Source organism: Prionailurus bengalensis, chromosome A2 (assembly GCF_016509475.1).
Source record: "Prionailurus bengalensis isolate Pbe53 chromosome A2, Fcat_Pben_1.1_paternal_pri, whole genome shotgun sequence".
Classification (NCBI taxonomy): Eukaryota; Metazoa; Chordata; class Mammalia; order Carnivora; family Felidae; genus Prionailurus; species Prionailurus bengalensis.
Genome location: NC_057348.1, coordinates 140,277,019 through 140,565,376, shown reverse-complemented (window position 1 = coordinate 140,565,376; position 288,358 = coordinate 140,277,019). Strand labels below are relative to the sequence as shown.

The following is a 288,358-nucleotide window of genomic DNA, read 5'->3' as shown; positions in this document are numbered from 1 at the left end:
CCAAAGCCCAGAGAGGGAAAAGTACAGAGACATCTGCTCCCTTCACTGCCACTTTCTTACTCTTTTCTTCTTGCCACAGTTCCCCTTAGTTCAAAAGGGAGTGTGTTTTACCCCAGGGAAGGCCTGGCGGCCTTAGGTAGGAGTGACCTCTCTCCATCGTTAGAGAACTACTTAGCTAACATGGCTGTTATCTTGCTGCACAATTCATTTTAGATATCAGAAGCAGAATTTTAATTTATTCTATTTGTATTCCACATATAATAAATTTTAGATTCATAGAGGGAAGCCTCCTTAAAACCAAGATGAAAGTCATGGGCTCAGAAAAGCAAAAAGAAAGGGGCGCCTGGGTGGTGCAGTCGGTTAAGCGTCCGACTTCAGCCAGGTCACCATCTCGCGGTCCGGGAGTTCGAGCCCCGCGTCGGACTCTGGGCTGATGGCTCAGAGCCTGGAGCCTGTTTCCGATTCTGTGTCTCCCTCTCTCTCTGCGCCTCCCCCATTCATGCTCTGTCTCTCTCTGTCCCAAAAATAAATAAACGTTGAAAAAAATTTAAAAAAAAGAAAAGCAAAAAGAAAACTATGTTATTAATTTTTAAAAAGTACTCAAAATATAATAATGTTCTGATTCAATCAATCATCGCATCAAACTTACAAGTTCTGTGATCTTGTTCCTCCCATTTTAGAGAAGAAATGGGTACTTATGAAGACGTTTTTACTTTTTAACTTATAACACAAATTATCGAATTACATTATTGGGACTCTAACCATTCTATCTACAAAGCTCATGCTAAAATGCCTTCTCTTGAAATTTTTGTAGCTAATCCTTATAGAGAGAGGAAAATAACAGTCAAGGATTTCAGCACAGTAGGTAATACAAATGAACACAGGTCAACTTAAAATCTACATTCTAACAAAAGCCCAAAAAGCAAATACTCTGAAACAGAATCAAGTAATGTATTGCTTAGACATGATGGAAGAAAGCAGTGAAGCAGAAAAAAAAAAAAAAAAACAAACATGCTAGCATTGTTCTGGGCATATGCTCAAGGATTACGGTCAACCCAAGACCTCAGTAGCTTGATACGACAAAAATATATTTTTTGTTCACATTGCATCTCCCATATGAGTTGGCAGACTTTCTGCTCCACACACGGATCCAGGCCAATGGAGCTGTCACCATCTTGTTAGCTACACCATCTGGAACATGCAGCTTCCTCAGGTACTTTGTTAAGGGAAGAGAGAAACTTGAGAAACTTGCATGGGCTTTTGACTCCCTCACCCTGCAAATAATACACTTACACCCACTACTGTTTCACTGGTCAGAACTAGTTCTTTGTGCTCATTCTAATTGCAAGAAGGCCAGGAAATGGAGGAGAGCAAATGGAATGTTTGATCTGTCTCTTTCACAGCCCTATGAACTGATCCACACATCCAGCCGCTTACCCCCTCCTAATCTCAGCTCTTTCATTCCCAAGGTTGTTTGTAGGTTCAGGATAAATATTATCCTTATTTTAGAGACTGCTTTACGTTTTGTGACTGGGGAAGAATATTGTAAGATCTTTGAAAACCTTTGTTAAAGACTAAGTTACAGTTCTAAGATCATTGCGGGTAATATATTTTGTTTTTAATGAAGCAGTGTTTGTGGGATAAGAACACATCTACTCTTACCCCCGTTATTCCCATTGGGAATAAGATACCATGCAAGTAGAAGGTGGGGGGGTGTCTCTGGTGATCGCATGGTTTCTGTCACCACAACTTTCTTGTAACCACTTGACCTTACTTCTGGTTTAAATACACAAGAGTGATTTAAAAGTCAAACACCTAAGCGTTTTGTTTTTTTTTTCCAATTACAACCAACAGGTTTCCATTTACAAAATTCTTTATTACATTACGAGATGTTGAATAAGATAAATTTGCAAATTTTGGAATATGAACCCAGGGTACCTAAAATCTACGGCAGTAACTTCCTCCAGAAGGAAGGTGTTATCTTTAGGAAATGTAAGGAAGTAGCACCATCTGGTGGGTGAGAAGGAAAGAATTACTGAATGTGTAATTGTGGGCACTTTGGAAAAGTATTATTATTACCGTAGACATAATCAGGTTTTCAAATGAAAGCTTTTTGGGAGCTTTAGAATTGAGACTTGAGGAATGAAATCCTCTTCTGAGAAAAGAGGGACAAATACAAGGTGTGTGACTTTTCATATTACCATTTCTGATTGGTGGTTGTTCACATGAAACCCAGGTTAATTAAAGCAGCCTTTGGTAATGATGAGAGCATTATTTATAACCCGAGACTATCATCATCAACGAGCCTCCTGTTTTGGTAATTTTAGACAGTTACACGTGCCAGACTAAGGCACTGAGTATATATAGGCCTCCAATTCACTTAGAATTTAGTAGTCAAGGGCCAGCAGGGGGCCCTTCTTCACACCTGTTTGTTGGCCAGTACCAGAAATCAATGGTGAGATCTTTTGACAAAGGCAGGAGAAAAATTTTCGGCTTTTCAGTTTTGAGGTATCTGTGTTCCATTTACTTAGCTGACATTTTCTCACAACTTGCAAATTGTTTCCTTGAGAGATTAAGTTTGGAGTTCTATTTGGCCATTTTCAAAAGGTTAACTTAGTGAAATAGACCAGCAATGTAGCAAATCTGTTTTGGCATCCTACCTTGACACTTTTACCCCCACATTTTCTGTGATGGTAAGCAGCAACAGAAAATAGGAAGGGAAGGGTACAGGAGTAGTCATAGCAGATAGATGTTAAAACTCTACCCACCCATTTATCATTGAGCTTCCTCAAGCCAATCTTCTTTAAGGTCTCTTTTTAGTTGACTTTCTCCCCATCTGTATCCAAACCATAAGTTATTTTAAAATGTCTGAGCATACACAGCAAAAAGTTCTGGTCAGCCGGCTTCTGGGTCAAGAAAGACGGCATAGCCCAGGGGTTGAAATCCCAGACTCTGGAACCAGATTACCTGGGTGGTTCCCCCCCCCTCCCCGAGACTCTGTTATCTCTCAACTATCACTCCCAGGTCCCATGTCTCTCACCCTAAGCAGTTACTAATTTACTATCTGTCTCTACAGAGTTGCCTATTTTGGGTATTTCATACAGATGGAATAATATAATAAGTGGTCTCTGTAACTGGTTTCTTTCATTTAGCAGTATTTTTTCAAAGTTCATCCATGTTATAGTATGGATCAGCACTTTGTTCCTTTGTATGCCGAATAATATTCCCTTGTACGGATATACCACATTTTATTTATTCATTCACTCATCAATGGACTTTTGAATTATTTTCACCTTTTGGCTATTATGAATAATGCTGCTATAAATGTTAGTGCACCCATTTTTATGCGGACATATGTTTTCATTTCTCTCTGAACAGAATTACTAAGCCCTAGGAGTGAAATTGCTATATCATATGATAACACTATCTTTAAATTTTTTTTTTTAATGTTTATTTATTTTTGAGACAGAGAGAGACAGAGCATGAACGGGGGAGGGTCAGACAGAGGGAGACACAGAATCTGAAACAGGCTCCAGGCTCTGAGCTGTCAGCACAGAGCCCGACGTGGGGCTTGAACTCATGACCTGAGCCGAAGTCGGCCACCCAACCAACTGAGCCACCCAGGCGCCCCGATAACACTATCTTTAATCAAGACTACCTGATTTTTAATTCTGGCTCTGTTTCTTGCCCTATGTTTGGAGGCAAGTTATGCCTCAATTTGTTTATCTATAAAAATGGGACCAATAGCACTTCATGTGGTTGTTTTAAAGATTAACTAAATTATAATGTGAAAGGCTCATAATATATCCATAAACATCATCTAAGTGTATTTTTTAAATTAATTTCCAGATTTTCTTCCTTAAAGACTTTGTGAGAATCCTTAAACCAGAATGACGTAAGGAATAGTCTCAGGTTTGGTCAGATCTGAACACCTCTTCCTCAACTGTCCCAGCTCTGCAAATCATTTTCTGTTTTCCCATGATGTCTCCCCCACACCATTCTGTGTGTTACTTCTTTTCTTCAGTGCCTTCTAAGGATTTTTAAATAGTACTTATTCTTTGCATTGACAAAAGTTCAAAGTTCACCTAAATAAAGGCTTTATAGAGGCTTTATTTCCCTGCAATATAGTTTGCAAACAGTTGACTTCCTGCTTTACTTATAAACTGTGGGGAAGGTTTTTATTTATTTGTTTGGTATTTTATTCTTAACCTGAGCATCCTACCCTATGTGTCTCTGTCACAGGCAGTTGAAGAACTAGTTTTATTCCATTTGCTTGTAGGAGTCCAAACTGAAATGGCTTCCACCAGGGTACAAGGCCGTGACTCTTCCCCGGTAGCCATTATACATTCTACTAATAGTTTTTCTGATTAAGCCAGTCATGCTTACAATGTGTAGGCTGCATTGATAATAAGCTCCCAAGTCCTGAGATGCTCTGTTTAACAACATGACCCAGAGGACTTTGGGTCACAGATTTTTTCACTATAAAAACAATTAGCTTGTGGCTCAGGTCATGATCTCATGGTTTGTGAATTCAAGCCCTGCATCAGGCTCGGTGCTATCAACATGGAGCCTGCTCAGGATTCTTTCTCCCTCTATCTCTCTCTCCCCCCCTCCCCCAACCCACTCAGTTGCTTTCTCTCACACTCTCTCTCTTTCTCTCAAAATAAATAAACTTAAAAAAACAATTAGCTTGACATAAAGATAAAATGTGTTTTATAGTCAACTATCTGGCAAATACATCAAATCATTTTTAGGCAAAGAAGGCAAAAGGGGGATTATGTTTACTAAGAGCTTACTGTGTACCATACACTAGTTGCTTAAAGGAATATTCTGCAGTAGGTCAAGGTTGGAGCATGACATAAGGTTCTTTGCCCCTGATAGCACAACTTGGTGTGACAAAATGTTCCAGGGGCTTTGTGACCATCACAGAATGCTCCTAAGGACTGAAACAGATGTCTAGATACACATCTTGTTTTGCACAGGCCCAGGATATCTGTAGAAGAGAACGCAAACCTGGTCCACATGTTGTGTCCAGTCATCCAGAAACCAATCTAGGGGACTGAGCCTCCCCAAAGGAGGGTGATCTAGAGAAAGGGACCTTAGAAACTATGAGAAGATATGGAAGAACAGGCCTGGTAGTTTGCCTGAATGTCAAGGCGAGCAGTGGCAGCAGAAGACTGTACTCGATCTTCTCTGACATTTCCCCTCTCCTCCTAAACTTGAGAGTGCTATGGAAGGAAAATGCAGGGACACAGGGGACCTAACTATTGAAATATCTCTGATCATGGGACTCTAAAGAATTTTCCCTACTGTTCAGAAGGAAAGAGAAGCATGAGAACAGCAGCCTAGCGGTCTGACATGAGAATGAAGGACATGAGAATCCTTCACCCACGGGGCTTCCCAGACAGAATAAATTAATGGGAAGGGCTGCCACCAAAAGACCACATTTTCTACTGGTCACTCAGGTGTGGACTCAAAGCCTTGAGAATCGGGATATTATTATGAATATCAAGTGTATGTCCTGGCAGGTGAAGCCTAAGGCTATATGGGTTATGTGCAATTAGCCTACACAATTAACTTTACAAAAGAAAAACTGAAGCTGGGTAAAATAATTTACCTAAGCTCACAGAGACAAGAGACGACGGAGCCATGAATCAACACCAGAGCTGTTTGACTCCAAAAGCCAGGAATTTCCCCTATACCTTACAGCTTCTCAAGATATAAAAGATTCAATGGAGCAGTCACTATGCATTTGTAATACTCCAAACAATAATGATAAAAAGCAACATACATTGAGCAATTAACATATGCTAATATATGCTAAGTGATTTGCCTGTGCAACTGTGTGATTTACTGAGAAACTGATCAGTATTTTAATTTTTTCTATTGTTTTCACCAAAGAATGATGACAAGATGGCTGTTTGCCCTTGAAATCTAGATTCCCCTTATCTTCGGAGAGAGAGTTTTAATAGGATTCATTGCAAAGTTCTCAGCCAATAAAGGGATTAAACTGGACTGTCCCAAGGGAGGTGAAAATGGAGACTTCGGGCAGGTATCCCTACACTGGATTTTATTCCTTAGTTGAAACATGGGGAGGGTTGTGGATTTCTCAAGTGCCTAGACTCTGCATTCTGGAGATAACAGCCTGTATGTAGATACAACCCTGTATGTAGCAGCCAAATGGAGCCAAGGAGGGAAATAGCCTTCCTATGACCAAGAACCAGGAAGATGTAAGCCATTTCGTAAGCTCCAATGAGGAAAACCCCAGTTAATAACTGGTATTGGACTCATCGATGTTGCTAAGTTGTAATTTGGAGATGGTTTTATTTGGAAAATAAAGAACCATGACATCTCTTGCACCTTGAGTGTCACAGAACTATTCATACCTGTTATATATGCAGTAACTCTCTATTCCCACAACACATTCCTGAAGTTCTATTATCATCCTCTTTTTACAGATAAAGAAATTAGATCTAGAAGTTGAGCAACTTGCCCGTGTTGATACAACTCAAAGTCTTTCTTAACATGAAGAATTTAGGCCTTTCAGACTTGCCAACCTTATAAAAAGCACTGTGACAGTTTCATCTGCATGACTTGAAAACTAATTCAAAGAGTCTTTTATCCATTCTATAAACAGATTGTCTCCCAGCATAAATAGGATGTGTAGCACCGTTCATTCTTATTTTTAAAAAATACTTACTGATATTTAATTATATGTAGGATATAACAGGGTTATTTACAAAGAGGCATGTCTTAAAATTTAGTTGGAGAAATAGAATATATCAATAATGATATCTTTAAGTTTGGAAAGGGTATTACAGAATAGTAAATGCTATAGGAATTTGGATTGGAACACTAGCAGATGGTGCAATGGAAAGACCATTGGGTAATGAGTCAGAAGACATCAGTTCTATTTCTGACACCAACCACTTCCAGCTCTTTAACCTCCAAGATTCTTAATTTCTCTGTGCCTCAGATTTGTCATTTGGAAATAGTTGATAATAATGCTCCCTTCTTTCCTTACAGGGTTTTTAAAATTACATGTGCAAAAATCTTTGTAAAACTATAATGAAGCCCATAAACAAATGAAAGGTACTGTTTTCCCTCTTTTCATTAGTGGGAATATCTTCATGATCATGTTAACTATGATGATTTATGCATCACCTTGACTAGGCTATTGTGATCTGTTGTTTCATCAAACATCAGTCTAGATGTTGCTGTGAAGGTAGTTTTTAGATGTGATTATCATTTAAATCAGTAGACTTTGAGTAAAGCATATTACCCTTCATAACATGCATAGACCATCCAATCAGTTGAAGACCTTAAGAAAAAAACTGAAGTCCTACCCCACCAAAAAAGGTCATGTTGGCTCCACACTGACTTCAGAGTCAAGACTATATGGGTTATAGTCAACCCATGCAAGAATTGCCAGCCTGCCCATCAACACTTCAAATAGCATACTTACCTGCCCCTACATTATTATGAGCCAATTCTTTGAAATAAATCTCTCTCTGCAACCAATATGGGGTATACATAATGTGTGTATACATACATATGTGTATATCTGACATAAACACATATATACACACATTCACACACACACACACCCTACTGGTTTTGTTTCTCTGGAGAATGCTGACTAATGAAATAGCTGCTCTGAATGAAGAACTTACTTTGACAAGAAAAATGTGGAAAGCAATCAAAGGAACTTCAGAAGTACTATTTTACTCTCTACATATTGTTGGTTGGTCAATTTTTTACTATAGAGCAAATATAGAGTATATTTCATAATAATATCTTCCATTACTCATATGAAATATAAACATTTAATACACCCAAGTAGGAAATATGATGAAACAAGAATATTTGCTATTGTTTGAGTAGTTGATATGCCTCTCGGGGACTGAGTGTGTGTCTTTCTTCAAGGCATTCCCTGCGTTAGACCTGCCTTCCCAATCTCTGTTTGTCCAAATGGGATGTAACCCATTCTTTTTGGCACAGTTTAATGACCCTTCTATGCAGAAATGCCCAATTCCTCTAGCTGAAAGTGGTTACTACCTCCTTTGAACTCCGTTCCTCTTTTAGTATTCATCACACTATGTCCTGAATTATAGTCATTTGTGTTTTTGTTGTTCCCACCCCTAGAAATAATGATCTTCTTGAGGGTCACAAATAAATCATGGTTTTCATCAGAGCCTGCTCTAGATCCTTGCCTAAAGTGTCTTGATAAATACATGCTGCATAAATAAAACTTTGTGGGTCATTTTGGTCTCTGGACTTGAAGTTATTCTCTCCAATTTGTGCAATAACAAGTCCTATAAGAAACTTCTATCAGAGTGACTATAATCTTTTATGTATGGTTAGTGGTCTGGTGCTGAGAATTTACTAGGTAGTAAAGGAATGAGCAGTAGCTGCATGGGGATTTAGGTACAAGCTTGAAAGTTGGCTTAAAATGACATTTTAAATGAGGGAATTTTATGAGCAGAGGTAGTAAAGTCACTCAGGCTTTAAAGGGTACTCCAGTGACTGTACAGTAACCAAGGTACTTCCTTGTTCTCCCATGGCATGTTCCTGTCACTGATATGAACTCCCTGCTAAATATGTAACGAAAGCAAAGTACAAGTGTCTGTGTGCCCATCAAATATCTCACTTTCAAAGATATTTCTGTGCCCTCAATGAACAGTGTGTACTTTCCATCCAAATTTGGAACACTTTCCTAACTTCACACTGTGTCAATACACACAGTGGCACAGAGATACAGTGACTTCTTAGGGGGAAAAAGCAGAGCTGAAATCTGTTTTGACTTATTTATTTATCTTAAATATTTTTTATTTTTAATTAATCTCTATACCCAACATGAGGCTTGAACTCACAACCCCAACCCCAAGTCACACGCTCCACTGAATGAGCCAGCCAGGTGCCCTGAGCTGAAATCAATTTTAGAGCCACGAATTTTAAAATTGCAATTTAGTGTGTTTGACATTCAAAATTCCTTGTACTTCTGGAGGGAAATTCATCAAAATGGTATGACTGGAGGACAGAGCCTTGTTCTTGAGTTCTATTCAACTAGTTTCACATTTTAATGCAGCTAAAAGTTCCTAAAACCAGAATTACTCTAGAAGACAAGAATTCACACACTATTCTCATTTCATTGATTCTCACACTATATGCAGTTCATCGATCCAATATTGACCGATAACATATGGTAGCACTATGTGGAATGCTAAAGACCCATCCATGAAGAAAACATAGCTCCTACCCTCCAAACAACCACTGTTTATTGGGAGGTGATGGAGATACAAACCAAACCTACTGGTAAATCTTGATTGTTGTTTAATATCACTTTTAGTGTACTCTCCTGTCAGTTCACCATGGTAAAATAAATGGTCTCCTTTCCTAACTTGCAAAAGGTAAGGTCTATTCTCTCTTTATATGGCAGTTGCCCCTCCCCCACCCAATAAACACAAAGAGAACTGTTCAGGAAGTTCAATTGTTTGGGATTCAAGCCAATTGAAGACGATTATAATGGGTTATCTCAGAAGGGGAGTGGATAGAGGAATTGAATTATTGTTTGGAACTGAATTCCTGAGGTGGGTAGAGACAAGGGTCCTATCCCCATTCAGAATCCCAGTAGGTGTCAGGATCACTGGTAAGGAATGCATAGTGACTGGTGGTTCAGTCTCTACAGCTGTGGCCTTGTAGGCCTTGGGTCTGAGTTGAGCATGGAGAAAGGTTACTACCCAAGCCACAGAATAGCCTACCTTCAGGTAGGTCACATGGGCTTGAGCAGTGGCCAAGACAACCCGGTAAGAATGAACTCAAGTCAAGAATCCTTTCCACCATGGGGCACCTGCGTGGCTCATTTGGTTAAGTGCCCGATTCTTGATGTCAGCTCAGGTCTTGATCTGAGGGTCATGAGTTCAAGGCCTCTATTGGGCTACACACTGGGTATGAAGCCTACTTAAAAAAAAAGAAAAAGAAAGAAAGGAAAAGAATACTTTCTTCTATGATGATGTAGAATGATCTATATAATATCCCCCAGGAATCATGAACAATTTTGAAGAAGGGCTCTGTAGTCATTAATATAAAAGGAGTTGAGAAGAGACTTCAGAGCAAGATTTATTTTGATTTTTTAAAATAAGGCAATACAGCTTTTGGTTTACCCAAGTCTCATGTGGCAAATTTACATCCCTTATAATATATATGGTGTGAGAAGTACTAAAATACTTCTATGTGCTAGAAATACTCGTAGGAATAAGCAACTACTGTATTTTCTAGATGTTAAAATTTGTTTGACTACCTTAGCATTTTTCTGATGGAACATGTCTTTAACTGATGCATATCTTTAATATTCTATTGGCTTTGTTTTGATTTACCCAAAAAAAGTTGATGTCTTAGAATTACGAAAATATCATAATTCCCTCTAGGGAACTAAGGGGGAAAGGAAGGTGTCATATAGGAATTGATTTTTTAATTGACTCAAAAGGTGAGTAGTGAACAAAGTGGTGTAAAGACAGCATGCAAGTAGATGGAAATATGTGGAAAAGTATAGCGAGTGCGAGAAAACCCAAGCAATGTTGGCAGGCGAATTGGCACCCCTTTTAACTAATATACAAAAACTTCTTGTTGAGCATCTATTTAGAGAGTATGGAGAGTTATAAAGATTTTACATAGAAACAAATTTCTTCACCGATTGACTTCTGGTCAAAGCATAGCCAATATTCTGAAAATATGTGACAACTTAGTGGGATACATATCCATAGATTAATTTTTTTTAAGGTGAATTATGTCCCCATTAAGCAGCATTGTGACCTGCATTTTGGTCCTTGGAATTGTAGCTGGTTTGTAACTGCTTGTTTGAAAGAAAGCTCAGCATAGATAGCTAATTCTAGCAAGGGGAGTTTTGTATTTTTATTTCTGCTCGAAGGCATGCCTCTTTTGGCAGAAATGAAACCAGAAATTTACACTTTGCCAAGGATGACAGGTCAAAGCCTGCATTATCTGGCAATATACTTCCAATGTAATCCAGGGCTGTGCAGCAATTTTATAGGTTGCCACTCAGCTTAATCTGTCCATGCCGTGCCTTAATCTAACTCTGAGTTCAAGGAACTATGAGAAGTTAAGATGTGTTTATGGGAAGGTGGAGAATTGAGGCAATATAGCAAATTATTGCTTTAATGAGCTACTTTGGGATATATAATCTCTCTTGATCCCCACATCATTATGATATGTCATCATCGCCTCCATATTAAAGATGATGAAGCTGGGGCACTAGGGTAGCTCTGTCAGTTAAGCATCCGACTTGGGCTCAAGTCATGATCTCACGATTCGTGAGTTCAGACCTCACATTGGGCTGTCTGCTGTCAGCAGATTGCCAGCCTTGGATCCTCTGTCCCCGTCACCCCACCCCACCCCCGCCCCTTTCCTGCTCTGTCTCCAAAAAATAAGCATTAAAAATAATAATAATAAACAAATATGATGAAGCTGGTACTGAGGAAGTTAGCCTTAAGACAAGGGTAATCAAATAGTAAATGAGTAGAAAATGGAGCATAGGCCCCCTGAATCTCATCTGATGCACCGCCCACTACCCCACATTACAGGCATCTGGTTATCCAACCCAAGTGAGAGATTCTTTTGTTTGTTCAAAGAAATCATTATATTAAATTTTTCAATAATTATTTATTCCACAAGTATTAAAGCAAAAGATAGAATGAAAATAAACTGTCTAACTGGTGTAGGCTAGAAAAACACCATATTTCCTTTTGTCACACTCATCATAAGGGCCCTCTACACGATTAACAGGGTCCTACTTGCTAATGGTGGGCGCTGGGGCTCATTATCTGACTTCTTCTAAGATGTGAACCATAACAAAAGGGACAGCCACCTAATTGGACCCTGTGACTGCCAGGGTCCCTCCCACATCCTGAAAGCCTCTTGGTTTTCAATGGAGTTGGTAGCAGTTGTGAAAGCTAGCAAATTCAAATCCAACCAGTTGTGGTTTATAAAGCTCTTTATGGAGTTAAGGTAAGCAAATTTATTTGTAGCAAAATACATGCAATGAAAGTCCTCTGGGATAAACATTCCTAAATAAAGTTGCTGAAACACTGTGGATTTTTAACCACAAAGTAATTCCCTTGTAATCAGTTTTGAATGCTGACAGGCTTGTTTTCTTCCTGGTTTCTTATTTCTGACCTCTTTAGTTTCCTTCTTTAGCAACAGTAAGAATATTCCAAAATAATTCTTTCCATGGACTCTGTCAGCAGCTGTGAAACCTCTAAACTTCTGTTTTTATTTGGCTAGTCATTAAGTGAGGTCAGTGTTGGGTTTATGTCACACTTTCTAGTTGAATTAAGCAGTTTCTCTGTTGGCGAAAAATGTAAGATTCTCAATTACCAACACGCCAAGAGTTTCGAAAACCTCCTATGATATTGCCGTTATGTAGTGCACAACTCTGCTAAGTTTCTGACTAATATGTTGGACTCATGCATCTGGCAACACTTTAATTTTATTTTTTTCATTGTGTGTGTGCTTTCTTTTAGTTTTTCTTTGCTGTCTTGTTTTAAGAAATAGACTGAAATTAAACAATTTGAAAAAAATCAAAACTGGACATACTTTAAAAAAAACAGGATAATTACATAGTTTATGACAAGTATTTTATTGAAAGATAGTGGCCGAATGCTATTGTGCGCAGTAGTGATTTAGCATATTTTATCTCTTTGGTAGAACTTTAACACACGCATGAAAGTTCCTCTTCAGGATCTTAAAGAATTGGCCTTCTGACACTGAAGTGTCCTCACCCATGTCATAAAGTCATACTTACAAGAATCACAGGTAATTTCCTCAAAATCCTTAAATAATATTTAAAGAGCCTTCGTATTTTGTTCCCAATTATGTTTTTATATTTCTATTTGTTTGCCTGACACCCTTACCTACTCCTATTGGCGTGAAACGTGGACTTTTCTGGCATTACTTCTTTGTACAATTCTCTTTGCCTAGAAATACTTCTGTCTCTTGTGTCTGTCAGCATTTTAATTTTCTCCACTCACATAACACATCCTCAATAAAATCCTTTTCAGTGACACTGAGTAAAGTTGAGTAGTTACTCTGATTTTTAATGACGCTTTATTTATACCTGTTTTGTGAACCAGACTAACACCATCTTGGACAAATCCACTGTGATAATGACTGCTCTATGACCTGAAGCCTTCCGAGCACAGCACCGCCCCCACCCCATTCTTTTCTTCTGTTTAACCACACCCTTAAGTACACACTTAAAGCATAATGTCCTTGATCTACTCTGCAGATATGACTATGACACACACCTATTCTCAAACATTCCCCTCTAAGGTGGTCCCCCCAGTATGTACTCACTAGGGCTATAAAAGCATGTCTTATGGGAGGTGGGGTTGTGGAGATCTCCTCTTGTGGCCATGAAAGACACACTTCTGTTTGTAAGTCTTCTTAATAAACTATTTCTTATCAAGCGGGACTTCTCAGCCTTTGTCTTTGGTCTTACAGCTCCTTCCACCTTTGGAAATCACTTTACATATACCTCCCTTTCGAGGGAGCACCGATGCATTATGTGTTATAGCAGCTAATGCAATCATCTGTGCTCTACCACTAGATTAACTTCACTAACATTTATACACTTTTGGAAATGTGGCAAGAACTAACCAAACATACAATATATATATATACTATATTTATATGTATACAATATTTAGACTATATATATATATAATATATATAACATATATATCTAAATATATATATATATTTAGAGAAAGAGAGAGAGAGAGCAGGAGAGGGGCAGAGGGAGAGAATCTTAAGCAGGCTCCACACCTGGCACAGAGCCCGATGCAGGGCTCAATCTCATGACCTCTTACCACTGCGAGATGATGACCTGAGCTGAAATCAAGAGTTGGTCACTCAACCGACTAACCCACCCAGGCACCCCCAGAAATACTATTTAAAGAAACAACCAATCAAACAACAATAGAGGAACGTGCCTGTATAGAGGAGGCAAATCAATCCACATATTTATGTGCAATGTGAAAATAACTATCACGTCCAATTCATCTTTGGATTATCAGCATTAGGCCAGCACTTGATGTATAAAAGGCATACAAAAGGGATACCTGGGTGGTTCAGTTGGTTAGTCATCTGACTCTTGGTTTCAGCTCAGATCATGATCTCAAGGTTCATGGAATCGAGCCCCTTGTCTGGCTTAGAGCCTGCCTGGGATTCTCTTTCTCTCTCTCTCTGGCCCTCCCCTGCTCGCGCATGTGCACAATCTCTCTCTCTCTATCTCTCTCTCAAAGCAAATAAATAAACATTTTTAAAAAATTTTTTTAAAAAGGACATATGATAAATATTTATTGAATTGAATCAGAATTTCAGAACTGAAACTCAGATTTTCTGATCATGAATAAAAGAAAAATATTTCTTTAAACAGGTATCTGCTCATGTCACTTACATTCTAGAAAAAGGCAAATAATTTTATTATATAAAAACTTTTGTGTTTATTTATTTAAATATGATAAAAATAACTGCAAAAATTAGTCAAAAATCTAGCTTTGAAAAATTCTGCATATAGTTTAATTTTAAGTGTGTTCTGTGGGATGTTAGTATGTGTTACAGGAGCAAAGAAACTCCATAATGAAGTAAACTTAGCAAACATTGAGTTAAACAAAATTAACCAACTTTCTTTCTTACATGACTTCTCAAGTGCTAGTATACATTACAAATTTCTAAGAGGGGGATAGAGTACAATTGTATGTTATCTGTTTATCTGATGTAATTCTTGTGCCTATGAGGTAGTTACTATTTGTATCCCTATTTTATAAAAGAGGAAAATAAGGCTGAGGTCAAATAACTTACCCAAGACAGTTAGCTGGTAAGATAGGACAACTTAATGCAGTGGATTGAAGAGATGCTGATTGGTGCCCTAGCTTCCAATTTTTGCTCTTCTCCTTAGCAAATATGTGCTGGCAGGTTATTTACTAAACAAAAGTAACCTAAAGTGGGGTTCCTGGCTGGCTCAGTCAGAAGCACACGCGACTCTTGGTTCAGGGATGGTGAGTTCGAGCCCCATGTTGTGTGTAGAGATCGCTAAAAAAGAAAAAAAAAATTTAAAGTAACTTACAGTATTGTTGTAAGGATTCAATGAATAAACTAATGTAAGGATTTAGCACAAAACCAGTCACATATTAAGATCAGTAAATTTTGGCTTTGTTTGTATATTATGTCTATTATTGTTAATGTCATGATAAGCAGTATATAGTGGCAGAACCAAGAACCAAACTGAAATCTATCTCATTTTAGGAGGAGAACAATACAATCTTCATGCAAGCAGCATTTATTTTATTGCAGCTAATTCCAGACATACAAAACTACTTATGGAACGATAGTGTTCGATGTGTACTCAACGTGTTTGTTCTTACTTTGCAAACTTCCCTAAGATGTTCAAAATGTCAAAGAAATAGATAATGAGTATTCATGTTTCAAAAACCAGCCAAAGTTAATCAGCTTGAACCCTTCAGAAGAAAGGTATTACATAAATCTATGAAACTATAATTAACATGTTTTAAATAATTATGACATTTCAGGCAATTAAGCTTGATTCTCTCCAAATCCATAGCATTAAAAAGCTTATCCAGAGATGAAACCTTTAAAAACAACTTTTGTTTTGAAAATCTTCAAACTGGTCAAAATAAGACTTTATCATGAACCTCCGTGTAGCAATCACACAGCTTCAACAGTTAACAGCACAGTTTCATTTCATCTATACCCTCCTCACCACCGCTGCTGGAACTGTCCACATCACTACCACACCTACCATTATCGTCATGGTATTATTTTCAAGCAAATTTCAGACATCGAATTATTTTACCTCTCAATATTACATTACATACCTCTAAAAGATAAGGATTTTCTGTGGAAAAACTTGGGCTGATACTGAAGACACCTTTCCCCAAAAGATAGACTAGATTTGTTCTCAAGGCCCCTTTACACTCTCAAACTTGTAGAGGATCTCCTAGACCTTTGGTTTATGAGTTATATTTATGTTTACTACATCACAAATTAATAGTGAGACATTTAGAAATATGTTATCATTTCTTTTTTTTAAATCTTTTAAAAAAATATTTATTTACTTTTGAGAGAGAGGCAGAGACAGAGTATGAGCAGGGGAGGGGCAGAGAGAGAGGGAGACACAGAATTTGAAGCAGGCTCCAGGCTCTGAGCTCTCAGCACAGAACCCAACACAGGGCTCCAACTCACTAACATGAGATCATGACCTGAGCTGAAGTGGGATGCTTAACTGACTGAGCTACCCAGGCACCCCTTCCAATTCATTTTTATTTTTTATTTTATTTTATTTTTAAAATGTAATGTATTGTCAAATTGGCTAACATACAGTGTGTATGGTGTGCTCTTGGTTTTGGGGATAGATTCCCGTGATTCATTGCTTACATGCAACACCCAGTGCTCATCCCAACAAGTGAGGGCCCTCCTCAGTGCCCATCACCCATTTTCCCCTCTCCCCATCCCCACCCCTATGTCTGTCCTGAGTTTGTTCTCTGTACTTACGAGTCTCTTCTGGTTTGCCTCCCTCCCTCTCTGTTTGTAACTATTTTTTTCCCATTCCCTTCCCCCATGGTCTTCTTCTGTTAAGTTTCTCCAGTTCCACATATGAGTGAAAATATATGATATCTGTCTTTCTCTGACTGACTTATTTCACTTAGCATAATACCTTCCAGTTCCATCCACACTGCTGCAAATGGCATGAACCCATTCTTTCTCATTGCCAAGTAGTATTCCATTGTATATATAAACCACATCTTCTTTATCCATTCACCAGTAGGTGGACATTTAGGCTCTTTCCATAATTTGGCTATTGTTGAAAGTGCTCCTGTAAACATTGGGGTACATGTGCCCCTATGTATCAGCACTCCTGTATCCTTTGTTTCAATCCATTTTTAAATAACAATAAAGTTTAGTTGAAATGTGGAATCATAAACCCATAACTTGTTAATGTGAATAACATATTTGGATGGAAATAGCTTTATTTTTCTAACCACAAATAAACTAGTGAGAAGAGTGGCATTATTGTACATTTTTACAAATCTCTTAGTGTCTGCTAGATAGAATTCATCTGGATCCTCATTATCTTCTTCTGCATTAAATCTGTCGCGATATGCTGTTTTGGTTGAATTTGAAGTATAGTTAGTTCAGGTAAGAATCATCAATGTAGACTAAAAATTGGGTGACTATTTGAAGAAGAACAAGATATATAGATGAAGTATCTCTGTCTTCATTATTTATGAATTGCAAATTAATTTTAAAAGCTGTAACTTTTTTTACAATTGCATTTGCAATTTTACAGTGGAGAAACCTAGAGGACACCACATTTACCAGGCTAATATCACCAAAGTGGGATATTGCCACGTTCTCCTGATGCGGTGCCTGAGAAAATCACAGCATCATTTACGCTGTACTACTGTCCGAAGACTCATAACCTGCTTCGAATCACTTGGAAACTCACATCAAAGGACACAGTATAAAACAATTGGCTTAGACCCTTAAAAATATCATTGCCTTGAAAGAAGAAAAAAAGACATGGGAACTGTTCCCAATTAAAGGCAACTAAAAAACACATGGCAATTGAATGCAATGCATGTTCTTGAATCAGACCCTAAACTGGGGTGGGGCAGGGAGGAATAACAGAAAGATGACGGGTGAAATTTAAATATGCATTGTATGATAGATAATTGCATTGAATTATGTTAAATTTCATGGCTTTGGTCATTGTGCTATGATTTTATAGGAGAATATTCTTTTTCTTAGGAAATACTAACTGAAGTATTTGGTGGGGGGGATAAAGAAATACAATAATATGGGGCGCCTGGGTGGCTCAGTCGATTGAGCGTCCCGACTTCGGCTCAGGTCATGATCTCGCAGTTCGTGAGTTTGAGCCCCACTGGGCTCTGTGCTGACAGCTCAGAGCTTGGAGCCTGCTTCAGATTCTGTGTCTCACTCTCTCTCTCTGCCCCTCCCCTGCTCATGCTCTGTTTCTCTCTCTCTCTGTGTGTCAAAAATAAATAAACATTAAAAAAAATTTTTTTTAAAAAGAAATACAATAATATAATGTGGCAAATATAAATGATGATTCTGATGGAAGGGTGTGTTCTTACAAGTCTTCTGCAGGAAAATTATTTTCAAATAAGTAGTTAAAAATAAAAATCATAATTTGGAATTTTAGAAATTCAACTAACATTCCTCCCACTTAAACTAAATTATCAAAGGCTTATGGAAATAAATACATTAATGAAGAAAATTGTCCTAATTTCTTTTTTGAAATTCCCATTTAAAAAATATAAAACAAGAAATGGAAAAATGAGCTCATGATGGAATTAAAATAATTCTGTTATTCATTAGCACATTTTCTGAACTGAATACTTTTTATAATACAGTTCTGTTTATAATCAAAATGCACTTATCTAGGACACAATCTGAAAGTAGTTCACAGATTTATGGAAATAAACAGTCTTCTTAAATCAATTTAAATCAACAAGTATAAAGTAAAAACTATCACATGCTACCAGTGTTTTAAGTATCTGGAAAAATACAAATTAGAAACTTAGAACCTATCCTCCCAGGACCTTATAATGTTATCAAGCTAAACATTTTTGCATGAATGAATTAAAAAGTGAAATAAATGGCATATGATTGTGTCCAAATGTGAATTATTGGGCAGCCTTATCCAATGGAAACATAATGCAAACCATATATGTGATTTTTAATTTTCTAGTAGCTACATTTTAAAAAGTAAAAAGAAATATACTAAGTCTCAGAAATCAGTGTGTATTTTGCATTTATAGCACGTTTCAATTCAGATCAGCCACATTTCAAATACTCAACAGACCATTATGGCCTGTGGCTACACTTTTGCACAGAGCATGCATAGGAGATGGGAGAATGATGGGTAAGTTTCTTCCATAAAAATAGCACAATAGCAGCGTATGGCTGAGAAACTGCATCCACGTGACCCTTTTGTAAATTTAATCCAAGTTTTCCTTGGTCTCATCATCCTGGGGATACAAAGGAGTTTTTATTAATAACAATCAAATTTAATGAGCCTGTTGTTTTCCTTTGTACGTCATGCGACAATGGTCTGTTGCAAAATTCTTCACCACAGTATTTTTTCAGTCTCTAAGGGTGTCTTGCCCGTGTTCACACCAGTCCCCTTTCCAATCTCCCTTGAGAAGCCCTTTGAAGGGCCATATGATCACTGTTAAGAGCTGTGTCTCTCAATGTGTCCTAAATCTTCAGTTTAGGGATCAGAAATGGTACCACATTCCGGTAACAACTCATTGTGCCTGTGTGGCAATGTGTCCCGCCACGAATTGTAGAAAATGTTCTTCTCCCAAACCTTGTCTTCTCTTATGAAAATGCTTCTTCAGTTTCCACCCAAAGCACCTCTCCCCCAAGAGGCTCCGATTTAATAAGAGGTCAGGAAAGAGACATGTTGCCCACCATAACATTTATTTCTAGCTCCCAGGCACCCAGGCACAAAACTTCCTCGACTTCTGATAGTGCAAAACAAAAATCCTCATGACAATCTATCCATAAAAATCAGGATCTTCTTACCCTTATCCCACTAGCTTTCAAAAATGTCCAATTATGCCTAAATTCCTGCAGTGGATCCAGTCCAGTTTAAAGCAGAGATTCCTGTCATAGAAGGATTTACATGCAAGCTAAGGTAATTCAAATGCAGAGGCATATAGAAATATACCTTACTTTATGAAGTTGGTATTTTACTGCAACTTTTATAGAAGTTGAAAATTTGGAAATTAACTCCTATTTAAAATGTATTATAGAACGCCAAGTGCTAGGTGATCCAACACCTCTAATTTTCTAGATCAATAAAGTGGCTTGACTAGTATGCACCTGAACTTGAGGTAAATGTGGTCCCCTCTATTTTCAGATTTTACACCCCTGGTTTAGTGGCTTTCCACTATTTCAGTTCCCTAGGGAAGTATGCTATTTTAAAGACTGGTATGGAGAATGATTTTTAAAAGGTGGGAGAGAGATTGCTTTTGTGGGTCATTTAATGGGGAGAAAAAAGAAAATGAAATCCAGAGATTTGAATTAAGAAGTCTAAATCTAAGTCCGTGTCACAAATCGGCTGCACTCGGCATTTTATACATGACACAAAGCATAGTGACTCTGTTCCCACATTTACTTTTTCTCTTATTCCAGATGTGAGAACTAACAACCAAGTCATTGGTTATTTTCTATTTATTGTCCTAGTATGGAGTATAAAAAATGGACTCTAATGGCATTTTAAAAAATATTTATAAATATTTCCTTTTTTTTTTTTTTATTTTTTTTTCAATGTTTATTTATTTTTGGGACAGAGAGAGACAGAGCATGAACGGGGGAGGGGCAGAGAGAGAGGGAGACACAGAATCGGAAACAGGCTCCAGGCTCTGAGCCATCAGCCCAGAGCCTGACGCGGGGCTCGAACTCACGGACCGCGAGATCGTGACCTGGCTGAAGTCGGACGCTTAACCGACTGCGCCACCCAGGCGCCCCATATAAGTATTTCCTTTTTGTAAAAGATTTAAAATTTTTTTTTTAAGTAATCTATACCCAACCTGGAGCTCAGACTCACAAACCTGAGATTGAGTTGCACGCTCCACTGACTGAGCCAGCCAAGTGCCCCTATAAGTATTTTCTTTTTTTTTTTTTTTAATTTTTTTTTTCCAACGTTTATTTATTTTTGGGACAGAGAGAGACAGAGCATGAACGGGGGAGGGGCAGAGAGAGAGGGAGACACAGAATCGGAAACAGGCTCCAGGCTCTGAGCCATCAGCCCAGAGCCCAACGCGGGGCTCGAACTCACGGACCGTGAGATCGTGACCTGGCTGAAGTCGGACGCTTAACCGACTGCGCCACCCAGGTGCCCCAGTATTTTCTTAAAACACTTGAAATATTTGATGGGGTGTCCTCTTGTTCAATCATCCACTCATTCAACAAGCACTTAGCGCATATGATGTAGCAAGCACTTAAGCTAGTTTCCAGGTATGTGGAGTGGTATAGATATTTCCCTGTCTCTTATAAAGACAAGAAGAGACATAAAAACAAGAAGACAGGGGAGCACCTGGGTGGCTCAGTCTGTTAAAAATCAGACTTGGGGCGCCTGGGTGGCGCAGTTGGTTAAGCGTCCGACTTCAGCCAGGTCACGATCTCCCGGTCCGGGAGTTCGAGCCCCATGTCAGGCTCTGGGCTGATGGCTCAGAGCCTGGAGCCTGTTTCCGATTCTGTGTCTCCCTCTCTCTCTGCCCCTCTCCCGTTCATGCTCTGTCTCTCTCTGTCGCAAAAATAAATAAACGTTGAAAAAAAAAAAAATCAGACTCTGGCTTAGGTCATGATCTCAGGGTTTGTGAGTTTGAGCCCCGCATTGGGCTCTGTGCTGACAGAGCAGAGCCTTCGTCAGATCCCCTGTCTCCCTCTTTCTCTGCCACTCCCCTGCTCTCTCTCTCTCTCTTTCAAAAATAAATAAACATTAAAAAAACCCAACAAGATGACAGGGATATAAATGGCAACAGAAAAAGATGAGAAGCAGTTTCAGTGCCATGGCAAAGGTACACATAGATGAGATACCTAACCCAGAAGTAGTGATACCAAAGCTGAGACATTAAGTATGTGTTGGAATTAGCTAGGAAAAGGGTGGTGAAGGAAGTGGGGAGATAAAGAATGTCGAGGTGAAGAGTTAGAAGGGAAAGCTCATCAGAAGACCCAAAGGTAGAAGAGCACATGTTCAAGTTACTGCAGAGTTTCAGGGAGGAAGTGCCAAGGGATGAGGCAGATGCTTGAGCCAGATCCGGAAAAGAACATTAATGATCTGGACGTCACTGTAAGGGGACTGGAAGATACTGAAGGGATTTTGAGTAGCTTGTGACAAGATCTGACTTGCATTTCAGGAAGATCTTCTGACTGCAGAGTTGAATATGAATCGGAAGAGAGTTCAAGTAATTAGCAACTGCAGTTATCCCAAAGACAGAATAGACATCAGATCTAAGGTGATGTTAATGGAGACTGGTAGGAGCAGCAAGGAACAGATTTGGCAGGAAAAGTGTCAGAATTGATAGGGTTCGCTCACTAGTTGAAGGGCAAGCCACAGAGTGAGCAAAGCATAGAGGCAAGAATCGGCTTATGAGGCCAAGTCTCATTCACCTTTGATTCTCCTCTGCTTAGCCAACTGCCATACATGGCATGGTCTGAAACAAGTGTCTGATGAATGAACAGATGGATATAGATTTATTGATTGACTGACTAAATGAATTGATTAATAAAGAGCAGAGAACTTGAGGAGAGAGGTTAAAACAAAGAATGAACATTGCTAAAGAAGAAGAAAGCTCAATCTGAACAATTAAAAACTCTCATCTAGACTGAGATTTTGGTGAGCTCTCAATCACAAGCTTGGGAGATTTAAGTAAAGCAAACAGTAAAGATCTGACTCAACGAGTTGGTTGATGTAAAAGAACACACACACAGGTAAAACTGAGTTGCTGAAAGCTAATTGCATGTGAAAAGTACATGCTAAGTAAAAACATTCTATGTGATGAAATTTACCCCCAGGGCATACAAATCCCATTGTAGTTGTCTTTTTTTTTTTTTTCGCACTAGTATAATATTGAACTAGTACAACTTAATATGAAATTTACAAACCAATAATGGAATTTCACATAGTAATCATGTTATATTTATCTTAATTTTCCGTTAAAAGAGGGAAAGAATTAAAAAGAATAACAAAGCAAACTTATTATTCTTAAAATTTTTTTTTACATTTATTTATTTTTGAGAAACAGAGTGAGACAAAGCGTGAGTGGGGGAGAGGAAGAGAGAGGAGACACAGAATCTGAAGCAGGCTCCAGGTCCGAGCAAACGGTCAGCACAGAGCCTGATGAGGGGCTCGAACCCACAAACTGAGATCATGACCTGAGCCAAAGTCGGACGCTCAACCGACTGAACCACCCAGGTGCCCCGCAAACTTATTATTCTTAAATACAATTACTAAGAAACTGAAATAGTAGATACCTAATTTTTAAAATGTAAAACTAGGGGCACCTGGGTGGCTGGGTCGGTTAAGCGTTTGACCTCAGCTCAGGTCATGATCTCATGGCCCATGAGTTCAAGCTTCGTGTCGGGTTCTGTGCTGACAGCTCAGAGCCTGGATCCTGCTTCAGATTCTGTATCTCCCTCTCTCTCTCTGCCTCGCCCCCATTCATGCTCTGACTCTCAAAAATAAATGTTAAAAATTTTTAAAATAAAAAATGAAATGTAAAACCAGACTCAAATCTGATAAAGCACAGTTTGTGTAATTTCTTTCCTGTGCAAGTTAACAAACTGAAATTCATCCAAGGAGAGCACATGGACCATTTGTTCTATTAACAGCAAAAACTTCTTAATTGATTGTACAATCCAAGAAAGCAAAGAACAAGTCTGAGCAAGAATCACGAGAAAGACTAAAGACTTCCAGTAGCGTCCGTAATCAAGAATAGACTTAGACCATCATAAAAATATTTTACTGAGAGAATATAGGCTCTAATGACATAGAAAAGAAGAAAGCCAAATCAAGACAACCAATGAATCTGAGGGATGTCACAGCGTGTCATCAGTAGTTGGTATTAATTCTTTTTCACGGGTGTTGTATAGCCTGCCATCAAATCTAGTTCTTAAACTATGACATCGGCTATCAGCTTCCATCAGGCCATCACATGGCAGGTCATCCTCTAGGCCCTTCGATCTGCCCACCCCATGGCACTTCCTTTTGACTGCAGGCAGTAAGTACCCAAGCAGCTGTCATTAGGCAAAGCCTGGTTTTAGGCCAATTTTCTATGATTTTGTTCCAAAGATACCACACCACTGGTTTCATTTACTAATCTGTAAGTCACAATTTTTACACCACATAATTCAAATAATTGGACCTCTGTGTTGTCCTGAACCCTTAGCTTCAGTCCCAATGTTTTGCCTAGTTGCCCATTCCTAACACTTAAGCCTCTGGGTTTGAAATTTTGTCCCAGAAACATCACTGTCATTGTTGGAAGGCCTATGATTTGTGCACCAGCCTCTCATATGGCAACTGAGTCTAGATGTCAGATATCACATGTCTCATTTTGCTCTTGCCACCCACCGAGATGGCCCACTTTTACATGTTGGTGCCCACTGTTGCCTTCACTCTGACTGGATGTTGCTGTTACCGTGGCTCCTACCCACTAACCCACTCTGCTTCTGGTCTCAGTGACTTCTCTCTAAATCCAGGTAGTTGGTATTATGTACAAAGTACCCATAACAAAAACACCAAAATACTATAACAACCAAAAGTTTCCAAACTACAACTACTATACTAATGGAAAGGTGAAACATGATAGCATAACTTTACCTCTGGAATTCATTTAGAGGAAAAATACAGCATTACAAACATCTGTGAATGATGAGGCAAACTTAGGTAGACTGAAATCAAATACAGTTTCAAATATAAGTAATGGCTATAGAATTATGTGTGAGGGCAGCAGGTGACAGAGTCCCCTGCTATTCAGCCACTTTGGTTTCTCTCCTTTTTAGATCAAAGTAACTAGGAATCTATGAGGTAATGACACAGATGCACAAGCAATAAATTCAATACATTTCATCAGTGGTCATGAAACATCAACTGGGCAATTTGCCAATAATCACAACATGGATTAAAAATAAGGAGGCCCACACTTGTACCCCAATGTTCATAGCAGCACTCTCAACAATAGCCAAATTATGGAAAGAGCCTAAATGTCCATCAACTGATGAATGGATAAAGAAATTGTGGTTTATATACACAATGGAATATTACGTGGCAATGAGAAAAAATGAAATATGGCCTTTTGTAGCAACGTGGATGGAACTGGAGAGTGTGATGCTAAGTGAAATAAGCCATACAGAGAAAGACAGATACCATGTGGTTTCACTCTTATGTGGATCCTGAGAAACTGAACAGGAACCCATGGGGGAGGGGAAGGAAAAAAAAAAAAAAGAGGTTAGAATGGGAGAGAGCCAAAGCATAAGAGACTGTTAAAAACTGAGAACAAACTGAGGGTTGATGGGGGGTGGGAGGGAGGAGAGGGTGGGTGATGGGTATTGAGGAGGGCACCTTTTGGGATGAGCACTGGGTGTTGTATGGAAACCAATTTGTCAATAAATTTCATAAAAAAAAAAGAAATAAATAAAAAAAAAATAAAAATAAAAATAAAAATAAGGAGGCCCAGGGCACCTGGGTGGCTCAGTCGGTTGAGCGTCTCGTTTCAGCTCCGGTCATGATCTTGCGGTTCGTGAGTTTCAGCTCCACATTGGGCTCACTGCTGTCAGCCTGTCAGTGCAGCACCCGCTTTGGATCCTCTGTCCACCTCTCTCTTTGCCCCTCCCCTGCTTGCACGCTCTCAAAAAATAAATAAAACGTTAGAAAAAATAGGGAGGCTAACCTATGTGCAGGGAGCTCTCACTTTGCATGGTACCGTGTTGACGGAGATTCAATCTCAGTGAGCAGTGAGGAAGCAGTTCTGCTTTGCACAAGATGCAGTTAACATGCAAAGCAAAGGCTGCTTTCATTTATCGTTGGTTGACACTGAACAATTCACAATATGATAGCGTGAAAGAAGCAGCATTTTTTAAGAAATAGACTTTCTCTCCAGCCGTCTCTTAGCCGTCTCTAAACACATAATATTGAGACTTATGATGCCTGCAACTGATCTTTTTATCTTTTTTCAAAGTCTCTCTCTTGCTCACTCTCTTTCTCTGTTAATGAAACTACCACTATCATTCTCCTTCTTCTCCTTAAGCTCTCACATTCCATACATTGCCAAATCTTGTTGATTCTATTCCTACTGTATTTGCCACATCCATTTCCTCCTTAATATTCTCAAGGCCAAATTCCTAATCGGCTTCTTCCTCTTTTCACAGACTACAACAGTCTTGTAACAAGACACAAACTCTCTACCATATGGTCCATTTTAAGTATATTTCATAAGTAAAGCCTATTTACTAATAAGTTATTTTTCCTAAGGCATAAACCTAATCACGTAAATTCCTAGCTCAAAAACCTCTAATATATCTGACTGCTTACTGAATAATCAAGTCCCAACATACTTCAGTTTCATTGCCCAACCCTCTTCTATATGACTAATGTCCCTCCTGAGCAGGATGACTACATTTCATTATGTGATTGCGCCCTACACTTTGTCTTTGCCCACATTCTTCGCTTAACCTGAAACCTCTCCCCTGACTCACCCTGCTACCTGGCTTTCCAGAAGTGTCCAGATTTAATGTGACCTTTCCTACAAAGTTTTCCCGGATGTGCTACCAAGGAACCTCCATAGTAGGTTGTTTGGGTTTGTTTGTTTTTTGTTGGTTTTAATCTCACATATGATAATGATTCCTAAATACCAGTCCACAATCATACAGCTGGTGACATACTTCTCTCCTGTCCATGATGAATAAGATACATAACAATGCAGTACATTTTTATGAAGGTATATTAATTTAAACATAAGTTGTCCTTTATTCTGGTGTTGGTTCCATCGTAACTTTTAGTTTCAAATAACTTATCTCTTTAATGACTGTGTGAAAAAAAAAATTCCTACTTGGTAAATATAGAAGGTGGTAAGCTTATGTTTGTCATCTCAATTTTTTTTTTCAACGTTTATTTATTTTTGGGACAGAGAGAGACAGAGCATGAACGGGGGAGGGGCAGAGAGAGAGGGAGACACAGAATCGGAAACAGGCTCCAGGCTCTGAGCCATCAGCCCAGAGCCTGACACGGGGCTCGAACTCCCGGACCGCGAGATCGTGACCTGGCTGAAGTCGGACGCTTAACCGACTGCGCCACCCAGGCGCCCCTGTCATCTCAATTTTTAAGGACAATTTCATTGGTCTATGAAATCAAAACATCTGCCTATCACATTTTACCTTCTTTTAGTAAATGGTCACTTTTTTTCCCTTCAGATCTCTTCCCCTTAAGGTTTTGAGGTAACTATAATACTCCATGAGATTCTTTGCAAAAGGACTGTATAAGCTATGAAGTAGATAGATATTTGTATATTTGTATCTTATGACCTTCTGCATGAGACAGTTAAGTGCGGTGGGGACAGTGGGGACATTGTGACAAGTCACTCGGATCCTCCTCCCAGGAGGACTTGTGACCCCAGCCCCTAGGAGGGCTGTTGGCAGACAGCTTTCAGCTGCCAGCCTCTCCAGGGATTGCTCCCACTACAGAGAGCAATCCTACCCAGTGGCATGTCCCTTCTGTGGTAGTTTATATCCAGTGACTAATTGATGTCATTGTGGGAATACTCTAAATGGCCGTTTTATTTTATTTTATTTTAAGGTTTATTTATTTATTTTGAGAGAGAGAGAGAGCACGTGCAAGCAAGCAGGGGAGGAGCAGAGAGAGAGGGAGAGAAAGAGAATTCCAAGCAGACTCCACACTATCAGTGCAGAGTCCGACACGGGACTCAGACTCATGAACCGTGAGATCATGACCTGAGCCAAAATTGAGTGTTGGATGCTTAACCAACTGAGCCACCCAGGTGCCCCTAAAGAGCCATTTTAACTCCAGAAGTCTTCCTGGGATGAGCCAATACAAACACGGAGTTCGTATCAGCTCTTTTACCACACCTCTCTTTTACCTCAGAAACTATCTACCTTTCTATAAGAATATATGGTGTGGGTAGAACTGACCCATCTCCCCTGGGTGCCTGGTCCAAACTTTACCAGTTAGAACACTGTACCCTCCATGCCACAGTGATTGGTTAAGTAATGAGCACATGAACCTGGGGGCAATGAGAGTCAGACTGAAGACTTCTGCTCAGATTGTAGGAACAAAGCAGTTGAGTTTTTCTTGAAATTGCTAAGCTGGTAGGTGCTAAGTGTTGGAGCTGCAGGGAGCCAGCGCATGGATAGAACCCGCCTGTGAACTGTAGCTACATAGAATAAAGTTGAAATGTGGATAACAAAGGGCTGGGACCCACTGACGTCAATGAGCCCTAGAGCCAGCTAAGCTTTAAGAAGTCTATCTTGGTGCACCTGGGTGGCTCAGTAGGTTAAGTGTCTGACTTCAGCTCAGATCATGATCTCACAGTTCATGAGTTCAAGCTCTGCATCGTGCTGTCTGCTGTCAGTGCAAAGCCTGCTTCGGATCCTCTCTCTCTCTCTCTCTCTCTCTCTGCCCCTTCTCCATGCTCTCTCTCTCTCAAAAATAAACATTTAGGAAAAAAAAAAAGAAGTCCATCTTAGACTTTTCAACTATGAGAACCAAAAACCCAATCCTCTTCCTCCTTCTTCTTCATCTTCTACTTCACCTTCTTCGTCTACTTTTCTTGTTTTGTTTTGTTTTGTTTTGTTTTGCATAAACTTATTGCACTTAGAATTCTACCATCTGTGGTCAAGTCCCTTTTAGCAAGTTACTTTGAGGCAACAAAAGACATATACAATAAAGTTATTAAATAGAAAATCAGAACCAAAAGAAGTCAATCCTAGAACTTAACACAGTTTGATGTTTTCCAATATATGATAATTATACCACTGATAGCATGTGAGACGATTTGTAAGCATGAGGCATATAATAACTTTTCATCCTCATAGCTTACTATTTATTTGAATATGAATTCAAAATGTACCTACCACATCAAACTCAATCATTCTTTTAAAATACATTTGTTAAAGCAAAAAAAGATGATCTGATTAAGGTGAGAATATAAATTTTTCTGGGAGGGCGAGGAAACAAACAGCAAACATCATGAAGGTATCATACACATGTCAGAAATTTTAAAGACATTGATAGTGCGTATGACTGAGTACCAAATTGTCCCCTGAGTATCCTACTAGCCTGCGGTGGGGCAGATGGGGACTTTGAGGGTGGGGTAGAAATACATTACAGCTATTATCAGAAAAGAGAGATTGTGTCCACATTTCCCAAGAGCCTATTCCCTGCAACTAAATTCCAAAAGAAATTTCTCAGTAAGCACTTTTAAAAAAAAATTTTTTTTTCAACGTTTATTTATTTTTGGGACAGAGAGAGACAGAGCATGAACGGGGGAGGGGCAGAGAGAGAGGGAGACACAGAATCGGAAACAGGCTCCAGGCTCTGAGCCATCAGCCCAGAGCCTGACGCGGGGCTCGAACTCGCAGACCGCGAGATCGTGACCTGGCTGAAGTCGGACGCTTAACCGACTGCGCCACCCAGGTGCCCCTCAGTAAGCACTTTTATAGAGAGGCTACGACTCTTATTACCTGAGAAAAATACCCCAAACAACAATTCTATAATCAATATAAAAGTGTATTCATAATATTTTTTCTTATAACAATCTTCTGTTGAAGTCAAGAGTTTTTAAACTGTAACTTAATGCATTTGAAACTGTAACTTAGTGTATTCTGATCTCATAAGAGGTTTAAGTTAATATGGTACAACTATGTAGTCTCCCGGGAATTGAATTTACTGCAAAAAATAAAAGTTAGGTTACCTAGGGACTTCAATGGGGAGCAGTTCCAGTGAAAACTTTTCTAAATCTCACATGTCTTAATGGGTTTTGAGAGTAGCTGAATATAGCAAAAAATTATGGTTTGTGCTGCCTGAGGTGGTTTTGGAGTACTGATGTTCTATATTTTTAATTGAGGACAGACTCCTATGTTTTGAAAATCAAAAGAATGGAAGGCAAGTATTGTTGATAAGAAAGAGAAAAGTCTTTTTGGAATTCAGAGTTCTGCAGCAACCACAATGAGGAACCCTTTCATAATAGGTAAGATATCAACATAACGTCCCTCAGAACAGAATAAAAGTTATTAGTAATCCAAACTATACTTGCAATCGGGAACTATAGGAACAGAAGCTGGAGAGTGGGAAACTTAATCTGTCGAAGGAAGAATAAGTAATGTCATGGAACCACAAAACAGGCAAATGAGAGAAATATCAGGAGTTGGCCTTGGAAAGCGTATCTCCGGAAGGAAATGAAAATAGCTAAAGGAAGAGTAGAATGATAAAAAAAAAAAAGAAAGAAAAGAAGAAAAAAAGAAGCCTGACCTTATAGGAGAGAGTGAGAGAGCATGTCCAGAGAATAAACCTCCTTGGGACAATGTTTTGTTACACTAAGGAAACAGGAAGAGAATATTGTTTGTTTCAGTCATAGCGTTGGTTTAAATAAATATGAAGACTAAGATAAAGACCTGCTCTATTTTGGTAGTGAATTAGCTGAAGGAAAGCTGACCACAGAAAGAGGGACTGCAAAAAGCAATTGTTCCCTTAAGTCTTGGTTTTTGATCGTTTAAATATTGAAAAGTTATGTTTTCTTCTACTTACATAAATATTTGCTATCTCATGGGCTAATTTTGAAAAGACAAACTATTTCATTAGCAGATACTACTTTTGAGAAGTGTGTGAAAACTGACAAGGGAATTAAGTGCAAAATATTAGAGGAAGAGACTGTAATCTCCTTTCTGACCGTATTTCCCATCGAGTTAACGGATTCCCAGTACTGTCATATGTTAAGAGCAGTGATTTCTCCACCTAGTGATTACGTTTTAACCCCTTGACTTGCAAAACTGCCTAACACATTGCGTCCTTGACAACTGTATACTGTCAATTTCTCTCTTTACCTATACAGACGTGGTCTGTCTTCCCTACCCCTACCCCAACGTGCCAAAGATCGTTTTACATGGGCAACATCACCACTTGGTTATCGTCTCCATTCACCCTCAGAGTGACGACTCACTTTATTTATCACATATAGCTTTGTTAATTCAAAGGAAACAAAATGTGGGGTGTCTAGGTGGCTCAGTCGGTTGAGCGTCCGACTTCAGCTCAGGTCATGATCTCGTGGTTTGTGGGTTCAGGCCCGGTGTCGGGCTCTGTGCTGACAGCTCAGATCCTGGAGTCTGCTTCGGATTCTGTGTCTCCCTCTCTCTCTGCCCCTCCACCGCTCACGCTCTGTGTCTCTGTGTCTCTCAATAATAAATAAACGTTAAAAAAAAATTGAAAGGAAACAAAAATGCCAAAATTTCCTTGAGAAATTGACAAGTTTTTGTATTAATGTATATTTTGAATGATGAATAAAATGTTCAGAATGGTTAGCTTCTAAGTCTTTGATGTTGCGTTTTTACACAGCAGAAATATATTCAGACGGGGCGCCTGGGTGGTGCAGTCGGTTAAGCGTCCGACTTCAGCCAGGTCACGATCTCGCGGTCCGCAAGTTCGAGCCCCGCGTTAGGCTCTGGGCTGATGGCTCAGAGCCTGGAGCCTGTTTCCGATTCTGTGTCTCCCTCTCTCTCTGCCCCTCCCCCGTTCATGCTCTGTCTCTCTCTGTCCCAAAAATAAATAAACGTTGAAAAAAAAATTAAAAAAAAAAAAGAAATATATTCAGACAAATTATTTAAATGTAATACACGATTCCTGGTCAGTCTGGTGCTATTATTGAGTCATTGCCACTTTCAAAAGAAAATGTTGCTTTCTTTGTTTATGAAATTGTTATGTAATCAGGAGTGTTGAGAAAAAGAAGTAAGATTGGAGAAGAAGCTGGTAGCTGGCAAAAGATCTTCCAATAAGGAGGAAAATTTAGAAGGAGCCTACCTGGCTGTAGAGGGTGGCTTCAGTATTTATATCCAAATGGGTGAGAACAGAAGTCTTAGTCATGATTCAGATACTTAACACTGGGAGGGCCAAGATTATTTAAACTTTTTTTTAAGTTTATTTATTTTTAACAGAGAGAGAGACAGAGAGAGAGAGAGAGAGAGAGAGAGAGAGAGAGTTCTGGTGGAGGAAGGGCAGAGAGAGAGAGAGAGAGAGAGAAGGAGAGAGAGAGACACAGAATCTGAAGCAGGCTCCAGGCTCTGTCAGCAAAGAGCCTGACTCAAGGCTCCAACTCAGAAGCCCTGAGATCATGACCTGAGCCAAAGTCAGCAGCTCAACCGACTGAGCCACCCAAACACTCCGGGGCCAAGATTACTTAAAAGAAAAGGCGATAGAGAATTACAAGGAATCTGGAGTCTTTTCTTACAACTCTGAAGGGTCCTCCTTTTGTTTCTCTCTTCCTTCCTTTCTTTCCTCCCTTCACTTTCTTTAATGTTTCTTTAATCATTAATCAACAAATATTTGTTGAGGATCTGTGCCAGGCAATAGGGGATCGTGCATATAAAAAAATCTACATATGCATGTAAAAATACAGGATCCACGTTGTTCAAATCAACTGAGGAAACAAGTACAAACACATTTAATTCATTGTAAGCTGTACTGGCATTGCATGCAAGTTCCAATGTGGGCACAGAGAAAGGGGCACCTCCCCCTGGGAAATTCAGGAAAGGCTTCACAAAAGTGGTAAACACTCGACCTGGTTGTTGAAGGAAAGCTTGCCACGCAGACCAACAAGGAAACAGGAGAGAGGACATTCCAAGCGGAGGGAATAGGGTGTAAGAAACGCGGCCTGTTTAGGCAGCGGTGAGCACTGAGCGTGCGGTGTGAGGGGTGGGGGAGGGGGAGCCACCGGAGCATGACGCTGGATAGGTGGGAAGGGAGAGACGCTAAAGGGCCTTTTGCATCTGAGTGAGGGAACTTCAATCTTACCCTGCGAGCGATGAGGAACCCCTGAGGAATTTTAGTAGGGAGGAGAACATGGTCTGCTTCTCGCTCGCTTGCTAGCAATACCGTGCAGGACGAATTGGGGGCAGGGCAGAAGACTGAAAACAGGGATATTCGTAAGGCTGTCAAGAATGGCCTGATGAGGGACACAGGCAGAAGAGGTGGAAAAGGGGTAATGGATAGAGAGCTAAAAGAAGGTAAAATTGACGCGCTACAGTGACTGGAGTGTAGAGGACAGGGACGGGGTGAGGGACAGAACAGGGTGGTTTTGAAGTTTCTGACTGGAAGAATAGATGGCAGTTGCTGTTCACTAAGATAGGGAACACCCGAAGAGGAAAGATTTGGAACAAAGATCATGAGTTCAGATTTGCGCATGATGACTTGGAGGAGCTTATCAGTTGAAGCTACCAATCTAGGCCTCAGGAGAGAAGTCTGGAGAGATATATGGGAATCACAAAGACGATGTAGTGAAAAGCCGTGGACATGCATAGTGTCACTGTTAAGGGCATAGGCCATCTGTCAAAATAGCCAGCTTTGAGTCAGCTTTTACTCTCACTGACTCACGCAAGTCGTCTAAATGTGAAAAGAGATGTTAAAAATATTTCCTGTAAGCCAGGAAAGAATTAAATTAAATCAAATGGGAATGTATCTAAAGCACTCAATAAGGTGCCTGGCATGTAATAAATGCTCAATACGTGCCTGCTTATACGATTCAGGTGAATAGGGTTAACAAAATCTATTCACCAGGTCTTGTTTGGATTCCTACAATATTCAAGGCCAAAGAAAAGAAGCAAAATGATAGAATTCTGGGTGGATCAATATATATTTTTAAGTTTATTTATTTATTTTTGAGAGAGAGAGAGAGAGAGACCAAGCAGGGTAGTGGCAGAGAGAGAGGGGAGCCATAGGACCTAACCGACTGAGTCACCCAGGCATCCCCTGGGTAGATCAATATTTTTAAGACACAGAGCCCATAGAGAATATAGAATGATTGCACAAATAGGAGAGAGAGATAACATACTGGCTGATGGTATGAGACAGAGCCTGCAAAGAAGAGAAAATGTCAAATTCTACCAACGTGTCACATAACTAAAGAATGTTTGGGGGGATTTAGTAGTTACTAAGATATTGGTGAATTTAGTAACTGGCATGTTAGGGGTGGAAACAAGCTCGCATGGCTTGATGAGTGAAGGAGAAAGGAAGAGATGGAGACAATGAATGTGTATCACTCTTTTTAGAAGGTTGACTGTGAAGAGGAGAGATACAGGTTAGTAACTAAACAATCAAAGTCATCTTAATTTTAATTTGAGAGATGTTTGAGCCTATTTATACATTCATTGGAGAAAGCCAATGGAGAAGAAAATATTTAAAATACAGGAAAGAGGGCAAATCACTGATGGAGTAAGCTTACAGAGAAGTATAGAGTACGACAAAGCAGAAGGTTTTAGGAAGAAAATGCTGTGCTTCACTGAGCATACAGATGCCAGACATAATGCGTATTGAGTTACCTCTGTTGTCATTTGAAGGACAGAATTTGAGCTATGTTGTAAAAAATTTAAAAAAAGGGGGTAACATCCTAAGTTCAATGATTCTTATAAGAAATGTAGAATAGAATAACCAGTGAGTTTCTTTGTCATAAGTAATTTTAATGGTCATCCCTATCTTAATACAAAGTATTTAAGATAGTCTAATCCATAAATCAGTTCAGCAACCCTGGATGAAATTATGAACTTCACTTCTGCTTAACTCAGTCCTATAATGATCCAAGATAGATGTTCCCCCCCAGAATTATCACAGAATGTTCCCAAGTATCAGGCTGTGCTCTGAGGCAGGAATTTATAGACTAGAGTTTGTCATTCTCTTTGGTTAATTTATTCAATGCTATCTCACAGTTATTGAATTCTTCATACCTCTATTATTTGATGGCAAAAATATACATATTTAATTACCCAGAGCAAGGGTTAACAAACTTTTTTTTTGTCCATGGCCAGATAGTAAATATTTGAGGATTTGTGGGTTATACAGGTTTCTTTTGCAACTACTCAGCTCTGCTTTTACAGCATGAAAGCAGTCATAGATAATACTTAAAAGAATGAGCATGGTTATGTTCCAATAAAGCCTTATTTGCAAAAACAGGTAGCAGGCCAGATTGAGCCCTGGCCATAGTTTTCTGACCCCTGCTGTAAAGCTTTCTAAAATCACAATAGATTCTAGATTGTAATAACCATAGGCAATAAGGTAGGGCTGTTTCACTGCTAGTTTCCCAATTTAGAATATGAATGACAGTCTCTCTGCCTCTTGCCTCATCCTGCGAGTGCTAGTTCACTGCATAAAATAACATGACACTGAAACTGACCTGTAGATTGGGAGTTTTCAAGTATTCCAGGTGCCTCGGTCAGATTAATGAATGTGATGGGGAAATGAATACCACCAAATACAGAAGCCTGATGCCTCCGGGACATCTCAGGAGGACACGTAAAAATATCTCCTTCAGAATAAAGAACATGTTGCCATTCCTAACGCGTCTTTCCAGTAGAAAACGAGGCTTGGTGGACCTCTTTGGATGGTTATGACAGTAGATATAATTGAGCGTCTCGTTTCGATTTATTTATCCAGTGGTTGCAAACTGCTATCTTGGAGTGGAGCCAAGAGTAACAGAAGGCTCACCAGTAAGTTTAGCCTGAGGTGGTCTGCCAATTGTCTCTTCTAACGCAGTACATCCAATGGTGCTTGGAAAGCCTGGGGAAGATGTGGGATGCTGTGTGGACCTTCATTAAAACAGGAAATTATGACAGGGAGGCACACTCTCGTGTGTGTCAGAACATTATAATGTGCATGCATATAGATACCGTCATTATGTAGGAATTGAATCAACACACCGAGTCAGTTTTGATGCTTATTAGAGCTTTCCTCTTTCACTGGTTCAAAGCCCCAGTTTAACTGAATATAAATACAATAGCTTCAGTGTGAAGCGTACCAGGTGAAAAAAAAGTACCAGTATTCCACGTGCATATCTTCTAGGTACCTTAAAGGAGAAGCAAAGGAAACATGAAAAAGAAAAGATGTAACAATTTTTAAACTCCTTGTTTAAACTAGTTAAAATGTTAATTTAGGCCATCTTTTAGTCGCAAGAAATAGAACCCCCCACTCCCCCCCTACCCCACACCCCCGAATAAGGCAAAAAAGAGTTATTTATATAGGATAATGGCCTATCTCTCAGTATCCAAGAGCAGGAAGCCATCCTGGGCCTCAACTAGGAACTGGATGACTAATAGAGAAGCAGGCTACCCTTCCTTGGATCTCCCTCTCTGGGGGTCTTACGAGCTCCCATCTGTGCTTCTTTCTGTAAGTCGGCTTCATTCTGATTTCTCTCTGCAAATTGCTTTCTCTTCTTTCATTTACACAGTAGAAAATGACCTCCCCGCATTCCTTGCATTTATATGCCCCAAGTTCATGCAATCCGCACATACTAACATCTAGAACATATGATTCCCAGATCTCAGGAAACAAATTCGATCGGCCCAGCTGAGATTAGGTGTTCTGCTGTGATCCAATTGTCTATGTTCAGAAGGGTCTTAGACCTTAGACGTGACCTTTTAAGGGCAAGGTCACAAAATATAAAAAATAGCTACCACTACTTAGGAGTATGGACATTAGCTTTTGAAGAAAAACAGTTACCTATTACAGGAAAATATAGAAGAATAAAGATAGTATGTGGAATCTGATTATCAGTAAATTATGTAAAAGCTAGTAACGAGCAGAAACTCTGAGTGAGAAAAGTCCAGTCGGGAGAAAATGAATTTAGAAATATGTATATCCTGCTATCTCTGAAGGAGACCCAGAGACTGGGAACTTAGAAGTCTACATGCAACCTTCTAAGGTTATTTTAGCAAATAACATCATACCTGTTCTTGAGAATTTGCTGTCAAACAATTTCTCAGCCTTCCTCTGTTCTGTTCTGTTCTGTTCTGTACTGTGAGGGGGTGACTCCTACAAAGGTACAATTCCTGGCTTCCAACCCAGCCGATTTTCAGCTTGGTTAGGCTACTGAAAGGCACTTGCAGGACTGGAGGACTGGAGAAAGAGAGAAGTCAGGAAATTTCTCCCTTCTCTTTCCTGAGAGGGCCTGTCTGACAGTAGAGAGCTTCCACTGAATAGGCCCGCTGAAGACCCAGCTCCCTCTAGATATCTCTGCTTCTTCCCTCTCCCTTAGTCCCTCCACTCTCAAAATTCTAGTGACTTTTTGTTACTGCTAATCTCTGTGTCTGCTGTCCCCTATTTGGTTTTTCAGTGTTCCTAGCACCTGTGAAAACAATATCCTGGGTAAAATTCATTCTGTCTTAAATTACTTAATTTATGATTCCTTAGTTGAACCATGACGGATGTGAGCCCCTCTGTGGGTTTTCGATTGCCGAAGTTTCCCTGAGGTTTCAGTACTATAGAATCAGAGCCTAGGGCAAGAGTCGAAACCCAAACAAAATATAAGCCTCCAGATGCTTTAGAGCCTAAGAAATGATTGTTTTTTACTTATCCCTGGTAACAAGTGAAATCAAGATTAGGGGATGGATTACCAAACAGAGAAAAACAATGATTGGGCTTTGATGAAAGGAAAATTGGTACCCAAGTGTTATTTTTTCTTAAACATTTGTCAGTATTGCCTTCCTTGTCCTGCTGAGCAGTAGTTACCGAGGCCTTTCACTTGCACCTTCTAGGCTGTCACTAGTGCATTCGGTGCTTTTGTGGGAATTAGCAAAAAGCATCTCCTCTGGGTGTCAGGGTCCATGACATGGCTACAGAGTGTGAACTGGATCTCAGGTCATACAAATCTAGAAATTATTATCTGGCATGCTGTGAGTGCAAAGGAAAAGTCATGATTTAGAAACTTTCCAGGAAGGAACTATACTGTTGGTGTACCTGCCCGCCCCCTCCGCCCCCCCCCGGCCCCGTCCATGCACATAGCTCCCAGTGGTGAAAGCGTTGCCTGCTAATGGCTCACTTTTGCTCCCTTCTCCAGAAATTTGGTATTGCCTTTGGCTGGTATATCCACATATTCTCTAATACTTTTTTGCTTTTTACATTTTTGGGCATAGATGAATGAGAAGTTTGAACTACATAATTGCTAAGGTCCCCTCCATCTCTAATACAATGATTTGAGCTGTGTGATTTCCAAACAGGGAATCAGGAATGTATTCTAATATAACCATTGACTCTGGCTAAATTAGTGAGTATTCAATGTTTTTCCTGATCTATTAAAAAAAAAAAAACCAAAAACAAAAAACTAGTAATATTAACTCCCAGCCATGGGAAATTGAGAAGCATGACTGATTTAGTAATTATCAAGTTTTATGCAATCTATTTTTGAATATAAATGATACATATTAGAGTGCTATTTCCATGAAACCATAGTCACTAATTAGCTACTCTTTCATTGCTGAAATAATTAAAAGTAGAAGTTTTATGCTCAGGGCATTGGAATTCTTACCAGCCCCTCTTGCAGTAGAGGAGGACTTATAATAGGGCTTCTATATTCATTTTTATACCACCAAAGGGCATTTATAATAATGCAAAAAATTCCTTATATTCTCTTACACACTGCCTTTTTACCCATTACTTTTTTTTTAAAGGGTGGGAGAGTTTTTAAATTTTTTTTTTCTGTTTATTTATTATGTTTGAAGGAGATAGAGAGAGAGAGAGAGAGAGAGAGAGAGAGCAGGGGAGGGAAGAGGCAGAGAGAGAGGGAGAATCCAAAGCAGGCTCCAGGCTCAGAGCCTGATGTGGGGCTCAAACTCACAAACAGTGAGATCATGACCTGAGCTGAAGTCAGAAACCCAACTGACTGAGTCACCCAGGCGCCCCATCCATTACTTTTAAAAAAGCTGGATGTCTGGGAATGCAAACTGGTGCAGCCACTCTGGAAAACAGTATGGAAGTTCTCAAAAAATTAAAAATAGGACTATCCTATGACCCAGCAATTACACTACTAGGTATTTATCCAAGGGATACAGGTATGCTGTTTCAAAGGGGCACAGGCATCCCAATGTTTATCGCAGCACTATCAACAATAGCCAAAGTATGGAAAGAGCCTAAATGTCCATCAATGGATGAATGGATAAAGAAGATGTGGTATATATATACAATGGAGTATTACCCGGCAATCAAAAAGAATGAAATTTTGCCATTTGCAACTATGTGGATGGAACTGGAGGGTATTATGCTAAGCAAAATTAGTCAGAGAAAGACAAATATCATATGACTTCACTCATATGAAGACTTTAAGATACAAAACAGATGAACATAAGGGAAGGGAAGCAAAATTAACTTAAAAACAGGGAGGGGAACAAAACATAAGGGCCTCTTAAATATGAAGAGGTTGTGGGAGGGGGGGATGGGTGAAATGGGTAAGGGGCATTAAGGAATCTACTTCTGAAATCATTGTTGCACTATATGCTAACTAACTTGGATGTAAATTAAAAAAATAAAATAAAATAAAATGTTTAAAAATTAAATAAGTAAAAAAGCTGGATGCCTTTTCAAACCAAAAATATGAATTTTTTATATAGTTTTAAGCTATTAAGGACCTTAGCAATCATTAATTCATTCCTTTCATTTCATAAATCAGAAATGGAAGCATACAGAAGTCGATGACTTTACTAAGATTACATGGCTAGTTAATATCAGAACTCAGATTAGAATAGCTAATTCATTTGGCCTAGCAGCTGTTTTGCCAGATGTGAACAATAAAGACATTGTGCCTACAGATACTACACCATCTATGCCTTAAACTGACGAGAATAAACTCCAGTGGTTTTTATAGTTCCCTCCCCCAAAAGGAATGGGATTCAGACATGGTGTGCAGAATGCTATATTTCTTATGTGCTGGGGGAGGGGGAGGGAAGCAGTTGTTGGTAGAAGTAAATTTAACCCTCTGAATGTCCTCTTGAAGATCAGTCCATCATAAACACCAGGTGGGCTTTTTAAAATGTAGACTGATATACTCTGCCCCCATTGTTTCTGGCTCAGTTTCTAACTCAAGAACCGAGCCTGAGAATTTATATTTCTAACAAGTTCCTAGGTAATTTTTTTGCCACTGGTTGAGGGGCCCACATTTTGGGAACTACTGGTCTATCTCACCCAGTCCCTAGGGATGGCCAGTCTACTGACCTTTTGTCCTGGTCCTTGTTCGTATTCTAGTTTTTAGGACACCTGGGTACTGGCCTTGCTTCCAGAGTTGCCTTCCTAGACCAGGTCAGGCCCTGATTTACTTTTCCAGCAATTGATTCATGCTAAAACCTATTATTCTCAGAAATCCCTAACAACAGGCTCCACATTTCTCCTGAACTAGGTAGGTTCCTGGATACTGCTCAGGGGGGAAAAAAAATCACTTCATGCTCTGGACTTGAATTAGTTTTCTGGGCCACCTACAATGGGGTTCGCCTCTGACTATTGCTGTGAGCTATAAGCCCTCTCCCTGCTCCCACTAGGTTGTGTGCCAATTTCTGGGTATTGTATTTTCTCTCCAGACACTCTTAGAATACTACATAATTATTACTGTGTGGAAGAGTTTGGATAAGGCAATGAGTTTTCTTGTCTTGACTTCAGAGCATGTATAACTATCTCTATATTTATGAGAAGTATTCATATATTGTTCCTTGAATCAGAGGTGATCATTTGATCTAGAAATATACATTTATTACTGTATAGGTTCAGTGCTGAGAATAAGAAGATATCAAAATGAATAAGACATGATCTCAGCTTTCAGAGAGCCTTCAGGCTAATAATGGAGGAGACAGACATTTACAAAGTAATTATATTTTCCAAATAGAAAATTCGTATATCACTGGCATTGACAACATATTATGATATATTAAAATGACATACTACAATTTTAATGGATTGGCAAAGAAGCTATTCATAAATTACATCAATGTCAATTATATCTCCATAAAAAAATAAACAAACCTAGATTTCAACTCTGAAATGGGAAAAGAACTACAAATTACTAAGCCTGAAGTAGAAGAGAGCAATAAAATACAAAAATTATTGAAATAGAAAATCAAATAAACCTAACCAATATAACAACAACAACAACAACGCGTTACATGATAGAGAAGACCATATCCTTCACCCTGATACTTTTAGCGAGGTAATAGGGATACAGGACATTGTCAAATCATCACAAGTATCCAAGCTGCCTACTAATTCAATCAAAGTAGATTGACATTGAGCACATTATAATAAAGGAGCCAATGTTTTTCCCTTCTCATCTGAAATAATTAAACTGAGGGCCATTGAATATTCATTAACGTCAGAGAACCATGGCGAAAAAGCCAGGAAGCGGCAACCTGGGAACTATAACATACTTAGCTGTTCAAATAATTTCTGCCATAAAGGTATGTATTAGGTATGTGGAGACTATGCCATGTAGTGGTAGTGACTATCACTGGTAATTTACTAGTATGAATAAGAATGCAATTTTCTACTAACATCAATAAGAAATCAGAATAAATTGTAAATAAGCTATCTATTTCTTAAAAAGTAAGCCCTAGAGAGGCTTGTACTCAAAATGAATATAAAAGGAAGAGGGAAGGGAAAATCATTTGCTAGCTTACTGTTTTAAGATTTTTTAGTAGATAATTTTAGTTCATGAGAAACAAAACATTCAACATCTAACAAGAGGATGTACTAGGACAAATTCTCTTAAACATTGCTATATGCAACATTTACATGAAAATGTACAGAGACATTTTACAACGTGAACATTTTAAACCGAATGCACTTGGAGGTTGCATGGTAGAAGTGACATTCATCAGCTCTGCGGTATTCCGATTTGCTGTTGTTCTGTCTCTATAACCCAGGTCTGCCAACTCAAGCAGGACGTCAGTACTGGTAATTATGGCTACGCTGGCTGCTGAATGCGACTGATCCCAGTATGCAGCTACCTCCACATACCCCTACAATGATGGGTGTCACTACATTTTTAAATTATTAACATTAGCAAGGAGAACAGGGTGTTTCAGAGGACTTGTAACAGTACATAAACAATGATAATTGTAAAGAAGAAAAGTGGATTAACAAAGGACCAGGACAGGAGAAATTTGCAAAGTATAAAGATAATGGCAGGGAATCTATCTGAAAATACGCCTCCATTTCCATACATAAGCTACCCTAATGTTTTCTGCTAAAGTGAGGACTTTACCTTAAAGAATCCTAGCAAAGAAAGATGAAAATAAAAGTAGTAGAATAGATTCTGAGTCAAGGAAAGTCAAATGGAAGAAATTAAAGAATTGTCTTCTTTTTACTTACATTCATAGTCATTTTAATACAGAATATGCATTTTGTATATATATGAAAATAAAATCCTTATGGTCTTCTTAACCTAGCTGATAAACTTCAAGACTCTTAGTGGAAGTGAAATAGAATCCTCCTTATTTCCTGGACCAAATCCAATCTCTCAAACTGGGTAAAAAGAATTTGAGGTAAGAAAATAACTTGCCAAAGAAAATAGAAAGAAAGATATCTTGTGTTCTGCCAAATAGAGGATATGCTATCAAGAATGAAAGAAGAAACTTGCTAAGACTTTGAAACAAATCAAGCTGGTGCTGTTTGGTCTCAGGCTGAACATGGAAAAGTAAAATCCTTGTATGCATGGTCAGAAGGGAAAACCCCAAATATTGCTTGTTCACATGCTCCTAAGAGTAAGGAAGTCATATTTCCAAGGTAATGTTCACACTAGCATTTTCCACATTTTAAGAACAGGGAGTTGGAAAAGGGTCAAAGAAAAGTAAAAAATAACAATGAAGGAGTAGAAAATAAGAACTTAGGTTGCAATTTTGTGGACAAAATAACCACATTTTAAGTTCTGAGACAAAGCTAAAGAAATGATTTGGACTTGGGAAAAAAAGAGGTCTACCGGTGGTGATAATTTTCTATCATTTCTAAACAAAAAAGAACAAGGGCAAATGGAAAATTGCATCTAGAATTAGATAAGACATTTAATATTTTCTGAAAGAAAAAAAAACAATTAAAACAATAGGCTACCAAGAGGTTGTGAAATGATTAGAACCTAGTAGGTCTGAGCGTGGGATAGATACTTCAAGTCATGGCTGCTGTCCTTTCAACTAGCCTCTCATAGTCGTCTGCTTTTTCCCATAGCTCCTTTCCACATCTCTCTCCCCCATCTTCAAAACAGTTTGGTGGTCTATAAGCTTTTAAAATTTGGCATTTTCACATAAAAATTACTTTCAGCTTTTATTAACTAATAAGATTAATATTAGAAAATGTAATAGCATAAAATATTATCTATTGTAAAGAGAATTATAGAAACTAATATGATTCTGTCTCTAGATACATAGTTTTAAAAAGTTTTGTAAATTTGGCATACTGGCACATATATCGTCCATGTGGCATAACCTATCGCCTAATTAGAAATTCTGCGAACAAAGAAATTATGCCCCCAACTCACCACTATGTTTGGAGAATTGCATACAGTTCTAAATGCAAAGGACAGTTTTTGACCTATTAGGCTTTGACGGAACAAAGATAAAAATACACATTTCACCTCAACTCTTGATTGTTAGTTAAGGGAAAGCAGCCAGACCCTAGGCAAAGGGAAAGCAAGGAGACCACAGGCAAGGATGGTCAATGATGAACAAGTAATATTTGAATAACCACTACGTATCAAGTCTTTCACATACGCTTTGTTGGTAAATTTTACAACTTTGAAGTAGGTTTAATTATCTCTATGCTACACCTTTATTAAATAGAAATTATTTTCATTTTACAAATGAGGAAACCAACTCAGAGCAGCAACTTGTCTAAGGCCCATGAAGTTATATAACTGCATGGCAGAACAAGAATTCACAATTAGGCCGATCTGAAGCCTATATTTGTTACTACCCTGGTTCACAGTTTTGACAATATTAAGATTCTAATTTCTCTTATTTGTCAAGAATATGTAGTGCTTTCTGCTGTCACTGTGGTTTTAATTTATAGGAACCTCACTTTTGATGCCAGAGACAACTGATTTAGTGTCTAGGTTTATTTTGTTGGCTTCGTAATTCTGAGGCAACTCCAGGTTTACATTTCTGCTGCTTCCTAAACCTGATTGTTTTATAAAAAGTCAGCTTTTTTTTTTTTTTTTAAGTTGAGAGTGAGAGAGAGAGAGGGAGAGAGAGAGCATCATGGGGGAAGAGGGGCAGAGGCAGAGAGAGAGAGAGAATCTTAAACAGCCTCCATATTCATTGTGGAGCCCAATGCAGGCCTTGATCCCAGGACCCTAGGATTATGAACTGAGCCCAAATCAAAAATCGGACACTCAACCCACGGAGCCACCCAGGCATCCCTACAGTTTGATTTTCTTAAATCACTTTTCCCATTAACATTATTAATCGAGTTTAATTTTGAAATATCCATATTTTATATGAGGGCTCCCAGGACTACAAGATCTCACTTTCCTTTCTAGATTTATTCCTATTAGCTAGCTTCATAAGGGCAGCTATAATTTAAAAATTTTATATTTTCAAAGTGCGTTGATAATTGCTTATAAGTCTCTTTAGTACATAGATGATTCGTATTGGAAGCTATCAGAGATGTTAAAATTAAATGGTTTTACCAAATTTCATTTGGCATAGCATGGATGTTAAGTTTAACATATGGTAACTTTTTTATTGAAATTGAATGTAAATTCATTAGTAAACCTGGTGATGGAGATTATACAATAAATGAATAAAGTTTAAAGTGGCAAAGTCAGATGCTTAGTACTGCAGGGGGTATTCTTTATCATTTCCTTAGTCCAAAACTTCATTTTACATTTGTTTGGTACTTAATTTACTTGAACAAAGGGGGTTATCTTAGTTAACTTTCTGAGGCATACACATTTAACAAAAATTCTTGAGATTTACTTCTAAGGATTAAATCAGACAACGTACTTCCATTTGTGAAATACCCTGAATGGGCATATTCGTTTTGGATAAAAAGAAAACAAGGTCTTTGGGGTCTGAGAAAAAAACATGAGAAGGGAAAAAGAATATTTTCCAATTCACAAAACGGGGAAAAAATATGTTCAGGGTACTTCAGAGAAAAGAGCTTGAATTTAAATGTTACAAATACATGTATCCCACGCAACACTCCAGGCGAAGGGTAGAAATCTTTTTTCCAAGTGCGTTTGGTTTTTGTAGCATCCATCAGCAAGATCTCTCTTTCACAATACTTGGGAGAGGCCTGTTTGTTCCTCCACTTCCACTGCTGAAGTTTGGACAAAGTTTGAGAAACCCCAGGCACCTGCGGCTCTGACCTAAACCACCGAGGAGCACAGGGGAGAGCGTCACTTCTGTCTCCAGATAGATTCCAGACCGTTTTAACCCTCAGTGTAGACGCCTGGCCTCCGCACCCCAGAAATAAGAGCTATTCGGGGAAGGGGGACCTGGTCTGCACTGATGCTTCGCAAAGGTGTGCGTCCACAGAACAGGGGCGGACAGGGGCGGGCGGCTCTTCTTTGTGCAGGCAGCTGCCACCGGGCGCAAGCACCGCAGGAAGGAGGCTAGAGCCGTGGGCCGATACACGGAACCCCCGCCCGGCGTCTCACCGTGCAATCCGCGTCTCACGGTGCGGTCCGCGACTCGGCCGGAAGGGGGCGGGGCCTTGGCCCGGCGCAGCAAGGCCGGCCGCGGCGTGGTTGGCGGGGGGAGCTCCTCCGGGGCCCGGCCCGCAGCCGCGCGTTTCCGGCGCGCTCCCCCGCGTCCTGCGTCCTGTGGTCTCGTCCGCCCCCGCTGCCATGTTGGATTGTGCGGCCGCCACCGCCGCCGCCGCTGCCGCCGCCGCCGCCGCCGCAGCCGAAGAAGGATTGGAGGAGGAGTTGGGAGTTTAGCGCAGTCGCCGGAGTACGAGGACAACGACCATCCGGCCAGAGCCTCGCCGGGCGGGAGCTGGGAGCTTCCCTTTCTCTGTGCGGCCTGCCTTTGGCTCCTCCTTCCCGTGGCCTCCTCCTCCCCGTGGCCTCCTCCTCCTCCCGGCGCCCGAGGAGCTGCGAGATGCTGCGCCTCTGATTCCCCTCCTCCCGCCCCTGTCACCGAGAGGGGAAAGAGCACTCGCCTACTCTCCGGAGACGGCCCTGGACTCGCAACCCAGCCGGTGAAACCATGAGCTCCGGCCAGCAGCAGCCGCCTCCACCGCGGAGGGTCACCAATGTGGGGTCCTTGCTGCTCACCCCGCAGGAGAACGAGTCTCTCTTCACTTTCCTCGGCAAGAAATGTGTGGTCAGTGGCCGAGACCCGCGTCGCCACCCCTGAAGTTACCTCTCGGGCCCGGGCTTGTGGGCCGGGAAGTGGGAGTGGGGAAGAAGGCGGGAGCGGCGCGGGGAGGGTCCGGCTCCCGGCCAGGCCTCCAGCCAGCCCGGCTCCCCGGGTGTTGGGCAGTGCCGGCCGGGGCGGCCGGACACCGCCTCCCGAAGTTGCCTGTGAGCTGGGAAGTGTCACCTCTGCAGGCCTGCCCTGGAACCCTGCCTGGCCGGGCCCAGGTCTGCGCCCTAGCTACTGGTTCAAACTTTGCTCTCAGGCCACAAGGGGATTTTATTCGTGCACAAGCTCCTCGATCTTAAAAACCGGGCCTCTGTACCGGCCCTCGCTTCACCTCCTGCCGCTTGATCTTGGGGAGGGGGGGGGCTCCTTTCACAATGGCAGAGGTTTCAGGAGTGAGTAGGTCGAGGAATGAAGCCCAAATATGAATGAAGTGGACCGGAATGTGGTTTTTAATCCCCGTTTAGGATCTTAGGAGGGGGTGAAGTCTAGTGCATCGGTTCAGAATGAGAGCAGGAAATGCTACTGCTCCCCATTGCAGAGAAACAGCGTTTATTTCTCCAGCAATCTCGACCAGGCCTGGTTTCTGCTCTCCTCCCCACTGATTTTTTTTTTTTTTTTTTTTTTTTTTTGCATTGGTGGGAGGAGGTGCTGTTCTCCCCACAACCATGCGCAGGGGAACCGCAATCTCTAGTAGTTCTTGGCCTTTTGGGGCCTGAGAGTGATTCTTAGGTTGGTGCTGTGCGGCCTGTTCCAACCCCAGATGGCTGGTTGGGAGCAAGCAGTTCTGCTGTGGGAAGGGGAATGTGTGTTGTTGACGGAAGCATTCATTACATTGGCTGCTGGCACTTCTGGGGGTGGGGAGGTTCTGCTCTGTGGTGTAGGCCTTGTCAGGCTGCATCTGACTGCGGTGGCTGGGTTGGACCCTGACTGATTTTGTTGAAACGCTGTTGGGGTTCCTTTCTCCTCTCTTTGCGTGTTAGCACCTGCACAGCATGTGCTACAGGAACCCCGGGAGCTCCGACTGAAATGTCAGCAGAGCAGTGCAAAGTCACAACTGTTGTTAGCAGTGTTAAATCTGCCCAACTGGGCTACACCTGCTTGTTTAAGAGGTTAGGATTGGACAATTTCTGGAAAGTTACCCTATGAGTTAATTGTTAACTTCACAGGAATGAACCTTTTGTATCCTGTTGGAGATTGAATTATTACATTTAATTCAAATGTGTTTTACATTTTACTGATAAGAATGAAATAAGACGACTGGCTTAATATCAGTGTTTTGAGAAACAACTTTAAAGATAACCAAGCCCCCTCCCCCCCTTTTAAACAAATGAGAAAACGGAGCCAGTGAACCCTAAGTCACACAGCAATTTAGGAATGTAACCAAAACTAGAAACCAGGACTCCTGATGCCTAGTCTCTTGTGCTTTCCACTACATCATGTTGTTTCAGAATGGTTTCTTCCCTTGTTACTGATTTGTTTCAAAAAGTGGTGCTAAAGGAATTATCACTTTTTTTACCCACCAAAACCTGATAAAATTAGAGTGTAAGATTCTTAAAGCAGCACCAATTTTTGTATATTTTTGATTTATGAGAATCTCCAGGTTTTCAAATGTTACATTATTTGCAAATGAAAAATTTTAAATTTTGCCAGTTTATTTACACTTGCTATGAAATTTGTGTCAGAAAGGAAGTAGTTGTATTGTTTGACATACCAGACACATTAACTTTAGGCAGGAAGGACATTACATTTAAACGTGAGTACACCGACTGATTGCTTTATGCTTACCTGTAATGTTTCCTCGTTTCAAAATGAAAGATCTGAAAGAATACTGTGATTGAGAAAGAGAGCTTTCTTTCTGGTTAGCTTAAGTGGATTGCTGAATACGCTGTCCGTATTCAGTGCCCAATATCTTTATGTTGTCTCCTACTAGTCACCTTTACCTTTTGAATTTCTGTCATTTAAAATCACACTCTTTAGTGGCCTGCTCTTGTGGTATGAAATTTTTTGTGAAGATTAATATTTGAAGTCTCCAGTTCTTTGAGAGTAAAGTAAGAAAGATTGTTTTAAAAAAAAGTTTTTTTTAACATTTATTTATTTATTTTTTGAGAGACAGAGAGCACAAGCATGGGAGGGAGGGGCAGAGAGAGTGGGAGACACAGAATCCGAAACAGGCTCCAGGCTCTGAGCTGTCAGCACAGAGCCCGATGTGGGGCTTGAACTCATGAAACAGGAGATCATGACCTGAGCCGAAGTCGGGCGTTTAACCGACTGAGCCACCCAGGTGCCCCAGAACGATTGTTTTTTGAACAATCCTTTTTTTCCTCTTTGCCCACTGTGTGGCTTTTTGTAGTTTAAAATAATAGTGAAATACATTGTCTTATAAAAAGAAAAAGTCAAAAGTCAGACCAAATTTGTTAGGGAAGAAGTGTATTTAGAGCTCTAAGAATTCAAGAAATTAAACAGTAGTTAATAGTCCCAGTTCTGGAGGAGCTGCATTCCTTCTGTGACTCAACACATATATATTGAGTAACTAAATGTTGAGGTCAAAATCAGGGTTGATGCCTGCCCTCAAGGAGCTTACTATGTCTAAAAAGGGAAACAAATGTGTAAGCTGATGAGTAAGTCAATACTTCAGAGTGATGTATAGGAGGCTGCATGTCTCAATGGAAAATGTCTTGGCTTTGTAGTCAGCACACCAGAGTTCAAACTCAGATGGTCACTTACAACAAGTTTTTTGTTTTTTTTTTTAAATCTTGTTTTTAACTCCCTGTGGTAGAATTGGTTTTCTTATTTCTAAAATAGGGATTCTGTCTTATGGAGTAGTTTTGTGGATTAGAAGGACCATACGCAAATATATGGATGTTATTATTTTTTGTAAAAGTTTAGGAGATTAAAAGAGAATGGTGGGAGAGCAGATAAGTGAAAGTTTTTTAGAATGGGTGATACCTGAATATTTAAGATTGGTAGGTAACTCCCAGGTGGATGAGAGGAATGAAACAGCTTGGAAAGTTGGGACCTACTAATAGTTTGTTATGGAGCAAGGAGAGTTTCTGCCTAGGTTCTCAAACTTAGGTATGCATTAGAAATATTGTGGAGATTACAAATACTGCTAGGTCGAATCTCTAGATAATATTCAGTAGGCCTGAGGTGGAACTCAGGCATTTCTATTTTTAGTAAGGTCAACAGGAGACTTTAACATATATCACAGTTTGAGACTCACTGCTGAAGTTTACTGTTTTCTGATAGGGTATTCCTGAAACACATTTGACATGTTAATATGCTTCCCTTCCATCTTGGATGTATATTTTGTGAGTTAAGATTAAATTAAAACGAAGTTGGGTTTTTTTGTTGTTGTTTTACTACAGATTTTCTCTAACCTGTTAAGATATCAATCTGTATTTCATAGATGTAAGAGAGATACAGTTGAGGAAGTATTGCACTAGTTAGTGGGGGACCACAAGATCAGATACGACTTTTAGAAAGTTTGGGAGAAAGGTGAAAGCACTATAGAAGGCAGATTGAAGGTAGTAACAGTGGAGACAAAGGAGATCAGGTAGGTATTTACAGCAGTCCACATAAGATATGATGAGGGCCTGAATTAAAGCATTGCTGGTGGGAATTCCAGGACATTTAAAAAGTCTCTAGTAGGATTTCATTCCCCTTAGATATAGCAGGTGAGGGAAGAGAATTGGGTCAAAGACAGGTGTAACCACCAGCAGAAAAAGGATGCAGAAACATACATACTTCACTAAATGGAAATATGTCTGTATATTAAACTCTGGATTGGTGATTGGTTTCGTGGAAGAAGTGAATCTTAAGTAAATCTATTTTGCCACAGTTTAAAAAATAGATTTTGTGAAAGTTGAGGTTTCATTTGAGTTATATGTGATATGTCAATATATGTTATATACTTTTACCTAAATAGTTCTGATGCAATTCATTAGTTGGTAGTATTTTCTTGGAACAGTTAAGAAGAGTTAAAAACAAGATCAGGTCTTGTTTTGTAGTTAGTTTTGTTGTTTTTCATGTACTGTGATTTAGCTTACTTTCTCTAGAGTATATGCCATCTTGCCAAGTGGAGTTTAATATATATAGTGCTGAATAAGTAAGAAATTAAGGATTGGGAAAAATAAAACCTCATACTACCTCTCTACAACCATCTGTGGTCCAAATGGATTAAGTTGGTAATGTTGACTGATGCTTTTCTCTGCCACATTCAACTAGTTTGTTTATTTCAAGATTTAGTGGTGCATAAAAAACCATTTTTATTAACCATCTTTAATCTTTATTTCTTTTGATTCCTGAGCACTTGTTTTAACCTACTTATATTCTTTCATTAGATTTTTTATTTTCTCACCCTATATATAATTATGGAAGATTAGACCTTATACCTACGTAGTCTATGATTTTTATAATATCTAGCATACAGATCACTGAATACTTATTAATTATAGTTGCTAACTTATTTATTCCCTACGAGCTCATTCAGCATTTCTCATTGCTTGATCACGTTGTTAAAATCTTCAATTTCTGATGCAAGTTTTATCTGGACTTAAATCTTCCTTTATAAGAACAATGTGGTTTAAGTCAGCTGCTGAACTAATATAGGTGGTAAGAGTAGCTGTCCAACTGTTACTTTGTTTCTGTTCTAAATTCTTAAATAGGTTTACAGGGAGAGGTGCCTAGATGGATCATTGTTTTGATGAAGGCCTGAGTTAAGACAGCATTGCTGGGAAGTTAGGGCCGAGAATGTATTTCACCTTGAGTATGGAAAGAGAAAAAAGGTTAACATTTGGGATTTGGAATATGCAAAACTGAAAGGGCAACCTTGTATAGAGGAAAAAGGTGAATATAAAAGTGTCTTGTCTGGTAGACTATAAGTATAGGAGGAGATTTAGAAGAATACAGCAGATCTTGGCTATAAATCCCCTATTTCTTGTTATTCTTAGCTTATAATATAGGGAAATTTCTCAACCAGTAAGAGCCTTAGTGTTTAGATTTGTAAGATGGGCTTGCTTAAGGATTTCAGAGAATAATGCTATAATGTATGTAGAGTGTTCTGGCTGTTTGGAGAAGCATGTGAGAAAATGGTATAAAGATTTTTAAAACGTTTTTAGTTTAAGTGTTAGATTTAACAGCTATAGTGAACTAACTTGGTTATTTTAGAGACTGATTCAAAGTTGAGGTTTAAAAGAGTAGATAGAGTTGGGCTTCATTATAAATTGGTCTCTTTAGGACTTTATAGAACCCAGCATTAGTATAGAGGTCACTTTCACTGTAAAGATGGGAAGCAAAACAAGTTCATACATTCTTGTCCACAGTAATATATATCGTTAACTGTAAATATAACTCTTAATCGGTGTGTGACTGAACAATCTAACATTTTTAAGTGGTTAAGTATTGTTTAGTAATTAGGAAACGTTTAGTATACTTAACTCTGTTCGTATATATAGTATAACAGAAATATATCCTGTTTCTATCTATTGTATCTGTCAGTATGATAAAATTAGTGGAGGATTAGTGACTATAATATCAGTATAGGAGAGTGAGATTATTTAGACAATATTAATTTCACTTTGGAGTTTATGTGTTCTATCGGAATTGTGACCCTTTTTTAAAGAGACCAAATAATTGGGTGTAGAGTAATGTTGAAGAGGCATATTTAGAAAAAACCTTTAGAAAATAGAATCAATTGAAAGATTTGTAGTAACTTCATAGTTCAATTACTATGGCTTTCTGATAGTTTACTTAGTTTCTCAGTATCCTTGACTCCGGGGTTCCTCTGCTATAGTGATTTTTTAAACTTATTTTTAGCTTGACCTGAAGATTTACTATAGAAATATGTCTTTGTAAAAGGAGAACTCATTAAATACCAGATAAATTGAAACAAAAGGGAAATATGAAAGACATCTAGGAATATAAACTGCTGTTAAAAATGATATGAGATCAAAAATTATCATAAGCCAAGCACACAGTAATCTTTGGACAATGAAATGTTTTTCAAGTTTCATTTTACAGTTAAACCCTTAGATTTGGAGAAGCTAAAACTATGTAGTATTTTTAAGTATTAAAATAGAGGTGAAATTGTGTATTTATCATGTCTTTGGTTCCAAAATAAAAAAATTTAAGTGAAATTCTCCCTCCACTATGGTGAAATTATGTTGCCATAAAAATATCAGAGGATACCTAAATACTTGAGAAATTTTCATTATAGTAAAGGAGCTAATTGATTTGTATGCAACACATAAAGCTAATCAGAAATCCAAATTTCCACTTTTTTTATTAATGAAATATCATCGTCAAGTATTGAGGATTTATTGAGATGCTAACACTCCCCCAGTATCTTCAAATACATGGAGGGAGTAGGAAGATTCAGTTCTTACAACTATGTTGTTTACTAAGTAGCTGGGGAGGACAAAAATCTTGCATAAAAAGATATGTTTCACTAGCCAGCATATAATAAAAAATTAAATAATAGGAAAGATAGATATATCACTGTGGCATTTGCTGCATCATTGTGGGCCTTGAACATGAGGACCTTAAATGGTATACAATTTGTCAGGAGCAAGGAACCACCTGAGTTCAAGTAGAGGGAAACGTGTACGTTTAGAGTAGAAAATTGACATGGAGTGTTAGGAAATATTGAATAGACTGGCTTGGCTAGAAATGAGAATAGTATTTGTTTCAGAACATAATGATAAGTTTGAAGGGTAAATTGAGGCCAGATTTTGGAAGACTTCGAACTTCAGACTTAGAGGTTAAACTTTAGTCCTTAAGTTACTAGTAAAGAGGCAAAAAAAGATTTTTCATTAAAAAAGTATCAAGATAGGAAGGATCTAGAAATGGGGAAAATTAGAAATTACATTCATAATGGGAATAATTAAGTAAGAGTTTAAAGTTTACTAAACATCTTATTCATTCTCTCAGCTGACCTGGCCTGGCTAAGGAACCGGAATTGTAGCAGCATCTAGAACAAAAAAAGGGTTATGAGGGATAGTAACATGGTCTTTGTGCACATGGTGGACACTACCTGTTGCCGATAGCACTTTTTCTGCTGTGTCCAGATGCGGTCTCTGAATACTCAGTGCATCGTGCGGGTAGCCACTACCAGTCAGTCCAGGTTCACATAGATGAATGGCATCTAGTTGCCATCCCAAGGTTATATAATGGCAATGTTGTGAAGGAAAAAATGGCAATATTCAGTTGGCTGTGTGAATTCCGGATGACAACAGAACATCCTGATGGTAATAGCAAGATAGTAGAGATTGTAGGAGTAGAGCTTTTGGAATCTTTTGCAGAGTGTTGATTATTGAGGCCTTGGGAGTGAATTCAGTCTGTGAAGGTGTCAGTGCAGGTCAAGATTGCAGAGGGAAGTAGTCTAACCCATATTTGCCTTGGCCGGCATGTGAGAAGGATGGGTTTCATTGAGGAGTTGGAGGCAGAGAGGTATGTTTTCTTTATCATGAAATTCGTATTGTACATGCTGTTCTGAAACTTAACTTTTTCATGTATATTAATATATATTTCATATGTTTCCATGTCCATTTATATCTGTTGCATACTTTTTATTACTGCATCCTCTATTTTGTGAGTTTCTTGTAACTTACTAATCTCTGTTGGTGGGTGTATTAGTTTTCTGGGGCTGCCATAACAAAGTATCACAAACTGCATGGCTTAAAAAAAGCAAAATTTATTCTTGCTCACTTAGGAGGTTAGCATTCTGAAATCAAGGTGTCAGCAGAGTTGGTTCCTCCTGGAGGCACTGAGAGACTTCATCCCATGCCTCTGTCCTAGCTTCTGGCATTGCTGGCAATCCTTGATGTTTCTTGGCTTTCCTCACGACTCTAATCTCTACATATGTAATCACATGGTGTTCTTTACCTGTGTCTTCTCTTATAAGAATACCAGTCATTGGATTAATGTCAACCCTAATGACTTCATCTTAACTTGGTTACATTTGTAAAGATCCTCTTTTCAAGTAAGGTCATATTCATAGATACAAGTGTTAAAACATAAATATATATATATGTGTGTATATATATATATATATATATATTTTAATGTTTGTTTATTTTTGAGAGAGAGAAAGTGGAGGGAGAGGCAGACAAAGAGGGAGACACAGAATCTGAAGCAGGCTGCAGGCTCCTAGCTGTCAGCACAGAGCCCAACATGGGACTTGAACCGCTAACTGTGAGATCATGACCTGAGCCGAGGTCAGACGCTTAACCAACTGTGCCACCCAGGAACTCCTCAACATATCTTTTAGGTAGACATAATTCAGCCCAGAGCAATAGGTATTTTTTTTCTCTCCAAGTTTTTGCCTTTAGAAACATATATGTTTCTAAACATACAATGAACATTCAAATACATATTTTTATGTATCCTTTTGAAGTAATTCTATTGAATAAATTCTTAAGAAATGATGTCAGAGGGCATGAGCATTAAGAATGTTAATATATACTGCTGAATTGTTTTCCAAAGCAGTTGTTTCTAAACTCCATATATTCTCATCAACACTAGGTTTAAAACTAATTTTCATTTTGACAGATTCACAGGTCCAAAAATATATATATATATATCTGTTTGGTTTGTAGTTTTTGGTGAAGTTAAACATCTTTTTATGTCTGTTTATAGATATTTCTTCTGTGAATTGTTTGTTCTTTGTATTTAGACAATCTTTTTCTATTGGGTTTTTTCTTAGTGATTTGAAGAATTCTTTAGAGATGGTAATTGTATATTACAGTATTTTTTTGGCAGTTTGTCATTTATCTTTTGACAAAGCATATTTGGTATTCCTGGTCATTGCAGGGGTTTTAAAGTTTTGTAAAGTTAAATATAATAGTCTTTCTGTTATATCAAGTTTTTATTTAATAATGTGCTAGCTTAGAATTACAAAAATATTTACTCAGTTTTCTTAGTACTTTTATGTTTAAAAGTTGAAACCTCCAGCTTAAATAGTGGATTCATCTATGTCTCCTTGCAGTTTTATCAGCTTTGGCCTCACATATTTTCATGCTCTGTTATTAAATGCAACATATTAAGTATTGTTATATCTCCCTATAGACATGGTCTCCTTATCATTATATAATGTCCCTCTTATACCTGATAATTTTCCTTGCTCTGAAACACACTTTGCCCAATATTAATATAGCTTTCTTTTATTTAGGGTTAGTATATTTTTCTCTATCCCTTTACTTTTAATTGCCTGTGTCTTTATAATTAAAAAAAAAAATTTTTTTTTTGTAAACAGCATGTACTTGGCTCTTTTTTTAAAATCCATTCTGATAGTCTCTGTCTTTTAATTGGGATATTTAGACTATTTACATTTAAAGTAATTATTGATATAATTAGATTAATATCTACTATATTGTTAATTTTCTATTTGTTGCCCTTGTTCTTTGTTCCTTTTTTCCCCCTTTCTTTATCTCTCTTTTTTCTTTTTTTAATGTGTATCTTTGAGAGGGGAGAGCAGTGAAAGAGGGAGATACAAAATCCAAAGCAGGCTTCAGGCTCTGAGCTGTCAGCACAGAGCCCGATGTGAGGCTCGACCCATGAACCATGAGATCATGACCAGAGCCGAAATTGGACACTTGACTGACCGAGCCATCCAGGCACACCTGGTTTTAATTGAGCATTTTATATGATTCTATTTTCTGTCCTCTCAACATAATCGTTTTTACTTCTTAAAAAAAAATTTTAGTGGTTTTCCTCCATTGTGCAATATATGTTTATAATCAATCAAAGTTCAGTTTCCAGTAACACTATATTGCCTCGTAGGTGGTAGAAGTACTTTATAACATAAAACTCCCAGTTCTTCTATGTCATTCCTTATAATATTGCTGTCATTCATTTCACTGATCTATAAGCCATAATCACTGAATACATTGTTGCTGTTACCTATTAAAGCATTTATAAAGAAGAAAAATAGGGGCACCGTGGTGGCTCAGTTGGTCGAGCGTCTGCCTTTGGCTCAGGTCATGATCTCGCTATTTGTGGGCTCAAGCCCTGCATCGGACTCCATGCTGACAGCTCAGAACCTGGAGCCTGCTTTGGGTTCTGCATCCCCCGCTCTCTCTGCCCCTCTCCCACTCATGCTCTGTCTGTCTGTCTGTCTGTCTGTCTCTCTCTCTCACACACACACACACAAATAAATAAACATTAAAAAAAGAAGAAAAATAAAAGATTTTATTTAACCTTCATTTATTCCTTCTCTAAAACTTTTTTCTTTCAAGTATATTCAAATGACCTATATCATTTGCTTCACCTTAAGGAATTTTTAGCACTTCTTGCAAGTAGACTACTTGTCTAGTAGGAACAAATTCTCTCAATTTCTGTTTGTCTTAAAAAATACTTTTCCACTTTTGAGGATAATGATGCTGGATACAGAATTGTAGATTGGTGCATTTCTCTTTTAGCACTTTAAATATTTTACACCATTCTCTTCTTGTTTGTGTGGTTTTTTGAAGAGAAGTTTGATGCAATTCTTACCTCCAGTAGAGGGAGGAAATTCCTCCAATAAGAATTCTTAGGTTTATTTGAAATCATTCTGAATGAATCCTTAATTTTTCAAGCCTAAGTTTGATGCATCTGATTATGTTCTTTTTATTATTTTTGAGGAGAACTTAGAGAAGTTTGAGAAGCATAAGTTATTGTAATTCTTTATTTGATTAAACATACTCAGAATGATCTTAATTTCACATTGAAAGACCTGAAAATAATGCTGATAGTATATAGCTAATCAGTTAATATTTATTCAATTTCACCATCAGGAATTCACTATTAGAAAATATGGAAATCCGGGAATTGGCTTTATGCATACATACACCCACCTATATCCTGGAAGGTTCTGTTAGTGCTACATTTTTATTTAATTCTTATATTGTTGTATCTCTTTCTTCCTTGAGCTCAGACCAACCTGTTCATTTCTAAAAACAATTTTTCCGCAGAATGCGAGGAAACTGAGTAACTCAAAATATTATGTAATATTCAGGTGTTAGATTTTGGAAAAAGACCTCTGATAGCAGTCAAGTGACTTATTATTTAAAAAATGACTTTTCTTTCCCATTAAAAATACAGTGTATTGTCCCATAATGGAGCCTGGTAACCATTAGCCACATGTGTCTGTTGAGCACTTGAAGTGTCATTAGTTCAAATTGAGATGTGCAGTAAATGTGAGATGCACACTCTATTTCTAAGATTTGGTACCAAAAAAAAAAATTAAAATATTTCATTAGGATTTTAATATTGAGAGGCTCCTGGGTGGCTCATTCGGTTAAGGGTCTGACCTCAGGTCATGGTCATGATCTTGCGGTTCATGGGTTTGGCCTTGCATAGGGCTCTGTGCTATTAGCAAGCAGGCTGCCTTCAATCCTCTGTCTCCTCTCTTTCCCTTTCTCCCGCCCTCTCTCTTTCTCTCTCTCTCTTTCTCAAAAATAAATATTTAAAGAAAGAGTTTGATGTGGGGGCACGTGGCTGGCTCAGTCAGAAGAACATGTGACTCTTGGTCTCAGGATTGTGAGTTCGAGCCCATGTTGGGTGTAGAGTTTGCTTAAATAAATAAACTTAAAAAAATGTTAATATTGATTATATACTGAAATTACAAATTAAGAAATATATTCAGTTAAATATGTTAAAATTAATTCATTACATTTAAAATAATTTTTTTAATGTTTTATTTACTTTTGAGAGAGAGAGAGAGAGAAAGAGAGAGAGAGACAGAGTACTAGTGGGGAAAGGGCAGAAAGAGAGGGAGACACAGAATCCGAAGCAGACTCCAGGCTCCGAGCTGACAGCACAGATCCTGACGTGGGGCTCGAACTCATGAACCATGAGATCATCACCTGAGCTGAAGTCAGACGCTTAACTGACTGAGCTACCCAGGCACCCCTCTACACATTTTTAATTTATATATTGGCTAGTAGAAAATTTGAAATTGCTTATGTGATTCACATTATATTTCTAAGTGCAGACTTAGCAGTTTTCAAAATAATATTGATAAAAATGGAAATCATCTATGAACCCCATCATCCAGAACTAATTCTTATTAATGTTTTTGTGTATATCCTCCTAGCTTTTGGTTTTCATGAATTATTGAATGGTAAATGAACATGTGTACTTATTCTCAACAAACACCCCCTGACAAACACAGATGTTTATTTTTTTATTGACATTGTTTCATGTCAGTAAGTATACTGTTTTCAGTGGGCACATCCTAGAAGCTTGACCAATTCCCTAGAAATAGACAGTTATTTTTCTTTTCTTTCTTTTTATTCTAACATTCCCCCTAACATTTGTATGTGTATACATATATTCCATCTATCTTCACACACTTGATCTGTTATTTTACTTTGATAATTTCCAAGAAATAGAATTGCTTAAAGGGATAAGTGCATTTAAAAAAAATCTTTTTTAATGTTTATTTTTGAGAGAGACAGAGCACGAATAGGGGTATGGGGGGCAGAGAGAGAGGGAGACACAGAATTCGAAGCAGGCTGCAGGTTCTGAGCTTAAGCGTGGAGCCTGATGCAGGGCTTGAACTCAGTGAGCTGTGAGATCATGACCTGAACTGAAGTCGGAAGCTTAACCGACTGAGCCACCCAGGTGCCCTGGCATAAGTGCATTTAAAATTGGATTTTATCTTGTCAGATTGCACTGACCTATAATTTGTGCCTTTTATTATGACAATCTAGTATATTCTTTGTAGTCCTAAGTAACATTAAACAAATACAAATAGCAATAATTTTTTAATTTAATTCCATAAAAAATGTTCTGATTTCTTAAGTATGATTTTCCTGAATCTTGGGTTTTATTTTTCCAAGTTTAGAGATTTCTCAATTTTAAAATGAAAGTTAATGAATGAGAAGATAAATGCAACAAGGTACTTTACAATCAGAGTTTATGTATCTCCCTTATAAAGTGAGATATTACGGGTTTGTTTTTTCAAAGAAAACAAGTAAGAAGGTTGCATTAATATTTGTTAGTAGCAACTTTCCCTTTAGCCACCTTGCAAACAAGATTGTGTCAAACATAGAAGTAATTAGCTTGGTGGTTTGTTTTAAAAACTCATCACAATAAGGAATTTTTTTCACTTTTAAAACAGTTGAGGTAGAGGTGCCTGACTCAGTTGGTTAAGCATCTGACTCTTGATTTCAGCTCAGGTCATTATCTCATGGTTTGTGGGACTGAGCTCTGCGTTGGGCTCTGTGCTCATAGCCACAGCATGGAGCCTGCTTGGGATTCTCTCTCCCTCTCTGCCCCTCCCCCATTCTTGCTCTCTCATGTGTGCTCTCTCTCTAAATAAATAAATAAACATTAAAAAATTGAAGTATAGGGGCACCTGGGTGGCTCATTTGGTAAGCCTCTGACCTTGGTTCAGGTCATGATCTCACAGTGTGGGATTTCAAGCCCTGCGTCAGGCTCTGTGCTGACAGTGCAGAGCCTGTTTGGAATTCGTCTCCCTCTCTGTCTCTGTCTCTGTCTCTGTCTCTGTCTCTCTCTGTCTCTCTCTCCCTCCCCCCTCAAAAAAAGTATAAATAAACATTTAAAAATTTAATAAATAAATAGATAACATTTAGATGGAAATTCAGAGGAGCTAGAATAGCCACAAAAGAAAAATGTTGGTCCACCACACCTGATTTTTAAGGTTTATAATAAAGCTATAATAATCAGGTCAGTGTTACATTGGTATTATGAAAAAGGTTCCAGGTCAATTCAGTGACGGAGGATAAGGAAGGCTTGCCTCCCTCTTGTGTGGATGGAGGTTGAGGTGGAAGCAAATTCCTGTGATTGGTGGCTTTAAAATATTAGTAATGGGGGTGCATTAACTTGGGGTTTTCACCATGTCATATAGATGTTTATGATTAATTGAAGTGCCAAGAAGAGAACTGTTGTCATTCTTCTAAAAATACTGTAACAATAATATGATTCTAAGAAAGACACTCCTTTCAGTTTAGTTGAGCTAATGAATGCAAAATGCATATAAATACTGTGCTGGGACTAAGTGTACATAATTGGAGAATACATGGCCCTTGTTTTCAGAGGATGAATGGTGCATTGGCGAAACACCCTATGTAGGGACCTGTCACAAGTCAGTCAATGATATGTCCTTCATTGGATGTGTAAATGAAACGTTATGGGATTATGCAGAGGGAGAAGTGTTTGAGGACATGGTGGAAAAACTTGATCAAGAGTGTGCTATTTGAACTAGGTATATGGAGTTTGACAAGTTTCAAACATAATATTCCAGCAGAGTAAACATAATGAGTTAAGATGAGAAATATAGTATGTTTGGGCATTTGTAGATTATTTGGCTGCCATCTGTTGTATCTTGGGTTAATAGCAGGAGGCAAAGGTCAAGTTGTTAATTGCCGCAGGTTAAGAAAGAGTTTGAATTCTTGCCAAAAAGTTGCCCTTTATTCTTACCAAAGAGAAACCTGTTCCGTTTTGAGCATGAATCTGTATATTAAAAGATAATTGTCAAGAATTCATGGAGAATAGTGTCCTTTCAGGCTATTAAAATACATCAGGCCAAAGGAAGTTACTGTATAAATTCAGCTCCACATTTATATGATTGCATATAATAGCATATATGTATAGTGAATAAAGTGTCTTTTCTCATTGATTTCCATTAAGAACTTGGAGGTATGAGAATTACTTAAATATTTAAGAAACCAATTGTTAGTTAAAGCTCTTTGGCACAAATAACAGAAACTGGTTCTGGCTGGTTTAAGCAAAAAGGAATTTATTGGCTATCAGAGGATCCCATGGAATCCGGGACAGAATTGAACAATAAAACTTCAGGAGCAGCAGGAGGCTGGGAAGTTCTGAGAACAACAGCAGGAGTTGGTGGAACTTCTCTCAACTCCAGTCATCTCTTCCCTCAACCCGTTAGTCCTGTGACTCAGTTTGGAATTCTAAATTTTAGGGAGAGAATCTTAATTGAGCATAAGCACAGGTGCTTGTCCCTGGAGAAAGGAACTGAGTCTTTAATACCAGAAGTATTAGGGTTGGGGGACAGGCAGTACCTGCTTATGTTCTGTTTATCGTGTGTATAAAAGTTAGTGAAAATTCTATTAAGATATAGTACATGATTATTTATTTGGTCTGTCACTCACCTAAACCTGCTTTAGATGCCATTGTAAAAAATATTTACTGTACTAAGGTGTTGTTTTTAGTTACAATTCTGATCCCAGATTTTCAGACTGTAAAGGTGTGAGGGTTTCTTTCATGTTTTCGCAGGCTTGGGTTTTTTTCCTGGTTCTCCTTATTTTTTAATTGACCAACTTGCTGAAAACAGGAAATGTTAGTTCTCTAATTACTAGTTTCTGTAAGCTAGTAGTAGAGCTTTAAAATGATCTGATTGGAAATATAGCAACTGATAATGTGAGTATCATAATAGTTAACATTCAAGAAGTACATACAATGACAAGCAGTCTTCTGAGTACTTTCTGTATTTCATTTAAATTTAATCACCCTATGATGAAGAAATTGTTCAGAACACTTTACATGTATTAACTAATTTACTCTATAACACAAAATGAAGTTAGTAATAGTATCCCCATTTTGCAGATTAGGAAATGGATTGGAAAGATGAGTATATAATTACCTAAAATCGCTTAGCAAGTGAGTGGTGGAATCCACCCCAGACTCTGTGCTTTAGTCCTCACGTTATTCTTCCCTGGGATATCTGTGATTCTCTACCCTTACTTTGTCCCCTGTCAGAATTCAGCATTTGCTTCTCAGCCTTTCTAGAGCACTTTATTTTTGTTTTCATTTTGGTACATTTCATTTGGTACATTTTCATTTTGTAGCATAGTTTGTTATTCATTTAAAACATATCTCCCTAATTAGGTCACTGGAGACAGAGACCAGCCCTTAATTATTTTTCTGTTTTCAGTATATAATAAATATCTGTTAAATTGAATTTCATACTGTATTCAAATTGAGTCTCTAGTTAGCCAGACATTTTGGAATAAATATGATTTTATTCTTTTTATTATGAATATTCCTTTGTATAATGATTCCAACTCTGTTCCACTCCTGACCTTATAAATTCTATGTCTTATTCTAATAAAGTATTTATATAAAATCTCTCCCTTGGATTTTCCAGAGCAGTACTATCCAATGGAACTTTTCATGATGGTGGACGTATTCTGCATTTGTACCATTTAATAAGTAGTCATCCATGGCTATTGAGCATTGGAAATGTGGCTAGTAAGACAAAGGGACTGAATTTTCAGTTTTAAATACCTGTGTGTGGCTAGTGAGCTCCTTATTAGACAGTGCAGCTCCAAAGAGCAGAAGGAAAAGGAGTCTAGTAGCATCTTTTCACCTCCTGCCTTAGGCACCTCCTGCCTAAGTCACTCACCTTGGCTCAAAATTAATTCTTCCCAAATAATGTATGCATTAAAAAACATAGAACATTTAAGTATCCAAATATGTACGTGGGATCCAGTCACCCATTCCATTTAGAGAGAAAATTGTTAGCTTGCTGTTTTTGCCTTTATAGTGCTTAGTGTAACATTATAGAGTAGAATTAAATTATATAAAATCCTAACATTTAACCCTGCCCCCCAAGTTTATGGTTTATTAATGATAAAAATCTTTTAAAAGAAAAAAAAACATGATCTACCATTTATTTTAATACAGTCTGCTTCCTACTCCTCTGTGGTGGTTGCAATCGAACATCTAGTTAGGCATGTTCATTCAGTTTCAGTAATGATAACTGGAGTTAGAAATATTGGTTCATGCATTTTGAATAAAAAATGCCTTTTGAAACTAGCAACATTAAGCTTTCTGAGGAAGTATATAAAATTTGGTTTATTAAATGATTTCAAATTATTGAGTAGATCATTACTGATGTTTAACACTATAATTTTAAGTCTGAAGTTGTTAACAAGGGATAAAATTTTTAATTGAAACATAATTGAAATACAGCATCATATTTTAGGTATACAGCATCGTGATTCAACATTTATATGCATGGCAAAAGGATCACCGTAATAGATCTGGTTACTGTAAAGTGTAAACCTTAAAAACAACCTTAGAAAGGTCCTTGGGGCACCTGGCCAGCTTAGTCGGTAGAACATGTGTCTCTTGATCTCGGGGTTGTAAATTCAAGCCCCAGGCTGGGTGTAGAGATTACTTAAAAATAAAATCTTTGAAAAAATAAGAAAGATTCTTGCCTCTCTTTTTTTTTCTTTTCTAATAATTCTTATACATCATGTATGAGTCTCAAATTTTGAATCTAAAGTCTTTAGGTTGTATGTTGAATTTAAATTCCATTTACTCTCAGATTAATTTCTTTGCATGTTCTTCCCCCACCTTGATTGTACATATGAAAGTCAAGCAAATTAAATGTGTGTATATATATATATGTGTATATATAATATATAATGTGTACAAAAGAAATGTGTATACATATTACACATAATTTATATACTTCTATTTATATTATATAATACATGTAATATGTATACACATTCTTATTACTGTCTTTAAAAGCTTGGATAATTATGAATTGCTGCATATAGAATAACAAATATGGAAGACAAAATCGACTGAATTTTATTTAAACTTGCTTGTCTTGATTAATCATGTTAAGACTTCAAAAGACTCAAAGGGAAAGTTTATGAAAGAAGCCATAGACTTTGGCCTTCATTACAGACGTAGGCTATCTTTTTATAATAGCCAAAGTTTGCCTTTTTATTACTTTATGCCTTTAGATATTATAGTATGTTATTTTCAGCAATGTTCACTTAATTTTTAAGGGAAGGCTTTTTGGGGCGCCTGGGTGGCTCAGTCGGTTAAGTATCTGACTTCGGCTTAGGTCATGATCTCACATTGTGTGAGTTCAAGCCCCATGTGGGACTTTCCGCTTTCAGCACAGAGCCTGCTTTGGATCCTCTGTCTGCCTCTCTCTCTGCCCCTCCCCACCTCACACACATGTGTTCTCTCGCTCTCTCAAAAATGACTTTTTTTTTTTTTTAAAGGAAGGCTTCTTAAAAGCTGCAAGAAATTCTTCCTGGGTTACAGTTTCTAGATCACAAAGATCTTTTTTTCACCCAGACTTCTACCATGATATGACTTGAGTAGGTCTTTTTCTTTTTTGTGTGTATTTTCACATCAATATTTAATTTTTTGAAAAACTCAAATACTCACATGGTATAAAATCAAAATATATGAAAGTGAAAAGTTTCTCTTCCATGCTATCTTCCATTTGCCTCGTCCTTCCTCCCCTCACAAAACACCTTTGCATATACAAAATAGGTAGCAACTGTGTCCATTTTCAGTTTTATGCATACTAGGCAAATATTGATTCTTGCTATTGTGCACAAATGTTAACATACTACACCTTTCATTTTACATCTTGCTTTTTTCTCACATAACAATGTATCTTGAGGATTTTTCCTTATTACTTAGAACCTCTTCGTTCTTTTATTTTTTTAGCAGCTGTATTGTATCTCATTGTATAACTAAATTGTAGTTTATTTAATGAGTTGTGTGGGTATTTTTCTTGATGACCTAGAAAGTTCGAGTTGCCTGAGTAATTCTGGATAATATTAAGGTTCTGAAGATCTGAATTAATAAATGTAAGATTTGAAATATTTTGTTGATTTTGATGGAAGTCTTTCTAAAATGTGTTAGTGCTTTACCGTGGTTTAGTACAACAGAACAAACACATTACTGAACTTACTTTAACTCCTATGTGATAAAGTAGGTCCCTATGTGAATATTTGAGGTACCATATATTTTACTCTGGTATATTTTCTTGCTCCAAAAGAAATACATCATTATTACAGGATGCAAATTGCCTATCATGCTTCATCTGATGAACATCCATTTTGATTATGGTTAAGACTTAACTTTTTTGGGGTTATTGTGAATCAGTTATAGCTCTTCTTTCATACTGTATGTCACGCTATCTTTGCTTATGTAATATTTCTCATTCCTGCTAATTATCAGATCCTTTCATCTCAGTATTTTTTAGATATTTGCCTGTACTTTTTTGAGTATGTGGGCTCTACTGCAGCGGATTTATGGCAGATCTGCTGTCCAGGAAACGCTCACGTGGGCTTCCTTTCAGAGAATTTTTGTTAGTACCAATGCGATGTGTACTAGTGGGGAAACTCTGGTACTAGTTACGTCAGAGATCGTAACTTTTCCTGTTCCAAGTATTCATTTATGTTGAGTAGAGTTGACACACAGCATTATGTTAGTTTCAAGTATACAACATATCTCACCACCAAAAGTGTAGTCACCATCTGTCACCATACAATGTTGTTATAATACTATTGACTATGTTCCCTGTGTTTTGTTTTGTTTTTAGTGTTCATTTGTTTGAGAGAGAGAGAGAGAGAGAGAGAGAGAGAGCGCGCGCACACAAGCAGGGGAGGGCAGAGAGAGAGGGAGTCAGAGAATTTGAAGCAGGCTCCAGGCTCTGAGCTGTCAGCACAGAGCCCAACTCAGGGTTTGAACTCACGAGCTGTGAGATCATGACCGGAGCCAAAGTCGGACACTGAAGGGACTGAGCCACCCAGGTGCCCCTGTGTTCTCTGTGCTTTTTTTTTTTTTTTTAATGAACTTTGAACTTCTCAGCATATTTGATTCCTATAGACTTTAAAAAATGTTTTTTTAATGTTTGTTTATTTTTGAGAGAGATAGAGACAGAGTGCAAGCCGGGGTGGGCCACAGAGAGAGAGAGAGAGACAGACAGACAGACAGACAAAGAAATCTTAAGAGGCTCCAGGCTCTGAGCTGTCAGCACAGAGCCCGATGCAGGGCTCAAGCTCATGACCTGCGAGATCATGACCTGAGCCGAAGTCAGATGCTTAACCGACTGAGCCACCCAGGCCCCCCTCCTGTAGACTTTTTAATTCTAGATTTCATTTTATTCTTTAGCATTTCCTGTCCACTAAAAATATTTAACCTAACCATTGGTGTAGTTTGAGAGGGTCTAATTACCTAACCAGTCCACTGACTTTTGAAGAGAATCTTCTTGGTAAGGCCTAGTGAAAAGAGGAACTGCTTCCTCCTGAAATGGACTAAAGTGCCTTGTTAGGCAAGCTCATGTTGCTTATTCTCATAAATAGTAGGATATTAACTGTAGGTTAAGTTACAACACTTTTTGAGGGAGTCAGGGAAGGGATATGATAGATGACATCTGAACTGAGGTTTGAAAGGTGAACAGAATTAGCCAGGTAAAGGGAGGGTGAGAGAGGGTGTTTTGACTTTGGGAGCAAAGAGCTGAAATGGAAAATCAGGACATGAGAGAGGATAATGACTAGTGAAAGATGGTGCCCTGTGTCTTCAGTGTACAGTGTGATGGGTGAGAATGAGGTGGCACATGCATTTCTTTCTGTGATTGGGAACAAATTATCTCCTCCATCATTTCGCTAATATTCTGCACTGGTTAGACCACATGTAACTATAGACTGATGAGGGCAACCAGACTGATAAGGTATCCATAAATCAGGTCAGATGAGAAATGACCAAAATAAATTCTTGCTGAAAAAGAGATGACCTGAGAAGTAGGGTTGTTGGGGCACATCTTTATGAAAATGAAAATGTTATTGCCACTACACATATATGATATGCTGTGATTAGTGGGGGAATAGTTTACATCTCCAGTTTTGTAGCATTGTAGCCACAGTAACTAGCACTGCGCCTGTCACATAGCAAATGTTCAACAGATATTTAAATGAACGATTAAAGATTAAATACCTGTGGGTGGGAATTGCCAGGAAAACAGGTTTAGGTTCAGTATCTATTTTCTGAGTTGCTCAAGAATAAGAGTTTTTCCCTTCAAGTTGTGCACTCTCCATTGGAGCAAGCATTCAAGCAAATGTTATTTAATTGTCTGTTAACAATATCACGTGAGGAATTCTTACTTTGGGTAGAAAGTTAACTATAAAGACTCTTGCAACCCATCCACATAGACCCACACATTCCCAGTGACCTTTCAAACCTTTTTTTTATTGAGTGGTTTTTTGAAGTTGCTCAGCCGCAGTTTTTTTCTGCTGATAAAGTCACTGCATGTTAAAAAGTTACTACATTAAGTTTGGTTTGGCAAAAGGAATAAATTCAGTTCGCTCTTTTTTTTTTTTTTAGATACAAAATCCTGTTGCTGCAATTGGTGCATTATATCGTTACTCCAAATAAGGCTGATCCACGTTTTGTGGCCTGAAACTTACATAATTTGGAAGGGTTCTCTTTAAAAAAAGAATCCAAAATTAAATATAAAAATGGTGATTTAGTATGAGAAAAGATAACAACAAAAAAATGCCATAAACATCACAAAATCCAGAAAAATAGCTTATTATTATAACTTATTTCTATTACTATTAATTGATACACTTTCTTGATATTTTTTTTCCTACTTATTTTGGCTATCTATTCATTGAGCACCTCTTTACATGACAACAATTTTGTATTTTCTATAGAGAGATCCTTTCTTCTTGCACACGGCTTAGCAAACTATAGCCTGCTTGTGTTGGTAAATGAAGTTTTATTGGAACATAGTCATCTCCAAATTATCTATGGCTGCTTTTGCACATGCTATAGCAGCAGAGATAAGAGAGGCCAAAGAGCCCACAAGCCTAAAATATTAACTATCTGGTATTTTATAGAAAAGACTCCTGCTCTAGTATGTTTGATCAAAATATTGATAGTTGTGAAGCTCAAAGAAGTTTCCTTAAACTAGTTACAGGTACATCTTTAATTTCCTTCACTTTGTTTAGAGGATGCTTCTTGCCTGGGGAAACAACTCCAGCTCTTGATCTTAGGTGGCTGGACCACTCTCCTTTCCCCAGAAGTGTTCAAAGTTTGGTCTTAGTGTGCCACCCCCAGCAGGGTGCTAAATAGCAGTCATTCATACCTTTTCCTTGGGGTTAAAGATTGGGTCTGGGAGCATTTTGTGTTCCAAGAGGGACAGGTTATTTGCTGGGGCTGGACGGATGTCGAAGTAGTGCATCCTTGATGGAAGTACCAGGATGACCTCCAAGAATAGCTACAGAGGAGCCCTTAAGCATGCGGCTCGGGTTGCTCCTTCATGTGCTCCCCAAAGGAGAACAAACCAAACTTTGTAAGGGACACTTCCAAGTAAAAGATTCTGAAACTTAAATGAATTGGCTTCTTGGTAAATCTGCTTATGTCCCCAGGTCGTATAACTTACATCTGTTTGAAGTTTTTCTTTCCATAAAGATCCTTTTTTCTCATGCAGTAGTAGTCCTCTATTTGCTACCGCCACTAACTTTCCCCTGCCCTCCTCCAAAATAAGGTAAACCAAATGAGATCAATAGAGGGATAAAATTATATTAAGGATATATAGTTCTTTGAAAATCATTTAGATGTGAAAGGTCAAAAATCTAACAAATTAGTAACTGGGATGAATCAATGAGTAGTGTATGGTGAATATAAAATGAGCATCTGATTGTGAAATTCATCCAGAGCTGACCAATATGAACTCTGAGAAATAAATTGACCTCTTCTGTAAAATGAAGGGATTGGATTATACTCTGGATAAATTTATGGTGAAATGATACTGGGGTTCAGGAACACTGAAATCCTATCAGTGACCAAAGTAACAACCTTCCACCTTCTCTTCCAAACTGTTACTTGCACAGGAAAGTGGTAGCAGAATAAAAAATATATATTTAATAATATATAAATAAATATATTTTATAATAAAAATGTATAATATACTTAGGTCTTAAAATATAACATACTTTATATTATAGCATAATATACTTTGTATATTTTATAATGTATTTTGTACACATACACACACACGCGCGCGCATTTTCTTGTTGCCAGAGCTTGGGGCGCAGCCGGTAAATGTTAAACTTTGGTCAGCTGAGGTGGTAATCCTTGGGACCGTCCTTCTCATCTGCACCTTCATTCCCTAAAAATTGAAACCCACAGAAGAGGAAAGAAGAAAAACTCCCTAAAGCATGTCTACTTAAGCTACAGAGAAGGGAAAGGCAGAAGAGAGCAAGCTGCACCTATTTGCTGCCCGTCTACTACAGTGTCCTGTCTATTTGCAAACCTAACCCAGTCTATATTGAGATCACTATTCCTCTCACCTTTATCTATGTATGATTATCCTTCAAGTAGAAAATTAAGAGGATGGTAAACTTTGCCATTTGTGGTTTTAGCATCTATAATTTTGATTGCAGGTAATGCTAAAGATCTTTGCCACATAATTTACAGCTTTTTGATGTATGAATTTAAATCACAGACACCATATGAGATTGATGTGTGGCCATGACTGGTTTAGTGAGTGAGCTTAGTCTCTTGTCCAGTACATATCTTTTAGTAAGGCTTTTGGATGTAAAATGCATTTAAACAATGATTCCAAAAAAGAAAGTGCATTGATAGTGAGAGTGAGCTCTAAAACTTTTACGATTTATAGATCAAAATTTCTGGGGCGCCTGGGTGGCTCAGTTGGTTGAGCATCCGACTTCAGCTCAGGTCATGATCTTGCAGCTTGTGGGTTCAAGCCCCGCGTTGGGCTCTGTGCTGACAGCTCAGAGCCTGGAGCCTGCTTCAGATTCTGTGTGTGTCTCTCTCTGCCCCTTCCCCACTCACACTCTGTCTCTCCTTCAAAAATAAATAAACATTAAATTTTTTCTGAAAACTTTACTGGTAATTTTAAACACATGTCCAGTATAAATGAAATGGAGGAAGGAGCTAGAACCATCTATACTATGTTATTATTATATTAAAATAATCTCCTACATGTTGCTGCAAACAAACCACCAGAAAACTTTGTGACTTAAAAGCAGTATTGATTTATATTTTATGATTCTGTGGATTGGTGGGGTGTCTAGTTTGTCACCTATGTTCACTCATGCAGTGGCATTCAGTGGGCAGTCCAGTGGGAACTAGGCTTGGCAAGGACAGGTAATATGATGGGGCCAGCTCTCCATATGGTCTTTCACCCCAAGATTTTAGGGCAGCAGTTCCAGGAGGGCAAGCCACTACGTACAAGTAGTTTTCAAGCTTCTGCTTATATTTGTTGAGGCTCTATTGTTCAAAGCAAATCATACGGACAAACCCAGGGTCCTTGGGCGGGGTGTGGGGGTGGGGAAGAAGAGTATACCAGAACTGAGATACTAAGAGGCATCAAAAGCCATTATAGGAATGATAAACCACTCTACTACATCTCTAGACAAAGTCTCCAAACTGCACATGGCTGTTTATCTCTCTAAACCACAGAGGTGAGCCATGTTTGATGTTATTTTAATATGAAGTCTGTGACTTCATTCCATGCCACTCTTCTCTTTCTTACCTACTGAGATTAGCACTTTCCCACGATAGGGTCTTTGTTGATCTGTCTGCAGTGGAATGCTATTTCCTCTCCTCTTCCCTCCACCCCTTTGCTCCCCTGACTCATTCAGTTTCATCCTTCAGGTAAATTGTTACTCTTGGGCAGCCTTCCCATGCTGGATAGGTTTTACATTTTTCCTGCATGATGCATTTTTCCTTTATAGCATTTGTAATCATTAACAATGTCTTTGTGCCCATGAGAACACATTTCATGAGGACCATGTCTGTAATAAATTTTTGTGCTTGACCTCACTTTCATTCACCCCCACCCCCATTTATCACAGTTCCATGTACGTAGTAGGTGCTCAGTAAACATTTGGTAAATGAATATGCCTAGCATGGTCGTTTTCTTAAGTAGCTACTAAGGCCTAAAACACCATTTCTGCTTGATCCATAAGACAGCAGCTGTTTTCTTGTGGCTTTTATATACATACACACACACACACACACACACACACACACGAGATTCTGTTACTGCTTTTGTCCACTTTCTCTTTTAATCCTCCAACTTTGCTTTTTAAAAAATTACGGTTTCTTGTGGAGTCTTCTGTCTTTGATGTATTCTTTTTTAATCTCTACCTTTTTCTATTTTCCTTTCTCTTTCTGGTTATTTCTCATTGTGGAAATTACCAGCTGATAAAATCTGCCCTTTCCAGAGTAAATTATTGGTGTTTTCTTTTCCTGGGTAATTTTTACTGATACTTTCCAATCAGGAGTCTTGTTTCTATTTTTTTTTTAAATTGCTGGTTTCTGTGTTGGGTTTTTTAGGTGGCTGTGTAACTAAAGCATTGTTATACTTTAATTATTTAGAAAATTGCTCCTTGAAATTACTGCACAATTAAATAATTATGAGTTCAATCAAATTCCTCGTTTACATGATTTTTAATTTAATTGAAGTATAACCAAATTTTTTCTTTTTCTTTACTTTTATAATTCCTTTTATGTTTCATATTAAAATTTCATATTTATGATACTTTTTTTTTTAATTTTTTTTAACGTTTATTTATTTTTGAGACAGAGAGAGACAGAGCATGAACAGGGGAGGAGCAGAGAGAGAGGGAGACACAGAATCTGAAACAGGCTCCAGGCTCTGAGCGGTCAGCACAGAGCCCAACGTGGGGCTCGAACTCACGGACTGTGAGATCATGACCTGAGCCGAAGTCAGACGCTTAACCGACCAAGCCACCCAGGCGCCCCCATATTTATGATACTAATGGGTCATTTCATGTGACTATATCGTCAGAGTATTTAGGAACATTTAAAGCAGTTTTATATAATAAGAAAACTTAGGATGGATTTTCCTGGATTAGATTTTAGGAATTTGGATGGATACACACACACACACACACACACACACACAAGCTGGAGTGTTTTGGCTATTAATCTAGACTATCATGTCCATAGGAAAGACTTATGTTTTCAATCCTGTGATTTTTTTTTCCCCACACTCTGTTTATTTTGGATATTAATTGAAAATATATCTTTAAAAATGATTTCCTTCAACAACATTGTATATTTATTGGATTATTAAAATAATATTTGTAGACAGTTGTTCATTATTAAGTCATCTTAGTACTAAGTAGGCAGTTGGTCAGGCAAGGATCTACAAGACCTAGTATCTTCCAGTCTTTTCCCTGTCATTAGCTGATCCTGTAATAAAAGAAACGTCTGTTTTCCTAATCTAAAATTCTTATTTTGACCTGTTATATAACATTCTGATAATGTGAAAAGAATGTAAACTATAGAAGTGGTGAATCTTTGTGATTTATGTCTTTCTTACTCAGGATGAAGCTCCCTGTAACAAGGTTGGTATGAGTATAGAAGGAATTGGAAGAAGTAGTGATTTTCTTAGTTCTGAGTCAGTGTGGTAGTAGCTAGTATATGTACAGGTAGAACCACCGTCCCAAGACTCATGGCTGTGGAAGGAGGCTGAGAGTCTTACACTTCTATAAATCATTTGGGCTTTAGAATTGTTTAATTTCATACTTACAGAAAAGTTGCAAATATAGTACAGAGAATTCCTGCATATCCTTCATCCAGATTTGTCAAGCATTTATGACATTTCGTTAGGGTTTCTTCTGTCTTATGTATGTACACACATATATATATACAGTTATTTTCAGAACCAGTTGAAAGTAATTGCCGGTATCATACCCCTTTATAATGCTTCATATGTGTATCCTAAAATCAAGGACCTCATAGTATTAGTATCAAAATCAGAGTATGTAATTTTTAATTTAACAAATGTTTGCTTACTTGGAGCAAAGTGTAGGTGAAGTGAAAATATATATATTGCAAAACTGTTCAGGTGCTTAAGGGAATTACAGTCCACTTAAATGAATAATCAATGCAGCAAATTATTCTATTTTAGAATAAGTTGTGGTACAATAAGATTTACACAAGATACTCAGAAAGAAGGTACTCTAGAAAAGTGAAGGAAAAAACCAGTCATTTAACCTAGGGAATTGGGGAAATAGTTCTTGACTGGTGCAGAGTCTGCCTGAGGTAGAAGTGCACCATTGAAGGACAGTGGGAGAGATCCACATCCCAGAGTTCATCCTTTATCTTCTGTCTGCTCTTGACAATGAAAGTTCTGAGGATGAATGTGTTATTTCAGTAACTTAGTACTGAAATATCAGGACTGTGTATGATAGGACAGGTTCTGTTTCTACAAAAGCTGATATATTACTTGTTTCCTTTTAATTAACAGATTTTAACCCTAATGTTATTGGGCTAATAAGAAATAGATTTCTTTTCCTAAGCACTTGTCCTTAGGTTGTTTTTCAATAATACCTCTCAGTTATGAGAGACCAGATGTAACGGAGTTGAGTAGCTGTAATTTCTTTAAAGGAATGGAAGGAATGTTTTCAAAAGCTTAATTAAGTCACTGTCAATCTAGGGCTTAAGGGATAGTCACTGTTTTAATGTTTCTAGCATTTATATATTAAATTTTATATGTGTAAGCTATTCTTGCATTTACTGTAATTTTCCTAATTAATCAGAAAGGGCTTTATATAATTTTCAGACTTTGCTAGTTTAAGATAAAAAGGGCTGAAAGAGGCATATACTGACAGTATGATTGTAGTAGAAATTTGAAAATCCAGTTATTGAAAATAGCTTCTGATTACAGGTGGGTTCTTCAGTATTAAAATTCTATAAATTGTTTTAGAATAAGGTTTATTCTGCTAACCACGTTTATGTGGAATGCTATTAAACTGTTTCACAGGTCTTTGTTTCTCAAGCAGATGTTTTAAGAATTTGTTTTACATTTATATAAATGTTTAAATGTAGATTTTTAGTTTTTGTTACTTTTTTTTAGGTTCACATATACGTTTTACATGTTAATATTTGGTCATTTGGCAAGGGGATTTCCGTAATGGAATTTCAGACTCTATTTGATAATCCGTTTTTTTCTTTTCTGAGCTGTTACTTCTTGTTTTTTTTTTTTGGTTAAAAAGAAAAGTAAAAGGATTTTTTTATTTTTTCTTGGTATCTAGTTTCCTAATTCTTTTTAGAAATGAATGCCTTTTGACAGCATCATACTAAAAGGACAGTAATTTATATGAATTTGCCTTAGAAAACAAATTTACTCATCTGATTTTTAAATCCTTCAGTCTGTTCTTAAATACCTTTGGGTCATATATGCGGAATCCATTTGTTTTTGGTTGAAGTTTTCAGTGTTAGGAGTTTGAGGTCGGGGAGCCCAAGCAGAAAATGATATGTGTTATACTTGGAGAAGAACAAAGTATGCTTTGAGCAAGCCAAAGGCATAGTGTCCTTTTTTAAGCCCAGCATCCTAGTATATACATTTGATATGTTTCAAACTATCTTTATCATTTTTTTAATGGCTCTTGTGGAAATTTTCTTTTTGCTTTGTGTGCTGTCAGTGACTATCAGAAATTCAAAGATGAGTTTGTGGTCTACAAAAGTTAAAAACATAACATGGAGCACTGTTAGTTAGGAAAGTCTTTATACAATTTTGATTCCCCAAAAGTACACTCATCTTACGTTTCTGACTTTATTATTATAACTAATATATATAAACTCTGTGTATATGAGTCTGAAGGTTCCCCAGCCGTAGTTAGGTAACCCAAAACAACTTTATTTCTAAATCTAATGTAGTCTATTTCCTTTTACAATGACCAGTATTCATTCAACTGATATACTATAATTACTTAAATCATCTCTTACTTCTGGTTTTTAAATTCCTTTTATTTAAAAGACTAACTAATATATTTGTATAAACATTTTGTTTCATATTTATATAAAAATAACAAATTTTTGAGGTATTTTAAATTATTTCCTTGCTTTCCCATTTAGGAGTGCAATCACTAGATTTAAATGTTTATTTATTTTGAGAGAGAGAGACATGCAGGTGAGGGGCAGAAGGGGGGGGGAGAGAGAGAGAGAGAGACAGACAGAGAGAGAGACAGAGACGCAAGCAGGCTCTGCTCTGTCAGCACAGAGCCCAGTGGCGGGGCTCAATCTCACAAGCCGTGAGATCATGACCTGAGCCGAAATCAGGAGTTGGATGCTTAACTGACTGAGCCACCAGGTGCCCCTGAAATCAGTAGATTTAGACCCAAAAACATGATTATTACTTTCAGAAGATTTGTAAGTGTGGTGTATCATTCTTACAGAAACTAAAATTGAATAGTTACTTCCTAGATTATACCATAAAAGAAACTTTATTTATTTATTTATTTAAAAGCTTAAAGGAGATTTTTTTAAGTGTATTTATTTTGAGGGAGGGAGAGAGAGAGAGAGAGAGGGAGAGAGAGAGACCGAACCAGCAAGGGAGAGCCAGAGAGAGAGGGAGACGGAGGAAACTAAGCAGGCTCTGTGCGGACAGCAGACAGCCCAATGCAGGGCTCAAACTCACGAACCGTGAGATCATGGCCTGAGCCAAAGTCGATGGATGCTTAACTGACTGAGCCACCCAAGTGCCCCTAAAAAAAACTTAATTTAGAATTAAACTAAAGTTTCCATTATTTTACGTTACTGTCATGAGTGAGGTGGCAACGTGGTAGAAGTTAATGTGCTGTGTTCCTTGCATGTAACAATTAGCTTCTTTCTTACACGTCTGAAAGGGTACTAGTTAGCTATATCCTTGGAAAAATTGGCACAACGATCACTCAAATAATTCTTCATGTTTTCAGTATAGCTTGCAAGCTAAGTGGCCATGTGCAAGTCACTTAATATCTTTTTTCCCTCAGTTTTACCATCTTTGAAAAAGGTGATACTAGAATCTGTCTTCCAGGATGGTATGATCAAAGTGTCCAGCATTATAATTTAGTAACCACAAATTTTGCTTTCGTTTGATTTAGTACCATACTAAAGTAGTTAACTGCTATACAGACATCAGCCTTTACTAACACTACTACTTCATTACTTAAATGTTCATTTTATTGGAAAACGGTGTAGTAGTCCTCCTTTGCCCATGGTTTTGCTTTCCATGGTTTCAGTTACCCAAGGTCAATTGCAGGTTAGAAGTAGATGATCCTCCTGACATATTGTCAGAAGGTCAGTAGTAGCCTAATGCCACATCGTAATGCCTATGCCTTTACCCTACTTCATCTCCTCACATAGGCATTTTATCATCTCACATCACAAGAAGGATGAGTATAGTACAATAAGATAATTTTGAGTAAGAGACCACATTTACATAACTTGCATTACAGTATATAGTTGTAATTGTTCTATTATTAGTTGTTAATTTCTCAGTGCCTAATTTATAAATTAAACTTTATCATAGCTATGTATCCATAGGGGAAAAAAACATAGTATATATGGGATTTGGTACTATCCGCAGTTTCAGGCTGTCCACTGGAGGGTTTTGGAATGTATTCCCCATGGATAAAGGAGGATTGGGGATTATTGTATTTTGCAAGGAGTAAGTACAGGATCTGAAGTCACAACTTGCCTGGATTGGAATTTCAACTCTGCCAGTTAGCTGTGTGATTTGGAGTAAATTATGTATCCTTTTAACTCTGAGGTTCTCAAGCATAAAATGAAATTATAATAGTAATAAAATTTAAATGGAGTTGTATTTAAAAGTGCTTAACACGATTTCTGATACATTCTAAGCAGCAATAAATGTTTCCTTTCCATAGTTATTTTTAGCATAGTTATTGTGTTATTTATTACTGAATAAGTAATTTCTTCAAAAAGTAACAATAAATGTTTATTATCCCCTTGTTCCTATGAGTCACAAATTCAGAAGCAACATAGCTGGGTGGTTCTGGTTCCATGTCTCTCATGAGGTTGCAATCAGGATGTCAGCAGGGGCTGAGGTCATCTGAGTGTTATTTTGAACCTAATGGCCATAAATTTTACATTTTCCAGACTATGTCTTCAGCGGTGGTACAGTTATATGCAGCAGATCGTAACTGTATGTGGTCAAAGAAGTGCAGCGGTGTTGCTTGTCTTGTTAAGGACAATCCACAGAGATCTTATTTTTTAAGAATATTTGATATTAAGGTGAGTTTTGTTTTGCTTCCACTTTAAACTGTAGGTGCTTAGGTTTTTTATTTCAGTTACGATTTTTACATATATTTATGTATGTTACGTATGTAATTTTTGTTTATCCTGTATGTATGGTTTAATACTTTTTACATCTTGGGCTTTCCCTACATGCTCTTTCTAATGATACTCTTCTATTTCATCTTGTCCCATACAAAGTAGTATAAAGTCCTTTCAAGGAACTATAAAAGTATATTTTAGTTTAGTATGTACTGTTAGTTACTTCAGCCTAGGCTTAAAGCATAATACAGTATCTATAATAATGTATTTGCCACCCATTTTTCCTTATGTTGTTTCTCAACATAGGTATGTTTACATTTTCACAGCTTTGTATCTCTCACATTCAAACACAAATCCACATTGTCCTAGATTGGATGCCCATTCTCAGGTATTCATTTCTTGTAGTTACCATAGAAGTAATTACCTTTTTGCAGAGATGAAGTCTCCATTTATCTTTTAAAACCTTTTCTATAAGTAGGCTTTTGTAATATTTATATGTGACAATAAATATAACCAAAAAACCCCAAAAAACACTGACTTTGAACTCTCCTGGATGATACTTACAGATAGATTGTATGTCAGCCTCTGTATGTTTAATTTCTCTGGGCCTTGGCTTGTTTGTTTATAAAATGTGAGAACCATCTGCGTCTATTGCAAAGTGTTTCCCTGAGATTAAGTAAGATTTAAGTTACTGTACTTTGTAACTTAGTGCTTCTTAGCATCCACTTCTCCATACTCCAAGACAGCTGAGAGATGTGGGGTACTCTGTTATCAGTGGCTTAACTATGGCAGTGATTCTAGGGGATGGGGAAACATGCAGTAGTTTGAAAGAAACCCATAGTTGTTTTGACATACTTCTCATCACCAATGAGAAGCACTGTTTAGAAGTAAAGTGCACATATAACTCCACAAAGAGAAAAGGAATGGGTGGTCCTGTGTGTATAGTGAATTCTGAATATTTTTAAGTCATGGTCTAGGTAGAACTTTGCTTTCAGAATAGGGCAATACTTATCTTCCTCTAACTACTGATTTCTAATTGTAGGCAACTGTTGCTGAATGCTTGGCAATTAGCCACCTTTGGTATTAAGGTTAATTCTATGTCTTCTACTACAGCCATACATGTGACAATCCAGTCACCCATGGCTCTCCTAACCAGAGTTTACCCTTGGTGCACCTTAATCATCAGTCTTTTTCTGCACGATTGACACTACTTTTACTAGTAGTATTAGGGAGCCACTGTATAAAATTTAGGAGTTCAAAGACTGTTAGTGAACAGTACAGAGAAGGTATATTTGACACTCCCAGCATCTTACAGAATTGAGGAAAAGAGCATGAAATGTTCCTATAATGTTTGATAGCACACGGTCTATTGCCAGTGGAACTAGGCATTGATCATCAGTGCATGTACAGCAGTATTCTATTCCTTCTGTCTGACATTGATGACCTAGTAACTGTTCTAGTTACGTATTTGACCAGGTAACTATATTTGGGAATACAGGCTAAGGAGATTGTATCTTGGCATACTGAATTAAGCTCACTCGATACGTAGTTTTTATGGAAGAAATAGCCAGAATTTACTATTTTCTTATTAAGAAAACACCAATTAAATTATGTTATATATATTTTATGCATATCTGTGTTTTCTGTGCATGTAAAAGCTATTATTAATAAAAACAATTTGCTTAATAGGAGTCATCTATTTTGGTTTATTCCTAGAGATTATCTTTTTGTTAACTCTTATTTTAACTGTTGTTTTCTAGGATGGGAAACTATTGTGGGAACAAGAGCTATACAATAACTTTGTATATAATAGTCCTAGAGGATATTTTCATACCTTCGCTGGAGATGTAAGTCATATTTTTTTTTTATTGCCCTGTTTAATGTAATTGTTTTTACATTTGTCTGTGGAAAGCATCTATGAGCTTTCCATGTAAACACTGTATAAAATAAAAAGAATTATTTTACTTTTAAAAGCATCTTCATAGATAGTAAAGAGGAAATGGCTACGATTTTAAAGGGCCAAAAAACCAAAAAGGATTTCAAAGAGTACTGTGAATATAACTTGCTACGTGAAAAGAAATTTGGTTTTCATCATCTTTTTGTCTTTGGGCAGATAGCTTAATCTTTCTGGGATTTAGTTTTCTGTAAAAATGAAGTCTGAATTGCCCACTAATCCGTGATATCTTTTAAACATTGAATATTATATTGCCATTCAAGTTATTTCGTAAAAGAGTAGCTCGTGACTTAGGAGAGTACTAAAATAAAGTAAATGTGTGTAGCGGGGAGAACAGAATTTCAAAAATTTATCACATATACTTGGGGAAATTGTTAGAAGGATTTCCATACCATCTGCTCCCAGGTCTAGATTATAGGTGATTTTAATTTTCTTTATTTTCATATTTGTATTTCCTAAATTTTCTATAATAAGAAAAAAGATGGTTGGATTAGATGATCTATCTTTTCAAAAAGTATTTTCTTCTCTAGCTATTGTTTTCCACATTTTTCTTAATAAAATATAGATATATGTAAATATATAAAAGTATGCATTAAGTACCATAATCAATAATGTCAGTGTGTTTCCACGTTTTTAAATAATTTACCTGAATTAAAGTTATAATTTAAATAATACCTACAGTTAAGCTGTAAAATAAAAACATTCCCTAGTAAAGATAGAGCTGGCCTGCATTTGACCATCTTTTCTGGTATTTGCTTTTTCTAAAATCCAAATTATTTTATAGAGCTCTGTTGAAGGATCAAATTTTTTTGTTTCTTTTCTTGTTGTTGTTGAAGATAAAGTATTCAATTTAATTTTGAGTGTCCACTGTGATAGGCAGCTTTTCTAAATGTAGTCTTTTACTTTGCTTTTTCTGTGCTTTTAGCATTCTTAGGTTTTTTCAAGTAAAATTAAAACTTTAAGGTAAACTGAATCTTTGTTAGTAAAGTCAGCTTTCCTTCTTCAGAAATGTACTTTGTTGGCTATCAACATTTTCATTAAATAAAGCTAAATTCATGTTTTTTGCTGTTTACCTTTTTTGCTAAAAAAAAAAAAAAATATTTCAGACTTGTCAAGTTGCTCTTAATTTTGCCAATGAAGAAGAAGCAAAAAAATTCCGAAAAGCAGTTACAGACTTGTTGGGCCGGCGACAAAGGAAATCTGGTAAACCTTTTTTTTTTTTTTTTTTTTTAAATTCTTTGAAACAGGAGCGAGCAAACTAAGGCTCATGGGACAGATCTGGCCCACCACCTGAAGTTTTAGTGAGACACAGCTATGTTTATTGGCTTACATACTGTCTGTATAGTATGTCTGTGGCTGCCTTTTTGCCACAACAATAGTTGGATAGTTACAACAAAGACTGTATGACACACAAAATCTAAAATGTTTATTCTCTGCCCCTCTAGAAAAAAATAAAAATAAAAAAGGTGATGATCCTTACTTAAGAGGCATATTAAGAACTAGTTTTTTTCAGTTTACTGAAGAACTCATTCTGATAACCTTTTTTTGTTCGTAATATTCCATGTATACTGACTCTTAAATTTGCGTTTTTATGGCATTGTTCTTACATTCTTAGAATATTTAATACTTTGTGAACAAAGACTTTTTAGGCAAGCCTAGAAGCAAATAAGCCACGTTGCAAATATAATCTGTAAACACTGTTTTGTCTCTATTTTGTCCCTAATGTTATCTATTATTAAACCATGAGAAACGCAGTGTAATTCATGAGACTTTAATACATGTAAGATAATTAGAGAATGATGCAAGATAGTGTAGAACTTTAAATTTATTGGTATAGAAATATTTGTTAACAGTCTACTGTTTCTGTTAAGAAGTGGGAGAAGGGTGATTAGGAAAGGTGAACCTCTCCAAAATCATCGTTTTAAGCAAATCAGTTAGGAGAAATAACATATGGGTATCGAGATCAGCAAATAGATATCCTTAAAACTATGCCATATGCTCCTTGAAAGTTTTCTGTATATCTGGGGGTACATGTTACCACTGTGTTCAGGGATGTGCTTTACCAATAAGAGGGACTAAGCCATGAAAAAAATAAGACATTGGATCTGGAAAACTGGAGTATATTCCATTTTATACTTCTCCATTAGTATTTTAATGTATTTCCAAGAGGGAAGTGAGGTAAAAACGAGAATAAAATGAAGTAAGCTGTTGCTCACTATTGCCTTCTTATTATATCTTAACTGTAATGAGCAAATAGGAGAATTGTTAGGGACCTATTTTTTGTTACTTCTTTTTGGGATCAAGGACATTTACCACTTGATTCCATGCTAGGGAAGAATTTAAAGCTATGGAATAATTTATGGTTTAGTACCTTATTTCAGGGACATGTGGTGCTCGGCCAGGGGCTTTCTGGGGTTCCTTTTAGCCAAAATGTGTGGCGTTTCCAAATCAAAGCGAGTAAAAAATGTTTCTTAAAATATAGACTAATTGACTTTGAAATAGGAAGGTCACTTAAAGGTGTCTTTCAGCTGGTATAGGAATTTCTTTTTACGCAGTTCCTAAGCATTTAAGCATGGTGTTTCACAAGCAGAAAGACCCCAACATTAGGGAGTCAGCTGATTCATCTTTGGGTAGTCCTTCATGCTAAGTCAAACTCCAGCTTCACCTCTCTTTAACTTAGATGCATGGAGTCTGACTTTTGGAGCAACAAAAAATTAGTCTGTTTTCTTTTCCTCCCAGTAGCCATTTAATAGTGGAAGCCATCTATCGTGTTCTTACGCCTTCACTTCTTTAGTTTAACCAGTTCCAGTTTTTTACTCATCACATGATGTAGTTATAGACTCATCCTGAGTACCGAGCTCTGAATCCACTGTAGATTTTTATGTCTTCTTCAGATGGTTCAGATTTGAACACAGTACTCCAAAAGTAGTTTCACTGGTTCCATGATACTAAAACACATCTCTTGATTTGATTAAATACTGTCCTGCTAATGTTTTAGCAAATACCTCACATTAGTACCTCCCATTCATTGTTCAGCCAAGCCATCCTTTTTTTCATATGTATGGCTTTCAAGCCAGGATACCGTCTTATTTTTAAGTTACTTTTTAGAATATACACTCTGAACTTTATATTTATCTCAGTATATTTCCATATCTGTGTTGTCATCACTTTAAGAAGTATTTCCTCTGGTTGCAGAGGTGACATCACCTGGGAAATGGGAGATTGACATTCATTGATATAGACAGAATTTGATTACGTCAAATGTTTCAAAAAGTTACTTCATCAGACCACCAGATGGAGTAATACATTTATGTTTCCCATTGCCAGGATTTTTCTCACTTGTCCTCCAGTTAAATCCTATTAATTTTAGTTTATGGCTATTTATAAACTAATTATTTTTATTATATCATCATTTATGGGTATTTCGCTTATAATTTTGAACAACTTTATAATTAGAAAATCCCTGGAAATTCTGTTGGTTTAAAATTCTTCAACCACTTTTGAATTTCTTAAATCTAAAATGATATCAGACCTCGTATGTAAGAGTATGAATACAAAGGATTGGTAGTTCTCCTGGTTTTTCTCCTTCCTAATCTGCTGTAGCTCTTTGTTATTATTTTGGTTTGCCCCGGTGCTCAGTTATCTCTGTGTATTTTCATTACCCTTATGCTTTCGCTCAGTCCTGCAGCTTGAAAACTGTCCGTATGCTGAAACCTTCCAAAGTTTTATCTGTATTACTGACCCCTCCCCCCAACCTTCAGACTAATTTACTTCAGTTGGACATCAGAATAGCTTTCAAACATAACATATCTGAGTAGAGCATTGGATCCATGTTCCCTGACCCCAATTAGACCTATTCCGACTCCTCTCCTAGTCTTCCTCAACTTGGTAAAATGTTCCACTCTGGCTTACCATGGTCCCTTGTAAATCCTATCCATGAGTCCATTGTCTCTTCCTTCAAACACAGAATCTGGATCTGTTTCTCACCACCTCTGCTGCTGCCTCCCTAATCTAAGCCACCACCTTCTGTCATCTAGACTACCCTGACTCCCTCACTGGCCTTTCTGCTACCACCCAGTGCCCCTTATGATCTCTTTTCCACGTAGTAGCCAAAGTTAACTTAAAAACACAGATTAGGTTATGTTACTTGCCCTATTGGAAACCCTATAAGAGCTTTCTCTCATATCTAAAATACAATCTACATTCCTTACCTTGGCCTGTGGGACCCTACATGATCCAGTCCCTCCGTCTCCTTTTGACTTCTCTCCTTTTACTCTTCTCTTGGCTCATTCCAGTCCAGGCTTCATGATGTTCCTTCATGCTATTCTTTCCTTAGGGCCTTTCAATATGTTGTTCCCTCTCTTAGTTTATTCAGATGTCAGTTCCTCAGAGAAATCTTTCTTAACTACCTGTACGTTGACTTAGGAATTAAGACAGAGTTTAGGTGAATTAATATTTTATGTTGATTTTTATATTACATATGCCTAATAATGTTATTTTAATTTATTTTCTAACAGAGAAAAGACGAGATCCCCCAAATGGTAAGCTCTTTGATACAAATTATTGATCAAGAAGATTTTAGGTTAAAGTTTAATCTTTTTAGAAACATATCATACATTAATACTTAATGTTTAGTATCTGTGATCAACTACTGTAGTTTATTGTGTTATTTAAAACAACAAAGATGAGTCTTAGAAATGTACTATTCTGTGACTTTTTTGTAGCATGAAGGAAGTCTCCATAGGGTGACAGTCAATATTATATCTTCATTCTGTATTCACAACTGATTAAGTTGAGAAACTATAATCTTGACTTAGTATCTTCTTTGAAGAGAAGGAAGATAAATTCAATCTGCGTACTTTAAGATGTGTCTTTTCTTTTTTTTAATTTCAAAATATAATTTCACGCTTGTAATGCAAAATTAGCCCCTGGGAGAATGAACACTGACTTTAATGGTATGTTTAGAGCTAATAGTAGCTGTATCTAACCCTCCTTAGTTTGATAAGGAACACTTGAAGTGTTGTGGATTTCATTTAAAAAACAAACAAAACATGTATACCAGAAAGTAAAAGCAGAATACTAAAATAAAAAGGACAAAGTCCCAGATCTTTAGGGTAGAGATTCTCATCCTTGACTCCATAAAGCGTCTCTGAAATAGTGTGTTAAATTTTTAAGTGTATATATTTTCTCTGGGGAGAGAGGATGCAGGGTTTTCGTCACCTTTAAATGGGGTCCCCGATCCTGTGAAGGTAAAGAACCATTGCTCTAGGAACCTTCAATATAATGGAGAATGCTGCTTTTTCCTTTTAAAAGCATCTCACATCCTCTCATCAGAGTTTAGATAGATTATTCACGGAAACAAATAATACAGAGTTCTTAATATATGACAACTACTGGTGATTGTTAGGGTTTGTTTCTTTTAAACACATATATTGCTTTCTGAATTTATCCTTAAATTTGTTTTCCTAATATAAAAAACATGAATCAAATACTGCTGTATGACCGTTTGGATTATTTACCTTATTGTAATAAAAAAAAAAATGGCTGCCTTAGGTAGCCTTAGGGCTTATCTTGTGCCAAATATTATATACTTTGTCTTTTAAATGGAAATCTTAATTTATAGGACTTCTGTGGAGATTAAATGAAGTAATCAAAGTATTTAGCATAGTACTTAGTAAATATTAGTTATCACGATGAAGACAATAACAACAATAATCATAGCAGCTCCTATTTACTGACTACTTATTCCCAGCCAGGCACTGTCAGCAATCTTACGAAGTAGCTGCTGTTATCTCCATTTTATAGGAGAGCAGCAGGGGCACAGGTGAGTAACTTTCTCAAGGGAACAGAACTAGTTGAGTGGTAGGGCAGGATTCAGTCTCAAGCAGTCTAACTCCACAGCCCACCCCCTGAACCACTGTGCCATGTCCAGAAGATTTTGAAAGAGAAACTGAGACTTAGCCCGAGTAAATCAGTACCCCAGGTCCTGGGGCTAATATGTGGCAGAGGCAAAGGGAGGCAGAAGCCGCCGAGTCAGAAGTCCTTCATCCGTGAACTTTTACGTCAGTGTTGGAATTCTCTCCCTTGTTGGTGTCCTCAGTATTTTAATCTTTTTGCATTTATTATTCTGCATTCTGTGATTCTGCATTCTGCATTCTGCTTGTATGAATACAGGGGGAAGGCTTCCTAACAGTGGCATCTTTGGGGAAAGTAACCTGAGATTTTAAAGTGTAGACGTTGTACAAATAATATAAGTTAAGGGTGTAAATACCTTACGGGGTTTTAAAAATTTTAATCTTTTCAGTACATTTAAAATATACTTCGGGAAAGGCACCTAATCCATGAATAGAAAGAATTTGGATATTCCTTATGTGACAGTGGTATCTCACCATTTTCTTACTTCTAGTTAGGATACTCTTAATTAAATATAGTTTCTTTCTCTGCAGTTGCTCTTGCTTTGAAATCTTTAGACCTGTAGTTTTTACCCTTAGGTGCAGTGATCCCAAACTTGTTTTCATTAAATGACAGTTATAAAAATAGTACCATTAAAAGGCAAAATTGCACTAACCAATATTTGTATATTTCTTTATAAAATGTACATATAATATGGTATTAATATATTACATAATAAAGGATGAAATAATAATTAATAGAAAAGTTTTCATGTTTTTTCCTGATGTGCAGTCCTTGTCTTGCTCTCCCCACTGTGGAGACCGCTGTGGAGACTTGCTCTCCATGTGGAGACTGCTGTTTTGGAGGCAGCATATTACTTTTCTGCATTTGGTGCCCGACCAGCAGATGCAGTGGACACATAACCACCTTGTGATGTCCATGCTGGTGCTTTGACTTCCACCCTCGTTTAGATTATCAGTTTAGCAGGCTTTTCTCGAATTGTAACTATTAAAAAGACACTTTATGTACAAGTAACATATATTCCTGAAATGCAAGTCAGTGTCTTCTTCACTAACTCCTAATCCGTACATCTTTCTTTTTTCTTTATTGGTCAGTCTCACCTTTTAGCTTAGACGCTTTCCAATGATTTGTTCTCAGCTTCATGACTGCTTGACATCAGAGGCCTCTGGGCCACCTGTTTCTCAACTATTTTACCTTGGTGAGAGTTCTCTGCTTTTTATGAAATTAAGGGGAGGACTTTAGTTTGTTCTTTTAGTTTTAAAATTAACTAGAAATGCTGTTCAGTGAGAATATTAAAAAGCCTTTTCTGTGACAGTTGTCTTTAATCAGAAGAAGGTAATTTATCATTTGACTGTTTTTTGAAAAAAGAACGGAAACAGCCTCCTCCATTATATATTTACTTAGTATATGTTCTTAGGATGAGTATAATTTCGTAAGTGGAAGAATTAAATTACTTTTTACTAGAAGTGATTTAAGAGTATCTCTGTAATCTCTTACCAAATCTCCCATAAACCTTACTTTATGAAAAAATGACTCTGTGCCTTGTACAGGTTTTTACTTTTTTTAGTCTGTCACTTTTGAAACAAATATTTAATTGGGCTTTAGAATGCTACTTTAAACTTATTTCTGAACACCTTCTAACTCTAAATGACTATTATCAACAGAAAGAACCAAGTACCCATTCCCTTGAATACGTAGCAAACTTTTTCCTAAATTTTAAAAGTTACTAGTGAATATTTATTAAATAATAAACTGTTTATAAACTAAGATAACTAATAAATTGGTAAGGAAATTATATACGGTGACATTTGTAAAGTTAGCATTATCAATCACCTTATGGTTTGACATTAGTGTAGGAAGTACCATAGTAGTTAATAGAAAGGGTAGTGGACCAGGAGCCAAGATTGCAGAGTTCACCTTTGCCTTTGTCACAGTTGTGTGACTTTTGATAGGTCACCTGACTCTTCACCTTAATTTTCCATCTATAAAAGGAAAAGTTTAGGAAAACAGTCTAATTTCCTACCTAATACTAATTTTCTATACATTGCTATAATTCAGATTTTCCTGTGTAGACTTAACTAAATAATATTTTAACTGGTACTAATCAAATTCATGTGTAATGATTCTAAATAGCTAATTCAAAGGCTTTATAAACTGCTTGGGAGACATAGAACAGTATATCCACATCTCATTTTGGGGTGGAGAAAGGAGGGGAAACACAGTCTGACTACAGTAGGAGTGAAACTTTTTCACTCTACATACCACTTATATTTTTTTCCTGTCTTCTTTATCCTTGAACTTTCTTCAGAGATGGCTGAATTATTTTCTCTAGCGACTTACGAATCAGGCTTACAAGAATCTTAACTTTTAAAAAATTCCCAGAGAAGAATTTATTAGCTGGGATAATTTAAGCTCTTAAACTTCCCTTTAGCCAACTCTACTTCCTGTTTAGAATATCCACAAAATAATAATAACTTTTATATAACCCAAAGCAGCATAAAAATATCGTTATTTTTGTTTTTTTCTAAAAACTAATAATAGTTTTGTTGTTGTTTTTTAATGGTGAATCTGGCTGTCCCTTTATAGTTACTATTTGAACACCTATTTCAGGAGGGGTGGTATTCTAAAAAAAATTTTTTTTAAACATTTATTTTATTTTTGAGAGACAGAGTGTGAGCAGGGGAGGGGCAGAGAGAAGGAGATGCAGAATCTGAAGCAGGCTCTGAGCAAGCTGTCAGCACAGAGCCCGACGAGGGGCTCGAACCCACGAACTATGAGATCCTGACCTGAGCCGAAGTCAGATGCTCAACTGACTGAGCTACCCAGGTGCCCCAGGGAGGGGTGGTATTTTTAAAGAGAATGCCTCACTCTGATACTCCTAAATCTGTCTTAAGTCACGTCTTGAATTGTATTAAGTATAAAGATAGAATAAATAGTGCTTTGCCACAACTTATCATGGATGGTATTGCTGATACTGACTTGTAAAGACAAATTATAAGAGGGAAGGCAGAAAGAGAAGGATGAGAAGTAAAAACAGATCGTTAGATAAGCCTTTGTGTATGACACCAATTTAACCTCTAATATTTAAATTCTGGTTATTCTCGATTAGTCCCTTTGTGAAACTACTTGTGAAACTTTGTGAAATCTGCTATCTGAACAAATTTGAAAACCTAAGTCTTTATCTACTATTAATAAGCCTAATTGCTTAACTAACCTTTAATTTTTGATCCAGCTATTTTAGATTATTCCTTGACACTGAATCAGCTTATTTTCATGGTTTTATCCATTTTACTCACTAACTTTTATTTTTTCAAATAAAAAGTTCTTTATTTCTTGCCACTATGGGCAACTTCCCATGGAATTTTATATGAAAATATAAGTAGAACTTTTAGACACCTAAATGTAAGTAGACCTTGAATATGGAGGGAAAATAGCTGAATTTTGGTGACGTTAAAAATACGCATCTTTCCAGATTGTCTACTTGTCTGATAAGGTGGCAGGTGGCTTTCATAAATTTATTTTAACTGTATTTTATCTTTAATAGTAGAGTTGAGAGAGAGAAAATGGGTTATATATAATTTACCCACTTAGATAAACATTGTTCTTTCAGGTAACTTTAATGAATAGGATACATTTGAGCTGTTTACTGCAAGTGAAGAATTAGAGTCAAATTGGCAATTAGTTGTTACCTAATATACATTAGCCTGTAATTTCTTGGGATTTCCAGTTGCTATTCTATGATTGTGTTGGGGATCCTCAAGATCAAAGCCTAGTTGATTTACTAGAAGGACTCAGCGGGACCAAGCACACAGTGAAAGGATATAAAACAAAATCAGCAAAGAGAAAGACACATGGGGTTAGGTCTGAGGGAAAGCACACCCAACTTTGTGATCGTCTTCTCCCACTGGAGTCACGGGGGATGCACATCATTCCTCCAGTAAAAATTGTTACAGCACATGTGAAATGTTGACTAAAGGAGAAACTGATTAGGGATCAGTGCCTGGGGTTTATCTGGCGCTACTCACGTAGTCATCCTCTGTCTAGCACATACCGAGATTCTGGACTCCCAGGAGGAAAGCAGGTGTTTAGCATTAAGCACGTTGTCAGCACAAATAGTTGAGGCACAAGGAGCCCATCCTATCAGGAAATGGTAAGAACCCTCTTGGAATCCCAGTTTCCAGATGCCAGCTGAGTGTCAACCTTGCAAGCAGGTGACTCTAAGAGTGGCAGGCTCAGGCCTACTGTGTTAACTCTTTCTCTGCACAGTAGTGGTTACATTGTAGACAACATTTTGAAAGTTGTCATTACTCATCTCAAAGGAATTAAGTCTGATAAGTGGTTTTGTCAGAGTATCATATATTAAAATGGACTCTCTAAGGAACATGTGAAGCTCTTTAGTTAAATTTATAAGGAATTTTAAAATTGAATACATTTCATTTAGACTATCGTGCTTTTAAGGCCACGAATATTTTCGTGAATTTTCAGACAGGTTTTGTATGCTATATTTAGTGTCACTCCTAAAGATGCTGTTAATAGTATCTGAAGATGCCCGAGATATTTATACTATTGATTCTTGTGGAAGATGAGTGTTTTGCGAATGTTCCCATTTTGTTTTTGAGCCCTGTACTTCTGTTAATCAAAGTGTATGTATGATAGGGAAAATATTACCGGATTTAAATATGGTAGTTTTGGAAAAAATACTAATAATTGTAAAACTACTTTGTTCCCTCATGGGCTAATAAAGTTGAAACAAAGAAGTATGACTAGATTTCTTTGTCAGATTTAAAATGAAGTATGTACTTTTTTTTTTTTTTTTTTTACTTTTATTAGCCTTGTTATGTGATATATACCATTTTACCAAGGAGTGATGTGATGTGTATCAGGCTATTGTAGTCCAAATTCAAGGGATTAGATCAATTAAATATAAATTCTTATTGAAAATACGTGTTTCCCGAGGGATTTAATATTATAAAAATACAAGTTTGCTTTCAAATAACATCTATGCTAATGTGTTTAAGAATTTATTATAGGCTTTTGAAATTTAGGAAGTACTTTATCCTTTATTTATAAAAAACTAACATGCAAGTTTAAATTTTAAATAATTTATATTAATGAAGTGGTCCTACTTCAGAGAAAGATATTCAAATTATAAATAATCGGATTGTAATAATTGTTATCTCAAGTTTTATTCCTTTCATATTGTTTTGCAGGTCCTAATCTACCCATGGCAACAGTTGACATAAAAAATCCAGAAATCACAACCAATAGATTTTATGGTCCACAAGTCAACAACATCTCCCATACCAAAGAAAAGAAAAAAGGAAAAACAAAAAAGAAGAGATTAACCAAGGCAGATATTGGAACACCAAGCAATTTCCAGTAAGAGAGTTCTTTTGTTTTTCTTATCTTTTGATTTACTCATTACTGCTCTTGATTTTTAACTTGTTAGAAAATTTAGTTTTCTTATTGGTGGGGGGACCCTTACATTTATCATTTGTGTACCTTTTTAGCTATAGATTTTGTTGGGAGGTGTTTGTTTTTTAAGGCTCAGTAGACTTTCTCTGTATCTTAACCGTTTATTTACTTTTCTACCCATCAGTAAAGAAAAATTAGATGAAGTTGTTTCTTTAAATAATTGTTGGACATAGTGATTTCTCACTTTTTCTCTATAAATGGTATTTGAAATTGCCTGAAGGCACTGTCTCAGTCCATTTGGGCTGCTGTAAAAGAATACTATAGACCGAGTAGCTGATAAGTAACAGAAATTTATTTCTCACAGCTCTGGAGACTGGGAAGAGGCAGGCGAAATGTAGTGTCTGGTGAGATTCTTCTTCCTGGTTCATAGACCGTGCGTGGCCTTCTAGCTGTCTTCCTCACATTTTGGAAGAGGGCAAGGAAGCCTTCTTGGGCCTTTTATCTAGGTGCTAATCCCATTCTTGAGGGATCTACCCTCAAAATATAATCACCTCCTAAAATCCTCATGTCCACATATCATCACATTAGGAATTAGGTTTCAACAAAGGAATTTTTAGGGGACACAGACATGTAGTCTATAGTAGGCATCAAACCTTTGCTATTTCTTTGATGTATTTTAAGCATTTTCATATACATCATTTCATTAGGTCGTGACAAAACTCTTATATTCTCATATATATAATTCTTGGGGTTTTTTTGTTGTTTTGTTTTTGTTTTTGTTTTTGTTTATTTTTCTTTTTTGAGAGAGCTCCAGCTAGGGAGAGAGGCAGAGGAAAAGAGAGAGCGAATGCTAAGCAGGCTCCACGTTCATTACAGAGCCCAATGATGCAGGGCTCGGTCCCACAACCCTGGGATCATGACCTGAGCCAAAATGAAGAGTTGGATGCTCAACTGACTGACCCACCCAGGCGCCCCATAAAATGCCTGTATTCTTAATGACAGTTTGACAGTTGAGGAAATGGATGCTCAGAAAGATTGTGCAAAGGTGTTAAGACTCAGTAGCATAGCCAGGGCTGGAATCATACAGTTTTCCCCTGAATATGGTTATGTCTTTGAGAACTATTAGTTCAGGGCCAAAATTTATTGGGTGGTTTGGATTTGATGTATGTTATGTTTTAAATGCTCTTTATGCATTTTCTATTTTTTATTTTATTTTTGTCTACTTCTTCAGGCACATTGGACATGTTGGTTGGGATCCAAATACTGGCTTTGATGTAAGTATCTTTGCAAGTCATAAACATTATTGCTCTAAATAAATGGGAATGCAATGGCCTGTGTGCTGATTTTTATTATTCATTTTTGTGAATTCTGGCGTTTTTTTGAATGTGTTTATGTACATATACTACTGAGGTTTGAAACCTTCGTATTCTTCAGTCATTTATGGCTATGTCTCTAAAGACAAAGGTTTTATACTCCTTGGATTTACATACTGTAATGTGAAATTCTTGTGTGTTGACAGCAAGAGAAAGAAACTATTTCTGCTAGCTGATCGTTTTTGGGGAATGTATGCCAAATTACTGGAGAATAATCAATTTCTGAATTATTCAGTTGTTAAATTGTGTAGGTCTTTTCATTCTATTCTTCTTGGCAATTTCGTCATTATTTAATTTACAGCACTGAGCGAGGTAGGTTAAACTGCTGGCAAAAATATGTGTTTTTAACATTTTACCTGTATTTTTGGTTGCTTAAGTATTAATACGTATTTCACAGTTGACCAGATGATCAGGATTTGGAAAAATTATTTTGAAGAGAAATACTTGTGATTGGGGTCAAAAATCCTTCTGGTTATTTTTGTTATAACTACAGTGTTAACTCTACAACATTTATTGAATGCTTCTTTGTGTTGGGCACTGTACAGGGTGCTGAGGTTATAAGGAAGTCCTTGTCCTCAGATTTTCAAATTGATTTACTTCTTTTGTTTATTTGTGATGTATCTAAATTTTATTTAGGAATAGGTGAACATTGGAAATGTTTGAATCATAAATGGGTTAGTAAAACTCTAAATGAGATGCCCTTTTTGAAGGAAGGGAACAAAACAAAATAAAAATGTATTCTTTGTTCTTACCTTTTCTGTTTTATTTAAATAAGAAAGTTTAGTTGGAATATAAATAACCATATTTCAACTTAAAATAATTTCATAAAGGGCAAAGATGAGGATCAAATTTGATCATGCTTATTTTTAAAAATTGGGATCGATTTTACAGTTAGTTACTTTATTTGTTTTAGCTGAATAATTTGGATCCAGAATTGAAGAATCTTTTTGATATGTGTGGAATCTCAGAGGCACAACTTAAAGACCGAGAAACATCGAAAGTTATATATGACTTCATTGAAAAAACAGGAGGCGTGGAAGCTGTTAAAAATGAACTACGAAGGCAAGGTAATTTATTTTTTCGTTTAAGCATTGTAATCCTTTTTTTTTCTTTTGACTATTTTGAGGTCAGTTTCATGGAAGACAGCTATACACATTCCTGTGAACCTTCCGTAAGCAGAATATTTGAATTTATAGATAACTAACTCAACCTGGTATTGTTTTATATTATTTTGATGTAACTAAAACATTTGGTGGGGCACCTGGGTGGCTCAGTCGGTTAAGCATCCGACTTCGGCTCAGGTCATGATCTCACAGTTTGTGAGTTCGAGCTTCGCATCGGGCTCTGTGCTGACAGCTCAGAGCCTGGAGCCTGCTTCGGATTCTGTGTCTCCTTCTATCTCTGCCCCTCTGCCACTTGTGCTTTGTCTCTATCTCTCTCAAAAGTAAATAAACATTAAAAAAAAAAAATTAGAAAAAAAAATCAAACATTTGGCAAGGTTTTTCTTACTAAAAAGTCTTATATTCATGAATATCCGTACAAAATCTTCTGGCTATTCTATCTTAGAATAAAAATTTATAGTTGCGTAATATCTTATTTAACAAATCTTAGAAACCACCATTAAAGTTGTTTTTATTACAACTCAGAAGTAGTAATTTAAAAATAATCATTGTTTAATCAGTAATATATAAGCATTTTCAAGGATATAAATAATGAAAATTATTTATTTTGAAATACAAACATTTTTTTCTTGATAAAGAATAAAATTTATCATTTAGTACTTTGAGTATATTAATTTGCATCCTTTTAAGATCTGATATTTAAAGCACCTTGTGTTTTAGTTGTATGTTAATTGAACAATAAAGTGTAAATTCAATAACTGAATTTTCCAATATGACAATCATCTCTTTGCCACCTTATTCATTTGAGATTGCTTTTCTTCTATCTAGCTTTTGTGTACGGAGCAAAAGTTCCATTTTATCAAAGTATTCTGAGGAATTTCACTGTCATTTTAAATTAGGTATTTGACTTACTTGTATCTTTTTCAGTACTGATGTTCATTCAATCTTTCATTCATTCATATATTCACTAAACATTATGCCAGCACTCATTTCCACTCAGGATATTTAGATGTTTATTAAATAAAAGGTTTCTGCCCTCCGAAATCTCGTAGTCTAGTGTGGAAATAGATATTTAAACAAGTATATAGTCAGAAATTGCTATTGCAGAAACACAGTGTTAGTTTCATTGAAATTAGTATGATGCTAATTTGTTTTAGTTTTTGAAAAAATTACATTTCCAGGCTCTATGGATTTTTAATAAAAACATCTTGGGCATAGCACCATTATTGTTTTTAAATGCTCCCAGAGTAAGTCACATTTACTGGTAGTGTGTTTCCCAACTCTCTTTTTCCATGGTTATCACATACCCTCACATTACCAAATTTTGCTTGGCATCTCTCTGAGCTCTCTGAATTTATAAATTTATAAATGACTCTTGACCTTTACTGGGCTACCCATATATGTGCCCTCACACCTGAATACCTGTGACTGAGGGTTGTCTAGATTAACTTGATTGGATTTTTTTTTTTTAAGTTACAAATATCAATCTTTGTTTATTTTAAATAATTTATTTTCAAGTTAGCTAACATACAGTGTATACAGTGTAGTCTTTGCTTCGGGAGTAGATGCCCATGATTCATCACTTACATACAACACCCAGTGCTCATCCCAAGTGCCTTCCTCAATGCCCATTTCCCATTTTCCCCACGCCCCAACCCCTGATTTGGTTTTTAAACTTTATTATGACTGCTTATTATTCTAGCTGCTTTTAAAGCATCAAATTAGGCAAGATCTTTCCTTAATTGAATTACTTAAAACCAAAGAAATACACAGACATTAAAAAACATGCTTTGGGTGGGCCGCCTGGGTGGCTGAGTCAAGAAGCATCCAACTTCGGCTCAGGTCATGATCTTCCAGTTTGTGTGTTTGAGCCCCATGTCGTGCTCTGTGCTGACAGCTGACAGCTTGGAGCCTGGAGCCTGCTTCAGATTCTGTGTCTCCCTTGCTTTCTGCCCCTCCCCTGCTCATGCTCACACGAGCGCTCTCTCTCTCTCTCTCTCTCTCTCTCTCTCTCAAAAATAAAATAAAAAAAAAAAAAACATGCTTTGGGAACAAAGTTAAATTCTTGTCATACTTAAGAACCTAACTCCCAGTGGGGAACCTTTTAGACACCAAAGAATGATTTTATGGAAGATAAATTTTTCAAAGAAAGAATAAAAAAATAAATAAAAAATAAAAGTAAAATAAAAATTAATGATTTGTTAGGGAAATGTTTTCAGGCAGAACATATAATGTGTTCAGAAGTATAAAAAATTAGAGGAGAAATTTATGAAGTTGTCTTAAAAATATATTTTGTAAAACCTACTGAATCAAATCTCTTGAAACTTATTTTATAAAATTATGTAATCAGGTTTATAAAAAGTAGTAGACTTGTGATTTCCAATGTATTTTGTGTGTATCTGTGCAATTCTTTGAAGGCCATTAACTCATAATAATCTGCTGTGTAGGTCCACCACAATGCAGTGGTATGTATATATGTGGGATGTTATTTGACCCAGTGCTCTAAATTATGCATGCTTTGATATGTTTATTTTCAGAGAAGCTAGAGTTCATTTATCCTGCTTCCAAATCTAAACATACAATCAGGTTTTTTTGCCCTTCACTCAAACTAATGTTTTGGGCACATAGATGGTAAAATTAAAAAAAATACATTTCTGTATGAGTCAGAACTCATATTTCATCTATAGTTTAGACAATTCTAATGAAATTCTGTGGATTTTTAAAAAACACCTCTTAACCACAGCACCATTGTTGTTTTTATTGTCGCTTATTATACTCATTCCTAGTGGTTGCCTTTCACACTTAGCATCATTTCAGTAAACTATATGAAATGTACTTAGATTTTTACATTAATTTGAGTCAAGGAGGGGGTGCTAAACATAAACACACAGTTCTATACGTGCCTAGTCAGAGTTGTTTAAATTTGTGTTGAATAGCAGTTTTCTATTTGCTTTCCTTTGGTGAGGGTGCATGAGAGAAGTTCTTGAATGTTTCCTGAATTTTATATAATACTATATTTCTTTTAAACCTTAGTTATATTTATATTTTATAATTTCTGCTTCCCAATCCTATAAATATCACATATCTAGAAAATTAGTTAACCTATTATTCTTAATATTGATCTGCAATAATAATTATTTTTAAGTATAGGAGCTTTTCTTTGTAGTATACAATCAAGACAAGATTTTTTTCCGTGTCTTTCTTCCTTTTTAACTAAACTCTGATAGTAAGAACAGTTTTATTTGTTGTAACTTGTTTCATATGTTTCACTTTATTTATTTTTTAGAAATCTAAGTACTGTTATCATTCTGATTCTGGTGTTTGTGGTGACTTTTCAGAGTTTTGCAAGTCTGTAGGCCATCCGATTTTCTCTTGATGGTGCGTGATGTCTGCTTAGACATTTTTGTGCATCTAAACCTAACTCCTATTGTGCCATCCGTACTTCCCTCTTAATTCTTTTTTTTTTTTTTTTTTTTAATTTTTTTTTTTTTTAACATTTATTTATTTTTGAGACAGAGAGAGACAGAGCATGAATGGGGGGAGGGCCACAGAGAGAGGGAGACACAGAATCTGAAGCAGGCTCCAGGCTCTGAGCTGTCGGCACAGAGCCTGATGCGGGGCTCAAACTCACGGACCGTGAGATCGTGACCTGAGCGAAGTCGGACGCTCAACCGACTGAGCCACCCAGGCGCCCCATCCCTCTTAATTCTTTCATAGTCTTACATCAGGATATGGCATGTCTTTTGCGTACTTACCTTTTTATGTAAAAATAATACAGACTATAAAAAAACAAAGTTGGTAATAGATGTTTTCCTCACAAAAATATAGAGACATTTTCCATCACTTTTCAACACAGTAGAGATGCTGAACTTGTGCTATACCCAGGTAATAATTTACTCCCAATCAATTCACGCTTCCTTTTCCTAGGCAGTGATTTAGTGTCTGTTTAAATGAGTAATAGCTGGACTCCAAATTATTCCAATAAATGTACTTACTGCAACTTTGAAAGAACTTTTATTCTCTCTACTGAAGAAATACATCATTTTACATATAAAAGATTGTGGATCCAGAGTCCTCAAAGAGACTATGAGAAATGATTTACTAATACTTTTTAAAGTAGAATAGGGTGGGTATTTTCCTCTTGATTAACAAACAAGTAAATCATAGCTATTTGAAATATAAACCTTAGCCTGATTAAAATTGCTTGAAGGATTTGAGGTACTGTCTTATGCAGAGAGTACACAGATTACATATATGTCATATCCTCCTGGTTTTGTTCTTTTATTACAAAATATGTTAGAAAAAGACTTTGCTTTTAGCAAGGTTAGTGTAAGTGTCCTCACTTTGGATCCAGTGAGAAAATTGGATGAACCTGCAACACTCAGACCTCCAGGGTGCCTTGATGTAAATCATAGGAACTTCCCTCTGTGGTGGCCGACACCTGAATAGGGTAACTCTCCTGTTTGCAGCTATGTATTATTTCACTTGTAAAAGTTTGTATACAAGGAGACAGTATTGTATTACTCATTTACAATGTGAGTATTGGTCTTTCTGCATATTTTATCTAATATTTATGATTATATTTGATAGCATATTTTTATAGCATGTTTCCCATGTTCGTCTCAAATTAATTTGGAAGATACCATTTTATCTCCTTTGAAGTGAGGCCCCCAGCTCCCCCACCCCCTGCCCCGTATCATCATATTATTGAACATCTAAAGATGCTTGTTGTTATTTGTAATTAAGATCGGTATTTGTATTTTGTAAGATTGTAGAACTGTCCATCAGTGATATAGTTTATATCAGTAAACACAAAGAGTTTTTATGAATTCTAGGATTTCTCTACTCTTAAAAATAGTTAATTTGCCTTTCAGCCTTTGAATGGAGAAATAATAAAGTTCATTATTATGTAAATTTGTACATACTGTTAGTAAAATCATACTTCCAAAATTAGTAAATGTGTACTTTGAATTTCTTTCCTTATTTTTATTTAAGTAGAATAAGAATGGGAAAATCATTAATACTAGAATAATATTAATATTTTATCAATAACTTAGTCCAGTGTTTCAATGTAGAAATTCTCAGTTAATTTATTAATAGTTGGTTGCATCTCCTGAATAAGTAGTTGAACATTTCACTTGAGCAACCAGCCTCCCTTTACTGCCATCACTAGAGTTAATGACCATCTTCTGGAAATATAGAATATTATATTATTACATATTATAGTATATTTCATTATAACATATACTATATTTTTAGAAAATATAGACCATATAATATAAATGTAAGGTGACAAAGTTTTAAATTTTAAAAGAAAAAGTATTCAATTTGGGTTTAACTCAGATTAACTTGAATAAATTCTGATAGGTTATGCAACACCAGCTATTTTATTCCGAATGTAAAGTAATTTTATAAATTAAATAAACTCAATTCTTTAAAGAGGGAAGGTATCCATTAATTTTTATTGAAATGCTAAATAATGCTAATTGACCACAGTATTTGATTTTGTGATGTTTTTATTATATAAGGAAGTGTTTATTCCCGTACCTTCAGAAGTGGTGCTGATTCCTCAAAACTAGATTATACAGTTTCAGCTAATATTTTTCAAGAAAAACAGGAAAAGTGGTCTTTAGAGGAGTATTCCCAAATAGAATTATATCATCCGTGCTCACATGTCCTTGTAAAATAAAATACAAAGACGAGGCCTTTTTTTCCCCCTCGTATGTCTTTTCACACGTGTTGAAGTAAGTTTTTCTTCAGTGTGATGTTTGGGGCGGAGAAAAAGCACGGTTTCTTTTTTCTGTTTTTATTTCAGCGCCACCGCCGCCACCGCCGTCTAGGGGAGGGCCGCCTCCTCCCCCCCCACCCCCGCACAGCTCAGGCCCCCCGCCCCCTCCCGCCAGGGGGAGAGGCGCTCCTCCTCCACCACCTTCTAGAGCTCCCACCGCCGCGCCTCCGCCACCGCCTCCGTCCAGGCCAGGTGTGGGAGCCCCTCCACCGCCACCAAATAGGATGTACCCTCCTCCGCCTCCAGCCCTTCCCTCCTCAGCACCGTCGGGGCCTCCACCGCCACCTCCACCTCTGTCGTTGGCCGGCTCAGCGGCACCGCCCCCGCCACCTCCGCCCCCGCCTCCCCCGGGGCCACCACCTCCGCCTGGCCTCCCTTCTGACGGTGACCATCAGGTTCCACCTCCTGCAGGAAGCAAAGCAGCTCTTTTGGATCAAATAAGAGAGGGTGCTCAGCTAAAAAAGGTGGAACAGAACAGTCGACCTGTGTCCTGCTCCGGAAGGGATGCACTTTTAGACCAGATACGACAGGGTATTCAGCTGAAATCTGTAAGTAATCTGTTCGTTTCAGTTTAGACGCTCTGTCCTAACGGAATTTTAAAGTAATTTATGAGACAACTTGGAAAATCTTTATTTTTTGCTCTTCCCCTTGGTATTCAGGTGTTTAACCCATTGAATTTCTGATGTTTTTACAAACTAGAACCACACACATTTATACCCTATACCTGCGTAGCCCATACTTCTATAATTAGAATATCACCCCAGAAAAAGTTCCCTCACGCCTCTTTCCATTTGTCTCCCTCTCAAAAAAAAAAAAAAAAAAATCACTAATCTGATTTTTAATCACTGTAGATTAGTGTTGCCTGTTCTTAGAACTTCATGTAAGTGGAGTATTATATATAGTATGTTTGCTGTGTTCTAGACTTCACTTCTGAATAAAATTTATTTGAACTTAAAGATAAATCTTTAAACTGGAGAAGTAAAAGCCCTGCTTGTAACCAATTATAATCATCTTGGTAAGTTCATACCATTAACTTTATGAAAACTAAACGATATTGTAAAGTTTCTGTGTTCTGAAATTTAGATTCGTAGACAATCTGACTCTGCAGAAACTTTGAAAGAGTTCTAATAGAATTTTGGATAATGTTGGTAGAGAATTTTGGATCCTGTGTATTGGAAGAGGTGATCATATAGTCTTCTAGAGCAGAGGTTGGCAAACTGGTTTTTTTTAAAGGACCGACCAAATGGTAAATATTTTAGACTTGCAGGCCGTATGGTCTCTGTCACAACTACTCAGCTTTGCCCTTGTATTACAAATGCAGCAGCATACATGATGCAAAATTGGGCGTGATTGTGTTCTATAAAGCTTTATTTATGGACACTGAAATTTGAATTTCATGTAATTTTCACATGTCACAAATATTCTTTTTATTTTCTTCCAACCGTTTAAAAATGTAAAAATCGTTTTTCACTTTAAAAGTTCTACAAAGGGGCGCCTGGGTGGCTCAGTCGGTTAAACGTCCAACTTCGCTCAGGTCACGATCTCGCGGTCCGTGAGTTCGAGCCCCGCGTCGGGCCCTGTGCTGACAGCTCGGAGCCTGGAGCCTGTTTCAGATTCTGTGTCTCCCTCTCTCTGCCCCTCCCCTGTTCATGCTCTGTCTCTCTCTGTCTCAAAAATCAATAAACGTTAAAAAAATTAAAAAAAAAAAAGTTCTACAAAAACAGGATGAGCTAGATTTGACCCATGGGCAATAGTTTGCTGACCTCTTTTCTAGAATCTAAATTGCCTACATCACATACTCCCGAGCTTTTACTTATGGTCTCTCAGTTCCAAGAGGAACATTTGCTCTCCAGGGCTTCGGGTTGGTGAGGGTGGTGGATTTTTCTGTGCAGTAAATGAAGGTGAAAGGAGATTCTAATTGAAAATGATTTTGTGATGTAGGGAATTATGGTAACTAAATCTCCGACGCTTGGTTAGGAGGAGAACGATGGATAGGGAACACAGCTGACTGAATGGAAACGCTTGAACATTGGCATAGCACAGATTTTAAAAACTCTGATCTTTAAAATGTATCTAGGTCTTTTCTTGCCATGTGATCAACCTGTGAGCAGTTGTCTCTGCTCCCTTTCCCCATTTAGTTTAGACTAAAGGGTTCTCAGGAACAGTTGAAGAATTTCGAATAGTTGTTAGTGGGAGGAATTAGTGGCAAAATTAAAGGGGTGCCTGGGTAGCTCACAGTCAGTTAAGCATCAAACTTCGGCTCAGGTCATGATCTCACAGTTCAGGAGGAGTTCAAGCCCTGCACAGAGCCGCCCACTTTGGATTCTCGGTCTCCCTTTCTCTCTGCCACTTCCCACCCGCGTTCTCTCACGCACCTTTTCTCTCTCTCTCTTTCTCAAAAATAAATAAACATTTATGTAAAAAAAAAAAAATAAAATAACCACAGCCCAGGTGAGTAGCAGGCTTTAATGGACTTTACCTCAGACTCAGGGTCACTCATTCCTGCATCTGCCACTCATAACTTTTCTTTTTGTTTCTCTTGTCTATTTCCTCTCTCTTGCACAATCAACTTTTATTGCTTTCTCTCATTTGCTGTTACTAATAAGGGGTTATTTTTAATAAATTGTGTTCTCATTTTTTTTAATCCCACTCCTTGTCTGTCCTCTTTTCTTAATTAAAGAAATTACTGAGTTAAGTTCCCTATTTTCCCCATCATCATTTCTTCCCCGTCCCATCCCAACTCTCTTCATTCTCTACGTTTCTTTTAGAGAGAAAAGTATGTTTTATTCTAAATGTAGGTCATTCTTCTCCTAAATAATCACTTTTTAAAATTAATTTTAGAGTATTACCCTAGAGGAATAAATCAGTGAATTATTGGCATGTTGTATGTGATCTGAGTCCATAGCTTTACCTCATTTTTTAAGAAAACCGTTCTGTGGTTGAAATTTCTCCAGCTATGTTTCTTTAAACAGTCTATGTAAATCACTTATTCACAGATGAATATGACTAACATAAGATCACAGTTGGCAGGAAGGGTGTAACTATTCTCTTACATAGATTTTGAGTTCCATGTTCATAGTACCTTGGATAGCACCATCCAAGTAAGTACCTTCAAAAACGTGTTTGTGTCAGTGTTGCGCTCCTGTGGTCTGTGCCGTGTATTCTCACATTGCTTCAAGGGTGTCTTAAGTGTTTCTTCTTACTGCTGCTACACTTCTTTCAGAGCCTCATGCTGACCTTCAAACCTCAGAAACTGTTTCTGTTGTCTTTTTCATTTGTGGCACTTCTATACCAGTAGTAGTTAATACCCAGTCTCCCCAAACCTAAATACTAATGAATGAATCAGTATCTTATGGGGGAATTACTTTGAATATTTTTAAAAGAAAAAGACCTATTAAGTCTCCAGAAAGACAAGTAGTATTAGGAGAAGAGCTGTAAAGACCAAAATAAAAAGTTTGTCCTAAAAAAGTAGTTTTTCTTTGGGAAATGATAAGAATCCAAGTAAAAGAGCTGTACAATTTCATTTTTAAGTATACTAATATTCTACCTTTACATGGGTCATGTAAGTCCAGAGACAAAATTAACAAAATGAGTTATTTTGGATAAATGACCTCTCATTTTAGTCAAAGTACACTTAGAGCAGTAATTTCCAAATTATGTATTTTTTTCCTGAATCTCTACAGATTTCCTGTATTTTCTCTTTTTTAATGAGAGTTGGAATTGGAGTATTTTGTATAGGTACTCGACTTTAATGAGACCCCTTGATATTGTTTCCCCCGCCCCAAAAGTAGTTGATACTAGATAGAAGTACTTTAGTTAGGGATAGTGGTTGCCTTGTGAGGTAGGTACATTTTGAAAGTTACTTGGCCGAGTTCCTTGAAGAGAAGTTATATGCTATGAGAAGGAAAGTTCATTTTGAGTTATAATAATATATATACATATATTACACATATTTATAAGTTTGTACCATATGAACTATAAATATAGTATACAAAGTTATAAGCTTATTAGCGAAGCTGAGTTTTTCTAGGAGATTAGAAGTTTCTTCGGTTGCTCTTAGATATCTTAAGTGTCCTTCTCACCTAACAACTCTAAGAATCTGAATATACCTTAATTTATTATAAAATGCTGATCCTTGATAATAGTTTTAAAGTTTCATCAGTTAAGGCTTTATGTTCTAGAATGAACAGAAATAATCCAACTGCAAAGGCAAGTATTATTTAGGAAAAGGTTTGTTATTTTAAATTTGGAAATGTGTTGATGGCTTTATACATTAAGGAGAGGACGTATATTTTGAATAATTATTTTAAGGCACAATTTATTTCTTCTTAAATTAGTTAATCCTGTCCTGGGCTTATTTGCTATTCCCCCCCCCCCCCCTTTCTTTTTTTTAAATAGGAAGTGATTCTAAAAAAAGTAAGACTTTCTGGAGACAAAAAGTGTTTGCTAAGGATTTAGTTCTAAATTTTGCTCACTTTCTTTTCCAAGGTATCTGATGGCCAAGAGTCTACACCACCAACACCTGCACCCACTTCAGGAATTGTGGGTGCATTAATGGAAGTGATGCAGAAAAGGAGCAAAGCCATTCATTCTTCAGGTATATTTATTTTTATGAGTACATTTAGATTTAATTTTAATATTTGAAGTTCTGTTTTCTTTTTATTTTATGGTAGACTTTGCTCGCTTTCCCCCTGCTATTGAATAACACTGATGTGGATATTAGGGCAAATTTTTAAAAGTTTTTGCCACCATGATTAGTCTATCTGATGTTTAATGGATTCTAGTACACCATAGCCATAAGCATAAATTGGAAGAACAACTTCAGAAAAGTAGCAGTTTCATTTCCTATGCTGGGAATACTAATAGAATGCCTGTCAAACCTCTAAACAAAGCTTGAGATTCTGGATCCCATTCCTGTGACATTCTTGTGACATGAGAAAATCAGGTTTCCCTGATTTGTAAGAATTTGGGCTGAGAAATTAGGTTTTCTGGGGTTTGCTAAAGAATCCTTAAGTGTTTTGTGTCCTCTTTTTCGTCGTTTTCTAAAAGGTTTATTTGAATAAACTAGTTCTCCCTATTTTGAGGCCATTATTAAGCATATGTACACCACCATATAAATGGATGTTACTTTCAAAAGAGAAGGCAATTGGTCTAGCTGATGTAGTGCTTGAGGTTTACTAAAGAGCTTCCCCAGTATGCTGTACTAGAATCTGATCTTTGTTCTTATTGAATTATTATTTGTTCACTGTGGACCTCAATTTTTTTATTTGTTTTATGGAGAGAATTCATGAGTCATATCTAAGATCTATTACTAATATTTATTTTCTTTAAATAGACATATTTATTCCAACACTGTTACAGAGATAGAATAGGCTAGTTCATTCTGTAGGTATTTATTGTAGGGTAATAATTAAAAAACAATAAAAATCCCTGCCTCTATGGAGCATGCATTTCAGTGAGAGACAACAATAAAGTAAATTAGAAAAACAGATACTAAACGGTGATATGTGCTAAGGGCAAAAATAAATCAGAAAAGGGAGATATAGGGACTTGTAGCTGTAGGAGGGAAGTTCATTTTGAAATAGGATGAGCCTAACTGAAGTGACATTGGAGAAAAGACCAAAAGGAGTTCAAGGAGTAAACCATGTAGAAAATTGGGGAAAGTGTGTTCATTCCGGTAGAAAGAACAGCAAGTGCAAAGTTCCTGAGGTTGACGAACAATGATGAGGTCAGTATGGCTGAGTAAGGAAGAGGGGGAAAGAATAGTAAGGCATTGAAGTACAAGAGGTACAGGAGGCCAGTAGTAAGGCTTTGGAGGCCATGAATGTGATGGGAAGTCATTGGAAGGTCCTTAGCAGAGGGATGGCAATGATCCAAGCAAGAGATAGTAGAGGTTTGAATGAGATTGGTAGCCCCAGTGAGCAGAGATTGGATACTAGGTATATTGTGAATGAGGAAATAATTGGGTTTGCCGATGGATTGGAAGTGAAGTTTAGAAAAAAGAAAGTGAAGGATGACTCCCAAGATTTTTGACTTGAGTATGAAAGGGGTGAAATTTTCATTAATGGAGTGGATGAGACTTAGGAGGAGCAGGTTTGAGAGGAAAGATCGGGAGTTTGGTTTTTGTAAATACTAAATTTGAGATACCTACTAAAAATTCAAATGTAGATGTTGTGCAGGCATTTGATTATGAGCCTGAAGTTGAGGGAGGAGGTCTGGACTGGTAATAGAAATTTGCATGTCATTGAGACAGGCATGGTATTTAAAGTTACAGAACTGGATGGGATCCTTAAAGAAGTGCATGTAAATAGAGAAGAAGAGATTATAGTAGGCTCTGAAGGCTGGAGAGTGCAGTATCTTAGAAGCCACATGAAGTGTTTGAAGGAGGAAGGAGTCAGGATATGGGTCAAAAGTATGATCGGTCAAGAAAATGAGAACAGGAAGTCAAGCTTTAGTTTTAGCAATGGTCGGTCATTGGTGATCTGGAAAAAGCCATGTTACTGAGTTCAGGAGAGAATAGGAGGGTAGAAAGGGATGCTGAGTATTTGGACTACCTGCTCTGTTTCCTTAGTGGCTCAGTGTCAGTGAGTTTCCTGCCTATCACTGGAGTTACAAGTGGAATTGCTAGCCAAACAATCTGTTCAGCCAGGTGGGGTTTTGTTTGTTTGTTTGTTTTACAACTTTTCTCTAAAGGTAGTCAATTAAATGGGCCTTTCTTAGATTTGAGATCTGTGAAAATTCAGAGAGGCCAACCCAAATGAGGGTTTACACATAAAGAAGCACTAGTTGAAATTCCTTACATAGATACTAAGGGACTTACTTCTTAACTCCTGTTCTAATCTTCAACTGACCATCATACCCTTTATATGTATTGTATTTGATTCCTTTTAAATTACCCTAGTCACTCGATTGGTTTGTGTGTCAATGGAATGGTTTGTGTGTCAGAAGTTAAACGATTGGAGAAATCACCCGAGAATTCTGTAATGTTATTTTATTTATACATATATTTTGATTGTTTGACTTGATGATTTTCTTTTAGATGAAGATGAGGATGAAGATGATGAAGAAGATTTTGAGGACGATGATGAATGGGAAGACTGATCTATATATTATATATATATTTTTAAGGTGAAATACTAAACACTACTTTCTGTCTATGGATTCTGTAAAATTATCATGTAAATGTTCTACCAATTTGCTGTATATTTTTGTTGCCTTTTTTGCTTTTTTTTTTATTAATCTGTGCAATACCTCATTTAATCTGTAAAGGTTTGTCAAAATCCTCTACAAAGCTACTCCCTGTCATTGTGTGCAAGTTTACACCAGGATGCTCACTTAAATTTGTGAATATTTGTCATTCCATCAACAAGGGAGTTTAAATATTATATGTGAGACTGACAAAAACCTTAATGTAATTTAGTTATAATGCCAGAAGGAAAACACTATTTTCATACCCTACTTTTTCTGTACCTAAATTTTCTTATTAAGATCTAGTATAGCACTACATTCTTTTTTAAGTGATGCAGACCTTAGTTTATTTAGCCCCTCCATTTTGAACACCATGCTACATGAATGTTGAAGCAGACACATTGCACGGTTCTCTAGACATCACTACACCGATGCAGGTTCTCAAATTGTAGCAGGATGCTCTACGGAAGACCACTACAGAGGCCCTAGTCGGGAAAACCCGTAACACTCCTCTTCCGGCAGTATTGCCTGTTCCTGTACAGAGGGGTATGTGGAGGCTGGGATCCTAAGGAGACCTTGCTTACCTGTACTTGACTGAGATTATTTTTATGCTATAGCAAATGTGGCAGGCTCTTTTTGGGAAAAATTTAAAAATATTTTTGGTATCAATCTTCGATGGTTATTTAAGTTTTTGCAGTTTGGGGATTTTAGGGGTAATATTGTCCATGAACTGAAGGAGGCAATACATAATGGTCACTTCAGTTTTGGTTAAGTACGCTATAAAATCAGAACATGATGGAAATGATGTGGAATTATCGGGTAGTCTGTATGGGTTGAGGTATTCAGAAATACCAACCATACAAATGTAATTGAGCTGGCCAAGGTAAACACTGTAATGCTGAACTTAGTACACTATTTAAATTTTTCTCTTTTATAATTTCTCAAGGTTTTTGTCAACTGTCAGGTGAACAGTTACATTTTTCTTAAAAGATTGGTGGTCCCAACGTCAAATTTCTTGAGAGACATAACTGAATGCTAGATTTAAAATAAATAAATAAATAAAACTTTACAACCTGCACATTTGTTATGTATACTAAATGATGTCTTAAAATTAGGGTTTCCTTGCCTCTCTACAATACACTAATCTGCCTAAAGGTGTTGTTTTTTTCATATTTATAGTGCTAATTATCATACCTACCTATTTTAAATTTTAGGTAGAAAAATGATCTGATTTAAATACAGACACGTATTTTTCTCACATTGAGTCATATGCAGAATGTAGTTCCAAATGTATTTCATTACTATAATCACAATATCCAACTAAAAATTAAGCTCTCTAGAATTGTACCGACCAAAATCTAGTATTGGCATGATCTTGACAGGCTGGACCTGCAAGATATGGCTTGAATTTTAACCAGTTATCACATCATCTCTAGTGATCATGCATCTAGTTATCGTAAGAAATAATTTAAAAGGTTTTGTTGCTGAAAGCAGTAAGTGGTGCAGTAAAATAGTTAAGTTATTCAAAGAATGTTACCTTTCTTGCAAGAGTAATTTAAACACGGGAAAGACTCTAGACTTTTTTGTTTCTTGCAAAAACAGTGCCCTCTGCTGCTGGAAACATTTTTCTGCTTACTCTCATTTTTACTGTGGCTTGAGCTCAGTGACGCCGAGTCTGCTGTGGATGAGGCTGGACAGCTACTAACCAATAGAATTAGGAATTTGTGCAAATGGTAAATAGAGCATTATAATTATTTTAAGTAATATTCAACATTTTTCATTTTTTTTTTCTTTGTGACATTATTGAAAAAAACATTTTAAACATCCTGGAAATGTCTTTAAGGTAATGCCAATTTAAGATCTCTCTTAACTTTTGGCCCAGGAATTCAGGGTTTTCCGGCAAACTTTGGTGTGATCTATATTTATCAGGAGCTGCTCTGAGTAAAGGATATCAGTTCCTTGAGTTGGAAACACAACTTTTAACGTGTAAGATGGGTATAAAATTTGCCAAAGGTAATCAGGTTCATTCTTCTTAAAGAAAAAAAAAAAAGGCTTTCTGTTGTTGTTGCCCAAAGTCTAAATTCCCATTGGCTGAAACACAGCAGCTGTGGGGTTCAGTCCCGGCATGAAGACTGAACCCACTGCGGGTGTGCAGGCCGCATGTTCCAGCCACCAGCTTGTTCACCGGCTTCTCTGTGGGCGGCACCACACCTGTGCTTTGTCTGAGAGCCTCCCACGGTCACCGCAGCTAAACGATTGTCTGACAGCCTTCGCATTTAACAGACTAGCATGAGGCTTTTTATATCTAAGTGCTATGTGATAGACAATTTCAGCTAGCCACATATTGTATGTGTGAGATTCATAAAGACTTTTCAATCATTCGTTTCCATTTATCAACTGAAATTTTGTTTAGTATGTGAATTTTTTCGAAATGTATAGTGATAGGATATTGCACTGGTGGCAATTCATCATGGAGCATAATAAAATTAATTTGACCCAAATAGGCGAAAAAAGCGTTTTTCTTTATTTATGTTAAGAGATTAAAATGGGTAAAAAGAAATTTTAACCGTAGATTAGAGTAAGGGTACGGCGCAGTGAGTGATGACGGTCGAAGTGTTCAGCAGACCACATGCCCTGAGAGAGTGTGCCGTGAAGTAAACACCGGTGAGCAAAAGAATGTTCCTCCCTGTTCTGCCGGGAAACGTGGCAGCTGCTCAGCAGCTCCCGGGAAGCCACCGCTGTGCGGCACAGAGCAGTCACATCGCAGGGTCACACCGCAGCTCTTTGGCACACCAAGAATGTTGAGGTTCCCTAAAATCAGAATGATGCTGAAGCTTACCGCTAATTTCAGTGGAAGCCAAATGTAGCAGTTCACGTGGGACCTCAATGGTTCTTCATAAATGGTATCAAGATGGTACTTTAAACAGGAACCTCAGTTTTGATAAGTAGAATTTTCTGTTCTGCTGACTCTGGCACAAGTGGGTGTCTGAAGATTAAACTGAGCTATGGAATCTAGTGTGTAGGATGCTACAAAATGCCTTCTAAGAGCTTTAGCCAAATTTATATGTTCTATTAAAAATTCCTTTCTGTTGTACAATGTGAATACTTAGGAAAGTATTAACCAAACTTTAAAACAGATTTTTAAGAGACAAATGCCTCAGAATTGGGCTTGTCACATTATATTTATCTAATCAAAGGAGAAATTCCTGAAATAACTTACTGCCCTTTAGAAATGGAGTTCTTAAAGGACAAGTATAGAGATAAAGTCTATTTATAGTACAATAGAAAACTCTATGGAAAAGAAAAATTTTACTTGGCACACTTATTTTATTGTTAAATCTTACCTCCTAAACACAGCATTCTCATAATCTCTTGGGCTTTCATTGGTGATTTTTTTTTTTTAAATATTTATTTTTGAAAGAGAGCTCACAAGCAGGGGAGAGGCAGAGAGAGAGGGGGACAGAGGGAGAATCCAAAGCTGGTGCTGTGCTGACAACAGATAGCCCCGACGCGGGGCTTGAACCCATGAACCGTGAGATCATGACTGAGCCACCCAGGTGCCCCTCATTGGTGGATGTTTTTTAACCTTTGTAGTGAAACCACTGGGAAAAGGTGTAATAAAGTGGCTCTTATGAAAATTTGGGGACATACTTTGCTGTTAATGCTAAGACTGCCTTTGCTTCTACATATGATAACATGGTATCCTCCATTGCGTGAAGGAGACCACTAAAAATTTTGGCTTTATTACAAAACATGTCTACGTAAATCAGCCGTTCCTGCTTTTTTTTTTTTTTTTTAACATACATCAGTGGTCATCCTAACTACTGAGGCAGTATTTAATTTCACACACATCCAGTGTAAGTCTTAACTGGTCATATGTACCACCATCAAGATTGACTAATCAGGATATGGATAACACACAATCATTTCGTGTATTGGGGTATTTCCAGTAAATTTGAAGTCCCTTAATTTTGTAACAACCACAAAAATTTCTTACACTTAACTTCAGTAAGGATTTAAAAAAATTTTTCTACTCAAGAGGAAGTTAATCTTAACAGTATCAGATTGCATTATGGAACTGGAAGTTCCAGGTGTCATATTGACATGACTTTCCATCTTGGCCTGGATGGCATGTCTTGACCTAAATTCAGTTTTATCTTGGTCATGGCTACATGTGTGAAGATTTTCATCAAAGCCTAAGAATTCGTAAGCATCAATATCACCATATTTAAGCAATTGTTTATTAAGACTAAACAGGTGATGGACATTAAAATATGATTGTGGTGAAGTAGATCCCCTCCCTCCTTCAATCTAAACTACTTATTTCACAGCTGAAAGACAGCTGGAGACCATCGAGTTCCATGAAGCCAAGTCTCATCAAAGTGGGGGCTCGCCTGAGGTCTGTTAGAAGGAGCTAATAGAATTCCGATCAGGCTACCAGTTCAGTTGCTCTTTTCCATGCGCCTTAATGCTGTTTTATTCTTCTGTATTTTTCTTAGATTATGAATAAATTGCAGATTTACTTTGTTTCTGAAAGATTTATGGCTACAGATTTTACCCTTTCTCACATGTCATCTGGGTGTTGATAGAAGCTACCAGCATCCTGTTCCCGTCTCTGCCTGGGAAAGCTGGCTTGCTTTGAGGAGCCGGCCTCTGACTCTGAAGCATGTGATCATATTTTGGCTCAATGATGGTGGCCACCCTACATTGTCCAAGCATTCGGTCATCACAGGACACTCCTGTCGTTTCGTACTGGGTTAAAAAAAAAAATGAGCTTTTTATTCTACATCCAACTTATTTTTGTTAGTTTCTTACGGGTGTAAAAGCTATTGACTTTAGACGTATTTTGTAAACCCTTAACACTGAACTTGCCTGACAAAAAATTAGCTTGAGAATGTATTAATCTTTCTGTATAATTTTCAGTCAACAGCTGCACTGTCAATTTAAAGACCGGGAGTTCTTCCAAGAGGACAAGGACAAACTGGACACTTTAAATCCAACTTCCTGGTTTTCTTATTAGTGAGACAGGGGAGATTCGAATTTAGTGGCATATACTTCACCCTTCCCGGAAAAGAGGCAGGGAAGTAAAGCTTGTATTCCGGTGTTTGTGGTGTTGAAGGAGACAAGTGAAAGGAAAAGGCATCACCATGTCCAGGTAACTATAGGGAAACAAACAAAGGTGTTCACAATGTCTCGGTTCTGTAGTGATCTGTGAAGAACTCTAGCTCCTTAACTCCACTTCTGAACCTAAAAAGAGACAACTTTTATTTATTTTATCATTTTAGGGTGGGAGTCTAAGGAGACAAAATAGAAAGGAGAGTATTTGCAAGCAGATTTTTGTTTCAAGATTGGGATTGCGTAAACATTCACCAAGTGCAATTAAATGTGTTAAAATCTCCATTTTGAAGAGTGATACCCAGTTAAAAAGAAGTTGATAAAATAGGATATTTGGTTTTGTTTATTAAGCAAAGGTATAAATGTAGAAGGGCCAGCTTTTTCTGAGTTGTATATTCAGCTACAAATCTATACCAGCCTTTTCAAATGGAAAATTCAATTGCCTTTTTTTTTTCTTTTTTAAAAGACTTTTCTGAACTTTGCTGTGGATATTTGACAAAAGTTGTGATGTAGTTAACATTAACAGGTAAGTGATTATGAGAGAGTCTGATTTAATAAGCATAGTCCTAGATTGCAACCATTTTCTTACCAAGCCACCGGTAAATGGAGCACATTATGCTTCTATTTAGGTGGCCTTGTTTGCCCCTGGTTGAATGGCTGGACGCTACAGAACATGTTTGTTAGGACCTGCTGCCTAAAAACGTTTAGGAAATTTGAGTTGATTCTGAGCCGAATGATAGCTTCAGGCCAGCACCAGAGCCCTAAAGTTTACAACCACTCTCCCTGGGTCAGCCTGATGTGGTTTGTGCCACGAGACCATGCACAGAGCTCTGTGCACCACTGAGCCCTCCCAGCATCCTCCTCTCACTTTCCACTTCCATCACTTGGTTTTCCAGAATAACAAAAAGCCTGGTTTTATTGGGAGTCACTATGTTTTTCATAGATGTTTCTTCATTTCCCAACTATCTAAATAGAGCCAAACATCATGCCGCTGAGAAGGGTAGGGAGACACAAGTACATTTTGCGTTTAGTTTTGACACTGTAAAGCTTACTTGTAATTGTTAATGGACATCTTAGCACAGATGGGATTTGGTGGGTCATTGGAGAAGCTAGGGTAACTTGTAGGGGGGAAATGTGGTTGTATTCTGTCCACTGCATGGCTGGTTAACACTGAGATGTAGCAGTGCCTTCGTATCTTGGTCTTAGCTTGTGATGTGTGTTATGTATCTTCACGTTAAGATACACCACAAAATTGAAGATAGGGATGGCCAGTATAAAAACTAAAGGAATTTTTGAGAGTTTTTCCCAGAAAGCTTTCAAATACACAAGTTTTTAAAATATGAATATTAAAACATTAATCTAAAATATTAATTGGTGAATAAAGCAAGTAGGAACAGGAACAGAAATGTTCTCCTGTCTCAAGTTCCTGGCTCTTCAAAAATCCCCAGGCATCATATTTTTGGAACGACTAGGTGAGTGCACTTGAATTGCAAGCATCATTATCCTAATAGCCAAACTACTTAAAATGATTATTGTTACTGTAAGTTGAGGATGCCTGGGTGGCTCAGTCAGTTAAGCGTCCGACTTCAGCTCAGGTCATGATCTCACGGTTTGTGAGTTCGAGCCCCATGTCGGGCTCTGTGCTGACAGCTTGGAGCTTGGAGCCTGCTTTGGATTCTGTGTCTCCCTCTCTGCCCTTCCCCCATTCGCACTCTTTTCTCTCTCTCTCTCTCTCTCTCTCTCTCTCTCCCTCTCTCTCTCTCTCAAAAATAAACATTTAAAAAGAAAAACTGTTACTGTAAGTTGGAAGTAGACCCCAGAATAAAACAAATCTGTTGTTCTGTACTAATATATCTCTAGATTAAGATAATAAAAATTCATGTGGCCACATAATGCTAAGACCCATTGAGAAATCAGGCTCTCCACCTCCCCTGCCGGCTTTGAACAGGTTTTTGTAGTTTAAGTTACCTTGACACTAAGGAACAGCTTAGGAATAGAAGGTATGCTCATGACTGATAACAAAAGAGTGGCCAAAAGTCACACATTGATGAAACAGGAAAGGAGACTTGGAAAAACCTTGACATTAAATGTTGGAGATACACGTGTGGCTACCAATGGTTGAGGCCATGTGAGCCACTTCCAGACCTGTCTAAAAATACAAGGTCTGTTCTAGCAGGTCACTGGAGATGCAGCCTTGAAGCCACATTATTGTCATTTAAGAAATTGTCTTTGGGGGCGCCTGGGTGGCTCGGTTGGTTAAGCGTCTGACTTCGACTCAGATCATGAACTCGTGGTTCCTGAGTTCAAGCCCTGCGTTGGGCTCTGTGCTGACAGTTGGGAGCTTGAAGCCTGCTTCGGGTTCTGTCTCCCTCTCTCTCTGTTCCTCCCCTACTTGCTCTCTCTCTCTCTCTCAAAAATAAAGATTAAAAAAAAAGAAATTGTCTTTGTATGGGTGTGCATGAGCAGGAACATTTACGTATATTGATGTATACAAATATATTTATGGAACCGCCCTCACCTGTGGAAATTAGAAACAACCTGCCCAGGTACAAGGAGGAGAAATTAGTGCACAAGTACTTGGCTGGCTCCATTTAGGTGGAGAAATAGCATTTTAGCCATTGTGAAGCCATCATGATTCTTAGAAAGTTTACATTAATGCACTCAGCATCTAATGAGAAAATTTGGGAGAAACAAAAAGATAAGGAAAAGATTTATGTTTATAATCATTACCCACAAGACTGGCAATGGGTCGAATGGCTTCAAGATTCGACTGGGCTGGTTTCAAGATTTAGGCTGGTTTCAAGATTTGGTGACTACAGGCTGATGAAAGCAGGGTTGTTAATTTGGACTACTGTATAATTTATAAATATGGCAAGAGTTTGAATAAATCACTGACCCTTCAAGAGTTGTCAGTGCTAAGTTAAGATTTCTCCATGGCTGTTTTTCCCCTTACAATTGGGAAAAAGAACCAGGCCTTAGGCATGGAATTTTGGGCATGTAGACTCAATATCCAACATACTATTCAGTGATGTGTAGGTGCTAGCAATACTTAAGACTATTATCTGTTTCTTCAAAAATAACTGGCCTGAATTAATGTGACCTTGACAGTGGTATTAATTGACTTACCAGAGCTGTTCTGGCAAGTCTTCTGGAGGAACAAAAATAATATGTCCAGTTCAAAATGTAGAAAATTTGTTCTCAAGTTATTTGGTTTCCAGACTTAAATTCCCATTGGCAATTTTTCACAACATCTACCTCAAAGATAGAAACCACTGCACCATGTTGAACAGGAAGGCAGAAGAAATAATTTTCAAAAAATTATGGAGATTGTTTCCCCATCTGAGGTACTGTTTCTCTTGAAAGCATCGTCCCCTTCAATCACTCTCCAGCTTTACTCCTTCTCTTAATATTGTGGCAACAATCTCCCTTGGGCTCACCCCTCCTAGAAACTACCCAATACAATTTTTTGTTCTATGGTTTCTGTCATTCCCTGCTACTTTCCTCCCCGGAAACTGAAATGAACAGTAATTGACAGGTAATTAAGAGAGCTGGGAATATACAATGCACAGGAGAGGATTGGGTTTGCATGTTTGTGTTCTTGAAACTTGTGAGTTGATATTGGGAAATAGGGAGTCCAGCAAAGATCCCAGGAACTTCATGGAAGTAATAGCAAGAACACCTTCAAATATTGGCAATACATTTACCAGCCCATACAAGTGTTTTTGTTTTTGTTTTTGTTTTATTTTCACTTTTTAAAATTAAGTTTTAATTTTAATTCCAGTATCGTTACGAACGCTTTTCTCATAAGCACTTTTCCCAGAGGGCACAGCAAACACCTGACCACTTAGTTTGCATTTCCCGGTGTCCAGAGTTCTCTGACTTCCTCAGGGATTCACGCCCAGCCCTGTCCCCTTCTGCAGAGGGAACTGTAATGTGGGCACTCATCCAGTTGCAGACTGGGCTACTTTTTGATGATAACGAAGCCATCTAAGGGATCTTCCAAAAGCCTCATGGCCATGCTTACTCCATCCCCAGATATTTTTCTTTTGAGATGTTTTTCCTTTGAGAATAGTCATGTTTAAAAGCATCCATTTTAATACTAACCAGTATTTATTAGGACACTTACTAAGTGTTGGACACCGCATGAAATATTTTGCTTCAGGAAGTTGTCCCAATTTTTCAACTAAGGCAAATGAGACACGTTAAACAGTTTGCACAAAGTTAAAAAGCTGTTAACTGTCAGAGCTGAGTCACAGACTTAAGTCTGTCTTAATAGAGAGGCTGTGTCTTTAACCACTAGAGTTCCCTGCCTCCCACGTGTATTAAGTCACCAGTGATAGTCTGGGTAAAAAATAAAAATATTATTCCAATAGCTTCATTTCAAAAGTAGAAGGCTTGGGATTGTTCTGCTTATGCACATGCAAAAGCCCAAAGGGAACTGTTTCATTCTGTTTTCCAGGAAAACACACACACACACACACACACACACACAAAACTCAACAAAAGGAAAATATGTTATAATCATGCAGCTCAACCAGCAGCCACTAAAGCAAGCCAAGGCACGTTGTGAGATCAGTGCAGTCTCACAGTTTGGGAGTATTCAGTGGATAGAATATAGTATTTTTATAATTCATCTTTGGTTTGCTCATCCCCAACCCCCATTTCCCCCTTCCACCGGCACTAAAATATTTTTTTTCCATTTGAAATATTAGATTAGGTAACTAGCACGTTTGAGTAATCCCAAATGCTTAATAAGTGATGACACAAGGATTTATTTGGAATTACCTCAGAGTCCTCTCTCTGAACTTGAAGTGACCTGTGCCAGTGCGTCTCCTTTCCTTACGCATTTTCCATGTATTTCATATTTTTACCACCCCAACGGTGACTTCCAACTTATGAATATCGTATGTGGAGGCAAAACTGGTTTTGTTTTGTCTTTTTTTTTTTTTTGGCTTATGTTAAAAAAATTTGCATGCCGTTAAAAACAACGTTCACCACTGATAGCTTCTGAGTACAAGCATAGCTCTCCATCCTAACAAATCAAGATTCCTGTTAAACGTCCTACGAGTGTCTCTGAAAAGAGTCACCAGAAATTCTTGGCAGCATTTAGAGAAAAATAAGTGAGGGGGTTGGTATGTATTACCTTGCTCCTCCTGAATGTGGTATTTCCAGCTTTGTGCTGGTCCTGGGTAGGAGCCACAACCCCCACTGCTGTCGTGTGGATGAACCAAAAGCTGCAGAAAACCAGGGTAAACCTTCTAAAAAGACCATCATAAATATGTATAAATACATGCAGGTCCCCCCCCCCCGACTCTTCCTTCAAAAAAAAACCCCAAATGTCCAAAAAATGTTGTTTAACATTCCCAATTTTGCTGAAGGGTTTACAAAGGGTTCCTCTGAGCAGCCACTCATCGGTTTATTCGCTTACATGGATTCACGGGTTTTTAATCTGCGTGCCGCCACCACCAAGCCCTGAGCTCCAAGAGGAGTTAATCCCAGATAAATTCAGGGAGAGCAGTTTGCAAAGTGCAACCTGAGACTGACTTTGGATCATCTGTTTTTGTGTTTATATAACAGTGATCACTCAGATGGATCATCTGAGATTTCATTCAGGAGGAGAGGAAATTTAGTGGTTTGTGCTCGTGACAGCAGTATTTGGACCACAGCTTGTATGTTTGTCAATGACACATCTAATTTTTAAAAATCCAAAATATATAACCCCACGACAGCTGTGTTGCTAAGAAACTGTTTAGTTTATAATAAAGGTTATATAGCTAATTGCACAATGTTTCCATCCGGAACATGTTGTTAGTCGTCTGAAAATTACTGCAGAATAGCTAATATGCAAACAGAGAATGTATCAGAGTAAAACCCTCCACTTTAGACTGCAAATTTGTCTTTAGGGTTTTAAAGATTATACTAATTTTACCTCAAGATGGTTCTTTTAGAGAGCAGGGCTTTTCATTTTCCAGTGTCAGTCCCTGGCTGGCCCCAGTGCTCTCCTGACAATAGCTTGCACGGCCACTCGTGACCGTAGCCTGACCTCTGCTCCCAGATCACACAGAGAAAAGGGATGGGGGCTTTGAGGGAGGAGGGGCATCAAGAGAGGATGCTAATGTTCTTAGAATTCTGGTCTTACAATATTCACAAAGGAAATGGTATCATTGGGTGCTCCTTGGAGCCCCTAAGCCTCCATGCGTAGGTCCTGACTTGTCTTAAAACCTGGGACCAATCTTCCTCTAGAACTTCATTTCCCAACCATGTTCCTTTTTGATCCCATCCCACTGTTGGCCACTCCGGGAGGAACGATGGGAAGACACTGTCATGTTGCTTCTTCATTGTCCCTGAGTAGCTGATATCTCCATCTATTCAAATACATGTATTGAGTGCTTGCTGTTTATTAGGCATAAAGATAAGATATAGTCTCTGGTCTCCAGGATACATAGTCCAGGAGGACAGTGGGAAGATTAAGACATGTACACAAATAGTACGCAGCGCAAAGCAAAATATATTGTGAGACTGTGGAAAATGAAATATAACAGGAGTGGGTATTGAAGGAGGAAGATGAGTTCAGTTTTAAATACATCATGTCTGAATGTGGATGTGTGGGCTCAGAATCACGGGGGGCGTTTATTTGTGCTGGCAGTAAGGATTTGGAGGTCATGTGATATGAGTAGTATTTAAAGACAGCAGCTTGGATGAGGTCACCCAGGGAGACTGTGGAGAACAAGGCTCTTCTGCAGGATGCCGTTTTCCCCATCTCCTTGGGTCAATAAGCTACTTGTCTTTCAAGGTCTCTTGCAGGATGAATTAGGTGCTATCCAGATTTAAAGAGTGGGAGGGGAATTCCAGGCAGGTAAGAAGTATGCGAAAAGGGTTGTGTCAAGAGGGGCCACCGCCTGTTCAGGGAGCTGCAGGTTGCTCAGGACGGCGTTAGCACATGTGGACAAGCGGTGGAAATGAGGCAGAGAGATCATCAGGGCCATGTCTGCCAGGCAAAGGGATTTGAATTTTATTCTGCAGAATATGAGCTACCCCTGAAGAATTTCAAAAGGTGACTGCTGTGATCAGAACTGCATTTTGGACAAATATCAATCATTCTAGCATGTATGTTAAAGACAAGTTGGGGTGAGTGGGAATGGAAGCAGAGCAACCAGTCAGGAAGAAACCAGTTCAGCAGCGACAGTCCAGATAATAGATTGTGAGTGACTATATGCGGGTTTTTGTGTTGTTCTGGGAGAACATACAGCATCTTCCAGGGGGGAGAAATTCTATTCACAGCCATAACTTTAGGGTGGCTCCTGTTAGATAAAGGGCTCATGGGATCTGCATCACACTAATTAGCTTGGAGGTGCAAAGGTAGACCCGAACTTCTTGTTGGGATGGGACCAGAGAAAGCTGAATTTGCTGTGCATACCAGAGTGAAACAAATCTTGAATTCCCGAAAGTAATGTAGAGGGGACAGTAGTGATGCAGAAGCATGACAGAAGAGGAAGGAAGTGATACGCTAGCAAGAAAACACAGACTATCAAGTGGGATGAAATAGCCAGGGGCGTGCGGGGGGAGGGAATCTCTGATGCTAAGTTAGACAGAGGACTTCTCACAACAGTAAGGTCTCATGTTTGGTTTGAAGTCGTTTGTGTTGCTCTAATATCAACCTTCCTTTGTTTCCCCAATTTTCATGCAATGTTGGGGCTTTGGAAATCAAGAAGGAGGGCTGATTGCCATGGGTCAGTCGCCACATTAGGTCAGTATAATTTGCACCAGGGCCATTAAATCATAGGTTTGGTAGATGCAGGCTCGGAGCAGGGACCCAGAGACAACTATGAGGAGGAATCCTCCTCCATCCCAGGAATTCTCTGAAATCTTGCAGAAGACCATGGCCTGTCACAGAGATGGAATGAGATTTCCAACTGACTTTATCTAGAACATACATGCAGTTTCCCCCTAAAGTTATCCTAGAGTGTTCCTGTAAAAACTTCCATAAGCAGAAATGGCATACAGCAAAGAAGCAATGACTTAATTTGTATGGAAAAATTTGTGAGTATTCCCAGATCCAAAAAATAACCTCTCCTAGTTTTTTCTGGCACACAACTTCCTAACAAATGCACGAAATAAATTGAGATAAAGCACAGATGCTCACAGACGTGGTTCAAAGCTATGGAGGCTTGGTGCTGAGATGCTGAGCACAGGTCCTGGTGAGGGGTCTTGGCTGGGCCCTCTCGCAGCCTGAGGTGTGCTTTACCCCTTAACTAGCTCACTGCAAAACAAACACAATGAATGCTATTCTCGGTTTTGGGTTTTGGGGGTTTTTTTCAAAGATGAAAATCCTCTTTGGATTCCTTTTGGTCGATGGAAATGGGTACTAACATAGGTCTTTCATAAAAGTGAAGAGGTATAATGCAAACTTTCAAAAATCAGGGTGTATAGATATATATATATATCTACATACACATACGTCATTTTTACTTGACATATATCTATAAATTTATATATAAGTATATAAATAATATAGATATTTTTTCATATCAAGTAAAAATGATTACGTGTGTGTGTACGTGTGTGTGTCTAAAATATAATTTTAATTTCTCATGTCAAGTGAAAATGACATACCAGGAGGATGTGCCTTTTCTCTTCTGAGGTCTGGGGACCCTCTGGCCGTCCACCAGCAGTAGACCCTTTAGTGAAACACCGAACTACACTCATCTTGGAGAATGTCCCACCCTAGCCCTACAATCGATTTCCATCTCCACTGCTCCCATGAATTTGCTCTCATCAAGACCACCAGTTCAAGTGACCCCCTTCAGGCTGAGACAAAACTTGCTGAGACATTTTACGGCACTGACAGCCCCTTCCTTGGGGCAACTCTGTGCTCTGCCACACAATTCTCCTCTCCTTCTGACCGGTTACACTCAGAATGCTTCTGCATTCTCCACACTCGCTGACCGTCCTCACCCAAACCGCCATCTCTAAATGCCACTCATACCATGTGACCCCCAAGCCCCCATTTCCAGTAGGAATCTCATCCCCATCATTCTAGACCCGCCCACACAGTCAAACGGACAGGCACTTCAGTCACAATGTATTTAAAACTGAAGTCATTTTCTCCCTCCAGTACCTGCTCGGCTGCATTCCTGTCCCACTCTGTGGCACTGCTATCCACCCAAATGGCCCGGCCAGGAACACAAGTGTCGACACAGACTCCTCTCTTTTGTTGCCCCCTGCCCCCTACGTTTAGCCCGTTACTAAATTCTGTGGGATATGTGCTTCCTTAGTCTCTGCTCTGTTTTGACTCCTTTACACTTACACAGAGTTCATAGTTCAAATTTGTGTCGTTTCATTCTTTTTTTTTTTTTTTGGTTTATTTATTTGTTTTGAAAGAGAGAGAGAAGGGCAGAGAGAGGTGGAGAGAGAGAGAGAGAGAGAGAGAATTCTAAGCAGGCTCTGCACTGTCAGCACAGAGCCTGACATGGTGCTCGAACTCACAGACTGTGAAATCATGACCTGAGACAAAGTCAAGAGTCGGACGCTTAACCAACTGAACCACCCAGGCGCCCCTGTATCATTTTGTTCTTAAATGATAGCAATGGTCTCCCGACTGGTCTTCCTACCACAAGCCTGGACCTCACGGAATCCATCCTTCTCTTGGTTACACAGGTCATATTTTCAAAACCTTTATAAACATCATGTCATTCCTCCTCTTGAAATTCTTGGATGCTCCCAAGACTTTCATAATTAAGTCCACATTCCTTAGCTTGCACTAAGTCACTCAGATTGGGCTCCTGTAACTCTCCGTTCATCCCAGCTTTTTTTATTCATAAGTAGAAAATAGTATGAAGTTTTTGAAAGACATCTCACTAATGCATGCCTCTGCGGTTCAGATGGGCATATAATTTGGCCACGAAAAAGTTGGTAAACATGATAATTTGGTTGAAACCTAATTTCCAGTTTGGGTGTACCACAATGATGGGTCACAACCCCAGTCTATCTGGGAGATGGCTTTTTAGCTGCCAATCATTCAGTCAATCAGTTCTTGTAAGGGCTTTTTGGAAGAGCTGCAAGTCAGAATAACTCAAAGGGATGGGTTAAAACAAACTATATATCCAACATCAGAGGACTAATCAAAATAACCTAATTATCCAACAGTCACTGAACTTTCTTACATAAAATATGGTGGGTTATACAAAGGTATGTATGCTATCTTCCCCTTTTTGTAGAAAACAAAGTAATATGTATATTTAAATATGCTTCAAGGAGAATCTAAAAGCATATACACTAACGGGTCATCAGTTGTTGTTCTGTGTGGGCAGGATTATGGGGATTCTTTAGGTTCTTTTGCTTATCTGTATACTCTGATTTTTCTTGATGATCACAGACTATTTTTGTAAAAACGTAGGCCATGCAGAAACTATACAATAGTTATATTTTCAATTCACCAAAATCATCAATACTATAAAAAAAGACTGAAATATTAACTCTTGACCAAATCCTTGTTTTTACAGAATTACATTAAACCCTATGATTTTCAACTATTTTCTAGATTGCTCTGTTTCCACAAACTTAAATATCCTTCCTTGTTCCCTGACTTCATCATGTGACCCTTTTTTTAGCCTGGCATCTTCTCTCTTTTATATATATATATATAATATGTATAATATATATATGTATCTACATAATATGTATTAATATCTATAATATGTATAACATATATATGTATGTATATATATTTAGCATTTATTCATTTTTGAAAGGCAGAGAGAATCAGAGCACGAATGGGGGAGGGGCAGAGAGAGAGAGAGACGGAGACACAGAAACAGAAGCAGGCTCCAGGCTCCGAGTTGTCAGCACAGAGCCTGACGCGGGGCTCGAACTCACGGACCGCGAGATCATGACCTGAGCCGAAGTCGGCCGCTCGACCGACTGAGCCACTCAGGCGCCCCCTTCTCTCTTCTTTAAAAGTCCAATTCATGTGTCACCTTCCTTAAGAAGCCATTCTTGACCCCTTCTCTGCTTTTGGTCAAGGGTCTATGGTGAACTGTGGCTTACAAGTTAAATCCACCTAACGTCTATTTTTGTATAGCCCGTGACCTAAGAAGAGTGTTTTCATTTTTCAATGGTTGAAAAAATCAAAAGAGGAAAGTTCACAACTCATGAATGTTATCTGAAATTTAAATGTGAGTGTCTATAAATAAAGTCCTATTAGAAGACCTGCTCTGCTCACTTCTGTATTGCCTGTGGCTGTTTTTGCCCCACAGGGCAGGGTTGAATACTTTTGGCAGATACCTAATGGCCCAGAAAGTCTAAAATATTTACACCTTAGTTCTTTACAGAAAAAGTTCGCTGACACTGACTTTAGATGATTAGGCTTCCTCAGTGCCCGCCCAGGACCCTACACTTGCCTCTAACTCTGTTCTTGCCGCAGATTCGGGAAGGGATGGTTTTCTCAGCATTCCCATTGCTTTGAGGTGGAGGACACTTTCTAATGGAACCTGGTCTCCCCAGCATTGAGCACAGGGTCTCAAACACAGGAAGCATCTGGTAAGGAAATGCATGATGCTTGCAGGAACGGCGTTAAACTAAACTCCCTCGATTGGAAGGTAAGGTACATGATGGGCGGCTCAGTTGGTTAAGCATCTGACTTACACTCAGGTCATGATCTCGTGGTTCACAAGTTTGAGCCCCGCGTCCGTCTCTGTGCTGATAGCTCAGAGCCTGGAGCCTGCTTCGGGCTCTGTGTCTCCCTCTGCTCCTCTTCTGCTTGCACTCTGTCTCTCTCTCTTCCTCAAAACTAAATTAAAAACATTTAAAAAAAAATTTTTTTAAAGGAACGTAAGGTACATGAGGACAGGGATTTTATCTCTGGGTATCCTCAGCATCCAGAAAAGCATCCGGAACGTGGTAGGCAGGTGGAAAATATTTGTGGACATCGTTAAGTGCAGTAATGGCCCCATATTTCTGAGTTTTCTAGTTCTTAGATCAATGCTTAGCCTTTCAGACCATGCTATTTGATCATTAATGAGAATAAAACTCCACTTCCCAACCCTCAGAGAAACAGAGAAACGAGTGTTAAGTTTGTCCCGGAAGGAAGCGGCTAAGAGGCCTTCTCAAGAACCAGTGGATCTACCCTACTCCTCGGTGCGTCTCAATATAGGCTTTTTGCAGCCTGGTACCTCCTCCTTTCACTCAGAGCAACTACGTCAGGGCAGGTATTAAATCAACATCCTGCTGACACTGAGTTATTAAATACCTGTGGCAGCACAGCTCTCGAAGCAGAGTGAGACGCAGCATCCTGGCTCTGTTTCAAATCGGGATGATGTGTACCTCAGGAGATTAACGTGCAAATATAAATCACAGCCTAAACACTTCATCTGGCCTTGGACGCTCTTCTCCCAGTGAGCTGAAAGCTCTTGTTAGAGGATGAACTAATTAATGTTCATTCAAACTGTATGAGTTTGCAGGAAGGGTAAACTAAGAATCCCTCTCCTGTGCTGAATGGAGAGAGTCCTAACACCGCAAATGTTCACAGTACTGTATTCCGAAACAACATTCTAGAAAGGGTTTTCCTGAATGCTAAATATACCCACTCAGTTTCTGATCCTGTCACACCTGTGTTGTGATGGGCTTTGTAACATTTTGTTTTGTAGATTGAGTCTGAGGGTCCATGTCTTTATTTACATTTTGTGAAGTTCCCAGGAAGTGCATGCCGCTCTCTCCTCGGGCCCAGACATTTCCAGCAAGGTAGATTTTATTTGTTTGTTTGTTTGTTTGTTTATTATTTATTTGTTTTTAAATGTTTATTTCTTTGAGAGAGAGAGAGAGCACAAGTGGGAGAGGGGCAGAAAGAGAGAGAGAGAATCTCAAGCAGACTCCATGCTATCAACACAAAGTCCAATGCAGGGCTTGAACGCACAGAACCGTGAGATCGTGACCCGAGCTGAAGTCGGATGCTCAGCTGACTGAGCCACCCAGGCATCCCTAGCAACGTAGACTTTTAAATGCAAAGGTCAAAATATCTGTTTGCCAATCACTCACTTCTGGTGAGAAGGCCTGGCCCGTGTCCCCAGCCATATGGCTCTCGGCCGCCCAGATCACTAACCTCTTCTCCTCACTCCAGAGAATTTCTCCACAGTGGCTTTCTGGGATTCATGTGTGGTTTTATCAACCCTGATTTATCAGCAACCGTTTGCCCCTCGGCCTCATCATGATGAAGTCGGAAGTATTTCCAATTTAGAGGAGCCCTGTTCTCATGCACACACAAGGGGGATGGGAAAAGAGGTTTGGCCTTGGCTTTCTGTTCTAAATAAACACACATGGACGTGCGCACGCACACAGACACACGTCTTTTAAGAACCTGCGTTTTAGCTGTTTGTTTGCATATTAATAATGGGCATGATTGTGAACACTAATAAAAACAGTGAAGTCACTGAAAGTAGAAACTGAAATCCCCATCACTGTTGTGAGAACAGGGACCCTTTAGGAGGTTTGAGTCTGGAGAGAAGCAGGGAGGTGATGTCACGTACAAAGGGACCAGGCTGTACAGTCAGAGATATGCATGGTCACATGCAAACTTGACTTCTTTGAGCCCGCTGCCTCCCGGAATGGTTTCCTCATCTCTAAAATGGGGACAGCCCCTTTTGACGTTTTCGTGAAATATATTCATGAGACAATGTCAGCCGCTCCCCACATGGAGCCAGCTACCTCGGAGGTCGCTGGCACCCACCTTCAGAGGTTATATAGGCCGTTCTCTCTGAGTAAGACAATGGCAGAACAATAGAAACAGGCTAAAAGAAACAGACCCAAGAACTATTGGAGAAATATTCTAGTGAAACAAAATCCGCTTGTTTGAAGATAATCCAAAGCTTTGTATGTAGAGCAAACAATTATTGAATGAGTGGCCCGGAGAGTTTTGCCAGGACCACTGTTAGACTCTGTAGGACACAAAGGAAACACTGCTAATCATAGTTAAGACAAAGGACTTTAGAAGAGATTTATAGCTTTCGTAAGTTGGAGTGGAGCACTGGAGCCAGATGAAGAAATCTCGGATATGTCTTTCTCTGATTTGATTTCAGGTCTTCCTTGAGTGACGGGGAGGTGATATTTGGGGATTAGAAATACATGTGCCTTTGTCCCCGGATGTGTGTCAAGGACGTCAACGTCACCGTTTGTGGAGGGCACACAAAGGCTGAGGTCCACTGGACTAAGGCTCATCTAAGGAAAGTTCAAAGGGAGTTTTGAGAGGTGAATCTTCAGTGTCGGCTACAAGATAACTCTGTGTTCAGGGCTTATTTTCCAGGAATTCCCCTAACACGATTTCCTCTATCAAGAAGCTTTCCTTCACTTTTTTTCTTTCCTCCGGAAATAGTTGACTTTAATTGTAAATGATTGAATTGACTCCTGGGTACCTATCAGCCTTTTGGGAATGGGTCTAACATCAGTGCGTCCAGGATGGTGATGGCCACTTCAGGAAGTTTCCTACAGCTTTTATCTCACTACCAAGAAGACTTTGAAGAAAATTTTTTATTTCAGACATTTTAGAAAGAGCTCTGATCGAATTTTCTTGGATGGGAAAAAACAAAGAAAGGAAAATGCTAAGGACCCAAGCCCTTTTTGGGTAAGAATGTCATATTTTTAATATTTAGCAATGTTACATACACACCTCACATATGCATCAACTCAAACACACAAAAATTAGTTTGTTTTAAAAAAACCCAAAAACTTCAATCCAAATTTATTGGGATTACAAAAATAACAGCACATTTCATTAACTCACAACAGCTCGGAGTTACCAACACATCCAGGGATATAAGAGCATCTTTAAATAAACTGCTTCTTGCCAATACAAATCTCATAACATAAAAAAGTAGTTTATTTTCATATTTACAGAAGAAACATGCTGATTGTTTCTTAAAATTCTTTTTGGAATTAATGGGTGAGGCTATTTTTAAAGTCAGGAAACATTTCAAACTGAAGAAGGTACTTTAGAAACAGGTCACAATGCATTCGATTTAATACCGCTGAATGATTCTGCATCCTCTTCTCAAGATCATGTTTTTATCGCAGAGCTTCTGGAACTTCCACCTAGAAGAGTGGGGAATTTTCTTTCAATAAAACAACACAAACGATAAAACGAAAACTATCTGTAGGGCACGTCTCGAGCAGTGTTCTCTGAAACTACCTCAGATATAGATTGATTATTGTTGTGTGATATTCAAATTTTATATGATACATTAGGTTTTATTTTTAACATTTATTTGTATTTTTATTATTTTTTGAAGTTTATTTATTTTGAGAGAGAGGGCTCATGTGCGCGAGTTGGGGAGGGGCAGAGAGAGAATCCCAAGCAGGCTCTGAGTTGTCAGCACAGAGTCCGACGTGGAGCTCGATGCCACAAACCGTGAGATCATGACCTGAGCCGGAACCAAGAGTCAGATGCTCAACCTACAGAGCCACCCACGTGCCTCTATATTGTAAATTAGGTTTTAAATCACCTGAAACTTTGTGGTAAAAATTTTGACAAGTGATAATCTTTTTTGGAATATAGATTATATTCCCTGATTTTCTTATTAAGGAAATCAGGATTTTTATATATTGGAGGTACTTAAAATAGGCCTGGCCTTTCTGGAACCGAGATGCTAAGAAGGTGGCCCAGACTCATTCTCCAGTGGAAATGTGGCCACTGGTCACCTGCTCCTGGTATTCCGAATGTGGATGCTTGCTCTTGCATGCTGCAATATTTTAAACATTAATAAATATGTTGAGAGGTGACTTTGGTACCATCGTGTCGTAGGGGCTTCCTCACTTACCACATCCGTGCCCCAAATCTGCTCTTGGGTTACTTACCCGCCTTAGCTGTTTTATGCTGCTTCCCCGAATAGCTTCCATGAGATTCTCATGAGCTGATCTCAGTGGGGTAGAAGGTCGGGAAGTGTCTTCCATTTTCTTCTCTTGCACTGACCTCAGGGAATTTTTAATTTCCTTTAGGATATTGTTTGGCTGTTTCTTAACCTTTTTCCCTTTTTTCTTCTTCCGTCCATTTTGTAATGCCCGCTGGGCACTCTCCTGTTGTTTGATGACTTCTGCAATGTTTCGAGTGATGAGTTTTTTCTCTGGGAGCGGAGGAGGGGGGGGGGGGGGTGGGGGAGGAGGTGGCAGCTTTTGGGGAGGAGGAGGAGGAGGAGGGGGGGGTGGGGGAGGAGGAGGGGGTGGGACCACAGGAGATGGAGGGCGGCTCCTCCTCACAGTTTGGACTTTCTTGGGGAGTTTGGGGGATGACCAGGGAGAGTGCCTGGGAGATGCATGAGGGGAAGAGCCAGGTGTTCCTCTCTGCCAGACTTTGGTCCTAAGATTGGCTCCTCCATCACAGCCCTCTTGCTGTTTTTGTTCCTGCATCCGCTTCTGCCTCTGTTTATCCATATTTCTCGTTAAGAGGCTCGTCATGCTCATTCTTGGTCCTGGGAGCTCAAAATGGTAACCCAGTCTCAGCAGCGTGGTGTTCTCCCTGAGCAGCTTGACGATCTCCATCTCCACCTGGCTGCCCATGATGTGCCTCTGGTTGTGGAAGCGGAGCTCCGTGAGCACCGTGTTGTGCTGCAGAGCCCTCATGATGGCCAGGATCCCCTTGCCCGTGATAAAGTTGGACTCCACGTTGACGTTGGTGATGTACCGGTTGACTTTGAGCATTTCCGCAATGGCCATGGCCGCGCTGTCGTCCGCGCGTGTGTTGGCCAGACTGAAGGTCTTCACCACCGTGTTGCCCTTGAGTGCCTCGGCGAAGCGGGCGAGGGTCTGCGACGTGATGTTCTCGATGTTGTTCAAGTTGACCTCTGTGGTGTCAGGGTCGTTGTTCCTTATCTTTTCCAAGGCATCCTCAATCACGGTAGGATTTCCGCAAGGGTGAAGGGCAGCTGGCGACTCTGTGTTCCTTCCACTGTGGCCATTGGTCAAATTTATGTTTTCGATTTGACTTTTAAATGTCTTTGGCTTAGAGTTATCAGAATCGGTGCTATCATAATTTACAGTTCCATTAATACCTTTCTCCTTCTCAGCTGTTCCTTCCTCTTCCTCCTCTTCCTCCTCCTCCTCCTCCTCCTCCTCCTCCTCTTCTGTATACACCTCCTCAGAAATCTCACTGTTACTTCCAGTGAAAACAAGCTCTTCCTCACTCTCTTCCTTGTCTTCTTCTGCAACCTGAAGAGCACAGTAGCATCAGTAAATTGGTCATTTGTCAGCACATTTAAAAAAAATTTACAACAGTAACACATGGTTTTGCAATAGATCAAACCACTATGTTGTACATCTAAAAGCAAAACAATGTTATATGTCAATTATATCTCAGCAAATAAAAAAGGGAAATAACACACGGCAAGTAATACAAAAGCAAAAAGGAAAAAAGACCACTCTCTTGCTTCTGACCTCTCTAGTTGGGGTGATCAGGGTTCACCTTTCATTGCATATCTTTCAACAGCTTTTATAAACAAACAATTTCATTTGTTTTCTGCAGCATAAATATCTAGAATTCAACACACTGTATTAAAATTTACTATCGGGGCGCCTGGGTGGCTCAGTCGGTTAAGCGTCCGACTTCAGCTCAGGTCACGATCTCGCGGTCTGTGGGTTCGAGCCCCGCGTCGGGCTCTGGGCTGATGGCTCAGAGCCTGGAGCCTGCTTCCAATTCTGTGTCTCCCTCTCTCTCTGCTCCTCCCCCGTTCATGCTCTCTCTCTCTCTCTGTCTCAAAAACAAATAAACGTTAAAAAAATTTTTTTAAATAAAAAAAAATAAAATTTACTATCATTTTGTCAATTTGAATAAATGAGTCAGAACTTCAGCTTTGGAAAACCCTTGATACGTTTCTCATTCTTTTTTTTTTTTTTTTTTCCAATGTTTATTTATTTTTGGGACAGAGAGAGACAGAGCATGAACGGGGGAGGGGCAGAGAGAGAGGGAGACACAGAATCGGAAACAGGCTCCAGGCTCTGAGCCGTCAGCCCAGAGCCCGACGTGGGGCTCGAACTCACGGGCCGCGAGATCGTGACCTGGCTGAAGTCGGACGCTTAACCGACTGCGCCACCCAGGCGCCCCCGTTTCTCATTCTCTTTAACAACTTGCTCTGAACTATGTGACTCCTTGTTTACTTAGAATTTAGCAAATTCAACCCTCCCTTCTGGAATCACTCCTCTGCCCTTCCTTATTTCTCCATCCCGAAGAAACAAATGACAACGAAAATACACAACATGTTAATGGATTCCCTTTCTGAATGCTCAAAAATTCTTCCCCCGAGTTGCCTCCAGAAGCAGCTGCGACAGCCGCGGAGTGCTCTGTGCCCCGACTTGTCTCAGTGAAGCCAGAGGCAGCGGCATCCTTTGCTTCTCCAGCCAGAACCTACCTCTGGGGTAGGGCCTGGCACAGGGTCTCAGAGGCCCCGCACCACCTGAGAGTGGCCGCTGTCCCTGTTGCTGCTGTGGGGGAAGAGAAGCCGAGGGGGCAGGGCTGCTGTTCTTAGCTGCAGGTCAAAACCTAGCTCGATGCAGAAAAACATTCAGGTCACCCTTTGCAGCAAATCAACTTGAAATCTCACGCTGGGGCAGGGTTAAATGAGATGGACTGCGGAAGACAGCAGGTGGGAAAGATAATGGCCCCTGGCCCTAACTGGATTCCAACCATCACGTGAAACAGCAGAGAACAGTAGAAAATCTTGAAGCAAGCCATTGCCCCGGCCTCATGGTCTTAAATTATTTACCATGTATCAATTATGAAAGACTTTCAGGCAAACACAGTCTCAATGCTATCTTTGTCTTTCCTGCTTACAAGACTTTGCACTAAGAAGCCTGAATGACCCCCTCTTTCTCTTTTTCTTGCTATCTTTTCTGATAAAAAAAATAAAAAATTCTGGAAATTGCTAACAGAGTCTGATTTCCCCTAATGCTATCTTTTTAGTCCTTTCTTTTATCTCCTCTAAGGCCCCACGCCCTCCCTTTCCCCCCAGGGCTCCTGCCGCCTGAGGCATGTGGAATGAGCTTTGGAAACACTGTGCGCGTCTCCAGGTTTGTTTGCCCAGTTGCTACCACAAAATAGCCTCCAGTTATCCACTTGTTTGGAGTGGCAGGCACCAAGCGATGGCCTGGGGAAGGGGTCAGCCACTCCTGGGATGGTTATCCGGTCTTTATTTACTTACTTCTTCAGGAGCAGGAGGATGGGGAATACTACGTGCGTGCGTGCGTGTGTGTGTGTGTGTGTGTGTGTTTGTGTGAAGTTTTAGCTGTTTCGGTATTTGGAGGAAAGGGACCTTCTCAAAATGTAAGGTAAACTGCCCTTCATGCCAGCCTTACATGTTATCCCCTATCCCCTGGAAGACCTTCAGGCTCTTATCTGCAAGAGATGTTTTCCCCTCAAGATGTATCTGAGAGGGGCACCTGGGTGGCTCAGTTGGTGGAGTGTCCGACTTCCACTCAGGCATGATCTCACAGCTCCTGTGTTCGAGCCTGGCGGCGGGCTCACTGCTGTCGGTGCAAAGCCAGCTTTAGATCCTCTGTCCTCCTCTCTCTCCCCCTCCCCTGCTTGTGCTGTCTCAAAAATAAATAAATAAAAACAAACAAGCAAAAATGTGTCTGAGAGACAATATCTGAAACTGTTACCCAGCAATGAGTCTTAATGTAACATCTAAATGACACTTTTTCCAGAAAGCCTTCTTTGACACTTCCTCATATTATCCCCTCATATTATCCTTGCCATATAGGGCATTGTACTTCCCCCAGTGAAGTATTTATTTATTTATTTATTTATTATTTAGAGAGACAGAGCAGAGCGGGGAAGGGGCAGAGAGACAAGGAGAGAGAGAGACAGAGAGAGGGAATCCCAAGTAGGCTCCCTGCTGTCAGCTTATGAACCGTGAGATCACGACCTGAGCCAAAGTCAAGAGTCGGAAGTTTAACTGACTGAGCCACCCAGACATCCCAAGTACCTATTTTAATTACTTGTTTGTCATTTTTCCCAAAAGACTGTTAACTGGGTAAGGACAGGGATCCTGTCTGTTTTGTTTACCTAGTGCAGTGTTTAGCATATAGTAGGAGTTCAATAAATATCTGTTGGCTGAACGGATCTAAACTGACATTGGCTACCAGCTGCTGACAGTCAGGATGGGTCCAGCGCTCAGCAGGTGACTGTCCCCGGTCACCTGGAACTGAGAGGTTTCCCAGGACGCAGGATTTTCAGTTCTTAAATCTAGATAGTCCCAGACAATCTGAGATGGTTAGCCACCCTAGGTGGGGGACACCTAAAAGAAAGACACCAGAAGGGAGAAAAGTGTCTGGAGACGGAGTTAAGAGGATATGAAAAAATAATCTTTGCCTACTTCCTATGTTATCTGGCTTTTGGACTGACTGCACTGTTCCAGGTCTGCTCTCTGCCAGTGCTCTGGAGTTAACCTTGATCCTTGTGAGAATGGGGGGTGGGAAGGTGGGGATGGGGTGAGGCATGAGGGCTAGTAGAGAGAACATGAATGTTGGCACTCTCGGGGAATAAATAAGGCAACAAGAAGGTAGTGGCCAACCATGTCTCCTGATCACCTCCCTGGCATCTTTACGTGAACAAGAGAGGCAAGAGGCTTGGTTTTCGGTTCTGGTTCTGGGTCTACCCCTAAAGAGCTGGCTGACTGTAGTCAAATCAGTAAATCTCTGAGAGGTCTCAGTACAGTTGAGCGGTCCTCCACTGTGGTGTGTGCCATAATCACCTGAGGGGCTTGTGAGACCACAAAATGCTGGGCTCCACTCCCAGGAGATCTGGGGGAGCCCTAGAATGAGCAGTTCTAAGAAATTCCCAGGTAATGCCGATGGGTTGGGGACTCACAATTTGAGAATCGTGGTCTTGGCATCAGCAGACCTCGGTCTGAATGTCAGCTCTCCTAATAAACTGTTAACTTCAACTGAATTTCTTAACCTCTCCTAGTCTCAATTCTCATGTGCAAGAGTAAGAATTCAACTAAATAATATGAGTGAATTTATTGGCACCTATGCCTGAGGCCCAACAGATACTCAAATTAGGGGGGGGGTGGCCCTCTGGCCTCCAAGGCCCCTTGGAGCTTAATGCAGCCTAAGTTTGTGTGAACCCAAGTGGACAGAGGCCGCCGTTCAATAGGAGTTGAACATGGTTTTCATAAGCCTTTCAAAGACAATGGCCTGATAACCAAGACCCCCATCTCCTTCTTGTGGTCCATATTGCACTGTTCTTCACTTACATGGCCACTCCCTCCCCTACCCACCTGCCAGCTGCCTTGAACTTTGTCCTGTGTGGGAATGGATTTACAGGCTCCGAGGCTTCTGCTCAGACCCCCTTGTGACTACAGGGACAGCTGGCCAGCTGGGAAAGTGCAGTGGCAGAAAAGTTAACTACCCGGAAGGGAATCGAAGTTCATCAACACACAGCCTCTCTAATTGAGCTGATAAGCCACTGGCAGGGATCAGCAAAACCTTTGGCAGGATCAGGACGGGTTCCATCATAACGGACAACAGGCTTTGCCCTTTGATTCCTACAGATATAAAGACATTCTGACATGAAAATACCTTTGTTGGGTTACTGCTGTGATGGTTATCTGTCTTGGATATTCTGTGGCAATTTTCATCTTTTTATCAAGGAAATTCTTTAAGAACTATAATCAAAATGTTATAGTTTATATATTTTATCAGATTTTCCCACATAATCCCACATCAGGAGGGGAAAAGGACCTCTGAAAATCATAGTTGTGGAGAAACTGACCAGCCCAATCCTGGCCTCACTTTCCCCTTCCACCCCTCAGTGCAGGCAGACACCGTGGCCTTGGCAGACCCTGGCTTGATCCCAGTGGCCCTTCCCACAATGATTGACATGAACAAGGCTCACACATATCTTGCTACAAATGTGGCCCACACACCCTATCATCAAGATCATCTAACAGTGCCTAGATTAGTACTGTGGAAGTCTTTGCCATTGGATTCAGGCCATTTTGATTTCAAATGATTCTAGTGTAGCCCACAGGTTTTAAACTGTTGCTTCTGACCTGTGTTATTCCACAGGTTCAGGAATTTATTATACTGTATTCAAATTGCTATTTTCCCAGAGAATAGTCTTTTGAGCTTTCCTCTCTTAACGATCTGTAAGGCAAATCCGAAGTAACTGTTTACTGGGCAGAACACAAGAGCTTAAAAGACCCGAGCTCTAACATAAGCACATTTCCTGGTCTCAGGATCACCATTATAAAGCAGGAAGGAATCTTAGAGGTTATCTACTCAGGCATGTTTAACTTGGGTCCCCAGGTGGGTTTCGGGATGTAGGGCGTCATTTTGAAATGCCATGTAAAAGGTTGTGTGTGTATGCACAAGACACGGACAGTATCTGCAGGAGAAGTTTTGTAACTTATCAAAATCTCAAAGGTGTTCTCGATTTACAAAAGAAACCCTAGATTCAACTCCCTCAATGGACAGGTGGGAAAGAGAAGCCTGCAGAGATGGACTATCTGTTCAAGGTCTAACAACTTAGGGACAGCACAGGGACTCGAAATAAGGCCCCCTGGCTCTCAGTCCTGCGTATTTCCCACCACTGCTCACTTTTCGGTGTTGGAAAAAAAAAAAAAGAATCATTTTTACTGTAGTCACCATTACAGTCAAAGCAGCCAGAGTACCCACTTCTGTCTTTATAGAAGGAACTAAATCTACCTAACTGCAATATATATGTAATGTCACACACACTATTCCACATCAGCAACTTGTAACTGAAATTAGACTTATGTCTGGCAATATATCTAAACCCATGCCTTGCTTGTGAATTATTTTCCTCTTGAAAATGCAATCTTGATTGACTAAAAGTCAATCGAAGGATCCCAGCTAAGAATTTTACATATTATGTTCCCCTGGGTGGCCTGAGGAATTGTTCAGTAGCAGGTGCAAATGGGTTATGAGGAAAGAAAAGTGAAGAGGACTAAAAAGTTAGAGAAAACAGGTTCCCGGGTTGGGGGTGGGGGTCGGGGGTAGGAGTAGCTAAGGAAAAAACCCGAGAGCCTACCTTTCCACACTCCCCCAGCCTCTCCTTCTCCAAGAGTTTTTGGGACTCCTTTTCCCAATAGGCCATCAGTGCCTCTCTGCTGAATGTCCCCGTGGGGGTTTTCTCGGTCAGACTCTTTTGCCTTAGCCCCACGGGAAGGCTGTGATCAGGTTCAATGTCTTCCAACTCCCTCTCTAGCTCCTTCAGCTCCTCAGCTGACAGGGAAGCGAGAAGTTCATCCTCATCGATGGATTCATATTTGCTAAGTCCTCTCCTGTAGCCAAAGGTAGACATGGTCCCTGCTTTGTCAGACCCACAAGGAGCTTGGAGAACCAGGCATTCAAGGCAGCCGGCAGCAGGCAGGGAGGCAAGTAGGCAGGCTGGTCAGCAACTGGAGCTCAGAGTGGCCTTTTAAGAGCGGTGATACAGGGCCGTGACAATGCAGAGAGGGGGTGAAAGCATGGGCTGTTTTAAGCAGCAGACGTCAGCTAGACATTTGAACACAAAGAATGTCACATCGGTGGTGGACGGAGGTCTCAGAACCAGCGGGGATTATTAACATACTGGCCAGGGACATATTTAGCTGAGCCTGATAGCTCATGAGGACAGGCAGGGAGTGTTGCAGATAGGGAGTAACACAGTCCTCACTTTGTATTCAGACAACAGGAGAATGAAATTTATTTTGACAATGACTTGCTCCCACCACCATGGCCATGAAAAGATTCTTTGATTACAATCTCAGAGGTTGAGAAATGACTACACATCACTCTATAAGTAGTTATTCAGGTTCTTCTAAAATCATATTGTGGGTGGCGTTGATGGTAACAGAAGGCTATAATAATATAGAGGCTTAAACTTTCATTGTGTTTTTGCAGTTTACAAGCCACTAAGCATAACAAGTCCCGTGAGAAGATTACCCTCCTTTACAGATTTTGGCAACTGAGGCTCTGAGAGATTAAGTGAAAACTTGGAAGCTAGAAGTACAGAAGTGGCTTTCTCTACTGCACAAAATGGCTTCTTTCTCTTCAACCAGAAGTATTAGTACATAACTAGATCTGCAAATAAAACTCCAAAAAGACAAATAACAATGCTGGGTATAGTTTGTTAGTGCTAAGCACTTTATATATTTTTATCTCATTTAACCCCACAGTCCTGTCAGGTGTGTTTTGTCATCCATATTTTACCAGTACAGCCACAGAGAGGTTAAGTAACTAGCCCACAGCCACAGAGCTAAAAAAGTGGTGAAACTAGAATTTGAACCCAGATTCGTGTGTGGGCTGAAAGCTGAAGGGATGCTAACATGAAATTATATCTATATATTTGTCCATATTCTTATGAGTGTGAAAAAAATATATACATACTTTATAGGAGTTCATCAATATATCATTTTAGCATACATATATATAAAGAGCTGTTAAAATGTGTATGCATAGAAATATACACTTATTAATACATGCATAATATGCCATACTTTGTTTATTGCGTTCTGCAATTGGTGAGTATTTGGGTTACTTCCAGGTTTAGGCTGTTGTAAATAATGCTGTGAACATGTATGTGCAAGTCTTTGTGCGGTCATATGTTTTAATTTTTCTTGGGTATATAGTAGCAGTAGAATTGCTGACTTATATGGCATATTTACATTTAACTTTTCAAGAAAATGCAGAGTTATTTTCCAAAATGGCTGCCTCCAGTTACGTTCCCATCAGCCATGATGTGAGTTCCAGTCTCTCTACCTCCTAATTCGTTCCTGCCCATCTTTCTGATTATAGCCATTTCAGTGGGTATTAAGTAGGTCTCACTGAAGTTTTAATTTTCATTCTTCTTATTGCTAGTAATGTTGAGCATCATTACATGCGTTTATTTTTACCTCGATAAAGTATTTTTTGGGACAAATCTTACAGTCATTCTAAGTTGGGTCGCCTTGTTACTATTGGTCTGTAAGAGTTCTATAACATATTCAGGACTTCAGCAAGTGTATGGTTTGCAGATATTTTCTTCCACACTGGTGTCTTTTGAAGAGTCTACTGCTTGAATTCTTGGTGTTATCTAAGAAATGGTTCCTAACCCCAGATCAGAGATTCTCATTCTTATGTTTTCTTTCTGAGTGTTCTATAGTTTTAGGTGTTTATATTTAGGGCTGTTACTCATTTCAATTTATATTTGCATATGTATAAGGTGAGGGTCTAAATTCATCTTTTTGCATACAGATATCTGATTGGCTTAGCAACTTTTTTGGAAAAGACTATACTTTCCCCTATTGAATTGCATTGGTGCCTTTGTGGAAAATTTATTGGCCATAAATGTAAGGATTAGTTTCTTGGAGAGTCAGTTCTGTTCTATGGATCTATATGTCTATTTTTATGAGATACCACCTTGTCTTAATTGCTATGGACTTGTAGTGCCCGTTGTAAGTTCTCCAACTTTTTTTTTTTTTTTTGCAAGAATGTTTTGGCTAATATGATCTTAACTCACTCATGATGGTATTCTGCCTCCAAAAATAACTATGACTCTTCAATGATACTGATGAGAGCGATGATTATGAAATTAGAAATGGTGAGTTCGTTGGTTTTTTATGGGCTGTAGCATATACCTTTTGTGTAGCCTCACTGGTCACACACTTTTTTTTTTTTTTTTAATTTTTTTTTTTCAACGTTTATTTATTTTTGGGACAGAGAGAGACAGAGCATGAATGGGGGAGGGGCAGAGAGAGAGGGAGACACAGAATCGGAAACAGGCTCCAGGCTCTGAGCCATCAGCCCAGAGCCTGACGCGGGGCTCGAACTCCCGGACCGCGAGATCGTGACCTGGCTGAAGTCGGACGCTTAACCGACTGCGCCACCCAGGCGCCCCCACACTTTTTTTTTTATGTGAAAATGGGTTTGATTTTTGGGAATGACATCAAATCACAATAGCCAGATTTGGTGAATTAGATGAGAGTTATTCAGCTGTATAACACGTTAGGTAAAATAATGACTATAGCTGTATAAAAACCTAGGTGTTTTTTGAAAGCAAAGAGATGAGAAGAAAATACAAGGGGTATGTAATTATGTACAAAAAAAAATAGTGGAATTGTGTTTTTCCTCTTTCTCCTGTCCACCCCCCTCCCTTGTTTAATTTTTCTGTAACATTTTAATATTATTTTTATTTGACAGTTGATTAAACACACACTTTATGCAAGATTCCTATTTAGGTGCTGGGGTTAGAGGAGTGAAGAAAACCAACAAAATCCCTTCCTTTGTGGAGTTTACATTCTTTAGTTGGAGGAAACAGACATAATATAAATAAACAAATAAATACAAACCATATCCTGCAGCTCTATGGAGAGAAATAGAACAGGGTAACAGGGAAGAGAGAAGGTTGTGGGGATAATATTGCATGCAGGTAAGACCTCTATAATAAGGTGACATTTGAGCACACACCTGGAGAAGTAAAGGCTTGATGCATGCAGATTTTAATATATATTTTATGTGACTATAAAATAATTACTGAGATATTCTTGGAATCAGATTCTAGGCTTTCAAAGGGACTTTGAAATACATAAGTACTCTATCACTGCCTAAGTGGTCACCTAGAGTTTGCTTGAACACTTTCAGTGATAATGTATAATTGTACATTAGCAAAAATTCATTTCATTGTTGGATGGCTCAAATCATTAAAAACAATGGTTTTCTATTGTGTTGTAACTGGTCTCTTGAAAAAAATCACCCCATATATTTTCGTTTTCTCACTGGAACAATCCAGAATAAATTTAGTCTCATGTGAGTTTCTTCTCCCAAATCTTGGATGGCTGATGAATGACTTTGGAAATGAATCTGGAAGAGTGTTGCTCTATGACAGCATCACTGGAAAAAAAATTAGGGCGTCTTAAGGACAATACCTTAAGAACAATGGTCCTTAGATATCTTTGTGTATATGCTACTAATCACTCTGATTGCTGTAATAATCACAGCTCACAGATGATCTTAGTTCACTGGATCCCCCTCTGGGTAATCTCCACAAACTTTAAATTCATTGGATGAAATTCTGTTGAGCAATTAAACATGGCCACCTCACCCTGGCCAGACTTAACAGTATGATGAATAGTTTAGATTGCTTTGCAACCCTGTCAACCTTGAGGGAAAAAAAAACCCACAAAACTTTCTCTTTGAGGAAAAAGATCAAATCAAATGTGTTCCAGGCATCAACATTTTCTATTTCAGGGTTTTTGCTTGATTACATTGTGTTTTTGAATAGAATTGCTTTTAGAGTCAATAATACTACAAGCCTTTTGACAATTAGCATCTTTTGTTAAAAAAATATCTATCACGGGGAGAATTATTTCCATGGTTCTCAATTCATAATTGCATACACACGATTTTGCATTATATTGGCAATTTCCTTTTTAGTGAAAACAGAGTTTCCTTTTTCATTCTTTTTTCTCTTTTGGTTTCCCCCTGAAAATACTATCATTTGTTTGTTTATTCAACACACATTTACCCAAGTGCCTGCTGGGTGGACAGGTACTGTGTTGGAAGCTAGGATTACGAACAGAAAAATAGAAATTGAGCTAGTCCCTGCCCTCAGGAGCTCACACTCCTGGGAGAGAGGCAGACAGCTGACAGTAACACAGCACAGGGACAGCTCATCCATGGTGCCAGCAAAAGGACAGAAGTGGGGTACAGATGAAGAAGCAGTGCGGCCACGTGGGTGGAGTTGGAGAAGGCACAGAAGCTGATAAAGAGCTTTCCAGGCAGAGATAGCAGCCTCTGAGCAAATACATGGGAGTATGAAAGCAAAAATAAAAACAAAAACTCATGCATTATTCCATAAAGGGATGGAGAGGAGGTAGAGATGGGTAGAAACAGACCCTGGCTCAACTACTATTTCCAATACAATGCCTTGGTATATTGCCGCCCAGCCTCAATTCTTTTTTTTTTTTTCAGCAGCCATCACCATCATGGTAGACGCATATAGATGTTGAATACTTTCTATTTGAAAGGCCGTGTCAAGGAATTTGGACTTTATTATCGTCTACTGTTAAATGGAAGTCTTCAACAGTATCCCATAGCTATAGTTTGCCCTTTTATTATTTTCTTTAATGTTTATTTATTTTTGAGAGAGAGAGACAGACAGACAGACAGAGCCCAAGAGGGTAGGGGCAGAGAGAGGGGAAGACACTGAATCTGAAGCAGGCTCTCGGCTCTGAGCTGTTAGCACAGAACCTGAAGAGGGGCTCGAACTCAGAAACCGTGAGATCATGGCCTGATCCGAAGTCAAACGCTTAACCTACTGAGCCATCTGGGAGCCCCTGTATGAATCTATTTAATAAAATAGATTCCCCTAGTCCTCTGCTTCATTCTACAATAGGCCTTTGTCAGCCACAGATTTAATATGAGTAGTTTCAGTGCTGTGAAAGGACCCCAATGACATGTTATTTTACTGAGCTAAAATTTGTAACTTCAAGGTCAAGAATGTTTCATGAAACTTCCTAGAAAATCTGTATCCAGGTGTCTCACTGGCACCTAAAACGCAACCTGCCCCAAACCAGCATCCTGATTTCCCTTTTCCTGCCTCTCCTCCCCCACACCCAGCCTTCCACATTTCCGAAAGTGGCTTCCTCGTCCATCCCGTTGCTGGAGCCTGAGTGTTACCTTTGGCTCCCTCTCACCAGCACGGTCATATTCCATCACAAGGCCTGGACTCCTGGATTTCAAACAGCTCTTGAATTCCTGCTTCATTTTTGACTATGCCCCCTTATCTCCATTTGAATCTAAGCTGCTGTCCTCGTTTTCTTGGAAGACTGACATTTTCCCCCTTTTCACAATATAGCCAGAGTAACTTTTTTTTGTTTTTTTTTCAAATCCTGTATATTTAACATGAGTGTGATATTAGTTTCAGGTGTGCAGTAGTGATTCAACACTTCTATATGTTACTCAGTGCTCATCAAGATAAGTGTACTCTTCACAGGGTAACTTCAAGAAATTTTTTTAAAAGTTTATTTATTTTTGAGAGAAAGAGCGAGCAGGGGAAGGGAGCAGAGGGAGAGGGAGACAGAGGATCTGAAGCGGGCTCCTCACTGAGAGTGGAGAGCCCAGTGCGGGGTTCTAACTCATGAACGGTGAGATCATGACCTGAGCTGAAGTCAGATGCCCAAGCCCAACCGACTGAGCCAGCCAGGCACCCTAACAGAGTAACTTTTTAAAAACACAAATCTCATTGGGTCATTCTCTGCTTAAAATCCTTGAATGTCTCTCATTATCCTTGAGACAGAATCTTTGACTTGCCTTCTAGCCCCCCCACCAGGATCAAGCCTTGTTGACCCCTCCATCTTTCAACTGGGGTCACTCCCTGCCACTCTCACACCCAAGCCACACTGGGCTCCTGAACTCACCACCCTTGCTCCGTCATTATCAAGCCGTTGTCCTCCCTCCTCCCTGTGCCTGGAATGCCTTTTTCTCTTCTACAGGCTCAGATCTTAAGTAACACTTAGGGAGGGGCTTCTCCCGATGCCCGATGCCCGAGGCCAGCTTAGTTCTCCCAGCTCCCACAAACTGCATTCCATGCAGCATCCCACCCGGGATGTCTTGTTTCAAGACATCTTTGCGATACAGGCGTTTTCTCCGAGGGCAGGGGCCGTGCCTGCCCCACTGACTGTCACCAAGGCTTAGCATAGTTATTAGGTGTTCAAGAAGTATGGCTAAAAACAAAACCAAACCAGATACATTGCATTGTAGGCAGGAGTGGATCCAAGTTTTATAGAGCCTGAAGATTATACAGTGCTGAGGCCCTCTTTAAGAATAACAATATGACATTACAAACACACAATTAGTTATGAAGGTGAGACTGCATTCAAAGCAATAATAGAATCATGACAAACTACGAGGTGTTAGGTGATTTGAGCTTCTTTTTTCTGAGCTCGCCTTAAGCGGGTTACCGAAACTGCTTACAGAGAAGAGCTGTGTATTTGTAACCCAGCTTCTCTACCCACCCCCCACACCATCGACACCCCACTACTCTAGTGAACCCCAACACTCACAGGGGCCCAGAAGCTTCTGAGCGTGGCCTCCAACTAATGAACAAGCCCAACTGCCCACTGAAGTGTTCCTGTCTCATGATGGCATTCTTGTTCATTTCGTGGAGACCTTGCTTATTGAAAGTGTCTTCAATTGGCTGATGAGGAAACAAATCATAGCGATAACGTGATTTGCAGAACTGGGAAACTGGAAATTCTCTTATTCTCACAAATGTCAATCGTCTTTCAATTGTTAACCAGTTGTTCCTCACTTTTACTCTCCTTCTATCCTTGCCTCTTTTTTTTTTTTTTGAAGGCTTATCTAATCTCTTTCAATGTAAAGGTGCAAGATCGCTTCCTGAGCTAAGTCTAACATATTTCCCACTTACACAGAAGGATTTGGATTTTCAACATTTCCTACGGATGGCTTGTCATCAGGCTGCAGAACTAATGTAATGACCCCTTAGGAAGTTAAGCTTCCGACTTCTCTGTGTGTCTGCTGGGAGCGTCTCAGATGGCTCCCGGGGGGGGGGGAATGTCAGGCAAAGGTCAGGCTCTGCACAGACAACAACCAAACAGGCCCCAGGGTCCAGATGAGAGCTGGCAATACCCTTATCAAGTCTTCGCTCTGAAGCCCGGTGGCCAAACAAATCTCCAAGCTATGCCAGCTTACGGTAGTGAGCATGAGTCAAATTTAAAATTATTAGAGCTATTTATAAAAATAATATCTTGTAATCGTATAACATTCGTAGTTTACAAACTGCTTTTGCATACTATGTGCCAGTCTTGCGTACGAATACGATCTCCGTTTAATAATTGTGAGCAGCTACCATTTACTGCGTGGAAGGCAACACTTGGTGAAATAGATACTATTACTTTCGTTTTACAAAGGATGATGGGTTCTGAGGTTCTGAGAGATTTAAAAAAATCTCCTCGAGTATACCCAGTTAGTAAGTGATCATTGTAGTTATGTATCAGAAGTCCAAGCTGCTTCTCATTTTGAGATTTACTCTGTCATTTCAAAATATACTGAAACGAAAGACAGATGGGTGAAAGAAATTTTTAATAGAGCATCTGATGCTTCGCCTTATGTAGAGTAGGTTCGATTTTCATTTGTTGAACTAATTCAAACATGTAAAAATGAGTTCTATGCAAGCAAATAGAAAGACACACTGATAATGTTAAAACAATAAAGACAAAAAAAAAAAAAAGATTTCCAGAAAAAACCTCCCAAGTGAGGAATGAATAGCTGAACTTCATCAGTCAGGTCTTTCGTTTTATACGGCAGATCATGAGTATGGAATTCTACTTGGGCAACAAGAACAGAGTTGATGTGTATTGTATGAAGTTCTAATAAAGGGAATTTGCTTGGGGTATCTGGAAGGGCTGACTCTTCCATTCATTTCAGCAGCTAGATATTTGTAACCTCGAGGGTTGATATTACCATTTTGGACAGATTTGCTCACTGTAGTATCGGGAAGAATAATGTGAAAGGTCAGCTCCCAATACGTGGATCTTTTCCTTGGGATGGCTCTCCACTCACGTGCATGACAGATGTCACTTTAGAAAACTCCAAGTCCTGCAGGGAAGTGGCAGAAAAAAATTGACCCCCTGCTATGAAAAGGGGCTAGAAAGGTAAATTCAGTGTGAAAGTAGAGGAATATAGAAACTCGGTGTACCCAATAATGGTACCCAATAATCTGGTTTCTGAGCTTTTTTTTTTTTTTTTTGCAATTTTCTCATGAAAATCAAAGGCACTGTCTTTTCACACAGACCCGCAGTTCCTCACTGACTTTTACTTCCATGATTAGTCTGTGTTCGTGAGATTCAGAGCCTTTTGAATGTTTGCCTTCTCTCATTTTCCCCAGGCACTCATTTCCAAATGCCACCCCCCCTCCTTGTTTTCCTTTTCACTGCACCCCCACCCCCATCCCCAGAGAATCGGAGCTAGTTTTCAAGGATGTTACAAAAGCCCCAACCCACTGGTAACCTGATTCTTTGCCAATTCATGCCCTTAATAGCACAGGAAATCTTCATTTTTTGAGCTCTCCAATCTGTACGTTTCTGTATGTTTTATAAATAGCAATAACAACAACAACAACAATAAGAAGAAGAAGTGGGAAAGCTATATTACAACCAGCATGAAAGTGTCAGACGTTGGCAGAAAGGCTACATTTGCCTGGGTTGAGAGCCAGTAAGACTGGTGAAGGCAGTGAACATGGCGCTGCCCTTGAATGCTGTGTCATCTGCTTCTAATGGTCTTATCAGCAGAGCAAAACTAATAAATCATGTGCCCCGAGCACAAGAACCAAGTGCTTTTCTCGGAGCCAGATGATTCCATTGTTTAGCTGAGCTACCTCAGAGAAGCTGTAAACATGGCATCACCTGTCAGTGAGAGGCAGGCACCTCCTGTTTTTTTAAAGCAATTTATTCAGATTAATTTATATACCATAAAATTCACTCACTGTCAGTGTGAAGCTCAGTGATTATTTTCAGTACATTCACCAAATTGTAAAGTTAGAACATTTCCGGTGCCCCACAGAGATCCCACTCAGTCAACTTTTGTTCCCACACCCAACCCCAGGCAACCACTGATCTGTTTTCTGTCTCAATATATTTGTTTTGTATATTTGACATTTTATATACATGAACTCATACAATAGTATTCTTTTGTGTCTGATTTCTTTCACCTAATGTGATGCTTTTCAGGTTCATCCATGTTGTAGCGTGTTGCTAAATAGTAAACCATGCTGTGTTTATTCGTCCACCAGTTTATGGACATTCAGATTGTTTCCGCTTTTTGGCTATTATGAACAATGCCCTCCTAATCTGAACTAAAAATGATGGGGTGGTGAGAGTTTGGGATTTGTAGTCGGGAGTTTCCCGTTGAGTCCTAGCTCTGGTATTGACTACCTCAGTTAACTGTAAGATTGCTTTCCCTATCTATAGAGTGCCGATAATTAACACATTCCCTGACCTGCTCCTCAAAACAGTTGTAAAAATCAAGTAAGATGATGTACGTGGAATGCTTTGTGAACTCTAAAACATGGGCCAAATAAAAGGCATTGTTATTGATGTTGCCTTTCTAGAATGTATTAAAATAAATTAGGTGTTTCTCAAGATTCTTTCTACCTTCATACAACAAATGATTAAACTTTCGATCAATAGGAAATATTTACCGGTTTCCTTCTACAGACTTGGGGTTCTCACCACCGTTTCCTTATTGAAGACTGTTATTTAGTAAGGTTTTAGTGTCATTCCACTTCTTTTAAATTTACTGGCACTCTAAACCTTACTTTTGATTGTCAAGTAAAAGATTTTGTTTCCTGTTGAAGAGAGGGTCTTCAGGTATCCTAGAATTACTGTAGGAAGTAAGACTCAGTAAAGTTGAAGTTCAGATTTAATCAGGGAATCCTCCAATGCACAAATTCAATTTAGCCTCTTGGGCACCTCGGGTGACTGTGAAGGGCAGAACCCTGATGGAGGGTCTGGGTGCAGAGCTGAGCCAGGTTGAGGGGCTTCCAATGAGCCAAACCTAAGAAAATGTTACCATCCTCCAGTCAAAGGTGATTAAACTTGTCGCTTCACTGAAACAACACTAAACCAATTGGGGTAACTAGACCATCAGGGGAATTCAGACATTCAGGAATATATGGAATGTTGACCGCTGAATGTCATGTCTAGGTATTTGACTTCTATAAGGCATAAAAAAAATTACTTTCCTTGAGAAGGCAGTATGGACTGTGCCTCAAACAGAAAGAACCAGATACTGGTGTCTCACACCCACTCAATCCCAAGGTAAGTACCACATTTAGCACCCTCCACACCTTCTACCTTATTCAACACTATGGGCTGCTTCCAAGAAGTTTTGTCTCCAATCCTTTGGGAGATCTGGGATGGAAGACCTCCAAGGCCGGAGAAACGGCTGTTCCCAGTTTACTGGAATCTCAAGCACAGAATGTGAGTACCCGTCAAGTGCCTCTGGTGGAATCACTGGCCAATCTGATATTAGAACTCAGGCGCTCCCAGTATCCAGATTCAAATTACTAGACTGTCCCCTTCCAAAAACAGCAAATCCCCAGACATCTCTAGCACTCCCTGAGGTTGCAAAACACAGGCCACTGAGGTCAAATAAGTACTCTTTCTACACATCTTCTCCCCCGAGGAGTCTTTCTTTCCCAACAATTGATGATCAGGGATTTACGAGTAAAAAGCGGAGGAGGGGTTCTGCGTGCTTGGGCCAATCCTCTGGTGTTTTCATTCTGTGAATTTTCTCAAAGTATTTATAGATGGTAGTGAGATGCCATACACATCTCTAACCTTATTTTTCATATTTTCACGCGTAAGCATGACGAACTGCAGTCATATCATGAGACCAAGGTTCCTGGCTTTTGCAGCATTGGCTCTGGCTCTCCCACTATGTAGTGATAATGCTGACAGCTCGAGTTGCACATGCTCTTACTCTAGGTTAGGTGTAGTGTTTATATACTTATCTCATGGCTTGTTCAAAATCAAGCAGCTAATAATTGGTGGAGCCTGGTTCAAAATGAGGTTTGTGGGATTACAAAGTATATACTCTTAACTCCTGCACATATGGCACTGTTAAAATCCCACACTACGACATATGTATGTATGTATCTATGTGTGTTTATCATATGCGTATATGTCATATATATGTACTGTTTGTATGTAAGTATAGATATATGCATGCAGTGTTTCATTTTGACCCACAAAAAACTTGAAGCAGCTTAGAGTTTTTACATGTCCTTAGTAATTTCTGATTTGGAAGGTGACTATATGCATGAGAGTAATGTGACTTGAAACCAAAATGTGGATCGGAATGTGGGGCAAGAGGTCAATGACGAGGCTAAAGAGTGTTCTCTGTGTCATAAAAGACCCCATTTTTTTTGTTTTGTAGTCTCCATGCTGTCTGACCTACAGATACGGATTTTTTGAAAGCCTGCATCAAAGGGAGAGTTACCTATGAATATCTGCTGTACAACATGAATGCAATCCTTCTCACGTCTTTTACGCGGTCATCCTATTGCCTAGAAACATGTCCTGTGACCAGCGAAAATGACTGAACCACATTCTTCAGCAAGCACTTGGTTTCCATGTGCTCATACAATTATTTTAAGTCAGAAATGGAAATACTCTTTAAGGATTGCCTACTGAGAAACTAAAGAAAACACACTCAAATGAGAGATCAGGGCTGCTCCTTTCCCTCCAGGCTCCCTGTAGAATACAAAACAAAATCCACAGTGACCAAAACAACCATGTACATCTTGGCAGCATGGGGCGATGTCATCAAGACTCTATCATGTCAATTCCACAGTGGTTCAACAGGCACCACTGTAGAATGTTTGGCTTCTCTTAAGCCTCAGCAGGGAGAAGCAGCTGTTGCCCTCTTCCAGATAAAGTGACATATCCTAGGAGAAACAGAGTCCTAATTAGATAGAAATTAGTTCCCCTTACCATCCAGGCCACTCAAAAACAAAAGCACAGCTAGGCAACTTCAAAACATAAGAAAAAAAAATTTGGATACAGCAATTGTGTCAGTTTCATAGAATACATCTTTCTCCTGCTGTACAGGTACCAAAAGAACCACTTGCAAAACCTATAATATATGCCATCTTTACATTCAAATATTTTGTGAATATGTTACATAAAATACACTAAAGAAAATGTCACAGCTTTCTTGTACTAGAGTTTATTTAATATCCGAAGTATTTTGAATGTATTTACACAAGAATACATTAAAGAAATGTCAGTGCTTTAGTTTACTGAATATCTGAAATATAAAGCAGGCTTACATCCCCAGTATTAGTTTTTTATTGATTAAGAGCAATGCTTGCAAGTAACAATGCATTTAGCCACAACTAGGAGAAAAATAGAGGGAATCATGCAATACTATACACAAAAGATTATTGTTTGAATTAAATACATAAATAAATTACATTTTAATTTATATAAAATATATCCCCTGGGGAATACAGGAGGTTAAAACTATAGCTCTAGTCGCACAGGATTTTTTTTCAGGCTTATTTCTCTTTGAAAGATAACTAAAGCTAAATACAACTTGAAAAATTCACAAACCAATCAGGTGTTACTATTGAAAGAATATAGTAACTCCAAAGACAAACATAAATATAAGAAAAACATATTATTAAAATCTAAGAAAAACAAATCTCGATAATTACATGATTACGGTTACATAACCAATTCAGAGACTCAAAACTATCATTTTACCATGATAGTGATGAGGTCATGGATTATTTTTGTCTGGGTCTTATACTAAAACCTACTCATTCAATATATTCAACGAATAATTATCAAACGTTCTCTGTGCTGTAGGGAATGTGTTTGGCTCTAAGAAAACGTTGGAAAACAAAACAGACATAGACCCTCCTCTCATAGAGCTTCCAGTCTAGTGGGGCAGACAGATGTGAACAGAGGCACCTCTAATACAGCCTGAAAAGTGCTGTGCTGTGGCCCTCCATCCTACAGGAAGGATCGTCTAAGCTGAGACCTTAGGACAAGGGGTGAGAGGGGAAGAAGGAAATGAAAAGAGATTCTAGGCACAGAGAGAGAAAAAAGCAAAGACGCCAAGGCATAAGAGAGCATAGTCCATTTCTACAACAGTGGTTCCCAGACAAAGGACCTTAGGTATTTGTTGGGCCACAGTGAACTTTCACCCATCAACAAGGAAATGAAGGCAGTGTGTTAAATCTTTTAAAAGCTAAAGTCATCCAATTTTAATAGTTGTGTTTAAGGCCGACTGATTTCCTGGCGTTAAAATGGCTCCTCTTTTATAAACTGACAGTGATCGTAGATGATACATTTTTTAAAAATAGAGGACCCTATTTTTTTAATTAGCAAAATTAAAACTGCAGGTATGTAAAATCTAAAAATCTGGGAATCACTGTTCAAACAATAAACTTTTAAAAGGTGTTTAATATGGGGTAAGGGAGAAGTCAAGAGATAAGACTGAGGAGGAAGGCAGGGATTTCAAACAGGAAGGGCCAGGAAGTCCTGGAACTCTAGACTTTATCCTAAAAGCAATGGGAATGATTTTAAGCAGGAGAGTGAAACTCTATTTAGATTTGTAATAGATTGTTCTGGGATGTTGTGTGTAGAATGTCTGTTGGACGGAACAAGACAGCAGGAAGGCAAGGCCATTTAGATAGCACTATAGTATCCCACGAAAAAAGGAGAGAATAGCTAGAATTAGGGCCAAATCAGTAAGACTGAGTAGAAGAAGATGTCTTCAAAGGACTAACTTACCAGGAATTGGTGACTTGTTATATTGGGTAAGAAAAATGGGATGGTCAAGGCTGATGTCCAGGTTTTTCCTAAGTAAACTGAGCTGATGATAATTGGTCTTTACTGAGCTAGAGGATGTAGGAAAAGAGCCCTTTTGTGGAGGAATTGAGGTGCCTCTGTCTTTAAAATTCCATTAGAATACTTGTTTACAGAGCATGAGAGAAAGAGTTGAACCTCAAATATAAATTTTCTAAGTTAATAGCATATAGTTAGTTATTAAAACTCTAGATGTGGATGACATTTCTCCCAGAAAACACAGCATAAGACCAAAACAGGGCTTAGGACATACTAACGGGTTGTCAGCAGATAAACAACACAGAAAGAAGCCAGAGACAAAGTGGCCGGCCAGGGAGGTGGGAGGAGAGCCAAGAGAGCAAGGTGTCTGGAAAGCTAAGAGAAAACCATTTTACGGAGAGAGCTGACGGCAGTGCCAGATGCTGCGGGAATCCGTTGAAAGGACTGAAGAATGCCCTTTGAAATGAGCAACAAGGCAGTTGTTAAAGACCTTGCGAAAGGCGGTGGAGGGAGCCCAAGCCAGATTATAGAGTGTGCATCTGCAGGCAGGAAGGAGCTCTTTTATGCAGTATGGGTATAAAAGAAAGGAAAGAGCCAGCAACTGGCTGGAGATGTGGGTTTGCGAAAGTGGTTGTTTGTTTGTTTTATAAACACAGGAGAGACGTATATGGTAGGAGACACTTGATAGGGAGAAGTTGAAGACTTGTTGGAAGTGAAGATAATTAATAGAAATTCACATACAAAATACTGACCAGCTTAAAAAAAATCACAATGTAAAAGGTTTCTAAAGATGTAAAATACCGTGTCCCCATAAGAACACATGATCATTATAAAATTGTTAATGGATTTAAATACATTTAAGAATATAAAATGATTCCAAGAAATTCTGAAGGAATCCCATTTTAAAATACTTTTAAAATCACATTTGAAAATATTATTTTTTAAATTATGGCAATTTTAGCTCTTGTCCATAGAGATCATACTCTTTAAATAATATATATCTTCGAATGGTTGGTGGTAGAGGGAGCTTCTCCATTGAGGCTGGCTGGCAGAGTCGTTGGAGACCCATAAGTCTTCGAATTTTTAACCGACACAAATGCTTTAACGAGCAAGGATTCTCTAAAATGATGGGGAAAAAACAAGCAAAAAATAAAAACAGTATCATGGATTGACTTGTAAGTTACATTCTGGTTTAGAATAACATTAATAGTGTCATTCTAAAAGTCAGATATGTATACATTTAGCAGCTGGCGATTTTAAAAGAAATTCAAAGTGTAATTAAGCATCCCAGACCACTGCTCCAGAATACAGTCTCCATGAAGACACTTAGCTTGTTTCAGTGTCAGGAAGACAGTCTGGCTCATAGTGGATGTTGAGCCAGGACATGTTAAATGAATGAATGGAATTGGCTTAAGAAAGCAAATGCTGCACCTGAGTGGTTCAGTCGGGTAAGCGTCCAACTCTTGATTTCGGCTCAGGTCATGACCTCACTGTCGTGAGATCGAGCTCATGATGAAATGATTCCATGTATATATAATTCAATCTCAGGTTTGTTTCAGTTTCTGATACTTAAACACTTTGTGTTTTTTTTTTTTAATCTAACATCACTTAAATATCTGATATTAGTCTTTATTTTCAACTCTTTATCTATATTACGACACTGATACATTATCCCAGCAGTATGAGCTAATGAAAGGGCAGTGGAGTACATGGTTTTAGTTGTGGGCTTTGGACGGTTGACATAGATTTAAATCCTGGCTCTGCCACTTGGTATCTGTGTGACTTTGAACTTGACCTCTGTGATCTCAGTATTCTCACCTGTGAAATGTGGATAACAATGGGACCTACCTCATAGTGTTGTTTGAAGATCAAATTAATTTATGTAGAGTATTAGAAAACTGCTTGGTACTTTGTAACCATTCATAATGTGAACTATCACTCAGTTCAGGAATAAAAGACATCATATTTCTATTACCTTTGTGATTACCTTCTCAAAAAATTAAAACAGTGTTTTTCAAAAACTATGAAGTCATAATTATTATTACCCAAATAGGCAAAATAAGTCCATTTAAAAAAATAATAAATTGCATTTTATTTTCTTCTTTAACAAAGACACCGCCTCACATATGTCTGGAGGAATCCTGACATCCAGTGGTTAACCACGCTCACAGCATTCAACTGACTTCCACTCCAGCTACATTAATGTATGACTGAAACAACAAAACACCACCTTGGTCTTCTTCCTCCTTAGATTTCCTTTCTAAAGTCAGCAGAACTGTTATTCTTTTGTAATAAAAACACATGGACAATTAATTAGCAGTTAGAAGCGAACTCTGTTCTGCCTATGACAGGAAACACAGCAGTGTTGGAGAGACTGGTTTGAGGGAAGACAGACAAGGGTTCAAATCTTTGCTTTGTTTTCCAGGTCTTTCACCTTGGGTAATTAAGGTATTTAAGACTTTGGGTTTTTTTTTTCCTTGCAGTCTCCAAAATGTTTTAACCTCTTTATTGTAAAAATAAAATATAAGTAACTACACACATGTAGAGCTTTATGAGTCATTATCAGTGATTATGAGATGAATATGTTTAATCACCCCCCAGGTCGTGAATAGAATTTCCCCAGCTGCCCCATAATTTCCTCCATAACCCATTGCAATCTTCATTCATTCCTCCCCTATAAGTTACCACTATTCTGACTTTTGTGGTAATCACTTCCTTTATTTTTTATTTATTTTTTAAAGTAACCTCTGCACCCAACATGGGGCTCGAACTTACAACCCCGAGATCAAGAGTCGCACACTCCACCGACTGAGCCAGCCAGGTGCCCCCGTAATCACTTCCTTTAGAGCTTCATCATCGAAGTGTGCCATCCCTGTGCTATTGTATTGGCAATATTTTTTAAAAATTTGATATGACCTTTAAATCTCTTTTAATCCAATTTCTTCTTTCCATCCCCTTCTCTTCCCTTGAATTAATCTTTTAAGAACCAAAAAGCCCAGCAGTTTCCCACAGCCTAAATTTTGCTGATTGCATTTTCATGGTGCAGCTCCGTGCTTCACCTCCATTTCTGGTTCTGGCAAATTGATAGCTGGATGCAGAGACTTGAGCAGACTCAGGTTTGATCTCTTGGGAAAAACTATAGCTGGTGTTGTGTTCTTTCATCAAGGGCCACATAATGAGATAATAGGAACAGCTGATGCTCAGTGACCACATCCATTAGCTGACTGGGGGTTGCAAAATGGTGACATCTAGTTTTATCATTTCTTTTTCATTTATTATTTGGAATACTTTTATAAAGAGATGCTTTTTCTCCTCTACTTTTTGGTTACCAGTGACACAAATCACATAGGTAAGACAAAATAAATGCTTAGATCTTTTCCTTTATAAGCTTTCAAGATAATGAATTGATTTTCTTATCATCTGGAGTTGATCAATTTTTAAAATATCATACTTAAGCATATTTAATTGATTTCAACTTATTGATATAATTACCCTTTGGAAGCTTAATTGTCCCATCTTTGGCCAGTAGGAGCCTCTTCAAGTTGGCTCCTGAATTCTTTTGGCATGCTCTTGTAGGCTTTGTGGGCTTGTTTGCAATGTGGAATGACACATATTCCAGGCTTGTCTTGCACACTGCTTCCTGAGACCTGAAATCATCCATTTCTTTTTCTAGGAAATGATATTTCAAGACCACAGTCTGGGTACTGGGGATGTTCATTGCTACTCAGTCTGTCTTTATTTCTAAGCCTTTTTTTGTAGACACACACACACACACACACACACACACACACACACCCCAGGTAAAATAGCTTGAGTTCATATTGATTCTTCCAATTCAAGGTCAAGCTAAAAGATGTTTGTCTTTTTTTAACATATTACATCTGTATTTCCTTCCTTCCACACAGATAAACTGGTTCTCAATGATACACAGAATAATAGAGTTAGAATATCCCACAATCATTCACTTACTAAACGCAACTCTCATTCTCAAATAACATTAGTTCTGTTATTTTGCCACCATCATATAATTTGATATCTTTAAAGAATGTTTTTGTGTAGAGGCGCCTGGCTGGCCTGGTCAGTGGAGTATGTAACTCCTTGTCTCGGGGTTAGTTCAAGCCTCACATAGGGTGTAGAGATTACTTAAAAATAAAACCTTAAAAAAATGTTTTTGCGTGTGCTCTCTCCATTTTATTTATTTCTAATGTTTATTTATTTTTGAGAGAGACAGAGACAGAGACAGAGACAGAGTGCGAGTGGGTGAGGGGCAGAGGGAGTGGGAGACAAAGAATCCAAAGCAGGCTCCAGGCTCTGAGATGTCAGCACAGAGGCCAACGCGAGGCTTGAACTCATGAACCATGAAATCATAACCTGAGCCGAAGTCGGACACTCAACTGACTGTGCCATCCAGGCACCCCTGCTCTCTCTGTTTTAAAATAGTTGTGTCATACCCACATTATCTGGCCATGCAACCCTACATATTGTATCTTCTCTCTTTTAAATAGCAGTTAGTCTTGGTATTCTGTCTAATGCTCAGTACTAGTCCTTATGTCATTACCTCTTCTCATTTTGGTTTGTCTGAAGCTCGTTTCCTAGTGGATTCTTCAGAAGGCGATCAGAGGAACAATATTACCTGACAGAATCTGATTTTTCCCCCATAAGTCCATTGTTTTTGCCTACATGACCAAAGAATATAGTAATTTGTGGTTTTGTCTTTTCATCACAGATTTTTTTTTTGTAACATAGGTTTTTGTATTTGTTCTGTTCCCTCAAACAGGAGATTTGTTGGTTTTCCTTTTCAAGGAACCCTATTATTCCTTTCTTTACTCTTTATTGCCTGTCTTTAATATCTGTCGCTGCATTTCAAATGCTTTGGTTTATTCCTTTATTTCTATTTTATTTAAAAGTTTTTCTTCTGTTCCAACTTCTGTTTCGCTGAAGGTATTATCTGTTGCCTTATTAGTTCTTGACTTCATACTGGTTCAGCCTTATATTTGAAATTAATTTTTTAAAAAAGAAATTTTTTTCTTTTTATGTCAAGTTCCTTCCTTAGTTGTTATCTCATTTCTGAAGTTTTGTAATTCAGAACTTGTGTGGTTCTTTTGTGTCTTATATCATTTTCCTTACACTGTTTAGCCCATTTTGAAATTAAGTTTTTAGTTTTCATCTGTCCTGAGGGTGTGCTTTTCTAGTGTGCTTTCTTGTCTGTGAGGATATTATTCTGTTCCTTTTCCTATTTTTTCTTATAATACATTTATATGAAACTTGACTGTGATAATTTTCTGTTGCTCATTTTGACGTGACATTAGTTTTCCTGAAGTTTTAGAAGGATGCTTGGTCTAAGGTAGCTCTTCTGACTTTACAGAACTCCCTATTCTGTTGTCTTCTTGCAATGATCTAAAATAGTGGCTTGCTCCTGAGGTTTCTTGGTTCTGTTTGCTGCCCCCTCCTTTTGTCTGGAGTTTCTCATGGCTCTGTCCTGCTTGATTTTGATTTTATTCCCAATGTGGGCTGTGGTTCAGAAAGGGAGACTTAACAGGTCAGTTTCAAGAATTTATAGGTCCAGGGGGGCCTGGCTGGCTCAGTTGGTGGGGCATGTAACTCTTGATCTTGGGATCATGAGTTCAAGCCCCATGTAGGGCATAGAGCTTAAAATAAAATAAAATAAAATAAAATAAAATAAAATAAAATAAAATAAAAATATTGGTTTCCAAACATTAGTGAGCTTCAGAATTACTTAACACGTAAAAAAGAAAAAAGAATTTATACGGTCCAAACTGTTTTGTAATTGCCCTTAGTCTTAGTTTGTATTTATAATATGACTCACTTTTATTATAAACTAAACTTTAACCTAGAGAATACAAAATAGCCAGCCTATAAGACAAACTTTCGATAGGAATTTGTCAATAAAGACCTGAGAGAGAGCATATCAAAAAGGCTAACTCTAATTCATTCCATTCATCCATTTACTTGGTATTTATTATTTACTACTCACTAGGTATCATGCTAAGTCTTGAGAATACAAAAACAAGCAAAACAGATGCCTGCCCACGTGGAGATGAGTCTATGTATCTTATAGTCTTATAGAAGTTTTTTTTTAATATGTTTGTCAAATGTTAATATAGTTATAGTATTACTCATTATACAATTAAAGATTTGGAAACTGTCAGGAAAAGCCAATACTTAGCATCCTTATCAGAGGAAGTATTAAGGATGATTTTTAAACACCTGGATAATTCTGAAAACAAAGTAGCACAGAAAAAGTATCAAATATGACATTAAGAAACTTCCCCTGTATACATTCTTCATAAAAAAAATTATAGGCAAAACTTTTTTTTTTTTTTTTTACCTAGTATTTGACGGATTTCTGGCCATTCTCTCTGTACTTGTAGTGCAGACTTCAGTTTAGCACACAGAGGGATATAATCCATGTAATCAATTAATACACGAATAACGCTGCCTACCAAGTGTTTCATCCAAGGAACTGTAATAAACTCACAGAACTGAGAGAATTGATAAAATTTAATTTAGTAGTACATTTAATATACTATATACATAAGCACTCAATTTTGCTATGAAAAATTACTATTGTTGTCTTCTTATGGAAAATACAAGTACCCTCCTTGTAATGAACAAAAAAGAAAAAGAAATTGTTTACTTGCACCTAGGAAACTATGAGCCCTGAAGCTATGTGCATGACTTTGATGTGATTGCAGTCAAGAGCATGGAAGAATCAGGTTGCTTTCCATGATTCTTCTCTCCATGTTTCCATCTCCCATATTCCACCACATACACATAAATTATTAATTGCATACATTTTCATTTTCGTCTACATTCAGTTTCCAATTCAAGAAAAATAATTAATCTTTTTTGCCTAGTTTTATGCTTATCTCCGCATAGTATTGCCAAAAAAATTTCAAGAATAAGAAAAATACAAGAGTGGATTTTTCTTTTCTTGTGATATCCCTAAATGAGCAAAAGTTAGGATGATGACCCAGTAGGAAGAAGAAAAGGATGTAACTCACCGGGTTATCTTTTATTACACAAGATGTCCACCCCGGTAGTACCTCTTCTTCTATCTCTGACCACACAAATGAATTTCCAAAGATGTTCCCATGCATGCAGTCAAAGCACATCTCCACTTGATAGCCATTATTCAGCAACAGCCTCAGCATTACCTCGTCATTTAGGGCATATTGAATGGCACTGGGGAAACGTGTGTCATTCACACGCATAAAATAACAATTGACGTTAGCTCCGTGGGAGAGAAGCAGCCGGACAATTTCATGGTTATTGGCCCTTACTGCCACGAGTAGACAGTTGAGGGGATCTAGGTTTGGGTCTGCACCTGCAGCCAGAAGGACTTCTGTACACTGGATATCATTGTTAGAAACGGCAAAATAGAGCGCAGTCTTCCGCTCATCATCATAGCTCTCGGAAATGTGGTCAGCAAGCAGGGTATTGACATCAAAGCCATTTTCAATAAGCAGCTCTAGGCACTGTACATTTTGTCCATCTGCTGCTGAGTGAATTGGTGTTAGCCCACTTTTCTGGATTGCATTTTTGGATGTTATTGGGATAAGATACTTCAGCGCACTAAAAAAAAAAAGTCAAATATCCACATGGCATGAAGAAAATGAAGAATTTCAATAAACCAGATTCCTCACTAGACAAGTGAATGCAGCCTGTTTAACTTCTTTTACTTTCTCTAGATAACCTCATACAAAACATTTAACATTTAACCTTTGCCCACTGGCTTACTGCTTAGTTTAGTGTAATTCAGTTTTGTTTTTAGTTTCCCATTCTAAATATTCCTGAGCAACACGCTCAATGTCCTATGTTTGGTCCTAGAATTGTGGTTCCTTAGGAACCCTCTCCGTCTTCCAATTCTCTTTGGAACAACATAGTATTTATAAACAACCAAAACTATTTAATGAAAAAAATATAAAAGGCTAGCTCATCTGACCCCATAGAAGAACGCTTCATAATCTCGACCATGAGAATTATGGAGTCATAGGACGTGACCTTGAACATTGCTTAGTCCAACCCCTCATTTAACGGAAGAGCAACAGGAAGTCTGGAGAGGTGAAATGACTTGTCCAAGGTCACACAGCTGGATGTGGAGCAAGGACTAGGGTCCAGGCCTTTTGAATTCTCATTTGTTACTTCTCTCTCACTGCTTCCTGAGCAGTCTATGCTTCAATAGTGGCCACGCACATCCTGCCTCCCTCCATGTAGCTTGCAATTGAATTAATAGCCACAAAAAAAGAGTCTTTATTAGTCCATCACCCTTTATCAGTCCAATGGGGATAACTCGCCACAGCTTAGGTTTCTAAGAACCTGTGATAAACAGTTGTGAATTTCACACTTGCCTGAACAACTAGACACACATGAGAGCCACAGCAAGGATAACTTGATCCCTTGTGCCTAATTCAGAGCTACCATGTGTGAATTTATGAACACTGGGAGTAAATCCAGGTAACTTTAACAACATGTCACTTAGCGTCAATTATGTGTCATTGGCCACTTAGCCAATGTGGCCACTGAATGCGCTAAAGCCTAATGATTTCAAAGTTTTTGAACTTATAAAATATATTTAATCTCCTAAAGCCATCCTCTTATGGTGGGTGGTTTAATATAGTGATTGTAGATTTCTATTGGTGTGTTGATTGTGGCACATTTTGTGATTTAAAAATCTATCCGACCTTCCCCCCACCCCAAGAATAAAGAAATCTGAACTTATGGTGAAACTTCTCTATTCAAGGATAAATTTGACATTATATCATAATACCTGTAGGTATTAATAAAAATTAGAGTAATACTGGTGGCATTGTCACAGAGTCCTTTGTCAAAGGCAAAAGTTTTAGAAACCATGTAGCTTTTTGTTAAACACATTGAAAAACAAAACAGAAAGGCATATTTAAGTGGTTTGTGCAGAATTCTGTTATAACTTACTTCCTTCTAAAAGAAAAATTTTTGATTATAAAAGTGGTATAAGTTGAATGTGGAAATTCTAGAAAAGTACCAGAATATAAAAAGAAAGGGAAAAATCAAACAAATATTTATGTACCCAAAACTTGTGAACAGTGTGTCTTTTTCTTTTCAGATTTTGGGAGGTATTAAATAGATAAGACTTGAGATTCTACTGTACATACAATTTTGTATATTTCAACTTAAAATGAACTTCTTATGATTTATTACTCACAGATAATGTCCCTCGTAGGCAGCTCGGTGTATTGGAAGATGCCCTGCTCTGTTGGGTACATTTCCACTTCCTCCATATTCCAGCAGGAGGGAGATGCAGTCAGGATTGCCCCCTCCTGCTGCCTCAAACAATACTGACGCCCCATCATCCGCTAAAGCAAACACATCACCACCTGGCAATATAAAACATATGGCAGAATGATAACTGGAGTTATCTTGAAATTGTCATGACAGTCGCCTTAATAATAACCTGCTGTTTTCCTTTCTGGCTAGGACTTAAAATTAAAAGTATAAGATTAAGAACAGCTGTGTTCTCAGTATTTTCAATAAACAATTATGCATGCGTGTTTCATTTTATTAGAAAATCTTTGCATGAGAAATCAAGAAGTCAATTTACAAGGTAGACAAATGCTCCCAAGAAAAGGAGTAGTTAGCCTTTCAAATTTAAAGGCAATGTTAACACTCTATTCCATTTTGACAACTCCCCTCTATGTGCTGTGTGTGACCCAGCAGAAGATCCTAAAATGAAAAAATAAGAATACCTTAAGGAGCTCAGAAGGGAAATGAGACAAAATATTATCAAAGAACACAAACCGCATAACATTCGGACTAGGAGTCCGAAGTGACATTAGGACTAGGAGTCATGATGTGGGAGAAAGAAGTGTTTGAATTCTGGCTCCGCTGTAGACTGAGAGAGTCTGGGGCAAGCTACTTACTTCTACGAATATCTGTCTCCTCCTCTGTAAAATATCGCTTATTTCATAGGGTTCATATGATAATTAAATGAGGTTGTGTTGTTGGGAGAGGGGCTCAAAAATGTTAGTTTTTTCTCCATAGAGGATCCTTGGGGGAGCATATGGCCCTAGCCTTTATTTATAAAGGAGGAAACTGAGGACCAGAAGTTTTAGTAAGGGTAGGCGGATTCGTAGGTCATGATGTATAGGGTGTAATTAAGTTGTGGAAGAGGGGACTTTCAAGAGGTTTCTTGAGGAGCTGGGTACAGAAGCCTGAGGCCCAGTTACATTCAGGAGAGAAAGGGGAGGCAATGAGGAATGGAGAAAAGGAAATTGAGGGACAGGAGAAACAGCAAGAATGTGCAATTCCTTTTCAGATACCTCTGTGGATTAGGTGTTCCAACACATCACAGTGACCATACTCAGCAGCAACACCTAACGGCGTGACTCCAAATCCGTCTCTCAAGTGGACATTGCCTCCGTGGTTTAGTAGCAGCGCTATGATATCTTTGCGGCCTTGTTTGGCCGCTTCATGCATTGCTGACCATCGCTTGATGCAGGGCTGGTCAAGGCTGGCTTTGTGTTTAAGCAGAGTGAACACCATGTCGTAGGAGCCCTTTTTTACAGCTGGAGGATGATTTCAAAAAGAACATCAACAGTAGGCATATTGGCATGGATACTTTAGATGGTATGAAACGTTATTAAATTTATTTTTTAATTTTTAAAAATGTTTATTTATTTTTGAGAGAGAGAGAGAACAAGCAGGGGAGGGGCAGAGAGAGAGGGAGAAAGACGATCCGAAAAGGGCTCTGTGCTGACAGCAAACAGCACGATGCTGGGCTCGAACTCCTCAACCATGAGATCATAACCTGAGCCAAAGTCGGATGCTTAACTGAGTGAGCCACCCAGGTGCCCCTAACTACTAAATTTAATGCCAAAATAGATATTACCTATTCCTTCTTCTTCTATAAGAAACTATTTTAGTTTTCATACTCCTTCTATTTCTCACACCCAAGATGATGTCTTTTCAAGACCCTGGTCTGAGGACGATAAGACTTTCATGGAAATCATGCACATCTCTAAAATAGGATGTTATGTATACTCTTTCTAAACTTTAGAAAATGAAAATAAGTGAAATGAAAATAACATCCTCTGTTGGGTTGTATAAATTAAATAATGTATGGAAATGCTTAGTATATACTAGGAGCTCAATAAATTATAAATATTATTATTAATATAATTTCATCACTTCTAGGATCCTGGAGCCACATGTGTGAATAATGTTTATCAAGTCCCCTCATCACCCCCCAGAAACATTTTTTTTCCTCCACCAAAGATAGCAGCACATATTAAATGAACTTCTCTTTCCTGTGGTCTTAATGGGAGGTTAGCAATGAGAAGGTTTAGAATCCAGGTAGGTCCAATGTTCTAAATAGGTGAAGTCTATGATAGCTAATGTACTGCAGTGTAGGGGATTCACTAGACTGTATGTCGCTCTCCCCCTCTGCTTGTTTCTAATAGATGAAATCACAGGTAAAATTCCCCCCAACTCGGCTTTGGATTATTTAAGAGATTGTCCCAATTTAGGTATAAATAATTCTGGAAGACGTAATGTCTCTTATCAGTAAGTCAAATCTTAGTAAGAAACAGAGAAGGACGAGTGCTACTCCCTGCAAATGGAGGTAAATACAATTACATTCACTCACTCATTTGTTCATTCATTCATTCATTCATTCATTCAATATGCTCTGGCTATATGAGAGGCACTGTGCCGGATCCTGTGGACAACAGGGAAAAGATGGACTTGGTTCTCACTCATGCAATTGACAATTTAGGGAAGAAGCCTATATTGTCTTCTATTTGAAGAGAGACTCAGAGTCTAGGTCTTTGCTGGGAAATACAGGACGAGATGGGGGGGGGGCACATAGAACATCTTGGGGAGCAAGGGGGCAGAATACAGAAAGCATCTCAGGCCAAAGCAAGGGAAAGGGCCCTCAAAGGCATGACAAGAGGATGAAGACTTAATTTGGAGGCAGGCAAGCCGTCACTGTGGTGAGATTTCAGTTTTTCTCCTGCTCACTAGAGTCTGTTGACAAATGCCTTTCTCTGAATCACCCACCTGCCGCTGGCAGCTCTAATTATAGTGAATTACCTCATCCTAGCTGGTGTCATTGCAGAGAAAACATCAATAAGTTAAATGAACTAAGAGGTATGTGTCCTCATTTATCTTCTTGCTCCTATTACATTTTTTCTAGAAAAAAATGAATTCAAATAATGAATCTCTTCCATTGCGATCTGTTTTCCTTTTGTCTGACCCAGAAAACATGTTGATTATAGATATTAGTCTTTTTTCATGAAAATATCATAGACAGGCCATGTTCAGCTTAAAATAATTTTAAAAATAAAACTTTACTTGCAGTTTAACTGTTTTGGAACTAATAATTTATTTTATTTTGAATAGGAATAATAATGGAAGTCATGGGAACACCTCCCAAACTAACCCATGAAGACATTCTTAACCAATAAATGGCTGAAATAATGAAAACTAATAAGGCACAGTATTTGTCTAACATAACTAAGTAAAATAAAGCTTAAGATAACTTATATAGCAAAAAAATACATATATACATATATCTTCAACAATAATGCTTAAAGAAACAAACTTCAGTTGAAAAGTTAGGGAATTAGAGACTTTTGCATAGATTATAGGCACATTTAAACACTTTATAGTTTGCTGGCACTATTCCTTTTAACCTTAAATTTCTGTAATTTTCTCTTTTTTATGTTTATTTATTTATTTTGAGAGAGAGCATGCATGCATGGAGAGAGGCAGAGAGAGAGAGGGAGAGAGAGAGAATCCCAGGTAGGCTCCCAGCTGTCAGTGCAGAGCCCGACACAGGGCTTGAACTCACAAACTGTGAGATCATGACCTGAGCAGGAACCAAGAGTCAGATGATTAACCAACTGAGCCACCCAGGTGCCCAAATTTCTGTCATTTTCTTTCTTTTTCTTGATATGCATGTTTTGCTCATGTAATTTTTTTTATTATCAGCAGTGATTTATCTTGTGACTCCTAAGACATACAAATTAGAGAAGAGATATTTTTCTGAGGCTTCTTGACAAGGATGGGCAGACTGAAAGAGGAGATGGAGTGAAGAGGATGCGTATTGATTTGTGAGAAAGACAGTGTCTGAAATGAAATTAACTGAGCTGTAAATGACATGAGGATGTGGGACAAGAAGGGCAGCAGAACTGAGATGTTGTGCCCCATGGTTCCCCGGGCTTCCTCTATCCCCTGGACCCTGCTGGCCAGGACAATCTCGTGGCTATCCAACTAGAGAAAGGTGACACCGACTTCAGAGGAGTGGGAAAAGAATGAGTGTAGCACAAAATACCCTCATTAAGTGTCAGATGATCCCAAATTAGATATCTAACCCTCAGCAAGTAACCATGTGATGGACTGTAAGACATCAAAGTACCACAAGTAAGGGCCCGATGGCTGATAGCAAAGAAGGGCCCTGGAGAGACCTAAAGTGATTTTTTTTTTTTTTTTGCCATCTAAGCATATTCTGTAATAAAGACAAAGACAATGCCATCAGGCTAAGAAAAATAAAAATGACATTACACATAAAAATAAAAAGAACAACATATTTTTCTCTTATCTCTCCCTTTGTAAGTTAATGGACTATGAGTAGCAAATTTCAAAGTAGCCTACAGAGTCAAAAAGAAAACTAGGAAGGTGCCACAGATGATCCGTTTTCCTATAGAACCTAAAAATACTTGACATGGGTTCCACCAAGAAGGTCCTGGGAGAAGGTAACCCAAGAAAAAAATTTTTCCCCAGGTATGTGGATGATGGGGACATAAATGAACACCTTCAGAAAAGTTCCTTCCTGAGACTTTTGTCTTCTCTTTGAAATTACCATTTAGCTTTTAAAAATTTTTTAAAATGTGTATTCATTTTTGAGAGACAGAGTGCAAGTGGGGGAGGGGCAGAGAGAGAGGGGGACACAGTATCTGAAGCCAACTCCAGGCTCTGAGCTATAAGCACAGAGCCGGCGTGGGGCTCAAACCAATGAACCATGAGATCATGACCTGAGCTGAAGGTGGGCGCTCAACCGACTGAGCCACCCAGGCGCCCCTTACCATTTAGCTTTTAACATTATTTCTGAATGTTAATTCTATTTTGACTCTGATAACATAATGATCAACTTCCTTTCCCATACTTCAGATATTTCTGGAGTAGAGAAACTGACACATGCAACTTTGAAATATATATAAATATTCAATTTCAAATAATTCAAATATCAATTCAATATTCATATAAAAACTTTGAAATATATATAAATATACATAAATGCTCTGTTGTAAGCATTAAAAGCAAAAAGAAATCAAATGAGGGATAATCACGACTTAGTTGTGCTTTACATAAGTGAATTAAGGATAGCAAGTAGAGAATAATTCTACATTTGCAAAATAAGGTAGTATACAAACTCTGGAAAGGTGTGTGCTTTTTTTTTTGCAGAAATTAAAGATCTACAGATATTTATAGAATTATTTATAGCAACAACAACACATACATGGATGTCATTGCAAATACCCCATGGCAAGTGCCTTTAAAAATAATACAGATCACATTAATAGTGGTGATGTAACCATAGGTGAATATGCCATTTCATATGTATAGAACCTGCCCAGGATAAGAGTTTTGGTTTACTTCTAAAAAGCATCAGTTATTGTAACAAATTCCACAACTCTACATGACAGGAAATGTTATCTCTGGTCATTTGTCGTTAATCTTATCTCACTTTTACAAACAGACTTGCCAATTTTTATTGGTCAACAGAAATAGCAGGGATGCACAGACTGAGAAGAAACTGACAAATGACAGCTTTAGGTTTACCATCATTCCTTGTGTCATAGTTGTGAACCCTTCATAGGTGCCCACTGCTGCATCTATGTGATCAGAATCTGCTGACGCTTCATTGTTCTGATGTGGACCTTCAATCTCTCTTTCCAACCCTCTTTCTGTTTCTTTCTTCTTGCTATCTGCTGCACATGCAACCTTCTTACAACTGGACACCACCTAGAGAATATTCCTTTAGAACTGGCACTGCTCAGGGCACCTGGGTGGCTCAGTTGGTTGAGTGTCCGACTTTGGCTCAGGTCATGATCTCATGGTTCCTGAGTTTGAGCCCCGCATGGGGCTCTGTGCTGACAGCCCAGAGCCTGTAGCCTGCTTCGGATTCTGTGTCTTCCTCTCTGCCCCTCTCCCGCTCACGTTCTGTCTGTCTCTCTCAAAAATCAATACGCATTAAAAAAAAAAAAAAAAAAAAAAAAAAAAAAAAAAAAAAAAAAAAAGAACTGGCACTTCTGGCTTCACAAAACTCCAAGATTGGATCCAGCACTTAGTTGGTGCTGAAGGATCTTTCACATTGGACCTCTTTGTAGGATTAAAAAAACAAAATCATAAGGCAGATGAGATGGGTGTTAGGGGAGGAGCTCAGGGAAGAGAAGGAGATGAGGTCACATAACTTCAATACATAGTGGTTTCCAATAAATACTTATTAAATATTCATCAAACTATGAAAGTTCTAGAAAAGAAGATCATTTACCAATCAGAAGTGGCGTCTCTCCTTTGTCGTTTTTGGTGTTTGGCCACACTCCCTTTTCTAGTAAAGTTCTTACATTTTCCACCAGACCAGCTTTGACTGCCAAAGTCAAGGGTGTTTCTCCTTCAGAGGTCTTGAACTCCCAGAGTGTCTGGTAGGATGCTGAGATATGAAAGTATTGTATAAAGTTAAAAATCTTAAAGGATATTACAAAGATCAGAGTAATTCAACATTACATACTTTGGATTAGACAAAGTCAACTGATGACAAGGAAAGATTAAAAGATGTGATTTAAGTTTATCAAATGATGGTGAGTATACATAGATGAGCATGTACTCGACAGCTAGAAAACCAACATCTGTGTTCCAAGGTTGTTTTTATTTTTTTAGTGGATTGTATATTCTTTTTTTAAAAATATAAATTGTAAAATAACTCCCTGGTCCTTTGTATTATTATTTAAATTGCACCTGAAACTGATTTTTGTCAAATAAAATCTGTGAATGTCAGAATGAGAATGTATCTGAATACTGTCAGAAAATGTTAGAAAAGAAATACCATGTTTATCATCACCTTCTACATCTATTTGTCTCTCTGTTTAGCTATTTTCTTCTGGCTGGCTGGCTGGATAGTCAATTATCAAGCAGCAAGGATTGCCTCCTAGAGCACAGAACGAGGGAGCACCCTTGAGGATTGAAAGACAGGGCACTTACAAGACATTTAAAAAGTTGCTGAGGGGTGCCTGGATGGCTCAGTTGGTTCAGCACCTGACTTTGGCTCAGGTCATGATCTCGCAGTTTGTGAATTGGAGCCCTGCTGTACTGACAGCTCAGAGCCTAGAGCCTGCTTTGGATTCTGTGTCTCGCTCTCTCTCTTCCCCTCCCCTGCTCATGCTCTCTCTCTCTCTCTCAAAGAAATAAACATTAAAAGAATAATAATAAAATAAATTTGCCTAGATGTGACAAATATTATGTTAGAACATCAAAATTATTAATACTTAACCCTCTGTCCAATTCACTTAACCGTGAAGTTGATTCACTGTGATACTGATTCATGTTTCCACCATGAAAAAATTAATGAAATATAAGTACAAAATATTGTAAATATACTTGTGCATGATAATGATCTTTTGGAAACTGTTAACTGAAGACATAGTTCAAGATGAAAAATTAAATGCTGACTCCCAAAAGCAAAATGGTTTATATTTAGATCAATTAATTCATGATATATACAAGCTTTTATTACTTTTAGGTTACAACCACATCTTTGTGCCAACTGTATCACATTCGTAGAAGGATTCAAAGGGCAAAAGCTGAAGCTCACAAAATGTGTTGATTCTTATATTCTGAGTGTAAAACATGGGTATTCTCTTTCCCATGTACAAAATTATCTTTTATTCTGCTCTTTCTTTTTGCTTTTTATGTTATGGGAAGTTATGGGATCACTCATAACTTCTTTTGCTTCTGTTGGGTCAAAGAGATTTTATGTTCTCTTACCATCCAGAACAACTTCAAGTATTTGTTGAATGGGTTGAACCACAGCTTCATGCAATGGAAACCATCCTTTTTCATCAGCTTCATCCAATGCATGTTTATACTTCACATATTCCTGGAGCTCAAGAATGTGACCTAAATTAAACATACCGGCTGGTAACAAATCTCTGTCTTGGCAACGTGAATTCTTCAACCTGCCCCATTCTAGGCAATACACCCATTTTACCTTGTTTTATGGCTTCCACAAGTTTTCTGTTTTGATCACTCAGTGGTACAAACCTACCAGAGAAAGAAAAATAAGCCATATTTATCCTAGTGGTGTACTTCAAAAAACTCAAACGTTTAACTTATATTGAGTTTTTGTACATGATTTTAATTATCATGATCTACAGGAAATGCACACAACTGATTTTATCTACTATATTAGTACCATGCTCTAACCAACTGAGATAACCAGCTAACTTCAGTTTGTCTCCTTTAAAAACGTAAATGCTCAGGAATCAAGAACAGTATATTTGTGATACACCAGACCTAAGCACATTAGCACAGATGACAAAATACAAGATTATAACACTGTCTCTGTAATGAGTTCTAAGCAATGATAAAGAATTAAACAGTTGTAGTCGGGGTCAGGAGAGCTAGTTTCAGGTTTTGTGATTTAGTGTCTCTGCGTAGTGGTTTCTTTATCTCTAAAATGATGGGATTACGTAGGAAGATCTCTAAGGCTTTTTCCAACTTTAAAAATTCTATGCTCAGTAAATGGTGCTTTGAACTTAATAATTGCTAATTAATAATTGCTAAATTGGGAGCTTATGATCCAACACTGCATGTTAGAGTCTTTATTCAATGGATCTACAAGTGAAAAGAGGTTGAGCGTTTTACTGAACAAATTCCAGTCATTGGCCCAACTTCACGGCAGTTCTCTGGTGTGTCTGTTTATTCTAAGGAAACAAGGTATTTCATAACAAATTGATTCAACTCTTTTAAGCAGAAACATCTGTTAGCATTTTACGGTTGTTAAAGCCTTCTTGGGAATTCTGTTGGGCATAAGGGAAAAATGAAAGAGACCCAGTTTAAAGGTACCATGTCCATTTTTAAGAAGCTCATAAGCAATAATTTTATAGAACTGAATTTATTCAAAAGCACTACTAGGGGTGTCTGGGTGTCAGTGGGTTAAGCGTCCAATTTCAGCTCAGGTCATGATCTTGGAGTTCCTGGGTTCAAGCCCCATGTAGGGCTCTGTGCTGACAGCTCAGAGCCTGGAGCCTGCTTCGGATTCTGTGTCTCCCTCTGTCTCTGCCCCTTCCCTGCTCGTGCTCTGTGTCTTTCTCTCTCAAAAAATAAATAAACATTAAAAAAAAATGAAAGCACTACTAAATTTCAGAATACAGGATTCTAAGTACTATAAAAGAATGTAAAGTTTATTTTCATCAGAAGTGCAATGTGTGTTGTTCAAGACAGAAATCTACTTTTTCAGTTTCAGACTCTGTAACTCCTTCCTGCTAACATAAACATCAATTTTGTATATAATTTGTTAACTTCTGTCATTTGGAAAGTAGATAATTAAATAGGCTATGGTTTACATATTGCTGTTTTTACTAAAAGCCCTCGACTCTTCCCATTCATTACACTTAGGACCTAATCCATATTATTTTTCATATTTTGAAGATCCAAAAATGAAATACTACTTACGAAGGCTGTCTGAGTCAGTAGCAGAGTGGGCTCTGGAATATTCAGAACAGATCTCTGTATACCTATTGAGTTGTATAAACTGTACTTGCAAATTTGTTCAAGTTACTTGTTGATATTTTGATTCTATATTAATTTAAAAAAATAGGCAATCCTATACAACCAAATTCAATTAAGAGCTTTCCGTTTAGGTTATTTCCATCTTCCACAGGAGGTGGGGATTTGGGGAAGATCATACTGCTAAAACCTATGCACAGTGGCCCTTGTAAAGCCATTGGAATCCCTTCCAGAGAAGAAGAGTAAGCATTTCCCTAGAGGAGAAGTCAGGAAGAGTCATTTTATCTGACAACAAAATGAATGCCATAAAGAAATTTTGTTGAGCATAGTCAATTTGAATGTTACCTTTCAGAAGAAAATACAGACTTGCTGGCTTCAATGGATTCTTGAATACTGAGCTGAATATCATAACTTGTAAGATGGTCTTCATCGGGGTCATCATTAGTATCCATGACTGGATATAAATTTGAAAGAGGCAATTTCTTATTATCAGCAAACGACACAGAACAGTATATACAGTTAATGTGAAGAAGCAAAATGAAAAACTAAAATGCATTCACCGTTCTTCATTGAACAAACACAAATGTAGTCAACATTTTAATCTGTTTTACATACGAAGCCCATCCTAACCTTTGACACCTTTAACTACCTGCCATTTGGGTGTCTGCATTTTCTGATTTTGGACTTCCTTTTCATTAATGGCTGCCATTAGGCTAATAAGAACACACTTTTTCGACGCTTCTGACTTACACTAATTTCAGCCCATCAGTTTTCTGAAGATGCTTCTCTACACAGCACACGAGAAGTACATTAGAAACTCAGACCAAGAAGAAGGAAGACAGAGACAGGAACAGAGCCTTTCACATTCTTACCTTTTAATGTTATACCTGCTGTGTTTGCTTATTTGCTGATGTATTCTTTTTCTCACATCAGTAAAGGTTTGAGTTGGCTTTGTGTTCAAATTCTGCTAACAGACTCTACACGCCCTTTGAGGGAAGGGCTCTACCTCACTCATCTCTCCACCCCTTACGACTCTAGAAGGGGCTTGGCCCAGAGAAGCTTCTCAATGAACATTTGTTGAATTAAAGTAGAGAGAACAAAATGTCACAAATGCAGTGGCCTTGCCTTATCCGCAAGAAGTGTAACAGAGCAAATAGAGAAGATGTGAAAGAAGCTTTAAACAGAAGGAACTGAGAACTTCAAACACTGTTCTTCGTGAGCAACTACTGTCTAGTCTCACATATGAAGTGAACAGGTTTCAAAATTCCAGAACTTTAAAATAAGACAGGGGATGGGGTGCTGGGTGGCTCGGTCAGTTAAGTGTCTGACTTGGGCTCAGGTCATGATTTTGCGGTTTGTGAGTTCAAGCCCTGCATCGAGCTATGTGCTGACAGCTCAGAGCTTGGAGCCTGCTTCAGATTCTGTGTCTTCCTCTCTCTCTGCCCCTCCCCCCACCTCTCTCTCTCTCTCTCTCTCTCTCTCTCAAAAATAAACATAAATAAATAAACATTTAAAAAAAAATTTAAATAAGACAGGAGAGTGTTAATCTGACAAAAACAGCTTTAGGCATCTGGAGAACTTCCTTACTGACTGGCTCAGCTGGGTGATAGACCACATGGGTTCTCCAGGTACTGTGGGACATCTAACTCTATGGACTTGTGCTACCTGCATTCCTGGCCACGGAAAGACCCTTTCTGATACCTTGGCAGAAGGGCATCCTTAATTAGTTAGGGAGCCTCAGTTGGGGACGCTGGAACTGCTACTACGTGGCAGTTCTACAGGCATGGTAAAGACCAACTTTATTAAGGGAGGCTTAGTTGTGGGCAGTGCCAGCAGGTGCATTAACCTGGAAAACAATAAGCAGAGTAAAAATGAACTCGTGCTTTCGAAGAAGAATAAAAAAAACGGAGAGGCTTTGGGGCTTATTTACATAATTTATTGATTCCTATTTCAACTCTTCCTAATGCACTTTCTTGTTTCAACCAGATCAGACCCACCACAAACGGTTGGGCAGGATGTGCACTACACAAGTGTTCCTGGCTGAGGGAATCCAGCCAAATCTCCCCTAATGGAGTTGTACAGTCTGGCAGAGTGCTACACACGCCCCAAGGAAGCAGCATCTTTTTTTCATTTGCAACAAAGTAGCTCTGGCCTGTGGGGTTCCTGAATTGAGTTGAGCATTTTTAACAAAGGGAGGTTAAGCAAAAAGGTGCCTAATTATTTAGTGTTTTTGGACAGTAAATGAGGAGAGATACCTTTCAGCAGCTAGTCTTCCAAACTTTTCCCGAAGTGGAAGGGTCTTAGGATTGGATTACTCTCCTTCAGACAAGGTAAGAATACTATGGCAGCGACGTCCATGCTGCTTCTTGACTTGAACCTTCACATGGCTAGTGTTTGGTCCCCATTTTTGTTTTCTGGCTGGTCTTACAGAGAACGTCATGTGGTGTTATGGTCTCAGAGCATCATTTGAACAACTGAAATAAGGACCCTCTTAATTCCATCCCCAGAGCAGAGACCAGCCATCTTATGGAGCCCCTATTCATTCTCCTGCATAGTTCCGTCCATTACAAGCCACTGCTATTGACTGGCCCATCTTCTCTGAAGATAGACACAAAAATGTAGATTACTTCTCATTGGCTTATTTCTTCCAAATATCAAATTAAAGGAGTGAGTGTCTCTCATTACTATTGGGCCAGTTGCTCTCTCTTCTTGAGAGAGAAAATTTAGTAAGTGTAGAAATAAAAATAGTTCTATGACAAGGGTTAATGACCAATATGAAATCATTTTTGATTAGTGGTACTTTATGAGCCAAAACATATTACCTATTTGAAACTTTACATCGTTGTGTGTTTTTCCAAGGAGAAAAAAAATGGTTTTCCTTGGGCAATTTTCAAAACACAGCTGATATTACCACTTCTCATTGCTCAAGTTTAGATAAACTCAAACTTCTCCACATGCTGATAGCCAGGGTGCCTGACCTGTGGACATACTGCATGTGAACTCGATAGCATCATTTTGATTGTATTTTTGTTGTTCTGCACCAGTGCCCTTACTATCATCTTGGAACATTAAAGAGAGAATAGTAGTGATGTTGGGAGACTGCCCGTGAGAGAGTAACGACATCCAGTAAGTGTATTTCCTCACACGGTGATATCTTAGTCTTCTCAAAAAGCCAATATGCGCTCTAGGGGTCTTATTTGCCAAATACACTCAAGTAGTATTTTACTTTTTATTAATTGCTTATTCGTTCATTGTCTGTCTCCTCCCCCTAGAATGTAATCCAATAAGATCAGAGAATTAGCCTGTATCTCCAGTGCCCGAGAAGCACCATCTCAAGGTCCGTGGTCTCTATAACTGTGTGAATGAAAGAATGAATGAATGAGTTAATAAAAAAAAAAAAAAAAAAACCCTAACATAAGCTAGGCCCTGCTTTTAAAACTAACCATTGTACTCAGGGATGGAGATTTTCGTCCACTGAGACAAATCTGATTGCCCTCTCTGTGTTTGGCTTCATTCTTCTCACCTCTGCTTCCACATCTTCTCCTTCTTCATTCGCAAGCCCCTCCGGCTCTTCCATGCACATGCCCCATACGCTACGTCAGGCCTGGCTCAAGACGTCCCTCCTATGGAAGCCTTGCTGAAATTCTCCAGTTCCCCTCTGGCCTTCCTTATCTGCGAATATCTCCTCTTCTATAATATTTTTCCAGTATCTGGATTTCCACTCCTTCTGTATTTGCCTGGCAAATTTTTCACGTATTTGTGTTCTGTATTCTCACTTGGGTTATTAGTTTTCTGAGGGAAGAAAATATCTTACTTACTTTCTTTTTCCTTTTCTATCTTTTCTCTTTACTTCCACTGCCAGTCAACTACAGCAAATGGCTGTTCTCAGTGGAAAAAAAGTTGTTGACTCATTACCAGCAGACACACACGGAGTCCTTCAGACGGCACGATTAGATCATGAAGTTCAACCTGTGGTATTGCCTGCTGCCTCTCTTACTGGTATCACTGTGGCGATAGGGGGATTGCATGGCTTTGGGATTAGTAATGAGATCCAGAGCCTTTTACCTATTTAAATCACCAGCTCAGTTCTAACCCTGCTTGAAATTTGGACTTCCAGTACCTGAGATACCATAGACTCCTTAAAGAATTGAGTTGATCTGTGGAAAGTTTCGTTTTTATTTTTTAATGTCATTTTAACTGCCATCCAGAAGAAGGGTACCTAAGACTCTTAACTGTTTTGTATCCATAATAAGCCTAGGGTAGAAACAGTGAGGAAATCCCTACCACAGGGAACAACCCGTCTTACACAAGCTGTCTCCAACCTTTTCCTAAAAGCCCAGGATGAAATAAAGATCTGTGTGCAAGTGCACTAAAGTGTCATAGACATCATCAAAGAGCACGATTGGAATAGATCTAGAGACATCATGATGCAATGAGAAGAGCAAAGAGAAGAGTTATTTATGTGTATCTCGAATTTAAAATGACCAGGATTCAATTGCCCGCCTTTATTTAAGATTATTTAAATAAAGCACCAGCCAGGAATCTGAGGGAAAGCCGAACAATATTTCGACATCCTTTAAGACCTATTCACAAGTGCTCTACTTCTCAGTCCAGAGAAATTAACTGACGCTTCCTAAATAATGGTTTCCCGGTCTTGTTCTGGAGAAGCCCTCTAGTGAGATTTATTTCCCATACGTAGCTGCTTACAAACTAATTGGAGCAAGTATGTTGGGAAATTAGCCTTTTCATTTAAAGCACAAGTTAACCATTGATGGATGAATGGATAAAGAAGAATGGATAGATGAATGGATATGTATAATGGAATATTACACAGCCACACACACAAAAAATGAGATCGCGCCATTTGCCACAACATGGATGGACCTAGAAGCTATTATGCTAAGTGAAATAAGTCAGACTGAGAAAGTCAAATACCACGATTTCACTCATATGTGGAATCTAAAAAAAACAAATGCATAAACAAACAAAAAGCAGAATCAGGCTTACAAATACAGAGAACAAACTGATGGTTGCCAGAGGGGGAGGAGAAAAAGGCGGCGGCGGGGGGTGGATTGAAGAAGGAGTTGCAGGCTTCCAGTTAAGGAATAAGTCATGGGAATAAAGGCACAGCGTAGAAAATACAGCCAATGACATTGCAATAGTGTTGTATGGTGGCACATGGTAGCTACACTTGTGGACAGCATAGCATAACATAGAGTTGTTGAGTCACTATGTTGTACACCTGAAAATAATGTAACATTGTGTGTCAACTATACTCAACTTAAAAATATTTAAACAAAAGAAAAGTAGAGCGCTGGTTAACCTTCCTTAAGGTCAAGAACACATTTGATGAAAAGCAATGGATTCTCTCTCCAGAGGGATGCATGCCCACTCAAAATTCTGCATAAAATTTTGAAGAATTCATGGGACCTCTAAAGCCCTTTCCCATACCCTCCCCCAAACAATCAAATTTAGGATTTTCAAGTGCTAAATGTATTATTCAGATATCAGTAATTATTAGTTTACTTTACAGGTAAGCCTAGTAAAATCCTAGATTTAGATAGTGGGAAAAGGGAAATTTGGTGGTCATGTAAGTTTTTGAAAATTTTTGGTAGGAGGCACCTGGGTGGCTCAGTCAGTTAAGCGTCTGACTTCTGCCCAGGTCATGATCTCATGGTTTGTGAGTTCAAGCCCAGTGTTGGAATCTGTGTGGACAACTCAGAGCCTGGAGCCTGCTTTGGATCTGTGTCTCCCTCCCTCTGCCCCTCCCCTGCTCATGCTTTGTCTCTCTCTCTCTAAAAAATAAATAAACATTAAAAAAATTTTTTTAGAAAATCTTTGATAATAATAACAATGGTGATTATAATAATAGCCATACGTTATTGAGTCACAGAGCTAATAAGTAGAGTCTGGACAGATCACAGGTACCTTCATTTTTAAGGTCTTTCCAAAGCTGCAGGAAAACAACCCCCCCCCCCCCACACACACAACAAAAACAACACAACACTTTGATCTTGCTCTTAACAGCCAGCTCTTAATGACAATAACTTCCAAAAATAAAAAAACAGCTTCCAGAGACACATAAATCTTTATCTTTGGCTCCCTGCAATAAGGCTTTGGGTTGCTTAGGGTGGTCTGGGGCGTCCTACACTTGCCTTCATTCTGTACTTTGCGTCATGGAGTCTAAACATTACTGTCCTTAAAAAGTGGATCAGCATACCAGGCGGTGCCCAACTGAAGTGACCAGGAGGTTAGGATAGTGTTGTGAGGTAAGCTGCAGGAATGAACATGGGTACATGATACCTCTTTGCATCGGATTCTCTAAACTAGCTCCAATCCATTTTCCATGCTAACCCTGTACTGTTGATAAGTTCGTGGGTTCTAAACAGGGCTGGTTGTAACAGTTCCCAGAGTGTACAATTCACTTCCATGCAAGGAAGGGCTTTGTGTCCATAAATATCACCCTGCCCCCAGCATCTGTCACCTCAGTGTCATTCGATTGCATCAGTGAAAGACTCTGTCCTTTATGGCTTATTGTTCCGTCTTCCAGTGTCCCTTTTAAAATGTCAACAACACTATACTGGTCCTCAGTGCAGAACTGGGATCTCTTGGAATAGTTACTGAGGGGAGCACGAGAATGCACAAGATGGCAGAGGGTCTAAGACCAAGTCTAGTGGATGGTAACAAGAGGGAATAAGAAAAAGGAAATACAGCAAAATTTAGATTTCTTCACAGTTTTATACACAGTCAGCTCAAATCCAATCCCGAAGGTACTGCTGTGTGAAATGGGGAACCCTGAGACCCTGAGGCAATTTTCTCTCACCTTGAAACTGCTATGGTTTTCGAGTGATGTGTTCATTTACTGGTGGTCCCAGAGAGAATCATCAGGATTTGTCCTATCAGAGGAAAGGCAATAGTTAAAGAGGATTTTTACTTTTTGGTTTTGCCAAGAAAATACAGTTATTACATTCAAAAGAATGTTCATTTTTATTTTCCTGCATTTTGACCATTTAATATGTGCAATTTTAAAGATAAATTGACATCAATATAAATAAAATTTTGTCATAACCTTGGTATTTATTGGTGGCCGCACACTTTTGCTTTCTTCGGAACCCTCTAGCACAAAGTGGCAAATCAGATCAACAGCTTCATGGGACTGATTGCAGCGAGTCAATCAATCCCCAAGAGATTTCAGAGAGAACTAAAATTCTCTGTCAGAATTGGGTTCACCCCACTGACACAGGTAACTTTATAAGTAATAAGTTACAGCAATTCCCTCTGCATGGTGTAATCCTGTAAATGACAGGGAGAACTGGGCCAATTCTCCTTGTTCTCCTTCCTCCTTAGCACGACATGCCCTGCTGATGAATTGCACATGCACAAGTGCACATACACACTTAGTCCAGAAGACGAATGCTACTTTTATGTCGACTCAAAAAGACACAACCTGATATTTTAGAAGAGATCTAAGAAAAATGGACATATTCCTTTCTAGACCAATACTATCTAAGTATGATATCTGGTATGTGATAAGAATTCACTAACTATTGGCTGAATAAATAATTGAATAATCAAATATACACTATTCTTAAAATTAGCAAATTAATAGATTCACCTTGGGTTTTTACATCCTGTGTTTTTGCAAGTTCACTTCCCGTTTAACTGAAGCTTAGATTCTAGGTAAATAGCCAGTGATAAGACCTGTCACGCTAGTTTTTCTTATCTCTACTTTCATATTACAACATTAGATATTTTACTCTCTACTGTTGATTTCCATGTCAAATTCAATTACAACAGAGATATAGAAAGATGTGTGCTAGTTTGTGAAAATGATGCAAAAAACAGGAAGGAGATCTAAGTTCATTAGTAGGTGGGTTTCTAGAGGAATATAAACGTAGAATAGAAAAGAACAGAGCAAGCACGATCCATGAAAAGGCAACTTATTAATAGTGGCCTTATCACAGGCAAGAATGATAATACATTTTTTTTAAAGTCCAACCATTTGTTTATAATTCTAATTCTAGAAATCTATCTTCTAGTAATGATCAGAGATGTGGACAAAAAAACTGTATGTGAAATGTCATCTCAGCTGTATTTAGCTGCCAAAACAGTAGAAATAATAAAGTGTCCAACACTTATAAAGTGTCCAACAGAAAAGAAATTTGGATAAGACATTATTGCATATCTAAGCAATAGAAAACCATACAGTTATTAAAATTAATATCCTTGAAGAATATTTACTGCCATAGATAAAGTGTCACACATGAGAATGATATTCACCTAATCAGATAGGACTGGCCACTTGGAAGGAACTAAAACTGACTTTATGCAGCCAAAGCTTATAAAGCCTTCCAGAAAACTGGCCCGGCATCTGGCTCATAGGCTGAACCTTACAGGTGGTGAGATAGGTCACTTCCTGGCAGTCCAGGGACCTTGGTGACTTTGAGAAGAGAGAAATTTGCAAAGTTTATAGTAAAGCAGGTGAAATCTGGTGGAGGGATTTCCTTGGCTTGGGAAAGAACAGCAGTCTGAAAGACTGATCCATTTACCTGAATCATCCAAGCACAGGGTTTGTTACCTAAGTTATTCTATTTGTCTGCATGAGACCAAAATTCCATTTTCCTCTAATTAGTGAGTGGCAGCTTTTGAAGAAAGTAAGGTTGGTTACAATAAAATAGCTACATTTAGTTTACACAAGTGAGTTTAGGGTAAGTAAAAAATGTTTTGACTATATTAATTAACTACAATAACAATACAAATGAAATGTCTCTAGACCTCAATAAAAGTATTATTATGTACTATACATGTATATGTATACTACTCTATATTTGTATATACTATATATGTGTATACTACTGTATATACAGGTTCATTTGACATGACAGAAGTTCTGCCTGGGGCTCAAGTCAAATCTTTTCCCATTCAAAGCTCAAACAATAATGAGTCATTGCATTTCTTCATAGTTTATTTTGACATCATATACAAGCCGTTGATATCTTTCTGGGGGAGACAGTTGGGTGTAGCAATTGAAACTTTGTTCAAAACTTGCCCTCTGGATTAGCCACTGCATTAACTATGTCTGATGTGAGTAGTCAACAAACATTACCTGTTATCATTCTGTGGTTGAACTCCTCTGGAATGAGGAATGAGAATTCTAGGGGTTGTTTGGCAATTTTAGCTCAATTCCTCATCCTTGAACAGACACTCTGACATATTCATTATTTCCTTCTTCCTTTTCTCTAGAATTACCAGACTTCAGAGTTGACCATTAGATAGCTCTACCTGTGAATTCCATTTACAACATGGCGAACAAGTAATTGTCTAGTCTCAGCCCTCAACACCAAAGTGGCAGAAAGCTTACTATATCCCCATAGAGCCCTTCGGTCAGCTTTAACAGTTAGGAAAAAAACATTTAAGTTGAATCCATCTCTTCAAATCATTATTCTATGATCTTAGTTCTATTCCCCAGAGTCACACTGATAAACTGTTGTTTCTCTGCTACATGAGAGCCCTTAAATCATTCCCCAGGAAGGCTGTTAAGTCTCCAGTGAGCCTTCTCCTCCTGAGGCTGAACAACTTTTCTTCCTGTGCTGTGGGTTCACCTCCCTCCACCATCTTGATTGCTTGTAAACACACTCATTTCTCCATTTCCTTCTAAAAGTGGCTCTGGACCACGGGCTCTGATGGCAGCATAATAGCTGTAGTCAGATCAACAACACAATATTAAGCAGGGATGACCATCTCCTTTTTCCTAGACACTATAGATTGGTTAATTTAACCTAAGCCCAGATTAATTTGGAGGCTATCATGTTAGACAGTTGATTTGGACCCCTATTGGCCCAAATCTTACATCTCATGTTTTTTTCTCACATCATTGCTGGGAAATTCTGTGCAGGACTCTGTATTTAATGCTATTACATTTCTTTTTTTTTTCTTTTTTTCAGTGATTTGACTTTTATTCCAGTCTGCTAAGATCTAATGCATTTCTATCCCTGCAAGTATTGTTCTATTTGTACATCTGTTTGCATGCCTTCTATATGTCCATCTGCACTATTAATAATGACACATGTTGAACAGAAATTGGCACAGGACAGAGAGGACTTCAGGTTGACACTGATCTATTATTTAGCACCCTTCAAGAAAAGCTGTTTATCCAGTTACAAATCCTCCGAAATACATCACCATCTAGTATTAATGTCTCCTTTTTGATAACAAGACCATCATCAAGAAATACTGTCAAATACTTTGTTGAAATACAGATGCATAATGTCTACTACATTTGCCTTCTCTACTGAATCAGAAAGACAAAGGAGAAACACTGACCCACCAGTTCTCAGTGATTATTATTTTTTTTTCCTAAGGATTTTCAGACCATCCTATTCATTCATTCAAAAATATGTGTTCAGTGTCTGCTATGTTCCAGGCATAGTGCGAGACACAAGACAGTAGGATCCGTGCCCTCAGGGAGTTTGCTGCTTTTAAACAATGCATTCTAGACTTCTCCAGGAACAACACAAATCACTCCCTCCCCTTCCAAAGTTTGGCAGAGAGTTAAGCCCGCAGCACATCCTCAATAAATATTTGTTTTGTTGAATTTGATAGCTATTATAAGTAACATGTATTGAATATTTACCTGTGACACGCATTACGCTAAGTACTTTAGTTGATTATGATGTTTAATTTCTATGATACACTTTCCCCTATTTTACAGATAAGGAAACTGAGGCACAGAGTCGTTAGGTAATTTGCCCAAACCTGCGCATAATAGTGAGTGGTGGAGATGTGGATATAAACCCAGCTGTTTGTCATTAGAGACCACACAACTGTAACTGGATTAGAGTTTGGCATTAGAGGCCACACATACTGTAACTGATGATCCATCTACTATAATAGAATTAATGAAAAGGAGGTATCATTTTGTGTTCCAAATATTCGTAAGTTTTCTAAAAGAGTTTAAGCAAACAATCAGCAAACCTATCAAACAACTCTAGTAAAAATATAAATATTTTAGGTAAATTTTCATTTGAAAACAAGCTATTCCCATAGAGACAACAGAAGTGTAAAATTATGATAATTTATGACAATAATATAATGTTCTCAGCACAAGGCAGTGTTAGGACTTCCTTGTCTATATCACTACTATTTCATAGAAACCATTTCATTTTAGATTTAGAAGCTTCCTTAGAAGTTATGTGTTCATTTAAGAGCCAGATGGGTGATGGTCTCAGGTAAGTTCTAAAGACTTTCCAACCTCAAGATTTTATGATTTCTTTTGCAGAAGCAAATTTCCAATTCTAGAGTTCCTTTTATCATCTGATTTAAATGAACTTAAAGGAATTTTTCTATCTGAATATAAAGCATCCATCTTTTGCTGTAAGTGATGAAAGAGCCTCAATAGAAATTTATTATAATTATTCACAAAAATAATTTAATTTTTTACTCAGAAACCAGGCCAGCTAAGACCCTTCTGGGCTTCCATAGTGTGGATATTGACACTTCCTACAAGCATATTCATTCTTGGTCTGTTTTTCTCATCATATTATTATGCTTCATGACCATGCCACAGAGTTAATATTCTATAAAGAAGCAAAAACAACCCTGCCTATATTCTGTGATTTTAAAAAGGCCTCAGGAAGGCAAGCCCACTGGTGACTAACCGGAAAAATAATAATGAGAAACTACCACAATATGTATTTCCATCTGTTTAAAATATTCCCAATACTAAACTACTTAATAAGCTAGCTGGTGAGGTACAGATCAAATATTTCATAATCTCACCTTTTGGAATGATCGTCTTGTCATTCTTATCCAGGGCCTTGCCTTCCTAAACCAGAGGAAGTGCCTTGGAGCCAATGTGTTCCTCTGTGTGTCTAAAATTAAGTACCCAGTTGGTGGTTAAATTAAGATCTGACCTTGTGCAACTGAAACATAAGCGGTTCCTGGCACACAATAAAGTATTACCCATGACTTCTCTAGACTCCCATCAAAAGAAACATAAACCCACAGAGGTATAATAAGATTATCTGTATCCTGATTGGTTCAAAGATTGCTCATGAAAACAAATGATCTGCCAACCCAGCTGCGATGAGAGTTCCTGCTAAGGGAACCAAGTAAAATCACTTCAATAGAATTTTTCGTCTTTTAAAATTAGTTGTTCAAGAGACAAAACTGTGAGTCTGTGTGTCTGTAGATCCATATCCACTTGTAATCAATTTTAACACACAGTTTCTCATTCTTCATCTGTTAGACCCATGTCAAATCTCACTAAATACAACCGTCTTAGTATATGAATTTACTGTCTTTCATTTGATTTGCATTTAATACCTGCCGGTCTGATACTCAGATGGGGATACAACATTCAGCAACATCTAATGTAATCAGATATGTTTAGGTCAAGTTGTAAAACATAGATAGTCTTAAAAAAAAAAAAAGTAAGCAGGAGATGTAAAGCAAGAAGAAAATCAGGATTTTAACCAGGGAGGGTTGTTCATTTTCTATTTTAAAAAATCCATTAAAGTTGAATGTCTTGCTGATTTTCTGATGAAAATAATCTCCCTTAAGTTTGTTTTGACATGGCTATCCTTGGATTAACTCAGGCCACTGTCAGCATTCACAAAGCCATCTGGCTTCTGTCCCCACCACTCTACTAAAACAACTCTTCTTAAGGGCTTCAGTGACCTCCTAGTGTCTAAAGACACCGCATTTATTGCTTTTCAGACCCTCTTGGATTTCCTGTCATTGGTCTCTCCCTTTTTCTTGAACTATGTACTCCCAGGCTTCGAGGAGCACTATATGCTTTTATTTTTCTTCTATTTCTCTGATCCATTTTTTGGGACTTGGTGTTAATGAATAAACATATCAATTGTAGTGAATTTCCCAGTTTTATTTCAAAACTTGGAATACCATAAATGTGAAAGGTCCTAGCTTTTTGTGATAATAGAGGCTATACTTCAGTCACCCTGGGAGCAAACCCTGAGAAATATTATGTATTTATACCACTATTAACTGTAACTTGAAATAGTCAAGGTTGAAGGTTAGAACATTGTTCATGTTTTATAATTATTAATTTAATTTGGAACTTTGCAATAAAACATTGTTACAAAAAACAAACAGCACTGTGAAACTTTAATTTTTACACAATACTCTTTTTTAACTTACAATATTAAAAATTCATATGAAGGTTTAGAGTATAACGCAATTTGTGGGTGAAATCTATACCAAACATTTAAAAATGTGGTTTGGCACATTTCAGGGACATTTCTGATCTTATACCAACCAATTTATGCCTGTTTTATCCTTCTATATAATAGTTATTATAGACCTCCTTAGATCACACAATATTTAAAATAATGCTTAAAAAACAGAAAGGACAAAAAAAGAGGGACTATGTGGCAAATAAATGAAAATATGTTACTGATGATGTAGGCCTATGAACAAATCTTGCCTTACCACTTATTGGCTCTGTTACTTTAGATTTGCTGTTTAATTTTCTGAGATCCAATATCTTCATCTGTAATGTAGAAGTGGTAATAGTAATAATAGCCATTATAATGATAATACAAATGACCATGACACCCACCACTTTTTTAAAATGTTTATTTATTTATTTTATGACAGACAGAGCATAAGCAGGGGAGGGGTAGAGATAGGGGGAGAGAGAGAGAGAGAGAGAGAGAGAGAATCCCAAGCATGATCTTCACTGTCAGCTGGAAGCCAATACAGAGTGCAAACCCAGCATGGGGCTCAATCCCACGACTGTGAGACCATGACCTGAGCCGAAACCAAGAGACAGCTGCTTAACCTACTGAGCCACCCAGGCATCCCAGACACCCACCATTTTTTTTTTTTAATGTTTATTTCATTTTTGAGAAAGAGCAAACAGGGAAACAGCAGAGAGAGAGGGACAGAGGATCCAAAGTGGGCCCCATTCTGAGAGCAGCCTGCCAATGTGGGGCTTGAACTCACAAAGTGCCAGATCATGACCTGAGCCAAAGCTGGGCTCTCAACCCGGCTGAGCCACTCAGCCTCCCCAGACACCCACCATTTTTAAGAGGTCTATTCCTGAAATAGTTCATCATCATCTCTACACATACACTGAAGCATGCTTTGAGTAAATTCAAATATTTAACAGAATGCTCTGTTCATAATGCTCATAACCATTTCCAACATTTGCCGGTTTGGGAAGTTGGCTTTTCCTGTTGATTTTCTCAAAATGGAAACAAAGGGAATCCGATTTTTGAACAATGGACTTCTAGGCTGCCTGGAAAGGGTGTTTCAAGCAAGGTGTGTGATCAAGCAGTGAAGGACTGTTGAATTCTACTACTAGCGTCCTGAGGAAGGCACCTGTAATGATGCTGACATCCAAATACATGTCCCTTATATCTATATATGGCAAGAAATGCATGTCCTGTTTCACAGTGATAATTATAGCAACTGATATGAAGAGTCTTAGGTTGAAATGGTTGAAGCGCAGTGTTAGAAGTTCTGTCCCTGGAAGCACTCATTTTTATTTTGGGAACAAAGGATTTGGGTAGCATGGTATGTTAACTTCCAGAAAGCAATGTGGCATCCTGGCCGTCATGTTTAGGGTGCCGGCTGCTACTCCTCACAGGTACTCTGTGTTCCTGCAAACGTGGGGGCTTGCAGGCCTCTGACTGTGAGTTAAAAATACAGATCTTGCTAAGATTAGCCAAACAATCACATCCAACCTGTACAAAGCCATTTATCAGATTCCTTTCTGATCCAGCCCATTCTTTATAAAAGCCTTATCACAACTGCAGCTTTATCTTTGCCTTCTGGGCAAAATGGTGTTGTCCAAACTCCTTGGAAAATCCCGGTTTGCTTGGTCCCATTATTTTGCAGTTTAGTAAGCAATATCTATGTATATCTCGCTTGGTTTCATTTTGAAATACAGTACTTTCTAATATATGTCAAAACCCCTACAATATCATAACTAATGTAAAAAATAAAAAAAGAAATACAGTATTTCCAATCTTCTCCTCCTCCTTCTTCCTTTTCTGCACTTGTTCATTATTTTGGTCATGGGAGGTTGTGATTTAAGAAATGCCCATTTTATTTTTCAGTTGTGTATAAAACAGCAGAAAAATGTGAGAAAAGGAAATCCTTTATTTCTAGTGTTCTTCCAAGGACTTTGATAATTGATAATTGGTTGTTTGCTTTTGTTGTGCTTCCTACTGTTTTGGGGAGTTTGTTTGTTTGTTTTTTCAGACTGAAAATCAAACTGAAACTGTGAGTCCAATGTATCCGCACCACATTCTACCAGTTGCTGATGTCACAGGCCTCTGGAGAACGGGCATTGTTGACATCACTCCTGCCATTTTATTTCCATACAGCAGCACAAAGGTGAGTGACAAGCAAGTGGTGTTTAGTAAGGTACCACTATACGTAGCCCACTAACCCCATGGTGCACAAAGTGGGGAGAGTTCTTAGTGGCACTTTGTTACATTTACCACTTTGTCACCAGTGTCTGGTAAAGTGCTTGTCATGTAGAAAGCACATATGAAACACATGCTACATTTTTGCTAAACACACTGACTTCTTCACATGGTTTAGTAGTTATTTCTTATGTAATTTAACTAAAGGTTAATTCAATTAAAACTGAGTCATAATGAATTTCAAGAAAGTAGGTTGATTTCTTTCCATGAAAGACAGGTCAAGAGCATCTAAGAGACAGAATCCTGGATTAAAAGAAGGCAGGGAATTTGCATTTTGATTTCGGATATGTCCATGTTTTTGTGAATTAAGGAAAACCACTTAAATATTTATGTCCTGGTTTCCACCTACATAATAATTCTGCCCTTGATATTTCACATCATTGATATGAGAGTAAAATGAGAGAATAATTATGGAAGTTCTTTGAAAAAATAGTAATCACTCTACAGATAGAGTACTTACTATTATAGTTCAGTTGACCCTTGAAGGTTTGAACTGCATGAATCCACTTATATGTGGATTTTTTTGATATGGTACTATAAATGTTATTTTCTCTTACGATTTTGTTAATAATATCTTCCTTTCTCTAGCTTACTTTATTGTAAGAATAAAATAGAAAACACATATAAAAAATGTGTGTTAACCGTGTATGTTATTGGTAAGGCTTCTAGTTAACAATAGCCTATTAGTAGTTAAGTTTTCAGGGAGTCAAAAATCACACATGGATTTTCAACTGCGTGGGGGTTGCCATCCTTAATCCCTATGTTGTTCAAGGGTTAATTATATTCTATTTCTGGGGCCTAAAATGGACATTAAAAAAACCATCCCACTTGACTTCCTGTTCTGTACATGCACACACACATTTTAGTATATGAAGAATGTGGTACTAGACCACTTCAGGACATGCATGCCAAGACAGGTAGGACACGCAATTCTGGTCCTTAAGAAGTTTATCATTGTGTAGAGAGCAAATAAGTAGAAAAGAAGCCAGAATTTGGCAAGAGAGATAAGACATAAGTAGGTTTGGAGGAGAAGACTGGAGAACAAAGACATACACACATTTGAGTTTTAAAAAGAGAAAATGGGGGCCACCTGGGTGGCTCAGTCTGGAAGTGTCTGACTCTTGATTTCAGCTCAGGTCACGATCTCAGCTCAGATTCCTGAGTTTGAGCCCTGCATCAGGCTTGAGGTTCTGTCTCCTTCTCTCTCTGTCCCTCTCCTGCTCTCTCGCTCTCTCTCTTTCTCCCTCTCTGTCTCTGTCTCAAAAATGAATACAAATAAAATAAAATAGAGATAAAATAACAAAAAATAAAAAGAGACACTCACTTTACATTAACAGATCATCAAAGTACTTTGAGAGACTTTTTTTTCTTCTTGTCTTTTGTAATATTGATCTCTTACATATCCCAAATTGATAGTGCGAAGGCAAGGAGACTTCCACTATTCTTAGTACCTTATTTAATATTCACTAAACATAGTCATAATCAAGACTGTACAATAGAACTTTATATTGGCAAGCAAAGTAAAATTCGAATTACTGAAAATTCAGTATTCTGTTCTTTCTGAAAAGATTGGTGTTTTTCATGTGTACCTGTTATATTTCAATTTTTTTGAAGCTACTAATTCATGACATTTCATCAATTAATATTTGGTTATGAACAAGAACATTTTAGCATTAACTGTTATATAAAAGTTATATGAATTTGGTGAACAAAACTTACCATGTTAAACTCAACATTCTCAATGTAAATCTATCCTATCTACTATTAAAAGACGCTGTTCCTCCCCTTTTGCATGTAGAGTCTTATTTTTTATATTTCAAATTTGACCCACTGTTTTGTGTATGTTCAAATAATTTAATTTCAATATAAAAATTAAGCTTAATGATTCTTTGAGGAAACTAGAAAAATGTGATTATTCTGCTAGGTTTAAATTTATCTCTAATAGAACAGTGTAAGTAATGGGGCAGAATACTCTGGATTTTCCGAAATGGTACTTCTACTAAATATTTGGCTTAGTTGTGGCTTGATTTAAGGATCTAATATATAATTACCATACAAATAAGGCAATTTTTCACATTCTTTCACAGGTGCTGTAGTATCAAAAATATTAAAATCAGGGGCGCCTGTGTGGCTCAGTCGGTTAGGGATCCAACTTGGGCTCAGGTCGTGATCTCATGGTTTGTGAGTTCAAGCCCCATGTTGGGTTCTGTGCTGACAGCTCAGAGCCTGGAGCCTGCTTCAGGTTCTGTGTCTCCCTCTCTCTCTCTCTCTGTCCCTCCTCTGCTCTCTCTCTTTATCCCTCTCTGTCTCAAAAATAAATAAACATTAAAAAGTGTTTTTTAATATTAAAATCAAATTGAGTTTTGAGGTTTGTTAACATGTTCCTATGCAGCGTGGAATGTTTGGGTAATTTCCCATCCTAGACCATTCAGTTCCAGTGTAAGCAGATACTTTCAGGGGGACTTTGGGTGAGATATAGTAGTGAACCGACTCACAGGCTATGGAGCATCTTACAAAGTCAGAATGGTAGGAGAAGTAGATGAATATGAGATTCTCACTAAGGCTGTATTTGGCAAATATTTTATTGAGCATATACCATTCTCCACTAATGACTTACCAGGTCCTTCTCCTTAAGGAATTTATTTTTATGTTGTTTAAGTAAATATTAAGTAAGTGAGAAAATAAATTGTAGTAAGCTTTGTGAAGAAAATAACCATGACAATAGTTGGTAACAACTATGTCACATATGAATCCCTGTAAGTGATGGATCAGTTTGGGGACTTAATTGCAGTGCTTCCTAAATTAGGATTTAGGGAATAAGGAGGAGTTTCCCTTCCTGTTTCAAAACAAAATTGTTTCTTAAACCACTTAACAAGATTAAACAGTTTATTTTTCACTAAATTTAATTTTAAAAAATGCATCTCTAAGAGAGGGACTTGGTACACAATTCAAGTACAATAGATTATTTGAGTTCTTTGTTGAGATAATTATAGCCCAGCAATTGAAAAACACAAGGAAATGCTAACCCATTCCTATACCCATTTATTCCTTCACTGGGACCACACTATTTGGATCATCACAGCTGCACAGAATGGTGTGATATTTGGGAGGCTAAGTCATCACTCCTCATTTTTCTTTTTAATATCCTTTAGGTGAATTTGTTTGTTTGTTTGAGTGAGTGAGTGAGTGAGTGAGTGAGAAAGAAAGTGTGAGCAGGGGAGGGGCAGTGGGAGCGAGGGTGAGAGAATCCCAAGCAGGCTCTACGCTCTACACCAAGCCCAATGGGGGCTCAATCTCACGACCTGAGCCAAAATCAAGAGTCAGATGCTTAACCAGCTGAGCCACCCAGTTGCCCCAGGTGACTTTTTAAATCATCTAGTCAAGATGGGATTGTGACTGGGCATACACTAAGATTAGATTCTTTGGGGAAGAATTCACAAGTTTAAAATATTTAATCTCCCCATGCAGGAATACAGTATGTTTCAATTGATTCAAAATATTTCTTTTAAACTTGTATAAAGCACTATAGTTTTTTTTTTAAGTCTTGATTATTTCTTAAATATCCCTTCGTATTTTGTAATTTTTATTTCTTTGTGAATAGATTTGTTTTTCCTCATTGTATTGGAAAGGGTTATTTCTGGCACATAGAAAGCTAACCCTCTTGTATTTTTATTTTAGCTGCCTTTCAGAATACTTATATTTGTCCTGATAATTTTAGGCTAATTTTCTTGCATTCTTTATTTTTTGTACACAGTGCTAGCATGCTGAGTGATTGAAAACCTTATGAAAAATAATAGATTAGCTTGTTAGGGAAGAAAAAAGAGTGAGATTCCAGTATGAAACATTTAGAACAAGTAATTAGTATGTAAACACTAACTTTAAGAATGATTCCCATGCAGCAGTGGTTCTCAGGCTTGGCTCCCACTGGAATCACTTGCAGAGCTTTAGAAAATACCCATGGCTGTGCCCTTCCCCCAGATACTCTGATGTAATTCCTGAACATGGGGAAAGAAAGACTGTGAAGGTGATTTTAACAGGTCACCATATTTATGGAACCATATTTATGGATGATCTAAAATAAATTCATTGTCAAACAAAGATCTATTTCTTTCCTTCCCAATTCTTAACTTTGTGCCTTACATATCGAACTCTTGATTTTAAGGAAATATCTTTTTTTAAAAAACACGTACTCATATTCTTAGTCTCGAAATCATTGATTCCCTTATTCAACAAGTACTTTCTGAGCAGTGTTATGTTCTTCCAGACATGCTGTTCAAGATATAGGACTAGATAAAACATATTATCCTCTAACATGTAGGTTATCTGTTATCTGTAGGGTTAACATGTAGGATTTTTATCTGTTTGAGTATTGGCTTGAATTGGATGTTGGGTTTGTGAGAGAGGAGACCAGCATGGAACCTAAGCAGCTGGAAGGATATAGAGTTACCATTAACTAAGATGGAAAAGGTTCCAGAAGGGGCAGGTTTAAAAAGGAGGAATAGGAGCTCAGTTTGGACCATGTAAAACTTGAAATACCTATTAAAGTCCAAGAGGAAAAGTTAAGTAGGCAGGTAAGTATGCGTCCATGTATGTGGGGGAGGGGGCGGGGGGGGGGGGGGAGGGAAGACTGAGCTGCAGAAACAAATTAGTGATATTTAAAGCCATGAGGCTAGATGAGCTCACCAAATGAATACCAGTAGATATAAAAATAAATACATTCAAGGGATGAGTCCTGGGGTTAACCGAAGCTTCAAGGTAGAATGCAAGCCAAGGGAAGAAAAATATTTGCAGCAGGAGGGAGTGACTGACCAACTGTATCAAATTCTGCTGCTAGGTCAAGTAAGATAAGAACTAAAAATTGACCATTGGACTTAGCAACCTTTAGGTTTGTTTTCTATTCCAAAATCATCTCAGTAACCATCTAGGCTTCCTTTCTGTGATTTCCCATCTCTCTTCCCCTCTGCCTTGCTTCTCAGTATGAGGAAGAGAGACAGTGTTCTTATGTTTGGGGGATTGTAGGAGGCATACATAGCTCCCTAAATCTGGGAATGTGACTTCCTTTTCCTATACTTTTTCTCTCTGAAAAATCCCTCTCATCTCATTTTGTTAGACTTATATTATGAATTAGAGACATGGATTTATAAAAACCAGTTCTTTGAAAGTTTATACTCAACTGCTTGAGAATAAAACCATGTCATAAATAGACATTTAAGTAGAAATTTACAATTCTACCAATTCCTTAGAAAATGACTCAACACAGGATGAGCAAGTGGGTGAGGTGGAGGGCAGGACCCAAGCATGATGAACACTGCAGGTGAGGACTTCTGGAACCATTTGGAATTTCGCTGCAATTCAACGCCATCTCACCTCCAGCGTCTCCTCAGAGTCCACTCCCCATGATAGATCCCCCCATGGCCTGAGAGCTAAAAGGGCTAAGACTTTTTTTTTTTTTTTTTTTTTTAGGGCTAAGACATTTTGAAATGAGTCAGTCTCTTACCTCTCTGGATCTTCCCTGTGTCAGCTGGAATATTAAAATGAGGTCTGGAATTAGACAAGCTGTTTCCCATTTAAGAATCTATAACACTATCATTTTACGTTCTAGAGCTTGAACGTTCCTTACGTTTAAGGTTTCGGATTCTGCTAAGATACTTCTGTGTGTGACGTTGGCCAGTCCTTCACCTTCTATCTGACTTAGATTTTAAAACAGGCTAATAAGTTAACCCTTAAATAAGATTTGCACTGGTTTATTTCACCATCCTACACTACCGTTACCGAGCAACCCAAATGCAATGTGTTTCCTTTGAACAGTACTGCATTCATTTATTCACTAGGCATGGATTTATTAGCTATGTGCCAGGTACAGTGATCATATCCAACAAGGCAAGTCTTACTCTCAATTGATGGAGGAGATGAAGAGATGGCCAAAAGAAGGTGATATTTAGTTTTCAGGAGGGGAGAAAGAAAGTGCCACAGAGAAAATAAAGGCTGGAGCTGAGGATGAGAAGGATTTTTGTTTGTTTGTTTGTTTGTTTTTTGGGTAATCTAAAAAAGACAGGCATCCCAGGCAGAGAAAATGCACAAAACTCTGAAGGAAAATGGCATAGTGCGAGGAAGGATGAACACTTCCCTTAGTTGGTCATAGAATGCACTGAGGAGCCAGCAGTAAATGAGCTGGAGATTTTTGGCAGGAGTCAGACTACGGAGAACACTAGGTAAATTATGTTTTTTTTTTTTTTTAATTAAAAAAACTTTTTAAAAGTTTATTTATTTTGAGACACAGAGAGGAGACAGAGAGAGCCCCAAGCAGGCTCCGTGCTGTCAGATCTCATGAATTGTGAGATCATGAATGGAGCTGAAATCCAGATCCAGTTCCTTAACCAGCTGAGCCACCCTGGAGCCCCGGTAAATTATGGTTTTATTTTATTTCTTCCTCTAGGGCAGTGGAGTTAACAAAGGACTTACTCCCTGCCTTTAACTGGGGTGTGTGGTATTATTCACCAGAATCTCCAAGGCTCTGTGTATAGACTGAACGTTTGAACATGGCCTCTTTTGGATACTGTAATACAGCCCACCTTTCATCTCACGTATCCTCCCTTCCGAAAAGCCATGCCTTCAAATGCTGTGGAATGAGTTTGTCCAAGTGTCCCAAGTCTGAGAACCATTGCGAGAGGCAAGAAGCAGCCACGGGAGCATTTTAGGCAGCAAAAAGTCACGATCTGATTCAATGATTTCTCTTCCCTCTTCTTGTTTTGCAGATATTTTACCATTAAAACTGAGATGTAGATTTTGTTCCAAATTTAGTAGGAGGTGTGCTGTTCACGAATGGGTGTGGAGGCACAGCAGTGCCCTGTCCCCTTAAGTAGCAGGTTATCCTCATAATGTGATATAAACACTTCAACTGAAGGACTTCTCAGAAACCTGTTTTGGGTAGTGAAGTTCACAAATTCCTTAGAATGAGAAAAATGAAAATAAGAGGAAGATAGAAATAACGAAAATACAGCCTTGGGACTCAAGTTGGGCAGAATCCTCCTCCCCTGGCTTGCAGCTCACGTGTCTGGAGAATAACTTTTTATAACCACACAGTTGGATGATCAAGTCCTGCCTCTGCTCTCACTATCACAAGCAGGGGTGGTCAAACGGTAAAGTGAGGCTGTTATGTGGTAAATTACTTATTGATGCCATTCTGGTTGTGAATTCAATGAGTCAGGAAGTTCATAGCCGCTCACAGCTCTCCTGAAGCTTTCTACCATCTAGGGAGAGTTATTTCCTTGGAGCAGTGTTTAAGTACATTGTGGAACACGGATGCTCTGAGACAGAAGTAACACCTCCTCCTCCACCAAGAGCTGAAGGAAGCCTGTGGGGGACAAACACCACCTGGCTATCGATTGAGTTACTGGTAAATAAAGGCCATCTCTAAACGGAAATCAGTTCCACCAAAACAAGCGGAAGCTGAGCCTGCATTGAAAGACAGCACCATCTAGTGGGAGGAGAGTCACACAGGAATAGAGGCCTATTGCTACGCTTTCCCATTCTGTATTTTGAACGCTTTCCTAAGACTTAGGGGTGGATTGTGAATACAGCAGTCTCTTTTCATAACCGGCTTAACCAGGTAGTCTCCAACGGAGCCTCAACACTGTGTTTTGCAGTGGTTTGCCGCCTAATGATTATAATGATGTCCCATGTTTACTGAAATCTTGTTATAGCAAAGCATTATGCTACGTCCTTTCTCCAGGATTTCTGTGTACAGTTGTGCAGGTGCACCTTGCAGAGGGCTGTTTGTATGAAGGCAGCAAGGGACTGAAAATGTCTTCATCTCCACTCATTGATCTGAGTGCCCTGGCAAAAGGTTGTGGAGAGGTCTGGAGAGAGGGTTAAAATTTTCTAAATTGCACAAAGGTGCTGTATAATGCAGTCCTGGTTAATGTATGTGCATTAATTCACATTTAATCCTCACATCATTCCTGCAAAGTAGGTGTTATGTTATCATGGTCCTTTCTCAAGGAGGAAGTAAGCCTTAGGAAGGGTGAAATAGATTGCTCAAGTTTGCACAACTAGTAAGGGGCAGAGCTAGGATTTTAACCCAGACAGACTTGCCCCTAGTCTGGAAGACCTCACAGAAGTGCGTGCGTGCGTGCGTGCGTGCGTGCGTCGCGCGCGCATGCGTGTATGCACAGGTCCTTACAAGTCGGATCGCTGTCTCCACACCCATCCTGGAGCAAGAAATGTAGAGCAGTGTCTTCTCACTACAGACTAGCTCCTGCACAGAGGCAAGCACAGAGCTGCCCAGTGCCTGGCAAGTTTTCCTGAATGATTGCTGTGCTCCATGATTCAAGCAACTGAACGAGCAGCTAAACAAAAAAACGCATCGAGCGCTGTGTTAAGAGAACCCAGGGTTGCCACGCAGCTCAAGACTTCACCTGCTATCTTAACTTGTGTGCTCTCTGAAAGGGCTACGCACATTCTTCCCTCTGTGTCTTAGTCACCCTGTCGCCTATTTCAAGTGCCCTTTGTTGCATTCCCATCTTTGCATGTATAAGTTTTGCCCCTTTAAAACTCGGCTTTAATCTTCCTTCTCTGCCTCTATGAAGCTTTATTTAAGCCTGTCAGAGTCCATCTCATTTTCTTCCTTATTTTCCAGTTATATATATTTTTTTGTTTGCCTTGTACTATAATTCTATATGTACGTTTCTTACATCAGGTTTTTATCTGTAACCTCTGAGGACACAGGGTGTAACACGTAGGATTTGCTCATAGCAAGTGTGCAACAAATGGGAATTGAATTAAAAGCCCCGGGGGGCCTAAAGAACATCAAATCTTCAGCTTCACCATACTGTTCTCACTTAAACTAAATGTCTAAATAGGCATTTCCTGACACAGGGAACGACGAGCTGGGAGTCTTAAGGCAAATCCACAATGCATTCTACAATGTAATAGATTGTTTTTCCTCAAGACCTAGTGAATAATTTAATTAGTGTGATTTGCCAAAATTAACTCAGCTCCCAGGAGCTGAACAAGTTATAACTTTGCAAATCCCTTGGTAGAGGCAGGTGACAAACTAGTTCAGAGTTAATTTTTAACTTTCACTTTGGCTATGATTATCTATTAGGCCCTCAGGCTAAAGTTAAACAAAAAGTAAGTAGAAGCAAAGAAGTAGAAAAGCCATTCAGAATATTTCAGAGAATATTTATAGAGAATTTATTTTGCATGAAAGTGCATTGGCAATAACAAAACACTTCAGATTATATAGCTATTATAATCTCTGCAGTGAGTCTATAGCAATGTAGAAATTTAACAATATCCTTTTAAAAAATAAAGATACTTCTTCTTTAATTCTAACTAACAAGATTTTTTTATCTAAGATTTTTTTTCCCAATTAAGGTTTGAAATTATTAAGGAAAACATGTTACAATGGAACCAATGTATTCAAATGTAATTGGCAAAATAAATATGACCCACATTTTTGTATATTGGATGACACTATTAATACTGTTTCTTGTTTCTTACCTTTGCATGTAAAATATCTTGTATGTAAATTGTGTTATCACAGATTTGTATTAAGAAAAACAAAACGATAGGAAATAGGAGAAATAAGACTTCATAAAGTTTACTGATGGCAATGGCCCAGTTGCCTGAATATCTACAAGAGGGAGGTTGGACCATAGGATGGAAAGAAAGTTCTAACGATGCACACACAGGCTTCACTGAGAAAGGGAAGGGTGAGGCATTGAATGAAATTTCTGTAGTTCATAGCAAACTCTCTTGAGCTCTAATATTAAAAGGGCTTATACCCAAGATGGCCAAGGTCCCTATGAGGCAGATAAATATAAAGACTGGTGATAATTATGTCAGGAAAACTAAAACCTCAAATTAACTGAACTTACGTGCAGGAATGACTGAATGAATGAATGAATGAATGAGAACTAAAAATATAGAGATAACTTTTTGTTGTTGTTTAATGTTTATTTTTGAGAGAGAAACAGAGTAGAGTGGGGGAGGAGCAGAGAGAGAGGGAGACACAGAATCCAAAACAGGCTCCAGGCTCTGAGCTGTCAGCACAGAGCCTGATGCGATGCGGGGCTCAAACTCACAAGTTGTCAGATCATGACCTGAGCTGAAGTCGGACACTGAACAGACTGAGCCACCCAGGCGCCTTACCAAAGAAAATCTTAATAAAAGCTTGATGTGTTTAACTGTATTTTCAAGAAGTTCCATGTGTTTATTAACATTTTGAGTTAATTTCTATGAGCATCAGATTTGGGGGTTTTCAAAAGCTGGGAAGAAGAACATTATTGCAGAAAGAATTATAGGTGACTTACAATGATAAATAGAATATGATAAAATTGCATGAATTAAAATGGATCTGAATAAAAAAGTGGAGCTAAAATAAAAGTGTATATCATTGTGATGGGTCTGCCTGTATTAAATGAACAAAATATTGGGCCTTAAGTTTTCTACAAGCTGTTAAGGGAAACCAGGTCATTTCTGGAATTATTTGATGTAAAACATAGTGCTTGGTTCTAGAAGGGTGACAGTGCTTCTCAGTATCAAAATAATAGTGAAACACATCTCCGGAAATAACATAGAACACAAATGTTCATGCTTTTATCAAAATATAAAATTATCTCAAAATGCTAGATAAATGGGGAAAATCCAACGATGGAATTTAATAAGGATATATTAAAGCCATACATTGAAGTTCAAAATATTAGTCACAGAGGTCTGAACATGACTATTTTATCAATGTTTTCCTAGCAGGAAACTAACAGGAACTGTTAAAAAATTGGTAACCAAGAAAATTACATAATATCACAAATATAAAGTCAACCAGTGAATAAAAAAAATATAAGGCTTTCTAAATATATGAAGACCACATAAAAAAAATAAAGCTTACTGTATAGGAAAAGATATTTTTATTTTTATTTTTATTATTATTATTTTTTTTTATTAAAAAAATTTTTTTTTCAACGTTTATTTTTGGGACAGAGAGAGACAGAGCATGAACGGGGGAGGGGCAGAGAGAGAGGGAGACACGGAATCGGAAACAGGCTCCAGGCTCTGAGCCATCAGCCCAGAGCCCGACGTGGGGCTCGAACTCCCGGACCGCGAGATCGTGACCTGGCTGAAGTCGGACGCTTAACCGACTGCGCCACCCAGGCGCCCCGGAAAAGATATTTTTAAAAACTACAAAAATCAGAGCAAATATATGTGTTGTATCATTACATGTAAATGAGCCTAACTTGTTGGTTAAGGAAAAGGATCAATTTCACACATTCATTCTTACCTTTATCTCCATCCACATTTTTCTCCCATTTGTGTCATGAAAGAGCCCAAGGGAGGTGGGAGTTAATGAAGTAGGATGCAAATCCAATAAAGTCTTCAAGACTGAAATATAAAAATATAAAATAAAATAAAATAAAATAAAATAAAATAAAATAAAATAGTACTGTGAAGGATGATGAAACTGGAAACACTTAAACATGGTACAAACTGCCCGTTACTGGATAAGACATGACTCCATTCTTCAAGAAAAAATATTATTTGCTACAAGATCTTTTGAACAAAATACAGCAGGTTAAGGAATTAACTGCCTAGCTTTAAGAATGAATTGCTAGTGGGGCGCCTGGGTGGCTCAGTCAGTTAAGCGTCCAACTTTAGCTCAGGTCATGATCTCACAGTTCGTGGGTTTCAGCCCTGCATCAGGCTCTGTGCTGACAGCTCAGAGCCTGGAGCCTCCTTCGGATTCTGTCTCCCTCTCTCTCTCTGCGCCTCCCCCGCTCACTGTCTGTTTCTCTCTCAAAAATAAGTAAACATTAAAAAAAATTTTTTAAAAAAGAATGAACTTCTAGAGTAAATAAAGATCACTAAAAAAAACAAATAAAAATTAAATAGTGCAGCCTCAGGCCATTTAGGTTCAAAGATGAAAATATCCATGTGAAGAACAGAGAATAGCTTATGCATAACTCCTGAACACATCTTCAGAGCGCTGTTGAATGTTTTTCTTCAGTGATCTTTAAGTCTGAAATATTGAAGCTAAAACCAGAATATTGATGGTAAAAAAGAAAGAGAACATTTTATGATTTTCAAATCCAAGCTTCTTCCATCACTTATAATTTCTGATGACTCCCTCAGTGCTTTCACAATCTATCAATTGATTCATGTGTACTTGTTAGGTATGCCTACTTTTTATGACTAGCTCTGTAGAAAGTGCTATGGGAAAATATAAGAAGTAAAAATCATGTTTTCTGCTCTCAAAATTAGCAAAAAGGAAGCAGAAACAAAACTATTTCTAAATTTAGTGGTGTACTGGTAATGTTTTAGTTTGCTCATTTTTTTTGAAGTATAATTGGCAAAATTGGATATATTTAAAGAGTACAATGTGATGATTTGGTATATGCACATATTGTGAAATGATTACTGCAGTCAAGTTAATTAATACAGCTATTGCCCATCACCTCACATAGTTACCTTTATTTATTTTTGGTGAGAAGGCCCTATACAAAGGGCAAATAAACACATGGAAAGATGTTCAACATCAATAAGCCATTGGGGAAATGGAAATTATAGGCACCATGAGACATCACCATACACCAGTCAGAATAACTAAAATTAGAAACAAAAAATAGTGACAACACTAAATGCTGGCAAGGATGTGGAACACTGGATCATTCCTGCATTGCTGGTACAAACGTAAAATGATACAGCCACTCTGGAAAACAGTTTGATAGTTTCTTAAAAACTTACACGTGAAATTACAATAGACCCAGCAATTGCACTCCTGGGTGGTTATACCAGAGAAATGAAAACTTATGTTAACTCAAAAATCTGACCATAACTGTTCACAGCAGCTTTGTAATAGCCCCAAAGTGAAAACAACAGGTGAGTGGTTAAACAAAGTGGACATTCATACCATGGAACATTACTCAGCAATAAAAAGGAATGAACTGTTGATACATCTAACAGTCTGGTTGCAACTCCAGAGAATTATCCTGAGTGAAAACAGTGAATCCCAAATGGTTACATACTGTATGATTTCATTTATAGAACATTCTTGAGATGGAGAACAGGCTGGTATTGCCAGGGATGAAGGGGAGTGAATGAGAAGGAAGTGGAGTAGCTATAAAATGGCAACATGAGGGGTGCCTGGGTGGTTCAGCTGGTTAAAAGCCCCACTCTTGATCTTGGCTCAGGTCATGATCTCACAGTTTATGAGTTTGAGTCCCGAGTTGGGGTCTATGCTGACAGTGTGGAGCCTGCTTGGAACTCTCTGTCCCTTTCTCTTTGCCCCTACCCCACTTGTGTTCTGTCTCTCTCTCTCTCTCAAAATAAATACACTTAAAAAAAATGGCAACATGAGAGATCCTTATGGTAAGGAAATATTCAGTACCCTGACTACATAAACGTCAATATCCTGACCAAAATCAAAAACAACTTAATTCTAAATAACAGTCAAAACTGCCAAAGCTTTCTGTGTGCAGGTGTGATAAACTACTCCCAGTCTCATCTGACTCCCACTAAGCACAGCACATATTCATCTGCTGTGTAGTTGGAGGCTTTCGAATATTCTTGTTTTAATAGGATTTTTTTAATGTTTATTTATTTTGAGAAAGAGAGTGTGCACTGGGGAAGACAGAGGCGGGGGCAGGGGGTAGGGGGCGGCGACAGAGAATCCCCAGCAGGCTGTACAACCTCAGCACGGAGCTCCACATGGGGCCTCATCTCATGAACTGTGAGATTATGACTTGAGCCAAAATCAGGAATTGAATGCTTAACTGACTAAGCCACCCAGGCGTCCCATTACTAGGACATTTTAAAGGTTTTTATTTACTACTTAAAAATATAAATCAAAGCAAATACCATTTCAACTTGTATTGAACTGAGTGCCCTGGAATACAGTCTTGAACAGCCAGGGGTTCGTGAACCACCCGTCAGGAAATGACGACCTAGTTCAACCATTGTGAGCTTCACAGATGGAGATATTGGCCAAGATCCAGAGAAGCTGAAGCACCTGCCTGAACTTCCCATAAAGCTGGGAAATGGCAAAGAATATTCTTTCCTAGAGTCCTTTTCAGTTCATAATGATTTGGAAGAAAAGACCACAGGGGAGAGATATACCCATGAGAAAAAGGAATATACAAATGCTAGTGTGTATGGGAAATGGGGAGGGCTAAAAATGTAAAGATATTTAAACCCAGTTGACTCTTCCAAATTAAGAATAGGGAGGGAGAAATTACTCAGTATCTCCCTTGCATTGTGTCTCTTGCAGAACTAATATCTGCTCAGACCTTAATCTGTCAAGGTGGGTGGGATCAAGACTTGGAGTAGAGGTGAGCATGTGTATCTGCTGGAGTTAAGTGAGGACATAGGAGGTCAGTTTCTTACTATATTCAGCTTCCCTTGCTCATGCCTAGAATCTCCCAGAAATAAAGGCCAGTCCAGAAGGCATTACATGATCGCTGACTAGTGCAGTATGCCAACGGTAGCCCCTATAGCTCTCTTGGAAGGCACAGTCTGAGATTTGTGAGCCTGGTGCGGTGGTCTGAAGAAAAGCACTACTGCCCACGACAATGGCAGTAGTTACCAGTTTTCTGTATTGTTGACAAGGATTTAATCCTATCTCCTCAGAATGCAGTTTTTCTTAGACAAAAACATAACAGCAATCATTATTTGCTTCTAATTTCGAATTGTCCAAGTTACCCACAGTAAGACATTTCCATCACACTCCTATTCTCTTCTGCATCCTCTTTCTTGTAATTAAACAGAGAAATCAATTATATTTAATGTGCTTGCCTATCAGTTTTTTCGAGTCTCCCCACCATGTCCTCTCCAACCATCACAGCTACACTGTGCTTTTAGGTTATGATGTGAATTCCATTTAGCTTCCCTTTTCCACCTTGTTCACTGGCCCCAAGTTACTGTGGGTGTGCTGGTTCCATTTCTTGTTCATCTGGATTTTTAGTAATACACTTGATCTTAGCCAAAAGGCCGAGAAGCGATGGATTTTTAGTAATAGTATCCACCTTTCTTCAACCTGTTCCTTTAACCTGCTACCTTCGTTCCCCTAGGTGCTAACAGCGACATATTGACTATCCTCCTTCCTTCCTTCCTTCCTTCCTTCCTTCCTTCCTTCCTTCCTTCCTTCCTTCCTTCCTTCCTTCCTTTTACTGCCCCTTAAGTCAATCTCATACATTCTCCAACTATTAAAAATGCATACAATAGCACTCTAATGTCATATAAAGCCATATAATCAAGACTTTCTTATCCTGCTATTTACCGTTTTCAGTAATGACTTTTTAAGTGGCTGATTGGCTCTTTGGGGTCCTAACCATTCCTGGACTAGATTTTTTTTTTCTTGCTGTCTGTATCTGAGGTATTTTAGACCAAATTCCTTTATGTTGTACTGCTTATTATGTTTCTTACAAAGTGAAATTTCCAGAAAATCTTTAAGAAAAAAATTTCTGCATTCCCTCAATGGTATAAAGTTGCCAGGACTGCCATTTACGTCTGTCTCTTTATCACCACCTGCTGGAGAACTCACTGCATGGCTTATGAAGTCATCTTAACTGGCCTTCTATGGAAAACAAAGAGGCAGTTTGGGATATTTTCTAATACCTCTGACATTACAGAATTACGTTGTACTGGAGAGAGGCAAGTTGCTTGAATGAATGAGAAGATCCCTGAGACTATATTTCACTACATTTTATATTACATATTATAAATTTCATAATATTATATATTGCAAATAATGGAGTTCTTGGGAATTAAAGCTAAGTGGACCATGAAGTTTTGATTAAAAGTGTCTGCCATTATTTACTCAGCTTTTCAAACCATATGGATTCACATGCAGGACCCTAACAGAATATTTAAAGCAAGTTCTGAAATTTGTAAACTAAAAGACATTTCTAAAAATTCCACTATGATATCTTTATAATAACTTCTATAGTTTTAATCAGAATTTTTGGAAGCCCCTCCCAATTCTGTGTCATTACTTTAGTTGTTCATGTCCATTTCCCTCCTGTCAGTCCCTTCTGTAAGCATCTCTTTACATTTATTCTTTTATTATGTCCTTTTATTTATTTATTTTTAAAGTTTATTTGTTTATTTTGAGAGAGAGAGAGAGAGCATGCACACATGTGAGCAGGGGAGGGGCAGAGAGTGGGAGAGAGAGAGTCCCAAGTAGACTCCACACTGTCAGTGCAGAGCCTGATGCACGGCTTGATCTCACAAATTGTGAGATCATGACCTGAGCCAAAATCAAGAGTCAGAAGCTTAACGAATTGAGCCACCCAGGTGCCCCTATTTTTAGTTTTTTGAAGAATCTCCATACTATTCTCCAGAGTGGCTGCACCAGTTTGCATTCCCACCGGCAGTGCAAGAGGGTTCACTTACTCTGCATCCTTGCCAACCCCTGTTGTTTCTTGTGTTGTTAATTTTAGCCATCCTGAGAGGTGTGAGGGAGCATCTCATCATGGTTTTGATTTGTATTTCCCTGATGATGAGTGATGTTGAGCATCCTTTCATATGTCTGTTAGCCAAATGGATGTCTTCTTTGGAAATGTGTCTATTCACCCCTTCTGCCCATTTCTTAACTGGGTTATTTGTTTTTTGGGCATTGAGTTTGATAAATCTTTATAGATTTTGGACATTAACCCTTTATCAGATATGTCATTTGCAAATATCTTATCTTTTTCCATAGGCTGCCTTTTTGTTTCATTGATTGTTTCCTTTGCTGAGCAGAAGCTTTTTATCTTGATGAGGTCCCTATAGTTCATTTTTGCTTCTGTTTCCCTTGCCTCCAGCGATGTGTCTAGTAAGAAGTTGCTCTGGCTGAGGTCAAAGACGTTGCTGCCTGTGTTCTGCTCTAGGATTTTGATGGTTTCCTGTCTCACATTTAGGTCTTTCATCCATTTTGAATTTACTTTAGAGTATGGTGAAAGAAGGTGGTCCAGTTTCATTCTTCTGCATGCTGTTGTCTAGTTTTCCCAACACCATTTGTTGAAGAGACTTTTTCTTTTGGATGTTCTTTCCTGCTTTGTTGAAGATTAGTTGACTATATAGGTGCATGTCCATTTCTGGGTTTTCTATTCTGTTCCATTGATCCATGTGTCTGTTCTTGTGCCAGTGCCATACTGTCTTGATGACTACAGCTTTGTAACATAGCTTGAAATCTGGAATCATGATGCCTCCAGTTTTGTTTTCTTTTTCAAGGTTGCTTTGGCTATTTGGGGTCTTTTGTGGTTCCATACAAATTTTAGGATTCTTTGTTCTAGCTCTGAAAAATGCTGATGGTATTTGGGTAGGGATTGCATTAAATGTGTACATTGCTTTAGGTAGTAGAGACATTTTAACAATGCCTGTTCTTCCAATCCTTGAGCATGGAATGATTTTCCATTTCTTTGTGTCCTCTTCAGTTTCTTTCATTAAGTGTTCTATAGTTTTCAGAGTACAGATACTTGGCCTCTTTAGTTAGGTTTATTTCTAGGTATCTAGGAATAAATTGTATTTGCAATTGCAAATGGGATCAATTCCTTGATTTTTTTTTTCTGCTGCTTCTTTGTTGGTGTATAAAAATGCAACCAATTTCTACACATTGATTTTACATCCTGCAACTTTGCTGAATTCATGTATCAGTTCTGGCTTTTTGTGTGTATGTGTGTGAAGTCTTTCAGGTTTCCAACATAGAATATTATGCCATCTGCAAATAGAGAAAATTTTACTTCTTCCTGGCCAATTTGTATGCCCTTTATTTCTTTTTGTTGTCTGATTGCTGAGGCTAAGACTTCCAGTACTGTGTTAAATAGTAATGGTGACAGTGGACTTCCTTGTCTTGTTCCTGACTGTAGGGAAAAGTCCCTCAGTTTTTCCCCATTTGGGATGATATTAGCTGTGGGTTTTTCATATATGGCCTTTATGATGTTGAGGTATGTTCCATCTATCCCTATTTTGTTGAGAGTTTTTATAAAAAAATAGATGCTATATTTTGCCAAATGCTTTTATGCATCTATTGACAGGATCATATGGTTCTTGTCCTTTTTAAAAATTTTTCATTTAATTTATTTCTTTAATTTACATCCAAGTTAGTTAGCATATAGTGCAACAATGATTTCAGGAGTAGATTCCTTAATGCCCCTTACCCATTTAGCCCACAACCCCTCCAGGAACCCTCTGTTTGTTCTCCACATTCAAGAGTCTCTTATGTTTTATCCCCATCCCTGTTTTTATATTATTTTTGCTTCTCTTCCCTTATATTCATCTGTTTTGTATCTTAAAGCCCTCATATGAGTGAAGTCATATGATATTTGTCTTTCTCTGACTGACTCATTTTGCTTAGCATAATACCCTCTAGTTCCATCCACGTAGCTGCAAATGGCAAGATTTCATTATTTTTTATTGCTGAGTAATACTCCATTGTGTATGTGTGTGTATACACACACATATCTATATCTATATCTATATCTATATCTATATCTATATCTATATCTATAGATATAGATATAGATACCACATCTTCTTTATCCATTTATCCATCAATGGACATTTGGGCTATTTCCATAATTTGGCTATTGTTGATAGTGCTGCTATAAACATTGGTGTGCATGTGCCCCTTTGAAACAGCATACCTGTATCCCTTGGATAAATACCTAGTAATGTAATTGCTGGGCCGTAGGGTAGTTGTATTTTTAAATTTTTGAGGAAACTTCATACTTTTTTCCAGAGTGGCTGTACCAGTTTGCATTTCCACCAGCAGTACAAAAGAGATCCTCTTTCTCTGCATCCTCACCGACATCTGTTGTTGCTTGAGTTGTTAATGTTAGCAATTCTGAAAGGTGTGAGGTGGTATCTCATTGTGGTTTTGCCTTGTATTTCCCAGATGATGAGTTATGTTGAGCAGCTTTTCATGTGTTGGTTGGCCATCTGGATGTCTTCTTTGGAGAAGTGTCTATTCATATCTTTTGCTCACTTCCTCACTGGATTATTTGGGGTTTTTTGGGTGTTGAGTTTGATAAGTCCTTTATAGATTTTGGATACTAACCCTTTATCTGATATGTCATTTGCAAATATCTTCTCCCATTCTGTCGGTTGCCTTTTAGTTTTGCTGATTGTTTCCTTCGCTGTGCAGAAGCTTTTTATTTTGATGAGGTCCCAGTAGTTCATTTTTGCTTTTGTTTCCCTTACTTCTGGAGATGTGTTGAGTAAGAAGTTGCTGCGGCCAAGGTCAAAGAAGTTTTTGCCTGCTTTCTCGTTAAGGATTTTCTTTCTTCCTGTCTTACATTTAGGTCTTTCATCCATTTTGAATTTATTTTTGTGTATGGTGTAAGAAAGTGGTCCAGGTTCATACATCTGCATGTCGCTATCCAGTTTTCCTAGCTGAAGAGACTGTCTTCATTCCATTGAATAGTCTTTCCTGTTTTGTCAAAGATTAGTTGGCCATACATTTGTGGGTCCATTTCTGGGTTCTCTATTCTGTTCCATTGATCTGAGTGTCTGTTTTTGTGCCAGTACCATAGTGTCTTGATGATTACAGCTTTGTAATACAGCTTGAAGTCTGGGTTCTTATCCTTTCTCTTATTAATGTGGTATATCACGTGGATTGATTTGTAATACTGAGCCAGCCCTGCAGCCCAGGAATAAGTCCTACTTGATCATGATGAATAATTCTTTCAGTGTACTGTTGAATTCAATTTGCCAGGATCTTGTTGAGAATTTTTGCATCCATATTCATCAGGGATATTGGCCTGTAATTCCCCTTTTTAGTGGGGTCTTTGTCTGGTTTTGAAATCAAGGTAATGCTGGCATTATTGAATGAATTTGGAAGTTTTCCTTCCATTTCTGTTTTTAGAACACTTTGAGAAGAATAGGTAGTAACTCTTCTATAAATGCCTGATAGAATTCGCCTGGCCCATGACTCTTGTTGAGTAGCCTTTTAGAAGTGCAAGTCAGACTGGGGCACCTGACTGGCTCTGTCAGTGGAGCATGCAACTCTTGATCTTGAGGTTGCTTGTTTGAGCTCTGTATTTGATGTATAAATTACTTAAAAGTAAAAATCTTTAAAAATGCAAGTCAGACCACACCACCCATATTTAAGCCATTCACATTGCATGATCCTTTCACAAGGGTCCCTGCCACCCTCATATTCACCCTTCCACCCCAGCCACACACCCATCACAGCATTCTTCTGCTCATACTTTCACCCTTACTATTGTCTCTGCTGAACTCTTTAGCTAGTTTTTGTATGACTGGATCCTCCCTTCATGTCTCAGAATAAATGTCACTGTCACAGAAAAAGTTTCATGCACTCTTAACTAGATCCCCATCTCTCATAGCACACTGTTCATTTCCTTTGGAAAAATCATCGCATTTGGTAGTTTAATTTATTGACTTATCTACTGTGTGTCCAGCCACCAGAACAAAGCTCCTTGATGGTTGAAACCTGTCTTCCTGGTTCACTGACAGATCCTTATTAACTATTGTAGTTTATGACATAAAATAAGCCACAGTATCCATTTATTTAATGAATGATTATTTTAGTTGTTCTGTTATTTATCCAGTTTTCAAAAATGATCATATTCTTTATCTCACATTTCCAAAGTCTCAACTCTACTTTAACTATTGTTTTTGCCCTCTTTTATCTTGTTTATTTCACTTGATTTGTGATTTTACATTAATGAGACTAATTAAAAATACAGTATCTACATTTATGATATCTTTTCACCAGTTTCAACTTTTTTATTATACTTAATTTTATTTTATTTCTTAATTCTGTTAAGGTATTCATTTAAAAATAATTGTTGTCTTAGTACCATCTTATTAATGTATTATTATTACCATCTATGTTAATAAATCCTTATTTATTTTAATCTCATAAAATAGTTTCCATCTGCTTAAAAAAATTCCTGACTTTCAGCACTTCTTTCTTGTTTGCTTTGAAATGGAGAGCAGCAGCATTTGGTACACAGAAGTGGTGCCAGAGATGCTCCCTATTGGCAGGGATGAGGTGGCTAGAAATCTTTATTATTCAATTCTTCCATAGGTCCTATTTTTCAAAAAGGATACCTGTTTTTAAACCTCAATATTAAACTTATTCCAAATCTGGGTGGCAGTATTGGATATCCCCATTTTCACACACTAAGTAACTCATACATGGAAGCTGATAGCCACTAAGATAAAACTTGGTAATGGCTTCTATCTAAGGTATAGCTTGATTTAGAATGAGGTTCTAAAAACCACCATATAGAAAACAAGACACTTTTTAGAAATATCCATAGCATAGATAGAAAAGACTGGAAAAAATCCAAATTCTTCTGAATATGCCTGATAGGAACAGAAGCACAAGAGATGGATCATATCCAAACTATTAGAATTTTAATATGTTGATCTGTTCTAAGAATTAATTTGGAAAAAAAATAATTTTCTTTCTTGCCAAGTTTGGAATAGGAAAGAATACTCCCTGAGGGGAGATTATTTTCACCTGTGCTCCCACTTTATGAAAACTAAGAGTAAAACAGGCAAGGTAGTACTTATCCCCTCTAGATTATTAGGAATGAGTCCCTTGTGCCCTGACAATTGAAATGCTTTCTTCCTTTTCATCTGTTTGATTTCATGTTTCCTTCAAGGAACTGGATGGGGAACATAGCTCCAGAGCTCTAGATTCTAGGAAACATTTTCACTACCTAACTTTGGTAAGATCTAGCTATTCACAGAAGTGCCTGTGCCATTAAGAAGCAGTGTAGGAGGTCCTAACTCTTCCAGTTACATATCATGTCCTTGCTACTCACATTAAGGTATTCCCAAATCCCTTTCTGATATCACAGATGCCAAGGTTGATTTCTCTTTGTAGCTAATTCTACTGTCAGCAGCCATAGGACATCACTGCCAAGCCCCCTCCATACATAGACTTGCACCTCTGCAAAGGGATTGGTTTAGAAAACCTACATGTTTTCCCACCACATAGAAATGGTTAGCTATGCAGTACCTTAGGCAGGATCAGCTAGGTCTGTCTAGCTGTTGTGTCCTCAGCAAATACACTATGGCAGAATCTTGAACTCCCAAAGCTACAACAAATGAAAACACATGCATCTTTTACAATCACATAATTCTACATTCTAGAACATACCCACAATGACTAAAATTCTTCGAATCTGGAGGGATGGGCAATAAAGTTTGTGACCTCATAAATGGAAATTCATCTAGGTTCCAGTGATTATTTCAGCATTAACTGTTTTGAAAAATAAGGTCATTTCTTCCCAATCTTAATATGGTTTCTTGAATCTAATTTAGTGTGCCCAAATATACATGTCACCTTTGTAGGAGTAAATGGATGTCATCAGATGGTTTGTCCCAATTCAGTAGTTTCTTTATATTTTCGTATGTGTATACACCCATGCACATGCCTGTGTGAATCTATAAAATGCCATTAATACATGCACAGGTGTTAATATATATATATTTCCAACGTCCTGAATTTTAATTGTGAACGATTTAAATACTAGAAACCATAAATTATGATGAAAGTTATGGTAATGCCTAATTCTTGGGCAATCTGAACTGGGAAGATTATACCCCCATGGCTCATGTTTCTAGGGACAGCTATCCTAATAGAAGAGAGGAACAAATGATCAAATCAATTTATTACTCAGTGTTAGTTTATAGGGTTGCTGTAACAAATAACACAAACTGAGTGATTTAAACAGTATTAAAAGTATTAGCTCATCTGTCTGGAGGCTACCAGTGTGAGATCAAAATGTCAGCAGAGTTGGTTTCTTCTAAGGGCTAAGAGAATCTGATCCATGCCTTTCCCCTAACTTCTAGTGATTTTTCTAGCAGTCTTTGTTGTTCCTTGGCTTGTAGAAGTGTCATCCCTATTGCCCTCATCATTGCATGACGTACTCTCTGTGTACATTTCTCTGTGTCTAAATATTTCCTTTTAATAAGGACATCAGTTGTCTTAGACAAGGGCCCACTCTAATGACCTCATATTAACTAATTACATTTGCAATGATCCTATTTTTATATAAGGTCACATTTTGAGATAGTGGGAATCATGACTTCAACATATGAATTTGGGGGGTTATAGTTCAACCCATAACACTCAGTTATAGGTTTTGTATCTCTTCAACTAATTATTGTGAAATTATTCCCCAAAGTGATTATACCAACTCACTCCCACCAGCGGTGTCTGAGTATTCTTGTTGTTCCACTTGGTATTGACAACACTTGGTATTGTCAGTCTTTAATTTTTATCCATAAGATGGCAGTAAAATTATGGTTAATTTTCATTTTCTTGATTATTAGAGAGGTTGAATCTTTTTCATGTTTATTGATTGTTCCTGTTTCCATTTTTTGTCAATTGCCTATTATTTTCCTTTGCCTTTTTTTCTACTGTATCCATTAAAAATTTATTTATTGCTTATTATATGCCAGGTACTATTTTAGGCATTTCATATATGGTAGGAAAAAATTTCCATCCACATATGGTTTATATTCTAGGAAGGGTGATGCACAGAAACAATATAAGTAAGGTAATTAGATAGCATATTAGAAGGTGATAAAGACTATGAAGAAAACAAAACAGGGAAGAGAACAAGGAGCTCATGGTAATTTGCAATTTTAAATCTCATGGCCAGGGCAGGCCACACTGAAAAGGTAATATTTGAGCAAACACTTGAAAGAGGTGCAAGCCTCTGGTAGAAGGGTTTTCCAAGAAAAGGCTTAGAAGAACAGCTACCTAAGCAGGGAAAGGCGAATAGGAGGTTAGGCCTGAGAAGTGAGAGGCTGTGGGGGGCTATCTTGGTCAGGGACTTATAAGCAGATGAAAGGACTTTGGCTTTTACATCTTGAGTGAAAACCTATGGGAGAATTTTGAGCACAGTATGTTCGAGAAGGATTATTGTAGCTACTGGGTTCAGAACAATAACATGAAATAAAAAATCAATAACAATCACGTGTATGTGGTGCTATGTTTCATGCACTGGGCCAGGCGCCTTACATATTTAAAGTCATTTATTCTATTCCAGAGTGCGAGGCAAGAATGGAAGGAAGCAGAGAGACCTGTTCTGGTTAATAGTAATCTTCTTACTGATTTATAGAAGTTCCTTCTTATTCCAGGTGCCACTTATCTTTTGGTGATTTTATGTGGTTGGAAATACCTTTTTCCATTCTGTGGGTTGTTTTACTATTTGTTACACTTTTTGCTACTCAGAATATATATATATATATATATATATATATGCACATATATATATATATATATATATATATATATATATATATTTCTTTCTTTCTTTTTACACGTGTTTATTCAATTTGTTGTGCTTTTCTCCCATTGGCTTTTTAGCAGATGCTTTAACTCCAGTCACTTACAATTTTTGGTTAGTTATTTCATCTTCCCTGCTACCACTGCACTTGGAACAAACCTCTTTTAGAACAATTACCAAATTATTAATGCATATCTTTATCATTGTTCAGTAAACACCAGGATGTGAGATTCTGTCTTACAAGTTATGCCTCAGTAACTAACACATAACCGGTGCTCATTAAATGTTTGTAGAGGAAAGCGGGGAGAAGTGGTATGGTCTGGCATCACTTCACCTGGGGAAATGAGAAGATGGTGTGCTTCCGAAAGTGAAATAGAAAAGTGTCGAGGTGGGAGATGGCCTCACACTGCAAACTGCTTTGGTGCATTAGCCTAGAAACGTGGCTGGCATGAGATCATTTAGATGATACCTCCAGACGACCACTCTCATTTTACTACATTCGACACTGTGGAAAGGAGGTTGAGAAATTCGCCAAAAGTTAAGCCGAGTGCAGGTTCTGTCGGAACTGTTTGGAAATTTGGAGTGTTTCCCGTAGCCTTTGGGCAAGCCATCAGAGGTGGCAAAGACAGGAACCAAGACGTAAGACTCCTATGACAAATCCCTTTCCTCCAGCACCTGCTTGTGACGCTTTGTGTACTCACTGCGCCTGCGTCAATTTTCCCTTTAGGGATGGGCGGGGCACAGCCTTTCACTCGTAGGAGAGCCTGAGTGCGTGAGGGGGAGGAACAAAGCTGTTTCCTAGGTGACGGTGTGCCGGCCTCGGTGGTGGATTGAGCGGGTCCCTCGGTGGTGGATTGAGCGGGTCTGAGCGAGGTTCCCAGAGGGCTGCGCGTCTCCGGTCTGCCGGCACGGTCATGGCGGGTTTGCTGAAGAAGGTAAGGTGAATGGGGAGGTCATTGTTGGAATTTAGACTGTGCGGGTAGAGTCAGCCCGATAGCCCCTGATCCTGCGGTGGCGGCCGGAAGTGGCGCGGGCTTGCGGGTGCTTTTGGGGGGTACTCGTTCTGCTGTGCTTTTCGGGATGGCAGATTTAGTAGCTTCTCTGGGAGAAGCAGAAAAACGCTCCGAACAAGTGGCTCGGAGAGACCGATAGCTGGCTGGTTTTCGGCCGGTTTTAGCCAGGGAAGTGGTGGTTTTGCCCTTCCTTAGCGTGGTGGACGCGCCGAGTTGTAACCTGCGTGAACCTTGTTTTGTTTTTGAACAGACCACGGGCCTTGTGGGATTGGCTGTATGTGAGAGTCCACACGAGGTACGTGCTGCTTCTTTCCTGAGTTCCCAAGGAAGACTCCAACTCTGTGACCTCGTTTGAAAGGCTGTCGGAATGCGGATATTTCAAGCCCCAAATTACAGCTCAGCCTGAGAGCTGTCCTGAGACGAGAACAGTGTCTACCACGTTGATCCGATGCCATTTCTTGTTGACTTTTCCCGTAGCATTCTCGTGGCTTCGCTGGTACTTTTATGAGTGCCCTCCCATTCCTGTATCTCCAGTTTCCACCTTTTCTCCCGCCTCCCCTTTTCTGCCTGGGTGACCTCAGTACAGTTAGACTTACCGAATATATCGCTCTAGTAACTAACCCCTTATGTCATCAGTTTTCCATTCTAGTGGGTCTTTCCCATCAGTATTCAGAATGCTTGCATCTAACAAACCATCCTCGATCCTTTTCCGCGCTTCAGTAATCACCCCATTTTTCTCCTCCTTATAGATAACTCGAAAGACTTAATCAGTATTTAGCTGTCTCCATTTTCTCTTATTCCCCTGTGAACACACTCCACTCAGACTTGGCTAGAACTGCCCTTTGCAAGGTCAGTATTTCTGTGCTGCTAAATCCAACGGTCAGCTCTCCTTTTTCATCTTAATTGACCCAGTAACAGCACTTGTCACATTGGGCACTGTCTTCATCTAGCACTTTGTGCTTGGGGCCACCTCAATATCCTGGTTTTTTTGTTTTTTTGTTTTTTTCCTCTTACTCTTTTTGCCTTCTCCTTTTCGGGTCATTTCTCCTATCCCACTTACAAATTTGGGAGTGCTAAGACTTGGTTCTTGGGACTTCTTGAGACTTTTCTCTATTTATATGCATCTCCTTGTCTGGACCCAACCGAGTGGTTTTAAATACCACCAATACACTGATAATTCTTACATTTTTTTGTGGATCACTGACCTCTCTTTATGAGAGTCTTGTATATTTAATTGCTTAGTGGACATCTCCACTTGGATGTCAGACATGCAACCCAAACGTAATGTCCAAAATTGGCTTCTTATTCTTCTCCTTCAAGCCTGTTCTTCTCGCAGGCTTGCTCACCTCAATGAATGACAGTTCCATTCTTGCAGTCACTCAGGTCAAAAACCTTGAAATCATGTTTAATTTTTTTCTTTTGTTTACGCCCCACATTTAGTACTTCATTAAATCCTTTGGGTTTTTACTTTTAACGTATCCAGATTTTGAGTACTTCTCACTATCTCCTCTGCTACTACCATATTCTCAGCTACCATCATCAAGCTGTGGATAATTGCATTTGCTTCCTAACTGCCTCTCGCTTCTTGTCACCGTTTCAGTTTGGTCTTTTTTCACCCAAGCTAGAGTCAGCCTGCTTGTGAGTCAGGTCATGTCACTTTTCACAACCCTCCAGTGGCTTTCAATTTCACTCTAAAAGAGTCCTAACAGAGGCCCTCCATATCACGATTCTACATACTGTATTCTATTAATTTATCCTGCTCATTGGCTCTCTATTAGAAGGCAGATTTTTGTGAAGGCAGGGATTTTTCATTCCATTTGTTCACTGCTAGAGCTGTGACTAACTAGCACATGGTATGTACTCAGAAAACATAAGGTTTGTTGGATGAATGTCTTAATTATGAGTTGATAATGGCTCGTTATTGTCTAAAACTGAACTCCTGGTTTTCCCTTTCTAAATCTATTTCTTTTACTGTGGACTCTTTTTCCTGATGATGATGAGTCTTCCTACTCTCCAGGCTGGAGCTGGACATCACAGTTGGTACTTCTCTTTTCCCTGGATCTTCCTTCATGTTTATTTCAGCGACAAGTTCTGTTGATCCTTTTCTGTAATAGCTCTCCAGTCTTACCTCTTTATTCCCTTATGTGTAGACAATTACAGCAACTATCCTGCTGGCCTTTCTGCCTTTTTCTCCTCCATTGAGTCCTTTAAGTCACTACTACAGGTTAAGTTTCCTGGAACACAAATCTAATCATATAATTTTCCTAAATCATTTAATTGCCCACAGGATAATCCCAAATGCTTTAATGTGGCACACAAAACCACTTACAGTCTGACTCAGTTTTTCTCTAACTTTATCTCCTATACATTTCCTATGTATTCTATATTCTAGCCACAGGTTGTCCAATAAAAATATAATGTGAATTATAAATGTAAGCCATGTTTGTAATTTTATGTTTTCTGGGAGTCACTTTTTTTTAAAAAGAAAAATGTAAAAACTAACAACATATTTTACCTAACAGTCAAAATATTTCGGTATATATTCGATATAAAAAGTAATATTTTATATTTTTATACTAGATTTTCAAAGTCCACTGTATGTTTACATTTACAGCACATCGTATTTCAGACTAGCCACATTTCAAGTGGTCAGCAGCCATATTTGGCCAGTAACTACCTTACTGGATAGCATAGTTCAAGAAAAATACAACTGTGTACTTATTGTGTTCCTTTTTTTCCTGCTATTCAATCCTTTGTGTGTATTCTATGTGTAAGATTGCTTTTTTCTACATCTTTAAGTGTCCAAGTCCTACCGTTTCTCCAGGTCTGTCTCAGATGCTGCTTTTTCTTGAACCTTTTCTCTGATATCTGCTGAAGTGACTCCCTCCAACAGAATAATAATAATGCTAACACGTACTGAAAGTTAATGTGTGCCTGGTACTGTTAAGTTACACAACAACCCCTGAAGCGGGTATTATTAACATCTCCATTTTAGAACCCAAGTCTCTTATCAGGCCTTTCTATTGCCATATCCTTTGCTAAAATTAAGAAGAGATGAGGGCAAAAACCCACACATAATTTGGATTATATGTTATCTGACAAGGTCTAAATTAGTATAATTAAAAATACCCTCTATTATGGGATATCATATTCAAATATATAAATAATCTCTAAATATGCAGATTATTTTTTAAGAAAAACAATTAGAGGCCCTCAAGGTTTGTTTATTCATATGTATATTGTGAATATATACAAATAGAAGTAGGTATTAGTACCTATCGATTTTATACAATTAAACTAAAATTTCAAATTAAATACAAGGAAATAAAAAATAATTATATATGTATATTTATGATTATACTTGTTATTTATGAACTGTCATGAGTCAGGATCTGCTTAACGACTTCTTACCATGTGACTTTACTACTAACCACTGTTTGTGAACTTTAAGTTCACTGTGCTTCAATACGTGCTGTGCAGTGACTCAGTTCTCTTGCTCCTTTTCTCTATTAAGCTTGTGGTGAAACCTTCATTAACATGGTACCAACTCAGTCATTATAAAGCTGAAATATCATGATTACATTTAGTTAAATTTGATTATCCTGATAAACATTGCATATTTTACGCATATAGGGAGTTATCTAAAATAATGTAAGGGGGGAGGAGAGAGAGAGAGAGAAAGAAAGAAAGAAAGAATGAATGAATCTGAAGCAGGCTCCACATCCAGCACAGAGCCTGATGGGGGTCTTGATCTCATGATGATGAGATCCTGATCTGAGCTGAAATCAAGAGCTTTACTGACTGAGCCACCCAGATGCCCCTGTATTTTTTATTTCTACAGAAATTCAAATAAGAAAACTTGGGGGGAAAATCTGAATTTGAGTGCTTAGGATCTCAAATTGAGAAATAATGATTTAGTAAATGAGTTGATTTTCAAATAGATCATTAACAATAAGTTAGGATGCAGTTATTATACCTTTAACTTATATACAACTTTTGTTCATGGAGCATGAAAACTATCCATATTTGTACAGTTGACGCTTGAACAATACAGGTTTGAACTGCATGGGTCTACTTATATGCAGATTTTTTTCAATAAATACAGTATGGTACTGTAATCATATTTTCCTGATGACTTTCTTAATAACATTTTCTTTTCTCTAGCTTAACTTTATCGTAAGAATACAATATATGATACATACAACATACAAAATATGTGTTAACTGTTTATGTTATTGGTAAGGCTTCCAGTCAGTAGTAGGCTATGAGTAGTCAAGTTTCTGGGGAGTCAAAAGTTCTGTGTGGATTATCAGCCATGACAGGGATTGACCCCATAACCCCAGCATTGTTCAAGGGTTCACTATACTCATAGTTTTAAAGGGGATGGTTTTATAGGGCACAGGCATGAAGCAATTGTAGCAAAGAAGAGTTAAATGCTTTGTAAAAATCAGAAGTGAGGTTTTTTTAAATAATTCATGAGACTTTAAAGTGTTCCATTAAATCTGGTGATATTTTAAACTGGAAATGTATGTGATTTGTCTTTTCAGAGGCTAAGAATACTGTACACAAAGATTCTTGATGTTCTTGAGCAAATTCCTAAAAATGCAGCATATAGAAAGTATACAGAACAGATTACAAACGAAAAGTTGAGTATGGTTAAAGCGGTAAGTAGCTGACTTGATTTTGCTTTCTTGGATTTATGGTTTCTGATGCAACATTAACAACAACAACAAAAAAATCAGTTGCTTGTGTTTTGCATATTCTTCATACTTCCTTTCATTTCTTCTGTGCTTTCCTTCCATCCTTTTTCCCTTTCATTCAGCAAACTCCTGTCCACTAAGTGCTTTCCTTCTGCAGGCCACTATTAGATACTGGAGTGGAAGAATAAGGTCAAGTGCCTTCTCTAGGCTAACATTGTCGCTGCTTCTTTTACCTCTTTTCCCTCTCAAGTCCTTCACTGATTGTTGATTTATTTATAGATATGTCAGTCTTTTCTCTAGTTTCAGAGTAAAGAAGAAAATGAAAGCAAAACAAACAAAAAATGTGTGTTGTATTTAAAGAAAATTGTCAGAAATAACTATTTTAAAAAGTGCTTTGTTGCAAAGAGACCAGGTTAGTCTCTTAACTACCAGAAATTATATCAAGCATTGTTAATGGGCTGAATATGTACCCACACCCTCCCCAAATTCATCTGTTGAAGCCCTAACCCTCAGTGTGGCTGGAACCTCTACAGAGGTAATTAAGGTTAATGAGGTCATAAGATTGGCCCTCTGCTCCAATAAGACTAGTGACTTTATAAGAAGAGACAGCAGAGGAACACCTGGGTGGCTCAGTCAGTTGAGCATCTGACTTCGGCTCAGGTCACGACAGCTCATGGGTTCAAGTCCCACGTTGGGCTCTGTGCTGACAGCTCAGAGCCCGGAGCCTGCTTCGGATTCTGTTTCCCCATCTCTCTGCCCCTCCCCTGCTTGTGCTCTGTCTCTCTCTCAAAAATAAATAAACATTAAAACAAAATTGAAAAAAAAAAGAAGAGACAGCAGAGAGCTTGCACTCTCTCTGCCATGTGAGGATACTTTGAGAAGGTTACTTTCTACAAGCCAGAAAGAGAGCTCTCTTCAGAAACTGACCCTGTCGGACCTTAGTCTTGGACTAACAGTCTCCAAAACTGTGAAAAAATAAGTTTCTGTAGTTGAAGTCATGCAGTCTATATTATTTTGTAATGACAGCCCTAACAGACTAATACAGGCATTTTATAGCTTCTAACTCAAAGGCTGTAGCCACACGGTAGACTGCTGCTAGTTCTTTTACACCAAACTATATTGTACTGTTGTGCAATTAGATTTTTAAGTTATTAAATTTTCACACTAGCAGTTATCTCATGGATTTTTATAATTATCCATAATAGTGTTCATAAGCTTGAAAGATAATTTACATATATGTGATAAGTCGCCCTAATGTATTCTTAGTATTATTAGGTTAACATAACAAACTCTGTAGTCCAAAGAGCATAATTATTTTTCCTTAGGTATACAGCAGGACCATGTATTTTCTTTTTTTTTTTTAATTTTTTTTTTTTTCAACGTTTATTTATTTTTGGGACAGAGAGAGACAGAGCTTGACTCTGGGAGGGGCAGAGAGAGAGGGAGACACAGAATCGGAAACAGGCTCCAGGCTCTGAGCCATCAGCCCAGAGCCCGACGCGGGGCTCGAACTCCCGGACCGCGAGATCGTGACCTGGCTGAAGTCGGCCGCTTAACCGACTGCGCCACCCAGGCGCCCCAGGACCATGTATTTTGATTTGGAACATTTATTCTTGGTAAATCTGAAAGTAACTTCTAGATTAAAGTCTAAGGGGGAAGTTAGCATTTCTTTTAATTTCATGTGTTCCTTAAGGAAAATGGGCTTATGCCGTTTTTCCCATCACAATAAGAAATTTCCTTTTTCTTTTCATGAGGTGAAGCTCTTCAACTTTGAGTCTTTCTCTGCTTGCTTTCTTCATAACTGTTCCTCTGTATTTTATTTCTTTAAAGCAGAAGGACTTTTTTTTTTTTTTAACGTTCATTCATTGTTTGAGAGAGAGACAGAGACACAGAATGCAAGTGGGGCAGTAGCAGAGAGAGAGGGAAACGCAGAATCTGAAGAGACTCCAGGCTCTGAGCTGTCAGCACAGAGCCCGACACGGGGCTCAAACTCATGAACCACAAGATCATTACCTAGGATGAAGTCGGACGCTTAACTGACTGACTTTCTTTAATCTCCTGGGTCTCCTAACAGTGACTGGCCTCTCTGCTTTGGTTTTGAATTTTGGCTTTATTTTTTTATTTTTTATTTTATTTTTTTAAAAGAAGGGCTTTAGGGGTAGCTGGGTGGCTCAGTCGGTTGAACGTCCGACTTCGGTTCAAGTCATGATCTCACGGTCCCTGAGTTCGAGCCCTGTGTCAGGCTCTGTGCTGACAGCTCAGAGCCTGGAGCCTGCTTCAGATTCTGTGCCTCCCTCTCTCTCTGACCCTCCCCTGTTCATGCTCTGTCTCTCACTGTCTCAAAAATAAATAAACATTAAAAAAAAGGGCTTTATTTTTTGTTTTTAATGTTTATTCGTTTTTGAGAGAGCGAGAGACAGAGACAGAACACAAGCGGGGGAGGGGCAGAGACAGCGGGAGACACAGAATCTGAAGCAGGCTCCAGGCTCTAAGCTGTCAGCACAGAGCCCGATGTGGGGTTTGAACTCAAGAGCCATGAACTCATGACCTGAGCTGAAGTTGGATGCTTAACTGAGTGAGCTGCCCACATGCCCCTGAATTTTGGCTTTAAAACTTAGTTAATTCTGAGTTAAACAATCTTTCTCAAACATGTTCATCTGCTTTCCCCCCACCCTTTCTTTTCCAACTATTATTTATTCAAGAACCGCTGAATGCCTGTTATATGCCATGTGTGGTTGTAGGCATGGAAGCTAGTGCCTATAAGGAAGTGAACAAAACATAAAAATCCCTGCTTTCTTGGAGATTACACATTAATGGTGGGAGGCAAAGAATTAAGGAAATAAAGAAAGTCATTACATGGCATGTTAGAAGATAGTTAAGTGCAGTGAAGGAAAAAGAAAATGATGTGTTTCAGGGTCAGGGATGTTACAATATGTATTTGTTTCCTGTGCCTCTTCTAATAAACTTAGTGGCTTAAAACAGTAGAAATTTATTCTTTTACATTTTTTGAAGCCAGAATTCTAAAGTTAGTATCAAGGGCCCAAATCAAGGTTATCAACAGGGCTACACTTGCTTTAGAGGTTCTAGGGGAGAATCTGTTCCTTGACTCTTCAGCTTTGGTGGCTTTTATCATTTCGTGGCTTATGGCCACATCACCCTAATCTCTGCCTCTGTGGTCACATTACTTTCCCTTCTTCTATGCATAATTTCCCTCTGCCTTTGTCTTATAAGGACACTTGTATTTGGGCCCACTTAGATATTTAGAATAATCTGCCTGTCTCAGGATTTTTAATTAACATCTACAAAGTACTTACCATACATAGGTTAACATTCATAGGTTTCAGAGATTAGGTCATGTACATTTTATGGGGCATTATTTAGCCCACCACAATATAAATTATTATCCTAGTGATCCTTACTAAGAAGGTGACATATGAGCGATGGAAGTAAAGAACAAGCCATGCAGATATCCCTGGGCAGCCAGCAGATGCCCTGAGGCAGAAACATGCCAATTCCTGTAGAAAATATCTTTGTTTTTTTCTCCCTCTTTTCATTCCATTTGTGGGCCAAAAAACCATCCTACTTAACACCTTACTTATGTATGTGTAAGTGTGTACATACTTCCTGGCTCTCACAAAGCTCCATTGACTAGAAATAAATAAATAAATATATGTCGTTGAGTTTTCTAGGTATTTTTTTTAAACCTCTTATTGAAGAATAATGTACATAAAGAAATGTGCCGTCATCATAAGTGTCGAGCTTGATGACTTTTCACAAAGTAACCACACCCATGTTAACACCAAATCAAAAGGAGGACATTTCCAGAATGCCCAAACTCTCGTTCCCCTTCAAGTTACTACCCTCCTAAAGATTACTCTTCTGACCTCTAACACGAAATACTCATTTTGCCTGGATTTTCACTTTTTATAAATGGAATCATCATTCTGTGCTCTTCTGTCCATGGTTTCTTTCACTTAATACTGTGTTTGAGAGAATCGTGTTATTGCATACAGTTGTAGTTTGTACATTCTCACTGCTATATAGTATTCTGTTATATCCAAATACTATATTTATTAATTATATATGGTCATTTGAATTATTTCCAGTTTGGAGTTATAATTTGTGCTACTGTTCTTGTGCTAACATTCTTGAACATGTCATTTGATTAATGTATTATGCTTTCTGTTTGGTGTATACCTAGGAATGGAATTCTGGGTCACAGGGTAGTATTTATTTTCAATACCAATGCTCTCAGAGGAAATATAGGAAATACTAAGAAAATAAAGTGGTATTTGAAAATCTGTACTTTAGAAAGACTGAATTGGGCATCGTATTTCTTACTGTTGATAAGCAAGTTAATATTAAGACAGAAACGCAATAAAATAGTAGAGAGATGAAATGGGTTTCCACCACATATTTGGCAAACATTAGTAAGGGTACAATGAAAGAATTATTAATTATATGTGCCAAATTAAGTGCTATTTTATATTTGGGTCTTTTTAATTGGGATATTGGCCTCAATATCCTAATTAAATATTAGATATAGATATCTAATTAAATATTAGATATTGCACTCCTTTGTTTAAATCTTTTTTTCTTTTTTTTCCGTAAATTTTAGGAACCAGATGTTAAGAAATTAGAAGACCAACTTCAGGGTGGCCAACTGGAAGAGGTGATTCTTCAGGTAAAGAAAAAGTTGAATAGTTAGATGTTTGGTTTTAAATGTTCAGAGGCACAATATTTAGAGATATAAAACTGACATTCCAGGAAAAAAGGAAAACTGAATTTCTTTATTTGTATCAACTCTCAAATATAAGAAGAATCACATGTAGGAAATCCTTCTATCATGTATATGTCAAATATTTATCATTAATTATGCATGAATTTATGAGGCTTCTGTTGGAAAATTGGAGTGTGAAACACCTTGAATTTAATCAGCATGTTCTTGTTAGCATTACTTTAGTTCAAACTAGTAACACAGTGTTGCTGTTATATGGACACTTTTATCTTTTTAGATACAAATACTTTTGTGTTTAAAGGCTTAGTATATTTTTAATATGGAGAGGTACAGATCTTGTGAATCATAAAATTAAAATACACTTTTATTTTTGTTGGATTAACACATCTATGTTGCCAAGAATGCTGCAATTTTTAATTAAATCAGGGGAAATTATGCCTTTTTTTTAGGTTGTGCATTTTTTCCTGAATTATTAGTAAGGTTAAACTTAAAATATGTTCTTGTGTTTTATATAAAGCATGTCATTAATGTTTTTACTCTATCATTTGTGTTTAGTATTTTTCTTCTTTATTTCTTTGAGTGTTTTTTCAAATAAAAGAGATACTAGTCATTGTCTGCATATTTTTTTAGTCTGTTCTTTGCTTTTTGACTTCAACTGAGTATCTTTTCTCATAATTTTTCTTGATTAAATCACCCTGCCCCTTTGCCCCATCACTTTAGAACCCCCTCTCCCATATTATAGGTTTAGATGTCTCCCCTTAAATATGTCTGATATTCATTTCTGTTTCATTTAATTTGTACATGTTTTTGTATTTAAAAAAAATGCAACTATTTATTCTTTTCTTGTGTTTTATTAAAGGACAAAGAAAAGGAAATACTGGGGGGTATTCGTGATGAGGGAGTTATATCACCAACAGACATGATATGCAAATTCAGAAGAATTGTTTGATGACTCTGTAAAAGAGGAATAGGGCGTTCAGACGGCTTTTTATGAATGTAGACCATTTTCAGTCATTCAAAGGCCTGTTTTCCTGGCCTTTCTATTCATTTGCCAGCTGTTGTACCATATGGGAACTTGATGCTAACTTATTTTCCTTTTCTGTTCCTCTTTCTTTTCTGTCAGATTTCCCTTTGATCATGACTTTATTTAACCGATACATTCGTTTATCATGCAGTTATAGTCTTAAAATTCAATAAGTATTTTTAAGTCAGCTGTGCAGTTCTCCATGTTTTATGGGCAATAGTAAGATTAAATTTTAATAATGTTTTACTTAACCCAACATATTTAAAATATTATTAAACATGTAATCAATTTAAAAATATTGACGTATTTTGCATTCTTTTTTATACTAGGTCTTTAAAACCTAGTGTGTATTTTGTACTTGCAGCACATATGCATTTGAACCAGCTGCATTTCCAGTGCTCACTCAGTAGTCACATGTAGGTAGCAGACAGCATGAGAGGAATCAGGAAAAGGTAGTGAGTGTGTTAGAAGCTAAAGGAAGGGAGAAGGGGTGGGCACTGGGCCACATGCAGCTGGGTCCAGCTATGTTCTGGGTTAGGCAGCCTCCTCACACTACACAACGCCTTGGGGGCTTAAAAATGTTTGAGGGACCTGGGCCAAAGGGCAGTCAGGGATATTTTTAATTAGTGTTTATACTGTTTTCTCATTGCAGCATTAGTAAATCCCTCCACCTCCAGATTTCGTTTAATCTACTCTTTAATTCATTGTACACATTTTAGACTGTTGCTGCTACACACAGATTGTCTGTTTTGTACCACTGGCATAAATGAGGCATTGCTTTAAACTACAGAATTACAGCCTGTGATAGACTCTGGCACTTACTCTGTATTTGAATTCCTTCTCTGACATCCTGACAAGTCTTTAATAGTGTTCTTTGTTCTAAGTTGGCCAGAGTTGTCATAGGTCTTTTGTTGGATAAAAATTGTGAAATAAAAAGATACCTGAAATATATTCGTCAAATATGTTATAAATTTGTTTCAAGGGAAAAAGTAAATATAACAACCTTTGATAAGGAAATTAATTCAATCAACAAATATTTTTTGTCCACCTGTGATATTCTACATTCCATAGATCACTGTTTTACAAACTGTGGATCTCAAGTGATTATGGATCCGTAAAACCAGTTAGATGGGTTGTGACTAGCATTTAAAAAAATACAATAGAAAATAATGTATCATAGCTAGTAAAAGCAATCATGTTTTTAGTTTTGTTTTAGGTATATGTGTGTGTTGTGGTTCCTTTAGTAGAATTTGTTTGTTGTGTTTTACGATGGGCCATGATAAAATAAGTTTGAAAGCCATTCACACTGGTAAAGAGACATACTTCTGATCCTCAAAGAATTTGGCGTCTTATAGTGAAACAATTAGTTTGAAAACTCACCACATAAGCTTTTGAACACTCTAATAGCAAATTTTAATCAAATAGAAAAATTCAAAAGCCATCTTTTCTTACTCATGATTGTGTAGCTATGAAAGGTAAGGTAATTAATGATGTAGAACATTTGATGGTAGAATAGCTTATTAGGTATGAATATGATAATAGTTCTGATAATTATATTTCAGTCATTAGCTATGGTAAATATCTATTAAATAGTATAATCAAATGCTCTTTTAAAAAATTTTTATTAACAGGCTGAAAATGAACTAAGTCTGGCAAGAAAAATGATACAGTGGAAACCATGGGAGCCTTTAGTGGAAGAGCCTCCTGCAAACCAATGGAAATGGCCAATATAATCATCATTAAATGACTAGCATGTTGATGGGAAACTGATGTAATTAAATGTTCCTTATTATTAATATCTAAAATCAAGACAACTAATACAGAACGTATTTAGGAGACTTGTTAAAATTGATGACTGTGCTAATAGGGATTTGTGAATCCATACTTGATATGTAAAGCATTCACTTAAATTATTTCAAAGATTTTTTTTTATTTTGTTTTTTTTTTTTTTTTAAAACAGAGAGGTTGTGGAAAGATTGGAAAGTTAATTGGAAAAGTTCTTACAGATTTTCAATGCAGAAGCCATAGTTGAAATGTGAAGTATTTTTAGGCATGTCTTCAACACATCATTTAATGGTTTTTATCCTGCAAAAAATAGGAAAGATACTTAATTAGTATTGTTGTTTAGACAAATTTTATAAATCATTGAAGTGAAGTAGTAAAAGTAAAAACCATCAAATTGTAGTTGTACAGTTGAGGAAACTGATTTGGTATTTGAAAGAAAGACTTATTTATAGTCATTGTAAAAATGTTTCCTTTTGTCTCATTTAAAGAAGTTAGCTTTCTGTTCCTTAGCCTTTTGTTTTCTTGATCAACCAAAGTACATCAAGGTAGAGATAGAATTTATGTAAAAGAAGAGACATGGAGAGTTCCTAAAGTTTATCTGACTTATGAACAGGCTTGTATTCAGAACATCTTTGTGTCACGTGGGTTGTAACTTCAAAGTAGAATCACTAGGTGGTTTTCACTAAGTTTCTAATATGAGTGCAGCTGGGTATCAAACCGAAAATAAATGCTATCGACGGAAAGAAACAGTTGGCATAAATTACTTTTAATGTGTCCTCACCCTTTTTTCCTAGGCCCTATCATTTCTAAATACTTAAATTTGGTATTTTTTAACTTCAAGATAATGCTCTTGTGTGTTTGTATGCATATGTGTGTGTTTTGCCATTCCTTGTGGCAAAGCAGAATCAATTCAGAATTTTTAGAATGAGAAAATTGTATTTTTTCCAATATATTTCTCCCCTTACAGCGCTGTAAATTAAATGGTAAATAAATATTAAATGAAGTGGATTGAGTTACTTTTTAGCAGTCTGAATGCAAGAGAAAGCTTCTGCGGGGGAAGTGGGAAAAGCTTTAGAGGGAGTCAGAAGTCCAGGGGTTCTCATTCCCATGGTCCCGTTGCCGTTGTGAACTCAGTGACCAAGTGGAGGCAAGAAGAATTTATGATTTATAGCTTCCTTTTCAGGTCTAAGCATTTGCTTTCACTATAATAAATTATATTTATAGCCAACCATTTTTTTCAGGTCCTTTGAGCACATAACAAACAGATGACTTGGTGTGTCTTTTCTCCAACGTTTTAGCCCCACTTCCACGGTTCTTGGGTGTCTTATCTATTTCACCAACAGAGCTTCTCTGTGCCTGTTAATTAAAAGGACCTTATTAGGGGCGCCTGGGTGGCTCAGTCGGTTAAGCGTCCGACTTCAGCTCAGGTCATGATCTCACACTCCGTGAGTTCAAGCCCCGCGTCGGGCTCTGTGCTGAAAGCTCAGAGCCTGGAGCGTGCTTCGGATTCTGTGTCTCGCTCTCTCTCTCGCTCTCTCTCTGCCGCTCCCCTGCTCATGCTCTGTCTCTCTGTGTCTCAAAAATAAATAAAAACTTTAAAAAAAAAAAAAAAGGACCTTATTGATGTTTGCATTAGAAATGCTAGTGGTAAGGGCGCCGGGGTGGTTCAGTCGCATGAGCATCCAACTTCGGCTCGGGTCCCGATCTCACAGTCTGAGTTCGAGCCCCACGTTGGGCTCTGTGCTGACAGCTCAGCCCTCTCTCTCTGCCCCTCCCACCCCCCACGCTCTGTCTCTCTTTCTGAAAAATGAATAAACCTTAGAAAAAAAATTTTTTTAAAGAAATGCTAGTGGTAGAATAGTAGTTGTAATACAGTAATAGTAGCTAATATTTGTTAATGTTTGCCAGGCACTATTCTAAGTACTTGACTGATTTCCCTCTTAAATCTGCACTACAACTCAGGAGTATGATTTTTACAGGGCGCCTGGGTGGCTCAGTCAGTTAAGGATCCGACTTCTGCTCAGGTCATGATCTCAAGGCTCATGAATTTGAACTCCACGTCAGGCTCTGTGCTGACAGCTCAGAGCCTGGAGCCTGCTTCAGATTCTCTGTCTCCTTTTCTCTCTGCCCCTATTCCAGTTGCACGCGCGCACGTGCACACACACACACACACACACACACACACACACACTCCCTTTGTCTCAAAAATAAACATTAAAAAAAAAAGTGTAATCTTGCAAATTATCTCCATTTCTCCAGATAAGGAAACCAGAATGCAGTGTGAATAGTGCTCTCCTGCTATTGTACTCCATTGTAGGCTACGTGGGGACCTTGGAAAAACAGGTGAAGAGATGGTGTAAGAACATAACCAAGGTTGTGTAGCTAGTAAGATGTGGAGCTAAATTTTGAACCTAGACAGTCTTCCTCCAGAACTCGTGTTCTTAACCGTTATGTTATTTTTTATGAACATTCTTGGGTTGTTACTCCTGCCTGTACTATGTGGACTTTCCAAAACAGGCTCCATCCTGCTTACTTGACTTGTTTTGTCAAAGTAACTATACAGAATAAATAGGAACAGAGGTAGTAAACTGGATTTCATTTTGTGCAAAAATCTTCATATGGATTATAGGTAGATCATGTTAATGGGGTAGGTATTTAAAAGGCATGGCTATGTTTATTTTTACATTTTTTACATTCATGTTTATTTTTACATTTACTAACTGCCATTCCAACTGCTCAGAGAACCTTACTGAACCTGATAGTTTTTTACTCCTATAAACTTCCAGATTAAGCTTTCCTGATCACTTTACAAATGATTCTATTTAAAGATCTTCAGTGTTGCTGAGTGGCTTCTAGACTAATTTTAGTAATTTTCAGAATGGCCTATTTCAAATCTCCCTAGGCCTCTCATATTTCATTCAGATTAATCATACACCACATACTTCAAAAGAAAAAGAAGCTTATCAGTTTGAGCCTTGCAAACAAAAAGATGGCAGCAAAGTTGACGCCCCCTTTCTTCTATCTGGGTACTGAGTGCAGAATATTCAAATTTCTCCCATTCTTTCCTTTGGGATGGAAATGATTTACATCTAGGATGACCGAATAATTTTTCATTCAGCCTGTAAATGATTTTGAGAGAAGAAGTGTTAATACTTCCATAAGGATGGGGTTCCGGGGTAGCTCGGTTGAGCATCTGACTCTTGATTTTGGCTCAGGTCATGATTCCAGGGTTGTGGGATCAAGACCTGCATTGGGCTTCGTGCTGAACGTGGAGCCTGCTTAATTCTCTCTCTCTCTCTCTCTCTCTCTCTCTCTCTCTCTCTCTCTGTGTCTCTCTCCCCCACTCATGTTCTCTCTCTCTAAAAGAAAAAAATTCCATAAGGGAACAGGAATAAACTATGACTGTCACGGGCAAACAGGGCATGTAGCACCCACTGGAGTAAGGCTCAGTTTTGAGGGCCGCCTTCCTTTCTACCCCAGAAGTTGGAAAAGTAGTCTCACCTGAATAGAAATGACAGGATGTCAGCAGTGGCAGCCATTGTGAGCCACCAGGACTCAGGTTTCATTGTGTTTCCTCATTATCTGTTACTCTACTCCCTGCGCCCCTACCCCCCTCAGAATTGGGGGGATGGAAGAAAAGGGGTTTATCTTTGTCATTTCCTTTTCTAATCCTAAAGTGCAGTTACAGAAGTGAAGCTAATTGAGCTTTTCGCTGCAAGGCAGATTTATTTTCAAGCACAACGAGGATACTAGACAAAAGTGAAAGCAGTCTTCTGTCAAATGGAGATCAAGATTCTTAGGTAGCTGACTTTGGGACCTACTACAATGGGAAGGCTTGCTGTGTTGCCCTCGGAACTTGTCTCTACCTGATGCTTTAGCAGGCTTTTCAAACAGATACCCTTTGGGCCAGCTCTTCTAATTCCTTCTGCCCACCAGGATGGTATTCCAGATAGTCTGTGTTCTGTTTATCCAGGAACTCTCCCATGAAGTCTAAGAGATCAGTTCCACTGTTCTCAGAAGCTAAGGTCTTCAGGTCTTGCAGGACCTTGCTTCACACGTGCTCCAACTGCAGAGCAGACACCATCAGAGTTTGTATGCCACTTCCCAGTTCTTTACATCAGGCCCCAGTCACTGGAAGACAGATGGTACCCTCATGTTTTCTCTGTCAAAGGGAGGAAATCAACAATGTTCTGTATAAGAAAATTCCCACATACGGGCTAATACCAACCTTTGCCTTTCCCTCCCAGCCTCCGTGGTTACATAAACATTCCTATGCAAGTGTGTTGTGGGGTCTAGGGTAAAGTAGCAAACCGCTGAACATACCATGAGTATTTTCCAACAGGGTAGAATATTCTTTAAAACTCAGTACTTAACTAACGGGATTGCTGCCCATGCTACAATAATAGTAATACTACCTTTTTGAGAACAAAGTAAATGAAAAGGTAGACGTTTGGTTTAGACGAGGATCAAGAGGTTTATTTTTAATAGAATTCACAAAAAATCAAAGTGGGAATGTGATGTGTGATTTGAGTTATTGATGGGGACCGGAAAAGTTTATTTAAAAATGTTTATTTAGAGGGAATAAATCAAAACTCTAGTTAGTGAAGGAAAGTAGCTGACGATTGAGAAAAATAGTGAATTATAATAGGCTACCCCTAAATCCTAATGTCTTAACAACAGAAGTTTGTTTCTTGCTCATATTACAGGTCGAATGAGGGCTGACAGTTCTCGAAAGAGTCACTCAAGGGCTCTGAGCTGAGGATGATGCCATTTCAACACATGCTTCCATAGCCATAGGGCAGGAGATTTCTCATGATCTTCAAATATCATGTTTGTTTGTTTGCTTGCTTCCGGATGAACATTTTATGCATTTCTAAAGATAAACATTACTGTTTTATAACAATATTTCATTTTACTTTCTTTTTCTATCACTGGACAGCTGATTCCTTTTCTCAGGGTAAAACAGATCTACAATCCCTACCTAAGTACCAGACTTCAAGAATGTTTGAATGGAAGCTTTTTTCATAATTCATTTGGAAGCAAAAGCTGACCTGAATTGGTCTTTATCTCACTTATGTGAATATGAATATATTTTTGTCACAGATTTAATGTATTTGATTCTGGACTACTTCCCCAGACCTACTGATAGTGTTACAGAATATACAGCATATGCTCATATTACCTTTCAAAAATCTGCAAAATCTGAATTCAAACACATTTCTCCCTTAAGGTTTCAGAAAAAAGTTTTCAGAAAAAAAAAGCATATATATAGTTTCTTAAGCTCACAGAGGTATGGTCCAAACTTAATCCATATAAATAATTTCTAAAAGCATAATTTTCAGGTCCTTGGTTTTCTAAATTCTTCTAATATTTTTTTCTAATACATTCATTTATATCAAAATACATTTTGGCCTGCAGTAAACAATGAGAAATACTTTGAAATGTTTGATTTCATACAGCCACTAGGTGGCATCTTTGTAAAAATAGAAGCACATTAGGGGCGCCTGGGTGGCTCAGTCGGTTAAGCGTCGACTTCAGCTGATCTCACAGTTTGTGATCTCACAGTTCGTGAGTTCAAGCCCCATGTCGGGCTCTGTGCTGGTGGTTCAGAGCCCAAGGCTTGCTTCAGATTCTGTGTTTCCCTCTCTGCGCCCCTCCCCTGCTCACACTCTTTCTCTCTCTAAAAAATAAATAAACAAAAAAAATAAATAAAAGCACATTAAAAGACCTGTCTATTGTATAAATAAATACTGAGATAAGTAAAGGTGGATGTTTCACGAGAAGTAAAGTTAAGTCATTTTGAGCAATAACTCCTGAGAAAATGCATAAGTTTATTGTGAAAAGTAAAATGTAAAATGAAATTTAAAAAATTACTTTTCCACTTTCAGAATTGAGATTCTTTTTCCTATTGGTTGTTTTCAGCCTGCATTTACATTTATTTTGTAGAACCAAACAACTATATGTTTGTGTGTATATTTGTGTGTGTATGTATATGTATGTATGTATGTGTGTGTATGTGTGTGATTTTGATGTGTAATAGCCATTCCCACCTGTAGAGACTAACTCAGAAACCCACCAATTTAAGTTAGGCTCATATATTTTAAGACAGTTGTGTAACATCATCTCCACAGCAAAGTATAAATAAAATATGAACGTATCATGGGTATCAGGTCACATTTAACACTGTGAAGTACTTCAAGTTTTCTATCACCAGGTTTTCCTTCCTCCATCTCCTGCCTCTATGCCTACACCTAACATGGAGGACAGCGAATGATAAATTTTAAAGAGACCCAGCACAGTGAGTGTTTAAAACCAATGGAATTCTCATTACTAGTAAAATTTAAGATACATTATGATTTTGGAGATGGCAATAGAAGAGTGGAAGAACTTGTTTACATATCTCCAATCACACCTGGTTTACCCATGAGAGACTAACCCTAGGGGTTATATGAATGCTTCCCCCTCTTTTCTCAGCTCTTTGTGAATATGTGGAATCATGAAGTGATTTAAACAAATTTGCTTTTATTAAAACCATTATTAAAGCTGACTATATTTGAGAATATAATACATATTTTATATTGTTCTAGTAAGAAATTGTCATAAAATGGGATGAAGACATTGAGAAAAATGACATTGGACATTAAGAAGTTATTGGGGCGGGGCGCCTGGGTGGCGCAGTCGGTTAAGCGGCCGACTTCAGCCAGGTCACGATCTCGCGGTCTGTGAGTTCGAGCCCCGCGTCAGGCTCTGGGCTGATGGCTCAGAGCCTGGAGCCTGTTTCCGATTCTGTGTCTCCCTCTCTCTCTGCCCCTCCCCCGTTCATGCTCTGTCTCTCTCTGTCCCAAAAATAAATAAACGTTGAAAAAAAAATTAAAAAAAAAAAAAGAAGTTATTGGGGGGATGAGAATGTCATTTCAGTGGAACGGTATAAAGGACTGAAGACATTGAACATTATGAATGAAGAATGGACTTTTACTATCTACGACAAAATTTTTAATTTAATCAACTTTACGTGCCTTTTAACTATCAAAGTGTGTTAAACAACATAGAATAGTGGTTTAAAATTGAGGTCTGGAATCAGACTGTTTGGGTTTAATCCTGGCTCCCCACTAAACCTCTCTGAGCCTTAGTTTCCTCATTAAGTAAAACGAGGCTAATCACAATCCCTCTTTAATAAAAACCTTGTAAGGATTAAATTAGAAATATATGTGAAGTGCTTAGTAACAAAATACTTAATAAGTATTAGCTATTATTATGAAGCTACGTAATATCTGTCACAACATTTGCAACAGGAATATAATTGATCCTTCCCCCAATAATATGTGCTGCTTTAAAAACCTTCTTCATTTAAAGAATTTACAGTGATAGAAAAAACCTTTATAATTCCGTGATTAACCAAAGCTTTGCTTCTCCTGACTTAAAAGAAGGAATAGCTCCTGTCTCCCTTTTCTCTTTGGCTACCAGGAAGCTAAGAGCCAAGTTCTAATATTTACAAAAGCAAGCAGGCACGCATTGTGTACAACAATCTTCCCCTGTCAAGGTCTTCACTCTCACTTTATATTTACATATACTTACATTACACATAATATATTACATACCATTTTTTAGATCTATAAGCCAAACTGCTTTCAGCATTTGGTTCGGAGAACTGTGCCCTGCCTCAAGTTTAAGCGAGAGTCTGGAGGGTAGCGGCCGATTCACTTTAGGACGTAGGTACCCAGCACAGAAAAACCCTACCGCCCCTTTCTCCTCCTCGCCCCTGACTCCGCCCAGGTCCCGCTCAGATCCGGTTCAGGACCCGCTTCAGGTTCAGCTCCTCCCTTCGCCACACCCCCTCCTCCCGCCCCTCGCCCCTAGCTCCGCCCCTCTCCTTCCCGCCCCCGCTTTTCTTTCCAGCGCGGGCACCGCCTCTTCTCGCGTGAGCGGGGCGGGGCGGGGCGGGGCGGGGCGGGAGGAGGTGGTGCCGGGGCAGTTGCTAGGATATGGCCGGCAACACAGAATGTGGCGGGTGCGGACGCTGCTTCCTCTGAGAGATTTTTGAGAAACCTGTGCGACCCAAGTAGCTGCTTTTCTGAGTCAGGTAGGAGGACAGGTTCTGGCTGCCCTCCCTTGGCCCCACCCTCAGACCGGCCTTGAACCGGTGACAGGCGCTGAACTCCCAGAACTTTGTACGGGGCGCTGATCCCTCCTGGGCTCTGGGGACTGCTTGGCCGCTGGACACTGTTCCACCTTTGCTTCAGAAACCGTGCAAAGCATCCCATCTTTCTTAGTTCCTTTTCTGGCTCTGGATCTCAGGTTTGGGATTCGGAAGCAGCAGCAGCAAGGCGGGAGGTGTACCTCATCTTCCACCCGGAGTGCTTATCACGGTAGTAGTAGTAGTAGTAGGTAGGCATCCATGGGGACCATTTTGAGTCTTTTCTAAATAGAGGGCTTTCATGCTTTCCTCCTTGGCACTCTCCTCTCCACCCACGGTCTTTGCTGTACCTCTTAAAAAACGTAAAAATTAAACAGGTTTATTTGGGACAAGGCAAAACTGGATCCCAGCCTTACTGGTTCCATCAACATTCTACATGTATCAGTGAAATCATGCAAACTGTAAGTGAAAGGGGGACATTTTTGTATGCAGTCATCATAGGGACTACTTTGGACAATTTTTTTAAAGATGAAAACATTTAAGTTTGGGTAGGTAAAGGTAAAAGTGATAAAAAGTTCAAACAGTAAAAAGACTGTGCAGTGAAAATCTGTTTTATGCTTCAAGGACCCGGCCTTAGGACAGTAGTGTGTTATTGAGACCATCTGGACTGGATTCCTGACCGAACCCAGTAACCCAGTAAAGGTCCTGTATAAACTCTTTAAGATTCTGGTTGGTGGGTCCAGAGATCTACTGTCTTGCAGCTGCCAAAGATAAGCCTTGTTTGTAAGTTCCCTTGCTTATTAAACTTGCCACCTACCATTCTGGAATGCTGCCTCTTTCTTTGGTTTCTCCTTGCGTTCCATGTATGGGGCTCAGTTTTGGATTTAACCCCGGGGGAACTCTAGAGGTTGTAAACCAACAGCTTTGCTTTTTTACTTAATTGAATCGTAAAGTATGTAGCTTTTAGAATTGGCTTAGCATAGTTCATTTGAGATTTGCCCATGTTGTATCAATAGTTTATTCCTTTTTTTATTGATGAGTAGTATTCCATTTTATGAGTGTCTCATATGTGCAGCCATGCCTCAACTAAGGAACATTTGTGTTGTTTCCAGTCTTTGGTGATTAAGAATAAAGCCTTTATGGGGCGCCTTGGTGGCTCAGTCGGTTAAGCATCTGACTTCAGGTCAGGTCATGATCTCATGGTTTGTGGATTCCAGCCCCTTGTCAGACTCTGTGCTGACAGCTTGGAGCTCAGAGCCTGGGGCCTGCTTTGGATTCTGTGTGTCTCTCCCCCCCCCCCCCCCTCCGCCGCCGCTCTCTCTCTGCCCCCCTCTTGCTCACGCACTCTCTTTCTCCCAAAAGTAAACATTTAAAAAATCAAAAAAGAGGGGTGCCTGGGTGGCGCAGTCGGTTAAGCGTCCGACTTCAGCCAGGTCACGATCTCGTGGCCCGTGAGTTCGAGCCCCGCGTCGGGCTCTGGACTGATGGCTCAGAGCCTGGAGCCTGTTTCCGATTCTGTGTCTCCCTCTCTCTCTGACCCTCCCCCGTTCATGCTCTGTCTCTCTCTGTCCCAAAAATAAATAAACGTTGAAAAAAAATTTTTTTTTAAAAAATCAAAAAAGAATAAAGCATTTATAGACTTTTGTATACAGATTTTGTAGGTGTGTAGTTTTTCATTCCCTCTGGGTAAAGGACACAGATTGCTGGGTCATATGATAAGCATATATTTAATTTTATAAGAAAACTGACAGTTATTTTAAGTGCCATACAATTTTCGTTTCCACCATCAAGGTATAAGAAGTCCACTTGTCTTCACACTCACTAGCACTTGCTATTGTTGGGCTAAAAATATGTATATATTTGAAGTTCCCTTTCTTTAATAACGAATGACATTGAGCATCTTCTCACGTGCTTGTTCTCAGGCCAGGGCTAGAATGAGGCAACTGGGTCCCAAACTTAGGAGGCATCTATTTTTAGGTGCACCTGCAACTATAGCACAGGGCGGGTGCTGCATTGCTCCTGTGCCGCTCTAGTCTTGACCCCGCTTATTTGTCTTCTGAAGGATATTCTTTGTTGACTTACCTGTTTAAATATTTTACTCATTTTTAAACTACTATTCTTTTCTTGTTGAGTTTTGAGAGTTCTCTATATATTCTGGTTACAAGTCCTTGATCAGATATGAGCTTTGTAAAAAATTGCCCCCCCGGGCTATGGTTTGTCTTTTTATTCTTCTAGGTGTGTTTTTAGAAGAGCAAAAGTTCTTGATTTTGTTGTTATTGCTGTTTTAGAAGAGGACAGCTTGGCCATTTTAGCGGGGGGAGGATGACCCACCAGACGGAGACAAAAGCATTACCTCAGCCTCCCCAAAGGAATGGGAGGACTATGTTTGCCAGGAATCAGGGCTTCCTTATGAGACTCTTTCTAATCAGGACATTATGCCCCATTATGGGAGAAAATAACCAAAAGGAAGATTTTTTTTTTGTAAGTGAGAGCCTAAAGAAGTTTCTTGAATGTTTTAAAAATTGAGCTTTTGTTCAGTTTTTTTTTTCTCATTTCACTTTTTCTCTTTATTGTTTTGGAATTTTAAACCTTTATCTCAGCTCTTTTATTGGTTGTACTTGAAATTCACCTATGCATATTTAATTTAACAAAGTCTAGGGTTAAGAATATCATATCCCTCAATTTTGTAAATAGTATAAGGATTTGAGAACAGCTCATGCTCATCTTTCCCTTCCTAATTACATATTACTATTGTCTAATATTTCAATTTTCTGTTATTTTGTGTTGACAGTATTTGTTTGGGGTTTACCCGTATGTTTATAATTTATTTGTTCACCTCTCCTTTTGCACTTTGGACTTGGTTGAGCCCATTTTACTCCATCAAATGTATCCTTTACAAGTCCTTAGAGTAGATACCTTGGTGGTAACTTATTTGTTAAGTGTTTCAAAAGATAATTTTTCTAAGTGCACAGTTTTAGGTTGATAGTTCTCTTCTTTTAATTAGTCCATCGTTGCCGTGGCTTCTATATTTCTGATGAGAAATCTACAGTGAGTTTACTTTTCTCCTTTGTATTAATGTTAGCAAATGAATGTAATTCAAAACCGTAGATGATATGTACTTTATCACCGTATGCTTTCCAGACCTTCTCTTTGTTATTCTGTAATGTAATTACAACATATATGGCTTTGAATTGTGTTTACTTACCCTGTTAAGTGCATATTTATGTTATGCTTCTTGGGTCTTTGGATCCATATTTTTTATCAGCTTTGTGAAATTCTCAGCCATTACCTTTAAAAATATCTTCTCTCTTCCATCTTTTTGTTTTCTCTGGGATTCCAATGTGACCTATACTAGATCAGGGGCTGGCAGACTCTTTCTGAAAAGGGCTTCTCAGGCCACGCGCAATCTCTGTTGCATATTCTTCGTTGTTTTTTATTTTCAAGTACAAAACCATTCTCAGCTCACAGTAAGATCTACTTACCAGTAAAATAGGCTAGACTTTCTTTTTCTCTTTTGCATGGCCCTTAATCTCATACTTTTCATCTCCTTATCTCTTTGCAGCATTCTATATAAAATCTTTTTATTTATCTTCTAGTTTATTAATAATTCTCTCTTGAACTCTAATGCTATGTTCATTGAATTCCATAAGTATATATTTTTATTCCAGATATTCCATACTTTTGGAAATTTGTCATCTAGTAGACAGAGAACTTCACTGACTAACGTTATTTTTTTTCTCTATAAGGATTTGTGCTTAACGTGTTAGCCCTCAACACAACTTTCCCATCTCACTACTGGTCCAAGTTCTAGTCTGCCCCCTGCTGGGCCACTTCTCCCATCCTCCCTTCCATCCTCCCTTCCACCCTCCCCTCCTGGCTGCCAGCTTTTTAAGGTAGGCGTCCTGCTCTGCTGGCTCTTCACTGCTCTGTTTCAGCTCCTGCCCCTGCAGCCTGGCTGTTGGCTGCCCTAGGCCACCCTGGGCCCAAGCTCCTGGATGCTGTCATACTGTCTCCCAAGCCAAAGCTCTTGGTTGCTGTAGCTCAGGCCCTAGCCAGCTCCAAGATCCTCCCCACAGTTTGTTGGTATGTTTGTTCTGGGGAACAGAGGTCATTGGAGACCTCTGCTACGATTTGTGAGAGCAAAGCTACTACAAAGAGTGTTTACTATCTGGGGTACGGTTGCTGTGGAGCCGGCAGAATCCTTGGAGCTTCTAATCAATTGTAACCTCAGAAGCGTAAATCCTGTGTTAGGTTGTGTTTAGAAAAAGAAAAAAAACTATTCAAATAAGTTCTTTCACAAGGCATTGTTCATTGACTAAGGAAGAGGTGACAATATGTTTTAAAATATTTTTAAATATGTTCTTGATAGTAGATCTTTCTCAAATTTATTGTGCTTTGAGGTCCTCTTTTGGTGTAATTTTTACTTTCTGTGTTGTTTTTATTAAAAATTCACCAGTGTTTTTACCTGATGCCATTGCTAAAATAATCAGTATTTTTAAAAAACAATGGGCAACATTACACTATGTATACCAGCAATGAATTTGATATTTGGTATAGAAATTTTTATGTGTAATAAATGTATTTATGTTTCTTGGTTCAGGAAAATGTCTGATCAGAAAGAAGAATTTGTTGCTCAGAATACTGTTACTGCATCAGAAGAAAATGATGATGCTTTTGAGACTATCAATATTCCAGTTCCCTCAGAAGAGCTTCCGGAGTCCGATCAAACTGAAGATAATGAATCTGAAGTAGAACTGTCTGGTGAGGGCCATGGCACACATGCTGATGAGGAAAGTAGCCAGAGGTTACCAAGCCTGGAACCAAACGGTGAAGACCAACCTGTGGGAGAGGTTATGTTGCCCAAACACGCTTCATATTCTCCAAGACATTCTCCAAAGCACTATCGAACGGAATATGATAATGCAATGCTGCCAGCCAGAGGGTATTCTGGATCTCTGACACTTCTGAATAAAATAAAGGCCATAAAGGAATCTCTGAAAACATCAATGAAAGATTCCTTAGTAACAGGTATTACCTAGGGAAGATAGGATATTCTGTACCTCATGTCGAAGAACGTTTACTTTTTTAAATTTGTTTCTGTTTAAGGTTTGTTTTATATGTGATATTACATACTTTCCCTATCCCTTTCCCTTATCCACAAAACTTCTGTAGCTACTGCCATTGCATTGCTAACTATGTGTGAAGCTTCTCTATTGTGCAGGGTACTATTTTCCCTAAATAGATGAGCACTATTAAACTTTAAGTTGATGCTGATCTGTTTTTCCTAAGTGAAGTAGGTTTTTTAAATGTTTAGGGACCTTGGAAAATGGTGGACAAATTGTTGAGTATAACTGTCATTCTTTGACATGCCTCTTTGGAATTGATTCTTCATAGCTGGCAAGAAAGAGTTGGAATGGGACTTGACTCCAGAGAGCCTAGTTCCATCTCTAGTGGTCATTCCTCACATCTTGTTACTTTTACATATTTCTAGACTTCTGTTTAGTGTTAACTTTATATTTAGCTTCAGAAAAACTGTCATTGTCTTGCATTATAGGTTAATTTTAAAGGCATAATGTTGATGGCACGTAGGAGTCATTACTACGTGGTTAGTAACAAAGCCAAAGTGGAGTGGCAAGAAGGGGGCTGCACATAGAACCATCCTAGTTAGGTGATTCACTGATTGCTCCTCCTCTCTCTTGTCCATAAGTTTTGAAATTGTTCATCCATAGGGTGAAGAACATGGGCTATAATTTAACAATTAAATAGCAGCTTAGTTTGGCTGGTAAAATGTAGCTTTTGAATCCAGTGGGGGCAGTGTACCCTTGTGTGGCATGTCAATACAAGTAAAGAATGAGAAGGAGGAAGGAGAAGAAAGTAATCAAGCCCAATTATACGTAACTGAAGCTGTTATCCTTCAGTTTCATTATTCACAATAAATTTAGGCTCCATTTGTTTGTTTATTTATTTTTTAAAGTAATCTGTACGCCCAACGTGGGTCTTGAACTCATAACCCTGAAATCAAGAGTCGCGTGCTCTACCAGCTGAGCTAGCCAGGCACCCCTGGGCTCTATTTTTTGATATTTCTGTGATTTCCTGATACTTTAGCCTTTAACAAACACATAGTGATTAAGATAAAATTGTCTTGGTCCTGTACTTCCTGAGAGTCACAAATTCCTTCACATACCACTCCTTCCCAAAGCTTAGGAAGTCACTGCTATGAAAATTTTAAAATATATTAACCATAGAATTTTGAATCCATAAAACAGCTAAAATAGCCTTCTGATAATATCTGTGAAAGTGTTTTCTTTGTTGATAGCTGTGAAAACAAGTTTTAACAATCTCAACCTTAACATTGACAATACCTAGTTAAATTTCATTCTGAGATTTAAAAAAAAATTTTTTTTAATGTTTATTTTTGAGAGATTGAGAGACAGAGTATCAGTGGGGGAGGAGCAGAGAGAGAGGGAGACGCCGAATCTGGAGCAGGCTCCAGACTCTGAGCTGTCAGCACAGAGCCTGACGTGGGGCTCGAACCCACGTACCATGAAATCATGACCTGAGCTGAAGTCAGACACTCAACCGACTGAGTCACCCAGGCGCCCCTCATTCTGAGATTATTAATAAATGTCTCATTTAGCTTTATGAAAATTGTCATGTGTCAGGCATCTAGAAGTATACAAAACTTTTTTGGCCTACAGTGTGCACTCTACCCTCCAACTTACTTATTACATCTTCTCCATTATAATTTAAAGTCTATAGATGTAAAAGAAGAACGTTTACCCCAGTATAATCAGCTTTTAAATACTATGTTTCCCTCCTATAATTTGTGAACAGATAATCATTTTATAATAAGTTTTTCGTTATCAACATGTGTCTTGATTTCCTATTTTATAGAATGTGTAATGAACCGTATAATGTCCATTTTTGTGAAAAGTAGATTTGTGTGCAGTTATTCTAGATGTTTGTAATGAACAGTGATTTCCTGCCTTGCATTTTGGCAATATAGACATAAATCAATTATGGGAGGAAGAATGGGGCACCTGGGCGGCTCAGTCAGTTAGGCGCCCAACTCTTGGTTTCAGCTCAGGTCATGATCTCGTGGTTTGTGAGTTCGAGGCTCACATTGGGCTCTGCACTGACAGTGTGGAGTCTACTTGAGATTCTCTTTCCCTCTTTCTGTACCTCCTCTGCTCACTTGTTCTCTCTCTCTCTCTCAAAATAAATACACATTTAAAAAATTATGGGAAGAGGAATGGATTTAGTATTAGACACCTTCTATTTTGAAATTTTCTTTATTGACTTTTCTTAACTTCATGAATAATCACTGATTTACTAATGCATGCTATCAATGTGTAATCAAAGTATGCACATTCATAAGTTCAGGGACACCCTCTAGGTCTTAGGGTCTCCCCTTCCAATACTCAGTACACAGAAATGCTTGAGTTTCTGAGATGCTCCTGTGTTTATATCTGAGTAATGTAATACCAGATACCAATACCAAATTAGTACCAAATAATACCAGTATAACACCAGATATTGGAAATCTTTAAAAGTAGTTTAGCTTTATTTCTTTCTTATTTCTTGTGGCATTTTGAGCAAAGAGGTAATCCTGAAAGTACATTGATCCTCATAGCAGAGACTGGAATAATGATCTGAACTTTTAAGCTAGAGTTGGGGGAGCAAGTATTGACTACTGATGCTAATTCTTGAGATTCTGAGTTAATTTTCAAAACCAAAACTTAATGTCACTTCTCATAGCATTTGAAAAGTAACTCTTATCATGGAGGTACAGTGGGGGAACATGGCAGAGGCAACCTGCATTCTATGTGGTTAAAAATTGTCCCATAATTTTCTATCTGCTTATGCACTGGGTTGCTGACCCTTGCTTTTGACTATGATTCTTTCTTTTCTCTTTTTATCTACAGTAAAAGTTGTACTTTTTCCTGTGGGCCAGGAAATTATAATGCCTTTTAAAATAGACTCCATTGTAAAGTACCTCAAGGATCATTTTTCATACGTATTAAGTATCCCATCTAACGTACTGCAGATGAGATATTCAGGTAAGCTTGGAAGCGAATAAAACTTATCAAGACTTCTTTAGTTTTAATGTGTAGATAAACAAGATCTTTAATTTGTTAAATGAAATATCTTGATATTTACTATTTGAACATTATATTGTGATTATACATTCAACTGATTTTTATTGAGTACATATTTGTTCTAAATACTTTGTTAAGAACTGAAGATGTAGAGAAACATGAAACAAAACTTTGTCGGTTTACAGACTAGTCAGAAAGATGATATATGCAATAGTTAACCACATAATGTGCAAATGTTTTAATGGAGATATGCTCAAAAAGCTGTGAGAACAGAGAGGAAGGAAACCGGGAGGTTCTAGAAAGCTTCATTTAATAAAAGTGACAATACGTGAGCTGAGTCCCAAAGAGGTGAGAAAACCTGGGACTTCAGGGAAGTGGTAAGAAGTTTAGAGTGGCTGGAAGTAGATGCTGTGTGGTGAGTAGGAGGCAATGAGGTTGAAAGAAGTGGATAAGGATGAGCATGTATAAAATAAGAAGAGGCCTGAAAATGATTTATCTGTCAGTCCTTATACAGTAAGGTGAATTCACATTCCCTGATGTTCAAGTTTACTTATATTTTGTGGGCAATACTGGACAGCCCACTTTATAGTAGCTTTGTGTCATAGGAGGATTTAGTCTTTGTAACTGTGATATAATTAGTAAAACCATGATAGTTAAATAAATGTTTCTATAGAATATGTCCACACAGATCCTAATATTTTCATTTTAAAAGTTTTGGTACTAACTTAAAAAGATGCCACCAAAAAGTTTCCAGGGAAATAAGAACATTTTTTGTGTGTGGGAAAATCCTAAATACTAAAAAGGATTAAGCCACACCTGTTAAGTTCCTCCTTGTCAAATCAGAGAAAATAATCAGTTCAATTTCAAAATTATTTTTAGAAAACTATTATAATGAATGTGCTGTAATACTAAGATGTTCATGTATTCAAACAACTGATTATTAAGGTTGGTTAGGGAAACAATACTAAAATTTAAGCTTATTAGTAATAACAATCATGGTAGTTAATTTATTGAGCACATATTGTGTACTAGTCCTATAAAATGTTTTGCCTATATTATCACATTATCATTCAACCCACATAACAACCCTTTGACGTAGGTATTATTATTAACTTTTTTTTTTGAAAGAAGGAAACTAAAGCTTGGGAAACTAGCATAAATTCACATAGCTAATCATTGTTAGAGTCTGAACTTAAATATAGGTATGACTCCAAAAAGGGAATTGGAAATTGTTTGGCATTATATACAAGGTGAAGTTCAAAACTGGAGAAGAGAGAGCACTTTGAGACTGGAGTAGCTAACTAGTGGTACCTGAGACTAATCTTTGTTCTTTGTACTTCATGACCTTTCTTCTTTATGTGTAAGTGCCAGGCATCACCACTGGGTAACAGGGTTATGTCAGCCATGATAATTAAAGAGCTTGATTCTGTGTCAATCACCCTCTAAGACAGGTGCTTCTCCTAGTACTAGAATTGGAGTTCAAATTGAGACTAAGCCTACTATACAAACTAGAGGAATGAAGAGAAGAAGGCTCTGGGAATCTATATTCGTTTTCTATAGCTGTTATAACAACCACAAGCTTAGTAACTTAAAGCAACACATGATTTCTCTTATTGCTCTGGAGGCCAGAAATCCTGGATCAGTTTCACTCACATGAAGCTGACATACAGGCAGGGCTGTTCTCCCTCTGGAGGTTCTGGGGACAATCTGCTCCCTTGTCTTTTCCACTTCTAGAGTTGTATACTTTGCATTCATTGGCTTGTGGCCCCCTTCCTCCATCTAAAGCAAGCAGAAGAACATCTTCAGATCTCTCTCTGCTTCTGTCTTATCATCTTCTCTATAGTCAAATCTCCCTTCCTTCCTCTGTAAAGGCATTTGTGAGTACATTTAGAACACACTTAGATAATCCAGGATAATCTCCCGATTTCAAAAATTTTAACTTAATAAAATTTGCAGTCATCTTTGCCATATAAGGTAACATTCATTGGTTCTGGGGATTAGGACATGGATATATTCTGGGGCCATTATTCAACCTATTACAAAGCCCGTATAACATTCATGTTAATTTTCTAAGTTAAGAATTTGGGGTGTGGAATTGAAACTCAAGGATCTTTATACTTTCTTAAACATAGCAAAAATAGACTGGTGGTATCTGATACATTTCTAAGAATTAATGTAACAAAACCTTTGCTATGTTCAAATTCCCAATTGTAATTTAGGATGACCATTCATTGGAAGAGTCATATATATTCTATCAAAACAGCAGCCAATAACATTACACATATTTTTGTACTCCTTAAAATAGAGAGATAAAATTGGAGTCAATTTATAGAATAAACCAATGAAGGGGGATAGAAGTAAAAAAGATACAAAATAACATAAAAATATACTGGTGTACACTTTTTTCCAGCACAAAGCTGAAGCTTAACTCTACTTTTCCATGAATTTACTAATATGAGTTCCTGATTATAGAAACAGAAAGAGAAGGATTCTTTGGAACTCTGAGTATATGCTTTTCTGCATTGGAGACAGGAGTGGGTATTACAATAATCAAATTTTCCCTGAATTAGATATGTCCTGTGCTTACACACATTGTGATTTTTTTTTAGAGAATCAATGTTTAGAATACGATTTTACTCATAGAATATGTTTTTACTTTAAAATATCTGTAGAGTTGCATGCTTATTATATATTTGTGTTTCTGATGAGAAATCCTGTGAGAGTTATAGCTTTATTTATAATGTGGAATTCTTGCATCTTAACTTTTCCCCTTGTGGAGTTTTCTGTACTAACATTATAGTAAGGGGTGGACATCATCAATATTCTATTAAGTAATTAAACTATATGTGTTCATAGAATCATCTTCGATGTTTTTGATCCCCTTAAAATGAGTACATATAGTTATTTCTTTGTCATACACTTCTTATAGTTTCATGTCATTTTTTAGGAATAATCCTTAAAAATAATGAGACCCTACTACAACATGGAGTTAAGCCACAGGATATTGTACAAGTGGAAATCTTCTCTACAGATCCAGATCTATTTCCAATCAAAAGAGTAGATGGATTAAGTGATGCCTCTCACATCATAACTGTCAGAGTACAAACTGGTTAGTTATTTGATGTCTTTTAGATAAAGTATTTTAGAGTCCCTTTGTAGGTGAGCTTTCGTTCAGTCTTGTTTTTTACCTCCTTAGGCATTGCTCAGTACCAGGACGTAGCTGTTGAGATTATAAAATCTGACTTTCACAAACCATTTCTTGGTGGATTCAGACATAGAATAACAGGAATAGAATATCACAATGCTGGAACACAAACTGTACCTAAAAAGATTACCAAAAAAGATTATGCATTTTGTAGGGATACCCAGGTAAGGTTTTTATTTTCCTATGGGGATTTTTGAAACTGCAGAATCAACAAATGTTCTGTATACCTGTCTAAAGTCTTCCCCATTTGCAACGATGTGGGTATGCTAAGTGAAATAAGTCTGTCAGAGAAAAGACAAATGCTATATGGTTTCACTAATATGTGGAATTTAACAAACAAAGAAGCAAAGAGGGGGAAAAAAGAGAGAGAGACGCAAACCAAAAAACAGACTCTTAACTATAGATAACAAACTGATGGTGATCAGAGGGAGGTGGGTGGGGGGATAGGTTGAATGGGTCATGGGGATTAGGAGTACACTTGTGAGGAACACTGGGTGATGTGTGGAAGTGTTGAATCACTATATTGTACATCTGGAACTAATATTACATTGTATGTTAACTAGAATTTAAATAAAAACTTAAAGAAATTAAAATCTTTCAAGGAATTATATGGCAATTAAAATAATAACAGAAAATTTACTAAACAGATAGAAAAATGTGCTCTTTACTCACTTATATGTGTATATAGTGGATATTTAAATATTTATGTTTTTATTTTAGACAGTTTTTCAGAGAAAAAAGCTCCAGCAAACTACAAATACAACATCCACACAGATGACTAAAATTGGGGTGTATGTATCAAATATGACTGATAAACTGGTAACACCAGGAAAATATTTTTCAGCAGCAGAATACCATGCTCAAAGATTACAGGCGGTAAGATAACTTTTATCTTGAGTGAATTTTAAAACTGAAGTATATAAGCCAGTTGTTCTGTGTGTGTCTGCCTGCGTTTCTGTATTCCACACTAGTTTACGAAGAACACCTACGTGAGTGTTGTTAAAGAAAAAATTATTCATAACACATATTAAAGATGGTAAGGCAAACTTTTTCAAGAGGGGCTACTCCTTGGAGTTTTGTAGTAGGGAAGAGAGATTGGGCTCAACCCCAAATACAAAAACTGGGAAAACTGGAAATTTATAGCCAAGGAGTAGGGTAGGGGTCAATGGAAGGGAAATTACCATGAAAACATGAAAGGAAATGGGAGATCCTGGCTAACCCATTCTAACGGGATTTTTGCTGAAGGCAGGCCAGAGTGATTAGGCATCATCTGTTGGATATGAAGGAAGATGAGGAACCTGATCAAATATTGAGGATAATCACATATGAGGGTGGGGATTCTGGTTAAAGTTACCAGGATTTTGCTAAAATTGAACAATGCAGAGATGAACACAGAAGCCCAAAAGTTGAGGCCTAGTTGAAAAAATGCCTGATTAGAGTTTGGTCAAGGAGAGAATGTTTATCAGTCAGAATCATGTTTTACTGGTATTAAAAGCAGTTTTTATCTCCACATCCTCCCCCAATTCTTCCCCCCCCTCCCCCCTGCCACCGGCCCCCGTAAAAGGAACAAGAATTCTAAATGCTCCTAATCCCTTCCTTTCCCTTAGGGATTCCCAGGGGGTTTGTGTGTTATGTTTGGCCATTATTGGTTTTGTCCATCTCTGTCCCTTAACCTTAACTCCTCTATCCCTTGGCCTTAATCCCTGGGACAGTAGAATCACCTAGGGAGCTTTCCAGAGTAATTGAAACCAAAAGCATACTAAAGTCTGTTTTCTCTGATACTGATATAATTGCCGCTCCAACTTTTTTATGTTACATTTGCATTGTCTTTTTCTGTTCTTTTACTTTCAATCTATTTGAGTCTGAATCTAGTGTGTATCTCTTGTAGACAGCATATAATTGGATCTTGTCTTTTTATCTAGTCTGATCATCTCCACCTTGTGATTGGAATGTTTAAAACATTTATATTTAGTTTAATTATTGATAAGGTTGGATTATATCAGCCATTTGCTATTTGCTTTCTGTATGTCATTTGTCTCTCTTATTCTTTCTTCTTCCTTTACTGTCTTCTTTTGTGTTAAATAGGTATTTTCTAATGTACCATTTTAATTCTTTTTTTTTATTTGAAACCTTTACTTTTAGTATAATATATACTTTAAAAAATATGCAATTCAATCATTTTTACTATATAAGAGAGTTATACAACTGTTACCACAATCAATTTTAGAACATTTTCATCATCCTGGAAAAAAAATCCTGGACCCAGTAGCTGTCAATCACTATTTTCTGTCTTAGGAAACCACTGATCTACTTTCTGCCTGTATTGATTTGCCTATTCTGGATATTTCATATACAGGGAATCATACAATATGCAGCATTGAATAAATGTTTTTAATGCTTATTTTTGAGAGAGAGGGAGACAGACAAAGTGTGAACAGGGGAGGAGCAGAGAGAGGGAGATACAGAATCTGAAGCAGACTCTGAACTGTCAGCACAGAGCCTGATGCGGGGCTCGAACTCACAAACTGTGAGATCATGACCTGAGCCGAAGTCAGATGCTCAACTGACTGAGCCACCCAGGCACCCCACAATATGCAGTATTTTGTGATTGGCTATTTTTAAACGTAGCATAATGTTTTCATGGCTTATTCATGTTGTAACAGGTATCAATATTTCATTCCTTTATACTGCAGAATAATATTCCATTATAGGTACTCAATTGGATATACCTACTGTATCTATGCCAGTGTATATACTGTATTTTCTTTGTCTATTTACTGGTTGATGGACATTTGGGCTGTTTCCACTTATTGACCATTAGGAATAAAGCTGCCATAAACATTTATGTACTAATTTTTATGTGGACATATGTTTTCATTTCTCCCGGGGTATATGTCTAGGAGTATAATTTGTATCATATGGTGAATATAGATGTTTAACCATTTTAAGGAACTGTCAGACTGTTTTCCAAAGCAACTACACCATTTTATGTCCCACCAGAAGTATACAAGGATTCTAATATCTTCACATCCTCATCAACACTTGTTATTGTCTGTTTTTTTCATTATAGCTGCTCTAATAAAGTGAAGGGACAGCTCATTTGGTTTTGATCTATACACCATGATGACTAATGATACTGAATATCTTTTTATGTGCTTGTTAGCAACTTGTCTGTATTCTTAAGAGAAATGTATATTCAGATCCTTTGCCAATTTTAATTGGGTTCTCTTCTTTATTATTGCTTTGTTGTTTCTTTAAATTATTTTTTTTTGAGTTATTTCCTAAGTGGTTGCTCTAGTGTAATTTAGGGATTGCAATATACATCTCAGTTTATAACAATATACTTGACAGTAATACTAACTAAAATCCAATAAAATACTGAAACTTTGCTCTAATAAAACTTCAATTTCAGGGGTACCTGAGTGGCTCAGTCGGTTAAGCGTCCGACTTCAGCTCAGGTCATGATCTCATGGTCCTTGTGTTCGAGCCCCATGTCGGGCTCTAAGCTGACAGCTCAGAGCCTGGAGCATGCTTCGGATTCTGTGTGTCCCTCTCTCTCTGATCCTCCCCCGTTCATGCTCTGTCTCTTTCTGTCTCAAAAATAAATAAACATTAAAAAAAAAAACCCTGCAATTTCATCCCTTCTCCTTTGTGCTATCACTGTTCTACAAATTTATATATTCTTTGTATATTTTAAGCTCTACAAATCCTTTATAATTAACTGTTTTATGCAGTTGTCTTTTAAATAAGTTAATCATAGGAGATCCTGGGTGGCTCATTTAAGCATCTTACTTAAGCTCAGGTCATGATCTTGCGGTTTATGGGTTCAAGCCCTGCATCGGGCTCTGTGCTGATAGCTCAGAGCCTGGAACCTGCTTCGGATTCTGTGTCTCCCTCTCTCTCTGCCCCTCCCCTGCTTGCGCTCTCTTTCTCTCTCTCTTTCTCAAAAATAAATAAACATTTTTTAAAAAAATTTAAAAAAATAAGTTAATTGTAGAAAAGAAGACATATATAGTCCCTGATATTTACCTATATAATTATCTTTTCTGGTGCTATTTATTCCTTCATTTGGGCTAAAATTAATATCTAGTGTCATTTCCTTTCAGTCTAAAGAGCTCTCTTTAGTATATCTTGTGTATGCTTGTTTGCTTGATGGTATCCTGAATATCTCTGTTCATTTACCTTATTTTTTTCCCATCCCCCCTCAGGGCAGATAATTTCTAATGATGTATCATCACATTTATCATTTTTATTATTATAAAAATTATTATATTATTCAGATCTGTTTTTGAGCCTGTCCAATAGGTTTTAATTTAATTAAAATCCCAAATTTTTCATTTGGTTCTCTTTTTTAAATAATTTCTTTTTACTGATAATAATTTTTACTGATAAATAATAATATTTAACTGATAATAATTTCTTTCTACTAATTTTCTTTTTACTGATATTCTCTATTTTATGAATCATTGCCATCTTACTTTCTTTTAACTTTTAAACTTTATTCCCTTTAGTTCTTTGAACATGTTTATCATATCTGCTTTGAAATCTTTGTAAGTCCAACATCTTAGACCCCTCAGAGGCAGTCTCTATTGATTGGTATATTTTTTCATTCTAAATTGGTCATACTGTCTTCTTTTTGCTCTCATAATTTTGTTGTTGTTGTTGAAAACTAGACGTTTTAAGTAACATTGTAGCAACTCTGTATCCTGTCCCTGTTTACTCCAGGGATTGATGTTATATCTGTCTTATATTTGTTTAGTGATTTGTCTGGATTAATTAATTGGAGCAGTGGTTCTCAACTGGGAGTGATTTTGCTCCCCAGGCAACATTTACATTGTCTGGAGATATTTTTGATTATGACTTGAGGGTGAGGGTGCTAGTGTCATTTAATGGTAGAGGACAAGTATCGTGCCAAACATCCTATAACGCGTAGGAAACTCCAACCCCACTGCAGCAGCTGGTTATCTGGTACAAAATATCAACAGTGCCATTGCTGAAACCTGCTTTAGAGTTTGTCTCTATCACAGTATATCGCCATTGATTTCTCTGCTCAAAAGAAATGTTGTTGTTTTTCTTCTTGTAAGTCTGGCTTCCTAAGGGTTGCCCCTGGTTTAACATAGCTTAATGGTTAGGTAATGATTGATCAAAGGCTGTGCTCAAATTCCTTGAGCTAGTAAAGCTTCCACTCTCAGTAATGGATCCATGTGTTTGGAGGATGCGTTGGAAGTTCAGACAAGTTTAGTTTATGATCATCCTGGCTTTTACTTTCTGCTGGGTTTTCTTCTTGCATTTCTTCTGCACAAGGCTTCACAGGCAGCCTGGGATATGTGAATAGGTAGGGCTTTCTCCAGTCTCTCCTGAGTATGTATTCATCCTTGTACATGTGTTCAGCCTTCAGACTACCAAGGATATTTGGGAAGTTATCAGGGCTCGCTGTGGCCTATCTCCTTTTCCTGATGTCTCTGATTAATTTCTCACTAGTCTGCCTGTCTGTTGCTTGCTCCAGACTACAATCTCAGCTATCTGAGTTGCTGGCCTCTTTTTTTTTTTTTTTTTTTTTTTTGCCACAGAGATTACTATTGTTTGTGACATTGCTTAGGGAGTATAGAGTTTTTCTTTGCTTCATTTTAAATCAATTCAGCACCCTGAAAGTGGACACAGATGAATCCAGGGTGAGGAGAAGGAAGATACGAGAGCAGCCCCAACTTGAAATGCCATAGACTATCAGTGCTCCTACTTGAGGGTTAGTAATCTTTCTTCAATAAACATTTATTTGATGTATGCCTTTGGTCAATTTCCAGAATCCTGAAATGGTTATTATTATTTTTTTAAAAACAATTTTGTACAGTTTTATCATTCCTTTTTGGAGAGAGCATTTGATGAGACTTTCACTTTTCTAATCTGGTAGTCCTGCCCCCAGGCCCAAAGAGAATTTTCAGTGACTTATTTTGACATGACAGAATTTTCACAATTGAAATAAAGTATATTTTAATATACATAAAATATAAAATATGTTTAAAAATATGAATCTCGGGGTGACAGGGGGCTCAGTTGGTTAAGTGTCCAATTCTTGATCTCAGCTCAGATCTTGATCTCAGGGTCTTGAGTTCAAGCCCCGCAATGAGCTCCATGCTGGGCATGAAGCCTACTAAGAAAAAAAAAAATTGAAATGAAATGAAATGAAATGAAATAAAATAAGGATCTCTTAGAAATTTATCAGGAATGTGTATGCATGCACACACACACATTCCTTAAATTGTAATCTATAATCATTTATATATACGGTCCAGTCACTATTATCTTCTTGTGTATTTTCCTAAAGGAGCTTGGCACATGTCTGAACCTGTATAGAATTGGGCCTATAGGTGATCTGTAGGTAAGGTGGATGCTCTTAACTTGAGAAGATGTTCCCTGTCCATTTGTTGTTTGGTCTTTGGAAAGTCTGCTAGGCATTGCGGCTGGTGTAGGCTTTAAGGGTCTGGGGAAGGCAGGCTGGACTGGCTGCTCCACAGGAGTGTAGCTTGGAGAATGAGAAGGCCCGAGAACACAAAGGCTTCCTCCCATGCCCCAGCTTGTTTGTTACCGGATCACTCATATAACAACTACCATACTTTTCATCGCCTGCAAGTTCATTCTGTCAGTGGCCCTATGTTTGGCCTGAATGTGTCCTGGGGAACCTACCTCCATGAGGAAGCTAAGAAATTACAACCCATGCAATAGGCTCATTAACTTGAAGGAGGGAAGCCAACCAGGGCAATTTGCCTGGCTTTTATTAAGGGAGATGCGGAAATAGAAATTTGATAGAAAGTAATACTCTGTCATATTATCATATTGGCGTATTTCCTTCAGTCATTTTCTACATGTATAAAACACATTTGAGACCACACTGTGTCTCAATGTGTCTTTATTTTCTTTTATTTTTTAATTTTTTTTAATGTTTATTTATTTTTGAGACAGAGAGAGGCAGAGCATGAACAGGGGAGGGTCTGAGAGAGAGGGAGACACAGAATCTGAAACAGGCTCCAGGCTCCGAGCTGTCAGCACAGAGCCCGATGCGGGGCTCAAACCCATGGACTGCGAGATCATGACATGGGCCGAAGTCGGACACTCAACCGACTGAGCCACCCAGGCGCCCCTGTCAATGTGTCTTTAATTCATTACTGAATAACTTCTGGATTGGGTTGATAAATTTAAAAAATACCTATTTAGTCTCTTCTTACCCCAAATTGCTCAACTGAATTGCACACTTTTAACACTAGCTTTTGAAAGTGGAAAAGTGTAGTTACTAGGTTTTGTGAAGGAAGATGTAGTACTTACTAGCAATCCTCCTTCCTTGCTGGGTATTTCTGGCAGATTCAAACTCAGTGTTAAGGTCCTCTTGGATTATGACTCAGCTTTGCTGGGTCTCTAGCTCTGGGCATCATTGGAACAGAAGCAGTCCATGGTGGTGACAAGGACTCAAGGCCAGTGCAACACAAGTACAAGTGTGTGAAAAGCTAAAGAATTTGTGCAGAATGTAAGTCAATGCAGTGCTTCTTTCATTGAAAAAATGTTGCTGTGAGAAAAAAAGTCAACTAAATTAAATAGTGTGTTTGATTTACTCTGTAACGCAGGGTTCTTGAGGCCATTTGTAGCCTGGCAACAAGGTAAGAAGCCATGTGGGCCAGCAGTAGAATCATAGGCCACATTTTGAGTACCACTGTGAGAATTTTTAAAACATTTTTTAAATATTTTATTTGTTTTTGAGAGAGAGAGAGAGAGAGAGTGAGTGGAGGAGGGACAGAGAGGGAGACACAGAATCCGAAGCAGGTTCCAGGCTCTGAGCTGTCAGCACAGAGCCTGATGTGGGGCTCAAACCCATGAACCATGAGATCATGACCTGAGCTGAAGTCAGACATTTAACTGACTGAGCCACCCAGGTGCCCCATTCATTGTGAGAATTTTAAATAGGTTCCTCCCCAATCAATGTCCACCCAGTGCTGAAGGCTGTTAAATCAAAAGATGCTCTTTGCTTTTTTACTTCTTTCTTTTTGAGACCCAGAAGAGAGCACCTAATTATTAGGGCCAAAGTTTGACTAATATTAAAACTACTAAAATTCTGGGGCACCTGGGTGGCTCAGTCAGTTAAGGGCCTGACTCTTGATTTCAGCTCAGGTCATGATCTCACAGTTGTGAGATTGAGCCCCACATCAAACTGTGCTAGGCCTGGAGCCTGTTTAAGATCCTCTCTCTCTCCCTCTGCCCCTTCCCTGCTCACTCTTGCACATTCTGTCTCTCTCTCTCTCTCTCTCTCTCTCTCTCAAAAAAATACTAAAATTCTTTGAATTAGAGTCTTACCAACTCCAATACACCATACATTTAGTGCTATTTATTTTTTCAAAATTAAAAAGTTTTTATTGAGGTATCATTGACACGTAACATTATATTGGTTTCAGGTATACAACATAACAATTCGAAATACATGTGAAATGATCATCACAGTAAATTTAGTTACCATCTGTCACCATACATGGTTAACTTTTAGAATTTACTCTCTTGGCAACTTTCAAGTATGCTTCACAATATTATTGACTGTAATCACCATGATGTACATTATATACCCATGACTTACTTATTTCATAACTGGAAGTTTTCACCTCTTGACCCCCTTCACTCATTTCACCCATGCCCTTACCTTCCTGCCCTTTGACAACCACTATTCTGTTCTCTTCATCTATGATTTTTGTTTTGTTCATTTGTTTTGTTTTTTAGATCCCACATGTAAGTGAAATCATATGACATTTCTCTTTGACTTATTTCACTTAGCATAATTCCTTTAAGGTCCATCCATGTTGTCACAAATGGCAAGATTTCATTCTTTCTTATGACTGAGTAGTATTCCAGTGTGTGTGTGTGTCACATTTTCCGTATCCATTCATCCATCAATAGCCACTTAAATTGTTTCCATGTCTTGGCTATTATAAATAATGCTTCAGTGAACATAAGAGTTAATGCATCTTTTTTAATTAGTGTTTCCTCTTCTTTGGATAAATACCCAGAAGTGGAATTGTTGGATCAAATGGTAGTTTAATTTTTAATTTTTTGAGAAACCTCTATATTGTTTTCCATAGTGACTGTACCAATTTACGTTCTTACCAACAGGGCACAAGGGTTCCTTTTTCTCCACATCCATGCCAACACTTTTTATTTCTTATCTTTTTGATGATAGCCATTCTAACAGGTAGAAGGTGATATCTCATTGTGGTTTTGATTTGCATTTTCCAGATGATGAGTGATGTTGAGCATCTTTTCATATGTCTGTTGGCCATCTGGATGTCTTTGGGAAGATATCTATTCAGATCCTCTGCCCATTTTTTAATTGGATTGTTTATTATGATTATTTTTTTGCATTTGAGTTTTAGGAGTTTTTATATGTTTTAGATATTAACCCCTTTTCAGATATATGATTTTCAAATAGTTTCTCCCATTCAGTAAGTTGTCTTTTCATTTTGTTGATAGTTTCCTTTGATGTGCAAATGCTTTTTAGTTTGATATAGTCCCATTTGTTAATTTTTGTTTTGTTACCTTTGCTTTTGGAGTCGGATTTAAAAAATTATTGCCAAGACTTGTGTCAAGTAGTTTACCACCTATGTTTTTTCTAGGAGTTTTTTTGGTTTCAGGTCTTACATTCAAGTCTTTAATACAATTTGAAGTAATTTTTTCTGTATAGTGTGAGATAATGGTCTAGTTTCATTCTTTTGCATGTTACTGTCCAGTTTTACCAGTAGCATTTATTGAAGAGACCATCCTTCCCCATTGTATATTCTTGCGTCCTCTGTTGTAAATTAGTTGATCACGTATGTATGAGTTTATTTCTGGGTTCTCTGTTCTGTTCCATTGATCTATAGTTCTGTTTTTATGCCAATATATAGTGTTTTGATTACTATAGATTTGCATTGTGGTTTCAAATCAGGAAGTATGGTATCTCCAGCTTTGTTCCTTTGGTAACAAAGTTAAGAGAGATGTGGAATGTTCCTTTGCTGAAGTTCAGCATGTTTGTTGTAAGTTAAGGCTGCTTCTCTCTGTCAAACTGACATAGATCCTCCTGCCAAGAGTGAGATGCTTCATTTTTGGTTATCTAATTTCAAACAGCAAAGTTTCTGATAGATTAGTATTTTAGAGTACTAAGTTTCTCAGTGTGCACAGAATAATAGTATTCACTCAAAGGAGGGGATTGTTAGGACATTTTATAGCTGTAGTATGTCCTTGGAAGAAATATTGTTTCCTGTTAATTTCATAGCTGACAATTAATGCCTGTTATTCCAGCCTGATAGATTTTTATGTTCTCAGTCCAAACTAATTTTTATTTTTTGACTGTACAGGGCTTGGATGGTAGCTCTGTGATATCATCAAGAACCTAAACTCCTCTTACCTTTCCATTCCATTAATCTTATGAGCTTATAACTTACATGATAATGCAATGGTTAGTCAACCTTCAGCATAATGTCTGCAATCTATGCAGGAAGAAGGGAGAGGTCAAGGGAGCATGAGCCATATATGCTACCTTCAAGAGTTTTCCCTGCAAGCCCCACCCAGTGCCTTCCAGTTACATCTCATTGGCCCAAACTGTGTCATGTGATTGTGCTCACTGCGAGTGTGTGACAAATACATTTTTAAAGTTTTATATTGTTGTTCCTCAATAAGATTGAGGTTTTCTTATTAAGGAAGTAGGAGAGAATGGATATTAGGTGGGGAGATGGAAGTCTCTACAACACTTCCCAAACTCCAGTAAAATGGTATTAAAGGACTAAAAAAATGTAAACATACAGGAACGAAGAATACATGAAAAGAGAGAAGAGTGTCAGTCAATTATTTTAAAGTTGTAAAGCAGATGGAGAAATGCTAACTTGACTTACTTAAGCTGAGGAAGTGAAACTCTAAATGCCTGCCAAGGGGGATGGCATCAAGAACCAAACTGCTTTGCCCCATACAACCTTGGAAGGTGAATAGGAGTTTCCTAGGGAGGTGAAAGTGGGATGTGAGTTGTACACAGAGGGATGGGTTAAAAGCCAGTATAGGAGGAAATTTCCACGTAGTAAGTTCTTTTGTCTTCACTGATTCCTTTCTACTTGTATCATATTTACTTTATTCTTGAGCTTCTTGATTTCATGCTTGTATTTATTTTAAATCTTTTTTGTTTTAAGCAATATTATATATGACTATTGATATTTTTGTACTCATTCTTGCCATCTCATTTTGGTTTTTATTTATTATTCACATTTTGTTTGTTTTTTCTTTTACCAGCCTTTTCTTCTTTTGGTCAGTTTGACTAAACATTTTCTTTCTTTTTTTTTTTTTTTTTTTTGTTCTTTTATAGTTGAAAGCAGGTCCTTTGTTTCTGTTTTTCTAATGGTTCCTTATAAAAATTAAAAAATTTTTTGTTTCCTAAATTTTTTATACCAAAGGCATACTTAATCAGGCTCTATCTTTTCCATGAATAAGTCAAGGTCCTTAGCAGGGTTTTCTGTTTTTCATTTCCTTGTCCTCCTCCCTCATTTCTCCTAGCCAGTCAGATTGGATCTGGAATTATAATTATATACATATATGTATGTATATAATTATAATTATATATATAATTTACTTTATAATTTACTATATATTTATAACTTCACTTTGTTGTTTGATATATTTATATTGATATATATGACTTTTTCCAAATAAGATGTATTTAGCTTGATAACTCTTTTGGAAATGTTTTCTCAGTTCTTTAATCTTTCCATTTTAACTTATTTTTCTTGCTAGAACACATTCTCTAGTAATTTTTTCATAGATGATGCCTGGGAGATAAACCTCTTAGTCCTGTTGAATCAACCTCATTCTTGAAGTTTAATTTGAGTCCACATAGATTTAAACTTGTTTTCAAAATTATTTTTCTTTATAACACTGAAGCTCTATTTCATTAAAAGTCTGATGTCAGTTTTGCATTTCTTTGTTTCCTCTTTCTGGAAGCTTTTAGGGTTTTTATTTTATCTCTAGTAATCTTATTGTGATATGCTTGAGATTTGGCCGTGAGCCCTTTCTATCTGAGAGCTTATGTCTTTAGTTTGGAGACATGTTCTTTTAGTATATTTGGAGTAATTTCTCTGGTCAACTTTCTTCATTCTGTCTGGAGCTTGCTGGTCTGACCACCACTCTTTGGGAACCACTGTTCTGGTATTTCTGTTCACACAAAAGTAAACTTTTCTTTGTTGAATGAGGAGCCTTATATTTTGTGGATTCTTCCCAAATGTTTGGTTATTCCTGGGTGTGTAGACAGGGTATTTGAGATCCCTTATGTCCAGTGTGCTATGCGTATTTGTTTACTGCAGTGGTTTTAGGGGATGGCCAAGGCTTGATTCTGGAAGAGAGCTAGTTTTATGAAGAAGAGGCTTCTACTCATCGTGGGTGTCACCCACAGATGTGGTTTCCCTAGATTGTTTTAGAGAAGCCTGTCCTTTTGGCATTTTTCAAGCAGTCACTTTGCCATTTGCCCTAACACACCTCTTCTGCTCACCGGATCCACTGGTTTAGGGCTTGAAACAGTCTTACAGACCCTTCTGTATTTTCTAGCCTGCTTCTCCATCTTCCCTGTACATGATTAGGCATAGATTCCTCTTCAATTTATTCTACCTGTCTCCCTTCTTGAGGGGATTCTTCGAAGTTTCTGTTCCTTTGGAAGTCTCCGTTAGTATGATCCAGTGTCCTTACCGATTTCTGCTTATATGATTTTCCGTGATTACCAGAGATTAGGTCACAGTAAAGGGATGTATCAGCATATTCTCTGTCCTCAATCTTGATCTAGCCTCTCCACATTTTATTTTTATTTATGAGTTTAGTAAATAAAAAAATCTCTCAGTTATATGGCAAGTTTTTTGGGAATTTAGTACTATACTATAACTTCAGACATATTTATATTTCTCACAATTTAATAAATACTTGTTTTCTTAAACGGAGACTTTTATCTAACCTGCCTTTGGTAGTTACTACATATAACCTACCTGCTTTATGTTTAGGTAATGAAATTGTGTTTTAAATATGAGCCTAAGCTGATGGTAGTTAAGATAAACTAGAGATAATTCATATTAGTGACAATAATAGTATTTATTGAGGACTTGTGATGCACCAGGATTAAGATAAGGATGTTATATGGAGAATAAACCAAAATCAAACAACTAGTGAGTCGCAGAGGAAATATTTAGACTAAGTTTTACCCCAGAGCCTATGCTTTTAAGCATTGTACTAACTACCTCCCAGGAAGGTGTATTTGCTAGATTTTGGAGTCAAATTGATGATGTGCGTTATCCACAGCTTATGTGTCCCGATGTGTGTGAGAATGTCTGGCATAGAGGGAAACCTAGACTCTCAGTTTGTTTAGTAGTTTTTGCATTGGAATAGAAATAATCACTATTGCCTTTTGTTATTATCTGATATAGTTGATGGTAGACACTTTTTATTTCCTTTTAATTTAACTATAGGTAATAGTGTTACAGACTTACTATAGACGATGGCATGCTAAAGTCATGGTAGAGAATTTAAGAAGACAGAAAATGTTAAGGTTGAAGTGGGAAGCAGAGGAAGAACAAAGGAAGATAAGAGAAAAAGAAGAATGGATGAAATTGGACTATCACCGGAGGCATAATCCTCAGACAAAAGAAGATTTTGAGCTTCTTTATAATGCACTGGAACGTAAGTTGAAATAGGCTTTGCATAAAATATTAATTTTATAATTTTTCACTATTAGGAAAAGCAGGTGTATTAAAGACAAAAGGAAGGCCTTCTTATTTCAGGATGAGGTCTTGGGAATCTTGGCCTAGAGAATTTAAAGAGATGAATAATGTTTTACACCTGGGACAGGAATTAAGGTGGGAATAAATTGGGGATGCTTTTATATCAACAGTGGATAAATAAAATGTGCATACTGCTCTGTAAATTTTGTGGTTTAGTATATTATCTCATTCGATCATCCCCGTGAGATAAAAAGTGAAAGCATTGTCTAATCTGATTCTCTGATGGTCTTGGGAATTTGTGAATGCAGAACTGAACTGTCTTGAATCCCTCAATTCAGCATCCTGTCTCTGATTTCTGTTCTTTAGAGGAGGGCTTGGCAATACCTTTTAATTCCCACCCATTAATGATCAATATAGATGTATATTCTTTACACAATTGACGTTTATGCCTTATTTCTTCCACAGAATGTGTGTTAGTCATTGACACAATTAAAAGCTTCAGTTACTTGACAGGCCAAGCACTCCGTACTCAGGGCAATAGATATGCTGTTCTTGAAGTTGTTTCTCATTGCTCCCTTCCAATCTCAACTTAAATGTTGCCTACTCAGAGGCTTCTGTGACTGACAGTCCAACCTGGATATCCTGTTGTCATCTAATGGTTATCATTGCACCCCAAACTTTTCATTTATATCACCACCACAATTTGTAATAATATATCTTTTTGTTTAGCATTAATTTTCAGCAGTGGATTGCAAACTCCATGAGAGAATAACTTATTTTTTTTTTTTGATGCTCTCACTTTTTCTGTGCTTAGCTCATATGCCCAACAAATATTGGCAGGTGTAATGAGTGAGTGAATGAAAGGGAACCCCAAGGATGTAATGCAGTTATCTCTGGCTTCGACTTTCCCGGTAGTACCAGCTAAAGTGCCAGGAAGTAGAACAGAGAGTTACTAATTACTTTAGATGCCAGAAAGTAGAGAAGTTGGGTTCTTGTGACAATGTAGAGGAATTTTCAAAATTAAAAATAGCCTCGGGTCACCTGTATGACTTAGTCAGTTAAACGTCTGACTCTTGGTTTTGGCTCTGGTCATGATCTCATGGTTCATGGGATCGAGCCCTGCAAGGGGCTTCGCGCTGGCAGCACAGAGCCTGCTTGGGATTTGACATTCTCTCTCTCCCTCTGTCTCCATCCCTCTCTTGCTGTGCTCTCTCTCTCTCAAAATAAATAAATAAAAGCTTAAAAATAAAATTAAGAGTAGCCTCAATAGTTTTTTTATTTGAGCAGGGTCTTTTCATCCAAAGAAATAACAGTCTTTGACTTCTCTATGATTATTTATGACATTAACTTTAAGCAAATTTTCTTAATGTAACTTTTTATATACTGTTTGTGGATGTTATTATATGTTCTGTTACTCAAGTCACCCTTCCTCTCTAACAGCAGTTTTAGGTGTCAGATATTGGGTCTATTAAATAGCTATATGGTAATATGCTATTCACCAAAAGATAATACAGTGAAACACTAGGTCTGATAAGCAATGCTAATAAATTTATCTCTTTGGTAACATGCAAAATTGAGTGGCTTTAGGAACGTGGCAGTGTTTGAGGTAACAGCCTGTTCCCTCAGCTTTTACATCTGCCTCGTCTTTCTCCTAATCATTGACCTCTGCAAATACTTTCTGTTTTACTTTAAACCTCACTTCTATTTTCATCCTCTCTTAGATGAAAACAAAGTTTACTTTTAAATGCTAAGAATTAAACAGAGAGCACTGTTGGCAAGATCTAGGAAAGATCTTATTGACAAGTATAAAACTAGAGTTCTGTTATAGCAGAACTCTATTCAAATAATATTCCAAATTCCTATCTGAACAAGCCCAAGGTAATATTTTATTGGTTGACAGGCAGTTGTGTAAAACAACAGAAAATATGCTGAGTGAGGTTCTACCTTTTCTACTTATTGGTGGTATTAACTTGGGCAAGTCACTTATTTTCTTTAGCCTCAGGTTCTTCATCTACAAAAGGACTTACTGATATCTGGCACGTCTATTTCACAGGGCTTTATGATATGTGAATAAATAAATGTTACATTTATGAAAGTACTTTATTTATTTATTTTTTCAACGTTTATTTATTTTTGGGACAGAGAGAGACAGAGCATGAACGGGGGAGGGGCAGAGAGAGAGGGAGACACAGAATTGGAAACAGGCTCCAGGCTCTGAGCCATCAGCCCAGAGCCCGACGCGGGGCTCGAACTCACGGACCGCGAGATCGTGACCTGGCTGAAGTCGGACGCTTAACCGACTGCGCCACCCAGGCGCCCCTGAAAGTACTTTAAAAGTGCAAATAATTATGCATATATAGTTCTATTATAACTATAATTATTATTAGTTATTAATAGTTATTACAACTATAATAATTTTATATTTGTAAATAATTTTATACAGATTTTCTATCTTAAAATAGACCAGATATACTTTATATGTCTACACATGATTTATATGGAATAAAATGAAATTTCTTATATAAAAGAGGCATCTCTTTAGTTTTCTTCTAGCCCTAAAGTTCTAATTTAAAACTCTCAGAATAATAATTTTTAAGTTTTGTTGTAGTCTTTGAAACTGCTGCCCTCTTGTGGCTCATAGTAACAATTACATAGTTTAAATTAAAACTCCTAAAAGGAAGTTCAGCTTTTCCTCTGGTTAATCTGTCCCTCAGTAATAAAAGCAAAATAGATCATTAAAGAAAATTAATTTAACTACATAAGTTAATATAATGTATCAAAGTCAAGACCATTTCCAGGCAACACTATTTTATCTTTATGTTTGTTTGTTTTTTCTTACAGCAATATGTTGAGGATGACTCCTTTTATTGATCTGAATTGTCACTCTTATTTCAGACTCAGCATAGGGGTTATCATCTTTAGGAAACTTCTCTTGACAGCACAGATTGGGCTCAGAGCCTCTTTTCCTTGCCCACAATTCCCTGTAAACACCACTGTCTTAACTGTGTACATTTGTACTGAGGGTGCCTGATAGGACCCTTGCTCATTGTTGAATTGAATCTGCTAACCCTTTGGTTTGTTTTGACTTGTGCTAATGGCCTTTTCTGACTCTTCTCGGATTATTACTTCTGATCTCAAGGTACCTTGACTTCTAGCTTCTGGAGTCCACTGACATCATCTGGCTCTGGGTATTCAGTCTGAATCTTCCTTGGTTCTCTCCATATAGGCTTGCAGTCTGTGAATGAGAATTTTAAAAAACAGATGCATATAAACTGCTACTGGTGGACAAAATCTTGTATGTTCTTCCATTTCTTGTTTGGAAATTGCAAGTTTAGAGCTCAGGAATTTTAGAATGTGTACAGACTTTAGGTGCTAAGTCCTATCCTTTCATTTTTTTAATTAAAAAAAATTTTTTTTACATTTATTTATTTTTGAGAGACAGAGAGAAACAGAGCACAAGTGGGGGAGGGGCAGAGAGAGAAGGAAACACAGAATCCGAAGCAGGCTCCAGGCTCCGAGCTGTCAGCACAGAGCCCGATGCGGGGCTCAAACCCACAAACCATGAGATCATGACCTGAGCTGAATTAGGATGCTTAACCAACTGAGCCACCCAGGCACCCCTTTTCATTTTATAATTGAACTTCAGACCCTGGAAATTAGATGATTTGTCTGAGAAGATAAGTTAAGGAGATAAAATAAACATATTCTTTCAAATGAACCAATTCCTTTAATATCTTTTTCTTTAAAAATATTAGAGACTCCTGGGTGGCTCAGTTGGTTAAGCAGCCGATGATTTTGGCTCAGGTCATGATCTCAGGGTCCTGAGATCGAACCCCACGCTGGGCTCTGTGCTGACTGCATGGAGCCTGCTTGAGATTCTCTCTTTCCTTTCTGTCTGCCTTTCTCTCTCTCTCAAAATAAATAAATAAACATTAAAAAAATATTGGTGGCTATTGATATCTGCTATGGGTTGAATTGTGTTTCCCCCCAAATTCACATGTTGAAGTCCTAAGCCCTAGCCTTTCCGAATGTGACTGAATTTGGAGATAGGACCTTCAAAAAAGCAATTCAGAAAAAATAAGGTTTTATGGATGAGCCCTAACCAGTATGACTAATATTCTTATAAGGAGAGATTAGGACACAAACAAACACATAGAGAAGATCATATAAAGACACTGAAGGATGATGGCCATTTAGAAGCCCAGGAGAGAGGTCTTCAGAAGAAACTAACCCTGCCATCACCTTGGTCTTGAACTTATCAATTCTAGAACTGTGAGGAAATAAACTTCTGTTGTTTAAGCCACCCAGTCTATGGTGCTTTGTTACGGCAACACTGGAAAATGAATTCAGCATTCCAATTTATTTGTTTGTTTGTTTTAATTATCATCATCCCTATGGAACATACCTTTTATGATATGGGGCAGAATCTCTCGTTTTCTTCAATGTCTTCTCTGTATAGCTCTGGAAACTGTCAATTCAGATAAAAAATAGGTTTTGTCCATCCACTCCTGATTCCTATGTGTGTCTATTCCTTATGAGTAGTTGGGACATGGTATTTTTCTGATGCCATGTTCCATTCCTTACCATAGGCTTACAGGGACATCTAATGGAGAATTTTATTGGAATTAAAGACCATTATTTTCATTTCTTTTTTTATTAAATTTTTTTTTCTAATGTTTATTTAGTTTTGAGACAGAGAGAGACAGAGCATGAAAGGGGGAGGGTCAGAGAGAGAGGGAGACACAGAATCTGAAACAGGCTCCAGGCTCTGAGCTGTCAGCACAGAGCCCCACGTGGGGCTCGACTCACGAACCTCTAGATCATGACCCCAGCCGAAGTTGGACGCTCAACTGACTGAGCCACCCAGGAGCCCCTAAAGACCATTATTTTCATTTCTAATTAGCTTCACTGGATTGTTTCCTTTTAAAAAGTCATACTATAATTTAAGCAAAATGTAAAGTCTGAATATATATATTCATATAAGTGAATTTGAGTGCATCTATCCAGACTCACCCGGTATTAATCTAGGAGAGTAGTATATTGCTCTTTGAGGTTGGCAGCATAGCTTAAATAATATCCTAGTGGCCTAAATTTATTACCAGTCCCAAAGGTTTCTGATGTAAAACTGGAAGTAAAATAGGCTTACTTATATCATTCAATTTTTATTTGCTTTCTGGGAACATCTACATAATCCCATAAGATAAATATTCTCAGTTATTATTTCCACAAGCAAGCAATTTTTCTTTTAATTCATACACTGCCTTTGGTTATATGGATTTTGTCAAAATTTTTAAAGTTCTTTTGGTTGGTAAAACTGCTCTTAAAGGATAAAGTTATCAATCATGGATTTCCTGGATTTTCACAACATAATTTAGCCCTTAAATTTACAACTCTTTTGCTGAAGACAATTTTGCTTTTAAATTTAAAAATCTTCTTTTTGAACAGACCAAGCTGTCCAGTGCCTGAATAATGTATTCCTGGTAAAGGGCAAAGTGGATTCTTACAAAGAGTACCACTGGCCTGTCCTTGGCCTCATCAGGATGGTTTCAAATTGGAAGTCGAGAGGAAGAAGAAATAGTATGATAAAAACTGTAAAACTAGATATTATAACAGACAGTGGTTATAACAGACAAGGGCCAGAAACAACACTTTAGATATTTACCTTCCAATGCAGACACTGGTGTTAAAGTAAATCTGAAATTTTAATAGAAGGAGGAAAATATACTTTGTAATTATATAAATTATATATAAATGTGATGTATTTTGAAATATCCCTGCAATATGATGAGAAAATAATCATGCCTGTAATATAACAACGGAAGACTACACTTACTTAATTAAATCATACCTGGTAGAAGATAAGAGGAATCTTGGGTCAAGAAGAGATCTATCTAAAGGAAGTCTTTATGCCTAATGGTGAAAAATGTCAGGCTTTTGGGTAAAAATAAGTAGAAAGAGAAGTGAAAATTCTGTCCTCATGGAAGAATTTTATAGTGTCTCCAACTAGGGAGAGGCAAGGAGATATTTAGGCCTTCAAGAAAGCATTGTGTCTTTCTCACTTTTGTATGCACCATTGAAATTTATAGAGTTCCTTTCACATAATTGCTCAATACTTATTTTTGAGTGTTTTGAATTGACAAAGAAACGATAAGGTTTTGGCAGGTACAGTAACCAGATCAGGCCAACGAGTTTTTTAAAGTTCAGAGAAAAAATAGGTTTGATTCTATGGCCAGAGAATGCAGTTCATGAGACTCTGAAACTTTGTCATTCTGACAGTGTAATAATAAATTATCTCCATGAAAAGGGAAAGAATTAGATAGCTGGTTAGTAAGTGTGGCTTTCAGTAGTAGACCAACTAATTGATTCATAGAGAGACTGTCCAATGAAAAGATTACATGTTTTTGAAAAGTGGGAGAGCAGTGCTTAAGAGTCTGTAACATGGAACCAGACTGCCAGAGTTTGAGTCTTGGTGCCACTTGGACAAGTCTCTGTTTTCCTTAGTTTCCTTTTCTGTAAAAGAGGGGATAATAGTAGCACCTCCTTCACTGGTTTGTCAGGAGATTAAATGAGCTCATATGCATGAGGAGCTTGAGACAGAGCCTGACACATAGTAACCAGCACTCCATGGTAACCACCACTAACATGGTGTTAGTGTTATTTTTATTGTATTGTTTAGTTAGAAAAGAGGGGCCTAGGAATCAAAAAGCAAACAGGAGATGAAGTAAATAGTACAGTAAGAAAAAAAAAAACAACAGGATTTTGTTCTCAGAGCAGCCTTAAGAATAGAAAGGAAGCTAAGGCAAAGTCTACACCTTAAAACCACGGTTCCTGTGTCTATTGAGAGAGAAGAGAATGAGACGTTGTAAGAGAGGTTGTTGTAGTTAAGCCAGCATATTCTTGTGTGTTCTGGGGTGACGGTGACTTGAACAAAACCAAAGCTGTGTAAACCTGCACGGGTGGAGGACAGGCTTGCCACCTGCGGGAAGGTGTCCATGAATGTCCTGCTCGTGAAAGTGCACGTGCAGATCCTCTGTAAATTCCAGACTGAGGTTACTACGTGTACAATCACAAGGATGACTCAAAATGTGACACGAAAACATTTTCAGGAACAGTTCTGAATATCTGAAAACTTAGAATGAACTGAAGCTTACGATAAATGTCAAAGACTAGAGTGACTTTTTGGAATGTTTGTTCAGAATAAAGAACAATAGGTTGTTGCTTCAATTTTTGTTTGCTTCCACGTTCTATGAAGAACACAGATCAACCATGGTTGAATGAGTTCCCAGTCCTTGTGTGTTTATCCAGGTATCAAAGCCACTCCTAGTTACTTAAATAATAATGGGGAATGAGAGAAGTACCCAGCAGACATGATTTTCCAGAGGAGGTGTATGAGTAACTGTCACAAACATTACAGCTTTTTGTAAATCTTCCCCTGCCCTGACACACTTTTCAGAGGTACCTGATTTGAATCTCAGGCTTATTTCTGCAAAGTTCCCCAAAATTGTGTCACTTCAATTTTTTAGCATCCTATCCATTTTGATATGTAGTGGGGCTTTTTTTTTTTCTTAATAGTTGACAGTCTTACTTTTAACTTCTTTGTTTAAATTTTATTTTTGTTGGTATTTATTACATTTCCAAGCAGTTGGGACTATTCTTTTTAAACTTTTGTTTTTTTTTAAATTTTTTTTTTTTAACGTTTATTTATTTTTGAGACAGAGAGAGACAGAGCATGAACGGGGGAGGGGCAGAGAGAGAGGGAGACACAGAATCAGAATCAGGCTCCAGGCTCTGAGCCGTCAGCCCAGAGCCCGACGCGGGGCTCGAACTCGCGGACCGCGAGATCGTGACCTGAGCCGAAGTCGGACGCTTAACCGACTGAGCCACCCAGGCGCCCCTAAACTTTTGTTTTTAATTCTAGTTTAATTGTACAGTATCAAAATGCAGTTTTGGCATTTCTGATTTGGGGAATTTGTTTTCTTTTATTCCTGCTGCTAGAATTTGTATAAATTTAATGCTCCATAGAGCTTTGAAAATAGGCATATTTTCAGCCTTTGTTGGTCAGAGCTTGAATCATTTAAATTTGTTAATCATATTGTTTAAACTTTTTAATGCTTTTAATACTTCTTTACTTGAAATAGATCGACTCATTTGTATTTTAATTATGTTTATATAAATAAAGTATGCTCACTCCAGGAGTATTTATAACTGATGGAAGTTTTGCTTTACAAGTTAGATGGGATGTGATTTTGCATATAGCATTCACGAGGGTCATACCTTTCATCATAAAATTGTCTCCTATCCCAATAACCGAATTTTGAATGTTTTCCCCTCTATTTTCAATATACTGTTAATATTGCTGCTTCTGTTTTCTTTTTTGTTCACATTTATCAACATTTTATGTATAACCTTTACTTTTGGTGTCACTTTGTTTTAAGTGTGTCTCTTGAAAACATGTCATTGGATAAAAAAATTGTTCTAACTTATTTTCAGTAAAAAAGTAACCATTTTATATTTTTCAATATAACTATGATGCTTGATTTTGCTTCTCTCACCTTGCTTTATACTTTCTCTTTTTAATTTTTTGCCTTTTTTTCATAAACAGTTGTGATTATTGTTTTCTGCATTGACTTGAAGTGTAGGCATTCTTTCATTCCTTCCTAAGGATTTTCAAAGACTTCCTTAAAACATAGTAAACTATCAAATAGATTAATCACTTGCTCTTTTCTCAAGCTCTAAGGCATTGAATTCAGGTTTACTACCTTCTTCTATGTCCGCTTTCTGAGATGAGACAGCAGCAGTTTGGGGGATGTTTGTGCCTGTTTGAGTGTCTTTTAGCAGTATCTGTGCGATAACTTAAATCCCCTGATTTCCAGTATATAGGCTGTACCTCTCTGACTTAAAGTACTGACTTGGGTCTCCTCCTCTCCTCTCCCATTTCATATTTCTTGGTTCATGTAACTGGGAATTTAGGAGAGGAGAGTTAGCCGCTTGTGCATAAAACTCCATCTTGTCAGAAATTTGGTATGCTATATTTCAAAGAGGTGCCGTGATAACAGAGCAGCTTGACCTTGATGAGACATGAAATTATATCAAATAATGTGCAATTTAGGAAAGGGAAGTGTTTATGTCTGGAAAAGAGAAAACCTAAATGGAACGTGACAGCTACCTTCAGATATCCAAAGGGATGCCATTTGGAACAAGGAATAGACTGACTCTGTTTCTTCACCAGCTGGTCCCAGGCCAGGGTGAGTGAATTAAACCTGTACAAACTGCGGCCAGGAGGACACTGTCTTACATGTGGGTGGGGTATTGAACCATTTGATTTCTAAGGTTCTTGCCAACACTATGCTTCTTTTAATGTAAATAGGTTTCTGAAATGTGGGCTATAAAACGATTTTTCCCCCAAATTTAGTGTGTGTAAGAATTGAATGAGACCCTTGTTAAAAATGCATGTATGTGAGCCCAGAAATTTTGACTTAGTTAAGTTTAGGGTAGGACGTAGTAATCCATTTTTCTCATGTAAGTTAATTCTGACAATATGCTGTTACTCTTAGGTAAAATGAGTTTATTAAAATACTATTCTTTGGCGTTTTATAATTTGCTCTTAGGATATTTTCATGCAACCCATTCTTTATGGATAGTAACCAACCATAAATATTATCTTAACTGAATTCATAGGTTTGAGTAAAAAGTAAATACAATTACTTTACAACATTTGCTGCTATAATTTAAGGTTTTGTAAGGATATGGTACCTAAGTGCTACCTAAGTAACCTAAAATGGTACCTAAGTGCTAGTATTGAAGAAAATAATTGAAGTCAACAATTCTGCATAAAACTGTCAATGTGGGTCCTAGTGGAAGCAGACAACAAGATGTCACAGTAAAAGATAAAGGGGAAAGGGAGCAAGAAAAGTCTTCATCAAGATGCAGTTTGACACTTGTGGAAGTTGACAGAGGGAAGGAAAGAGGACGAGGAATGGAGAGCCTCAAACAGATAACAGCTCTGAGGAAGTCTGAGCCAGCCGAGTGGTCAGCGCTGATCCAAGTAGCCACAGAAGAGATCACTGCTGGGCAGACACGGCCAGGCCCTGATTCCCCCTGGTTCTCGGTCATTGACTGGGAGCTTTGTGGGGAGAACACGGCTTCTGCTTCAGTATGGCGGCACATGTCAAGTGCTGCAGCTGAGACTGTAACCTGCCTGTATTCCTCACAACACGTATTCTCTCTTTTTCCATTTTCTTTCTTTCTTTCTTTCTTTCTTTCTTTCTTTCTTTCTTTCTTTCTTTCAAGAAGAGTAGGTGAGACTTGTCAGGAGGAAAAGTTGAATCATTTGCACATTATGCTTTTTCCCTTCCAGGTGGAAATTGTAAATGTGCATGCATGTTTATTTATACAGATAGATGCATCAGAAAATTGCTCTTCACTTTTTTGTGGTCAACATAAAAAATAATCGTTATTTTTAAAGCTAAGAAATTTGAGTCATCTGATGGAGGAATTTTGCTGGAAAGGTGAAAAGCAATTTAGTCATAGGTATTTATACATATATCAAAATATTAAGGAAGATAGATAGATAGATAGATAGATAGATAGATAGAGGAAATAACATGTTACTGTCTTTGGATCTTCTTTTGGTGGGGGGAGATATACAAAATGTCTTCCTAAGGGAAGTTATTCTTTTTTAAAATCGTTTTGTTTTATTTTTTTCATCATAAGTGTGCTCCTTTTTTTAAGTAAGCTCTACAACCAACGTGGGACTCAAACTCATGACCCCCAAGCTCAAGAGTCACAGACTCTACCCACTGAGCCAGGAGCCCCAGCAAGTGTACTCCTTAATCCCTATCACCTGTTTAACCTATCCCCCCGCCCCCCACCCCTCTGGTAACCATCAGTTTGTTCTTTATGGTTAAGAGTGTATCTTGGCTTGCCTCTCTCTGTCTCTCTGTCTCTGTCTCTCTCTCTCTCTCTCTCTGTTTTTTTTTTCTTCTTTGCTTGTTTGTTTTGTTTCTTAAATTCCACATATGAGTGAGGTCATATGGTATTTGTCTTTCTCTGACTGACTTATTTTGCTTAGGTAGCAAAACCAGGTATTCTCCTGAAAGATCTGAGTATCAGTACATGTTCATGGCTGCTACAAACCCAAACCATATATTTTTCAGTACGAGGGAGAGTATGTGCTTACTTGGAGGTGTGATTTGACATTATCTGGGCTGATTTCCTTTGGCTTCTCTTTATTTGACTTTAATTTTATTGCTTTAAGTTTCTCAGCTCCCATTTCATCCTACTTTTTCATATGTCAGGTGTACAATGTGAATGATAATGTTCATGTATAATTTTATTTAAATTGATACAAAAATAAAATACCGTTTGTCAGGATGTGATGGTAAAAAATTTTCTAAAAGATGTGGGATTTTAAAAACTCAAGAGTCTTTCATGTTATTCCTTTAGTCTGGCGGCAAGAAGAACTTGCACGCATTAACCAATCTTTCACTGGGGCTGAAAGGAAAGCTGCTTTGTGTGAACTTCTGGAAAAAGAGACCCAGATAATTGCTTCCATTGGGAGGCATAGATACATTGCATATACGGCAAACCAGGAAGCACTGATACAAGCTTTTTTGGATAAGGTTAGTAAAGTAACAATTATTTAAATAAGAATGAATCCTGAGTTTAAAAATGTAGAATAATGAACTAAAGAAGAGACTGACGTACGAATTTTCATGTTTAAATTTTCTGTTTTTTTTTTCTTTTTTCTGATACAGCTTTAGATTTTTAACTGTGGTCTAGAATAACAATTGACAATTAACATGAAATTAATATGTTCTTAACTAAAAAGTTTAGGCCATGAAGGATAAAATAAAGCTACCTTCCTCGTGACTCTGTTCATTTAGATTTAGGCTGGCTACAGAAGTTAGATCAATTACACACCCTGATGAAATGTAGAGTTATTGAAGTCACAAAATGTCTGGGTTTGGGATGCCTCATAGTAAGCAACCTGGGGAAAAGAGCTATAGATGAGTGTTTTTGCTTTTGCTCACCAGGTCATTAACTGACTGGAAGTTTCTGACCAAAAATGTATATGATTGTTGAAAACCATGAAAACATACAATTAAGGGAAAAACTAATTATCTTTTTGTGTTGAAACTGCCTGTTCTGTTTGATATTGATTGCATAGCCTGTTTCCATAGTGACCAGTCTCCTTTTGTAAATCTGATCTTTCCAAACAATTAAAAGCCAATCCAGCCACAAGAAGAAAGGGGATAGCATTCTTCTAGATCTTTGCCTATAGTGATTCTAGTTGTATGATTCTTGTTACTTGAGAACATTCGTTTTTAAATACCATATTTTTTCGATACTCTAAATGCCCTCCTCTCATTTTACTAATACACTCTCCTTTGATCTCAAATTTTTCTTGTGGCTTTAACTACTACCTACATCCTGGAACTCCCTGCAGGTCCAGACCAGACCTCTCTAAGGAGCTTTGGAATCATGTATCCAAATGTATTACAACTTGCCTATTGTAATTGCTTTTGGGTGTCCCAACAGTACACCTTAAGTTGACATGTCAACACTGAAATTATACCATCTCACCGTTCCCTGGTCCCGCATCTCCAAACAGATGCTGTTCTGTAGCACTCACATCATTATTCTTTATGAATGTTTCATCATCTGCTCAGTTGCTGAAGACACCTGGGCATTATCCTTGGCATCCCATCCAGCCACCAACCAGTTTGTTCTGCTACTTTAATAATCGTCTCAATTCTTTACTTCCTTTTCAAACCCACTACTACTGTCTACAGGGAAATGGCTCTGCCATGGCACCCTGATGCCCTTGCATGAATCCAAACACGCCAAGTAGGCAAAGACTTGAACCAGATTCAGTAGCGAATCTGAATCTTGGTGGAATGTCTTGTGATCCTGCTGGAAATTGAAAGGATGGGAGGCTTCTGAGGAGACGCTATGGAGCAGCTCCTCTCTTTGCTTTCCTATGTCCCCTGGGAAGCTGTCATGAGCCAGGCCTTGTCTTGTGTGTGTGTGAGATTGACAGTGACTTATCTGATTATGGATTTCCTTCTCATTTGGACTACTTCATGTCTCCAAATTAGGCTCTCAGCCTCCAGTCTCACTTCATAGTTCCCTCCTCTGTCATCCATACCATGGCCATAGTGACCTCACTAAACACATCTCTGCCCCTGCCCCTCCTCACTGCCCCTCAGGGATTTTCACAATTGATACTCAGCACACCGCACCTTCTGGTATCTCACTGTCATCTCTCCTTGCAAACTACAGCCACACCGCTCCAGCTATGTTTGGTTACTTGCACGTCCTCAGAAAGGTCACGTGCTCTGCATGCTTGTGCATCCAGTGTTGTCTCTACATGGAGCATCCTTTACCTCCTTCATTAGTAGCTAGTTATACATCCTTCAAAACAAGCTCAGATACCCCTTCTTCCAGAAAGGACCTACTGATCCTCCTGCTTTAGCCTGTACTATATGCTTTCATGAGACCCTGTTTCACTTCTTAGTAAATAGTGGTCAATTTTTAAAAATTTTTTAAAGTAAACTTATTTATTTTGAGAGAGCATGCAAGCAGGGGAGGGGCAGAGAGAGAGGGAGAGCGAAAATCCCAAGGAGGCTCCATGCTGCCAATGCAGAGCCTGACTTGGGGCTTGATCCCACAAATCGTGAGATCAAGAGTCAGAAGCTTAACAGACTGAGACACAGGTGCCCCCGTAGTGGTCAGTTTTTATTGTATCTATTTACATGTCTGAATCATTCCTAGATACTGAGCTTCTTAAGCAAAGGTATTTTTTATCTCTGTATCTTCATGTTCTAGCATAGTGCATATCACAGAGTATTAATACATGCTTATGGAGGAAGGCAGGAAGGAAAAATAAGGGACAGAAATAATGGTTGTGTAATTTCATATTTCAAGTATTGTCAAGAAATTATACAATGTAGATACTGTCACTTCAAATTGTTGAGTATCTTCATTCTAGGAAAGATATGTCTCCCGTATGGAAGCATAATATTCATACTTCTCCAGGATCATATTTCAAACTAAACTTATTCCTTTAGCAAGTTACTTTATCTTGAATCCAGCTTCATCACTGGGAACCATATTCCTTATGTGTCTGATTGTTAACCTTACCATTGGGGACAGCATAGACCCAGGGCAACAGGGACCCAGAGTGTTTGAAGGAGATGGGGGCCTCTGAGGTACAAGGGACAAGGAAGACGAGTGGCATCTGCCCTTCCTTATTTGAGGCTGGAGCTTCCACAGGAATTCCTACTTATGCTTTCTCTGATGCTTTGTTTCCTATGAACTATTTAAAATTCTTATTGTAAATACTTATACAGTGTCTATTCTTATTATGCCTTTATGCACCACCACCCACCCCTCTCCTCACCCCCTCCAGGCCTCTGCCTAACATTGTATCTAAGCTTTTTTTTGAATTATAAAGCATGTGAATGTAAGGTCCCAGCATTTCATATTGACTCTGGAGCCACTTAATGACCATTGTTTTCTTATGAAGTGTATGTAGCACTCTATGAAGGTCTTGAAATCTTGCCAAAAAAAGATGAGATAGAGAAATTTTGTTCATAGGATTTTTCACGAGGAAGAAAAATGTGGTCTTTGTTTTTGTTTTTTGTAAAAACTGTTAAGTTGTAGTAGAAAGTGCGACCCTGAAAGATCCCGAGTGTAGGAAGAATTGCCAGGAAAATGGAAATCTTTGACTGTTGCCAGGAGAGAAAAAGAGAAAGCATAGTGAGGAGACAGCTGGGCACAATATGGTTCCTCGTGACTTTTTAGTTATATTATAAAATAAATGAAACATTAAGTGCAAGATAATTTTTTTGGTAAGAGGAGTGAGAATGAGAGAAATGATTGGGCCTTAGTGTCCATACTGATTTAGGGCAGCACACAAAGAGGCAAGACCAGAAGACTGAAGGAACGATGGAAAAAATAGCTATACGAACTTGTAGAAATCAAGGGAAAGGCTTTTTGTGGATCATAGGTTTTAGAATTTGAGTTCTAAATCTATGGTTACATCAGCTGATGAACCAATTAATCTCACCCGTTCATGGGCTAAGATTTAGAGGAAATGGACATTTTAGCTGATACAAGGGAATTTTACCTCAGTTTTGACCAAAATGTTGTAGAGAGCAAGAAAAACACAACCAGAATGGAACTGCTACACTTGAAGTCAATCCTAGTCCATTACATAGACTAATTAGTCCAGTCTTTAAAAATATTAACAGTGACTTTGACATACTTTTAATCTGTTGTGGTAAATTATAAAGTCTTTGTTATTCTAATGCAAATTCATTCAAATCACCTTTTTGTATAGGATGCCATACTAAACATCATAGAAAGCAATTAAGATAGATTTTATAGTTTTTCCTGCAAATTCTTATACAATATCCATTCCTCTTTATGCCTGTCTACTTCGCCCCTCACACATGCCGAGCATTGTCTCTAATATTCAGGGGGACACAGTGCTGATTTCAAAAAAGTTGAAGTAACTTATTATCCTACAGTGTTTTTGATAACTAAGAAAAAATAGCTTATAATGAATCCCTGAAGCTAGACAAGGTCAGAGTTTTTTTCAAATGTCAAAACTAACAACAAGAGCCATAATGCTGATTTTCAGGTCCATGTTTAGCACTATAACACATAGATATATAAAAAAATATTTACTTTACTATCATTTGGAAATAACTGTCAACAATAGAATTTTATGTTTGGTTTTAGTTTAACTTCACTGTATCTAAATATTATGTGGTTTATTGAACTAATATTTTTAATCTTCTTATCATGGACATAGACATTAAACCAATCAGTTATTATAGATTCTATAGTAAGCCTTCATTCTCCATAAAAGGCTTAATCTAAATATTTTTGAAGTATTAGTTAATAATTTGTAATTTTAACACCTCAAACATTGACCTCCACAGGTTATCAGAGGTTAAAAACTCACAAGCTGACAGAGGTGAAAAAGAGCAAGTCAAGAAATTCGAGTGAAAAACCATCAGTCAGTTTCTAATGTATCTTGGGTTCTCTTTACCCAAACTGTGTTAAAGAGACAATTTGAATTTCTGCAAGAGGTTTTCCCTAGAGTCAAGGCCGTTCCTTTCTTTGATTCGCATACCACCTCTCACAATCACAAGCTACAAAACTGCAGTCCTTGTTAGCTGTGTCATTTAAATGTTTTTCTTTTTCTCTCCCATACTCTGGTGGCCAACAGCTAATGGGATAGGAAAATACAACCGATTTTTGCCTCTCTCTGAGCACCACAGTGCACAGGGGTGTCCTCTGTGTATGAACAAAACCCCTTTGCTGTGTAAAAGGAAAGTTGATCACTACACAGTAGCTTTTGGGGGTTAGGGTTATTCTTAATTTGTGCCCTTGGGGACCCGAGTATTAATTTAGGAGGAAGAAAGCCCTCCTCTCACAGTACAGTCATTTCTTCTCTTTTGTGGGAGCCTGCTGCTCTCAAGGTTTTTGTTATCTCTCCACCTTCCCTTCCTTGAAATGCCTCTTCCTGCTGTTCTTCTGTTTCTCTCCTCCAGAGTCTTCCCTGTCTCATTTGTTGGCAGCTTAATGGAATTTATTACGCTCCTATTTTCTGAAGCAGTTTAAGAACATGATTGTTGTACTTCTCTTATTATAGCCAAAGCATTCAAAGGAAAAAGGAAATAAGAAAGAGAAATAAGCAAAGATGATGCATTTTCCTGTGTCAGGGTAAAAAAAGTACCTTAAGGGCTGAAATCAAAGAAGCTTAGACTTGAATGAAGACCAGGTTATCAGTGTTGGCAGAAATATATCCAAGTATAAAAACAGCTTCGTCAATAGATTTTTTTTTATATCTTTTAGTACTAACTAGGGAAACTCGAACTTCAAATCTAGGATTCTTTGACTGTGAAGAATCAGTTCCCTTTACTCTGGCTAATTCGTGGTTATTCTTCAGGTTTCACCTTAGATAATATTTTCTTTTCATTAAGTAATTGCTTCATAGCATCCTGTGGTTAGTTACCTATTTACCTGTAATCATGAAGCAGAATTATCCTTTATTTTAATTATTTGTTTTCTTATCTTTACATATTATGAGATTTGAGAGTTCTTAAAATCAGTATTGTTTACTCTGTACCTAATACATTAATATATAGTAAACACAATCAATATTTGTGGAACAAATGAATGAGTACTGTAGGCCATATCAGATATATAGAAACACATGAGAATTTGTTTCTTATAATCTTTTGGGAGAAATAAAATTAACAAAAAAATAATTATAGAACAGTTTAAATTTAATTTCCCTGAGTTATTGAAATAGAAACACGGTATATTTGTGTGTGTGTGTGTGTGCATGTGTGTGTGCGTGCACGCGTGTGTTTGTGTGTGTGTTTATGAGTACAATAGGACTTCAGATACTAGTGATTTCATTGGTTCAAAACATATTAGGAATTTTTATGGAAAAGGTAGAGTTTGAGTTAAAAATTGCAGGGTAGGAAGGTGTTGGATGGATGGGTGGATGTTGAATGTATTTGGAAAAAATCTGAGATATTACCAAATCGTACTATATTAGAGGGGCTAAAAACTTGGAGGGAAAGTGGAGTTAAATCAATCTATCAACTGAAATACAATGAAGTAGATGAACTACATATTTCATTAAAAGGTAATTATTGGGGCGTCTGGGTGGCTCAGTCAGTTGAGTGTCTGACTTCGGCTCAGGTCATGATCTCATGGTTCGTGGGTTCAAGCCCCGCGTTGGGCTCTGTGCTGACAGCTCAGAGCCTGGAGCCTGCTTCGGATTCTGTGTCTCCCTCCCTTTCTGCCCCTCCCCTGTTCACACTCTGTTTCTTTCTCTCTCAAAAATAAATAAACGTGAAAAAAAAATTTTTTAAAGGTAATTATTACAATTGAAATAAAAGGATTATACAAGTGAAATAAACCTGCAGAGCAAAAGGTATTGCCCACATTACTAGAAGAAAGGAAATTGCATTTAATAGAGTCATCCTGAAGAAAATGGCATGGCAAGATTAAGACATTAGTTAGACTTTAAAGTATCACAATATGAGGGGCGCCTGGGTGGTTCAGTCAGGTAAGCATCTGACTTTGGCTCAGGTCATGATTTTACAGTTCCTGAGTTTGAGCCCCGCATTGGGCTGTGTGCTGACAGCTCAGAGCCTGGAGCCTGCTTTGAATTCTGTGTCTCCTCTTTCTCTGCTCCTCCCCTGCTAGCACTCTGTCTCTTCCTCTCTCTCAAAAATAAATAAAGCTTAAAAAATTTTTAAATATCACAATATGAAACTCAGCCTAAGGTTGCTTATTCCTTAAAAACTTTTAAAAGGAGCTTTGAAACAAACATTTAACTTCAGTAACACTCTGAGGCCTACCCCAAACAAGGCTGTATCTATTTAAAATAATCTATATATTGTTATTTCTAAGTGATAGTAATTAAATGACAAAATATTTTCTTATTGAGCTATTTCCCTCTTATAATCTTTAATAAATTTTAGCTAAATCTATCAGTCTGCTAATTAGCAGTACATTATTTAATATTAGATATATGCCTTAAGAATATAAATTAATTATAGGGTCGCAGCCTCTCACTTGCTGGACTTAAACTAGAACTGAGAATCTAAAGTTTCTGATGGAGATTCCTAGCTCTGAACAGCACTTATTCTGGCTTTGATCAGAAAATGCTGCCATTACTTTGAAAGCATCTCAAATATAGTTGTTTTTAGATGGTACTTTTCAGTTTTCAATGTAATTTAGCTAATATGAAATGTAAGAAATTTAAAAGTAATTTAAAGCTGTAACTGAAAAACATATTCACCCTTATATTATTTCTTTATTTGGCTAGTCTGCATTCCTGATGATTTGTTCCCATACAAGGGCTTCTAATTAAACTTTAAATTATATCAAATCTGAGATTTAAGTGGCTGCAATCATGGCATAAATTAGACTACAGGTCTCCAAAGCATAAATTACCATTCAGTCTACAAAAAATCCAGCATTTGGAAAGTTAATAGTCATGATCAAAATAGGCTTGTTCCTATTAGATTATAATCAGGGAAAGAAGTTGAACAGCTTTAATACCATGAAGGAGAAGGGAAAATAGTGAGGTTTCACTGTGAAATTTCTGGGTGAAGCATCTTTTCGTAAAGTCTCGGTCAGAGGGAAGAGAAGCAGTGGCAAACACAGACTTAATCTTCACTAACGATTGCACTAGTGTCTCTAGTGTCTCACTCCACCTCCTGAATTCTCAGCCTGGGAGTCCACAGATGAACTCCAGGGCAGGTGAACTCCATCTTTAACCCTCGGCTCATGAGGTCAGCTAGGTTGGGAGGCACCAAGGCAGAATTGGGAATAGAGAGTGAGAATCTTCGCCATCATCATCAGGGAGGTAGGGATCACTGCTGAGATAGCTAGATATAGTTGCTCAACTATGGACATCTGTTTTGTGAAGAACTGTGAACTTGTTAGAGATTTATGTTTATAGGAAACAAGACCATAACTCACAGAAGTCCCGTTTTGCTGTGTCCTTAGTTCTGGTGCACTGAGGATTGTAACAATTGCTCCACAAAAGTTTCTTTAATTGACAAAGCATGATCAAGACACATTTCTATAACTGAGTGTAATTGAAACAAGCAGATCACTTTTTTTAACATTAAAAATAGCATGCCTTTTTCCAAGGGTAATGAGTTATTCCATATACCCATTCAGCCATTCAACATACTAGTTAGTACAAATTAGTACCAAATTCTGAATCCTGTAGAAATGCTTGCGCTTCCACAGGCTAAATAGCTCATTCGTACTTTTTTTCCTAAAATGCTTTATTTTCTCATGGTCTACAAATTCTGCAATTATTCATAAAACACGTGGTATTAAGCTAGCTTTTAGTAGAAATTATTTTTTAACCTTTAATTATAACTGATAATTATAAACATATTATTATTTTTAAGTGTTCAGCTCCAAAGGTATGGAGAACATTTAGCGGCAAAATAATTGAGATGGATACACAGTTCACCATCAGAGCCAGAGAGTTGCAGAACATCTATAAATGCATAATGCTGAAAAATATCTCTCAAGATGAAAGACTGGATGTACTCCTAACACTTAAACATACTGTGAAGGTACATTAACTTTCTCATAGTTTTGAGGTATCACTATCAATATTGGTATCACTATTGGTATTACTATCAATAAAAAAATGAATACTAAAATAAGCTGTTTTGTATTAATGGTAAAGATGACTAATCAGTGTCTATATATATAAATTTGTTTTGTCAACACCTATATTGTTTTGGTGTCGTTTGGGGAGGATGTGTTTTCTGTATTAATATTTATCTAAAAGTTCTCAAACTATATATTACGATACATAGAAGTATGCACAATGGATAATCTAAATGGAAATAAATACCCATTTCTATGTGATGGATGCAAATATATGCAAATATATATATAGCATGAGATTAATACTCAGTTCACTAAAACAGCAATTTCTATATATTTTGACACTCTTCAATAAAACTTTTATTTTTAGCAATTTTATTTATTTAATTATTTATTTTTCAATATATGAAATTTATTGTCAAATTGGTTTTCATACAACATCCAGTGCTCATCCCAAAAGGTGGCCTCCTCAATACCCATCACCCACCCTCCCCTCCCTCCCACCCCCCATCAACCCTCAGTTTGTTCTCAGTTTTTAACAGTCTCTTATGCTTTGGCTCTCTCCCACTCTAACTTTTTTTTTTCCTTCCCCTCCCCCATGGGTTTCTGTTAAGTTTCTCAAGATCCACATAAGAGTGAAACCATATGGTATCTGTCTTTCTCTGTATGGCTTATTTCACTTAGCATCACACTCTCCAGTTCTATCCACGTTGCTACAAAGGGCCATATTTTGTTCTTTCTCATTGCCATGTAGTACTCCATTGTGTATATAAACCACAATTTCTTTATCCATTCATCAGTTGATGGACATTTCGGCTCTTTCCATAATTTGGCTATTGTTGAGAGTGCTGTATTTTTAGCAATTTTAAAGCAGGATGAGAATATCTTTGTTTTTTTCTCATCACTTATTAATTTAAGACACATTAAGCAATTGAGTAAATGGTTCGTGTTGAGCGCTAAGTCTGGGTAGATCTCTTACATGTCCCTCCATCTTGAGAACAGAGGCATTGACTCAATGAGGCACTGACTGCTTTTGTTCTGGATTACGTTTTTAAAGATGTTTGTGTAGTGACTAACATTGGAAGATAGAGATAGTTAGGAAGAAAGGGAGAATCAGTAGGTCCAGAGGTAGGAAATAAGCATGATGTATGTAATGGGCGGTAAAAGACCAGATTAGAAAAAAGAGAATGCAAGTAGGGAATACAGTAGAAATCTTCCTAAATAACGTATTTAGGAACACTTTTTGGTTAATAATAAAAAAAGAAAACCAAACAAAAACATAGAATAGGCTTATAAAAATAAATTGTGCGTATCTTAAACAATACATTTAACCTATATATGTACATGTATATTTATTTAACAATATTTTATTGGAGGATTAAGGCCTTTAAACATGACTCAAATTCTGGCTCTATTCATTATGGCTGTACAACCTTAGATAAGTTATTTAATATTTCTGAAAATCAGTTTCATCATTTGTAAAATTAGTTGCATTGAGGGTATAGATATATATGTGTATATAATCTATATGCATCTATATGTATTTATAAAGTATAAATAAAATATAATCCATACTATCTCACTGCTTATGAATAGGGAGCCCTCAAAAAATTATTAAAAAAATTTTTTAATGTTTATTTTTGAGAGGGAGAGAGAGAGTGTGAAGCAAGGGAGAGGTAGGGAGAGAGGGAGACAGAATCTGAAGCAGGCTCAGAACCTGAGCTGCGGCACAAAGCCCGACATGGGGCTTGAACTCGCAAACCATGAGATCATGACCTGAGCTGAGGTCAGACACCTAACCGACTGAGCCACCCAGGTGCCCCAATAATGGGTATTATTTTGATGACAATTACTAAGAGAGACCAGTGAATCTTAAACTTGAGTACACATTAGAAGCATCCGAAGAACTTGAGAGAGTGAGATGCATAGAGACAGAGAAAGAGAGATTGAAAGAGAGAGAATATGAGAATAAATGAATAAGGAATGATACTTAGGCACAATTTCAGAGAAGTTAAATTAGATCCTCAAGTGTTAGGGCAATCTTAAAACCTTCAAAAATCTCTCCCGGGTCATTCTAATATGCTTTCAGGGCCAAGGACCCTGATCTAGACTCTTGTGTTAGCTATACTAAATATGTATTAAAAAGTACAGGAGAATATTATTTTATAGTTACAGATGTCACATTCTGACTCCTTCATTCAAACTGTGTTTTAGTCCTCTCTCGGGCAATTGGAACAACTTACTTCTATTCTACTGCTCATAAATCCTGCCTTAATCACTTAACCCCTACATGGGGCTTTCTTATTCAACCACACTCATTTCTGTGATTTTATTAAAAATTATTATGAATTATACAAATTTGCAGAAGAAATACATGAAATATATGTGTACAATTTAACATATGAAGTCACCAACCACATAACCACTCTCTGACCCAAAACAGGACATTTCCAACATTGCCAAGTATCCCGTCTCTTCATAATCCCAGTTCACCCTCTTATCCCCTAGAAGTAACTGCCATATTGACTTTCACAGTAGTCATCTCCTTGATATTCTTTATAGTTTTACCATCTCTCTATATCCTTAAATAATATAGCTTAGTGTTGGTATTTTGGAATTCATTTAAGTGGAATGATGTTGTATTGTTCTGTGTCTTACTGCTTTCACTCAACATTACTTTTTTAAGATTTAAGCTTGTTATTGTATATAGCTATAGTTTATTCATTTCCATACATATAATAATATTCTATCAATATGTGCATTGTATGAATAAGTCGACACTTATTTATGTCATCAATTGATTTATGGATATTTAGTTGTTTCTAATTTTGTGCCACTGTGAACAATGACTTTACATGCAGATTTCTCTACTCTTAAGAGGAGAATTGCTGGGTTGTAGATTATGCATATCTGAAGCTCTACTAGATAATGTGAAAATTTTTTCAAAATTAGTTGCACCAATTTTTACTCCTGCTAGCTTCTTTTGCAATTTCTTTCTTTTGGAATCTAGTTTCAGTTTGTTTGGTGGTAATTTTGAAAGCTAACAGTGATTTTAAAAATTCTATGCTGAATATGTGTTTTGTATAGGAACATGAATGTAAACTGACTCAGGAAATTCTAGAATTGATTGACAGAGAGGTTGACCTTATGATGAGAGGTGTCAAACATCATAATCTTGAAGGGCTCAGAAAAAGAATCGCAACACTCTTTTTCCATTACATCAAAACACCTCTATTTAATCCAGAAGTTGCAAGATACCTTAAGGTACTCTACTTTTTTTCCTGTATTCCTTCCTCAAAATTCTAAAATGTGCTGTAGTAAATTGAAGTATATTCAAATTTTGCTTTAATGCATTACTTGGAGTCCATGTGGAAGACCATCTTATTGGTGACATCTTTTTTGAATGATTGTTTTTTATGTTAACAAATTAATCATTTAACTTTAGTGTCTGTATTTTCAACCTTGAGTTCTTCCCTACTCTCTGAACCAAATTGAATATTGTATTATGTTGAATGCATTATGATCTCTTTCACACCTTTGTGCTTTTGAACACACTTAGTTCTACCTGGAATCCTGTCCCCTACTTACTCTGCTAACTCCTGTTCATTTTCTGACATTTAATTCATGGGTCCCCTCTTGCATCAGGCCTTGGAGAGAGTTCAAGTCTTCATTTCTGAGATTCTACACATACTTTGTTTGTGTTGCCTTCTAATACTTATTGCTTAGTCATAGTTATTACTAAACAGATCCATATAGGTATCCTGATAGAACTTCAAATGTAACATGTATTTGAATGAAACTACCTTTTCCAACTCCAAAATGCTTAAGTTTCTATGAAGATTTTGCTATCTAGCGCCAAGGTAAGTATCTCATTGCCTTCTTACTGTGTCAAACGATTTAAAACACTTTTGGTGCGGTTTGGAAGGGAGCGGTTTACTAAAGAATTCTAAATGGTGTTTTATTCTAATGACTATATTTATAGTTATAAGTAAATATATACAGTATTAAGAAGCTGGCTAAATATCTATTTTGCTTTTTTGATATAAAATCTCAATATTTAGTCAAAACTTTTAGAAAAATAAAATTATTTAGTTTTTACATTCTTTATTTTTTAATGGATTTTTAAAACTTAATTGTATTGCAAGAGTATTAAGATACAACAAAAGTCAGGGATGCCTGGCTGGTTGGGTCGATAGAACATGCGATTCTTGATCTCAGGCTTATACATTGGAGCCTCATGTTGGGTACAGAGATTACTTAAAAATAAAATCTTAAAAGAATATACATAAAAAAAGTCCAAGAGAAAAGTTGCCCATTATGTTATTTCTTATTCAAATTAATGTTCTATTTCCCCAGGGTAACTTCTAGTCCTTCTCTATAGACTTATCTCAGCTTTTATATTTTTACAATAATAGAATTTAATATTCTACATGTTCACCTAACATACCATTTTATTCAGTTTTTAAATTTACCTTTGGTCAGATTTACTATTTGGGGGTCAGTTTTGACAAATACAGAGTCATGTAATCAATACCTAACCCAGAGTGTCGTATAAGTGGCTTTTTGACACTGTATGTAGCTTTTTGACACTGGCCTCCTTCATTCAGCATACTGCCTTTGATATTCACCCATGTTTTTGAACGTATCCTTAGTGTTGTTATACCTGAGTAACACTTTTGTTGTCTGAATGTAGTAGAGCTTGTTTATCCATTCACAGTTGTGGGATATTGAATTGTTTGTTAGAGTTTTGGACTTTTGTGAGTAAAATCGCTAAAAACACTTGCTTGTGAGTTTTTGTGTAAATTGATTGTTTGGGGTTAAGTACCTGGGAAGTAGAATTTTTTTTGAGTCATCTGGGAAATGCACATTTACCTTTATAAGAGATGGCCAACCTTTTTTCCGCACTGGTTGTGCCATGTTTCATCCCCATCTGTAATGTGTGACATTCCCATTGTTCAGCATCCTTGCCAGCAGCTGGTAGTGCCAGTGTTTATTTTAATTCTGGAATTCTAATAAATGTGTAGTAGTATCCCATTATATTTTAATCTGTGATTTCCTAATGAATATAATATTAAGCATCTTTTCATGCACTTTTTTTTTGCCATCCATCTATAACTTTTTGGTGAAGTGTCTGCACGTATCTTTTGCCGCCACCCCTTTTTCAAAATTGAGTCATTTGTTTTATCATTATTGAATTTTGAGAATTCTTTGTTTATTTTACATATAAATCCTTTGTAAGATACATGATTTGCAAATATTGGCCCTCTGTCTGTGGCTTGTCTTTTCATTCTCTTAACAGTATCCTTAGCAGAAAAAAGATGTTTTTATTTTTACAAAGTTGAATTTATGCATTTTAAAAATGGATCATGCCTTTAGCATTTATTCTGTAGTTATGAAATCTTTCTGGAAGAATTAATATTGTTAAAATATCCATACTACCCCCTCCCACACACAAAATGTACATACTACACGAAGTGATCTACAGATTCAATGCAATCCCTATCAAGATTCCAACAGTATTTTTCATAGAACGAGAAAAAAATCCTAAAATTTGTGTGGAACCGCAAAAGATCCTGTATAGCTAAAGCAATTTTGAGAAAGAAGAACAAAGCTGGAAGCATCATGCTTTCTGATTTCAAACTATATTCCAAAGCTATAGTTCAGACAGTATGGTACTGACATAAAAACAGACACAGAGATCAATGCCACAAAATAGAAAGCCCAGAAATACACCCACAAAGGAACTAAGGACACACAATGGAGAAAAGATAGACTGTTTATTAAATGGTGTTGAAAAAACTGGATAGCCACCTGCAAAAAAAAAAAAATCAACCTTTATCTCACACACATACAAAAATCAACCCAAAATAAAGATTTAAATATAAGACCTGAAACTGTAAAGTTATTAGAAGGAAGTATAGACAAAATGCTGTTGACATTGGTCTTAGCAACAGTTTTTTTAGTCATGGCATTGAAAGCAAAAATAGACAACTGGGATTGCATCAAACTGAAAAGGTTTTGCATAGAAAGGAAACAATCAACAAAATGAAAGGCAATGTACAGAATGGGAGAAGATATTTGCAAACCATATATCTGATGAGTTAATATCCAAAAAAAGGAACTTATACAACTCAACAGCAAATTCATATTAACCCAATTTAAAAATGGGCAAAGACTTGAGTAGACATTTTCTCAAACAAGACATACAAATGGCAACACATACATGGAAAAGTGCCCCACATCACTAATTATCAATGAAGTACAAAGCAAAACCACAGTAAGATATTCAGCTCACAATTTTGGAATGGCTGTTATCAAGAAGACAAAAGATAGCAAGTGTTGGCAAGGATATGGAGAAAGGGAATCTTTGTGCACTGTCCTTTGAAATTAAATTGGTACATCCATTACAGAAGGCAGTGTGGAAGTTCCTCAAAAACTTAAAAATAGAACTATTATATGATGTACAGTTTCAAGTGTTGAATATTGATCATTGAGCCAATCCAAATTTAGTGTTAGGATGAAAGAAATAAGAAATACACTTAGTTTAGTGGACTTTCATCTATACATGAATCTAGCCATTGCCTGTAAGATTAATGTAGCATAGCACCAAAAATCTAAATTCTTTTTAAAAATTAAGTGCCAAAGCACTTTGAAGTTTTCTTATGATTTTGCAGTCTAAAGCCTTCACCTACTAATTTTTTTCTGCCAATTAATTTTTAGGTGTTTTTACCACATGTATCCAAGGGTTGATGAATAATACAGATTTCTTAACATTTTGGCAGGATAAATGAATACTGCTTGAAATTTAAGTTTTGTGTATAATATTAAGTTAAGGGAAAATGTGACTTTAAAAATTATCCAACTTTTTATCTCATTCTAAGATAAGTTAGTCCTCAGTATTTCTGTTGGTTAGTATTTGGCCTGACTTTTATAACTAACTTTCCTTCCTTCCTTCCTTCCTTCCTTCCTTCCTTCCTTCCTTCCTTCCTTCCTTCCTTCCTCTTTCTCTTCCTCTCTCTCTCTTTTATTCTTTAGGTCCCTCAAGACCCATTGAAGTTTTATAAGAAGATTTACTTTTGCCACAGTTGCCAGCTCTATTTGCCTTCCACAGAGTTTGCCGTATCATCCACCTCACACCGCGCATACCGGTGTCGTAACTGCATTAACCTTGACAATGAGACTCGGCAACGAGAATCATTTCTGAAGTACAAATGTTTACTTCAACGGCTCTACTATTCAGAAGCTAATTATGAAGATGATTCTAAAATTGCTTTCCTGATGCAGGTATGATCAGTAAGGGTTGTCAGTCATGGATGAATTGTGTTCGCTGATATTACAGAAAAGATTCCTGCTTTCCCACAGAAACCTTTTAAAATAATGGCTCCTTGGGCCATTGGGTGGCTGAGTTGGTAAAGCGACTGACTCTTAATTTCGGTCAGGTCTTGATCTCAAGATCCTGAGATCTAACCCCCAGCTCATGCTGGGCACGGAACCTGCTTAAGATTCTCTCTCTCCCTCTCACCCTGCCCGTCCCCCACTCATTCTCTTTCTCTCTCTCTCTCCATCTCTCTCTCTCTCAAAAATTAAAATAAAATAAAAGTACTTTTATCTATGCTTATACTTGGTGACGCTTGCCCCTCTGGCAATTCTAAGTTTATATATGCAGACTTTGTGATAAGAAGTCATTTCAAGACTTTTAGCTAATATGGTTTAAATTGTAAAAGTTTTTAAACAGTTATTTCATTTCCCCCATTTTCCTTATTTTTTTCATTAAAACAACAAAGTCTTTTTAATAACACTAAGCAAATTGCTTACTTTATTAAATCTCAATTTCTTCATTTGTAACATGGAAATAAAGTGACCTACAATAACCCTGAGAATAAGATGATAGTGACAAATTTTGAAAAGCACCAAGTACCATATACATGTAAGGTAAAATTAGCATACTGGATGAAATATATGCAGCTTTTTCTGGGTTAAAGATGCAGTCATGACTGTGAAACTGATAATGTAGTTTGGGCAGAATGAGCAGAGGTTTGGAGAAAAATAAATTGTAAGAAGCAACTTCATGAATAATGTTTCTCTCTTAAAAATATACTCTTATAATGTATTTCTTCAAGTAATTTAATAATATTAAAGAAACGTTATATTTAGAGGAAAACATTATTTTTCAAACTTGTTTTGACATGCAGCTAGAAGATATTCAGTACCTGATAGAGAACATCTGGGCATCGCAGTCAGCACTCAGTTCCTGGAATGATCTCCATGATCTGGTCATGGTCAGGTGGGATAAGTCCTTGGAATGGTCCCCCTGGAACTGCATTCTTCTTACCAAAGATGAAAGCATTGCTCATCTCAAGCTAACAAGTATTGAAGAGGTAAGAAAGCAGAGAATTTATTTGGGGAACTCATTTAATCATTGAAAATTTTAGAGATAGTGTGACTGCTTTTTACTACATTCCAAGGATAATTTAAATGCTTCCATTGGATTAAGAAACAGACTGGATAACAGTAACAAATATGTGGATGGTGTGTATGGCTGAGATTAAAATTAAAGGAAGCCAAGGCACGGAAAAGGACAAGATAAGAGATCAGAACATCTTACAAGTATCTAAACTGGATATCACTCTCTCTTAATAATAGCAGGTTGAAGCACATAGTAAAAGCACATAGTAAAAGCACATAGTTCCATAGTAAATTCCATGCGGACAGAGGTTTTATTTAGCTTATTCATGTCTGTATCTCTAATACCTACACCAGTGCCTGTCCCAGACTAGGGGTTTACTAAATATTTGTTGAATGAATAAATGAAATAACAGATAGGTATTATGTAACCTAGACTCTGCCTTTCTTTGATTAACCATCATGAGTCTGCCTAAAAAGCACACTAAATTCTCAAATTTTGTTCATAATCTTGTGCTCTAAATGGCAATTATACTGATGGACTATGGTTCTGAGGCTCCAGTTTTCATTTTCTCCCAAATGACTAGGAGTGGGGAAAACGCTGTAAAAATTCAATACCATTTAATTTCATTAACTTACAAGATGCAATCTGTAAAACATTTCAATGAACAGAATTGAGTTCATCAGAGAGCTTCATTTACACGAAGCAAGCTTAGGACCCAACAGTTGATAGTGATTCTCTGCCTTCTATTGATTAAATTCCTATACTTTGAATTTCATGCAAAATGTCAGTTAGGAGAAAATAAAGAACTGACTCCAAATATAATAGTCATTTTGAATGGTGCTATTCCCTGCTTGTGTTTTTACTGGGTAGGGGGGAGGGTTTAAAGAGGAGGAACTAGTTAAATTTGTAGTTTTTTGGAATAATTTTCCAGTAGAAGTCAGGCTAAGAAAAATTGCACTCTAGGGATTGAAAGAAAGAGCAGCAGAAATTGAAGCTGTGTTAAATATTATATTTAGTAAACTAAGCTGCTTCATAAATATGTAATCACTCGAAGCATAGCCAATACTACAATATCATTTCATCTAGGACCTATAGTGGGATTGAAGTTCATTCCCAAAGCTGATACTCTACTGTTTCAATTAATCCACACACTCCCTTTGTGTATTTAATCAAATTAGTGCAGTATCCAATTAAATGTTCTATTCACATGCATTCCTAACTTCTGGATGCCTATAAATTTCTATAAAGAGAGCTAAGGTTCTCAACCAGACAAACTAAAGAAAAAATGCCTTTTTATGGTTTTGGACTAGGTGTAATCTTTTATTAATATTCAGCTTTTTAAAAAGAATAGTTTGCATCTTGCCACAAGTTAAAGTTAAAGCATTTCTAGAATTTCCTTAATGCACAGAGATATTTGCTTTCTCAGTAAGTAAAAAAATACTCAAACGTTAAAATAATCTTGGCCCCCTGTAATCATGACACAAGTTATAGGAAAAGTGTGGAAAAGACTTCTGTTCTCTGAACCGTAAATGAGGCAGAGCAATTTCTCATGGTGCACACATTGGTCAAAGTAGGAACAACAATGGATGTAAAGTTAGGAGATCTGACACAGTATGTCCCCATTTCTGTCACTAACAATCTGTAGGACGTTAAGACCTGCCCTCTTTGCTTCACAAATTTTTATAAAGTTTAGCTAAAATCATGGAATCAATATAGAGGATCAGAGCAGCCTTGGTTGAATTCTGGCTCTATCATTTATGAGCTGGGAGAAGTTGAGCAAATTTGTCAATGTCCTAGTGCCTGTTTTCTCATCTATAAAAGGGGATGATATGAAAAGGGAAATAATATAAAAAGGGGATAATATATATTGGATATTTTCCATTTTATATTATTCTTTAAGAGTTGCTAATTGTTCCTTTGCTTGTATGTACCATAATATGCTTATCTCACCTTTAATGATTGTTTTTTTTTCTATAAAGGTACTTTGAAAACTTATAAAGATCTGTACATGTATAATTTAATGTTGAATAACAGAAATGTGTTAGTTGTTTTTTTTTTTTTAATGAAGTAAGGACTAAGAAGTGGTTGAACATAGTTAGATCAGTGCAAAGGATGAGTATTTTGCCCTCGTAAATTGGTCTGTGAAAAGGAAACTTTAAGCCAGGACACTCCTACATGATACTCTCTGCCAGAATGGTGTGTCCTTTGGCTCTTTTCCTGCAGGCTCTCTTTACATTTGTTTTGACACTATGGAGGGTCTTTAGTGAGGGATGTATTACTTTTAGAAAACAAATTCTAGGAGGAGGTACAAGTAGTGATTTAGTTGAAAAGAAATAATTCAAATAATTAATCTTATTATTAAGATTAATAAAGGAAATGGATGGTATTTATTAATTCAACTAGAATTTTCTTTTGAATGTGCCAGATACAGTGCTAAGTGCTTGGAGAAAAACAAGAATGTGTAATGGACACAATCATTGTTTCTGTTGTATTTAAGTTTGGTTGGAAATAACAGACTAAGCAATTTATAATGACTTAATTAAATGTGAAGTTAATTTCCTTATCAAACAAGAAGTTAAGTCCAGATGGTGGCTCCACAGTGCTCTCAGAAACCTAAGCCCTCTAACTTTCTCTTCAGCCATCTTTAACCTTTGACTTTCATTCTCATGCTTGTGGAGTCTTAGAGATAAAATAGCTCATCCTCTTAAAAAGCTTTCTTGTAAGCTTCATCCAATGGCTTCTATTATATATACATGTATGTATAGTGGCCTGAAACTTGTCACATGGCCGCCCCTAGCTAGAATAAAGGCTAGGAAAGCTGAGCACATCACACAATACAAAATAAGGCCCTTCTGCAAAATCAGGCCTCTAAATATGAATAGAAGAAAGAGTGAATATTGGGTTGGCAACTAGCAGCCTGCCACTCTTAGTAGAAAACGGATTATCTTATACTGTGGCAATGCTACATAACAGAGAAAGTTCAAAGCATGCTATAGCTGTGGAGAGACCAGAAGCCTAAACATTAATTAAGAATAAAAATGGAAAGGTACAGAGACTTGATAAAGGCAGAAAGGTTATTTTCTACTTAAAGACAGAAAATGGACTCATGAGGTGGGAATTAAGGTAGTAAAACGGGTGAGCAAAGGGAGGTTTATATTGTCACAACACCATTGTGATCTTTGTTTTGGACAGGGAGATAAGTACCAGTCTTAGAAAAAAATAATTCAAGTTGGTAATTGTGTGGGTGTTGAAGTACATTTAAAGAGAGAACCAACGTGACAAGATCATAATTCAAAAATATTGATATCTACCTTGTGGTGTTGAGAGACACATATATGAAAAAGACCCAATTTGAGCCTTTAAGGAGTATTTTTTTTATCATGGAAAGACTCTTGAGAAAATAGTGAAATTCAAGACAGAATGAACTAAATATTATAATTAAAATATATAAAAGTACTAAGTACCTGCAAGTAAGGAGGAAGGAGGGATTAGTTTGGACTCAGAGGTCAGAGGGAGAGTCAGGAAAGGCCTCAAGTTTACAATGTCATAGGAGCTGAGCCCTGAAAGATATTAGACAAAACTGGGAAGAAATATACTGTGGGCTGAGAGAACTGGTATACAAAACTGAGACATGAAAGTGTTTTTATTTTTTTACCTGGCAAAATATATCTGTGACATTTAATAGAACTTGATTTTCTTTTCTTTTAGGGATATGAACCCTCGTTTATTCACAAGATCAAACACAAACATATCCTGGCTAAGAACTATTTTTCTCAAATTCCAGTGCTGGCTTCATTTATACTTGATGATGGTGAGATAGATGAGATCAGAAAGAAATATCACTCAGAAACAACACCTAAGATTATAGTGTCCCAGAGACCTAGTCCCTAGAGGATCCAGGAGTGTTGATGATCAGCACTTTTGTCCACTGCTAATAGAGTAATAAGAGACCACCCAATATGGAAATAGAATTTTATCTTTTTATTGATTTTAATTGTTTTTTGTTTCTCATATTATCATAAGTTGTATAAACATAAAACATCCCTATATAAATGCTTTATTGTTACACAATTAGTGATCAATTGAAATATAGTTTTGTTCCTGAAATTAATGTTTTAAGGTAAAGAGAACATTTTATTCTTCACATTTTTACATTAAAATATTTAAAATCTCAAGTGCCCTATAGTTAAAACCAACAAACAAAAACTAGGCTCAACTTTCAACTCAAGTAATTTATTTTAAGGTAAATGTAGTTATAGAAGAATAGTCAGTATGTGGATGGGAGGAAACATAGAATTCCATTTTTGAAAATCTTTACAGGTAAGACAAAAGATGCCATGTTTTAATACAGTGATGTGAATCTTCACTTTGTATCTTTTACTTTTATCTTCCATCCTTCCTGAAATCCCAGTAAAACAACTGGAATTATTTATAAACAAACAAACAAATAAACGCATTCTATGCTGGAAAACAGGGTAAACGGTAGAACTATCTTTTATCCTGTGGGAGTAAAACTGCCAGTGGGGCAATGATGAAATTCTGTAGGAAGAATAAACTTGGTTAAATAAACTATAGCAACCCCTTTCCCCAATAAGCCAAAGGAATAACCTTAACCGCATGCATGTCAGACTTACAGTGATGAATAAGAATGTGTGAGTCAGTCTTAAGAGGAGATTGATGGCACACTCAAAATAGGAAAATTCAAGGAGGGTTTATTTACAAAGGGCCTTATTATAAAGTGTGGGCAGTGTGTAGGGAAACTAAAGGAATAGTGCATGAACCCTGGGCCAGTACAAGATAAGCTGTCTCTACCGCTAGTCTCCAATGAGCCTGGGGAGGGAGAGATCTGAGAACTCAGAGTGTAACGTAGATATATGAGAGGATCAGAAAACAACTCAAGGGATGGCCAACCCTAGATGGTCTCAGGAACTGGAGAAATAAATACTCCAATTTCATACTTCTCCCTTCCTCCAGTCTCCTGCTTGCATTTCCCATTTATAGAACCCAGAAGTAAAGCAGGAGAAATAGAAGTCTGTTGGAATAATTCATGCAGCTCTGGGAAAAAGAGTAGAAGAGATAATGGGAAAAGTGGAGCTGGATGACTAAATAGAAGATATCTCACTAGAGAGAAAGAATTTAAAGTGAAACTCTATAACTCAAGTAGCAGTATTTCTCACACACACACACACACGCACGCATGCACAATAATTTGGGGGTGGGGTGGGGGGAGAATCTTTCTCCTAATTCCAATCAGTAGATAATGAGCTGTTCTCTTAAGTTTAGTGATCAAGGAATTCAATCTAAATATTAATATTTGTTCTATATAAATATTTGCCAACATTTCAACAACATATTTTGTAGGATATCTACAATTTTTTTTTAATTTAGCAAAATCGTGGTACATGGCAATTATTTGTAAGGAACTAAACATCAAAGGAACAAAGTGCTATAATGCTGTTAATTTCAAGGTTTCATGGACAATTCAGACATTCTGGGAACTTTCTAAATGGTGAATTACAGATGGGGTTAGACTGATCACTGATAAACAGGTAACAACTTAAGGCAGACAAGAGTAGGTTTACACAGGAATGTAAATTATCAGATTTTCACAGGACAATGTAGGAGAATGCCCCATCTTAGAGATGGAAGGGTGGGGAGGCAAGCAGCAAGGGAGAAATATTCAGATAGGGACAAATAAGAGATTTTGAGAATTCTTCTATTTACCCCAAGGGTGAAGCAACTGACTAGATAGCGTTTGCTCTTAGTATAGAAGATTTTGGAATACAACAAGGAGGGGTGGACCAACCAGAGCAATTAAATTCATTACTGGAAAGGGGCAGTACCTACAGGGCTGGGAGAATAACCATTAAGCGGAAAACACAGCTCAACAGCAGAAAGACTTTCCTCAATAAAGTCAAGTATTCTGGTAAACACTTTTCAATCCTTCTAGAACTACTTGTTTTACACAGCTATCTGAAAATCCACAGCAGAAGGGACGAGAAGAGGTATCTGGCTAGAGAGCCATCAGTGGGCGGAGCGGGGGCGGAGGGGGAGTCAGGTTGCTACCCACTAAAATTTTAACTCCAGCATACTGGAGAGCAATGACTTGTTGAGCAGTTAGGTTCTCCTGCTTCCATAGTATCTGCATTCCTCAACTTTATGGCCTGATGAACACAGTTCCCTTAGCCCACTAACTAATGAAGCTGTAGAAGGCGTTTCCTTCTTTCTCTTTTATGAAGACTGTATTATATGGTTACAGGCCTAACAATAGAATAGAACAATATTTTACAAATTGCAAAACAAGCCGATCAAGAATAGTCACTATATATATGCGTGTATATATATGTGTGTGTGTGTGTGTGTGCGTGTGTGTGTGTATACGTGTGTATATATATGTGTGTGTATGTATACACATATATACATATGTATATGTGTATATATATATATATATATGTATAAATATAGTGACTATTCTTGATCAGCTTGTATCTATCTATCTATCTATCTATCTGGATTAAAAAATTAAAAAGGGACCCTTCTGAGGAATGATATTCACATAACAAATCTCTTCATTCATGTTAAGGATATTTGATAGCACTTTTCGTCCTTTGGGGAGAAATTGATACTGGGAAAAAATTGCTATTACCCAGATAAACAATTGCTAAATTCCCAAAAACAACACATAAATGGCAATGACCAGCAGGTTTCATTCTTGAAAGAGATTTGATGGATTAGCTCAAGATAGTTCCCTAGAATTTAGAGGAAAGGGACAAAGTGATGAAATAGATGAGCAAAAATAGTAAGTTTAATGAACTTACTAGAAATAACAAT

At 37.9% G+C, this 288,358-nt stretch overlaps 5 protein-coding genes and 1 long non-coding RNA gene across 9 annotated transcripts; 3 read left to right on the top strand and 3 right to left on the bottom strand.

The window, feature by feature from the left end:
- Positions 1 to 45,286: 45,286 nt before the first annotated feature.
- On the top strand, positions 45,287 to 108,056 carry WASL (WASP like actin nucleation promoting factor). The gene is made up of 11 exons (XM_043589389.1): positions 45,287 to 45,912; positions 76,627 to 76,761; positions 78,564 to 78,650; positions 79,864 to 79,960; positions 83,275 to 83,298; positions 89,881 to 90,049; positions 91,317 to 91,359; positions 92,372 to 92,525; positions 98,395 to 98,915; positions 102,856 to 102,964; positions 105,407 to 108,056. The coding sequence occupies exons 1-11, from the start codon at positions 45,796 to 45,798 to the stop codon at positions 105,466 to 105,468; spliced, it is 1,518 nt and encodes a 505-aa protein (XP_043445324.1). The 5' UTR covers positions 45,287 to 45,795; the 3' UTR covers positions 105,469 to 108,056.
- Positions 108,057 to 125,386: 17,330 nt separating this feature from the next.
- LMOD2 (leiomodin 2) lies at positions 125,387 to 134,122 on the bottom strand. The gene is made up of 3 exons (XM_043589388.1): positions 133,700 to 134,122; positions 126,511 to 127,857; positions 125,387 to 125,748 (listed from the first exon to the last, which is right to left on the bottom strand). Exons 1-3 carry the CDS (start codon positions 133,970 to 133,972, stop codon positions 125,722 to 125,724), a joined length of 1,647 nt encoding a protein of 548 aa, XP_043445323.1. The 5' UTR covers positions 133,973 to 134,122; the 3' UTR covers positions 125,387 to 125,721.
- A 12,241-nt stretch (positions 134,123 to 146,363) lies between these two features.
- Positions 146,364 to 204,317, bottom strand: ASB15 (ankyrin repeat and SOCS box containing 15). Of its 3 annotated transcripts, XM_043589386.1 has the most exons (12): positions 204,219 to 204,317; positions 193,530 to 193,630; positions 173,617 to 173,689; positions 167,139 to 167,247; positions 165,274 to 165,326; positions 165,051 to 165,182; positions 163,561 to 163,719; positions 158,327 to 158,572; positions 157,213 to 157,384; positions 155,033 to 155,603; positions 154,357 to 154,510; positions 146,364 to 149,126 (listed from the first exon to the last, which is right to left on the bottom strand). In XM_043589386.1, exons 4-12 carry the CDS (start codon positions 167,243 to 167,245, stop codon positions 148,954 to 148,956), a joined length of 1,767 nt encoding a protein of 588 aa, XP_043445321.1. In that variant the 5' UTR covers positions 167,246 to 167,247; positions 173,617 to 173,689; positions 193,530 to 193,630; positions 204,219 to 204,317; the 3' UTR covers positions 146,364 to 148,953. The 3 variants fall into 3 exon arrangements, with proteins under 3 accessions (XP_043445321.1, XP_043445320.1, XP_043445322.1); XM_043589385.1 differs by lacking the exons at positions 193,530 to 193,630; positions 204,219 to 204,317 and adding an exon at positions 178,572 to 178,660; XM_043589387.1 differs by lacking the exons at positions 154,357 to 154,510; positions 193,530 to 193,630; positions 204,219 to 204,317 and adding an exon at positions 178,572 to 178,660 and having other exon boundaries at positions 148,987 to 149,126.
- Positions 204,318 to 207,295: 2,978 nt separating this feature from the next.
- Positions 207,296 to 220,767, top strand: NDUFA5 (NADH:ubiquinone oxidoreductase subunit A5). Of its 2 annotated transcripts, XM_043589383.1 has the most exons (5): positions 207,309 to 207,434; positions 207,763 to 207,807; positions 212,060 to 212,176; positions 216,831 to 216,896; positions 219,606 to 220,767. In XM_043589383.1, exons 1-5 carry the CDS (start codon positions 207,414 to 207,416, stop codon positions 219,705 to 219,707), a joined length of 351 nt encoding a protein of 116 aa, XP_043445318.1. In that variant the 5' UTR covers positions 207,309 to 207,413; the 3' UTR covers positions 219,708 to 220,767. The 2 variants fall into 2 exon arrangements, with proteins under 2 accessions (XP_043445319.1, XP_043445318.1); XM_043589384.1 differs by lacking the exon at positions 212,060 to 212,176 and having other exon boundaries at positions 207,296 to 207,434.
- A 2,692-nt stretch (positions 220,768 to 223,459) lies between these two features.
- On the bottom strand, positions 223,460 to 227,662 carry LOC122488161. Its single transcript, XR_006298582.1, has 2 exons — positions 227,358 to 227,662; positions 223,460 to 223,921 (listed from the first exon to the last, which is right to left on the bottom strand). It is a non-coding gene; the product is annotated as an uncharacterized LOC122488161 (long non-coding RNA).
- A 70-nt stretch (positions 227,663 to 227,732) lies between these two features.
- IQUB (IQ motif and ubiquitin domain containing) lies at positions 227,733 to 285,998 on the top strand. Its single transcript, XM_043589382.1, has 13 exons — positions 227,733 to 227,839; positions 232,494 to 232,921; positions 235,819 to 235,953; positions 238,940 to 239,101; positions 239,189 to 239,361; positions 239,918 to 240,073; positions 252,691 to 252,901; positions 264,388 to 264,563; positions 272,910 to 273,080; positions 276,208 to 276,384; positions 280,156 to 280,404; positions 281,313 to 281,498; positions 285,236 to 285,998. The coding sequence occupies exons 2-13, from the start codon at positions 232,498 to 232,500 to the stop codon at positions 285,416 to 285,418; spliced, it is 2,403 nt and encodes an 800-aa protein (XP_043445317.1). The 5' UTR covers positions 227,733 to 227,839; positions 232,494 to 232,497; the 3' UTR covers positions 285,419 to 285,998.
- Positions 285,999 to 288,358: the final 2,360 nt, after the last annotated feature.

Bases quoted from the DNA above. Each gene is read 5' to 3' on its own strand.
- WASL (XM_043589389.1), top strand. From the start codon at position 45,796: ATGAGCTCCGGCCAGCAGCAGCCGCCTCCACCGCGGAGGGTCACCAAT. The intron at 45,913-76,626 runs GTCAGTGGCCGA...TACATTTTCCAG, and splicing joins TCCTCGGCAAGAAATGTGTG to ACTATGTCTTCAGCGGTGGT. The intron at 79,961-83,274 runs GTAAACCTTTTT...ATTTTCTAACAG, and splicing joins CCGGCGACAAAGGAAATCTG to AGAAAAGACGAGATCCCCCA.
- LMOD2 (XM_043589388.1), bottom strand. From the start codon at position 133,972: ATGTCTACCTTTGGCTACAGGAGAGGACTTAGCAAATATGAATCCATC. The intron at 127,858-133,699 runs GTAGGCTCTCGG...TGTGCTCTTCAG, and splicing joins GGCTGGGGGAGTGTGGAAAG to GTTGCAGAAGAAGACAAGGA. The intron at 125,749-126,510 runs GTAAGTAACCCA...CCACTCTTCTAG, and splicing joins GCATAAAACAGCTAAGGCGG to GTGGAAGTTCCAGAAGCTCT.
- ASB15 (XM_043589386.1), bottom strand. From the start codon at position 167,245: ATGGATACTAATGATGACCCCGATGAAGACCATCTTACAAGTTATGAT. The intron at 165,183-165,273 runs GTAAAATGGGTG...TGTTTAATTTAG, and splicing joins TGTGGAAGCCATAAAACAAG to GTCACATTCTTGAGCTCCAG. The intron at 154,511-155,032 runs GTGAGTTACATC...CAATTCTCTCAG, and splicing joins GTGTAATAAAAGATAACCCG to TTCTGTGAGTTTATTACAGT.
- NDUFA5 (XM_043589383.1), top strand. From the start codon at position 207,414: ATGGCGGGTTTGCTGAAGAAG. The intron at 212,177-216,830 runs GTAAGTAGCTGA...CGTAAATTTTAG, and splicing joins AGTTGAGTATGGTTAAAGCG to GAACCAGATGTTAAGAAATT. The intron at 216,897-219,605 runs GTAAAGAAAAAG...TTTTATTAACAG, and splicing joins TGGAAGAGGTGATTCTTCAG to GCTGAAAATGAACTAAGTCT.
- IQUB (XM_043589382.1), top strand. From the start codon at position 232,498: ATGTCTGATCAGAAAGAAGAATTTGTTGCTCAGAATACTGTTACTGCA. The intron at 232,922-235,818 runs GTATTACCTAGG...TTTTATCTACAG, and splicing joins GAAAGATTCCTTAGTAACAG to TAAAAGTTGTACTTTTTCCT. The intron at 264,564-272,909 runs GTTAGTAAAGTA...ATTATTTTTAAG, and splicing joins TACAAGCTTTTTTGGATAAG to TGTTCAGCTCCAAAGGTATG.